The 288358-nt window shown below is 42.1% G+C and overlaps 3 protein-coding genes across 8 annotated transcripts; 2 read left to right on the top strand and 1 right to left on the bottom strand.

Annotated features, from left to right (window-relative positions):
- The first annotated feature begins 86131 nt into the window (after positions 1-86131).
- fn1b (fibronectin 1b) lies at positions 86132-215658 on the top strand. 5 transcript variants are annotated; one of them, XM_060898459.1, is made up of 47 exons: positions 86132-86381; positions 103806-103931; positions 106203-106340; positions 113236-113367; positions 120885-121022; positions 126417-126587; positions 134863-135057; positions 135544-135726; positions 137411-137587; positions 139045-139197; positions 149163-149291; positions 149557-149697; positions 151017-151129; positions 154048-154216; positions 154597-154773; positions 155022-155150; positions 158530-158619; positions 158711-158905; positions 160180-160461; positions 163286-163552; positions 163976-164070; positions 164590-164758; positions 164863-164949; positions 169519-169710; positions 171811-172089; positions 174440-174628; positions 177124-177213; positions 177302-177568; positions 177745-177861; positions 178714-178887; positions 189703-189855; positions 189993-190112; positions 194371-194640; positions 200154-200347; positions 200783-200870; positions 201869-202048; positions 202236-202325; positions 202485-202673; positions 202867-202956; positions 209060-209179; positions 209360-209487; positions 209601-209739; positions 209859-210020; positions 211645-211770; positions 211865-211971; positions 212120-212203; positions 214901-215658. In XM_060898459.1, the coding sequence occupies exons 1-47, from the start codon at positions 86249-86251 to the stop codon at positions 214976-214978; spliced, it is 7215 nt and encodes a 2404-aa protein (XP_060754442.1). In that variant the 5' UTR covers positions 86132-86248; the 3' UTR covers positions 214979-215658. The 5 variants fall into 5 exon arrangements, with proteins under 5 accessions (XP_060754442.1, XP_060754440.1, XP_060754443.1 ...); XM_060898457.1 differs by having other exon boundaries at positions 126417-126572; positions 209060-209487; XM_060898460.1 differs by lacking the exon at positions 209060-209179.
- A 7817-nt stretch (positions 215659-223475) lies between these two features.
- On the bottom strand, positions 223476-286673 carry atic (5-aminoimidazole-4-carboxamide ribonucleotide formyltransferase/IMP cyclohydrolase). The gene is made up of 15 exons (XM_060898455.1): positions 286564-286673; positions 271228-271354; positions 270943-271086; positions 270429-270517; positions 270175-270326; positions 242079-242235; positions 241802-241927; positions 241498-241605; positions 241221-241306; positions 240226-240315; positions 238660-238785; positions 238469-238561; positions 228268-228450; positions 226006-226161; positions 223476-223936 (listed from the first exon to the last, which is right to left on the bottom strand). The coding sequence occupies exons 1-15, from the start codon at positions 286577-286579 to the stop codon at positions 223817-223819; spliced, it is 1773 nt and encodes a 590-aa protein (XP_060754438.1). The 5' UTR covers positions 286580-286673; the 3' UTR covers positions 223476-223816.
- LOC132866611 (uncharacterized) lies at positions 246370-248999 on the top strand. 2 transcript variants are annotated; one of them, XM_060899406.1, is made up of 6 exons: positions 246370-246454; positions 246636-246704; positions 246801-246895; positions 248381-248498; positions 248587-248657; positions 248871-248999. In XM_060899406.1, the coding sequence occupies exons 3-6, from the start codon at positions 246872-246874 to the stop codon at positions 248979-248981; spliced, it is 324 nt and encodes a 107-aa protein (XP_060755389.1). In that variant the 5' UTR covers positions 246370-246454; positions 246636-246704; positions 246801-246871; the 3' UTR covers positions 248982-248999. The 2 variants fall into 2 exon arrangements, with proteins under 2 accessions (XP_060755389.1, XP_060755390.1); XM_060899407.1 differs by lacking the exon at positions 246370-246454 and having other exon boundaries at positions 246511-246704.
- Positions 286674-288358: the final 1685 nt, after the last annotated feature.

Here is a 288358-nt window from a genome sequence, read left to right as displayed (position 1 = left end):
GGAAGAACAGATGGGATTTTGCCAGTCATGCAAAGCCATTGCCCAGGCCAGAGCTCTGCCAGTCAGAAGGGTGATGACATAGGCAACTCAGGAAGACTCCATGGGGAAGGTGTTGGGTTGTAGAGCAAATGGCAAACACTGTGCCAGGAACCCACAGCACTCATCAGAGTCTCCACTGAATCTCTGTGGGTTAGAAAGGCAAGGCTCCGATGCACTGCCAGGTGAGACTTGAGGTTGGGGAGAAGCAAGGTCTTGAGGAGGGATTGTAGTGAGGGCTTAAATTTGCTGGAGAATTTTCTTCAACATCACCCTATGCTAATTCATCTCCATCCACAGAGTGCTCAAAACTTGTTTGTGACACTGCATAGTTTCCCCCTGGCTGTTTACAGCAGATACAAGATGAGTAACTGTGCTCAAGAGCTCAGGAGAGCTTGGGCTCTCTGCTGGGTCCATGTGGGCTGAGGTCTTCTGGCAAAATCCAGAAAAAACAGGCCAAGGGCAAAAACACAGATGATAAAAAAAGACAGAAAAGATTCCAAAAACTGAGAGCAGCAAACAGGAGCACTAAGAAACTAAAGCACAGGGTCAAAAAATAGCAGTCAGAGGTTTCAAAATAAAGGCTTACAAACTCAGGAGAAAAACTCAGGAGACTGCAGAACTCAGCAAGGAGCACTAGTCTAGGCACACAATATATACTTTGTGCTAACAAGACACAGTTGTCACCAATTAGCAAAATGGACACAAATGGGAAAAATGAGTCCATCTAGTGGTGGAAGAGAGGTACAGCAGTGTGAGAAAAGTCCCAAATCCTGACAGAAAGCAGTGATTTCTAAATTTACTTTGACTTATATTTCATTACATACAGTATGAACCCAAGAGATGGGTGATATGGTGGTGTAGTGGTTTGCACTGTTGCCTCACAGCAAGAAGGTCCTGGGTTTGAGCCCAGTGGTCGATGAGGGCCTTTCTGTGTGGAGTTTGCATGTTCTCCCCATGTCTGCATGGGTTTCCTCCAGGTGCTCTGGTTTCCCCCACAGTCCAAAGGCATGCAGGTTAGACTAATTGGTGGCTCTAAATTGATTGTATGTGTGAATGTGAGTGTTAATCGTTGTTTGTGTCTATGTGTTGGCCCTGCGATGACCTGGTGACTTGTCCAGGGTGTACCCTGCCTCTCACCCATAGTCAGCTGGGATAGGCTCCAGCTTGCCTGTGACCCTGTAGAACAGGATAAGCAGCTACAGATAATGTATGGATGAACCCAAGAGATTAACACAATGTTCCTCATAGAAAAATAGGAAGGGATTTGGATATTTCACCCTCTACTGTGCATAATATCATTAAACAATTCAAGGAATCTGGAGGAATTTCAGTGTGTAAAGGGCAAGGGCTCAAGCCTAATCTGAACACTCATGATCTCCGATCCCTCAAACGGCACTGCATCAAGAACCATTATTCATCTACAGCTGATATAATTATCCACATGGGCTCTTGATTACTTTGGAAAACTTTTGTCAAGCACAACAATACAGTGTTATTTCCACAAATGCTAGTTAAACCTTTACTGTGCAAAAAAAGCCACTTTACTGTATCCCGAAGCGCCATCGACTTCTCTGGGTTCAGAGGCATCTGGGATAGACAATCACACAGTGGAAACATGTATTGTGGTCCAAATATGAAAAGGACCATCCAGACTGTTACCAGCAACAAGTCCAAAAGTCAGAGTCTGTCATGGTATGTGGTTTTGTCAGTGCCCTCGGCAAAGTTAATTTACACTTCTTTGATCTAAATGGTTGTGACACTAAATCACTAAATGGTGGTGCGCATAGATGCATTGGTTCAGTGCTCTCCTTTTTGGTGCTTTGTTTGGCTGGTTGTGTCCATGTTGTTACACATCATGATGACATTCTGCTGGATGAACAACATCTACAACTGGCACAATCTCCTAAAAATAGGATTATGCAGCGAGTGGACTGTTACAGCCAAATTTCTCCACTCCCATGTCATCCCAGCAGACATAGTCAGGTGCCCGGACTCTCTGTAGATTACCATCCCCACAGGCAGGAGACGGAGGCAGTGCAGGGACAGTAGGCAGAAGCAAGCCTGCAGGGCTGGCGTGCTGGTGAGGTTACGGAGGTGGCCACATAAGCTCTTTCTTCCTAGTATCTTTCTCACCAATGCAAGATCCCTCCCAAATAAGATGGACAAATTGAAGCTACAGTATAGGGTTTAGCAGCAGTGGTCTGGGGGGGCACATCTGAAATTTGGGAAACTGTTCATCAATTGGCAGTTTTCTCCAGCTTACGGGTTATAGTGTATAATTACCCAGCCTCAACCCATCTGAAATCTAGGGTCTACTTTAGTTAGTGGGGCATTGGTGTTAGTCAGGATCAGGGAATTTTTGTATGGTTAATAGGCACCAACAGGTTATTGTGTCTGTGTACAGACTTGGTTAAAATCGTTTGTGAGTTTGAAGTTTCTATTGTTAAATTACAGTGGCTGAAAAAATGGCAACCCAGCCTGTTCAGGAATTCATTCAGTCTCCATCTGATGAGCTTCTGGGTGTACTGACGAAGGAGCAGTTGTTAGAAGTCAGTGTGCATTATAAAATTGAAGTATCTGTTCTACAAAAACATTTGAAAGAAGGCATTAAAATATTATTAGGTCTTCTTTGAGTGAGCAGGGAGTGCTGCCACCTCAGGCATCTATTCCTGAGTCACCACCTGTTTTGAGTGGCCTCACATTTGAGCAGCAAAAAATAATTACTCTTAATCCAACATGAAACAATTGGGGAAAAGGCATCTTGAATACGAAATGGAAATCAAAAAAAGTGTATCGAACAAAAAACTGAGGCTATTAGGCAGAATTTTGAAAAACACTATCTGGAAACATTGAACAACAATGTCTAGAGTTGATCAAAGAGGACAAATTGCCTGTGCCATTTGGCTCCAATCCATCTTCTCCTCCCAAATTAAACATTGGACATCACTTGCATTTAGTTCCACCCTTTAGTGAGTCTGATGTGGATACAAAATTTTAATTTATTTGAGACAGTCGTAGATGCCCATGCCTGGACAGATATTGAACGGACATTGCTCCTCCAGTGTGTGCTAACTTACAAGGCTCAATAAGTTTATTCTTCATTGTCAGTGGTGGAGAGTCAGGTGTATGAACACGTTAAGTCAGCCGTACTAAAGATTTATGAATGGGTCCCAGAGGCTTATCACCAGTCTTGTCGGAATTTGCGGAGAAAACCTATTCAGACGCAAGTTGAGTTTGTTAGAGACCTGACCCTACAGTTCAATCACTGGTGTGCATCTGAAAAAGTTCAAACATTAGACCGTTTTAATAATTTAGTTCTATTGGAACAATATAAAAACACGCTTCCTGAAAGTGTTGCCACCTTCATTGTAGAGCGCAACATTGAGACTGCTTGTCAAGCTGCTGTGTTGGCTGATGAGTGGGAACTTACCCATAGATTTCATTCAGAGAGGGTCAGGGTGAGAGGCATGGTTTTTTCCCTTATGCTAATGTACACAATATTCTGCAACATCAAGAGAGGCGTATGGGTAAAGGACAGCCAGCTAGTTTTGATCTGCTCTGTAATTACTGTTGAGAAAAGGGCCACTGGAAATCAGATTGCCCCATCCTTAAGGCAAAATGTACTGGTACCAAGCTCTATAGTTCTTCTGTGAAACCCACGGCCATGGCTGCTCCTGTGTCTATGTCCGCTGGTTTGGCTATTCCCCTTGAAACTCCTACATTACCCTCTGCAGGTGTGATCAATTGCAAGGGGATGTTTGAGCCATTTATTTCTGGGGGTTTTGTGTCATTTATTGTGTCATATATTCATTTTAGAGTCAATGCTGCATTTTTCACCCAAATCATACACAGGAAATTCATTATTGATTCGGGGAATTGAATTGAACACGTTGTCCGTGCCACTGCACAGGGTGACGCTTATGTGTGATCTTGTGCAGGGGGAGATGGAGCTTGGAGTGCTGCCTGCTCTGCCGGTTGATGGCATGTCACTAATTTTGGGAAATAACTTGGCTGGAAGACGCAGCTGGCTGGAAGAGTCTCCTCCTCTGGTGGTGACTGATGCGCCTCTCTTTGATTGTGGCACTGATGAGAGTGCCACTATCAGTACCCTGAAGTTTTTACTGCATGTGCAGTAACTCTCTCTGCCAGTAAAAAAGGTGGAACCTGTGCAGGTAGAACTAACAAAGTCTAACAAGTTTTTTTTCACTGGCTGATTACCCGTTGTCTGTCCCTCATGGGGAACTATTAAAAAAACAGAAGAGTGATGAGACACTTAAGTCATTGTTTGAACAAGTTCTTGCTGATGATGAAATTCGTAATAGGGCTAGGGGCTATTACCTTAAAGATGATGTACTGTTGCAAAAATGGTCACCACACACCAGCTGTTTTGTTGGTGATCCAATAGTCCAGGTGGTTGTGCCCATGAAGTTCTGTCCGCTAGTTCTCCAAACTGCTCACAACAAACTTGCCGGTCATGCTGGTGTCAAGAAAACGTGTGATCAAATCCTTAGGTATTTTTACTGGCCACAAATCAAGCAGGATGTTACCAGTTTTGTGAAAACATGCAGGACATGCCAGCTGATGGACAAGCCAAATTGTACTGGTTATTGTACTGTTACTGTGATGTTATATGTGTGTGTTGTCCTCAAGCGAGTCTTGTTCAGGGATGCAAACCAAATTTCAGTGTAAACTGACAATAAAGTATTATCGTATCGTATCGTAAATCAGGCCCTAAAATCTGCCCCACTACATCCCATTCAACTTGTGTGCCAATCATTTGAGCACCTAAATAATTGACTGTCGGTCCTCTTCCTCACTCAAAGTCTGATAGCGAGTACCTGCTCACCATAATGTGCCAGGTTACTCGTTACCTGGCAGCTTATCCTCTGATGTCAATTAACATGAAATTAATAGTAAAAGCCTTAACCCAGTTCATTTCTATTTTTGGTTTGCCAAAAATTATTCAGTTGGATCAGGGGAGTAATTTTATTTCTGCAATGTTTTCCGAAATCCTACACCAGTTAGGAATCAGGCAAAATCTGGCAACTGCATACCACCCTCAGAGCCAAGGAGCCCTACAGCGGTTCCATTCCACACTGAAATCACTGCTTAGAGCCTATTGTATAGTGTTGGATCGCGACTGGGAAGAGGGCCTACCCTGGCTGATGCTGGAAGCCAGGGAGGTTACTCAAGAAAGTACCAGTTTCATTCCAAATGATCTTGTCTTTGCGCACTGGGTGCATGGGCTGTTATCTGTCCTCCATGATCAGTGGACTGACTCTAAACTCCTGGGCAATTTATCTGATTACATTCTGGGGTTCCGCCGTCACCTCTCTTCTGCCTGGAGAATGGCTAGAGAGTGATTGATGGAATCTCAGAAAAAGATGAAGCAACTGTTTGATCATCATGTTGAGTGGCATACATTTAGTGTTGGGGATCAAGTCATTGCACTACTCCCTGTAATTGGTTCTCCATTCCAGGCCAAATATACTGGACCTTATACAGTCCTGCGCTGTGGCCCAAATGACAACTATATGATTTCAACTCTGGATAGGAGAAAGAAATCACAAGTGTGTCACATCAATTGATTAAAACCATTTTACAGTTGTGATAATGAAGTGGAGGTTTTGTCACTTAGTAGACCTGTGGTGCTGGTGGACAGATCTAAAGTGGCAGCAGAGGATGGTGAGCTGAGGGCTCCAGATGATGGGGTGTTATAAGGCTGTTTAAAAAATTTAGAAAGTTTGCAAAATATGTCTTTGATTCTTGGATACTGGAGCCCAGCTCAACACAATGAACTGATTACCCTGTGTGGCAGCGGGGGCGTGGTCAAGCATCGGTCTGTGAATGGAGGGTGGAGTCAGGGAAGGTAAGTGGTAGAATCACTGCACCTGATGGGAATTAACCTGTGTTTCTGTGTCTTCCCCAGTGACCATGCCCTATAAGAGGAGAGGGAGAGCAGAGGAAGTTAGCTCTCCCCAACCCGAACACTGGTGTGCATGCATGTGGCTGGGAGAGTGAATGTAAACACTGAAAAGTGCGTGAATAAAGAGTTTTGTAAGAACTCAGTTCTGGCCTGCCATGCTTCTGTGCTCCACCCACCTGCGGGGATTTTACAGTGGTGCCAAAACCTGGGAGAATCGGAGTGCAGAAGGGAACAGCCCCATGGAGTCCTCCCCCTTCAAGGACCTGGTCCATGCCCTCACCATGGCCCAGCAGAGCCAGCATCAGGCACTGATCGCCCTCTGGAAGGAGCAGGAACAACGGTTCGAAGCCCTGGTGCTGGCGCAGCAGGAAGATCAGCAGGCATTCCGGCACCTGCTCACATAGGCGGGGTCCACCATCACCACTGCCACGGACCCTCCCCACGTCACCCTAATGAAGATGGGTCCGCATGATGACCCGGAAGCCTTCCTCGCGCTCTCTGAGCAGGCAGCAGAGGCGTGGGGTTGGCCGGTGGAACAGCGCACGGCGTGCCTCCTCCCCCTGCTAACAGGCGAGGTGCAGCTGGCTGCGCTGCAGCTCCCCGCCGACAGCTGGCTGGTCTATGCGGACCTCCGCAGGGCCGTCCTCCAATGCGTCGGTCGCACCCCGGAACAGCAACGGCAACGCTTCCGTGTGCTGCGCCTAGAGGAGATTGGCCGTTCGCGTTTGGCCAGCAACTCCGGGATGCCTGCCGGCGGTGGCTGACGGCTGACAACCGCGACGCCGAGGGAATCGTCGACCTGGTGGCACTGGAACAATTCATCGCCCGACTTCCGGAAGGAACAGCGGAGTGGGTCCAGTGCCATCGCCTGGCATCGCTGGATCAGGCAATCGAGCTGGTGGAGGACCATATGGCAGCCAGTCCCACGGCAGGACAGCATGTCTCCACTTCTCCCCTCTCTTCTCCCTCTCTCTCTGCTCCCCGTCCTCGCCCCATTCCCCCATTGTGTAGGCAGGGGCCGGCTCCACCCCAGCTGGCCCGCCACACCCACGGTGCCCTACCGTTTCCTACTTCCTTGTCTGTGTCTTCTCCTGATTGGCCGGGTTTTAGGGAATTAATGGTGCATCTAGTGAAGAGTGGGTCCTGCCATAGTTTAGCAAGGGGAGGTCCCGGAGTGGCATTGGTGGGAGCGGCTTTCACAGAGCTGTCTATGTCATCACTGCGTCAGAGTGAGGAGCAGTCTGCTCCTCCTCCCTCTCTCAGGGATTCCCTTGCGGATTTCCCGTTAGAGCAGTCGCGAGATGAGACTCTATAGCATGCATTTGACCAAGTGAGAGTAATCGATGGTCAAACTCTCCAGCCAAATGCCACACCATCCTTCCTCTATTTTTCCATTATTAAGGATAGATTATACCGAGTGACGCAGGACACTCAGACTAAGGAACCAATAACACAGCTTTTAATACCAAAGAGCCACTGGGAATTCATATTCCAGGCAGCTCACTTTAATCCCATGGCCAGACACTTGGGGCAGGATAAGACACTAGCCTGAATAATGGCCTGAATAATTCAATATCATAGTCGCCACTGAAGTCCACTCGATCATTGTTTACCGTCAGTGGATCGGTCACTCGTCAAACAGTCCGCCAAAATCCGAGTAGGAAATGGCCGCAACAGCCTCCGGGGAATGGCTGAGCATAGCTGTCAGTCAAACACAAGTTACCCAATGGGAATGCATCCCTGGACAGCCCACCCACACGTGAAGTTTGTGCCAAAACTGCAAGCAAAAAGTCAGGGAGCGCAAACGAGAAAGCTGGAATCGCAACCAAAATAAATTACGTCAAACAAAACCGAGAAAGATGCAGAACAAAAATAAAAGGTTTCTGAAGAGTAATAGACTGATATTTTGCATGATTACACGAATAATTTGTTTGCCAGTCTAAAAAAATTGACTTTTTTCTTTTTTGTATTTTGATTTGTCGTTTTTGTTTGATATTTCAAAAGTATTGTATGAACATTTTGGCACAAAATTGATTCCATAAATGGGGGAAAGAATCCAGGAAATCACATTGTAGGATTTTTAATGAATTAATTGGTAAATTCCTCGGTAAAATAAGTATTTGGTCACCTACAAACAAGCAAGATTTCTGGCTCTCACAGACCTGTAACTTCTTCTTTAAGAGGCTCCTCTGTCCTCCACTCGTTACCTGTATTAATGGCACCTGTTTGAACTCGTTATCAGGATAAAAGACACCTGTCCACAACCTCAAACAGTCACACTCCAAACTCCACTATGGCCAAGACCAAAGAGCTGTCAAAGGACACCAGAAACAAAATTGTAGACCTGCACCAGGCTGGGAAGACTGAATCTGCAATAGGTAAGCAGCTTGGTGTGAAGAAATCAACTGTGGGAGCAATTATTAGAAAATGGAAGACATACAAGACCACTGATAATCTCCCTCAATCTGGGGCTCCATGCAAGATCTCACCCTGTGGGGTCAAAATGATCACAAGAACGGTGAGCAAAAATCCCAGAACCACATGGGGGGACCTAGTGAATGACCTGCAGAGAGCTGGGACCAAAGTAACAAAGGCTACCATCAGTAACACACTACGCCACCAGGGACTCAAATCCTGCAGTGCCAGACGTGTCTCCCTGCTTAAGCCAGTACAAGTCCAGGCCTGTCTGAAGTTTGCTAGAGAGCATTTGGATGATCCAGAAGAGGATTGGGAGAATGTCATATAGTCAGATGAAACCAAAATAGAACTTTTTGGTAAAAACTCAACTTGTCGTGTTTGGAGGAGAAAGAATGCTGAGTTGCATCCAAAGAACACCATACCTACTGTGAAGCATGGGGGTGGAAACATCATGCTTTGGGGCTGTTTTTCTGCAAAGGGACCAGGACGACTGATCTGTGTAAAGGAAAGAATGAATGGGGCCATGTATCATGAGATTTTGAGTGAAAACCTCCTTCCATCAGCAAGGGCATTGAAGATGAAATGTGGCTGGGTCTTTCAGCATGACAATGATCCCAAACACACCACCTGGGCAACGAAGGAGTGGCTTCGTAAGAAGCATTTCAAGGTCCTGGAGTGGCCTAGCCAGTCTCCAGATCTCAATCCCATAGAAAATCTTTGGAGGGAGTTGAAAGTCCGTGTTGCCCAGCGACAGCCCCAAAACATCACTGCTCTAGAGGAGATCTGCATGGAGGAATGGGCCAAAATACCAGCAACAGTGTGTGAAAACCTTGTGAAGACTTACAGAAAATGTTTGACCTCTGTCATTGCCAACAAAGGGTAAATAACAAAGTATTGAGATTAACTTTTGTTATTGACCAAATACTTATTTTCCACCATAATTTGCAAATAAATTATTTAAAAATCAGACAATGTGATTTTCTGGATTTTTTTTTCTCATTTTGTCTCTCATAGTTGAGGTATACCTATGATGAAAATTACAGGCCTCTCTCATCTTTTTAAGTTGGAGAACTTGCACAATTGGTGACTGACTAAATACTTTTTTGCCCCACTGTATGTATGTATGTATGTATGTTTTGTAAATATAACTTTAAATATTTCAACTGAAATTTTGAACTTGTTTTGGTTTTGAGATAAAATCAGGAAACTACTTAGTTTCCTGCTCTTAAGGGGGAGAGTGTCATGGCCCTCTGGTCTACGCCCCTTTTCTGCAAGCCGTGTTGTTTGTTTTCTTGTTGATTCCCTGCAGGTGCGTTGCTGACGGGGAGGAAGCAATCAGCCCAATCGGATGCACTGGGTGCACGGGTGTATCCAGACTTTATCAACATGGCTACTCCTCTCATCTTGGGGAATGTGGTGGCCTGTTCAGGAATGTCTGTGTGAGACTGTTGGGGGAAGGCTTGTTGCTTTGTCTTTGCATTGTTCTGATAGCCTTTTTGGGATAGACTTTGAGCTTTAATTTTGGACTGTTGCTCTTTTGTAAAATAAATATTGCTTGGTAAAACTCTGATCTGCCACCTCTCCCCTTTAACTGGGCTGCCAACTCTCATGCAATGAGTGTGAGACACACGCATTTGACTGTCTTCACACGCTCACACGCCATACCTCTGATTTCTCACGCTAGAAAAAATCTAGTTTATCTATCTGATCTAGGCTACCTATTGCGTCGCGCCAACCACTTGCGATCGATCAATTACGCCTTACACACGGCTAAACAGACAGAGAGGTGTTCCCTTCTGTACACACTCCCCTATGGTAGGTGGCGCATCTAATGATGCTGCACTCGCCGGAAGTTGGATAATTGCCTACCATCAATTTAGAAGAAGAGGAGGGAGAAGAAGGTATCCGAGTTGAAGACGGGTGTCTCAGACAGGTTTGTACATATGTACGCCGATGTGTGGCGTTACTGGCGTAATTATGAACTTGTATAAAGTTTCTTAATCGTTTTAGCCTATAAGTGTTGTGAGAATATTTAATGCCATATCGAGAGCTGTGTACTAGGCATGCTAAATCATTATAGGCCTACTGCCGTGTCACAGCCTCTATCTTCCCCAACAAGCAGCACGGGAAAGCACCTCCTTAGCACACGTTTTTTAAGGCACATTTTTAGTTTGTTTACTGTATGTTATCATACTTTATGACTTTATTTGAAGCCATACTGGAAATGTTGTAAAATAAGTAAGAGATAATATTACAAATGCAAGAAGAGCCATTAGCCACCATACCTATTGTTTATTTACAGGGTATTTATTTTTAATTATTTATGATGTATGTAATTGCTCAGTTAAAGTAAATAAAGCATGGTCACCTGTAATATCAAAGAACTTGAACTTGTTGTGAATAATTAAAAAAAAAAAGACAGAGAACAATATACTGAGGAGACAGGGTTTCAAAGAGGGCAAGACAGGTAGAGAATATTTGTCAGATAACAGGCCCTGATGAATTCTCTATTACTAATAAGAAACATAGATAAGAAATAAATTAATAAGAAATATATTAATATAGCTTATTTAAGTATGACCAAAATTTTTAAGCCCAACTTTGTGTGCACATTCCCACCTATGGCCAAGGTTCAGCTTTTTGTGTTTCAATACTGTTCAAACTTAATCATTTTAATGTTTCTTGTAGCACATGCACATTTTGCTTACTGTTTAAGCATTTTATTTGTTCTTTTGCTGTTGATATTTTTCCCCATGCCAATCTTCTGCTGAACCCAGTGGTGGGGAAAGCCCTTAAATGCATAATGAATAATCAGTGAGGGACAATCTTATTTTTGCAACAGTTATTAAAAACTTAATATTTAGTTTCAATTCAGAAGGTGTTTAGGCTTAGCTGATGTAATATTTCAAACATGAACTTGCCTTTAAATCTGAAACACAGGTCTATAGGGCTACAGGAACATTGGCAGTCATCTGTATTTTTCTAGTGTGGGGGCTTTTAAGCCAAAACTTGGTGCTTTTGTTGGCCACAAGCTGAAGGCCTGGCAAGTCAGGGTGTGTAAGAATGTAGGTATGGCACAGCAGGCCACTCCAAAAATCCACCAGAATGCAGGAACATCTACTAAATCCAAAATCTCCCCCCCCCCATTGTCCATCTCCAGCTGGACGACCCACAAACAAAACACCAGAATGCAGGGGGACAAGTGAATATCAAACTGAATACAAAATTCCCACTTACTGCGTGGTGTGCGGAAAAATTTTGCCGTCGACCCCCCCCCCCCAAAAAAAAATCTCACTCCAAGGAATTTTGAAAAGTTGGCAGCCCTGCCTTTAATTGGTTATACTCACTTGTGAGCATAACATTTGTTTTCATTCACAGCACGATTTTGTCACTCTTATCATGTTCAGCTCATTTTCTTTCAGTTTCATTTCTTTAAATCAATTTATACTCCAAGTTTTATTCAATTAAACAAGATTTAACTTTATTTCCATATACTCTTGCATGTTTATTGTTTCCTTTTCCTTTAGGTTTACTCGTTCCTCTCCATTTTCATCTGCCTTCCTCTCATTCTCTTTATTTGTTCTTTATTTCCTTTGTTTTTTCCTTTTATTCCCTACTTTCTGCCTTGTGTTTTCTTTAAATTCCCCATTTTCTACATATTCATTTATAGTCATCCTTTTCCCCTCTCATCTCTCTTCATTTTCTCCTTCCTTCCTGCTTTCATTTTCTTTCTTTCATTTATCTTGATTTTTTTAATTTTCCTTCTTCATTTTCATCTTCCTTTTTATTTTTAAATATTCTTTTTAATTATTTTTTCATATTCTTAAATTTTTCTCCCACTCATCTCGTTCATGCTCTCCTTCCTTGTTCTAATCTATCTATCTATCTATCTATCTATCTATCTATCTATCTATCTATCTATCTATCTATTTCTGTCCTTTTCTGTACTTTTTTCCTTATTCTTTCCAGTTGTCTTACTATATTTAAATCCCAAATATTTACATCTACATTCCTCTCCCCCCCCCCCCCCCATTTTTCTTATTACCCTTTTACTTTATCTCTCTGTAAGAATTCGCAGATTCAGTGGCTATATCCCTCAGTTTTATCAGTTCTCTCATAATGAAGCTTGTGTTTGAAGCTGGATGACTGAATGACCCTAACTCTCTGATGTCATGGCATCATGACATAATAAATCATTGCTGTTGTTTATCAGGACGTACTTTAAGCACACTCTCGTCTCCTACTCAGCAAAGTGTGTGTGGTTGTGGATATGTGTTTTTAGGTATAGAGTCTATATTTGCTATACAAAAAAAGTCTATTAAAAAAAGTAAAGAGGGTGATAAAAGTGAAGGCAGAAAGTTTCAGCTTGACATTTGTTTTATGGGACTGTAACTGTTATTGCTGTGTGGGTTTTTTTTTCTTTTTCATTTTCTTTTTTTACTGTAACTTCACACACGGCATCTCAGGTGGATGATGTCACTGTTTCTGGAAGTGTGGTGACAGGCACACTTGTGAACGCGGGAAATGACCTGTTGACGCATTCCCACTTTAGAGACATGGTGTGGTTTTCTGGGTGATGTTATTCCAGTCTGGAGCTTGACCTCTGTGCGCACACACACACACTGCTGTAAGTGTGAGCATGCAAAAAGAATTTGTTCCATTGGATTTCACTCCCACAGCCCAGGACTGCATCCATTCATTACCAGAAAAATGGACTGGTGATTGATTCGATTCACAGATTTTTTTTTTTTTAATGTAGTGAGCTCAACATGTTTACCAGAAGCCAGAATTATTAATAGAGCACATAGGACTAGTCTTTTGTCACAGATATGTGTAGATGGGAGCAAATTAGCCATGCTCTAAGGGTGAGGAAAATACCATTACTATTTCTTGCCTGATTACTGTTTCATGCTGATGCAACCTGTGAGCTTGTGTATGCAGAAGACGGTAGATAGTTCTTTCCTCTGAGTGTGCTACACTGCTATGTGACACAGCAGGTCAAAACATATGGTTAGCTCTTCACATGTCTGGGAAAAGCACATGTTAGGTTTCACCCTCCCCATTTGGTCGCTGTTGTACAACAGATGAGAGCTGGATGAGTGGGAATTGGCACACGACCAAATTGAGAACAGGATGTGAGAGAAACAAACCAATGTGATTTTATACCACAATAAAAAAGTGGGCGGCACGGTGGTGTAGTGGTTAGTGCTGTCGCCTCACAGCAAGAAGGTCTGGGTTCAAGCCCCATGGCCGGCGAGGGCCTTTCTGTGTGGAGTTTGCATGTTCTCCCCGTGTCCACGTGGGTTTCCTCTGGGTGCTCCGGTTTCCCCCACAGTCCAAAAACATGCAGGTTAGGTTAACTGGTGACTCTAAATTGACCATAGGTGTGAGTGTGAAATGGTTGTCTGTGTCTATGTGTCAGCCCTGTGATGACCTGGCGACTTGTCCAGGGTGTACCCCGCCTTTCGCCCATAGTCAGCTGGGATAGGCTCCAGCTTGCCTGCGACCCTGTAGAACAGGATAAAGCGGCTAGAGATAATGAGATGAGATAAAAAAAAAAAGTGTTGGATGAAAACTGCTATGTGGGTTGGGGAAAAATCTGAACATCTGTTGAAGTCACTGATATTGTCTATTCATGTTTCAAAATGGCAAACTTTTGCTAATATGCACCACTTTTCTTCTCTACAAATGCATGTTTCAATTACTTAAAGGGGAAAAAAACATGCAAACCTAAAGGTGACATGTTTAGCATCACCATGCTTTCTGTCAGGCTTCTGAACAGTGTACTGGGAATACATCCAATTTGTTGCATCAGCAGTTTCCAGGAGAAACAAACATAACAAACACAGAAGCGTAGCGAGTCTTCATTAGCTTTATTTAAACGCATTAACTGGAAGGCAGGAGAAAGACATTTAGTTGATTTTTACCTGGATTTTCACTAGTATTCTCACTTCCTTATTTGACTGCATTACTGATTATGTTTCCGTTGTGTGTTTTGGATAGTTAGATTACGTTCGGAAAATCAGGACCTCTTTGAAGTCAAGATCTTCCTTATCATTATCATGGATAATATTTTGAAATATGCGTAGAAATTTTGGTGACGTTACTTCTGTTTTAGGACTAATTGGTAGTACACTTGCAGCACACTTGTAGAGTGTGTCTACCTGAGCTAACACTGGTGGGGACAGGCATGCAAACAGAGGGTCTCCAGGTGGGTGCCCTAATGGTATTTGGGTGAAGTATGGAGGAATAAAGCTTCATTGGGGTCATCAGGTGGGCACCCTCCTTCTTAAGTGTTTCAATGATAGGCCCACAACACCTCCAGAAGGCTCATCAGTGACATCTGGCATCCCAGGTGTGCCCTCCTCTGCTTTAACTCTCACTATTCGCCTTAATGGAGTGGCTGTTATTTGGAAGCCCAGGTGATGTCTCTCCTCTGAATCCAGAGCGACCGACTGGCCTGTTCGACGGCACTGGAAAAGGCTTTGATGGCTGGCCATTGGGCTTGACCTCTGACTCCCATGTCCTTAAAGCATATACGCAGAGCCATGGCCTCACTTTCGTTTATAAATGCCTTGAGACCTCAAGAATGGCACAGGAATAGTTTTAAGCGCTAACAATAAATCTAATATAGTAATTTTTACAATTAAAGTGATTTATGTAGGTAGCGGTCTGAGTGAATGACCTTGACGTCCATAACGTCATAACAGGAAGTCTATCGGTCTCATCGCCACTTCCGCTATACTAAAACACAGAGCTGACTGCAACTCCAATCCTCCATTTTGAGCTAATTTATCGCCATCGTAGACGTGTTTTTGGCCGGTACAGCAACATGACAGAAGCTGGATTTACATTGCATTCATGGCCCAAGAATGTTTAAACTGCAAAGATTTGGACGCGTTTTACGAGAAGTTCACGGGCACATTGGGCGCCTATGAAGTGGTCTCTCCTATGCTCTGCACATTTTACTGAAGACTCGTACGAGACCTCTGATCTGTTGAGCGTTGGCTATAAGCCCGTATTGAAAGAGGGTGCAGTACCAACAATTAAAGAAAACTACAAGAAAAGAAAAGTATTTATTTATTTATTTATTTATTTATTTTAAAAGGAAAGTGAGTTCAGTTGCACCAGTCCTCCCAGAGTGAGCTTAGGGTTGTTGCTAAAACCTGGGACAGGACATATTGTTCGGGCAGTGACCTCCCTGCAGTTGTTGCTAAAACCGGTGACATCCCATTCTGTCCTGGGTTTTAGTAATTGCCTGAGCCCAGCAGTAATGGCTCGGAGTACTCAGTATGAAGAAAAGTGAATGAGTGGAGCAGCTGTCTTATTTCTGCGCTGGATATTGCTGCCATCTCACCCTTACGTGAAAGAAGTGAATGAACGGAGAACTGAACAAACAACTGAAAGTCAGATTGTTTCAAAAACAATCAGCCATAAGATTGGCCTTCAAGAAGCAAGAACACAGACAGGTAAGCTCCAACTCTCATTTGGATAAAAAAAACGCTGTTTACCTGCATTTAGATTAATACATGCAACTTGTATTGTGTGTTTAAGTTACAGGTATAAGATTATTTAATTTGCTTCAGAATGTGATTGTCTCAGTTCATCTGATTATTTAATTAGCCTTTTACATTTTCCCATCTCCTCTCATTATCTCTAGCCGCTTTATCCTTCTACAGGGTCACAGGCAAGCTGGAGCCTATCCCAGCTGACTACGGGAGAAAGGCGGGGTACACCCTGGACAAGTCGCCAGGTCATCACAGGGCTGACACATAGACACAGACAACCATTCACACTCACATTCACACCTACGGTCAATTTAGAGTCACCAGTTAACCTAACCTGCATGTCTTTGGACTGTGGGGGAAACCGGAGCACCCAGAGGAAACCCACGCAGACACGGGGAGAACATGCAAACTCCACACAGAAAGGCCCTCTCCGGCCACGGGGCTCGAACCCGGACCTTCTTGCTGTGAGGCGACAGCGCTAACCACTACACCACCGTGCTGCCCCCTTTTACGTTTTATCAGTGAAAATGCATGCATGCACATGTATGTTGCATAAGTTATAACACCTATCCTGTTTTAATGAGAGTCAACCCACAATCAATGAAGTCAAATCAGTCTTAGTTGAGCAAGTTGGTAACAGTATTTCTTACTTTCACCATAAATATTTATTTATATGACTTTGGTCTATAGCTGGGCGGCACGGTGGTGTAGTGGTTAGCGCTGTCGCCTCACAGCAAGAAGGTCCTGGGTTCGAGCCCCGGGGCTGGCGAGGGCCTTTCTGTGTGGAGTTTGCATGTTCTCCCCGTGTCCGCGTGGGTTTCCTCTGGGTGCTCCGGTTTCCCCCACAGTCCAAAGACATGCAGGTTAGGTTAACTGGTGACACTAAATTGACCGTAGGTGTGAATGTGAGTGTGAATGGTTGTCTGTGTCTATGTGTCAGCCCTGTGATGACCTGGCGACTTGTCCAGGGTGTACCCCGCCTCTCGCCCGTAGTCAGCTGGGATAGGCTCCAGCTTGCCTGCGACCCTGTAGAAGGATAAAGCGGCTAGAGATAATGAGATGAGATGAGATGGTCTATAGCTGTAAAAGGCCTCAGCCTTAAAAACGGTTACCACTGTGACGTCACGCACTCAGGGCTGGCTGGCTCAGCAGGGCAACACGAATGCCAACTTTGTGGTCGATTTTAACTCTCAAAAATATATTTTTTCATTCCCATTTATGCAGCATACAAAAGTCAAGGATGGAGATACTATCCACTCAGAAATTTATTTAAAAATAAAGGCTCTGCATATCTCCTTTAAGCAGCCTGGTGATTGACTTACCAACAAAACCTCTGCAGCTGACCTCAACTGGGCAGACCCTAGCCTTCCAGCCACATTGCTCAGCATCGGCTGCCAGCTCAGCATACCGTACGTCAAGCTTTTGCGCTCATATGCCTCCTCCACAGCATGCTCTCAGAGCACGATCAGCTTTGTTATGTAAACAGAGCAAAGTGAGGAGGACCAAAGCACGAGGTCTGGTCTGAGATTTGTTGCAGTGATCTCAGCTGGGAAGCAGAGCCACTGGTTCAAGTCCACCGATAGCTTCTAGTCTCGCGCCCCACCTAGCTGGCTGATGTGTGGCTTGAATGTATGGGCTTTGTCCTGCTTCACTCCTGCACTGACAAATTTTATAGCAGATGAGTGATAGGCTGATGAAGGAGGAGGTAGGGCATTGATGGATGTCTGCCTGGTCTCCAGCGTTAATGCAAGGCACTTCAGCACCTGGTTGTGTTGCCAGGTGTAACGGCCTTGTTTCAGGCTTGTTTTGCAGCCCACCAGGATGTGCTTCAGGTTGGCCAGAGACTGACAGAGGGGGCACGTAGGGTCTTCTCTGTACCACTGGTTGAGGTTGATTGGAGATGGCAGGACATCATAGGTGGCTCGTAACTGAAAGCAGACCAAAGGAGATTGTGAGGGACTGAGCCAAAGGCATTGGCGAGATCCAGGAACACAACATGGAGGTCTCTTCCATCTTTTTTGGTGGCTTGGATTTGATGCCAGATCATATTTACATGCTCCAAACACCCAGAGAAGCCTGGGATTCCCGCCTTCTGAACAGACGTGTCGATGTAGCAGTTCTTCTCTAGGTAGGCTGTCAGCCTGTGAGCCAAAATGCTGAAGAAACCTTTCCCTTCAATGTTCAAAAGACTGATGTGGCGAAACTGGTTGATATCAGCAGAGTCCTTTTCCTTTGTAATTAGGATGCCCCCTGCCCTCCAGGCTATTGGTATTGCTTGTTTCTGCCACACCACCCTCATCAGTCTCCACAGGAACTGTAAAACATCTGTAGCATTCTTGTAAAGCCTGTATGGGACTCTGTTGGGCCCAGGGGAGGATGCAGTTCTTGACCGATGTACAGTTGTTACCACCTCACTCCGCTTGGGAGGGCTGACATCTAGCTGATGTTCAGGGGAAGGTATTGGTGGCATATAGGGTGGGAGGATGATCTGTTCACAACATTGGCTGTCCATGTGGATTTCTTTAAGGTGAGCCTCGAGGTCTTTTTTTGATGTTGTAAGTTTGCCACTTTTCTCCTTTGTGAACAGACTTTTCACAAACCTGAAGGGGTCTCTGAAGAAGTTTGATCTGGCCCAGTTCTTCTTTCTATGCCTCTTTCTCAGGTTCTCTGCTCTCCTCAAGGATGACAACCAGTTTTTGATTTCTACCTGCAGCAGGTTTATTCCCTCCTTCTCCTCTTCTGCAGCTTTCCTCCACTGTTTCTTTAGCTGACTTCTCTCTTTGATCAGCCACTCTATTTCCTGCTGTCTCCTGGATTTGACTGGGATGAGTGTTGGTGTATTCCTCTTTTCTACAACTCCAAAATGCTCAGCTCCATAGCTGTAGATGAATTCTCCCATTCTCTCCAGTTTCTTTGTTGATGTACCCCTCAGTTGTTCCAGCAATTTGCTGAGGTCTTTGTTAACTGTCTCCCACTCATTCTTTTCACAGGATTTGGGCCACTTGACTAGCGGCCTTTGCCCCTGGGTCTTAGTTTCGATTGCAAGCTGTGGTGGGCCAGGCTTTCAACTCACTGTTGTGCTTGATTCCACCTCTTCCTCGAAGACGGGGTATCGATGTCCTGCAGACTTTGGCTTTCCTCCTGCTGCTGAACTTCACTTGATTGACTCGACATGCTTTGTAAGAAGTAGTGGTCGATGCAAGGTCCCTGACCCACTGCCTTCAAATGCCTTTTTCTGCCTTGGTGGATTCTCAGGCTCATAGAGGATGTTACTTTGGCCCAACCACAGCTGCAAATCTGGAGCTTGATTCCTGGAGCTGGTATTGTAGTCTCATGTATAGCATTGGTCATCATTCTCATTGTCTGTTTCATTCCTGGGTCAGTTGCCATGCTGTCTGCTGAAGAGTCATCTTTCACCCCCGCTCTTGCTGACTCTGGGGGTATCTTCTTCTTTAAATTTCCATAGCCATGGGTGGGTGGAATCTGTATGCTAATAGCGCCAGGTTCCTCCTACCATAGGTAGCCTATGGCAGGCCCGTTGGGGTCTTTCCCTCCTGCCAGCTGTCTTTCCAGGCTGTCACCAGGTCTTTCTCTAGTTGCCAGTTGCCCTTTTCACAACAGTCACTGGGTGAATCCAGATTATCAGTTCTATTTTAAGATTAGTTGATACAATCCCTTGCAGAGTACCGGTATGTCTACCTGAGCTAACACTGGTGGGGATGGGTGTACAAACTGAGGGTCTTCAGGTGGGTGCCCTAATGGTATTTGGGTGGAGTATGGAGGAATAAAGCTTCATTGGGGTCATCAAGAATGGAAAAGGTAATGTAAATACATGCATGGGTTGGTAGCTTGTAATACTGAGATCCTGTAAGAAAAGTTTCAGGCATGTTTGACCATTTATGAGAAAGTTGTGAGCTTTTTTGTATCACTGCTCTAATGCCACCAGTAGGCTGCCATGTTGCCTGTTGGAAGGGCAATGCATGAAGTCATTTGGGTGCAAGGCTGAGTGTCACTCTTCAGTACTGAAGGGGCAAACTGAAAGGTCTACTATGGTGACAATGTCGATTTTTTCACTATACATCTGAAATAGTGTATTAATGAGATGCAGCTCTGACTTACGGACATACCCGAACTCTTTACCTGTAAAACGAGGCTGAAACTATGCGTTATACCACATTTGTACGGAAAAAGGTGGAAATATTGCCGGAAACACCTGAGCTGCTTTCCGAATGGTTTCCGTAAAGTGTGACGTCACTTACAGTACATGGTCATATTCAACAAAATGGTCCATAGTGCCAGTGACATCTCTTCACTGATTTCCTCAAGTATTTCAGATAATGACAGGAATAGCGATGATGATCATGATAAACAAGCATTACCATATCAATTGATGACACACAAGTGAACAACATTGATAGAGTTGTTTTAGTTAGTCATTACCGAGGCTTTTTTTAACAACACTAAATCAAAGCAAGGCACCCATCATACAACAAAGATCAAGCTGCTTAGCTGCATCAGCAATTATTATGTTCATGCCCAAAGGAACTCAAAATAATGTATCACACTTAATAAAAAGTTAAGAAAGCCATAAAGTGTTTTCTTACCCTTTGAACTTCTCTTTTGTGGACTACTGACCTTGTTGTCTCATTTGTCTTGTCCGCTTTTTGGCCGAAGATTGTGGGAACTGCATCTGGATTCAGTGCTGGCTTGTACGATATTCCTAATGTCCAGTGCTTACGAATTGTTTGAGTGAAACAATTTTCTTCAAAATGTTCCAAGCACACAAGCTACGAATGTGCTTTTTTTTTTTTGCACCCGAAGGACCATTCTAGTCCTGTGAGAGGTCTGTCCCTGTGTGGCAAATGGCAGTTATCCATTACCTTCTTAACGTTTTGTCCTTTGGAAATTGATGTACCAGTAGGCTAGTTTTTTCACTTCTGCCATTGTTGCATCCTCAGGTAATGTTCACATGAATCCTGTATAGTAAAGCAGTGTTTGTTTACCCTCTTTCTGAGTTGTCACGGGGGTTGGACTGTCTACTACGGTAACTATGGTAGGCTAGCCTGGTGACATCTTGATGAGGAAGTTTTTTATGAATGAGTCGAAAGCATGCTAACAAGTGTTTATGCTTCCAGGAATGTGTAAAAACTCACGTACTTGCCTCTTCAACAGATTTAGGTAAGTCAGATTGTATGCAGATCTGTTTGTAGGTAGTCTAGCAAGGTTACAGTCCGCAGAATGAGGCTGTCACAGCAGTACTACTTGTACCAGGGATATAAATACGAAAAGTTGCCTCCCCCCATTCAGTCACATAGAAGTACATCAGCTGTTCACTCTTCCCTCACCATTTATCAGTGACATCAATATTATCTTTCCCCATCCACTTTTTTGTTAGAGAAAGGGAATTTCAATTTTTTTTTTCATATAAACTTTTAATGAAATAATCTCCAGCCAGGGGCGGCTTCAAGTCTTACTTGCTATGCGGTGCTTCCGTGTCTTGCACCCAAATGACGTTGGAGCATTGCCAGAAATGATCGGGGGGATTTTTATGATTGGTTAAAATATTTTCAATGGCGGCATCCATGAACTCATCCATGATGATGATGATGATAGTTTATTTCAAACATGTAAACAAACAATGAATAAATAAGCAGATAACAAGAAAAACAAAACAGTATTTGCAACAAAAACACGTAAAAAGCCACTAAATTAGAAAATAAACCTTAAATAATATAGGTAATAATAATATATAAAAATCAAAACAAAAGAAAAGATAAAAATACAAACAAGGACGCACTAAGCAGTTTTGAGTTTACATGTCCGAAAAGGAGTGGGCTGAAGTAAAAACTTATTTAATCCCACCCCTCTACTTTAGTCAATATAAATTGATTATCGAGCTTCCTTATATATATATATATATATATATATATATATATATATATATATATATATATATATATATATATATATATATATATACTGTATATTACTTATTACTTCAACTATTCAGAGGTCAATTCTCTATGACTATATCATATAATTAATTAATTATATGTGTGTATATCCATCTGTCTACACACAAGTTTACTACAAATACCACACTCACAATGGAGAACAAAATAAAAACAAAACAAATAGATGAAGACTCAAAAAAGAAAAAAGAAAATTTACACAATAAACAGCCAGTTATGATTAATTCCCTTCATCCTTATACGTTGTGAAAATCAAATTTTTGTACATCTTTTTAAACCGCTTCATGTCTGGACATCCCTTGAGGTCCTCATTTAAACTGTTCCACCGCTTTACCTTACAAACAGAAATACAAAAGCTTTTCTTGGTTGTGTGCATCCTATAATTTTTAAATTTAAATAAACCCCTTAAATTATAACTCCCATCTCTTTCAGTGAACAGTTTTTGAATATTATGTGGTAGTTGATTATTGTTTGCTTTGAATAAGATTTGTGCTGTTTGATAGTCCACCAGATCTGCAAATTTCAGTATTTCTGACTGTAAGAATAATGTATTTGTATGATCCCGATAATCAGCCTTGTGTATAATCCTTATTGCTCTTTTTTGGAGAATGAATAATGAATGTATTGTATTTTTGTAATTATTGCCCCATATGGTACCACTGCACAGTAACTTTAATAAGGTGAAACCAGGGAACAGTAAAGAATCTGGAGTGAATTGTGATCTAGAAACTGTTTAACTTTGTTTAATATTGCAATACTTCTTGATACTTTGGATTGTATGTTTTTTATATGTGGTTTCCAGCTGAGTTTTTCATCAATAGTTGTTCCAAGAAATTTGATTTCCTTAACTCTTTCTATAATAACCCCATCTATTTGAATATTTATTTGTGTGTTTGTTTTGTTGTTACCAAATAATATTACTTTGGATTTTTTCAAGTTTAATGATAATTTGTTACTGTTGAACCATGTTATTAATTTACTTATTTCTGTTGTGATCTCCTGCAATAGTTCTATTAAATTATCACCAGAAAAGAGGATATTTGTATCGTCAGCAAACAAGACAAGCTTCATTACTTTAGATACACTACATATGTCATTGATATATAGTATAAAAAACTTTGGTCCTAACACTGACCCCTGGGAAACACCACAAGTTATGTCCAAACATGAGGAAGAGCAATCTTCCAGCTTCACAAACTGTCTCCTGTTACTTAAATAGCTTTTAACCCAGTTTAAAACTATACCCCTGATGCCATATCGTTCCAGTTTTTTTATTAATATGTCATGATTTATTGTATCAAATGCTTTCTTTAAATCAATGAATATTCCAACTGCATGTTTTTTCTGCTCTATGGAATTGGTGATTTCTTCAACTAATTCTTTTAAAGCCAGTGATGTTGATCTATGTGCTCTAAATCCATATTGACTGTCACTAAGTAAATTATGTTTGTCAATAAATGTATCCAATCGGTTATTGAAAAGTTTTTCGAGAATTTTGGAGAATTGCGGAAGTAGTGTGACAGGTCTGTAGTTTGTGAAGTGGTGTTTGCTCCCAGTTTTGTACAGAGGAATGACTTTTATTGTTTTCATTCTGTTTGAAAATGTACCAGTTAGAAATGACAAATTACATATATATGTGAATGGTTTGGATATTCCATCAATAACATTTTTCAATATCATCATGTCAATGTCATCACAGTCGGTAGATTTTTTTGTTCATACATTTCCCAACAATATCAACAATTTATTTTTCTTCCACTGCTGTAAAGAACATTGAAAAAGAATTATTATCTATCAAATTGCCCAGATTTTCAGCAGATGTTCCTGGATCCGGGATTTGTTCTGCTAAGATTGGTCCTATGTTTACAAAGTAATGGTTAAAACTATTAACCACCACATCCATATTATATTCATCTTTGTCATTATTAAGAAAGTACCTTGGATAATTTGTATATCTTGACCCATTTTTTATAATGGTGTTCCAAATTACTTTGATATTATTTCTGTTAGCATTTAATAATTTATTATAATATTCTTTCTTAGCAGCCCTTATAATATTAGTTAATTTATTTTTATATTTTTTTATATCTATCCTCTGCCTCTTTAGTTTTCTGCTTTATGAACTCTTTATACAAAGCATTTTTCTTTTTACAGGCATTTTGCAAACCCCTTGTAATCCATGGACATACTGTATGTTTGACTTTTTACTGTATTGAACAATTGGGCAATTTTTATTATATAATGATATAAATATCCTCAAGAATTCCTCATATGCTTTATTTATGTCTTTTAGTCGGTATATTTCATCCCAATTTTGTGCCAGCAAGTCATTTCTAAAAGTGTTAATTGATTCCTCTGATCTAAGTAGTCTGAAAAGTTTTGTGTTTTCTGGTTTATTATTCCCAAATTTTGTTTCTTAGACTGAGAAAACTGGTAAATGATCACTGATATCATTTATCAATAGTCCACTTACTAAATTGTCATTAAAACTGTTAGTGAATATATTGTCTATGAGGGTGGCTCTGTGTGAGGTGATTCTGGTGGGTCTAGTAATTTTCGGGAAAAAGGCCATACTGTACATTGTGTTGATAAAATTGTCTGTCATTTTGTGTTTATTTGGATTGAGCAGGTCAATATTGAAGTCTCTGCATATGAAGACTGTTTTGTGACTCACTTTTGAAAACATTTCCTCTATTCAGTTATTGAAGACCTCAATACTAGAATCTGGAGCTCTATATATACAACTGACAATTACATTTTTATGTTTCTCTCTGCAAATTTCAACTGTTATGCATTTCAGTGTGTTGTCAATTACTGTTGATATACTTTCCATTACATTGAATTTCAAGCCCCTATCCACAAATATGGCCACGCCCCCTCCACTCTTATTTTGTCTATTTACGTAGTTGAATTCATAGCCCTCCAGCTCAAAGTCCATGCCTTTGACGTTATGTATCCAAGTTTCAGATATTGCTATGATGCTGAACGGATGAGAAAACTGTTGTAGATATTCCTTGATGAGATTGAAATTTGCATACATGCTTTTGCTATTGAAGTGGATAATTGAGAGTTTGCCATCTGCTTTAATGCTCCGATTGAACTGTTCATCAGTGTAATAACAGCAGTTGTTGTTAATGGCAGAGAAGAAATTATTGTCCGGGTCTATGTCATATTCCAAATCCTGTGATTTGCAGTGTACTCAAACGATTTTAGCTCCAGTAAATCCTGTTCTGTAATCCTCTGAGATGTGTGGCTTATGGTCCCGCTCATGTTGGTCACTCATACTTTTCCAAGTCCACGATGTTTTTCACAACCAATATTTTGGCCTCCTCAGGTGTACCGTTTAGTTTAATAAACACTTTACAGTTTGTAGTCCAAGTGTTCTGAATTTTCCTCTGTTTCTTTAAAATGTGTGCACTCCTGGCTATATCCGCATTTTGTTTGGTCAGATGCTCATTTATGTAGACGCTGGATCCCTTCAGCTTGTAGCCCTGCTTTAATACTGCGGTCTTATGTTTCCTGTTGACAAACCTCATGATGATGGTCAGAGGCGATTCTAGGGTCTGGTGGGGCCCCAAGCAGAAATCCCCCCCCCCCATCCCACCCCACACAACAGAAATTCACTAGGACAAACTCTTTATTTTAATAAAACATCAACAAATTCTAAGCAATATATTTTTTTTATTTCACAAGTTACAAATTGTGAAGTTACGAACACATGCAGTTCAATAAATCAACAACAAATTGTGAACAGTAATGTTTTTTTTATTTCACACGCTACAAAAAGTGAAGTTACAAAAAGTTACAAATAGATGTCAGCATTTTCATAAATGTTTCATAAAAACAATTTGTGAGCAGCGTTTTCTATATTTCTTAAGTTACTGTAAGTTTCTGTTCATTTTAACAGACAGTGCAAGGTAATTGTCAATTATATTAAAACAAACAAACAAAACAAAAAACTTTAAAGGCTTTTAGCCTTTGTGTAAGGGATAGCTAGCACTACATCATTCATTATTATTTCGACTGACTTACCACTGTCTTGCTTTCTTCTCTCCTCTTCCTCTTTTTTCTTTTTACATTCCCGGGTGGATAGCTCCTCTTCATTTTCTTCTTGACGTCGTAATTAGAAGAATAGCTGGTTTATGTACGACAGGCACAATTTTCTATTTGCAGGTTAATACGCGCAATGACTTTTCAAAACGCAAGTGTCAAATCTCAACTCTCTTTTGCCACCTAGTGGATCAGGGGCCCCAAGCAGCTGCCTGCCTTGACTGGTGACAAGATGCGCCTCTGCTGATGGTCTGCTTGTTGCTGGTGTTCCTCCTTGGTAGCGGGTGGCAAGCCTCGATGTTATCGCAGTCCAGGTGAATTCCCTTGGACTGCAGGAAAGCAGCTACCTGTTGCTCCGTGGAGCTCGCATCCAGCTCCCCAGGCCCCCCCCCACTGATAGTGGTCACCGCCCGAGTGTATGACCGAAGTTTTACCTGGAGCCCGGTGACGACAACGTCGTTCATTCTGGAGTGTTGCTCCAGGTCGGCCACTCGGCTTTCCAGGTTGGCAATCCACTTGTCCTTCTCTGCATTCTGGATCTGTAACGTTTTCACTTCCTCCACCAAGTCCAATATGCTCTTCTGCTGCAGCCTGACAGCAGAAACTTCTTCGGTTATGAAGTCGAGTGACTTTTTTATGTCATCAACTTCCTCAGCAGTGGGGATCTTCTTTGGGCCCATGTAGCCCAGTAGCAAGTTGCTGAGACCACCAGCTTTCGCCGTCAGCTGTTAGCACAGCCAGCTGTTCGCCTCACTGCCTTTCTGAATTTTCCCACCAGAGGAAGATGGAAGTGACGGATGCTCACACGCTCAGAATCATGAATGTACATATGCTATGGGGGAATGATGGGGGAATTCTGCACAGAAACTGACTTTCAGAGATGGATATCTTAGTTGTGTGAGCTCCTTATTTTCAGTTATTTGCATGAATTGTTAGTTTATATCATAATCTATCTTCATAACTGTATTTTAACCATTGGTTTTCTTTTCCTTTAAAAATAAAGATTTGCTAGGTCTCTAACCCCAATGACAAATTACCAGCACTAGCTGAACAAATTACTTTTAGCTACTATATAACCAATATTGGGCGGCACGGTGGTGTAGTGGTTAGCGCTGTCGCCTTACAGCAAGAAGGTCTGGGTTCAAGCCCTGTGGCCGACGAGGGCCTTTCTGTGCAGAGTTTGCATGTTGTCCACGTGGGTTTCCTCCGGGTGCTCTGGTTTCCCGCACAGTCCAAAGACATGCAGGTTAGGTGAACTGGTGACTCTAAATTGAGTGTGAATGATTGTCTGTGTCTATGTATCAGCCCTGTGATGACCTGGTGACTTGTCCAGGGTGTACCCCGCCTTTCGCCTGTAGTCAGCTGGGATAGGCTCCAGCTTGCCTGCGACCCTGTAGAACAGGATAAAGCGGCTAGAGATAATGAGATGAGATAACCAATATTTCTTTAAATAAACAAAGTATACTAAGAAAAATAGTGCACAAAAAAGAACTAGTTAATTTTATCTGCCATTATACACTGCAGGCTGTCATGAATTGAACAATGATTTCAGATAAGCTGACTTAGCAAACCTAATCTCTAACACAAATTTAACATACATTTCCTGACTGGACCACAGCATACAACAACCTTAACATGACATGATGTAATCTGTAAATTCATCTGTAATGAAGAGCAAACCCAAACATGTCTGGGCAGATGCTCTGACTATATCAAGAGTACAGCTGTTGAGAAAGCAGCTAATTAGCCATGACTCCATGAACAGACAGTGAGTCATCATGCAGAAGATGGTTCAGATGATTCCATTCTGATCTAGAAATCTATCCAAGTTGGTGACCTCAGTGTTTGTACCACTTCGGTCTTGGGAAGCCTCTGTACCAATGCTGACTAGACTGTTTTGACACACCTACATTGACTTCATGTTGCTGTTTACCCTGAGGTAGAACCCTTGTCACTAATTTCCAGTCTATTAGTACCAGTGATGTTTGCTAGCTCATCCCTTGGATAGCCTGAGGGATGGAGTCAGTGTGACAATGGACTTCAAAACTTAACCCCGTGTAAGACTTTGAGCAGGTGGGTGGAGCACAGAAGTACAGCAGGACAGAACTGAATTGCAAAAACTCTTTATTGTGACACTTTTCAGCCAACACAATCTCCCAGCCACACAGACACGCACACACATATCACTCGTCTGGTTGGGGAGAGAGCTCTCTTCCTCTGCTGTCTCTCTACTTTTATCGGGCGTGGTCACTGGGGAAGACACACAAACACAGGTTAATTGACATCAGGTGCAGTGATTCTGCCACTTACCTTCCCTGACTCCGCCCTCCGGTCACAGACCGACACTTGACCACGCTCCCGCTGCCACATACCTCCACCGCCCGACTCAGGTCGGGCAGCCGTCCGGCCTGCAGCTGACTCCCCCCCCCCCGACAGGAGAGGAAGTCCGCCACGACCATCTGCACCCTCGGCTTGTGGATCACCTTGAAGTTAAAGGGCTGGCATGCCAGATACCAACGGGTGATCCACGCGTTGGCATCCTTCATGCGGTGGAGCCACTGGAGGGGCGCATGGTCCGAACAGAGGGTGAAAGGGCGTCCCAGCAGGTAGTAGTGGAGGGCGAGGACCACCCAGTTGATGGCTAGGCACTCCTTCTCTATTGTGCTGTAGCACTCCTCACGCACTGACAGCTTCCGGCTGATATACAGCACGGGGCGATCCTTCCCCTCCACCTCCTGGGACAAAAGAGCCCCTAGCCCTCTGTCTGATGCGTCTGTCTGAAACATAAAGGGGAGAGAAAAGCCAGGGGAGTGTAACAGTGGCCCCCCACACAGTGCAGCCTTCACCTCAGAGAAAGCCCACTGGCATTGCTCTATCCACTGGACCGGATCTGGTGCCCCCTTTTTAGTGAGATCAGTCAGTGGGCTGGTGATGTCCGAATAATTAGGTATAAACCTATGATACTAGCCAGCCAGCCCCAGGAACTGTCTCACCCCCTTTTTGATCTTGGGCCTCGGGCAGGCCACAATCGCTGCTGTCTTATTAATTTGGGGACGCACCTGCCCACTGCCCAAGTGGAAGCCCAGATACCGTACTTCCACCTGCCCAATCGCACACTTCTTCGGGTTGGCCGTGAAACCTGCTTGCCTCAGTGACCCAAGGATGGCCCTTAGGTGTTGCAGATGCCGCAGCCAGTCATTACTATAGATTATTATGTCGTCTAAGTATGCGGCTGCGTAGGTGGCATGGGGGCGTAGGACCCTGTCCATAAGCCGCTGGAACATAGCAGGCGCCCCAAACAGCCCAAAAGAAAGTGTGACAAATTGGTGTAAGCCAAACGGTGTGGAAAAGGCTGTTTTTTCTCGGGATAGTGGAGTCAAGGGGATCTGCCAATAACCCTTTGTCAAATCCAGTGTCGAATAAAAGCGAGCCGTGCCTAGTCAATCCAGCAACTCGTCAATACAAGGCATTGGGTACGCATCGAATTTAGACACTGTGTTGACTTTTCTATAGTCCAAACAGAACCAGACCGACCCATCGGCCTTGGGAACCAAGACCACCGGGCTGCTCCAGTCACTGTGGGACTCCTCGATGATGCCCATTTCGAGCATGGCCTCGAGTTCTTCCCAAACCACCTTTTTTTTGTGTTCGGGTAGCCTGTAAGGGTGGCTGCACACTACCACCCCCAGGGGCATCTCAATGTGGTGTTCTATGAGGCGAGTGCGGCCGGGCAGGGGTGGGAACACGTCTGAAAATTTGGTCTGCAACTGGGCAACCTCCATGAGTTGGGTCGGGGAGAGGTGGTCTCCACAGAGGACCGGAGAGGTATGCGATGTCAATGTTCCCTTTTGAACCTCCGGCCCCAGCTCCGCCTTCTCCGGAACCAACGACACCAATGCCAAGGGGACCTCCTCATTCCAGAGTTTGAGTAGATTGAGGTGGTAAATCTGTAGCGCCCCACCCCTGTCCGTTCGCCTCACCTCATAGTCAACGTCCCCGACTCACCATGTGACCTCAAAGGGTCCTTGCCACTTGGCAATCAATTTGGAGCTCGATGTGGGCAACAGTACGAGTACTTTATCTCCCGGTGCAAACTCCCTAAGGCGCGTACCCCTGTCGTACAGGTGGATTGGGCCTGCCGCAAATTCTCCTGGGTTAGGTGTGTGAGTGTGTGGAGTTTTGCGCGCAGGTCAATAACGTATTGGATTTCATTTTTGCTTGGTGAAGGTCCCTCCTCCCAATTTTCCCGCAGTACATCTTGGATGCCGTGCAGCTTACGCCCATATAATCATTCGAACGGGGAGAACCCCGTGGAGGCTTGTGGGACCTCTCGCACTGCGAATAACAGGGGTTCGAGCCATTTATCCCAATTGCGTGCATCCTCACGTACAAACTTTTTAATTTTATTCTTAAGGGTGCGATTGAACCGTTCAACTAAACCGTCCGTTTGTAGGTGATAAACGCTGGTGCGGATCGGCTTAATTCCCAGTAACCCATACAGTTCGCGCAGTGTGCGTGACATAAACGAAGTGCCTTGATCAGTCAGAATCTCTTTGGGGATTCTGACTCAGGAGATGATGTGGAGGGCGGCACGGTGGTGTAGTGGTTAGCGCTGTCGCCTCACAGCAAGAAGGTCCTGGGTTCAAGCCCCGGGGCCGGCGAGGGCCTTTCTGTGTGGAGTTTGCATGTTCTCCCCGTGTCCGCGTGGGTTTCCTCTGGGTGCTCCGGTTTCCCCCACAGTCCAAAGACATGCAGGTTAGGTTAACTGGTGACTCTAAATTGACCGTAGGTGTGAATGTGAGTGTGAATGGTTGTCTGTGTCTATGTGTCAGCCCTGTGATGACCTGGCGACTTGTCCAGGGTGTACCCTGCCTTTCGCCCGTAGTCAGCTGGGATAGGCTCCAGCTTGCCTGCGACCCTGTAGAAGGATAAAGCGGCTAGAGATGATGAGATGAGATGATGAGATGACGTGGAAGAGTACTTCCACAATACTGCATACTGAGAGATTGCAAAGAGGCACTTCTTCCGGGTATCACGTTGCATAGTCCACCAGAACTAAAATAAAGCGAAACCCTCGTGTTGACCGATCTAATGGCCCAACGAGATCCATCCCAATTCTTTCGAACGGGGTCTCGATTAATGGTAGAGGGCGCAAAGGCGCTTTTGGAATGGCCGCTGGATTTACTAACTGGCATTCGCGGGATGCCGTACACCACCTACGGACATCGCTGTGAATCCCTGGCCAATAGAACCGGGCCATTATTCGGGCTAGTGTCTTATCCTGCCCCAAGTGTCTGGCCATGGGATTAAAGTGAGCCACCTGGAATACCAATTCCCGGCAGCTCTTTGGGATCAAAAATTGTGAGACCGTCTCCTTAGTCTGAGTGTCCTGTGTCACTCAATATAATCTATCCTTCATAATGGAGAAATAGGGAAAGGACGGGGTGGTGTTTGGCTGGAGCATTTGACCATCGATTACTCTCACTTGATATGCTGCAGAGTCTCGTCTCATGATTGCTCTAACAGGAGATCCGCGAGGGATTCCCCAAGAGAGGGAGAAGGAGCCTGCTGCTCCTCATTCTGACACAGTGATGATATAGACGGCTCTGTGACATCTGCTCCTGCCAATGCCACACCAGGACCTCCCCCTGCTGAACTACGGCAGGACCCACTCTTCACTAAATGAGTCATTAACTCCCGAAATCCCGGCCAACCAGTCTCCAAAATTATCGAGTGGGTAAGGCGAGGATTAACTGCCGCCTTTACACTAAATTTTTCCCCTCAAAATAGAATGTGGACTGACACTAAAGGGTAGTTGTGAACATCCCCGTGCACAGACAATACCTTCACCACTTGTGCTCCCCCAATGCCTTGTCTTGCACCAGGCTTTGGTGGATTGAGGTCTGATTACAGCCGGAGTAGCCAGGCTCTCTCTCTGCACCGGTGCTCTGGGGCTTACTCACCTGAGGGAGGGGGAGAGACAGACATGGAAGCGAGAAACGGGAGGGCACCGCGGGTGCGGCGGGCCAGCTGTGGGGGAGACACAGAAGGGGAGGGGGAGAGAGGGGAGAGAGGAGAAGAGGAGATCTGCGATCCTGCCGTGGGAACAGCCGCCAAATGATCCTCCGCCAACTCGATGGCCTGATCCAGCAACGCTGGGCAATGGCACTGGACCCACTCTGTGGTCCCTTTGGGAAATCGTGCAATGAACTGCTCCAGCACCACTAGATCGACGATTCCCTCGGTGTCGTGGTTGTCAGCCTTCAGCCACTGCTGGCAGGCATCCCGGAGTTGCTGGCCAAACGCAAATGGGCGGCCGACCTCCTCTAGGCGTAGAGCACGGAAGTGCTGGGGTTGTTGTTCTGGGGGTGCGCCCCACACGCTGGAGGACAGCCCGGTGCAGGTCCGCGTAGACCAGCCGGCTGTCGGCGGGGAGCTGTAGCATGGCCAGCTGCGCCTCACCCGTTAGCAGGGGAAGGAGGCACGTCACGCGCTGTTCCACTGGCCAGCCCCAGGCCTCTGCTACTTGCTTGAAGAGTGCGAGGAAGGCCTCAGGGTCCTTGTGCGGGCCCATCTTCATTAGGGTGAGGTGGGGAGGGCCCACAGCGGTGTAGGTGCTGGACCCCGCCGATGCGAGGAAGTGCCAGAACGCCTGACGATCTTCCTGTTGCGCCAGCACCAGGGCCTCGAACCTTTGCGCTTGTTCCTTTCGGAGGGCGACCAGCGCCTGGTGCTGGCTCTGTTGGGCCGTGGTGAGGGCGTGGATCAGGTCCGCGAAGGGGGAGGACTCCATGGGGCTGTTCTCTTCTGTGCTCCTCCCCGGGTTTCGGCACCACTGTAAGACTTTGAGTGGGTGGGTGGACCACAGAAGTATGGCAGAACAGAACTGAATTGCAAAAACTCCTTATTGTGACACTTTTCGGCCGACACAATCTCCCAGCCACACAGACATGCACACACATATCACTCGTCTGGTTGGGGAGAGAGCTCTCTTCCTCTGCTCTCTCTCTACTTTTATCAGGTGTGGTCACTGGGGAAGACACACAAACACAGGTTAATTGACATCAGGTGCAGTGATTCTGCCACCTACCTTCCCTGACTCCACCCTCCGGTCACAGACCGACGCTTGACCATGCCCCCGCTGCCACACCCAGATAAGCAGAATTCACACAGGAAAGCAATAACTGTGATGCTATTTCCTTAAAAGCTGCAGTAAAAAGGGCTGTTTCTATGTGAATAGAAGCAATGTTTATTCTTTATGAATTTTTTTGAGCTTCTACTTCAATCTAGCAAGCTAATTATCATGCAAGGTCAAGTTGCAAAGGTACTGCAATAGCCTGCAACTTTCTTATTAAAATTACAACCAAAAAAAACAGAAAGAAAAAAATTATTGCTACTTGATAAGCATGCTACCTTGACTCCACAAACTGTCATACATTCAGAGGATAATTTGTGAAAACTGGATTGTAATCTTGTTAACTAGATATAGTACTTACACTTGCCCACTGTACTGGAGTTATAGCAGCAAAATAGGTAGCTAGCTAGTCAGCCAAATCACAGTCTATAAGCAGGCCGTCCTCTGATTTGGCTCTAAAAAGACATAGACACAAAATATAGCTCCTTTGCTACTGGTTTACGAAGCAAGTACCAAGTTCATCAACATGTTTGTAAACATGTCTCCATTATTGCTATATAATTCTGCTAGGTATTTATTTTTATAGAAGCAAAATCAGATGAAATACCTAGAAATATGCAAAAAAAGTGCTACAGTGTCTTGCAAAAATATTCATCCCCCTTTGTGTTTGTCTTGTTTTGTTGCACTACAAACTGGAATTAAAATGAATTTTGGGGGGGTTAGCACAATTTGATTTACACAATATGCCTGCAACTTCAAAAGTGAAAATTGATGTTTTATTGTGACACAAACAATAATAAAGATGAAAAAACAAATCTGGAGTGTGCATAGGTATTCATCCCCCAGAGTCAATACTTTGTAGAGCCACTTTTTGCTGTAATTACAGCTGCAAGTCTCTTGGGGTATGTTGCTTTTAGCTTAGCATATCTAGCCACTGGGATTTTTGCCCATTCCTCAAGGCCAAACTGCTCCAACTCCTTCAAGTTAGATGGGTTGCATGGGTGGACAGCAATCTTCAAGTTATACCACAGATTCTCAGTTAGATTGAGGTCCAGGCTTTGATTAGGTCATTCCAAGACATTTAAATGTTTCCCTTTAACCCTTTGGTGACTGACCCCTTGAAAATGGTTCCTCCAGGAACTATGACGTTTCAGTTGTCAAGACAACGGAAAAACTAAAATACAAGAGCATTTTGTTTTGTGCACAAGAGCATTGTGACGTATCTTTCTGTTTTTGTATTTTAGTTTTTCCGTTGTCTTGATAACTGAAACGTCATCGTTCCTGGAGGAACCATTTTCAAGGGGTCAGTCACCAAAGGGTTAAACTACTCCAGTGTAGCTTTAGCAGTATGTTTAGGGTCATTGTCCTGCTGGAATGTAAACCTTTGTCCCAGTCTCAAACCTCTGGCTGACTCAAACAGGTTTTCCTCCAGAATTGCCCTTTATTTAGTGCCATCCATCTTTCCTTCAGTCCTGACCAAGTTTCCTGTCCCTGCAGATGAAAAATATCTGCACAGCATGATGCTGCAACCACCATGCTTCACTGTAGGAATAGTGTTCTCAGGGTGTTGGGTTTATGTCACACATGGCATTTCCCTTGATGGCCCAAAAGATCAATTTTAGTCTCACTTGACCAGAGAATCTTCTTCCATGTGTTTGAGGTATCTGCCACATGCTGTTGGGCAAACTCCAAACATGTTTTCTTAAGCAGTGGCTTTTTTCTAGCTGCTCTTCAATAAACCCCCACTCTGTGGATTGTACAGCTTAAAGTGGTCTTATGGATAGATACTCCCATCTCCATTGTGGATCTTTGTGGCTCCTTCAGTGTTATTTTTGATGTCTTTGTTGCATCTCTGACTAATGCCCTCCTTGCCCTGTCTGTGAATTTGGTGGGCAGCCTTCTCTTGTCAGGTTTGTAGTGGTGCCATATTCTTTCCATTTTGCTATAATGGATTTAATGGTGCTCCATGGGATATTCAAAGTTTGGGATATTTTTTTTTATAACCCAACCCTGATCTATACTTCACAACTTTGTCTCTGACCTGTTTAGAGTGCTCCTTGGTTTTCATCTTGCTTGCTTAGTAGTGTTGCAGAGTCAGGGTCGTTCCAAAACAGGTTGATTTATACAGACATCATGTGACAGATCATGTGACACTTTGATTGCACACAGGTGGATCTTAATCAACTAATTATGTGACTTATGAAGTTAATTGTTTGGACCAGCTCTTATTTAGGGGTTTCATACGAAAGGGGGCGAATACCTATGCACACTCCAGATTTCTGTTTTTTCATCTTAATTATTGTTTGTGTCACAATAAAGCAACAATTTGCACCTTTAAAATGGTAGACATGTTGTGTAAATCAAATAGTATTAACACCCCCCCCCCCCCTTTTAATTCCAGCTTCTAATGTGACAAAACAGGACAAACACCAAGGGGGATGAATACTTTTGCAAGTCACTGTACAAGCGTACTCTACTTTGGATAGTTAATAGTTCTTAGCTTCCTAATGGAGTTCTTTCTCTATAAATCCCCCTACAAACATCTGTTTACTGTGTAGGAACAATAACTATATGAACAATAAAAAGATAATCAGGTTTCTAGTTGCAATTACTACTTTGTTTATTTTTTCTTGAAATTTTGTTTTAAGATAAGATTAAACTTTAAGTTCGACCATTCATTTCATTTAATATCTAGAAACAGTATGAAAAAGTTGAACCTAAGGTTGTCAGCCTGGCAACTTGTCCGGGGTGTACCCCGCCTTTCGCCCATATTCAGCTGGGATAGGCTCCAGCTTGCCTGCGACCCTGTAGAACAGGATAAGCGGCTACAGATAATGGATGGATGGATGAACCTAAGATAAATTTTGCACGCACCATTTAATCAGTGGACATTTGACATGCAATTCGCCTGATTGAATAATTCACCATTGAAACAAATGCAGGTTCTCAGGCAATTGGTACCATTTTGATTGGCATGTTTGGACTGCTAGTGTGAGAATTTCATTCAGCCATATCCAAAATGTAGCTTTTGATGAAAAAATACAGAGGCTGCTAACGGTGAGCTTTCAGGAGTACCATTTTTGCTCCTTTTCATGGCAATTGTGAATGAAAGAAGTAAAAAATGCAAGCTAATCACTAGTGTTTTACAAGTCAAGACCAAGACCAAGGCAGGGCGAGACTGAGTCAAGACCAGAACCAGACCAGTGGATGCACTATCAGAAATAGGGCTACAGTAGGAGTCAATTTCTGTCCCCCAAGGTACAACCTACACTAATATACCCCCTAGGGCTCATTATTGGACCTCAAGGGAACTATGTGTACCTTTACAGGGTCAACATATATGTTCCCAAGCAGTATATAACAGGTACAAATCAGTACCTTAGAGGGTAATGCACCAGTGACAAGCTGCTGTACCCCTAAAGGTACAATAATGGACTTTATATTCTGAGTGTGTGGGGGTGGGGGGGGAGATGAGGACCATTAACAGGAACAAAAATTTCAAATTCGCAATGAGTCATGTTATTGGTTGCATTTGAAGCAGGAAGTTTTATATCCAATCACAGTAACGATGTCAACAAATAAATTAGACAATGCACAGGCAATTTAGTGAAATCCCCACAGTTGTGGTCTTGACCATCTTGAAATAAAATCCTGAGTCCTCAATGTCCGAGACTGAGACAAGACTGAGTAAAAATGCAGCCGATTCCGAGACCTTCAAAAAGTGGTCTTGAGACTGATTTCGAGTACTACAACACTACTAATCACGTTATATGAGTTCTACTGCTCTGCCATTTTCATGCTCCCGTTTCCACAAATGGCCTACCGCCACTGCTGTGGGAAAATCTGCAATCTAAATTAGCCAAGTGCTGACTGGAGAATTAAGCCTGGCCGTGTTCTGTCCAGCCTCACGCACTGTGTCGTTAACAGAGTGTGGTATTTCTCGTGGAAAAGTGTGGCAGCCATTTAAGGAGGCCTGAGAAATACTGTGAGGTAGGCTCATTTCCTTTTTCTCTTTCTACGCCAGCAGACTGTTTTATTATGACTACGAGAAAGAGATCATATGAGGGAACAGCAGTTTTCGGAAGGACCCAGGTTGAGTGATGGTATGAAGGAGAGTAAATATATAGCACTCGTGAAAGAACAAGATGAACACATGGAGGAGGAGGAGGAGAAAATGAAAACATGGACTTGTCTTTGTTCTTGAATCATGTTGTTGTGGGCTTCTGGTCTTCATCCAGTTATATTGTGTGTGTGTGTGTGTGGGGGGGGGTGTTAGGAAAATGTTTTCAAAATGAAAAAAAGACATTCCAGAGAGGTTCTTTTTTTTCATGAGCCTGCATTGCATTCACATTGCTGTCAATGGTTGATCATTCTAGGTAGACATTTCCTCAGTTTCTTTTTTAGCTCCTTGATGTCTGATTGTCTGTCTGGGTGAAAGAAATGCTGGGGTTTTAGTCATGCAGGAATTTGAGATCAGCATCACCTTTTACGGTACTCAAACACACAAATATGTAAGAGACGTCCAAATGTGGTTGAGTCTGATTATAAACCAGGATTTGGTATGCAAATGGGAAGTGCTGCCGTTGCTCAGCTGGGTTGGGGGGGGGTTAGCTTTCTTAACTACCGTAAGCATGCACAAGCTTCCTGCTGCTGGCAAGATCTATTCGGGCTGATATGACCATCTTAAAGGAACACTAAAATATATATATTTTTTTAAAATACCTAATGTTAATGTGGCTAAAAACAGTGTAGCATGGTTGCATTTTTTTCCCTTTTACCATATTAAAATATTTGCCTCAAACTAGTCAAGTCAAGTTTATTTTTATAGCGCTTTTAACAACAGACATTGTCGCAAAGCAGCTTTACAGAATTTTAATGACTTTAAACATGAGCTAATTTTATCCCTAATCTATCTCTAGTCTATCCCCAATGAGCAAGCCTGTGGTGACAGTGGCAAGGAAAAACTCCCTCAGACGACATGAGGAAGAAACCTTGAGAGGAATCAGACTCAAAAGGGAACCCATCCTCATTTGGGTGATAAAAGATAATGTGATTATAACATTTTAACAGTTTTAACATGAAGTCTGTTTTGTTGAAGTTATAAACTGTTCATTGATGGAAACTTGAGTGCAAAACTGTTCATGACAAGTGCAATCCTAAAGTTAGAAAGTCAACTGTCGTCCTCAGCCATAAAAGCATTACTGTAAGTGTCCAGAGCCATCTTCCAAGTGAGACTTTTGACTGTCCGTATGGGGCCCATCCTCCACAGGAGCAATGTGATGAGACTCCAACCAAAGGGCATCAGGATGTGTCAGGCAGGTCCAAGGAGCAGAAAAGGTCAGCATCTTGATCTCAGGACTGACATGTAACTCAGAGGGACAGACAGATGGGGGGGGGGTATGAGAGAGAGAGAGAGAGAGAGAACTAGATTGGTACTAGATTGGTACATGACAAGGAAAATCAGTTCATTCATGCTGCATTAAATAGAATTTATTTCCCTTATAGTCATAGCATATTTCTTTTACTTACACTGGTTATTCTCCTCAAGCAAGCTGGTCTCCGTTCATCTGAACTGCTATTTGCTAGTCATGTTGTTTTAGTGAAATGGCTTGGAGAAAATAAGAAGAAAATGCATGTTACACTCAGCTAGCGCATAGTAAACATTAAAAAAAAACTAATTATTATTATTTTTTCACTAATAGTGCCAAAAATAGATGAACAATCAGAAAATTAGCTTGGATACTGAATAGACAGGGACTATCCCTGTTAGAAGTTGCTAGCTAGCAACCTAGTGGCTATTAGCAACATAAGCTAGTATCATATTGTATAAAGCAGTTCTCTACACAACCTAAGGCAACTCATTTTAGATTTTTCAGATCACGGATCCGCCGACGGCAGTTAAATACTACCGTTGAAAAAATAAAAAGTCTGTGTGTATTTTTATTTGAACTGCCGAAACGTACAAAAAGAAATGACAAAATTTTTGGGTCATGTATTTTTCTTGTAACAGCATTGTATCCCCAGTACTAGATCCTATTTGTCACAAGTAAAAAGGAAAAATCGTAAATACAAATGACAACGTGTGTTGTATATATCCACTTCAGCCAAGTCAGAAAATGAAACTATTTATGACATTGCATATTCACTTGAATGTTAGATTCGAATGTTGTAAATTCTATGGGGTGATTTATAGAGTTGAGCCGGATACTCGGCTGAAACGAGTATCCGGTACGGATAAAGCACTTTTGCCGAGTACGAGTATTATATGAGTAATACGAGTCAATATCTGTGCTCGGCCTGAATGAAAATCCTCACACAGCGTCACAGCGCCCCTCCCCTACACACACCGCTCTACTCACTCACACAGAGAACAGCTCTCTGTCTCTCCCTCAGTCACTCAGGTTTGCGGCCCTTTTCCGTTAACGTTTCGGGTTTCTTCAGCTTCAAGTTTGTTTTTATTTCAGTTTGTACTTATTTATAACCAGTAGAGTTCTGGTAAACATGGGTTCGTTCAGACGTGGTGCTTGGTAGAAAGCGACTCGTGTTGTGTCTCTGCCTGTCGGAGATTTTTTTTTCTTTTTTTAACCGTCGGTTAAAAACAGTTTTTTTGACTTCACGCATTGAGTGTCTGACACTTTCTTGCTGTAATTCATGTAAAAATAAAGGTAGTAGTGGTATAAGTATTACAAATTAAGCTACACTCTCTCTCTCTCTCTCTCTCTCTCTCTCTCTGCCGGTCATCAGAGTTTTTTTTTTTTTTTAAACCGTCAGTTGGCTCTAACCAGTTTTATTTTACTTCACACACTGAGTGTCTGACACTTTCTAGGTAGTAGTGGTATAAATAATATTACAAATTAAGCTACACACACACACTCACACACACACACACACACACACCTGGTGTGGAAATAAAATAAAAAAAAAGAACCAAAAAAAATTTTTTTTAAATCACACTGATCATAAAAAAATTAAAAGTTAAAAAAGAAAGTTATGCTGAGTATGAAAACTCTTGTTCATTACATTTCATTTCATAATTGCAACCGCATGTGTTGTATTCATTGTTGCAAAACTTGTTCTGTAAATAGTTCGTTTGCTATCGTGATCAAAACCATTGATCTGAAGCTCAATGCTGATGCTGTCCTGTAAATAGTTTTCTAATCAGCAATAAATATAGCAATTTCTGATCAACCCATATCAATTGCATGCTTAAAATAACATACTGGTTAAAGCCCCGCCTGTTTCAAGACAACCAGACCCACTTCCAGGTTAAATCCCGCCCACTTCAGGGTTAGGTCCCACCCACTCCGAGTATGGATACAGATACAGATAATTCATATAGTATACAGATACAGATAATGCTGTACTCGCTCATCCCTAGTGATTTACAACCTCTTTATGACAGTATAAACCTCGTGCTGCTCATGGCTGATGCTGACAGCATGGCTTCCAAGCCATCGACTCAACTCTATGTAAGCATAACATGTGGTAAACAAAAATCTTTTCATTGTCTCACCGACCAAAACGTGGGCGATTTCGTCTCTCAAGCGTTGAAGATAAACAATGAAAAGATCAAAATGATCTTTGGTTCACAGAGAGAAGGTAGCGATTTAACCAGGGCCATGCTGAACATGCCTGCAGTAACGTTAGTTCGAGATTTTGGCTGCAGGTATCTGACTGTAGAATTAGAAGAGGAAGGTGCCAGAGAGAATCCTATCGAACCGAGTATCACGAAGGTATGAGCCCTCGATGTACTAATGAGAGCTCAATGGTCATATGACCACATGCCTTCAGAGAAGTAAGTACTGGAATACTAGTCCAGTTTTATATTAGAACACACACACACACACACACATATATACATACACACAAATGTGTTGCGTGCCTACTTAGGATTTGCGCATTCTTAAGAATTGTCAATGGGAATGCCAGGCTAGCACTAGGATTTCAAATTGATTAACCACATTACAGTAAATCAAAAGAAGAAATATATTTTTGGCTAATTTGTATTATATTTTACAAGATTTTCTTTAAGTGGCTGATGGCTAGCGATAGCCTCATGAGCATATGTATGGTACTTGTACAGGTATAAATTGATGGTGTATAGAAAAATAGCTCTGATATATGTGGATCAATGTTTTTGAGATCAGACAAGTACATGTATCTGTGGTACAAAATATCTCTTGCTGTATGATTTTAAGAAATGTTGAAACTGATTTTTTGAAGGTGTTCATTTAAAAAATATAAATATACTATTCATGATAAATATTGATATGTAGGAAAAAAGAAATTGGACAATATGGTCAAGTAGGTTTATTTTTTCATGTATTGGTGATGGTTTGTGCTGGTAGCATGCAAGCTTGCCTGTACATAGAATGAACTGATGATTTTGATTTTTTTTATTTCCATATAGAATTATGTGAACACATTTTATTTAAACAAATACATCTGATATAATGATAGGGCCATAAATGATAATAGGATATATATATATATATATAGTGTGTGTGTGTGTGTGTATATATACATATATGTGTGTGTGTGTGTGTGTGTGTATATATATATGTGTGTGTGTGTGTGTGTGTGTGTTAGTAGCTCATGTACTAGTACTATAAATAATTTTAGTTAATCATGTTTGTTACAGCCTGTTTCAATATTTGTAAAATATCAGTTGTTAAACTTTTATAATCATGATACATTAGCTTAATGGTGGAATTTACTGCTCTTTTAATAGCTTATAAAGGGAGTCTCTTGAATTTAAATTATTTTATCATCTTAATCCGATATTGAAATTTTGCCATGTGGGAAAAAAAAGAAAAAATAGACAAGGACACTTTTATTTTTATTTCGACCGACATTATCAGAAATATGTTGAAAAAAATCTGTGAACCTAAAAATAAAAAATGGGTGGCCTAACTTACTTGAGTCAACAAATTCATTTTTGACTCAAATGAACTGCAAATGCATTCATAAAGCAGTAAATACAATTTTTTATTAAAATTACAGGACTACACTAGATCCCTAAATCAAATCTACCTTACCAAAAATAGTTAGCATTCATACATAGCATTCCACAATTACAAGTAATGTGTCTATTAGCATTTCCTAACTTGTGTAGAATTTTTGTGTGAAGTGTTTCTTTTTTCATTGTTAAAACATTTCTAAACTTTTCCTTGAACTTTTAAAAATTTATTTTTTAAAAGTCCCCCCTGTCCATATTATGTGCTAATATCCACCTCTCCCCAATCATAAAACAGCTACCACCTGGCTTGGTCACAGGGAAGCTTAACACACTCAAGGAAAGTGCTGTTTGTTCCCTTCTGCATACATGAGCTCATGTCAACCACAACTGCATGTCATGTCAACACATACATGACAACCACAACTGCAGGACAAGCTAGCTAACATTAGCAAGTGCAATTTTTTCATGTATATTCTGTTAAATCCAATTAAAATAAAAATTCTTCGTGTGCAACCATGTGACAAAAACAATGCGATGTATGCACCAGCTGCCATGTTGGATGATAAACAAATCCAGAATGCCATCTTTTGATATTCTAATTATTTTTGATTTTATATTATTAACCCAACAAACCTTTACATTTCAAACAATGAAAATCTGTGACAAAATAGAGTGCACACACACACACAGTCGAAAAGCATTCAATAAAAACATCACTAAGCAAGTAGTACTATTTTATGCTAATTCTATTTTCTTTTCACAGACAAAGTAAAATCTCTCCAATCAAAAGGAACAATCAATGGAGATAAATTACACAAGGCACAGCATGCTTTGGCAATCTTATCAAGTTAAATCAGCTTCCAATATTTTTTTCTTAAGTTCCACCAATTCACAAGTCATATTTCTATTGCACTGCTCCATTTGAGATATTTGTAGCCCAATGAGTTCTGTCTGGCAACCATTTTCAGTGTGCGTCTCTGCTGGGAGGGTTTCAGGCACAATTTCATTTGACTCTGGTACGTCTGTAAAACAAAACGTGCGTAAGTAAAATGAAGTTACTGGGTTACTGGAACAGCATCACTAATATCTCTCCTGGCAAAGTTGGCCCACATTGTTCTCCTTATGTATCCAAACTCACTAAGGTTTGCACTGCTTCTAATCTGGCTTTCTTGGCAGATCTTTAATTTATCCTGTTGCTTCTTGATACTGCGAGATGAGTTTTCATCTTGATCTTATCATGTCCTAATTTGAGTGTTGGTGCCCAATCTGGATTTATCACGTAGCTTTGCCAGTGCTCCTGCAAGGTGAGAAGCAGTGTGTTCATGTTAAAGCTCAAAAGTTCAATTTAAACAGCAGAAAACGTAGATTTAATTAGCAATGAACTCTTACCAGATATAAAGTGGTCACCACACATGTGGGTGTAATTAGCTTTTTCCTCAGTTACTGTAAGTCGTTATGATGTAGGTTTTTGAACCACAGTGCACGGCATTCTCTGGACAGTTCTTCATCTGTTTTGTCGCCGTTTTTAATTATTTTGGGAATTCTAAAGAACTATTTCTCTTTGTCACAAGTAGCATTATTACCACAATTATATCCTGCACACAAAGTAGGCACTGTCTTTCTTCAAAGGCAATGAAATCAAAAGAAAATCACTAAGCGTTGCAACAGCTCACACGTGAAGCGCTGGTTCCTGGTTGTTGTTATCATCCAACATGATGGACTTCTGGGTTGGAAAATAAGTGTGATGTCACTTGCACATAAAAAATGGATTAGTTCTTCTTGCTAGCAAGTGCTAAAAAAATACATCTACACTAAGGCTGAAAGTTGTAATGTTACATGACAGAAAAGAAAAGTTCAAAGTAAAAGAAAAGATTTCTAATGCGAGGTTAAGACATCTTTTACCATCTTTTGACATGTTTTTAAAAAGAATACTTTGTTTACATTAGCATCGGGCCATTATTAGCTGCATTACCGAAGTTTTTTTTTTTTTAATGAGTAAGTGTTCTTTTAAAATCATAGACACTGACCAGCTGCTGGTCTGAACAGCTGGAGACACCTTCCAAAAAAATACAGCAGGTTTATTATCCGTCCTGCAGTTAGCAAGGATGACTCATGTGTGTGTGTTCTTGTTGGCTTGAGTATTGATTGTAAACTTGGCCTGATATGAACAGTTCTCAGTTGAGCTCCAGTTTATCCATGGGAGCTTCCTCACCCACTAAGTCAACTCTGAGTGGGCGCACACACTCGGCATCATGGTCTGGATGTCTGGACATAGCCAAACACAGGAAGACCACAGCCGTCTGAGGCAGAGTGTGTTATGTTTAAAAAAATAAAAAATCTTTAAGAAGGCTGTAGTCAGCTAGCCAGATAGCAATTTTTTGCTGACTCATCAGCACATCGTTCAAGGCTATAATAATGCTAGGAGTTGATACATTTCATGCTAAGAAGGAAAGGCTATTGAGGAAACCTGGGGGGGGAATCATAACTTTGCATTTTTTCAGTTGTTAGCTAATAGTCTGGTAATAAACTAGCTAAACTAAAACCTAACAGGACATGCAGGGATGCTAAACAAATATAATCCGTAGCTAGCATATCATTATTTCACTAGCAAAGTTGACAAAAGCTACTGTAGGTTTGTGGTCGATACTTGCTATAGTCCAGTGTAATTCCAGTCAAACAGAATTTATTTAGGAAAACCAGGTTGTGATGGACATATGATTACACACTAGGGCAATTTCAGTCAAGAAAGAGTTCTTAAAAAAGAAAAGAAAGAAAAGAAAACACCAGGTTATGATTAATAGCAAACCAGCTAGTCAGTTCTAGCTAATTCATTACTCTAGGATGAACTAAATGCGAGTGTTTGATAACTAGCAACTTAGTCCCTGAGTTAAAGAAAGAGAAGTTTGTGGCAATGTAAAGAGATACAGCTTTATAAGAAAAGTGAAAGTAAATTTGAGGTATTGTTCTATTCAATAGTTAGCTAACAGCCTGCTAGTTAGGAATGAGTTAATTGGCTAACAAATGGTTACTATATAAGAATTATGAGAATAGCTAGACTAAACACACATCCACAATGCAAGCCTCATTGCCGGAAACTGGTGAATTCACAAGTTCACAACAGTTTTATACAGACTGTCATTCATTTTAATAGCTGAAGATCGTAAATGTTCTGTCTAGCTATATATATAAGGGTTGTTTTACAATCAGGGTACGCAAGCTAAAAATCACATTTAACACTTATTATCTTCAATATCAAAAGGCTTGACTAAATAAACTTGGTTGTTTATTGTAGCCCTGTGATAGCTCTATTTACCATGCAAAAAAATTTGGTGATAACGTTATTTTTGGTGAATGTATGGCAATATATGTCATATTTAGCAAAATTACTTGTGTCATTTAGAAAAAGTGGTAGGGCGGCACGGTGGTGTAGTGGTTAGCGCTGTCGCCTCACAGCACAAGGTCCGGATTCGAGCCCCGTGGCCGACGAGGGCCTTTCTGTGCGGAGTTTGCATGTTCTCCCCGTGGCCGCGTGGGTTTCCTCCGGGTGCTCTGGTTTCCTCCACAGTCCAAAGACATGCAGGTTAGGTTAACTGGTGACTCTAAATTGAGCGTAGGTGTGAATGTGAGTGTGAATGGTTGTCTGTGTCTATGTGTCAGCCCTGTGATGACCTGGCGACTTGTCCAGGGTGTACCCAGCCTTTCGCCCGTAGTCAGCTGGGATAGGCTCCAGCTTGCCCGCGACCCTGTAGAACAGGATAAAGCGGCTAGAGATAATGAGATGAGATGAGATTTAGAAAAAATGCTTTTTTGACCACAGGTAGCTCCAAAAGGGATGCACTTAAATCATTCTTTATACCATAAAACAAATATTTGGTTCCATATCATTGGAAACATAGTTAAGTTTTAATGTTGAATGCCAGTAAGTTTTCAGACTATTTTGATCAAATTAGTATGTAATTGTGTCAAAAAAAATGTCCTCTCCGAGACAGCTAATTTTTCAATATAAAATAACATATCTAAAATTATTATTTTCATCCTAAAATGTGGTCAAGATATTGGGACATAAATATTAGAGACAACTAACACAAAGCTTACAGCCTCATATTTAAAAGCACTATGGAAGTAGTGGATTCTGAATTGTCAAAAAAAATGTCCTCTCCGAGAATCACTTCATTTGTTTCTCCCAGTCCTGCTTAAGGCTACACTTAATCTTGTTATAATACAAACTATTACACATGCCTATGTTCATATATGTATTAAATCTGTTCTTTAACTTGTCCTTCACTTAAAAACTGGTACAAGAACCAGTTTGAATCAATTTGAATTTTGGACCCCTGTGACACAAACTTTGTACCCTGATTGTAAAACAACCCATATATATATATATATATATATATATATATATATATATATATATATATATATATATAAAATGTATGTGTGTGTGTGTATATATATATATAAAATTAGAATATCATGGAAAAGTTGTTTAATTTCCATAATTCCATTCAAAAAGTTAAACTATTATAGATTCAGGGCCCACAATTTAAACGATTTCAAGTCTTTATTTGTTTATTTTTACATAATTTGGGCTTCCAGCCCATAAAACCCACGAAAACAGGAATTCAAAAAATTTGAATACTGTGAACAAATCATCATTTACTTCTCAGTTTTTGCAGAAAAAAAAAGAAAGAAATTAGGATCACATCAAATCAATCAAAATCTGGTACTTTCAAAACGATATGTCAATCTTCAATACTTGGTTGGGAATCCCTTTGCCTTAATCACTGCCTCGATGCGACGTGGCATTGAGGCAATCAGCCTGTGGCATTGCCTGGGAGTTATGGAAGCCCAGATTTCCTTGATGCTTGCTGTCAGTTTTTCTTTATTGTTGGGTCTAGTGCCCCTCATTTTCCTCTTGAGAATACCCCATAGATTCTCAATGGGGTTTAGGTCCGGCGAGTTGGCTGGCCAGTCAAGCACTGTGATGGCATGGGCATCAAACCAGGTTTTGGTGCTTCTGGCGGTATGGGCAGGGGCCAGTTCCTGCTGGAAGATGATCCATACAGATCCTCAGCAGAAGGAATCATGAAGTCCTCTAAAACATTCTGGTAGACTGTTGCGGTGACCTTGGATTTAAGAAAGCAGAGTTTACCAACACCTGCACCGGACATTGCACCCCAAATCATGACTGACTGTGGATATTTCACACTGGACCTCAAGCAGCTTGGGTTCTGTTCCTCACCCATCTTCCTCCAAACCCTTGGACTTTGATTCCCAAATGAAAGGCACACTTTACTTTCATCGGAAAAGAGGACCTTGGACCACTGGCCAACAGTCCAGTCCTTCTTCTCCTTGGCCCAGTTGAGACGCTTCCTACGTTGGCTCAGGTTCAGAAGTGGCTTGACCCAAGGAACCCGACAGTTGTAGCCCATCTCCCAGATGCGTCTGAATGTGGCGGTTTTTGTTTTCAAATATGTTTATTGTGAAACATTTCTTTCCACAAGGCACTTCGACTGACATTCACATGTTTCTTTTAAGAAGAATGTGGTGGTTTTTGAAGCTGTGACTCCCGCCTCATTCCACTCTTTCTGGATCTCTGCCAGATTCTTGAATCTTCTTTGTTTGATAATCTGCTGAAGCCCACGGTCATCTCTTTTGCTGGTGCATCTTCTCCTGCCACATTTTGCCCTTCCACTAGACTTTCCATTGATATGCTTGGACACAGCAGTCTGTGAACAGCCAGCCTCCTTAGCTATGAACTTTTGTGGCTTACCCATCCTATGGAGGGTATCAATGATGGTCTTCTGGCCAGTTGTCAAGTCTGCAGTCTTCCCCATATTGAACCGAACTGAGACAATTGAACCAAACTGAAGCAATTTAATGACACCTGGGGAAACCTGTGCAGGTGCTTGGAGTTTAGTAGATGATTAGTGTGTGACACTCAGTTTAAAACATTCATGCCCTGCAAAATTTGGGCTGATTTGTTCACAGTATTCTAATTTTTTGAATTCCTGTTTTTGTGGGTTTTATGAGCTGGAAGCCCAAATTATGTAAAAATAAACAAATAAATACTTGAAATCGTTTAAATTGTGGGCCCTGAATCTATAATCTATGAAAGTTTAACTTTTTGAATGGAATGATGGAAATTAAACAACTTTTCCATGATATTCTAATTTTTTGGAAAGGGTCTGTGTGTGTGTGTGTGTGTGTGTGTGTGTGTGTGTGTGTGTGTGTGTATATATATATATACACACACACACACACAGACCCTTTCCAAAAAATTAGAATATCATGGAAAAGTTGTTTAATTTCCATAATTCCATTCATACTAAAAAGTTGTTTAATATATATATATATACACAACCCCGATTCCAAAAAAGTTGGGACAACGTACAAATTGTAAATAAAAACGGAATGCAATGATGTGGAAGTTTCAAAATTCCATATTTTATTCAGAATAGAACATAGATGACATATCAAATGTTTAAAGTGAGAAAATGTATCATTTAAAGAGAAAAATTAGGTGATTTTAAATTTCATGACAACAACACATCTCAAAAAAGTTGGGACAAGGCCATGTTTACCACTGTGAGACATCCCCTTTTCTCTTTACAACAGTCTGTAAACATCTGGGGACTGAGGAGACAAGTTGCTCAAGTTTAGGGATAGGAATGTTAACCCATTCTTGTCTAATGTAGGATTCTAGTTGCTCAACTGTCTTAGGTCTTTTTTGTCGTATCTTCCGTTTTATGATGCACCAAATGTTTTCTATGGGTGAAAGATCTGGACTGCAGGCTGGCCAGTTCAGTACCCGGACCCTTCTTCTACGCAGCCATGATGCTGTAATTGATGCAGTATGTGGTTTGGCATTGTCATGTTGGAAAATGCAAGGTCTTCCCTGAAAGAGACGTCGTCTGGATGGGAGCATATGTTGCTCTAGAACCTGGATATACCTTTCAGCATTGATGGTGTCTTTCCAGATGTGTAAGCTGCCCATGCCACACGCACTAATGCAACCCCATACCATCAGAGATGCAGGCTTCTGAACTGAGCACTGATAACAACTTGGGTCGTCCTTCTCCTCTTTAGTCCGAATGACACGGCGTCCCTGATTTCCATAAAGAACTTCAAATTTTGATTTGTCTGACCACAGAACAGTTTTCCACTTTGCCACAGTCCATTTTAAATGAGCCTTGGCCCAGAGAAGACGTCTGCGCTTCTGGATCATGTTTAGATACGGCTTCTTCTTTGAACTATAGAGTTTCAGCTGGCAACGGTGGATGGCACGGTGAATTGTGTTCACAGATAATGTTCTCTGGAAATATTCCTGAGCCCATTTTGTGATTTCCAATACAGAAGCATGCCTGTATGTGATGCAGTGCCGTCTAAGGGCCCGAAGATCACGGGCACCCAGTATGGTTTTCCGGCCTTGACCCTTACGCACAGAGATTCTTCCAGATTCTCTGAATCTTTTGATGATATTATGCACTGTAGATGATGATATGTTCAAACTCTTTGCAATTTTACACCGTCAAACTCCTTTCTGATATTGCTCCACTATTTGTCGGCGCAGAATTAGGGGGATTGGTGATCCTCTTCCCATCTTTACTTCTGAGAGCCGCTGCCACTCCAAGATGCTCTTTTTATACCCAGTCATGTTAATGACCTATTGCCAATTGACCTAATGAGTTGCAATTTGGTCCTCCAGCTGTTCCTTTTTTGTACCTTTAACTTTTCCAGCCTCTTATTGCCCCTGTCCCAACTTTTTTGAGATGTGTTGCTGTCATGAAATTTCAAATGAGCCAATATTTGGCATGAAATTTCAAAATGTCTCACTTTCGGCATTTGATATGTTGTCTATGTTCTATTGTGAATACAATATCAGTTTTTGAGATTTGTAAATTATTGCATTCCGTTTTTATTTACAATTTGTACTTTGTCCCAACTTCTTTGGAATCGGGGTTGTATATATTAGAAAAGACTGTGTATATCCAGTGGTTTCCATGGCTTTGGTCCAAAACATTTGGAAGACATAGTTTTTACAGTGGTATATACCATAACTAGAGGTTTACTAGGCTGTATTTTTAGAGATTTTGGGTGTGATGGTTTGTGACCAGTGGTTTACAAAAGTAATAGAATATAGAAACTTGTTGATGGTTCTTAAGAACAGGGCAAAATGTGCAGACACCTCAACAAACAGAGTCCTCAGGACAAACCTGCTCCATTACGGGTGTGTGTGTGTGTGTGTGGTGTTTGGATGGGGGTTGGGCAGGCAGTGAAAGTTTCCAGACGCTGTTTAGACTTTCCTCAGGTGTTGCTACAAACCCTACAAACACGCTACACAGCAAAACACAGTACAACTACACAGTGCTTTTTCTTTACTTCTAAGCAGTTCCTCAAATCTTGCATAATAGATTTACATTTTAACAAGTCTCCACTGTTTCTCCACTCCATGTAGTCTTTGTTGACATGTAATTGAACTCTGGGTAAAATGGTACTCCACCAAGTCCAACAAGCAGATTTCTGACTGTTAAATTGTTTATTATATCCTTTTAATATGTTCTACCTTTTTTTTTTGGGCATGGGATGACCATAGACATTAGCCTTGTAGTTTGTAGCAAAGCCAAAGAGGTAAATCAGCTAATCATCAACATTTTTGTGAGCAAGGCAAAGCTAGATTGCTGCTTGAAGTTGGGACAGTAAAGAACATGCAAATAAAAAAAAGAAAGAAAGAAAGCAGTGATTTCTAAATTTACTTTGACTTGTATTTCATTGCGGACAGAATGAACCCAAGATATTTCATGTTTTGTCTCATCAGCGTCATTTCATTTGTTAATATACATCCATTCCTGTGTTTCAGGCCTAAAACATAGGGGAGAGCGGGGTAAGATGAGCCAGGGGGTAAGATGAGCCACCCCCTGTTTCTAAGAAACAGTACACAAATGTGACCATGTGACCACATTCAAAGGGGGGCGGGACCATTTACTTACACTTGTGGAGAGGAGCACCACATGTCAAACTAGGTGAGGGACATATTTATAAAAATGTGTTTTTGTGCTTTCTAAGTCAATTCCATGTTTGTCCACAGTGAAGATGATTGAGAGAAGACAAAAGTAGAATAATATTTAGACACATTAGGGTTAAGTTAGTGGCTTTCTAAGCTATGATATGAATGCTAATAAAAATAATTTTGATTAGCCTAATCCCCTTTATTAGCATTTTTCTACAAAATGGTGGCCATGGGGTAAGATGAGCCATTAGATGTGGGGCAAGTTGAGCCACTGGCTCAACTTACCCCATTGGTGGCTGAGCTTACCCAATATAGATGACACTTAAGTTTTCACATTTACTGGTCATATATGACAACAACATACATATATACATATACACACACACACACACACACACACACACACACACATATATATATATGACATCAGATGAGGAAGACCAGTTGTTAGATGTGGGGGATTATGTTGTGGCAAAATTCACAGGGAAGAAGAAAGTGCATTTCTTCATTGGCCAGATAATCAAATTGGATGTCTTCGAAATAGAGGCAAGATTTCTCAAAAGAAGCCGGTCATGCCATGGCTCTGCAAGAAAGCCAACCTTTGTCTTCAAAGAGAAAGATGAGGCTGTCCTGTCAAGACAGGATATTGTGAAAAAATTGCCCCGCCCCTTTACTGTTGGGGGGACAGCATGGAGGGAGAGGCAAATTGTGTTCCCTTGCAATTTGAACGCTTGGAACATTGAATAATGATGAAATTATTATGGATGGAATGATTGCTGCATGTTTTAACCTACTGAAAGAAATACGATTTTTTGGCACTGTTCTACTGTTTTAGTAATTTCTATAATATAGTACATCTCTCATTCCCTCTCTAACCATCCCTCTTTCTATCTATCTACGCATATCTCTCTCTATCCATCTATCTATCCCTCCCTATCCCATCTCGTTCTATCACCTCTCTCTTCATCTCCCCTTCTCTATGCAACGGCCCTATCCCCCACTTGATTGACTTGACTTGATTCATTGACTGCATTTCTAATAATAAAAGTTGTTTACTTTGTTAACCTAACATGTTTTGTGTTGGCTCAATTTACCCCACACAGTGGCTCATCTTACCCTGTGCATGGGGTAAGTTGAGCCACTTGACATTTTTTTTTCAAGAGCTAATATCACTCTAACCATAAGAGCTTATCAATTATTTTTTGCTCAGATAGTAACAGTACACTTTGAAATTTGGTATGGTGTGTAGACTGGAAGCAAAAATGGCTTTAACATGTAGTTATGATGAAAAATGTAAAAAGTGGCTCATCTTACCCCGCTCTCCCCTATTCCAAAAAAAAAGGTTGGAACGGAGGCAGTTTAGGGCTAGTAATGAGGTAATACAATTAAATAATGATGTGATTTGAAACAGGTGATGTCGTCAGGTGATTGTAATGATGATTTGGTACAAAATCAGCATCCAGGAAAGGCCTAGTCTTTGAGGAGCAAAGATGGGCCAAGGATCTACAGTTTGTCAACAAATGTGTGAGAACATTATTGCAATGTTTAAAGACAGTGTAACTCAAAGAAAGATATGAAAGGATTGGGATATTTCACCCTGTGTGCACGGGCGCAGATAGGATAGAGGGGGGAACGGGGGGGATTCGTCCCACCCAGATTTAAATTCACCTCGTTCGGTCCCCCCCCCACTTATAGGGAGGAAAAAACGTCTATGCTGTCTTTCTTTGCATAAGGCAAACCTCACGGAAAAATCAAAAGACTAATTACCATTCGGTTTATTGAGGTGCACAGCAGTACATACATAGTTGCAGCTGCGCAGACTGCACAGGTTGCGAACTCGAGCTTGGTTGCTATGGTTACCCACAACAAGTTTGACAGGCATATCGGGGACAGCGCCTCCTAGTTCAGGACCCCAACACGGCATGATGAAGGGTGCCAAAAGGCAGAAAACGATTGCATCGTTTTTTCAAAAAAAAAAAAAAACGACTGAAAGTAAACTGTGCCTTACTTTATCATATCACCTTGCAATTTTTTGATAGTCTGTTCAAAGTAATGTCGTAGTGAAAGTAAAATCGTACGGAGTAGAGAAGCCTTTCTGGTAGCCTCCTTCTTTCGGTGGTAGCCTGTAGATACAGTGCTCAGAAGGCAGTTTTAATGTTTAATCTGGCGTTCCCTGCCATAATTTCAGCGAGCATATTGTTTCATAAGGAAACTTTGCGAAGAGTTGTTGACTGACTGCCGCTCACGCAACACACAGGCATAGTTAGAAAGTCAGGATGCACTGGTTTACACTTTACACACACACACACACACACATAGCCCAGCCTCTCGCTATGTTTAACAGTTGGAACTTAGCGGTTTTAAAACTAGTTTTGCAGTTTTGCAATTTCTGTGCGTGATGATAATGTGTAAACTTTGGATTTCCATAGGCTATGTTAAAATGTTATCATTGTCCTGGCCTGCAGGTAGTTCCTGGTGATGGCAGTGAGGGAGGTGAAATAACATGTATACACACTACCGTTCAAAAGTTTGGGGTCACCCAGACAATTTTGTGTTTTCCATGAAAAGTCACACTTTTATTTACCACCATAAGTTGTAAAATGAATAGAAAATATAGTCGAGACATTTTTCTGGCCATTTTGAGCATTTAATCGACCCCACAAATGTGATGCTCCAGAAACTCAATCTGCTCAAAGGAAGGTCAGTTTTATAGCTTCTCTAAAGAGCTCAACTGTTTTCAGCTGTGCTAACATGATTGTACAAGGGTTTTCTAATCATCCATTAGCCTTCTGAGGCAATGAGCAAACACATTGTACCATTAGAACACTGGAGTGAGAGTTGCTGGAAATGGGCCTCTATACACCTATGGAGATATTGCACCAAAAACCAGACATTTGCAGCTAGAATAGTCATTTACCACATTAGCAATGTATAGAGTGGATTTCTGATTAGTTTAAAGTGATCTTCATTGAAAAGAACAGTGCTTTTCTTTCAAAAATAAGGACATTTCAAAGTGACCCCAAACTTTTGAATGGTAGTGTGTGTGTATATATATATATATATATATATATATATATATATATATATATATATATATACACACAAAATGGAATCATTTGCTGACAGCTCAGTCTCCCCCAGTTCAAAAATCCTATCTGCGCCCCTGCCTATGTGGTGCATAACATCATTGAACTATTCAAGGAATCTGGAGGAATTTTGTTACATAAAGGGCAAGGGCACAAGCCTAAGCTGAACTCCCATGATCTCCGATCCCTCAGACAGCACTACATCAAGAACTGTCATTCATTAACAGCTGATATAATTATCCACATGGGCTTGGGATTACTTTGGAAAACATTTGTTAAGCTCCACAATGCGGAGCTACATCCACAAATACCAGTTAAAACTTTACTGTGCAAAAAGGAAGCCTTATGTTAACTGTGTCCAGAAGCACCGTCGACTTCTCTGGGCTCGGAGGCATCTGGGACGGACCATCACACAGTGGAAATGTGTATTGTGGTTCAAAGATGAAAAGGACCATCCAGACTGTTACCAGAAACAAGTCCAAAAGCCAGGGTCTGTCATGGTATAGGGTTGTGTCAGTGCCCTTGGCAAAGGTAACTTACACTTCTACAATGGCTGTGATGGATTATAGAGAAATGCTTGAGCAATCCTTTTATCCAAATGGACAAGTGACATGATTTGGAAAGTAAACCACTTTATTCATTTGAACCAGCTCTTCTTTTCATTCATTTAATTCCATAAAATTGATTTCATAACACAATTTATGTTGGGCACTTGAGTTCATATGATCAAAGTGCACAATTTAACTGTCAACTCTCTCTCTCTCACACACACACACACACACACACACACACACACACACACACACACACGAGGAGTTGTAGTTAAAAGGATATTGGCATATTAATCAGTCTGGGGTGGGTTTCCCAAAAGCCTCTTAATGCTAAGAGCATCTTAACTAGGAGAGAGAGTGTTCATTGCGCTGCTTGCTCGACCATTTAACCATGATCTTTGTGCTACGATGCTTTTGAGAAACTCTGGCACTGATAAGTAGATACACTCAAAGGTCAATGAGAAGGCAGAAGGTAAACAATGTAAACACAATGTGTACGTAGGCTTTGTTTTCCTTTTGTTACACTAAGGAGCAAAACTTTTTTTGAAGAAATTAGAAAAAAAAATTGCAGCGGGGGACCCTAATTAAATATTTATAATTTATTATATTATATGATATTATGCAAGTACAAATAATTTTGTTATTTTGTAATTAACTAGAGCTATGAGGCTTACGTAGCTAACAAGTAGTCACCAGTTTTAGCATCGTGGAAAAAGCATGTCTAAGCTATTACACACAGAAACACCTTCTGTCGACAAGAAAATCTCATCTCTCATCTCATTATCTGTAGCCGCTTTATCCTTCTACAGGGTCGCAGGCAAGCTGGAGCCTATCCCAGCTGACTACGGGCGAAAGGCGGGGTACACCCTGGACAAGTCGCCAGATCATCACAGGGCTGACACAGAGACACAGACAACCATTCACACTCACATTCACACCTACGGTCAATTTAGAGTCACCAGTTAACCTAACCTGCATGTCTTTGGACTGTGGGGGAAACCGGAGCACCCGGAGGAAACCCACGCGGACACGGGGAGAACATGCAAACTCCACACAGAAAGGCCCTCGCCGGCCCCGGGGCTCGAACCCGGACCTTCTTGCTGTGAGGCGACAGCGCTAACCACTACACCACCGTGCCGCCGACAAGAAAATGAATTTAAAAAAAAAAAATCATAAAAAGTAAAAGAACATAAAGCAAATGAGAATTAAATTAAAATATAAAGTGAATAAAAATAAAAGCAACTGCATACAACATTGAAATAAAAAGAAAATTGAAAAATATTAAATAATAAATAGCAAGTGGTAATATAAAATAACTGAATTTTAAAAAATCTAAAAGATAAATGAAATGAGGCGGCACGGTGGTGTAGTGGTTAGCGCTGTCGCCTCACAGCAAGAAGGTCCGGGTTCGAGCCCCGTGGCCGGCGAGGGCCTTTCTGTGTGGAGTTTGCATGTTCTCCCCGTGTCCGCGTGGGTTTCCTCCGGGTGCTCCGGTTTCCCCCACAGTCCAAAGACATGCAGGTTAGGTTAACTGGTGACTCTAAATTGAGCGTAGGTGTGAATGTGAGTGTGAATGGTTGTCTGTGTCTATGTGTCAGCCCTGTGATGACCTGGCAACTTGTCCAGGGTGTACCCCGCCTTTCACCCGTAGTCAGCTGGGATAGGCTCCAGCTTGCCTGCGACCCTGTAGAACAGGATAAAGCAGCTACAGATAATGAGATGAAATGAATGATGGTAAACAAAAATAAAAGTACGTTAAAAAATAAAAACCGTATAACATTTTTTAAAATGTATGCTAAAGTATTACATTTGTGTCTGTGTACTATGTACTTTAAATATTTAATTGTTAAAAAACCTTATAATATCCTAAAGTTCTGTCAAATTTGTATTATTAATAGCCACTTACTGGATTTCAGTGTGTCATGGTGTGTCATGTGCCAGTAAAAAAAGAAAGTCCTTGTTCCTAAAACCCCAGGACAAATATAGCTAAGAAATGCCTCGGTGCTGGCAAACGCAGACGCAGCATGGTCCAAACGCACGTCCCTGACACTGTCCAGTGATTAAAATGGACGTCACTGTCTTGTCTTGACCTCCCTGACTCACACTGACAAATTGTTAACACACATACACACCCACACAAACCCACACACACACTGTCCATTGATCCAGGGCTAGCAAGGGCAGCTAGCATCGCTGTCTGACACTTAGTTTAGCATGTGTGCTAACAGGAAGTAGGGCTTTGTGGGAAATGTAACACCTTCTTGAAAATCTGACTATGAAGCGTCAAAGTGCTGGTCTTTCGAAATGATTAGCAAGTAGATGGATGAGAAGAGTAAGGAGGAAAAAACAGACTAAAATAAAATAAAACACTTCTGTCAGGATTTAACTTTACAGAAACTGAGCAAAAAATATTCGCAATAACTGAAAGGAAAGATGAAAATGGAGGCATAAAGCGACAGGTGACTTGGTTGCTAATTTAATTCACTCTCTAATAATAAAAAAAAAGATTCAGATTTAGTCAGTTGCCTAAATATTAAATGTCTCATCTCATCTCATTATCTGTAGCCGCTTTATCCTGTTCTACAGGGTCGCAGGCAAGCTGGAGCCTATCCCAGCTGACTACGGGTGAAAGGCGGGGTACACCCTGGACAAGTCACCAGGTCATCACAGGGCTGACACATAGACACAGACAACCATTCACACTCACATTCACACCTACGGTCAATTTAGAGTCACCAGTTAACCTAACCTGCATGTCTTTGGACTGTGGGGGAAACCGGAGCACCCGGAGGAAACCCACGCGTACACGGGGAGAACATGCAAACTCCGCACAGAAAGGCCCTCGCCGGCCACGGGGCTCGAACCCGGACCTTCTTGCTGTGATATCTGAGCTCCGTATCAATGCGCTGCCGAAGCGCGCAGAAGGTGTTAGTACGCCTGTCATTATAGTGCTGACTTTCCATAGCATAGAAAATTGCTACGTTTCAATTTGTGTAACTGAACTTGTTTCATATCACTGGTCATATAAACCTATGTAAACAGGAAAAACATGGAAGAGTTTGGTCGCATCTAACTACAGCCCCAAAACATACCGTTGGCCATGCTGAGCCTAGCTACATTGCTAACAGGAGTGACAGCGCGTCTGACTGCGTCTGACTGACTGGGAGGTCGCGCAAAGCTCGGAGAGGTACGGAGCAGCTCGTCTCAATTCAGATAAGAGCATATTTCATTATGGAAATACGGTGGACTGTTCCTTTAAGCTTAAAACAAGTTCTGATTTTAACTCTATTGAAAATATATGGACCGTGCTTATAAGTTGAGTCCATGCCAAGAAAAAAAAATTAATTGAACTCTACCAATTCCACCATGAAGAGTCGTGAAATATCCAACCAGAATTCTGCCAGAAGCTTGTTCATGGTAAACAAAAATGTTTGGTCAAGGTGAATCTTGCGAAGAGACATTTTACTCAAATATTAGGTGTGTTGTATGTATATCTTTGACCCTGTGCATATAATTTTGACCCTGTGTTGATTTCAGAAAACCCCAACAAATTAAAACTTGTACACCAAATTCTATTTATTAATTTATTTATTTATTTATTTATTTATTATTTTTTAAATTAAAGATGTATACTGTACATTCTGCCACAGAAAAGGAACAGGTCAAAGAAATTACTGAAAGCCCAAATATTGCCATGACATTCATGTCACTGTATGTAAACTTCTGACCACAACTGTATATAGTACATATAGGGGAGAGCGGGGTAAGATGAGCCAGGGGGTAAGATGAGCCACCCCCTGTTTCTAAGAAACAGTACACAAATGTGACCATGTGACCACATTCAAAGGGGGCCGGGACCATTTACTTACACTTGTGGAGAGGAGCACCACATGTCAAACTAGGTGAGGGACATATTTATAAAAATGTGTTTTTGTGCTTTCTAAGTCAATTCCATGTTTGTCCACAGTGAAGATGATTGAGAGAAGACAAAAGTAGAATAATATTTAGACACATTAGGGTTAAGTTAGTGGCTTTCTAAGCTATGATATGAATGCTAATAAAAATAATTTTGATTAGCCTAATCCCCTTTATTAGCATTTTTCTACAAAATGGTGGCCATGGGGTAAGATGAGCCATTAGATGTGGGGCAAGTTGAGCCACTGGCTCAACTTACCCCATTGGTGGCTGAGCTTACCCAATATAGATGACACTTAAGTTTTCACATTTACTGGTCATATATGACAACAACATACATATATACATATACACACACACATACATATATATATATATATATATATATATATATATATATATATATATATATATATATATATATATATATATATATATATGACATCAGATGAGGAAGACCAGTTGTTAGATGTGGGGGATTATGTTGTGGCAAAATTCACAGGGAAGAAAAAAGTGCATTTCTTCATTGGCCAGATAATCAAATTGGATGTCTTCGAAATAGAGGCAAGATTTCTCAAAAGAAGCCAGTCATGCCATGGCTCTGCAAGAAAGCCAACCTTTGTCTTCAAAGAGAAAGATGAGGCTGTCCTGTCAAGACAGGATATTGTGAAAAAATTGCCCCGCCCCTTTACTGTTGGGGGACAGCATGGAGGGAGAGGCAAATGGTGTTCCCTTGCCATTTGAACGCTTGGAACATTGAATAATGATGAAATTATTATGGATGGAATGATTGCTGCATGTTTTAACCTACTGAAAGAAATACGATTTTTTGGCACTGTTCTACTGTTTTAGTAATTTCTATAATATAGTACATCTCTCATTCCCTCTCTAACCATCCCTCTTTCTATCTATCTACGCATATCTCTCTCTCTATCCATCTATCTATCCCTCCCTATCCCATCTTGTTCTATCACCTCTCTCTTCATCTCCCCTCCTCTATGCAACGGCCCTATCCCCCACTTGATTGACTTGACTTGATTCACTGATTGCATTTCTAATAATAAAAGTTGTTTACTTTGTTAACCTAACATGTTTTGTGTTGGCTCAATTTACCCCACACAGTGGCTCATCTTACCCCGTGCATGGGGTAAGTTGAGCCACTTGACATTTTTTTTTCAAGAGCTAATATCACTCTAACCATAAGAGCTTATCAATTATTTTTTGCTCAGATAGTAACAGTACACTTTGAAATTTGGTATGGTGTGTAGACTGGAAGCAAAAATGGCTTTAACATGTAGTTATGATGAAAAATGTAAAAAGTGGCTCATCTTACCCCGCTCTCCCCTACTATAAATTTAATTGCACTAAAATAGCTTGCAAAAAAACAGGGTAAGTAGTAACAAATGTGAGGTGAGTTGAGTGAATGAACAGCACTTTCTCCTCCCTCTGTATCATGGCTGAAGTGCCCTTGAGCCACCTAACCCGCAACTGCCCCCTGGGCGCTGTAGCATAGCTGCCCACTGCTCTGGGTATGTGTGTGCGCTCATTGCTCATTTGTGCAGTGCAAAAAAATATATATCTTAGCAAGTGAAAATATCTTGAAAATAGTTGAAACAATTTAGCATTTCCTATTAGAATACAAAACAGCAACTCTGAGATTATTAAACCTAGCTCTAGATTGTAACCAACTTATTCCAAGATGTCTTGTCAAGTAAAATTATCTGTCCATGCAGCAAGATAATTTCACTAGTATAGGGTGACCAGATTTCTCTAGTCTGAAACCGGGACACTTTTGCGCGCGACCATGCTCGTGCACGCACACCTTTTTTTTACGTTAACGTGACACTCAGAGAGGTGCTCTTATCATTTTGTTGAAGCTCACATTTATCAACATCTCACATGAAATAAAACAAACAGGCATTTTGTTATCTAGTAGCATAGTGGTATACAGATCAGTTAAATTATGGTCAGACAACAGATTTTGTAATGGCTGAGAATAGGCCAGGCTATGTCCATAGGCCACATTTAAACTGATTTATTTCACCTGTTTGTGAGAACACCAAGAAGAATGCATATGCACATGTAGGCTATATCTCTAAAATTGTATGCACTATAGCATGAACTTAAAAAGTAGATATGTGACCTCAACATAGCCTAGGTCAGAATCAACCTTACTAACCATTCCCCACAACTGAATGAATAAAGCAAGAAGATGTGTACAAAAGTGAACACTTTAATGGAAGGTGCAACAAGCTGTTCAACACAGCAATATGGCCAAACTGTCAGAATGGTATGTTAAACAGAAACAAAAAAAGAGACAAGTGATTTGAGAACATATACTACGGAAGCAGAGAGAGGCCCTTTATATAATCCTTTTTTTTAATTCACCTTGTTATCCCGAGATAACGACATAATTACAGCCCCGATTCCAAAAAAGTTGGGACAAAGTACAAATTGTAAATAAAAACGGAATGCAATGATGTGGAAGTTTCAAAATTCCATATTTTATTCAAAATAGAACATAGTTGACATATAAAATGTTTAAACTGAGAAAATGTCTAATTTAAAGAGAAAAATTAGGTGATTTTAAATTTCATGACAACACATCTCAAAAAAGTTGGGACAAGGCCATGTTTACCACTGTGAGACATCCCCTTTTCTCTTTACAACAGTCTGTAAACGTCTGGGGACTGAGGAGACAAGTTGCTCAAGTTTAGGGATAGGAATGTTAACCCATTCTTGTCTAATGTAGGATTCTAGTTGCTCAACTGTCTTAGGTCTTTTTTGTCGTATCTTCCGTTTTATGATGCGCCAAATGTTTTCTATGGGTGAAAGATCTGGACTGCAGGCTGGCCAGTTCAGTACCCGGACCCTTCTTCTACGCAGCCATGATGCTGTAATTGATGCAGTATGTGGTTTGGCATTGTCATGTTGGAAAATGCAAGGTCTTCCCTGAAAGAGACGTCATCTGGATGGGAGCATATGTTGCTCTAGAAGCTGGATATACCTTTCAGCATTGATGGTGTCTTTCCAGATGTGTAAGCTGCCCATGCCACACACACTAATGCGACCCCATACCATCAGAGATGCAGGCTTCTGAACTGAGCACTGATAACAACTTGGGTCGTCCTTCCCCTCTTTAGTCCGAATGACACGGCGTCCCTGATTTCCATAAAGAACTTCAAATTTTGATTCGTCTGACCACAGAACAGTTTTCCACTTTGCCACAGTCCATTTTAAATGAGCCTTGGCCCAGAGAAGACGTCTGCGCTTCTGGATCATGTTTAGATACGGCTTCTTCTTTGAACTATAGAGTTTTAGCTGGCAACGGCGGATGGCACGGTGAATTGTGTTCACAGATAATGTTCTCTGGAAATATTCCTGAGCCCATTTTGTGATTTCCAGTACAGAAGCATGCCTGTATGTGATGCAGTGCCGTCTAAGGGCCCGAAGATCACGGGCACCCAGTATGGTTTTCCGGCCTTGACCCTTACGCACAGAGATTCTTCCAAATTCTCTGAATCTTTTGATGATATTATGCACTGTAGATGATGATATGTTCAAACTCTTTGCAATTTTACACTGTCAAACTCCTTTCTGATATTGCTCCACTATTTGTCGGCGCAGAATTAGGGGGATTGGTGATCCTCTTCCCATCTTTACTTCTGAGAGCCGCTGCCACTCCAAGATGCTCTTTTTATACCCAGTCATGTTAATGACCTATTGCCAGTTGACCTAATGAGTTGCAATTTGGTCCTCCAGCTGTTCCTTTTTTGCACCTTTAACTTTTCCAGCCTCTTATTGCCCCTGTCCCAACTTTTTTGAGATGTGTTGCTGTCATGAAATTTCAAATGAGCCAATATTTGGCATGAAATTTCAAAATGTCTCACTTTCAACATTTGATATGTTGTCTATGTTCTATTGTGAATACAATATCAGTTTTTGAGATTTGTAAATTATTGCATTCCATTTTTATTAGGGCCCGAGCCCTATAGGGCGAAGGCCCTATTGTTCTTGTAAGAGTTCACTATTATTATTCTTCCGTCTTCTTCTTTATTTGGGGCTCGGGCCCTATTGTTCTTGTAAGAGTTCACTATTATTATTCTTCCGTCTTCTTCTTTATTTTTCTCCGCTGTTGGGCCATTTTCGGGGCACTTGCCATGGGCGAAAACGCACGAAATTTGGCACCAGTTCCGAGAATTGCCACCGCTACTCAGACCCAAAAGCCCAAAATGGGCCGGGGCTCAGGGCCTCTATAGCGCCCCCTAAGTCGTTGTGATTTTGGTCTCCCGCATTAAGGTGCCTGGTTGCCATGTAGTTTGTAGTAGTGGCATGCAATTTGGTACGCGTATGTATCTCACTAAGCCGGACAAAAATGTAATGCCAATGCATTAGCCACGCCCAACAGGAAGTGAGGTAATTTCACTTTTGTGCGAAATGCATGGCCACGAAGACGGCGCAACTCCTCCTAGACCGTTCATAGGAATGTCACCAAAATTGATACACATCATCTACAGACATGGCTGACAAAAGTTACTAAATAAGTTTCACGTAGGATTAACCGTTCAGAAGTTATACGTCAATCAATTTTTGATACAAAATTTTACATGCTTAAAAATTCATAACAAATCTTCTGATTGCTCAAAACTGCTCATACTTCACACGCAAATCACTCATTGGGCTTCTGACATGTTACCCAATTTCTGTGATATTTCGCCACTGGGGGCGCTATTTTTGGGCAAAAAATCCAATCTTTCCTCAAATTTGGTCAAACTTCACGGCCACCCTCTTTCTACCTCCCATGTCATGTGTACCACATTTTGGGAATTTTCGTCCATGGGGGGCGCTGTTTTTGGCCGACGCAATTGCTCCAAAACGGGTTTTTGGTAAATAATTCCATAATGCTTTCCCTTCACACCACTACCTTGTGATAGTACATTGCTGTTGTACACGCTTATTTTTCCAACTCATAATCGCTCATGTACAGCATAGCGCCACCTACTGACATGGGAAAAACCAAAAAATTTATTCTTCAAAAATCTATATCTCATCTTCTATTTACTCAATTGTCATCAAACTTCATACGCAAACTCTTCATAGCTCCCCTGACATGTACGCCAAATTTTGTGCACTTTCGCCCCTGGGGGTGATGGTTATGGCAAAAATGATATTGCAGCTTCTGATTTGTCAACCTTGGCAAGCAAATTCTTTACAGGACCCTTATTGGGGCGCTTGCCATGGTCGACAACGCACGAAATTTGGCTCCTTTTTCTTAGACTGCCACCGCTACTGAGAACCAGAAGCCCAGATCCAGGCGGGCCTCAAGGCCTCTATAGCGCCCCCTAAGTCGTTGTGATTTTGTCCTCCCGCATAAAGGTGCCTGGTTGCCATGTAGTTTGTAGTAGTGGCATGCCATTTGGTACGGATATGTATCTCTCTAAGCCGGACAAAAATGTATTGCCAATGCATTAGCCACGCCCAACAGGAAGTGAGGTAATTTCACTTTTGTGCGAAATGCATGGCCACGAAGACGGCGCAACTCCTCCTAGGCCGTTCATTGGAATGTCACCAAAATTGATACACATCATCTACAGACATGGCTGACAAAAGTTCCTAAATACGTTTCACGTAGGATAAGCCGTTCAGAAGTTATACGTCAATCAATTTTCAATGCAAAATTTTACATGCTTAAAAATTCATAACAAATCTTCTAATTGCTCAAAACTGCTCATACTTCACACGCAAATCACTCATTGGGCTTCTGACATGCTACCCAATTTCTGTGATATTTCGCCACTGGGGGCGCTATTTTGGGGCAAAAAATCCAATCTTTCCTCAAATTTGGTCAAACTTCACGGCCACCCTCTTACTACCTCCCATGTCATGTATACCACATTTTGGGAATTTTCGTCCATGGGGGGCGCTGTTTTTGGCCGACGCAATTGCTCCAAAACGGGTTTTTGGTAAATAATTCCATAATGCTTTTCCTTCACACCACTACCTTGTGATAGTACGTTGCTGTTGTAGACACTTATTTTTCCAACTCATAATCGCTCATGTACAGCATAGCACCACCTACTGACATGGGAAAAACCAAAAAATTTATTCTTCAAAAATCAATATCTCATCTTCTATTTACTCAATCTTGATCAAACTTGATAGGCACACTCTTAAGAGGTCGCCTGACATATCTCCCAAATTTTGTGACCTTTTGCCACTGGGGGCGCTGTTTTCAGGCAACAATTTATATCTCGGCTTCTGATTGGTCAAACTTGATCAAACTTGACACAACAACTCTTCATAGGTCCCTTGACATGTGTACCAAATTTGGTGAACTTTCACCAATGGGGGCGCTCATTGCGCTGTAGCAGTTGCAGGAGAGGTGTTTACAATCATGAGGCACCAGGAGTATGTTGTTTTGGTTGCCTTTAACACACATGACTTGTGGGGAATGGGTGGGCAGTCGGGAGCAAGTGTTGTAGCGTTACATACAGACTAATAGATGTCTAACAGAAGACAATCCTATGTAGCTATAGCTTGGTGACTGATGAGGTAAATACATTAATTTGGTTGGAAAGCCATGGCATAAAATGTTCTGTCCATGACAACATCTCAGCGCACCATGTACTCTGTGTCCAATTCTGTGCTTTGTTGCCATTGTGGGAGTAATGTCTCTTGCCGAAGGAGCTGTGGAAGGTTTTTCGCAGGGACGCATGCCCCCTCCCCCCTTGGCCCCTGGCGCGAGGGCCCGTCGAGGCCGCTTGCGGCTTTAATTTACAATTTGTACTTTGTCCCAACTTTTTTGGAATCAGGGTTGTAATTCAGGATCTCGAGAAAACAACACAACTAATTTGAGATCTCGAGAAAACAAAACCGTTATTCCGAGATCTCGAGTAAACAGCTGAGAAATGGTTCATTCAGGTGCGCCAAGAGACTTGTGATATGCTGACTTTGGGGCCCAGTATGGGCCCCAAAGTATGGGCCCATACTTTTTTTCATTCTGTATAGATGCAACTTTGGTCATTAGAATGTCTGGAATAATCGATCACCTAATAAGGCAATATTTTGATCAGGGGTTGACACAGGGAGAGATTGCATTAAGTCTTTTAATAAGGGATAATTTCAAAATTAGTCCGCGGCACCGCCGCAGAAGACTGGCCCGGCTTCGTCTCTACCGACGGAGATACAGTGATCCAGCTGAGATCATGAAATAACGGTTTTGTTTTCTCGAGATCTCGAATTAGTTGTGTTGTTTTCTCGAGATCCTGAATTAATTATGTCGTTATCTCGGGATAACAAGGTGAATAAAAAAAGATTATATGAAGGGCCTCTCGCGGCTTCCGTAAATATACACTCAAACAAAACAGCAATAAAGGAGGAGAGGGGCGAGAGCCTGAGGAAAGCCCCCACAGGAGCGCACAGCATTTGCAACATAGGCTACCCAACTCAGTACAGGAACAAAGCACTTACAGTGTGTGCAGTCGGCTTCGTGCGCATTGTTCTGCACCTCTTGGAGGAAGGGGTAGGTGCCCTGTAAGTCTTTGGAAAAGGTACATTTTCTTTTCGGCATAATTGCTGCGGCATTACTGCTGCTAGCTGCTAGACAAAGAACATTCACGCCAGTTAATGTTTATTTTATTGTTGCATGGCAACACGTTCTGTTGTGTGGAATAATGTGGCTAAATAAACACCCATGCCACAGGGCCAGGGGGCAGTAACCAGGAAAGTTTGCAATTCCTGTCAATTCATCAAAATAGTAAATGCAGACATTTCTCCGCTAATGATTCCCACGCTGCTCAGTTGCAAACGTCGCGAGTGGTGAAAACCAGGACATATCCGTGTCCCGACAGACTTTTATCGGGACTCGGGACACACAACCCTAAATCGGGACGTCTGGTCACCCTACACTAGTATTAAGTAAGTTTCTCCTCAAATTCTGTTTTCAGTTTTTTGCAGGGGCGGCATGGTGGTGTAGTGGTTAGCGCTGTCACCTCACAGCAAGAAGGTCCAGGTTCGAGCCCCGTGGCCGGCAAGGGCCTTTCTGTGTGGAGTTTGCATGTTCTCCCCGTGTCCGCGTGGGTTTCCTCCGGGTGCTCCGGTTTCCCCCACAGTCCAAAGACATGCAGGTTAGGTTAACTGGTGACTCTAAATTGACCGTAGGTGTGAATGTGAGTGTGAATGGTTGTCTGTGTCTATGTGTCAGCCCTGTGATGACCTGGCGACTTGTCCAGGGTGTACCCCGCCTTTCTCCCGTAGTCAGCTGGGATAGGCTCCAGCTTGCCTGCGACCCTGTAGAACAGGATAAAGCGGCTACAGATAATGAGATGAGATGAGTTTTTTGCAGTGTGTGTGTATATGCGTGTGTTCACTGCTTCAGATGGGTTAAATGCAGAGGAGGAATTTCATTGTGCTTGAGTCTGTACTTGAGTGTACGAGTGGTAAATAAAGGCTTCTTCTTCTTCTTCTTCAAAGTAGTAACAGTGAAGAAATTCATCAATTTCCCAAATGTTCTACAAATGACACGAGACCAAAAAGTGAACCTGAAAATGATGAGAAACAATAAATAGTACGGCTATCACAAGTCTGAGAAGTGCAGTGTGGTTTGACCAAGGATTTCAAATTTTTTCATCCGGTCATGGCCTTGTCACATCTAGCAAGAGTCACTCTGGGTCAGCAGACAGAGAGAGAGAGAGAGAGAGAGAGAGAGAGAGATGTTAAGTGATTCACTGCTCCACTTCATGGTGGTTTTCACACTTGCATGTGAATTCAGCTGGGAAATGAGAATGAGAGTACACTTCTCCAATGATTTTCTCTGTTAGCAGTTTAAATCATTTTTCTTTTAAAGTACAAAAGCATATTTGTTTACAGTAGTGTTTTTATGCTGGATTTCCCGCAATAAATCATCCAGGTGTGTACCATGTGTTACTTCAGCAGTATAGTGTGAAAACTGTAGATACACAATTAAATATTTAATCAGATGGATGGAAGGACCAATAGATAGACATATAGATGGATGAAGGGGATAAACAAATAAGTGGATAAGTAGATGGATGGATGGATGGATGGATGGATGGAAATATAGATAGCAAAGAAACAAACACTTGGTTGAAAGTACAAACAAGTGCAGATGAGTAGATGGATGGATGGATGACTGGATAGACCAGCAGATAGATGGATAGATATGTATATGGACCTGACTGGAAGGAAAAATTGATCAATGAATGGATGGACAGTTGGATGGAGAGATGGGTAGACAGAGAGATGAATGGAAGGAAGGGCAGACAGACATACAGAGCGATAGATGGATAGATCAGCAGATGAATGGACTGTATGGATGGACAAAAAGATGCTATGCATGGTATGGTTGGAGAGATTGGTAGACAGACAGATAGGTGGATGGATGGCTAGATGGATAGACCAGCAGATAGATGGAGAAATTTGTAAACAGACATGGAAGGAAGGAAAATGGATAGATAGAAAAAAGGGATGAATGTATGGATGGGTGGAAAGATGGGATTAATGAAGTCATGTACATATGAATTGATAGATATGAATGGATGAATGGATGGATGAATAAAAGAGCAGACAGGCATTCAGACAAACATGTAGATAAAGACATGGATGAATAGAGATGGATGGATCCAGTCTTAGAAATTTATAACCCTTAATGGTTATTCAGACTCTCCAGGGAAACCATTAAAAGTTCCAAATAGAACCCTAAAACAGTGTTTATAAGAAAGGAAAGCCATTTTAGAAGACTTTATTACAAAGTATCTATGATGCTACCATCAGCATGCTTCATAGTGGATTATAGTATGATTTTGTTGGTTTCATTTTCCCAGTTGATTTCAGATTCTCCCAGGCTCAGGCTCTTTCCTCTACCCTGGAGAATCACTTAAATCTCACTATGGAAGCTTGTAACTCCATCAGAGCCGTCACTAGTACCCCTTTTTGACACAGCCAGACAGCTTTACACCTGAGCCCGTATGTATTCCGAGGAATATTCAGCCACTTGGAAATTTTTGTCTATTCATCCTCTGAATGCTAGTTTTGTTTGGAGTGTTCTTCATATTCATGATGTTGTTTCTGCCAGGAAACTGATTCATCAGCAGTTGGACCTTTCAGATACAGGTGTATTGTGTAGCATGACTACACACAGGCGAGCTCTATTTGACAAATCAAGTGCCGTCTTATAAGCATTCACATAAATATGAATCGTTTTGAAGAGATTTGTTTTCACTTCATGACCTTAGTCATTTTCTGCTAAACGAACTCCGCTATGGTGTTGTAAAATGATTCAATATGGAAAAATCTACACTTTTTACAGGTATTGTAACTAAAAGAACAAATACAATTCTGGATGTAAATATAATTAAACTTCTTTATATTTATGAGGACTTTTTTTGTTTTGTTTTGTTTTACATCTCTGTGTACATCGTCCAGCCAGGATCAGATTTCTCGAATGCGTTGGTTTCTCATGCTTGATTAGTTGGAAATAAATCAGACATGCAGCTCATAGTTTCTGTAGCACCACGTCTGTGTGTTTAAGGAAACCAGACTCAATAATTACAGACAAAACCGCTGTTTACTCATGTCACTGTGGCAACAGACAGGTAGATAGAGAGCCAGATGGATGCTTTATTAATGCAGTAAGGGAATCACAGTCCCACAGCCAAACAGCAGTAAAAAGTAAAAACCCACTTCGACATGAAGATGTACCACATCATCTAGTCAAATAAAGCTTTGCAACTCTAGAGCAAAATTCTGTATGGTCCGTATTTTCTATTTTACTCTATTTTCAGACTGTACATTGAAATGAAACTATTGTATTTTGTACATATTGAAGCATTCTCAAAAGAACAGCATTACATCATTGCGTCTTTCAAGCACCGGGAGTTGGGGTGGGGCATTGAAGGGCGGGGCTTCCAGGGGGTGTTAGTAAATATTGGAGATGTTGCAAATGTCAATCAGCTCATCTGTCTTAGTTATTATGAAAAAATTTGACAACTCTTTTGCGGTATATCTTTTAATTACATGTTAGAGAACTACATACTATGGAGCGCCTACACAAAATGCATAAATGTTGTCACAAGTTTGTGTATACAATAAAACTTGGAATTCGCTAAAGGTCTGTAGGCAGGTTATATGCACACAAGTAAGAAAATTACAAAGTTTATAAATACCACTTGTTCATATCCATCATGTACATGTATGTCATTCAATCATTTTCTATACCTCTTATCCATTAGGGTTGCAGGGGAGGTGGAGCCAATCCCAGCTGACTTCAGGTGGGAGGCGGGGTTCACTCTGGACAGGTTGCCAATCTATAGATAGTTTTCACATGACGTCACAGAGTCGGGGATTCCCTAGTGGCGGCCATCTTGCGGGTCAAGCTTACCATACGGGTGACTGAGCACACATTGTAACGCGCGAGTACAAAGTCTTCAAAAGAACCCAAGCAGGCTATTTAAAGCTAGCAATGGTGCACACCTGTTGTATTCACGGCTGTCGTAATAGGTCAAATGATGACGTCAAGTGGAGCTTTTATGGAATTCCCACTGTACGGGAGCACGAAGGCGAGCAAACAAAGAAACTCAGCATACAAAGGAGAAATCTATGGCTTGCAAGAATCAACCGCAAGGATTATCAGCCTTCCAAACACAGCAAAGTCTGCTCCGATCATTTTATAAGTGGTAAGTTGTTTAAATAAACAATCAATTGTGTTTAAGTTTGTTTTTGGAAACCAAAACATCATGTGAACAATCTCTGGAGAATGCCTAACTGGAACCGCTGAGTGTACATTTACATTGTAATGTACACTTAATATCGCTCGTTTGTCACGTTTCTATTTGAAACTTGTCACTTCACTCACGCAAGGGTCATTTTTGAAAAACATTTTAGGTCTATTCTGTATGATTTGATTTGTGTTTGGGATGCAAACAGCGAGCCTTTTGGCGGATGCCACCTGAATCGTGCAGATCCGATTTTTTTTTTAGGGGGGGGCGTTGGAGTGTCTGATTATAATTTCAAAGTAAATTCTGTATTAAAATTACTAAATAAGCAAATCTGTTACAGTCCATGAAACAGGAAGTATAAGGATGAGAAACAGTTTAAATCGGAAAGCTGCGCACATTTGCGCAGTCCTGCACACCGCTCGGGCTGCGCAAATGTGCGCAGTTTTCCGATTTAAACTGTTTTTTCTCATCCTTATACTTCCTGTTTCATGGACTGTAATGGATTTGCTTATTTAGTAATTTTAATACAGAATTTACTTTGAAATTATAATCAGACACTCCAACGCCCCCCCCCCTAAAAAAAAAATCGGATCTGCACGATTCAGGCGGCATCCGCCAAAAGGCGCGCTGTGAATATATAAAGTTGTATATATCAGACAGCCTTTAAAGTTTGATGGAGTCAGTTTCAGGCTTTGGAGCAGGCTTTGGCAGTTTCAGGCTTTGGCAGCCCTGCATAGTCACTTGAAAATGCATCTTTGTCCACTTCGTAGGGGTCAATTCCCCCAATCAAGGCCAGTTTGGCTGCATACCGTTGTCGTGAGATGTCTTCTAATGTATCTATATACTTCTGTTTGCTTGATTTTGCTGACATTGATCTTTATTTTAGAAAACTGACTATATAACTTCATAAATTCGTCCGAGATAACGTAGCCAGTAATGGCGATGGTCCATTTTGTTTGCCCCGCAAGATGGCGGCTGGGGGGCGTTCCCCGGAATGCCGTGACGTCAGTGAAAACTGTCTATTGCAGGGCCAAAACAGAGAGGCAGACAACCATCCACACACACATTCACACCTATGAACAATTTAGAGTAGCCAGTTGACTTAATCTGCATATGTCTGGATTGTGGGAGGAAACCAGAGCACCCAGAGGAAACCCATGCAGGCACAGTGAGAACATGCTCCACAGCGCAACACAGAAAGGTCCCAATCAACCAACAGGGTTGAAACCAGAATGTTCTTGCTGTGAGGCGACAGTGCAAACCACCATCTCTTTGTCCCCTTTCCTCCAGTTCACAAGACAAAAAAAAAGGAGCTTGGCATGTAAAACCAGTCACACTGGAGACTCCATGAATGCTAATAAACTTCACCATTAGATTAGATTAGATTAGATTAGATTAGATTAGATTAGATTAGATTAGATTAGATTAGATTAGATTAGATTAGATTAGATTAGATTAGATTAGATTAGATTAGATAGAACTTTATTGATCCCTTTGGGAGGGTTCCATCAGGGAAATTAAAATTCCAGCAGCATCATTACAGGATAAACAGAGAATAGAAAATAGAGAAAACTTCTAGATGAATTAAGTATTTACATATACAAAAAAAAGATATGAAAAAAGTCCAGCAGGAGAGGTATTGCACATTATATTGCACATTGTCCAGTATTGTTTTTTGTCAAGCTAGGCTACTGCTCCTTCCTGTCCTCTGTCCTCCTGTTACCCCTCCTCCCCACCAGAGAGGACTTGTACAGTCTGATGGCATGAGGGACAAAGGAGTTTTTAAGTCTGTTCGTCCTGCACTTGGGAAGGAGCATTCTGTCACTGAACAGGCTCCTCTGGTTGCTGATGACGGTGTGCAGATGGTGACTAGCATCGTCCATGATGTTCAGTAGTTTGTCTATAGTCCTCTTCTCTGCCACCATCACCAGAGAGTCCAGCTTCATGCCAACCACAGAGCCGGCCCGCCTGATCAGTTTGTCCAGCCTGGATGTGTCCTTCTTGGATGTGCTGCCCCCCCAGCACACCACGGTGTAAAACAGAACACTGGCAACCACGGACTGATAGAACATCCACAGGAGTTTTCTGCAGATATTAAAGGACCGCAGCCTCCTCAGGAAGTACAGCCTGCTCTGTCCCTTCCTGTACAGGTGGTTGGTGTTGCAAGTCCAGTCCAGCTTGCTGTCCAGCCACAGCCCGAGGTACTTGTAGGAATCCACAGCCTCCACCTCGACCAGAACTGGTCGTGACCTTGGTCTGGACCTCCCAAAGTCAATGACCAGCTCCTTGGTCTTCGAGGTGTTGAGCTGCAGATGGTTCCTGTTGCACCAAACAGCAAAGTCCCTCACCAGGCTCCTATACTTCTCCTCTCTGTCGTCCCTGATACACCCCACGATGGCTGTGTCATCGGCGAACTTCTGAATGTGACACAGCTCCGAGTTGTAGCAGAAGTCCACAGTGTACAGGGTACAGAGAAGAGGGGCCAGCACTGTGCCCTGGGGTGCTGCTAATCACAGTGTCAGATGTGATGTCCTTCAGCCTGACATACTGCGGCCTGTCGGTGAAGTAGCTGGAGATCCAGGTGACCAGGCAAGGGTCCACTCGCATCCTGTTGTTTGTCCTGAAACATGATGCCTGCATGGGTTTCCTCTGGGTGCTCTGGTTTCCTTCCACAGTCCAGACAAACCATATGACCGATTTATATTATTATTATTATTATTATACAATTATTTTAAATATGTTTATGTGGAGTATGGGTTATACAAGTTCATGTGTATGTATACTCAAATGTAATTTCCTCAAGCATGCCGGAAAGAGATTCTACAGTATTCTGTGTGCATTAGGAAAGTGATTGTATATGCTTCCCACTTCTAGATCCACTTCAGTGTAGTTAATGCCTCTGCTGCTTGATTTGCTTTATTGCTGGAAAATGTGGCACACTGTTGGCAGACCCTGCTTTTTTTCCCCTTCTTGGCCGGCAGACGACTTGGTGAAGCATAAAAAAAGAAAATGTCTTTACGATTCCAAAAGGAATGGAACTGATGTCCACCTACATGAGTCAGAGAGACAGTGAGAAAGACAGAAAGAGAGACACACAAGACCTTTTAATGGTTGTAGTGATAATAGTAGTAGAAGTAAATCTTGTTCTATTGCATTAAAATAGAATAATGAGCAGCAATTATCTATTTTTTAACAGATGTTTTAGATATTTCCTTAACACTAGTGTTTTCCCATTTAACTTTTTTTTTTTTACATTAGAACGGCTAACATTTATTCTGCTTTCATCTGTGCCTTTGATAGACTGGTTGTGTCTCACTTGACCTACTGCCTGTTTCTCTATTCACGATTTATGCCTGTCATTTTGGATTGTTTGTCTGATTGTCTTATTCTTAATAAATATCTTCTGCACGTACATCCATCTCCACCACCCCTCTCTGACAGAATACTTCACCCTCTGACAGAATACGTCACCAAACATGGATGTAGCAGAAGTCAACCAGCATGCCCCTCAACGCCATGCCCGGGTTTCCGTGCCTCAGCCCCTAGCCGTGTTTTTCCAACAGTGACTTGGGATAGACACCCCGGCACCCTATGATGGGGTGGAATATCACTCAAAAGGATTCACAATGCAGTGTGCCTTTTTTTATGCTGACCTGGAGGAGCCCAAGCCTCCAGAGCCAGTCTGGGTTAGCTGTATGATATACTGGCTCACGGGACGAGCACACCAATAGGCCAATTACCTGGTGAGAATAGAATATCTGTGCCCTCGAAACCTGCAGTCATTTCATGTTATGCTTTGGTACCTGTATGAGGCTTTGGAGAGGGAGGACCCCCGTGATTTTTTTTTTTTTTTTTGGCGGGGGGGCTACTACGTTGGAAGTTGACACAGTAGCAGCGGAGGAGGCCATCACTCCTGAGCTCCTCCCAAAGGCTGACGCAGCAACAGCGGAGGAGGCCATCACTCCTGAGCTCCTCCCAAAGGCTCCTCCCAAAGATTATGTTTCAAAGTGTCTCATTTTGGTTGTAAAACAGTCTTGATGACCACTGCATGGTCAGGAAGGAGAATCTAGAAGAATCATGAGATGTCAGCTAATTGAGACCATTGTTAGCTCATTATCCAGTGTAGTACAGGGTGTTTCAAAAAATTTGATATCATTTCATAATCTAATAACTTTGCCAATTCTCGTTCAATTGACCTCAAATTTTAACAGCATGTGTGGAAACAGGTCAAAATTTTATGTTTAATGTTTTTTGTTTTTATCATTTTAGGTATAGAAATGTCATTCACTGGAAACAAAAAGGCGTTTTGTGTGTTAGAGTATGCTCAAACACAGTCGAACAAGACTGTGCAGCATGCATTTATAAGTGAATTCTCTAAAAATTCACCAGCTGCAATGCAGATTTGGACATGGCACAAAAAGTTCAAAGAGGAAGGTTGTCTGTGTGTGTCTGTGTCTCAGGCGGCGTGCATATTGAAAATTTGTGAAATTGTTCATGGAATCCACATACCTTTGAATTTCTCATTCATATTTTAAGGAATAAATCTTATATTGCTCAACATTAAGCCTGTTCAATTTCATTTGCCTAGACTATGTAGTCTCTGGGATATTTACATCTCAAATAATATCAAATTTTTTGAAACACCCTTTATATTAGTTTTTTAGACATACCTAATGAAGAAACTGATTGCATTTGGAAGTTTTACGCATTGCATTAATTAGTAGGGGAGAGTGGGGTAAGATGAGCCACTTTTTACATTTTTCATCATAACTACATGTTAAAGCCATTTTTGCTTCCAGTCTACACACCATACCAAATTTCAAAGTGTACTGTTACTATCTGAGCAAAACATAATTGATAAGCTCTTATGGTTAGAGTGATATTACCTCTTGAAAAAAAAATGTCAAGTGGCTCAACTTACCCCATGCACGGGGTAAGATGAGCCACTGTGTGGGGTAAATTGAGCCAACACAAAACATGTTAGGTTAACAAAGTAAACAACTTTTATTATTAGAAATGCAATCAATGAATCAAGTCAAGTCAATCAAGTGGGGGATAGGGCCGTTGCATAGAGGAGGGGAGATGAAGAGAGAGGTGATAGAACGAGATGGGATAGGGAGGGATAGATAGATGGCTAGAGAGAGAGATATGCGTAGATAGATAGAAAGAGGGATGGTTAGAGAGGGAATGAGAGATATACTATATTATAGAAATTACTAAAACAGTAGAACAGTGCCAAAAGAATCTTATTTCTTTCAGTAGGTTAAAACATTGCTAAAACATGCAGCAATCATTCCATCAATCATTCAATCATTTCATCATTATTCAATGTTCCAAGCGTTCAAATGGCAAGGGAACACCATTTGCCTCTCCCTCCGTGCTGTCCCCCCAACAGTAAAGGGGCGGGGCAATTTTTTCACAATATCCTGTCTTGACAGGACAGCCTCATCTTTCTCTTTGAAGACAAAGGTTGGCTTTCTTGCAGAGCCATGGCATGACCGGCTTCTTTTGAGAAATCTTGCCTCTATTTCGAAGACATCCAATTTGATTATCTGGCCAATGAAGAAATGCACTTCCTTCTTCCCCGTGTATTTTGCCACAACATAATCCCCCACATCTAACAACTGGTCTTCCTCATCTGATGTCATATATATATATATGTTGTTGTCATATATGACCAGTAAATGTGAAAACTTAAGTGTCATCCATATTGGGTAAGCTCAGCCACCAATGGGGTAAGTTGAGCCAGTGGCTCAACTTGCCCCACATCTAATGGCTCATCTTACCCCATGGCCACCATTTTGTAGAAAAATGCTAATAAAGGGGATTAGGCTAATCAAAATTATTTTTATTAGCATTCATATCATAGCTTAGAAAGCCACTAACTTAACCCTAATGTGTCTAAATATTATTTTACTTTTGTCTTCTCTAAATCATCTTCACTGTGGACAAACATGGAATTGACTTAGAAAGCACAAAAACACATTTTTATAAATATGTCCCTCACCTAGTTTGACATGTGGTGCTCCTCTCTACAAGTGTAAGTAAATGGTCCCGGCCCCCTTTGAATGTGGTCACATGGTCACATTTGTTTACTGTTTCTTAGAAACAGGGGGTGGCTCATCTTACCCCCTGGCTCATCTTACCCCGCTCTCCCCTATGCGTGGCATTAGTCCCACCCCTTTCCCGCCAACAACCAGCACAAATATTGAAAACACACACATCGTCTGGACAGTAATAAATGTGTAACTTGAGTGGCCTTTGAACCAGTAAATATACAAGTGAACAGGTCCTTCATTCTCAGAGACATGAATCAGAGGCAAACACACATGCCCACCCACACACACACCCACCCACCCACACGCGTGACAAGCAGTGACTAACACAGTCCTAGACAGGTGAACTCATCAAGGTGGAAATCATATAATAAGACAAATTGCTTCTAGGAAAGACATGCGTGTTTTAGTGGTACACACACACACACCAGCATGAATACATCTGCTCATACTCATGTTTCAGGGTGCTTTCTCACTCTCTAGCCTCCTCTCTCTTTTACAGTCCATCTCTTTTAAACATTCCGTAACCGGCTGTTGGAAGCAAGGAGGTTAATAACCAAACAAAATGTCGCACTAAGAGCTCTGCTCTTGTATAAAAGTGAATTTGTTTAGAGTTTGATATAAAGACAGAGTGACAAGATGAGTCCTCCTCTTGGGACGGTGAACTTTTACCCTCGACGTGTGATGGAGAGCAGGAGTTCCCTGACAGCCGAGAACTAATCCTTTCCAAAAACGTAATATCCTCAGGGAAACAGTGTATATTCGAGCTATGCTAATGGGCTCAGGCACACTATTTATCATTTCAGTTAAGATAGTTTTGAGTTTTGCTTGATTGTGCCATATTGACATCACTACATGTCGCTTGTAGACGTCATGTAGACATGTTCCGAATATCAGAAATACAATATGCAGTTGTAAGTAAAATAGTTTAGAAACACGTGAAACATTACTTTACATATGAATCAATGTACATACGACTAATCCTACAAGAAAAGCTACTACCTTTGCAATGCTGGACAAGTGAAATTAGCTAGCTACACTATACCCTTGAGTCATTGTTCTTGCTGTTGTTGAATGGTATATTTAAAAAAAAAAAAGAGCTAACACTAATTATTACATTAAAATTATTATTATATCAAACAGGCGGCACGGTGGTGTAGTGGTTAGCGCTGTCGCCTCACAGCAAGAAGGTCCTGGGTTCGAGCCCCGGGGCCGGCGAGGGCCTTTCTGTGTGGAGTTTGCATGTTGTCCGCGTGGGTTTCCTCCGGGTGCTCCGGTTTCCCCCACAGTCCAAAGACATGCAGGTTAGGTTAACTGGTGACTCTAAATTGAGCGTAGGTGTGAATGTGAGTGTGAATGGTTGTCTGTGTCTATGTGTCAGCCCTGTGATGACCTGGCGACTTGTCCAGGGTGTACCCCGCCTTTCGCCCGTAGTCAGCTGGGATAGGCTCCAGCTTGCCTGCGACCCTGTAGAAGGATAAAGCGGCTAGAGATAATGAGATGAGATGAGATTATATCAAACAGAATATATCCCCTGCTGAAAAAGGAACACAACAATGCATTAGAAAAAAAAAAAAATCTTGTCATGTAATGTATCATCTATGTGCTGTTCAGATTATGGGTATACACGGCTAAATATAGCATGAACATTGTATTTCATTGTGTGTTTTTATTTGAAAACCATGTATTTGCTTATTTTTATTTTCAAATTAAATATGTTTATAATACATAGGGCCAAATTACTCAATTCTGATTGGTCAATGAAGGAGGGCATTTTTCCTTAACACGGGGCCGTGTTTCACGAGTGAAATTGATCCTTAATTTTACGAGGAACCATACGATTACTTGTTTATAATATATAGGGCCAAATTCATACTTCGGAAGCCATTCAAGTTCACAATATTTGTCATTCACATTTTCTGAACCAATCAGGGCGCAAGACTATCTTGCACGTTTGAATCAGTTTCTAAAGCGTCTTTCATCATGACACGGCGACACGACACGAGGATTTTGAAAGTGGTTTACAAAATTTTATTGGAACTTCTTTACAAAAGCCATTTTGTTGACAAAATTTGCTAATTTTTGTAACCGTAACCAAGCAACGAACTAGCCAATAGCATTTCAGAAATACGGCCCCGTGTTAAAGTGCATATTCTGGACCAATTTCGTGTTTTTTTTATATGAAAGTCTGTCCCTTTACACACTCATCCAGAAGGGTAATTTTGCACAAGGCCATCTGTCTACAGCAGAAAAAAATAAAATAACAAAACGCATCTGGAAAAATCCCAAGGGAGTCTGGAGTCAGATTCGTGACGTCACCTGCGGAAGCGCCAGCAGGCTGTGCGAGCTTTGCATGGTGTCAGTGCACAGCCTGTGTAGACCAAGCGCTCCCATTTCTCTCTCATTGTCCGGTCTTTTGGAAAATGATGAGCACTAATCCCATCATGATTGGTGTTGCTACACTCTCCTACGATACATCTGTTAACCATTTTAATAATTATGCGATAACGTTGAAGAAATTTGCAGAAAACCACCAGGTCGTTTTCTCATAAACAAACCAGCGCTGGCGTAGAATTCAGAGGGAGGCATCCCGCACGTGACATCATGAAAATCAGTGTTTACCGGGAAATCCAAATGCCAAGTTTTTTCATAGACGGACCAATTCGCCTCAAATGGCTTGATTTCAGCTGAATTTTTCTGGTATTGCGCAAGGTAAAAAAACTTGCAGAGAATGCAGAATGTTACAGATATTTGACCAAAGTTTAATATAAAATAGGAGAATTACATTGATCTTGCTCCTGAATTTACCCATGATATGCACTTTAAGGAAAAAAGCCCTCCTTGATTGACCAATCAGAATTGAGTAATTTGGCCCTATGTATTATAGGTAATCGTATGGGGCCGAGTAAAATTAAGGATTAATTTCACTCGTGATTTCAAAGTTTTGAAATTGCCCGAGTCGCTTTGCGATTTGTGAAATTAATCCTTAATTTTACTCGGCCCCATACGATTACCTATACAAAGCTGTCGAATAACACCAGAAAGCATGAGACGCTCCAGTTCTGTGGCCTGGTGAAAATGACCACCTTTGAACATAATGAAGGACATTGAAATGTTAATAATGTTGATCTGAGGGGATTTAATGATGAATAAATCAAGTTTATATGCATAGAACTACATTATATATAAATACGTTGAGAATGTATATATGTATAATGTTGCAGCAACAGTTCAAAACAATGTTTGTATTCAGTACTGTGTGTAAATTAATTTCACATTTAGCTACAGTGGTGCTTGAAAGTTTGTGAACCCTTTAGAATTTTCTATATTTCTGCATAAATATGACCTAAAACATCAGATTTTCACACAAGTCCTAAAAGTAGATAAAGAGAACCCAGTTAAAGAAATGAGACAAAAATATTATACTTGGTCATTTATTTATTGAGGAAAATGATCCAATATTGCATATCTGTGAGTGGCAAAAGTATGTGAACCTTTGCTTTCAGTATCTGGTGTGACCCCCTTGTGCGGCAATAACTGCAACTAAACATTTCCGGTAACTGTTGATCAGTCCTGCACACCGGCTTGGGGGAATTTTAGCCCATTCCTCTGTACAGAACAGCTTCAACTCTGGGATGTTGGTGGGTTTCCTCACATGAACTGCTTGCTTCAGGTCCTTCCGCAACATTTCAATTGGATTAAGGTCAGGACTTTGACTTGGCCATTCCAAAACATTCACTTTATTCTTCTTTAACCATTCTTTGGTAGAACGACTTGTGTGCTTAGGGTCGTTGTCTTGCTGCATGACCCACCTTCTCTTGAGATTCAGTTCATGGACAGATGTCCTGACATTTTCCTTTAGAATTCGCTGGTATAATTCAGAATTCATTGTTCCATCAATGATGGCAAGCCGTCCGGGCTCAGATGCAACAAAACAGGCCCAAACCATGATACTACCACCACCATGTTTCACAGATGGGATAAGGTTCTTATGCTGGAATGCAGTGTTTTCCTTTCTCCAAACATAACACTTCTCATTTAAACCAAAAAGTTCTGATCATTAGTTTTCTTTTTTCAGACATGTAAAAGTTTTTTTTCCTTTACCTGACATGTTTCGACGGTGTAACTTCCGTCTTCATCAGAGGGTCACCCGGATGTTGGTGTGTGACGTGCTTTTATAATCAGCTGATGTTATGGAGGTGTGACCTCCCTGTCAATATTGATAGGTCGGTCACACCTCCCACTGTCAGTGTTGCCCCCTCAGGACGGCGCTCCAGGTGTGGGAGAGCATGTATGCCCCCTCATCCCTGTTTATTGTTCTTGGGCTACGCTTTCTGATTTCTATTGACTCCTTAATCCAACGGTGGTATCTGTTGTTCTCTTGTTGTATGATTTGAGCATTGTCCCAGTCCATTATATGATTTTCCCTTCTGCAGTGGTCTGTTATTGCTGATTTGAGGTTCTCTTGCATGGCTTTATCTTTTTTTGCTCTTGTTTGTCTCTGTTCTGTTTATTTTTCTGTTGTCTCCCTATGCACAAAAACCCTGATGGAAGCTACATTGCAAATTGTACAACAGCGCCTCAAAACAGATAAGACTCTCAAGAAACGCACACAGTTATCAGTAGAAGACATCAGTCAACTGCTCAATTTCATTGCCACCTCCACATACTTCCAGTTCCGCGGGACAATATACAGGCAGAAGGAGGGGTTTGCGATGGGGGATCCACTCTCCGCCATAATGTGCGGCTTCTTCATGGAACACCTTGAAAGAGAGGCTATTACATCTGCCCCAGAAGAATGCAGGCCCACATTATGGAGGAGGTTATGTAGATGACATCCTGGAGAAAGTGAAAGTCGGACGTACTCAACAATTGACTGATTACCTCAATTCCATAGACCACACCGGCAACATAAAATTCACGCACGAAGAGGAAACAGAAAAATCAATAGCGTTTTTGAACATAAAAATTCACCATACAGACGACGGAGACATCAAAATAACAATCTACAGAAAACCGACACACACTGATCAATATCTGCTCTGGATGTCCGAACACCCCATCGCACACAAACTGTCAGTTGTCAGAACACTCTACGAACGTGCAGCAATCATAACCGATCCCACAGAACGCGCAACAGAAGAACAACACATACGGCAAGCTTTGATCACGTGTCAATATCCACCATGGGCCATACACAAAGGTGCACAACAAGTGAAAACAAAAGAAAAGACACAGACGAAGAAAACAGACAACCCAAAAACAAGAAAGCAAAGCAGTAGTGACTCTACCATATGTCAGAGGAGTTACAGAACGAATCCAAAGAGCCATGAAAAAACACAACATACAAACACCCGTGAAACCACACATCAAATTATGACAGCTACTAGTTCACCCTAAGGACAAAATTGACCAACACAATAAATGCAATGTCATATATGAAATACCATGCCTGTCATGCAATAAAACCTATGTTGGGGAGACAGGAAGGAGTTTTAGTACACGAAAAAAGGAACATAAAAAGGAATGTGAAAAATAAACAGAACAGAGACAAACAAGAGCAAAAAAAGATAAAGCCATGCAAGAGAACCTCAAATCAGCAATAACAGACCACTGCAGAAGGGAAAATCATATAATGGACTGGGACAATGCTCAAATCATACAACAAGAGAACAACAGATACCACCGTTGGATTAAGGAGTCAATAGAAATCAGAAAGCGTAGCCCAAGAACAATAAACAGGGATGAGGGGGCATACATGCTCTCCCACACCTGGAGCGCTGTCCTGAGGGGGCAACACTGACAGCAGGAGGTGTGTCCGACCTGTCAATATTGACAGGGAGGTCACACCTCCGTAACATCAGCTGATTATAAAAGCATGTCACACACCAACATCCGGGTGACCCTCTGATGAAGACGGAAGTTACACCGTCGAAACATGTCAGGTAAAGGAAAAAAAAACTTTTACATGTCTGAAAAAAGAAAACTAATGATTTGATTTAATAAGAAGACATAATGAACGTAACACATCCAAAAAGTTCTGTTTTGGTCTCATCTGTCTACAAAACATTTTTCCAATAGCCTTCTGGCTTGTCCACGTGATTTTTAGCAAACTACAGACGAGCAGCAATGTTCTTTTTGGAGAGCAGTGGCTTTCTCCTTGCAACCCTGCCATGCACACCATTGTTGTTCAGTGTTCTCCTGATGGTGGACTCATTAACATTAACATCAGCCAATGTGAGAGAGGCCTTCAGTTGCTTAGAAGTTACCCTGGGGTCCTTTGTGACCTCACTGACTATTACACGCCTTGCTCTTGGAGTGATCTTTGTTGGTCGGCCACTCCTGGGGAGGGTAACAATGGTCTTGAATTTCCTCCATTTGTACACAATCTGTCTGTCTGTGGATTGGTGGAGTCCAAACTCTTTAGAGATGCTTTTGTAACCTTTTCCAGCCTGATGAGCATCAACAACACTTTTTTCTGAGGTCCTCAGAAATCGCCTTTGTTCGTGCCATGATACACTTCCACAGACATGTGTTGTGAAGATCAGACTTTGCTAGATCCCTGTTCTTTAAATAAAACAGGGTGCCCACTCACTCCTCATTGTCATCCCATTGATTGAAAACACCTTACTTTAATTTCACCTTCAAATTAACTGCTAGACTCGAGGTTCACATACAGTACCAGTCAAAATTTTGGAAACACCTTCAAATTCGATGTTTTTTCTTTATTTTAATTAACTAAAAGACACTTCGTGTCTTAAAGTAATGACTGATTGTTATTTCTCTTTACTTAGTTGAGTGGTTCTTGACATAATATGGATTACTACAGTTGTTGAACAGGGCTATTTACTGTATTTTTATTATTTACTCTTTACTGGTTGATGGTGTCAAATGCATTAAGAAGGCAAGAAATTCCATTTTTGACAAGACACACCTGTTAATTGAGAAGCATTCCAGGTGACTACCTCATGAAGCTGGTTCAGATAATGCCAATAGTGTGCAAAGCTGTTATCAAGGTAAATAGTGATGACTTTGAAGAATCTAAAGGATGAAACATGTTGTTTTTCTAACACTCTTTTGTTTACTATATAATTCCATATGTTCCATATGTTATTTCATAGTTTTGATGGGTTCAGTATTGTTCTACAATGTAGGAAAATAAATAAATCGAATTTGAAGGTGTTTCCAAACTTTTGACTGGTACTATACTTTTGCCACTCACAGATATGTCACATTGGATGATTTTCCTCAATAAATAAATGACCAAGTATCATATTTTTGTCTCATTTGTTTAACTGGGTTCTCTTTTTTTGAATTTCTTTTTATTTCAGTTTAGTAGGCATTTAGTTTTTACAATTGCAGTCAAATGTCAATGAAAATACAAATGTGTCTTTCTGGGCATTTTGTAATACACATATTTACATATATACATACAGTCCATATAGGCCAAATCACTCCAAGATCAAGTTGAATGCTACTACGTCCAGTGTGAAACTCTCACATGAATCACATTGTCCTTCAATTAAACTTGCTAGCATACAGGAAATATACAAAATGATGCCAGTATAGAGTCTATAAGCCATCAGGATATACAAATAAATGTCTGCATATTCATACATAACCATCTAACTCTGTCAAAAGAAAAAATCATAAATTGGGAGCCATTTGTTCAAAAAACGCTCTGTTCTTAATGTTAATTTTGCAGTTATAAATTCCATATTATACACCTCTTTTACTCTTTGTTTCCATTGTGTTATGGTGGGGGGCTGTGGTTTTAGCCATTATCATCTTCCTGGCAATTGAAAGAAGGACTCTTAATAATAAAACCTTATTTTCATCCTTTATGTTATGTGGTGTGATTCCCAATATAAAATAAACTGGTTTAAGTGGCAGATCTATGTTTAAACATTTTTTATACCTTTTTTGTTTTACATTTTGCCAGTACTCTGATAGTTTTGGACATTCCCAGAAGATGTGGGTATGGTCTCCTATCATAACTGGGTTCTCTTTATCTAGACACAGACAACCATTCACACCTATGGTCAATTTAGAGTCACCGGTTAACCTGACCTGCATGTCTTTAGACTGTGGGTGAAACCGGAGCAAACCCACGCGGACAACATGTAAACCCCGCACAGAAAGGCCCTCGCCGGCCACGGGGCTCGAACCCAGGACCTTCTTGCTGTGAGGCGACAGTGCTAACCACTACACCACCGTGAGGCTAACGTTTAGGCCTAAAAAACAACATTAGATTGTGTCCGTATACTTGTAGAATTGATACAGATGTTGCCGACTTATGCACACGTTGAAAAATACCAGTCATAAAAACAAATCAGTATGAGTTCAACATCCAGTAAAGCTTATTATATCTAGAGGCAACTTGCAAAAGAGCTTGCTTACTGCTCCCTTTCCAGATTCACGGCAGTGGGTGAGTGGGTTACATCAGCATCCGTTCGCTCGCTTCATGCTTAGCGCCAAAAAATTCCCAGAAACCTTCGCTCGTTATGGTAGCAGTACACTGTACTGTATAAACATAGCCACCTACAGTTATTTACTGTATAAGCGTCACACAGTATCTTACTGTAAATAAGTTTTACAGCAATTGTTTACAGTGCACTGTTAGAAATTTACAGTAACATACTGTTCCACAGGTGGTGTAGTGGTTAGCACTGTCGCCTCACAGCAAGAAGGCCCGGGTTCGAGCCCCGTGGCCGACGAGGGCCTTAAAGTGCCATTCTACCATTGGATGTATTCTTTGGCATAAAATACAATATATTTTATGACAACATGACTAGACAGAGAAATCTTTTAGCTTCAAAATGATATATCAAACATAATTTTTTGACAACGACAAGTATATTAATTTTGCGACCAAAGTCACCTACCCTTTTAATTTCCGCGCGGTAGTGAAACATGATGTCATCGGTAGGTTCCCCTTCTTGTGTACCACGTGTCGGTCTATTTTTAGACCAGGAAACCCCCAAAGTGAGAGAGTCATTTCTCCTCGTATATGGGGGCCAAAAAAATTGCGAAAAATTTTGAGTTAATCTTTCAGTTAGCTAGATTTATTGGTATTAGCTAGATTTATTGGTATTATTTTTATCGCGGGGCGGCACGGTGGTGCAGTGGTTAGCGCTGTCGCCTCACAGCAAGAAGGTCCTGGGTTCGAGCCCCGGGGCCGGCGAGGGCCTTTCTGTGCGGAGTTTGCATGTTCTCCCCGTGTCCGCGTGGGTTTCCTCCGGGTGCTCCGGTTTCCCCCCCAGTCCAAAGACATGCAGGTTAGGTTAACTGGTGACTCTAAATTGAGCGTAGGTGTGAATGTGAGTGTGAATGGTTGTCTGTGTCTATGTGTCAGCCCTGTGATGACCTGGAGACTTGTCCAGGGTGTACCCCGCCTTTCGCCCGTAGTCAGCTGGGATAGGCTCCAGCTTGCCTGCGACCCTGTAGAACAGGATAAAGCGGCTACAGATGGGATGAGATGAGATAAGATTTTTAACAGTGTACTTTCAGGACTTGTGTGAAAATCTGATGATGTTTTAGGTCATATCTAAAGGGTTCACAAACTTTCAAGCACCACTGTATGAGAACCAGCTGAGTCATTTCTGGGCGTGGCGGTTAGAGAGGATGCTCTGGCGCTTGCGGAAGAGAAAAAAAAAAAGACCACCAATCAGAGAACGTGGTCTGATAAACTCCGCCCCACCACAGAAGCGCGTGCAGGTCTGTGAGGTATATAAGGCGGAATTGAGTGGGTTCGAGCGCACGGCGCTGCTGAGACGCCCGGGGTGCGCACCGGCTCCTGCGAGAAGAGAGAGAGTTTTTTTTAAAAGTATACATTTTTACGTTAAACAGTTATTCCTGTCATAAATTAGGTGTTTAAAAGCATTAATGTGTGCGAGTATGAGGCAGGTGTTGGTGTTGGTGCTGTGCGCGGTGCTGTGTGAGTCCAAGTCGGTGAGGAATAAACGGGGGCAGCACGAGCTGGAGATCCCGACGGACCAGCTGGCATACAAGCGCCAAGGTGAGAGCGGTCCGGATGGACACCCTTAGCAATAAGAAGTTATTCAAGTGTACTATGAGTATATATATATATATATAATATATATATATATTTTTATTTTTTTTTATTATTATTATTTTTTTTTTTTTACTAAAACTGAGCAAGTATACTTGAAGTTGACTTGTTATAAACTATATTTTCTCAGCCAAGATCAGATGGACCTTATAGGTTCCAAAATAACAAAAAACCCAAGGTTACCCAAAACTGTGATATTATGGGCTTGGACATATTGGGGTCCCATACCTAAACATTTCATGTAGCATTCTCTTTCCGTTTTGAAAATCTCATCTCATCTCATCTCATTATCTCTAGCCGCTTTATCCTTCTACACTGTAAAAAAAGAATAGTTGAGAATACTTGAAATTTCAAGGCAACAGTCTGCATTAAGAATTTTATGTTTTGCCAACGATGTGCCCATGATAATCCAAACTATGATAAAACTGTTATCTTTATTAAGAATTCTTAATTAAGTCAATTTTCAATTCCTCATTCTGCCAACATAGATTTCTCTTTTTGCTGAACAGTGGCATTCACAGTAGTGCAAAAAGGCAATTGAGGTTATCAGACTTTTTTCACCTCTATTTGGATAGGACAGTGTAGAGACAGGAAATGAGCGGGAGAGACGGGGAAATGACCTCGGGTCAGAACCGAACCCGGGTCCCCGGATTTATGGTATGGCGCCTTATCCACCTGAGCCATGACAAGTTATCATTAAACTATACATGCCTTTTTTCATTGTTCTACACAATTACAAAACTTCAATATTGAAATAAAGTTTTTAAAACCCACATCGTGGGTATGGCGTCGTGGCTCAGGTGGATAAGGCACCATACCAGGGACCCGGGTTCGATTCCGACCCGAGGTCATTTCCCGATCCCTCCCCGTCCCTCTCTCCTGCTCATTTCCTGTCTCTACACTGTCCTATCCAAATAAAGGTGAAAAAAGTCTGATAACCTCAATTGCCTTTTTGTACTACTGTGAATGCCACTGTTCAGCAAAAAGAGAAATCTATGTTGGCAGAATGAGGAATTGAAAATTGACTTAATTAAGAATTCTTAATAAAGATAACAGTTTTATCATAGTTTGGATTATCATGGGGACATCGTTGGCAAAACATAAAATTCTTAATGCAGACTGTTGCCTTGAAATTTCAAGTATTCTCAACTATTCTTTTTTTTACAGTGTACAGGGTCGCAGGCAAGCTGGAGCCTATCCCAGCTGACTACGGGCGAAAGGCGGGGTACACCCTGGACAAGTCGCCAGGTCATCACAGGGCTGACACATAGACACAGACAACCATTCACACTCACATTCACACCTACGCTCAATTTAGAGTCACCAGTTAACCTAACCTGCATGTCTTTGGACTGTGGGGGAAACCGGAGCACCCGGAGGAAACCCACGCGGACACGGGGAGAACATGCAAACTCCGCACAGAAAGGCCCTCGCCGGCCACGGGGCTCGAACCCAGGACCTTCTTGCTGTGAGGCGACAGCGCTAACCACTACACCACCGTGCCGCCCCGTTTTGAAAATATACCTCATTTTATACATGCCCCATTCTGCTAGCTGGAAGTCCCACCATTTTCCTGTCTACCTAGAAGACCCACATAGGGGCCATTTGGCCCGACCGCTTTTCCCTAATACACTAATCACTCATTTTGTTATGGTAATGAGGCTGTTAGTGCAATGGCAGCAATGGCAGTGCCAGGATTGTGAGTGACTGCTCAAATGTATTTCACTCATAATGCATGGTTTTTCATTCTTTGTAAATATGCTTGGTTTTTTTTTTTTTTACTATTTTTAGCACACAAAAATAACAATTACTTCTGCAACAACCCTCCACACCAAAACTGGGAAAAAAGTTGCTTTTTCATTCTTTGTAAATATGTTTTGTTTTGTTTTTTTTAACAATAAATGTCAGTGTGTTGATCCCTCCCTTCCTTCCTGTTGATCCTTTCCACCGCATACAGCTCAGTCCAGTTTAAGTCTTTATGGCTATGTTCACTGAGGTATTTATCCATCTCAGAACTAAAGCTTGCTCTCAAAAGAACCTCCTAAGCTGTAAGGTGTGTCCCCTCCCCCACACAAGTTCAAGTGGCTCCGGCCGTGTGCCACTAACGCTACGTTCACACTGCAAGGCTTAATGCTCAATTCCGATTTTTTTGTGAGGTCGTTCACATTAACAAATATATGCGACTTGTATGTGATCCTCAGTATGAACGAAAAGCGACCTAAAAGTGTTCCGCATGCGCATTGCAGGATACGACGACATCACACGCAGTGAGCATGGCCAGTGTTTACGGAAGTAAAACCGCCCGGTTGCGGTATGACCCATCCAATCTAGCTTGAATAGCTGCATCCCCCCAAATGGAAATCAGCTCCCTAACCTCTGCGTCCTTCCATTGAGAAGATTCAGAACCTTCACAGCCCGAAGCGTCCCTCGCATTGATGTCATGCGCAGGGGCGCAGATACGTTTTTTGAACTGGGGGGCAGAAAACTGGGGGGGACAAAGCTGCCAGCAAACCAACCCCAACCCCGATATGCCTGTCAAACTTGTTGTGGGTTACCATAGCAACCAAGCTCGAGCTCGCAACCTGTGCAGTCTGCGCAGCTCAACCAACCGAATATCAGTCTTTGTTTTGTTTTATGTGAGTTGTTGCAACTATGTATACACTGCCGTCCACCTCAATAAACCGAATGGTAATTAGTCTTTTGATTTTTCCGTGAGGTTTGCCTTATGCAAAGAAAGACAGCATAGACGGTTTTTCCTCCCTATAAGTGGGGGGGACCGAACGAGGTGAATTTAAATCTGGGTGGGACGAGTCCCACCCTCTATCTGCGCCCGTGATTATGCGCCATGTTGTTGTAACTTTTTTTGAGAGACCCGCCGCCTACTTCAGCGCAGAATAGTGACGTTTGTGGCTTGTTGATGACGTGTAAGTCGGATGAATGCGACCTGGCGGTTCAGACTGAAGTCGCATATGAAAAGAGCGGATAGGGATCGGAATTAGGACCACATATCCAAACGGCCTGGGTCGGATTTGAAAAAATCGGATCTGTGTCGTTCATATTGTCAATAAAAGATCGGATACAGGTCACATATGGGCGAAAAGATCGGATTTGAGTCACTTCAGCCTGCAGTGTGAACGTAGCCTAACAGCCACATTTCCATAACAAAATGAGTGTCCACAGGGGGGACTTGGGGCCAGTTGGCCCTCTTGTGGGTTTTCTAGGTAAAAAGGCCAAATGGCCCCTCTCTGGGACTTCTAGTGCTAGGTTGTTGACGTTACGGACACTACATTAAAAGATATAATGGGATAGATCCACTTAAAACACCTCAAAAGCAAATGTTGATGGGGCAACGAACTGTTATGCCATAAAGTGCCCTGTCGAGTGTTACAATTGAGCAGGGTGCGATTTGTCAAAAAACCAGAAGGGGGGATGTTTTTTTTTTTAAATCATGAAAGGTCACAAAATTAAGGTAACAATAGGCTAACAGCTCAATAACATCCTATGATATCAAATGAATAACACTAAATGAAAACGAACACTAAACCAGAGATAGTACAGTAAATTCATCTTCCTATATCTCTCTGACTCAGGGGCGCCGCCAGAAATTTTGGGCCCCATGAAAGATTAGAATTTTGGGCCCCCCCAACTTTGCCCACCCTCGTCACAATTGCACTATTGTCATTATTTGACTTTTGATAGCCCATGGACCTTGAGTTTGTGACTGTTATTACATTTTATGTATTAACCTACCAGGGAATAGATGAAAACTGGTCAGTGACTAATTCTGGTGCATTTACAATCACAAATGAAAATTCAAGATTTTGCATTTAAATGAACTCCATACTCAGTAGCCTTACAAATGTTACCCATAAAAGACAGGAAACATCTTATTATAAATTTATTTCAAAGTAACACGGAGTGGGGTGGCACGGTGGTGTAGTGGTTAGCGCTGTCGCCTCACAGCAAGAAGGTCCGGGTTCGAGCCCCGGGGCCGGCGAGGGCCTTTCTGTGTGGAGTTTGCATGTTCTCCCCGTGTCCGCGTGGGTTTCCTCCGGGTGCTCCGGTTTCCCCCACAGTCCAAAGACATGCAGGTTAGGTTAACTGGCAACTCTAAATTGACCGTAGGTGTGAATGTGAATGGTTGTCTGTGTCTATGTGTCAGCCCTGTGATGACCTGGCGACTTGTCCAGGGTGTACCCCGCCTTTCGCCCGTAGTCAGCTGGGATAGGCTCCAGCTTGCCTGCATCCCTGTAGAAGGATAAAGCGGCTAGAGATAATGAATGAGTAACATGGAGTGACATTTCAATTTGATCAATTGTGTACGTATTTCTTCATATGTTATAACCTCTATCCCTCTTTTATGTGTGCTGCGCTTTCTCCAGCTCCTCAATTTGAAACCAATGGTTTAGAACATGTGAACATTCCATACACGTAACCATGTCAAACACTTGACTGGTGTCCGTTATTAGCAACACTTTAATCCAGCAAACTGTATATGGCACTCGCTCATTAAAAACTTCAATCCTAAAGCATTTATGGGTTGTATTGCTGCTTACCTCCTTCTCCAAAGGGGGGTTCAGTGGTTTGGTAGGGCGGAGGTCCCCCTGAGGCTGAATCTGTGCATATTTAGGGCACCCCATTAGTTATGAAACTGGTTATTAGCACTAGTTATTAGCACCAGCATAACGTAATATTTCATCCTGTTTATCACACAAGTCAGTTCAGTTATTAAAATGGAAAAAATGTCACTGTACAAACTGTAAAAGTGTTCTCTTGATAGGCTAATCCAACCACGTTCATACTGTTCATTTACCATTCGCTAATATTTTGAACACACGTGAGCGATAGCTACCTTTCTTTGGGAAAAACTGAGTGACCAGTTGCCTCCCTCTCAGCTTTCAGCTGCCTTTCTTTACGTTTTTGACAGCCACGCTTCATATTTAGCGATCATAGACTGTACGCACTCCACTGCTGGCTGGCTGGCTGCTGCACCGCAACACAGCAGCAAGTAGCGTTGCACTGATCAGCACACAGATTTAACGCATCGCGCTTCTACCAGAACTGGACCGTACCATTTCGCAAAAGGGGGAGGGTTAAATGACAATATGTTGAAGAACTCAAGAAATAGACAACCTTGTTCAATTAGCTCATTTTACCAGATGGAATATTACATTGTTGTTATTTCAAAAGTCTTATTAAAATAATTAAAAGCATATTATCAGCCCCTTAAAGGGCCCCATGGCAGTGCTGGGCCCCTAGAATTGTTCTAACCTTTCCCCCCTGGCGGCACCCATGCTCTGACTAAATACACGAACACTAACACAACAAAGTTCGCATTGCTTGTCGCGTTGCTGTGATGTTTCTCTCCCTCCGGATTAAATGGACAGTGACTCGAAAATCACTAAAATACATGAATACTAAATGAACAGTTTGCTCTGATGGCGCAGTTCACATTGTGCGCAGCTTTCTGATTTAAACTGTTTTTTTCTCATCCTTATACTTCCTGTTTCATGGACTGTAACGGATTTGCTTATTTAGTAATTTTAATACAGAATTTACTTTGAAATTATAATCAGGCACTCCAACGCCCAAAAAAAAAAAAAAATCGGCCGTGAAAAAGGCGGCATCCGCCAAAAGGCGCGCTGTTTGCATCCCTGCGATAGAACGCAAAGATATTGTTATTATCTACAATGTATCTATTTGCTGGGGACGTTCGTGAACATCAAAGCTGCCACTTCGGGTCATTTTGAAAGTGAGTGCAATGTAGACCATAGAAAACTGTCTCACAACATGCCTGTCATGTCAACTTTTTTTTGGGTTTGTTTGTTTTATTGACGGGGTTGTCCCTGAGGATTTTTTTTCAGCAGAGATAAAAACCAGAGGGGGGGATGATCCCCCCCACAGCAAATCGCACCCAGGTTACATATATTTGCTGGGTCTTCTAGTTATGTGACACGTTATCAGGGACCCCGATATTAGACAGAGAAACACAAAATTTCACAACACTTTATTAAAGCTCCAATTATTGGGCTCACAAAACATCATTTTATGCATAGTATCGGCTTATTATACCAGTTCCTTAATTAATTGACAGTTGGTTGTCCTTTCCATCAAAGATTACATAGCTTATATACTTGTTGAGCAATGTTACACATAACGTTACGGACACTACACAATGTGTCTTGGGTTATTCCCAAAGTCACAACATGGGATGTGTTTCAGAGAAATGTTTTTAGTACAATTAGTCATGACACACTGCATCTACTACACATTACACCTTAACGAATTATTAAAAAACAAGGGTGACTACTCGAACATTGCATCATGCAGCAGGGCGAAACCTACCGGGTAATACTAGTATATCAATATCAACACAGGATCAACACCACATGTTATACATACTTAAACACGCATTTGGAAAATACTAGTAATTGTAATACCTCTCTAGAGAGGTCACTTATGTGAGCAGCCACCTCTTATGAAAGGCCACATTTGGCTGTCTCACGGATGCATTTGGACCTCTCGTGAACAACCACCTCATTTATAAGGCCACTTTTGGCCGGCAATAGGGGAGGCCACTCAAACGAGGTTCAACTGTACATGAATAGCCGTCTCAAAAACAAAAGTGTTAAAAAGCACCTTGTGTAAAAAAATATGTTATTAACAAGCCAGGGCTGTATCTTGAATGGTCAAAATATGTCTTGGTAACATCTTGATTATAATAATTTAGTGTTCAAATAGTTGGCCTGTGGGGTCTTAATTCAATCAATTACAACTTTGAGAGAAGAATATGATTAATTTGCGTCATTCTCACATGAAGGTTTCATTTAAATTTGTCAAGAAGTCTCAATTAACTAGCTTTACCAAAATATCAATTTGGCGTTACGGACACTACACCCGTTACGGACACTACATATTGCAAATATATCTATTAATATAACAACTAAAGACGTATGAATATGTAACTAGAGCCCTACATGGGGCCAACAGGACCAATGCATGTCATAGGCTACGTTCACACTGCAGGCTGAAGTGACTCAAATCCGATCTTTTCGCCCATATGTGACCTGTATCCGATCTTTTATTGACAATATGAACGACACAGATCCGATTTTTTTCAAATCCGACCCAGGCCGTTTGGATATGTGGTGCTAATTCCGATTACTATCCGCTCTTTTCATATGCGACTTCAGTCTGAACCGCCAGGTCGCATTCATCCGACTTACACGTCATCAACAAGCCACAAACGTCACTATTCTGCGCTGAAGTAGGCGGCGGGTCTCTCAAAAAAGTTACAACAACATGGCGCATAATCACGGGCGCAGGTAGAGGGTGGGACAAGTCATATTTAAATTCACCTCGTTCGGTCCCCCCCACTTATAGGGAGGAAAAAACGTCTATGCTGTCTTTCTTTGCATAAGGCAAACCTCACGGAAAAATCAAAAGACTAATTACCATTCGGTTTATTGAGGTGCACAGCAGTGTATACATAGTTGCAACAACTCACTCAGAACTGTCAAAACAACAAAACAAAGACTGATATTCGGTTGGTTGAGCTGCGCAGACTGCACAGGTTGCGAGCTCGAGCTTGGTTGCTATGGTTACTAACAACAAGTTTGACAGGCATATCGGGGTTGGGGTTGGTTTGCTGGCAGCTTTTTCCCCCCCCAGTTTTTTGTCCCCCCCAGTTCAAAAAACGTATCTGCGCCCCTGCGCATGACATCAATGCGAGGGACGCTTCGGGCTGTGAAGGTTCTGAATCTTCTCAATGGAAGGACGCAGAGGTTAGGGAGCTGATTTCCATTTGGGGGGATGCAGCTATTCAAGCTAGATTGGATGGGTCATACCGCAACCGGGCGGTTTTACTTCCGTAAACACTGGCCATGCTCACTGCGTGTGACGTCGTCGTGTCCTGCAATGCGCATGCGGAACACTTTTAGGTCGCTTTTCGTTCATACTGAGGATCACATACAAGTCGCATATATTTGTTAATGTGAACGACCTCACAAAAAAATCGGATTTCACAAAAAAATCGGAATTGAGCATTAAGCCTTGCAGTGTGAACGTAGCGATAATCACCAAAAATGGTAAAAAATTCTGCAGCATTCTGTTACAGCAAGACCGTTACGGACACTACAGAAAACAACGGAAATGACACGCAAAATCTTTGGCATGTGAATTTTGCAAACATATGCCCCCAGCAACAAGGTTTTTGTATCAAATCATATCACATACTACATAAAATGTCTGTATTTAATTTAAAGTGTTTATTAAAATGCATTAAATAAGATTTCTCAGGCCATTTTCAACTTTGCAGTGACAAAGAAAACAAATTAGGTTCAGCACCCCCCCATTGACAAAACTATTGTGAAAGATTTCATTTTTATCGGAATTTCGTGATTCAGCTGTCAATTTGTTCCTCAAAAATCTGCTGATTTACTAAAACAGTTAGTGTTTGACAAATTATTGCCAAGTTTAAGCAGCAATCATGCATTCTGGGGTATTAAATCAAATGAACATGCGTTACATGGTGAAAATGTGCAATATGAAGAGTTTGTCTGATAAAAAAAAATGAAACATGGATTCAGTGGTGGTAAATTATGATCTGGCTTTGAAACGTCATACATTGGCAATGATAGTCTACCATTACAACATATGAAATAGTTTAATAAACATAAATAGAAGGCTGTTACATAGTGTTATATGATCTCAAACAAGTAGGTACATCTGATTGTGGCTGCCCCGTTAAGAATAGTATAGTGAAGTAGAGTAGAGTGGGGGAAAAAGCCCCCCTTAAGGAAAATTCAGTTTTTCTCCAAGTTGAAATGAACCATGTGTTTAGTTTTAATCATAGTTTTTGACAACAGTGACATGAACAATAATGCCACCTAAAGTTTGCCTAAAGTTAATACTTAATTTTTTTTTTTAACAAAAACAAACATTGTGCCAAAGGGGCCTTTTACTCCCCCAGTGGGGTAAAAGGCCCCCTGAGGTGGGGCAATAGGCCCCCTCACTCAAAAAAAGCTGTTTGGATAGCAAAAGTGTTTACTTAAGCCTATAATGTGAAAGAAACAAGAAAATATCCCTGAATTAATGAATAGATGCATTATTTTATTATATTTCGCATTTTAATTTCAATTTTATTTTATTTTTTATTTCAATTTTTTTTAATATTAAGTTCAAATTACTTGCTTTACTCAACCAGGTAAGCAAGATGTTATTAAAAACTATGTATCTGCTATTCAGAAATGTATGAAATGCAGTAATTATGATAAAAGGAAACGATGCCCCCCGGGGGCCATTTACCCCGCCATTAAGGGGGCGTTTTACCCCACAGACTACACTTTTACAAAAAAGGGTCTTACTTTCAAAATGTGATTCAACTTTTTATACCTAATGTATTTTTTTTAACGTACTGACTTGTCTACTCATACCACATACACAGCTGTGATATCTGACGAAATAGCAGCTATCTAAATACAGTTTTACTGATATTTGAAAATTATATCACTTACCATGAAATTTGATTTCTCTCCGCTGCGTTGCTGATATGCGATCCACAGTGGATATTTGTATATCCCCGTTGTCAAGCCAGTCCATAGCAACAATAGAAATGTAACTTTGCGCCATCTGGTGGTTATTTTGGGTAAAACAGGCCGGGGGAGTATTACCCCACGGGGGCGTATTACCCCACTCTACTATATACTTGGCTTATACTGAAAAGTATAAACAAAAGCCTAAGACTAAGTACATTAATACTAAGACTTACACTTATACTTTAATACTAAAACTTATACTTTAGTATACTTTTTACGTTTTTCTGCCACAAAGTACTAATACTTCGTATATCTTGCTCCAAGTGCATAATAAGGTCAAGTCATTGACTCATGCTTAACATTTAATTTGTATATTAATATAATATAATGCTGGAGTTTAAAACTTTACAGTATATAGTATGGTATGTGTGCTCAATTGCATTTATCTTTATGTAAAATCTTTATGTACTTTTTGCTAAAGGCAGACTGGAGAAGGTTTCCCAGTTAGAGCTTTCCAGTGGCACTGCACCTCCCTTAGCAAAAAGTAGTATACTTAAAGTTCATTCTATTAAGTATGCTTCGGTATAAGTATAGCAAGTATACTACAGACCATGTACTTTTAGTGTACTAGAAAGTATACAAATTTAATACTTTTTCGGACTAAATTGGAACATTTCAAGTTTATAAAAGTATACTTTAAAGTTCATTTTAAGTTTGCAAAAGTACACTCATCTATATACTATCAATATACTTGGTATATCCCTCTCGTATGCTTAAAGTATACCACAAGTACACTTATCGATATACCGTACTGCCATTGTACTAGTTATATACTTTGAGTCCCTATTTTTAGTTTATTATTGTATACTTTAAGTATACTGTTATAAATGTTGGTTATTTCACTAGTTTACTTGTTATACTTTAAGTTTGCTTGGCATATTACTTGTAGCTTACTATTTATATACTGGAAATATGCTCCTTAAAGTGTTCTTAAAGTTTACTCATACTGTATGTACACAAGAGTGTGATGCATTTACAAAATCACAAGACAGAATGTTGAAAACAAGTTTGATATATTTTCAAACATTTCAAAAACAAAGACCTATGAAATCAAGTCCTTCCTTACTGGAGAAAATGAAAGGAAAAAGTGCACATTTGCGTGTAAAAATGTAAACATAATGGTCTCTTGATCAATAAAGTCAAGTCAAAAGTTTTTCTGTTTTTGTGTATGATTTTACATAAAGATAATGCAATTGAGCACACATACTATATACTGTAAAGTTTTAAACTCCAGCATTATATTATATTAATATATAAATTAAATGTTAAGCATGAGTCAATGACTTGACCTTATTATGCACTTGTAGCCCAAGAGCATTAGCTCAAAATTGAGTCCAACCCGGAACAAATTAGTAACAAGCTGAATTTTTCAGAATATGTTCAGAATACCCTTAGGAATAACGTACTAAAAGTCCCCGGGAATCTACCTTGTGCTGTCTGAGAAATTCAAGATGGCGTCCAAAATGGCCGCCGATTGGAGATTTTTCAATATCTCAGGGATAAAACATAATATAAATGCAATTAAAATGTTAAATTATATGTTCTCTCATACAAGCAATCCAAATTCACCATTGTCATACTGTTAAAATTAAAATTAACCAAGATTACAAGGTCATTAATGTGGAAATTACATGGAATTTGATGGTTGACATGATTGACAGATTAGCTTAGTAGGCTACCTACATACATGAACATAATGTAAGACAACAATTAGACATCAATTTCCTTAATATTTAGTGCATCTTTAAGCTTTGATAAAATATTAAAGGGAAATTAAATTTGAGAACTCTATCTTCTAAAACTACAATGGCAAGCTGTTTCAGTACGCTTCTTCAACATTCCGGCAACTTTCATGACAAAAAGGTCTGCCTCAATAAAAGCTCTTGCTTATAAACAATGAGTCGACTTAAACACTTCTCAGTGCCTCAGTTGTAATGCTCGGACCTTTGTTGTACCATCAATGAAGTAGGGAATTTATTCAAGCTTGTTTAAGGGTGGAAAAAAATTAATCTTTGAGTTTCTAGCGCCAGTCTTTACTACTAGCAATGCCAGTGTGTTCGGACAAAAAATGACTAAACTCAGCACGACCTTTTAAAAATGACTGAACTCAGCATGACCTTTTAACATGACATTTTTCATTTTACACCACCAATTTACTTTAATTAATATTAATGAAAATAAGTGCTCCAACCCCTAGTAATTGTGTTTGTTGTTTTGTGAACAGAATAGGATGATACGGAGTGAACGAGTAACCAATGGATCCACACTATACACAAATATACTGTTATAATAATGTGTACATTGTTATTATATAATGTTAATACACAATGTAATTAATACACACATGTTGGAATTTACTCTCCTACCCTACAAAACATATATTCTGACCTTTTAATTGCATTAATATTTTGTTTTGGGCCTGAGATATGGGCAGATCTCCATTTGGCGGCCATTTTGGACGCCATCTTGAATTTCTCAGAGAGCACAAGGGGGATTTCCGGGGACTTTTAGTATGTTATTCCTAAAGGTATTCTGAACATATTCTGAAATTTTCAGCTTGTTACTAATTTGTTCCGGGTATAACCCTATTATGGTGCGTTCATGTGCTATGGGAATTATGGTAAATACCAAACATGGAAAGCACACATGAACGCCCCCTCTTGTGGTATTTTCCACTGGGCAACTCGTAGAAAATTTTGATACACGAGTTGCCGAGATGAGATGAACTTTAACCTTTTCAACATGGCGGCGAGCGGTACAAGACTAGCTTATGAACCAAGAAAGAAGTGGTTTTCACCTACGGGAAGCTGACTCTCACCTTTTAAACGAGTCATGTTATGTATATTATATTATTATAATACGTATATTATAGCCTAATACAAAATATTCTGTGGCTGTCCAAAGAACGCCAACAATGATCTAGATACTGGCTACTCTCATTGTGGCTACAGCCAAATTTCCAAAAACTGCGTGGCATTCAATGTGTTAAGAAAATCTCTACTTGTCATGATCAGGAAATATTCAGCATTTTTTGACTTTTGATAACTCTTATTCCTGCTGCAGCTGATGAACAAGGCAATCTATAATTGTTTTAGCCAAATAACAGGCCTGATTCTGAATCTGGTCCACCATCTTTAATTTGTCAACAACAACAGAAACATGTGAACACAACACACTGGTAAATACCACTTCCCAACTGGAAAATATCATCTTCCCATATGTTACATTCTGACTCAAACAAATAACCCCAAACCCAAAATAAGGCACTCAAAAACAGAAAATCATGCTCTTTACTGGAATTCATACAATTTTAACAAATACAAATTACCAAACCCATGGCCAACGTGAAGCCTAACGCTCACGGCCCCTCACACACAAACAAAGTCCTATTAATAGGCCCAGGTGAAGGCTTCGCAGCTGGCGACATTCAGCACAATCAACTTCCAGCTCCGCGCTGTCAACAGAGGCACCGCCCCCGAAACGCTCGCAGGCGTCACACCATAGCACATGAACGCAGCAACTCCTGGGCTATTGGAGCAAGATATACGAAGGTATATGTAAGGGTGCTCACCTTCTGAAATCAACTCCTCTCACAAATTGTGGAGGAATTTCACGAAACCTGGCAGGATTCTTTGTTATATGTCGGTAATATGCATATTGTAATTTCATTATATTCAGTCACATTTTACCAGAGTTACAGCCCTTGATTACCAAACTTGTACTGTGACAATTTCATGAAGGTGTATGAACTCCTCTCACAATTTTTCGATTACGTTCATTATGTCTTATATTAAATATAGTTAGTTTTTTTTTTTTTTTTCTTTTTTATCAGACATCTAATTTTTGGGTTTGTTTACCTGACATGTTTCGACGTACAACTTCCGTCTTCCTCAGAGTGTCACCGGATGTTAATTGGTGACGCATCTTTTATCAGCTGCTGTTTCTGAAGGCGTGGCCTTCCTGTCTGGTTTGACAGGTCGGTCACGCCTTATACTGTCTGTTCGTCCCCTGCAAGATGTGACTCCAGGTATGGGAGAGCATGTATGCTCCCTCATCCCGGTTGATGGTCCTCGGGCTTCGCTTACGGATCTCTATGGCCTCCCTGATCCAGCGCTGATGTTGCAGGGGACGAACAGACAGTATAAGGCGTGACCGACCTGTCAAACCAGACAGGAAGGCCACGCCTTCAGAAACAGCAGCTGATAAAAGATGCGTCACCAATTAACATCCGGTGACACTCTGAGGAAGACGGAAGTTGTACGTCGAAACATGTCAGGTAAACAAACCCAAAAATTAGATGTCTGATAAAAAAGAAAAAAAAAAATCCTCTCACAATTCTTGGAGGAATTTCACGTAACTTGGCAAAAGGCTTTGTTATACACTGGTAATATGCATATTGCAATTTAGTTCAGTTCGGTCGAATTTTTTTCAGAGTTAGGGCCCTTGATTACCAAACATGCACTTTGACAATTTCATGAGGGTGTATTAAGCACTTATAGCATAGATATAGTTGCCAGCGGGGGGATATTGTGCTCTCAGAGCTCGGGCTGGGTATTGATCAAAATTTTTCGATTCCGGTTCCGATACCGATACCTTCATTTCGATACCGGTTCCTGAACGGTACCTTTTTCGATTCCTAATTTATAATATTAATCCTGGAAAAAATGAAAATTTCATTACACATTCTGTTGCACATATTGGAGTATATTTATTCAAGTTATTTCCAGTGCAAAAAGAACACCAACACACACTATCATATTCACACCATACACACACACACACACACACACACACGCGCCAATGTAATCAACAGTTTTTCTTCAAGAAAATTAACATATCAGCCTTCTCAGAACCATTCATCCGCGGTTACAGCCACATCCCTGACGTCTTTCAAATCTGTCTTGACCCTTTCCTTCTCGGCTGCGTACCAGGCAGGTATGCATGTGTTTGCCAGCATGTCTCTGCTGGGGGGCTGATCCCTGGGGTTAAGGGTTCTTATCATCTCCCTAATTGACAAACATTAGACAAAACATCAAAAATAACATTATGTTCTCATTGCTTAAAAACACATCATTAAAATACATCTAGGCTTAATTTAGATAAAGATAAAAGATTAGAGATAAATATAAATGAAGGATTTATTCAACAATATCCTGTACAGCCAACTTACCTAAACCACGGAGTCTCCATTGCAGAAAAAGGCAGCAAACCTTTCACCACAAACTGTGTCACTGCCCTGTGGCACTCGGCTTGTTTTTCTTTGGTCATTTTGGCCTTTTCTGCTCGTGTGAATGGATTTACGGTAGCTGCCTGCCTTTTCCTCCTCACATCAGGGACCTGGGCAGAGGCTGTGAAGGTTTTATACGTTAAGTTTTTGAGACTAGGGGGAGGTGAATATTTTTTTTAAATAACACTCATGCACGCGCGCACACACGTAGGCAGCCTACCCAACCCAATGATGGAGCACATTTTAAAAGCTAGCATTTAGATAACTTTTCACTTGGCTGGTTACAGAGCCATTAAACAAAGTTAGGCGCTAATATCTTACTGTACCGTTAGCTATACATAAACTTACAACAACCTAGCTCTTACCGTGACAAACAAAGCAGTTCAACGGAATTCACGGAACAACTTACCAGATGAAATATCAGACACGACTCTGTGCTCGGTACTTTCAGATGAATCCGAGTCTGGTGGTAAAACGTCCTGCAGAGAAGTCGGGGGTGGCGAAGGTGCACAAGTTGGTGTGTGAGAGAAGACGGTGCAACTCTCCGCTCTCAGATTTATTCCATGCACCGTCAAAGGCTTTAGGAAATTTGAAGTGTTGCCTGACTTGCAGGCGATGCTCTTGTCGCATATATTGCACCGTGCAGTATTGTTATCGCTCTTGCTAAAATATAACCAAGCTTTCGACTTCGGCATTTTGTAGGCATTGACGACGCAACAAAGTAGTGCCCCCTACAACATGGGAAACATGCTTTTTCATGCACGCGAACGTTTCAGCCAATCACAGGTGGCATTATCGGGTCATAAGCACGCCAGCACGGATCAGAGCCCACTCCACTTTACACGTGATTAACCTCTGGGAACCGAAACGTGGAACCGAAAGGCGAGGCATGTTTCAATACCCAGAAGAACCGTAACATTTCGGTCGGTGCCATGAAGGAACCAAATTTCGGTGCCCAGCCCTACTCAGAGCACTCTTGTTAAATATAAATCAGCAATGAGACTTCACACTGAGGTTGATGGAAGCTGAAATTTGATGAACGGACACGTTCCTGTTCGATTGCTAACTCCTGTGATGGTAAATTGGTGACTAGCGTAAGAAGCGTTTATGAAATTAGTAACATGACATGAGTATAAAGGTATGCATTCATTTTTAAATTAAAATCGATGTTTCAAGGTAAAATATCTGCACAGTAATATAAATTGAGCCCTCGTTTTATTGTGTACTTCCCTGACGTGAAGTTCTGGAATTTTCCATTTTTGCCCTAGAACTTGGCACGTATGTACTTAGGAAAAACAAGGACTCAATTTGATGCGCACCACTTTTATCACCACATCTAAGGCTTTAACGTAAATGTTTGTTGAAGCAAGCGATTTATTAGTCAATATTTTAGAAATGTTGTTTCTAAGGCTACATCCACACGACAACGGCAACGAGATTTTTTTTTTTTTAATATCGCGTCCACATGGGCAACGGATCAGTAAAATATCAGGTACATGTGGCAACGCAACGCTTGCTGAAAACGATGCAGTACACATGCCACACCTCTACGTGCGCTGTAAGACGGTCCCATCGGAGACACCAGAACAATAGAAGAAGTAGACGCATGCACATAAACCCCTTCTTCTGTAGCATTTAGCATTAGCCACATAAAGTTTTGATTATTAATCAGTAGCTTAAAGGCGCGGAAAGAGGAATGAACGGGGGTAGATGGAAGCTGGTACGCCAACATTCTGATATCCTCCAGAATTCTTTAATGGTCCGGAATAAATTGAATGCTACACGTTGATGGATTACTTTGTTCTTCTACGCCCTTTTTGAGGAATGTATTGTTGGACTTAAACCAACATCTGAAGAGGTGAGATCGCTCCTTTTTTTTTTCCTATGTTTGCTGGCGGGATTGTTTTTGTTTTCGGAAAGCGCACGGGCGGTGCGCGGTTTGGTACTGCTTCCGCAGTGTTTGGACTAAAGACTCTGCCCTAAGGGCTATTCTCTCTCTCTCTCTCTCTCTCTCTCTCTCTCTCTCTCTCACTTTGCACCATTACACAATAAATATTCACAGTGAAAATATTTTGTAAGCGCGTTTCATGAACCAAGTTACAGGATTTGTTGACAACTCGCACCGAGTTCGTTACACTTCTACCCGGCGTGAAGCACTCACAGTCATGTGGTTGTGACGTCATCGTAAACAAATCCGTTCTACTCATCCAGACGACTTCGCAACGGCGCCGTTGCCAGATTTTTTCACTCTGGAACCCGTTCTCAAAAGATTTCGTTTTGGGGCACCCAAAACGCCGGTGCCGTGTGGACGCCAGGCCGAAACGATAAACAATTTTATCAGATTCACCTGAATCCGTTGCCGTGTGGACAGGGCCTTAGACTTTGGGTAAAATCACATAGCAACAAACAAATGAAAAAAAAACAAAAAACAAAACTTGATTCAGCTCCTCAGTATTGAGAGATTATATCTGCATTCAATTGTGTAGGAACTTCAGGTTGTTTGGGTTTAAACCTGCCATGATTTACGGGTAATCTTCTCTCACACAGCTGGCTGTACGGCGAATGGGCGTTTATACCAAGTCAACGACCAATGGGAACGACCCTACATAGGCAGCACGCTACTGTGCACATGCAGAGAATCGGGCAACATCCAGTGTGAATCCAAACCTGCAGGTGAGAATGAGGCGTAACTGGCTTTTATATTGCTATGAGAATAAAACTACAGGTAGTCGTTGACTTACGACCTGTGCGACTTACGACCGATCGACTTTACGACCGTCTGGTTATGACTGGCAAGTGTTTCCCAGCTGAGCTAGCTGAGCGTACAACAGTTTCCGCCCCAGCTCCAGGCACACGCGCAATCTCTCGCGCACTCCGTCATACCGTTTCCGCCCCAGCTCCTGGTTTATGAAACGAGCAAATGCTCCCACCAGCCCGAACGCTGCAACAGCTGATAATGACGTAGACGACCCACAGCCAAGCACCAGTGATGCCAGCGGTCACTAAGTTTTGTATTTTGCTATGTTTTACATTTGTATTTTGCTATGTTTCAAACTAAAATGTTTCTATTTTTCACACCTGTATTTCGTATTTTTTGTTTTGCACATATTAAACGAATTGTACTGTACGCAGTGTTTGACTTAAACCAAATAATGAGCCAAGGTAATGAAATAAGAAAATGTTGATAAAATAAGACTTTAAGATGATTACAATATCATTACACATCACAATATACTTACGTTCATGTAACACAGGCCGACTCACGACCAGATCGGTTTACGACCGGTCAGTCGTAACCAAACGCAGTCGTAAGTCGACGACTACCTGTATATTTTAAAGGAATACGCCACACCCAGGTGAAATTGAGTCAGTCCCTGCAGTCCCTAGAGTTGGATGAGTGAGCCAAAGCGTTTTGTAGCCGACCCAGCCATTGTCCTGATCTAGAAACGCCCCGGTTAGCTTTAGCTTAGCGTAGTCGCTGTAATCCGGCGTGTCCAGCTAGCATTGTCGTTGCAAAAGTGAATCAAATAACTCAAGATTTTTTTATAATTATTTCTCATGACCGGTACATTCACATCGAGTACACATATCAATGCAAATTAACACGAAGGGATTTACTAGACCAATTTATATCTGGAACTATTTTCGGCCACAGCACAGGCAAAGCACCGCTGCAGGCGCAAAGACACCACGCAGCACCTGAAAACCCTCAACTTCCGTCAATACACCAGCGTGACTACTAAGTTCTCTGGTGTATTGACGGAAGTTGTGGTGCTGCGCAGTGTCTTTGCGCCTGCAGCGGTAATCGTGCAAAATATCAGTCTATTACTCTTCAGAAACCTTTTATTTTTGTTCCGCGTCTTTCTCAGTTTTGCTTGACGTAATTTATTTTGGTTGCGATTCCAGCTTTCTCGTTTGCGCTCCCTGACTTTTTGCTTGCAGTTTTGGCACAAACTTGACGTGTGGGTGGGCTGTCCAGGAATGCATTCCCATTGGCTAACTTGTGTTTGACTGACAGCTACGCTCAGCCATTCCCTACTCGGATTCTGGCGGACTGTTTGACGAGTGACCGATCCATTGACGGTAAACAAGGATCGAGTGGACTTCAGTGGCGACTATGATATTGAATTAATTCAACAAAGTGTAAATTCAATATCCTAGTCGCCACTGAAGTCCACTCGATCCTTGTTTACCGTCAATGGATCGGTCACTCGTCAAACAGTCCGCCAGAATCCGAGTAGGGAATGGCTGAGCGTAGCTGTCAGTCAAACACAAGTTAGCCAATGGGAATGCATCCCTGGACAGCCCACCCACACGTCAAGTTTGTGCCAAAACTGCAAGCAAAAAGTCAGGGAGCGCAAACGAGAAAGCTGGAATCGCAACCAAAATAAATTACGTCAAGCAAAACTGAGAAAGACGCGGAACAAAAATAAAAGGTTTCTGAAGAGTAATAGACTGATATTTTGCACGATTACACGAATAATTTGTTTGCCAGTCTAAAAAAAATTGACTTTTTTTTTTTCTTTTTTGTATTTTGATTTGTCGTTTTTGTTTGATATTTCAAAAGTATTGTATGAACATTTTGGCACAAAATTGATTCCATACAAGCGTTTACAACACAGAATTCCAGGTTCTCCGCTCCAAAATCGGCAGCTTCAAAACGATTGATTTTTTTTTTTTTTAACCAACAACCAAAAAAAAATTAACCGGTTGACGTTGATTCGGTCAACCACCGGTCAAACAGTCATCGGTTAACATCCCTAGTTCTGACACTTTTTTACAGTGATAATTAAAGAAACATATCGTGTAGCTTTAGTGGTGGCCGTTTTGAATATTTTCATTTTTCTTTATTCTGCTATTTTAGTCACTTTTTCACAGCAAATAAAGGATGTAAGTGCTAAAGTGTGTTCTGTTCCTTTAACCTTGATGGCTTTGTCTGTTTAGGTGAAGAGACGTGCTTCGATAAAGTCAATGCCCGGTCGTACCGCATAGGCGAGACGTACGAACGGCCAAAGAACGGGATGATCTGGGACTGCACCTGCATCGGCTCGGGTCGAGGCAGAATCAGCTGCACCATCGCAAGTGAGTCAAGTTTGTGGTGAACAACTGAAACTCTTGCATGCTAGAAAATGTAAAACGAAAGAATTGAAACAGCCCTAGATAAAAGTGCCACAGCGCCCCTAGTGGCATAAAGGTTTAGGATTATAAATAACAATTAAAACGAATTGGGCTGTTTCACAATCATGATTGTGTTTCTGAATTACACCAACTAGGTCCAGTATATACATGCTGGAGTTTCTTTCACACGAGCCCCACCTACAGCAGTAATTTCTCTTATAAGTTCTTATAAACGTTTGTAAGAGTCAAATGCAGGCTCAGTTTTAACCTTGTGGTCATTTCATTTAATTCTACTTTAATTACGACACCGAGACACTTTTACCGGCTAAATTCAGAATCGCCTTTTTTTTTTTTTAAGCACTAACTAGGTTTTACTTTGAGACATACAGTGGTGCTTGAAAGTTTGTGAACCCTTTAGAATTTTCTATATTTCTGCATAAATATGACCTAAAACATCATCAGATTTTCACACACGTCCTAAAAGTAGATAAAGAGAACCCAGTTAAACAAATGAGACAAAAATATTATACTTGGTCAATTATTTATTGAGGAAAATGATCCAATATTACATATCTGTGAGTGGCAAAAGTATGTGAACCTTTGCTTTCAGTATCTGGTGTGACCCCCTTGTGCAGCAATAACTGCAACTAAATGTTTGCGGTAACTGTTGATCAGTCCTGCACACCGGCTTGGAGGAATTTTAGCCCGTTCCTCCATACAGAACAGCTTCAACTCTGGGATGTGGGTGGGTTTCCTCACATGAACTGCTCGCTTCAGGTCCTTCCACAACATTTCCATTGGATTAAGGTCAGGACTTTGACTTGGCCATTCCAAAAGATTAACTCTATTCTTCTTTAACCATTCTTTGGTAGAATGACTTGTGTGCTTAGGGTCGTTGTCTTGCTGCATGACCCACCTTCTCTTGAGATTCAGTTCATGGACAGATGTCCTGACATTTTCCTTTAGAATTCGCTGGTATAATTCAGAATTCATTGTTCCATCAGTGATGGCAAGCTGTCCTGGCCCAGATGCAGTAAAACAGGCTCAAACCATGATACTACCACCACCATGTTTCACAGATGGGATAAGGTTCTTATGCTGGAATGGAATGTTTTTCTTTCTCCAAACGTAACGCTTCTCATTTAAACCATAAAGTTCTATTTTGGTCTCATCCATCCACAAAACATTTTTCCAATAGCCTTCTGGCTTGTCCACGTGATCTTTAGCAAACTGCAGACGAGCAGTAATGTTCTTTTTGGATAGCAGTGGCTTTCTCCTTGCAACCCTGCCATGCACATCATTGTTGTTCAGTGTTCTCCTGATGGTGGACTCATGAACATTAGCATTAGCCAATGTGAGAGAGGCCTTCAGTTGCTTAGAAGTTACCCTGGGGTCCTTTGTGACCTTGCCGACTATTACGCGCCTTGCTCTTGGAGTGATCTTTGTTGGTCGACCACTCCTGGGGAGGGTAACAATGGTCTTGAATTGCCTCCATTTGTACACAATCTGTCTGACTGTGGATTGGTGGAGTCCAAACCCTTTAGAGATGGTTTTATAACCTTTTCCAGCCTGATGAGCATCAACAACACTTTTTCTGAGATCCTCAGAAATCTCCTTTATTCGTGCCATGATACACTTCCACAAACATGTGTTGTGAAGATCAGACTTTGATAGATCCCTGTTCTTTAAATAAAACAGGGTGCCCACTCACACCTGATTGTCATCCCATTGATTCAAAAAACACTTGACTCTAATTTCACCTTCAAATTAACTGCTAATCCTAGAGGTTCACATACTTTTGCCACTCACAGATGTGTAATATTGGATCATTTTCCTCAATAAATAAATGACCAAATATAATATTTTTGTCTCATTTGTTTAACGGGGTTCTCTTTATCTACTTTTAGGACTTGTGTGAAAATCTGATGATGTTTTAGGTCATATTAATGCAAAAATATAGAAAATTCTAAAGGGTTCACAAACTTTCAAGCACCACTGTATACAGTACTTTCATTCACAATAGAAAGATATTTAAGTGGAAGTTAAATTTTTTTGCAAACTAAATGCCTCTGACAGGATCCTTTATCTGTCAAAAATGTCCTCTCTGGAAAACACTCCCCATATGATGAGGTTGTAAATGATTTTTTTTTTAAAGAAAATATTTGTCTCTTTTGAAGCAGAATACTCTGTTGTTGCACAGTAAAAAAAAAAACAGGACTTGAAACAGATGTGAGACACATCTGCAGCAGAGCTTCACATGCAGTTGAAATGTGAGCCCGTCAAAACGTGTCCTCTCCGGAAGGCAACACGGATCGTCCCCGCTTCAGTTGTTATTACAGTCACTACCGTGTAGAAACATCACGACACGGTACTTGAAATCACATCCATTTCAACAGTTTTTCACTTTGTATCCCTTACTTTTGTGGACTATAAGAAAGGTGGTCAGCTTTAGACATGCCGTATGCCTCTTCTCACCACAGTAACGCACCCAGTATATGATGTGTAGCTCTGAAATTCTGTGCAGTTCATTCCAAAAGGTCATTTTTGGCAGCAGAAAAACACACAAAAAATCTGAGGTTTTATTTTTTTGGACTATTGAAGGCCTGAGAAGTTTCCTCTGATTGTCAAAGAGCCCAATAACAGATTAACCTTTAAACTAGCCTTAGAGTAAAGAGGCTAATTTATGAACTAGCATTGTAGAAAACTGGCTAAGCTACGAATTAACATTATGGTAAACAAACTAACATACACTACCGTTCAAAAGTTTGGGGTCACCCAGACAATTTTGTGTTTTCCATGAAAAGTCACACTTTTATTTCCCACCATAAGTTGTAAAATGAATAGAAAATATAGTCAAGACATTTTTCTGGCCATTTTGAGCATTTAATCGACCCCACAAATGTGATGCTCCAGAAACTCAATCTGCTCAAAGGAAGGTCAGTTTTATAGCTTCTCTAAAGAGCTCAACTGTTTTCAGCTGTGCTAACATGATTGTACAAGGGTTTTCTAATCCTCCATTAGCCTTCTGAGGCAATGAGCAAACACATTGTACCATTAGAACACTGGAGTGAGAGTTGCTGGAAATGGGCCTCTATACACCTATGGAGATATTGCACCAAAAACCAGACATTTGCAGCTAGAATAGTCATTTACCACATTAGCAATGTATACAACCCCTGGCAAAAAGTATGGAATCACCAGTCTTGGATGAGCACTCATTCAGACGTTTTATTCTGTAGAACAAACTGAGATCACAAACATGATACAATAATAAAGTCATTCCAAAGTGCAACTTCTTGGCCTTCAGAAAGACTAAAAGAAATGAAGAAAAAGCATTGTGGAAGTCAGTAAATGTTACTTTTATAGACCAAGCACAGGGAAAAAAATATGGAATCACTCAATTTTCAGGTAGAAAATAAGGACTCACCCAGTCAATTTCCTTTCCCTAAATTGACTCCTGCCTCAGATTAGATCTGCTCGTTAGTCTGCAGTTAGAAACAGCGCAGTTCTCACACCTTGGAGGGCTGCTGGACCAAGTGGATTGGCAAGAATCATGGCTCCAACAAGAGAGATGTCTCTTGAAACAAAAGAGAGGATTGTCAAACTTCTTAAAGAAGGTAACTCTTCACGCATGGTTGCCAAAGATGTGGGCTGTTCACAGTCAGCTGTATCTAAGGCTACGTTTACATTAGACCGTATCTGTCTCGTTTTCTTCGCGGATGCACTGTCCGTTTACATTAAACCACCTGGAAAAGCCGGGAAACGGGAATCCGCCAGCGTCCACGTATTCAATCCAGATCGTGTCTGGTCCGGTGCTGTGTAAACATTGAGATACGCGAATACGCTGTGCTGAGCTCTAGCTGGCGTCTCATTGGACAACGTCACTGTGACATCCACCTTCCTGATTCGCTGGCGTTGGTCATGTGACGCGACTGCTGAAAAACGGCGCGGACTTCCGCCTTGTATCACCTTTCATTAAAGAGTATAAAAGTATGAAAATACTGCAAATACTGATGCAAATACTGCCCATTGTGTAGTTATGATGGTCTTTAGGCTTGCCATCCTTCCACTTGCAAGTGGTAAGTGATATGCGCTGGGATCACACACACAGCGGCTCAGTCCCGAATCGTGGCTCGTGCACTTCACTCGCGCGCTCTGTGAGCTGCGCAGGGCCGGAGTGCGCACCCTCCAGAGGGCACTCGCTGTTCAGGGCGGAGTGATTTGGAGCGCAGGATGCCTGCGGAGCCGAGCGTATCCGTGTATTGGTGTTGCTGTGTGCACGGCTAACGGTTTTAGTGTAAACGCGAATTGTTTTAAGAACGTTAATCTGATGATCCGCTGATTCGACGTAATGTAAACATAGCCTAAGATATGGACCAAGTACAAACAGCATGGGAAGGTTTTTAAAGCCAAGCGTCCTGGTAGACCAAGGAAGACATCAAAGCGTCAAGACAAAAAACTTAAGGCCATATGTCTTGAAAACCGAAAAAGTACAACAAAACAAATGAAGCATAAATGGGAGGAAGCTGGAGTCAATGTACAAGTATGTGACCGAACTGTGAGAAATCGCCTAAAGGAAATGGGATTTTCAGATAGGAAAGCTAAAAGAAAACCATCATTGACACCTAAACAGAAAAGAACAAGCCTACAATGGGCTAAGGAGAAGCAATGGATGACTGGATGAAAGTTATCTTCAGTGATGAATCACGAATCTGCATAGGACAAGGTGATGATGCTGGAACTTTTGTTTGGTGCCGTTCCAGTGAGATTTATGAAGAGGACTGCCTGAAGAAAACATCCAAATTTCCACAATCCTTGATGATATGGGGCTGCATGTCAGGCAAAGGCACTGGGGAGATGGCTGTGGTTACTTCTTCAATAAATGCACAGGTTTACATTGACATTTTGGACAGTTTTCTTATCCCTTCAATTGAAAAGATGTTTGGGGATGATGAAATCATTTTCCAAGATGACAATGCATCGTGCCATAGAGCAAAAACTGTGAAAGCATTCCTTGGTGAAAGACACATCCAGTCAATGTCATGGCCTGCAAATAGTCCAGATCTCAACCCAATTGAGGTTTTTCACCCACGTGACCAAGTCATGTGACGCTGCCATTTTGGACGTCACAGGTCGAATCAGTTTGAATGCGAGGAAGGCGACAAACGAAAAACATAAAAGAAAAAGGAGCGAGATGCAGAAAACACCTTCACTATCCAGCGACGTAGGGCATTTACAGGGCGAGCAGAGGGAGAGGTATTTGCAAAAATTGAGGTTAGCAAGCTTAGAGAACGACGTTTACCTGCTTCCACCAGGATTGTTCACTGACGTACGGAAGTACACGAAGCCCTCGTCTTTACCTGACTTCGGCCCACATGATCTGTATACCTATGTCGTTAAAAACCCATCGCCATACACAGGTATTGATTTGAAAGCGTATAAGAGTTTGGATGCCTCCAAATATTTTGTGTCAGGCTGGGTAACATGCCTACATCAGCGGGTCGTCCCTGGAGCCGGTGGTCGCCATCTTATTACAGCTAAGGTTTGTTCACATTTTCATTTACTTTCGGTCCTCAGGATAAACAAAATGTTATTAAATGTCATTGAAATAACTTCTTAGTCTGTTGAGACATGGCCCGTTATAAATTTGCTGTTACCAGGCAATGACCAAGAACTGTATTATTAGGGTCGGTGTCTGTGTTGTAGCAGTGTACTAGCAGCTAGCTGTTAGCACTAGCTAATGGCAACAACATAGTAGCTAGTATGTTACTGTAGCAATGTTTACGTTCAGTCATTTGGATGACTGTTAAAACTTTTCAGTCTCAAGTTTTTCCTTTACTGTATTTACTAGTTTACTGAGCTAGCACGCTCGGGCAAGCTGGGAGCGCCGGAGCGCGCTAGCTCCCAGCCTGCCCGAGCGCGCTAGCTCAGTAAACTAGTAAATACAGTAAAGGAAAAACTTGAGACTGAAAGGTTTTAACAGTCATCCAAATGACTGAACATAAACATTGCTACAGTAACATACTAGCTACTATGATGTTGACATTAGCTAGCTTGACCTTCAAAATGGCGGGCACCGGGGCGTCACGTGACCCTGTGACGTCAGGTAAAAAACCTCAATAGAAAACTTGTGGTGGAAATTGAAAAAAATGGTCCATGACAAGGCTCCGGCCGGCAAAGCTGATCTGGCAACTGCAATCAAAGAGAGTTGGCACCAGATTGATGAAGAATACTGTTTGTCACTCATCAAGTCCATGCCTAAGAGACTGCAAGCCATTATAAAAGCCAGAGGTGGTGCAACTAAGTACTAGATGTGTTTTGAATGTTCTTTTGTTTTTCTGTTTTTTATGATTCCATATTTTTTTCCTCAGAATTGAGTGATTCCATATTTTTTCCCTGTGCTTGGTCTATAAAAGTAACATTTACTGACTTCCACAATGCTTTTTCTTCATTTCTTTTAGTGTTTCTGAAGGCCAAGAAGGTGCACTTTGGAATGACTTTTATTATTGTATCATGTTTGTGATCTGAGTTTGTTCTACAGAATAAAACGTGTGAATGAGTGCTCATCCAAGACTGGTGATTCCATACTTTTTGCCAGGGGTTGTAGAGTGTATTTCTGATTAGTTTAAAGTGATCTTCATTGAAAAGAACAGTGCTTTTCTTTCAAAAATAAGGACATTGCAAAGTGACCCCAAACTTTTGAACGGTAGTGTAAGCAGTACTGTAATAAACAGACTAATCCAGAAATCATTATTCCATTTTGGTTAGATTAATCTTGTTTACATGAAAAGTTCGTAGTTACGTATGAAAGCGGTTTGTGACCTGTGTGACACGGCATCTTGTTTTGTCTTTGTGAAAGATCGCTGCCATGAAGGAGGCCGCTCTTACCGAATCGGTGAAACCTGGACTCGACCCCACGACACAGGCGACTACATACTCGAGTGTGTGTGTCTCGGAAACGGAAAGGGCGAGTGGACCTGCAAACCCACCGGTGAGTGCTCAAGAAATGGCTCGGGTCAAAGGTCAATCCAGTCTGACAGTTTTTTTTCAAGCAGACTTAAAGTGCCATTCCACCATTGGATGTATTCTTTGGCATAAAATACAATATATTTTATGACAACATGACTAGACAGAGAAATCTTTTAGCTTCAAAATGATATATCAAACATAATTTTTTGACAACGACAAGTATATTAATTTTGCGACCAAAGTCACCTACCCTTTTAATTTCCACGCGGTAGTGAAACGTGATGTCATCGGCAGGTTCCCCTTGTGTACCACGTGTCGGTCTATTTTTAGACCAGGAAACCCCCAAAGTGAGAGAGTCATTTCTCCTCGTATATGGGGGCCAAAAAAATAGCGAAAAATTTTGTTAATCTTTCAGTTAGCTAGATTTATTGGTATTAGCTAGATTTATTGGTATTATTTTTATCGCGTTCTATCCGCCATTGCTGATAATATGTGCCACGTCACGTGGTACACAAGAAGGGGAACCTGCCGATGACATCACGCGCGGAAATTAAAAGGGTAGGTGACTTTGGTCGCAAAATTAATATACTTGTCGTTGTCAAAAAATTGTTTGATATATCATTTTGAAGCTAAAAGATTTCTCTATCTAGTGATATCATTTATATATGTTGTCAAAATATATTGTATTTTATGCCAAAGAATACATCCAATGGTGGAATGGCACTTTAATGTTTTAGTTCTTTAATCATCAAACTTTAATTATCACTGTACTAATGTTATAAAATGTTGCAACTCTCCTGCAACCCGGATGACCTTTTTTTTTTCCCTTCTTTTTTTTTAAAGTAAAGACGAAGTTGAGGAGTGAGGATTCGGTGAAATCAGGGATAATGTTTAAACTCTGTGCAAATACAGACAGGGCAGCGGTCAATATCAACAGTACAACAAATACAAACAAACCCAGTAACCCTGTGGTTGTAAAATTTATGCATTATACAGTTGTGCTCATAAGTTTACATACCCTGGCAGAATCTATGATTCTTTGACCATTTTTCAGAGAATATGAATGATAACACAAACATCTTTTCCACTCATGCTTAATGGTTGGGTGAAACCATTTATTGTCAAACTACTGTGTTTTCTCTTTTTAAATCATAATGACAACAGAAACTACCCAAATGACCCTGATCAAAAGTTCACATACCCTGGTGATTTTGGCCTGATAACATGCACAGAAGTTGACACTAATGGGTTTGAATGGCTACTAAACACCCACGTGCAATGAACCGGTGCTGCAGGTGCTCTAGCCCCTGCCCCTTTTCTGTTTGCTGTCCAAAGTGCCCTTTTCATAGGGACTGTTTTTTTTTTTTTGTTTTTTTTTTTAATATTTGTAAAAGATAAGTTAGCTCCAACATCAATATTCTCTACAATTTGACAATAATATATGAAATTATAGATTTATAAAATAACGTTTTTCTATGTAAATGCGGGCATCAATCCGTGACGTCATGCATTCAGTGAGCCTCCGTGCAGAAAGCGCATGCAGGCGGTTGACAGTGCGAGGAACGTACCAAGCCTACTGCGCATGCGCAGAACACATGACGTCATATCTTGGAATTTGGACCGAGTTTTGTCCCTTCGATCAGCTGGGCTGATAGAAAATCGGTGAGTATTTCACGCATTTGCCGATTTTTAGGTCAAATAACTTGTAATGACTTGTTTTGAATAATAAAACGGTGTAACCTGCTAATTCTGTCACGCAGTGGGCACTGTGCAGTCAAAGTTATGACGGGGCATCGTTTCGTTTGTTTATAAATAGTGTATTTTATACGTTTCTGAATTGCAAATATGCCTACATTACGCATTACAAATACTCACCGATTTTCTATCAGCCCAGCTGATCGGTAGGACAAAACTCATGTGTTCTGCGCATGCGCAGTAGGCTTGGTAGGACAAATCCAAGAGGTAGGATAACTTTACAGAACACCTGGCATGGTAAGGTCACACTGAAAGTCTCCTTTCATTTCTTATCTGAACATGCAATATTGTGCAGCTTAGAACACAACAGTAAATGCGTAGGGTTGTTTATCATTTAATGAAGCCGCCGAGGCTACAGTGGTGCTTGAAAGTTTGTGAACCCTTTCAAATGTTCTATATTTCTGCATAAATATGACCTAAAACATCATCAGATTTTCACACAAGTCCTAAAAGTAGATAAAGAGAACCCAGTTCAACAAATGAGACAAAAATATTATACTTGGTCATTTATTTATTGAGGAAAATGATCCAATATTACATATCTGTGAGTGGCAAAAGTATGTGAACCTCTCGGATTAGCAGTTAATTTGAAGGTGAAATTAGAGTCGGGTGTTTTCAATCAATGGGATGACAATCAGGTGTGAGTGGGCACCCTGTTTTATTTAAAGAACAGGGATCTATCAAAGTCTGATCTTCACAACACATGTTTGTGGAAGTGTATCATGGCACGAAAAAAGGAGATTTCTGAGGACCTCAGAAAAAGCGTTGTTGATGCTCATCAGGCTGGAAAAGGTTACAAAACCATCTCTAAAGAGTTTGGACTCCACCAATCCACAGTCAGACAGATTGTGTACAAATGGAGGAAATTCAAGACCATTGTTACCCTTCCCAGGAGTGGTCGACCAACAAAGATCACTCCAAGAGCAAGGCATGTAATAGTCGGCGAGGTCACAAAGGACCCCAGGGTAACTTCTAAGCAACTGAAGGCCTCTCTCACATTGGCTGATGTTAATGTTCATGAGTCCACCATCAGGAGAACACTAAACAACAATGGTGTGCATGGCAGGGTTGCAAGGAGAAAGACACTGTTCTCCAAAAAGAACATTGCTGCTCGTCTGCAGTTTGCTAAAGATCACATGGACAAGCCAGAAGGCTATTGGAAAAATGTTTTGTGGACGGATGAGACCAAAATAGACCTTTTTGGTTTAAATGAGAAACATTATGTTTGGAGAAAGGAAAACACTGCATTCCAGCATAAGAACCTTATGTCATCTGTGAAACATGGTGGTGGTAGTATCATGGTTTGGGCCTGTTTTGCTGCATCTGGGCCAGGACGGCTTGCCATCATTGATGGAACAATGAATTCTGAATTATACCAGCGAATTCTAAAGGAAAATGTCAGGACATCTGTCCATGAACTGAATCTCAAGAGAAGGTGGGTCATGCAGCAAGACAACGACCCTAAACACACAAGTAGTTCTACCAAAGAATGGTTAAAGAAGAATAAAGTTAATGTTTTGGAATGGCCAAGTCAAAGTCCTGACCTTAATCCAATCGAAATGTTGTGGAAGGACCTGAAGCGAGCAGTTCATGTGAGGAAACCCACCAACATCCCAGAGTTGAAGCTGTTCTGTATGGAGGAACGGGCTAAAATTCCTCCAAGCCGGTGTGCAGGACTGATCAACAGTTACCGCAAATGTTTAGTTGCAGTTATTGCTGCACAAGGGGGTCACACCAGATACTGAAAGCAAAGGTTCACATACTTTTGCCACTCACAGATATGTAATATTGAATCATTTTCCGCAAGAAATAAATGACCAACTATAATATTTTTTGTCTCATTTGTTGAGCTGGGTTTTCTTTATCTACTTTTAGGACTTGTGTGAAAATCTGATGATGTTTTAGGTCATATTTATGCAGAACTATAGACAATTCTAAAGGGTTCACAAACTTCCAAGCACCACTGTATATTTAAACCGTTTGCTCCATCCATTTCATTAACGTGGCAGATTCGGAAACTTTAGTTTGAACGACGGCGTTAATAACATATTCTAGCAGCTTCGAAAATGACTACGTCCACAACATATTCTATCAAGACACACAGAATGTTCAGTTGCAATTGAAATTTAGTTTTGAATAAAGTTAACTTGTGTGAAAAATTTGTTCCAAGTGCCCTTTTTTGAATGTTGAGCCCCTGCCCCTCCAAAGGTCTTTGCACGGCCCTGCTACTAAAGGTAACGTCCTCACCTGTGATCTGTTTGCTTGTAATCAGTGTGTGTGCATAAAAGCTGAGTGAGTTTCTGGGATCCAGACAGACTCTTGCATCTTTCATCCAGCCACTGACGTTTCTGGATTCTGAGTCATGGGGAAAGCAAAAGAATTGTCAACAGATCTACAGGAAAAGGTAGTTGAACTGTATAAAACAGGAAAGGGATACAAAAAGATATCCAAGGAATTGATAATGCCAGTCAGCAGTGTTCAAACTGTGATTAACAAATGGAAAATCAGGGGCGCTGTTAAAACCAAACCACGGTCAGGTAGGCCAACAAAAATTTACGCCAAACAGCACAGAGACAAGCCTCAAAACTTCTGGAACAAGGTAATTTGGAGCGATGAGACCAAAATTGAACTTTTTGGCCACAACCATAAATGTTACATTTGGAGAGGTGTCAACAAGGCCAATGATGAAAGGAACACCATTCCTACTGTAAAGCACGGAGGTGGATCGCTGATGTTTTGGGGATGTGTGAGCTACAAAGGCACAGGAAACTTGGTCAAAGTTGAAGGAAAGATGAATGCAGCACATTATCAGCAAATACTGCAGGCAAATTTGCACTCATCAGCCTGGAAGCTGCGCATGGGACGTACTTGGACGTTCCAACATGACAACGATCCAAAACACAAGGCCAAGTCGACCTGTCATTGGCTACAGCAGAACAAAGTGAAGGTTCTGGAGTGGCCATCTCAGTCTCCTGACCTCAATATCATTGAGCCACTCTGGGGAGATCTCAAGCGCGCAGTTCATGCAAGACAGCCACGGGCGATTGCCCTAAGACAACGAGGGAGGCTCAGCCTCCTCTAAAAATGACGAACATCGTGTAGGATGAATTGCGCTAGGCTTATGTTATAGCCGACCTTATAACATTGCTATTTCAGATCCAGAATCATAGAAATAAATGTGCTCAACCCAACTACAGTGCAAAATCATTCCCTTATAACTTTCCCCAGTTCCCCTAATGTGTGCGTGAGTTTTTCCCCCTCGTGACAGCGCGATGCAGCCCAGCCTCAGTGGATTGGGAGCTTGTGCTTGTCAATCTCAAAATGCAAGACGATTATTGGACAAATACTGCGAAAACACCCGCCCACGGAGTCTCACGGACTCCCAGCCTCAATGGACTTCAACGGCATTTGGGAGCTCTGCGCTTTTCAATCTCAAAATGCAAGATGGTTATTGGACAAATACTGCGAAAATGCCCACCCACGGACTCCGAGCCTCACATGGGAGGGACATGGCAGTTTCCGCGAGGAGACTGGTGATTGGTGAAAGTGGCCGGATATTTTCTTTGATTGACAGCTCGTTTCAACTATAGACAGGCAGCACAGTGTTGCCAGATTGGGTGGTTTCCCGCCCAATTGGGCGGTTTTAAGTGCATTTTGGCGGGTTTTGAACATATTTTGGGCTGGATAACGTCAGCAGTATCTGGCAACATCAGTTCAGTCCCATGCGGATTCGTAAGTAGTGTGGTGTATTGTAAGAGATCGGCTTACATTTCGATTTCATTCATTACATACGGTTTCTACCAGCTTTTTTAGTTTGTATATATTTTCATTGTAAATAAGGTGTAAATATAGTGTTGTCAAGTTTGCTATCTTAGTTCCAGAAATTTCGTTTATTTGAGTGAATGAACTTGAGGGGGCTAGTCAGCTAGCAAGAAAGCTGCGCACGGATGCCAAGCATTGCTGATTTAATTTTGGCGAAGCCATTTGCCAGTCTTCCTTTCGAGGAAAAAATTAAAATTAAAGAGCAGGGTAGACCAACGCCTCAAATTGACTTGGTGAAAAAGGTAGGGAATAATACTCGTTCCTTTCAGCTCTCCTGGTACGAGAAAGTGAATTGGCTAACAGCAAGTGACCCACATCAACAACAGTAAATAGGTTACTTTAGTAATATGTCATGGATGGACCAAAAATATAGAATCTATTTAAAATGTTTATGCTGAGTATATTATATTGGAATATATGTTTTTCTGGATATGAATTAAACACAGCTATAATTTGTAAAACATTTTTAAACAAAAACACAGCCGAGGTAAATTTTTAAACAACATGCCACAATTTTAAAATATAAAATGTTAAAATATACCCCCCCCAACACCACCATCATGTATATTGGACAGTAGGCTAATGGGCCAAAAGAACCTGTTATTTCACAGTTTGGACCCTGCCAACAATCAGCCAGATCAGAGGCAAGAGTATGGGCAAAATTGATGTGTTTTTTCTTTTAAAATCTGGAAATATCGTAACCGACCAGCCTCCCCTGTTTGAAAGACTACCAGCCGCCACTGAAGACAGCCCAGGAATTTACAGGAACTGGAGGCTTTTTGCCAAGAAGAATGGGCAGCTTTACCATCTGAGAAAATAAAGAGCCTCATCCACAACTACCACAAAAGACTTCAGGCTGTCATTGATGTTAGAGGGGGCAATACACGGTATTAAGAACTGGGGTATGTAAACTTTTGATCAGGGTCATTATGATTTAAAAATAGAAAACACAGTTGTTTATCAATAAATGGCTTCACCCAACCACTAACCATGAGTGGGGAAAAAAGTTTGTGTTATCATTCATATTCTCTGAAAAAAGGCCAAGAAAGCAAAAATTCTGCCAGGGTATGTAAACTTATGAGCACAACTGTATATTTGTCAATGAGAATTTAAATGCACAAAAAAAAGCCAATAAAAATATGATGTATAGTGTGTTCAATATAATCGTGGTAATAACAATGGTAAAACAAAAATGTTAAGTTGAACATATAAATATTACCTAAATACAATAAACACGCGCACACACACACACACATATATATATATATATATATATATATATATATATATATATATATATATATATATACAGTATATCATGGTAATTTTATATGAAATATAAAAAGATATATATTTTTAAAATTTTGAAAACTAAATAATTTATATTTGTAAGTTTTTTACTTTGATCTTTTTAATTGTCTTTGGGTTTTTTTTTAAATTCAGTCGCATTCAGTTATATTTTAAGGATTTATCCTGTTTTATAATTTATGGTTTTATTTATATCTTTGTCCATTTATTTTTTTTTATTTTTCACGTTTATTTATTTAATACTTGTGTTTTTATCATTATTTTTTTTAAATGTATTGAATGGAAATATTTTTGTTTAATTATTTTATTTATTTGTACTATACAAAGCTCAGATACCACAAATGTTTTGTTGCTGAGAAGTTTTATGACAAATTATCGCATGAAATTATATACAACTCTAAAAACATATTGTATAGTATGTTTTTAGAGTTGTATATAATTTCATGCGATAATTTGTCATAAAACTTATCTCAGCAACAAAACATTTGTGGTATCTGAGCTTTGAACTAGTGATCTCAACAATATGGTTAAACTATAGATTGCGATATTATTTCCACCCGGCGTATCACAGCGTACACTCGGTGACTGTGTCTCAGTGGTGTATCGTTGTTGTAGCAAGTTTGTTCAGGAGAGTTACGTGCGTTTATTTTACAGCTGAGCGCTGCTACGACACATCACTGGGCACATCGTATGTGGTGGGGCAGACGTGGGAGAAACCCTATCAGGGCTGGATGATCGTCGACTGCACGTGTCTGGGTGAAGGCAGCGGACGCATCACCTGCACCTCCAGGAGTGAGTGATGCATCACACCTCGGCTCTGCTGCCGTCATTGTGTCTGTTACATCATTCCCTTGAGGGCTGTTTTGAGGTTACACAGTTGTTAGCTCGCATTTGCTAGAACTAGGAACAGTTATAAACTGCTAGCGATATTGTGAACTACTATTTAGATGTATATGCGTAGCTACACGTGACTAGCTCTCTATATTTTATACTCCAACATCAAATTCTTAGCTGTCACAGTATAGGCAAGGTACAGCTAGCCAGGATCGGACTACCGTATTTTCTGGACTATAAGCCGCTACTTTTTTCCTAGGTTTTGAACCATGCGGCTTATACAAAGGTGCGGCTATTCTGTGGATTTTTCTTCCACCGCTAGGGGCGCTCTAACCGGAAGTAGAATCAAAAATAAGATAGACGAAAAATCAATGCAAAGAAGAATTAGCAGATCTTTAGCAGATAGAACACGCACGACAAATTACTAACTGGTAATTATTTTCAAATCCAGCGAAGATGATTAAAGTGACTTGTGGTTTCAAACACAGGAGAAATGAAGGTAAATAAATACCGGTTATTTTCTCTTGGTTCTGTTCCGTTTTAATCAGCAAAGTTGCTGCCGTGTTAAAAGGCACTGTTCGGAAAGAATCTGTTCAGGTACATACATGTACATTTACAGTACAAAATCGTTCTGTACATGCAGTAAATATCTAATTTTTCAACATAGATATCTGCAGCTTATAGCCCGGTGCGGCTTGTATATCTTTTTTAAAAATTTTTTAAAAAAAATAGAGCGGATGCGGCTTATATACAGGTGCGCTCTATAGTCCAGAAAATACGGTACTTCAGTACAGTTTAGCAAGCTAAAGTCTTTTTTTTTTTTTTTTTTACACACAGAGTAAGTCACAGTTCCCATTTTTGGAAGTGTTGACGTTTTCCTCAGACATGTTGCTCAATTACAAATACAGCTAAAATGACACTCAGGCCCACTTTACACGGGGACGGTCTGAAACAAAAACGCAAAAGTCCGTTTTCGTTCTCACTTTTTTCCGCGTCGACACGACCGTTTTCAAGGAGGAAATCTGCGTCTATAGAGGGCTACCACATGACGTCACCGCGCCGCGAGATTTTGTTAGGCGCCATATTGGAAGACCAAGTACATGCACTCACAATATAAAACAAAGTACGAGCGAGAGTAAAGTGACACGATGGCTGATAAGTCTGGTTATGTGAGAACATTACCAGCTGCAGAAAGGGCACGGTATGTGGAGAAACTGGCTGTGATTGATGGGTTTGACCCATATGATAAGACTCGCGGCAAGGGAGAATGGAAACATAAGGAGGACCGGACACCAATTCTGCCATCTGTTTGCTACCCAGACATTGTAAACTATTTGTTGTTTACACTCAGTGCCTACACTGCTGATGACTTGAAGGCCTACAGGCTTGCAATTATGTTGTTAGTGGCTTGGTTCGTGATATTACAGCTGTTATTAAGAATAACCTACACATAGTTATGGCCAAGGTAATCTTGTTGATATTTATCTTTTAATAATATATCTTTTCAGTTGAAAAATTAATACTTTTTGTTCCTATTAAGGTATCCATAATTTAGGTTAATTTATCCAAATTATACATATGTATTTATGATATATGCCTACACATCAACTATGCTTTATTTATATAATAGGAGGGAGAGCAAGCCCCAAACCATCCTTTATTATTATTATTATTATTATTATTATTATTATTATTATTATTATTATTATTAAATTATAGAAGTCTGGGAGGCTTGCTCCTCATACAGTTATCAACTTGGGGCCAATTTAGCATGTTTTAAATCTGAATTTCTTGCGTTTGCTTACCTCAAAGTGTCCGCAGATCATGCACAGACATCCATTATATCCACAGTTTTTTGCCAAGTCTCACACAGGTTTCTTTCAAGTCTACTGTTGGGCCAATAAATCATAAATAAAACAGCTCAGATTTGTTTAAGTCGTTTGCCACTCCACTTTATTCTCGTGGGTTCACATACCGCTGCCGTTATTTCCCCCTAATCACGAGTTTGTTGGTCTTCCAAAATGGCGCAGGGTCTGTTTACTTCCGGTTTCGGGTGACGTCAGTGAAATCCCTCTATACGGTGACGCATAAATGTGTGGAATTCAATTGGATGTGCATGCCAGGCGGCTAGGTGGTGCTGTGAAAGACCTCCGCTATGTCTGCACGCATGTGCAACGTCTTCCGTCTTGTCTGATCTGCACATCTGCGCCGCGAAAACTTTGACTACTCTGGCTATGGTAAGTAAAAAAGTAAGAGCATATACTATACCCGCCTCTGTTCATTAACGGCATATGTGCAGATTCGGTATAGATGTTCGAAGGACTCCTGGACGTTTATTAAAGCTGCCAGAGCAGCTTGAAGGTCCGTTGGATCGATGTAATCAGACATGCTCTTACTTTTTTACTTACTTTCTTACTTCCCAGGCTGGCATGTACAGTATATGACACATGTATGACGTAAACGCGTACCCGACGTGAGCAGATCCGAGCAGAGTTTGGCGTATTGGGTAGTTTAGACGGATATGCAACGGGGGCTGTTTTTAACTTATCCACTCTGGAAGGCGTTTTCAATTTTTTCCGTTTTTCAGCCTCGGAAACGCCGTCCCCGTGTAGACGAAAGGCACTTCTGATAACATGTTTAGTCGTTTTTACCCGACAGCGTCCTCGTGTAAACGGGCCCTTAGTGCATTCGGTACTGACTGAACCGAACACCCTTCTATTTCAGAGTGAGAAATGTTAACATCAGTGCTTAATTTGTGAAGTGGGAGGCCCCGGGCCGGAACGCAGGAGGTGGGCCGGAACGCAGGAGGCGACTCACAAAAAAAGGCGGGGGGCGGTTTACTATAACTTTACGCACACACGCCTATTGCATGACATGTATTGCCACAGCACCAGTTATCAAATCCTGGACAACGCTCAGAATGTTCCCCAAACAGGCACTCAAGTTCACTCTCGCTCTCCACACATACGTTAAGGCAGGGGTCGGGAAACTTTTTGGCTGAGAGAGCCATGAAAGCCACATTATTTTCAAATACATTTTCGTGAGAGCCATATATAAAAAGTGACGCTGAATACAACTAAAATGCATTTTTACGTATGACCAACGATTTGAGTGTAATATGTTCTTTTTCATAATGAAGAGGCTCTTGACATGACGTCTTCCTCCTGTCCCCCGCTGAATATTTTGACGCAAACGTAGCTTGGCGTGCTGCGAAGTGCTGCTTTATTTCATTGTTCCCTCTGACGGTTGCAGTCGGTGCGCTAACACTTCTAGCTTCACCGCCATCATCATTCTTCTCGTCTTCTTTTTGATCGTTCCCGCGGACTGGTACACTCGCAGCAGGTGCTGGTGCAGTGTCACTGTGTCCAACGTAGGGATGGCGAAAACTAAAAAAAAATCTTGACCGACCACCGAGCCTCATTAGCCGGTTAAAGTCGGTTAACCTATGAGTTTAAACAGGGATGCAAACGGCGCGCCTTTTTCACGGCTCGTGCAGATCTGATTTTTTTTTTGGGGGGGGGGGGCGTTGGAGTGTCTGAATAATTTCATCAGAGTAAATTCTGTATTAAAATTACTACATAAGCAAACGCCGTTACAGTCCGTGAAAAAGCCGTGAAAAAGTCGGCATCTGCGCCTTTAGTTTGTGTGGAGAGATCTGATCTGCAATAACATGCATTGTTGGCTACAGATCGAAACACACTTTCAGAATGCACTGGCCAAGGCAGGACTAAACTCCATGTGCCTTCTAATAATAATTAAAAAAAAAACAGAATAGTAATTTGTAAGCTAAAAAGCCTGTGGCTACACTTATTTTCCTTCACCGAGTGGCAGCTGTGTTCAACTGGGGCGGGACATGACTGAATGGGTGTTTCTGATTTGTCAGCTGTCTTTAACTGGGGCGGGACATGACTGAATGGGTGTTTCTGATTTGTCAGCTGTCTTTAACTGGGGCGGGAGGGCGGGACATGACTGAATGGGTGTTTCTGATTTGTCAGCTGTCGTCCTTACACCACATGGCATGGCCCAAGCGTTTACAACACAGAATTCGAGGTTCTCTGCTCCAAAATCGGCAGCTTCAAAACGATTGATTTTTTTTTTTTTTTTCACCGACAACCAAAAAAAAATTAACCGGTTGATGTTGATTCGGTCAACCACCGGTCAAACGGTCATCGGTTAACATCCCTAGTCCAACATCGTCCATTTTAGGTCGTTTAGGATCCGGCTGTCCTGGGACTTTGACAAATTTTGAAGTGGGAGGTCCCGGAACGCAGGAGGTGGGTGGGTCCGGCGACTCAAAAAAAAAAAAGGCGGGGGGTGGTTTACTATAACTTTACGCACACGCGCTTATTGTATGTGTAAAAATAATAATAATAATAATATCAGACATTATGATCTGAGAAAGCGCTTTAGTGATGAACAGTTACAGACAGTAATATGTCATGATATTATGTTATAAAATATTGTTTTTTATTAGGCTATATATTAAATTATATATTAAATTTATCTTCTAAAATAACAGACTGTACTCTTATCACAACCGGTTTATTTCACCACTGGAGATCAGGTGGACTTTGTGGCTCAGGTGGATAAGGCACCATACCATAAATCCGGGGACCCGGGTTCGATTCCGACCTGCGGTCGTTTTCCGAGCCCTCCCTGTTTTTCTCCTGCGCGTTAAAAGCAGTGCCAGCAAACATAAGTGCAATCAATTCAAGTAATTGTTAAGAAATAAAGGGTTTACAAAACAAGTTGGAGAATTCATTTTAAACATTTTAGTAAGCTTTCTTGTTTTTTTGCCATTTTTTCCACAGCGCAAGCTAACAGCTACAAAAAACCCGGTGTTCTATTGAGCGGAAGTATAGTACACCCCATGTCCCTCCCCTTCCCCTTTCGCATAGATTTTGTGGATGTCATACGAGAGAAATCAACAACAGATATCAAAATCAAAACCGAACACTAAATAAATTATTTACTTATTTATTTAATTTATTGTTTGATTTTTTTTTCCCTTTGTGATGGTCACGGAGGTGATCTGATCCATTTAAATAGCTGCCGGAACACCAAATGAAATGAAAATAGCTGCCGGATCCGACGACGGAGGTTACGGATCTTGTTCCGTCATGTTCCGGCTCAAATTAAGCCCTGGTTAACATGTATTTGAATGCAGCAGGAAACAGCATTTGGAATTGAGCGAGCTATGATAAATGAGTAAATAGCATTAGTAATCACTTTTTATCGAGTGCATATATAGCAGTGTATGTAGATGTTTTATACATGCTGCGATATTCTTTAATTAAAAATATACCACGACTACTACTACTAATAATAATAATAATATTGTGGCTGTTTCAGACCGCTGTAACGACCAGGACAAGAAGAAGTCGTACCGTATCGGCGAGACGTGGACCAAAGCGGACTCAAAAGGCCGCACGCAGCAGTGCGTGTGTACAGGAAACGGGCGCGGTGAATGGAAGTGCGAGAGTCAGTTGTCTGTGCAGACCGCCCTTGGTGAGTGCGATACAGGTAACGGAGTGATTTATCAAAATCCTTCTCTCTCAATCATTTCCTCTTTAATCCCTCAGCTCTCAGAACAGTGTGCTCATTGACTTAACATGCACTGTATTAATGATCATGACTAACCGTCTTTTTTTATTCTAGCAGTCGGAGCTTTAGGAATTGTGATTTGTAATTGTACTTTGGAATTAAAAAAAAAAAAGAATTGGGGCTTATATGCAAAGTAAGTGTACATATTTGTATTTGAACTCAATTACAGGGGCAAATATGGGTTACAAATGACTTTAGGCTTTTTAAATGAATAAATTGTCTATTTTTATTTAGAAAAAAATCACTATCGCTTACATTAGTTGTACATTTATTAACCCTTTGGTGCCTGCTCAAAATTCCCCTATTTTCACCAATGCCCATTCAAGCAAAAAACAGGATACTCGCCATGTTATATACCATTTTTAAAGCTTGATAAATGTGTCAGAAAACAGAATCCAGGGACACATGTCGGCCCGGGGGCATTTTGAGTTATTGACAGATTCAGAATGTACAGTTTCTAAGCTTTCCAATGGTGCCTTCCATGTGGAGATCTGACAATATTTGAAGAATGTGTGGCCTTTTGAAAGTGTATACTTCTTAAAACAGAAAAGGGAGAAAATCGCCCTCAAAGTTTTCCATCTCAGCTACTCTGGGTGCAGGGCGGGCACATAATGGTGCTCATTTGCATGATATTAAGGAAAGCTCTACCCCGTACGAGCTAGCATGATACTACTTTCATGTAAACAAAGATCACCACGTCAATTTTCCTTCCATGCAAAGTATGCCCAACACGATTATGAAGTACAAAAATAAGTCCTAAAGTATACTTTAACGTTTTGTGGTTGAAAAATTACTCACACCGTAAGAAAGAAAGATAGCACGATGATGACACAACTAACACAACACTAGTTTCATGTAAAGCCTCGGTCACAACCGGCTGTACGGTACGCGCTCCTACGGCCGGTCTACACGCAAAAAACGCAAGAAACACACGAGAGCGCGCGTGTGATGTGCTGATTTTCGAGCCGCAGACTGGCTGCAGAGGTTCTTTGTCATGTCAAACAAACTCTACGGGCGCTTACAGTAAATCCTCTAATACTGGCCTGTATTCCATTACTGGCCGGGACTCTAATATTGGCCGGGGCTATAACCAACGATGTTTCTGAGATCATAGTGGCCTTACACAGTCGTTCCGATCTGAAAGACAATTGTGATCAGTGGCGCCGCCAGGCGTATGGCCGTACGCACTAGGCGTACCTTGGGGAGAGAGATTTTTTTTTTTTATTATAATTGTTACCTGAATACTTTGGCAATGCAACATAATTTGAGAGAGAGAGAGAGAGAGACGTGTGTGTGCCGGCGCATTTGTGTGCTTCAGGAGTGGGCGGGGTGTGCGTGACCAAGAAAGCTCATTGGTCAATGCAGATATACTTTTCTTGCACCACTGAGATTCTCTCCAGTTTTGAGAAACGGAGACAGACAATCGTCAGCAGTCAGAGCTTGTGCGAGAATTTATTGAGAAGCGAGTCAAAAATGAGTAAACGAACCCTGAAACAAACGAGCTTGTTTCAGACTTTTACGAAAAAGTCCAAAAGCAGTGATCCAGGGGTGTCATCTGCTTGCCAGTCCTCTCCAGTATCAGCTAGTAACACGGCACCGGCAGCTTCCACTCCTCCGCAACCGAGCAGCAGTACGCTGCAGCTGGATGCTAGCTCAGTTCCTCTGAGGGAATTGCCTTCATCTACCTCTGAGTTTGAAACTAGCCATACATCCAGTGAATTTCATATAAGAACACCTACATCTCCCCATGTCCCTTACGATCAGAAGTAGATGGTTGCTCCACCTTGCTGACAAATGAGCCATCAGATAGCTTTACTAATGAGCCACGAGTCAGCCCGCTATCACTGACATCAGATTTATCAGACATAGGTAAACTTCAACCAGATGCCTTAAAATGTGCACCAGACTCTGTAAAGCTCAATGTCCTACAGAACCGCTTCAAACCAGACAGAGGGTGGGTGGCTCCTTCTACTCTGATTTTCGGTAAACTCAGAAAAATACCCGAGGAGTTTTTCAGCGAGTCTCTGTACCCCACGTTGCGCTACAGTGTGTGTCAGAGTCGTGCGTGCGGTAGTGCTGAGCAAGTTCACTAGATTCTAATCGAGGCTATAAAGAGTTTGTTTATTGTCGTGTGTAGTTCACATATGTTGTTCAAATATCAGCCTGTGTTCATGGAAGGCTATTGTTCAATTTCAAGTTAAAGTTCTATCGCAGCCTGTGTTGTCTTTTTTTTTTCGTATTGCCGTGCAGAAAAATTGCAGCTGCTGGAAAGGATGTCTGAATTGCCGGTATTTGTTGATAATGTTCTGTATACCGTTATGGTAACTGTACTTTTTCAATAAATGAACCTATTTTATAGGTTCAAATAGACACAAAATCTTGTTTTTATTCATTCCACTGGTAGTCTGTTTTGCTCAAATAGAAATAGAGGCCTGCCTCTAATTCTGGCCTCCTTCCAATAATGGCCTGGACCAAGATGCACTTGAGTGAAATAAAGGCCCCGGCCTATATTAGAGAATTTACGGTACGTTTTTTTCAGGTTGCAAGACAAACTTACAGCCAATGCGCGTCTTTCTCCGTGAACAAAAAAAAAAACACGCAGCGATTTGGGAAACGCCAAAAATCACACGGCCAAAAAATCGTACGTCCGGTTGTGACCTAGGCTTAACCAAACCACAACACTCTCCGTTACATGCAAAAATAACCACACAGCCTTAGATTAATAAACTCACCCCATCAGAAAGAGAAACGGCGCCTTGCACACACCAATGCCTCCGATGGAATGTAGTCCTAGAACGGTCCGTGTATCATCCGATCATTCAAGTATTCCATTCAATCTGGAAAACGAGGTTGCGGTTTTTTTTGCTAGAAATGGTTATCTCCGATGTAAATACCGTGTGTCTGTTTGCTTCGCGGTGTTTCAGCTCCTCTGCGCTCTGTTTAGTAACTCATTCCATAGTGAAATTACATGCCTGTATGCAGTTAAGTAGCCACAAGCTCAGCTCGTATCATACAGCTGATTCGCGAAAAAAAAAAAAGACTTAAATCATCATGTGAATGGCCCATATGGTAATTTACCCACACCCCCTAGCAGGCTATAGTCCTGACAAAAACGAGACAATTTGCAACAAAAAATGTATGCTTTTCCAACAAAACAATCTATTATCTGAAATAGTGATTGCATTCTTCAAGATCTCAACTTGCACATTCATTCATTCATTCATTATCTGTAGCCGCTTTATCCTTCTACAGGGTCGCAGGCAAGCTGGAGCCTATCCCAGCTGACTACGGGCGAAAGGCGGGGTACACCCTGGACAAGTCGCCAGGTCATCACAGGGCTGACACATAGACACAGACAACCATTCACACTCACATTCACACCTACGGTCAATTTAGAGTCACCAGTTAACCTAACCTGCATGTCTTTGGACTGTGGGGGAAACCGGAGCACCCGGAGGAAACCCACACGGACACGGAGAGAACATGCAAACTCCACACAGAAAGGCCCTCGCCGGCCACGGGGCTCAAACCCAGGACCTTCTTGCTGTGAGGCGACAGCGCTAACCACTACACCACCGTGCCGCCCTCAACTTGCACATGATGGAAAAAAACAAAAATCACAAATTTCGAAAAAAAAAAAAGCTTCTTTTGCGATTATCTCGGATTTGTTTCGGCCGACATGTGTCCCTGGATTCGGTGAGGCGTCACAAATAAGCTCAACAGCCGCACTATGTTTGGTAGTATTTATAGATATTTATTTATTTATTAATAGTACCTTGGTGAACAGCAGTACGGGTTTATGCCAAGAAAGAGCACGTCGGATGCAATTTTTGCTTTAAGAATGTTAATGGAGAAGTACAGAGAAGGCCAGAGAAAGATACACTGTGTGTTTGTAGGCCTGGAGAAGGCATACGATAGAGTGCCGAGAGATGAGTTATGGTATTGTATGAGAGAGTGGAGTGAATGAGAAGTATATTAGAGTGGTACAAGACATGTATGAGAACAGTGAAACAGCAGTGAGGTGTGCAGTTGGAACAACTGAATGGTTCAAGGTGAAGGTGGGGCTTCATCAAGGATCTGCTTTGAGTCCTTTCGTGTTTGCCATAGTGATGGATAGCTTGACGGACGAAGCGAGGCAAGAGTCACCATGGAACATGATGTTTGCGGATGATATTGTGATATGTGGTGAAAGTAGAAAGGAGGTTGAGTTGGGTTTGGAGAGATGGAGGTATGCATTGGAATGAAGGTGAGCAGGAGCAAACCAGAATACATGTGCATCAATGAGAGTGTGGTGAAGATGCGAGGAGTAGACGTAAAGAAAGTTGGTGAATTCAAGTACCTGGGGTCAACGATAGTGAGGTGAGAAAGAGAGTGCAGGCAGGGTGGAGCAGTTGGAGAAGGATTTCGGGAGTCATTTGTGTCCCAGCAAAAGTGTATATTACCCTGTCCACACTAGGGATTTTGTACCGATACGAAACTACTTTCGTACCGCAACACCTGTCCACACTAGCAACTATACCGGTACTGTAGCGGTATAACTGTATCGGTACTGTAGCGCTTCGCTGTAGTGTGGACAGATGAAGCGGTTCTGTATCGATACAAATATAATGCGCATGCGCAAAGTCACACACCTCAATCGATGTCTTCGCTGAATAAAATAGTGAAGAACGGAGATTCGTTTGTTTCTTTCTCAACTGCCTCGCGCGTTTTATACGATTCAACTGAATAAATGACCACCAGAAATACAGACTGTACATTAACAACAAAAAGCACACAGACGTTGTTTCATCCGTACGGAAGCCGAGAGAGGCCCTTCATATAATCCTTTTTTTTTTTTTTATTCACCTTGTTATCCCGAGATAACGACATAATTAATTCAGGATCTCGAGAAAACAAAACCGTTATTTCATGATCTCGAGTAAACAGCTGAGAAATGGTTCATTCAGGTGCGCCAAGAGACTTGTGATATGCTGACTTTGGGGCTATTTCTCATTCTGTATAGACGCAACTTTGGTCATTAGAATGTCTGGAATAATCGATCACCTAATAAGGCAATATTTTGATCAGGGGTTGACACAGGGAGAGATTGCATTAAGTATTTTAATAAGGGGTAATTTCAAAATTAGTCCGCGGCACCTCCGCAGAAGACTGGCCCGGCTTCATCTCTACCGACGGAGATACAGTGATCCAACTGAGATCATGAAATAATTGTTTTGTTCTCTCAAGATCTCGAAATAACGGATGCCATATATTCTCGGAAGGAAGTTACTCGGTAACCACGGAAACATTTCGCGCACGCGCATTTCAACTACCATGAAAGAAAACCACAAACATTTCTCGCTAGTGTGGACAGATGCACTAAACTGTACCGGTATACTTTGTATCGATACAGTTATACCACTATCGTACCTGTGTGTGTGAACACAGCATAAGACAGTAGTGAGACCAGCTGTGATGTATGGATTGGAGACCCTTAACGAAGAGACAGGAGGCAGAGTTGGATGTTAAGGTTTGCGATGGGAGGTTGGACAGGATAAGGAACGAGCACATCAGAGGGACAGCACATGTGGAGAGCTTGGGAATGAAGCTAAGAGAGATGAGACTGAGATGGTTTGGGCACATCCTGAGAAGAGATGCAGAGCATGTTGGAAGGAGAATGTTGAGGATGGAGCTGCCAGGCAAACGAAAACGAGGAGATGCATGGATGTGGTGAGAGAGGACATGAAAGTGGCAGGTGTGGTAGAGAAGGATGCAGAAGACAGGGAGCAATGGAGATGAAAGATCCGCTGTGGCGACCCCTAATCGAGAGCAGCCAGAAGAAGAAGAGTTAAATCGAACTCTTCTTCGCTTGAAAGACCACCAGTTTCACCATCTCTGCTACTTTCATCACCACTACAATCATTCATAACAATTCCCGCCACTTCTTCTGCTGTAAATCGTGTATGTGGTCGCTTACTCGAAGACTCCATTTTCAATCTGACTGAGGTCGTTGCGTTACAAGGCAGTAAAAAGCAACCAATCAAAAGAAAGGATTCATTCTTACCAGCATCTGATTGGCTAGAGTGCAATAATTATTGTAAGACAATTTCTTTGTTTTCAAGGTATTTGTGACCGCTCACCTAATCCAGGGACGTATGTCGGCCGAAACGAATCCGAGATAATCGCAAAAGAAGCTTTTTTTTTTTTTTTTCGAAATTTGTGATTTTTGTTTTTTTCCATCATGTGCAAGTTGAGATCTTGAAGAATGCAATCAGTATTTCAGATAATAGATTGTTTTGTTGGAAAAGCATACATTTTTTGTTGCAAATTGTCTCGTTTTTGTCAGGACTGTAGCCTGCTGGGGGGTGTGGGTAAATTACCATATGAGCCATTCACATGATGATTTAAGTCTTTTTTTTTTTTTTTCGCGAATCAGCTGTATGATACGAGCTGAGCTCGTGGCTACTTAGCTGCATACAGGTGTGTGATTTCACTATGGAATGAGCAAGCTAAACAGAGCGCAGAGGAGCTGAAACACCGCGAAGCAAACAGACACACGGTATTTACATCGGAGATAACCATTTCTAACAAAAAAAAAACGCAACCTCGTTTTCCAGATTGAATGGAATACTTGAATGATCGGATGATACACGGACCGTTCTAGGATTACATTCCATCGGAGGCATTGGTGTGTGCAAGGCGCCGTTTCTCTTTCTGATGGGGTGAGTTTATTAATCTAAGGCTATGTGGTTATTTTTGCATGTAACGGAGAGTGTTGTGGACATACGATTTTTTTGGCCGTGCGATTTTTGGCGTTTCCCAAATCGCTGCGGTTTTTTTTTTTTTTGTTCGTGGAGAAAGACGCGTGTTGGCCGTAAGTTTGTCTTGCAACCTGAAAAAAACGTAAGCGCCCGTAGAGTTTGTTTGACATGACAAAGAACCTCTGCGGCCGGTCTGCGGCTCGAAAATCATCACGTCACACGCGCGCTCTCGTGCGTTTCATGCGTGCCCTCCGTGCGTTTCTTGCGTGTAGACCGGCCGTAGGAGCACGTACTGTACAGCCGGTTGTGACCGAGGCTTTACCGGTACATGAAACTAGCGTTGTGTTAGTTGTGTCATCATCGTGCTATCTTTCTTTCTTACGGTGTGAGTAATTTTTCAACCACAAAACGTTAAAGTATACTTTAGGACTTATTTTTGTACTTCATAATTGTGTTGGGCATACTTTGCATGGAAGGAAAATTGACGTGGTGATCTTTGTTACATGAAAGTAGTATCGTGCTAGCTCGTAGGGGGTGGGGCTTTCCTTAATGTCATGCAAATGAGCACCATTCTGTGCCCGCCCTACACCCAGAGTAGCTGAGATGGAAAACTTTGCGGGCGATTTTCTCCCTTTTCTGTTTTAAGAAGTATACACTTTCAAAAGGCCACACATTCTTCAAATATTGTCAGATCTCCACATGGAAGGCACCATTGGAAAGCTTAGAAACTGTACTTTCTGAATCTGTCAATAACTCAAAATGCCCCCGGGCAGACATGTGTCCCTGGATTCTGTTTTCTGTCACATTTATTTTGTCATAGCAGCCATTACATCATTGTTCATGGAGGAGCAATATTTAAAAGGTCCGGCGCCAAGGGCTTAAAGTTTGTTTTTTTTTTTATTTAAAAAAAGTTTAATTCTTCAGTTTTTCCTGGGTATTTTTTTTCCACCTGGGCATTACTTGATTTTTTTTTTTTTTTAATTTATGTAATTAGTTTTTCATAATTGTAATTATTATTTAATAATGATGTATTTAAATTGTTGTAATTATGTCATTTTTTTTATGCGTAGAATTTATTGTAAAATAATTTAGTAATTTTCAAAATTTGATTTAAAATGCGCTCCACACATGGATCTGAAAGTTTGGCGACTTTCTAAGGTGACTTAAATTGAATAAAAATTACAGTCTACTTTATAATTATACAATAACTTTTTCTCTATTATAATTCTGTATTGTTTTAATTCTTTAACTGCATTGCTTTCTATTTAGTCAAATGTATTATATCATTTACAAGACATGTTTAATCAAGCAACATTTTTCCCCGAAGGTTTTTTTTTTTTTAATCCTTCTTTTTGGTTAATTTGACTGTTTGCATGTACGGTGGAGCTTTCCAGTGCTATGCTAACATTTTCCCCCCTGCTGTTTGTTCTTACCCCGGCTGTGTTCACTGATAGGTTCAGGCTCAGGATCTTCTCAGGTCAGACCCACCACTGAGCAGGTGTCCATTCAGATCGAGGCTCCTGAGGCTGGCGCGTGTCAAACCCAATCTGGCATCATCTACTACAACGGCATGCACTGGGTCCAAACACAGGGCAGCCAGCAGATGGTTTGTACCTGCATTAACGGAGGCATCAGCTGCGAAGAATGGGGTAGGTCTAAATTTTAGCTTCACTTCATCATCATAACAGTTCTGTTACAATTTTCAAACTAGGGGTCGACTGATTTATTTTTTTTTTTCTATGCATATGCACAACAAAATATGTTTTTATCTGCAAGGAAACAAGTTCAAGTGCAGATTCTGATCATCTGAAAAATGCTGAATATCCGCTCCGATTATCAGGCGACACCTGTGTATATATATATATTTTTCTGTTTTTGGCTTAGTTTCACTAACTAACAAGGGACATAACTATTACACAGGTGATGTTGAAGTCATTTTGGAGTGAATAATAACAGTGAAATACACACATTTCAGATATGATGCAGTAAACACTAAAAACCTATTAAACCTCATCCAGAAGCTTGCATTTTGTTTTGATGGAGTGAAATCTGCTGAAGTTTTATGACTTGCTGTCATGGAAGCTTCAGTATTGGCTCACATTTTGAATTCCCCTAATTTTTGTGTGCGCACGCAGCCGGGCAGGCTCATGTGTACGGCGGAAACTCCAACGGGCAGCCGTGTGTGTTCCCTTTCGTGTTTGATAGAAAAACATACTACTCTTGCATCTCTGAAGGCCGAACTGATGGGCAGCTGTGGTGCAGCACCACCTCCAACTACGACGCAGATCAGCAGTACTCTTTTTGTACTCAGAGGAACTGTAAGTAGAACAATGATTAAACATTTAAACTTCTGTAAAACTGGATTTAACCTGAATTTATAGCTGTGGGTTTGAACCCAGACCTGATCTAAGACTGAAATAATGAGATTTCAGACGGTAGGTTTGGGATTTAATCTAAACTTGTAGTTTTTGTTATTGCCCATAAACTTGTTTCTCTGGTTTTTAACCCAGGACTCATTGTGAGTGATTTAAATGCTATAGATACATACTTTTAGCTTTGGAATTTGAATCTTGAGTGCCACATTGATTAGGATTGGCCATAAAATTACAGCTTTGGTCTTTTACCAAAATTCTTAGCGTAATTAAATAAGTAATTGATCCAGCAAGATCAAGTTTTGGATTTTTATTTTTATTTTATTCCATTTATTTGATTAGGACATTGCACATTAATCAATACATCAGTAAAAAACATCAATATAAATATGCCGGAGTTAGCATAATTGCTAAATTTCATCCGTTGTCCTAAGGCAGGTATCATAAACCAAGCAACAAAAAACAAACAATACAACATTGTAAAACATGCAGACATTATACTCATACATCACAAACACAAAATACATACAAAAGTACAGAAAGTAAAACCAAGTTCACAATATACACCTGGAAATTAAGATCATTAATGGGAGCAAGTCTGGCTTATTTTCAGCCACTGTTTAAGGGTCATTTTGAAGGTGTTGATGTTGGGCCCTGAATCACTGGGCCCTGAATGTTGATGTTGGGCCCTGAATCACAGCTTGGGGACTAGAACTGACATTTCAGATTTGGTACTGGCTCTAATTTCACAGCTTTGCTACTGAACATAAAAGTCTCAGCTTTTGGGATTGGACCTAAAGTCCCAGCTTTGGAATACTACCAAAACTCTTTACCCACTCTTTAACCATTGAAACCCTGGCCTTGGTTGGGTATAAAGAGTCGAGGTTTATAATTGGAGCTAAAGCTTTTGGGATTGAGATAGGACTTTGTGTTCAATCCCAATCTGAAAGCTGGGAATCCCAAGACGGGATATTGGGTTTGGCGCTTATGTCACAGCTTTAGGATTGGACATTAGGTCCTACGGTAGCTCTGTGAAGGGACCTGAAGTCCCAGATTTGGGATTGGACCTAAACTTGTAGCTTTAATACAGAGTTTGAACTTTGGAACTTAATGCAAAATCAAACCTTTGAGATTAAATGGAAGTTGTTTTTTTTTTAAACCACAAGGTCCTGAATATCAAATTCCTTATCTTTGAGATTCAACCCAAAGTCCTATTTTTTAGCCCAAAGTCCCATCTTTAGGATTGAACCCAACAGCCCAGTTTTAGGATTGAACTAAAAATTCCAGCACTGGGATAAAACTTTGGGATACCACTGAAACTGGACCCACTTACAATTATCGTTTGATTTAAAATGGACCCTTAATTTTGGGAACTGACTTAAACTCTGAGGTTTGGGATTCCAGCTGAACTTTTTTTTTTTAACCCAGGTTGCTCTCTTTTGGATGAAATCCCACATTATCTTGTATATATTTTCATATAGTCGGTCAGTTAATGCTATCTTTAGTAAAAGTTGAACTGTCTTTGGAGATGTTGTGAATATTTAGCTAATAATCACTGATAATATTTGATGATAAGATGCAGTATATTGAAGTTTTTTTTTTACAGTGATGCTTTATACTTTCCTTGCAGTGATAGTGATAACTCGGGGTGGAAACTCTAATGGCGCGCTATGCCAGTTTCCCTTCCTGTACAACGGCCGTAATTACACAGACTGCACAGGCGACGGCCGACGCGATGGGATGAAGTGGTGTGGCACTACAGCAAGCTACGATGATGACCGACGCTACGGATTCTGTCCCATGGCAGGTACGTCGAGTCCACTACCACGTCCTGTTTTTAACCAGTATAGGGTAACCGTGGATGCTCAGAGATGGCCATACACAGTTTACCTGCATAAAGGCAGTATGTTTGGTTTAGACTGGATTTACGGTAAGTACACACTCTAACAGGCATGCTGGGACACAGCTGGGGCACCATTGCACTGATTCATCTTTTCTGTCTGAATCTCTGCCATGAGGTTTAGTTTTATAGATGCGAATAGTTTTTTCATGAAGCCAGCCGCACTGGAGTCCTGTCAAAACCCGAGTGCAAGATTTAAGGGTGATGTCATTATGAGAGGGAGTCTTTATGAGTGCTTAATAACTAGTCGCTGATTTGTAAGTGCCTTGGACAGAGCTACATGATCTAACCTTTTTTTAAAGAGAATATGCTGAGATTTGGATAGAATGAGGTCAGAATCTAATACACACACACACACAGTTGATAGTTGACTGAACAATCCTCATATCCCACAGGAATCTTCTCAAATTACTGTACTGACATACAGTTTATTAATTACAATTATGACTAAGTAATCCCAGACGAAAGAGTAACTAAATGCATAACTAATAAGTAACTAATACCCGTTTTATATCCCAGACTAAATTCTGACAATGTTCCTAACTCCAGATGAAACTCAGTAAACCTGATTGGATCCAGATTACACCCAGAATGAACACTGACGAAATCTTGGTTGAACCTAAACTAAATCCTGACTGTATTCTTACTAAATCCTTATTAAACCCTGTCAAACTCAAAGCCTAAGCCTGACTATACATCAGACTTATCCCTGATTCAACCCCACATAAACCCAGAGACACTTGTTTGAGCTCACTGTAACTATTAGTATATAGTAATTGGAATTATTATGGTTTTTTACCTCTATCTGTCCGTCCGAAACACCCTTTTTCTCAGCAACCACAAATCATAGCCACTTGTTACTCGGTAGCAAACTTCAGCTTGGTGTTCTATACCATGTATACCGTTTTCAGGTCTGTCGCACATCGACTTCCTGTTTACTGACTGAATGTATTTATGAAACATGTAGCGTGGATTTACAAACTATTCGTAACACATTTCTCACCAACTACAAATCACAACCGCTTGATATTTGGTACCGAGCTTCAGCTTGGGGTTCTATACCGTGTGTACCATTTTCAGGTCTGTCGCACATCGACTTCCTGTTTACCGACTGAATGTATCTACAAAACATACAGGGTGGATTTTGACGCTATTTCAGAATGAGTTTACCAGGATGCTGTTTGAAATCCCTGGGGAGAACGATGCTCTTCACTTACTTGTTTCAGGTTTAATTATTTATTGAAGTCAGCATTCATAATAAGTGTCCTGTTCTTTTGATTGCGTGCATTCTGATATAAGCGGGCGCGTGGGTATACATAAGTGAGCAGTAGCTCACAGTTGATCTTGTTTCTTGTATTTTCCAGCTCATGAGGAAATCTGCACAGTAAATGATGTGATGTACCGTGTGGGGGATGAGTGGGACAAGCGGCATGACACCTTGGGTCACTTGATGCGCTGCAGGTGTCTTGGTAACGGCCGGGGCGAGTGGAGTTGCATCGCCCACTCACAGCTTCTAGGTGCAAAACCCAAATCGTATTCTGTATTTAAATTGATTGTCACTAACATAACCCATACCTCATTCAATCAGCATTCGTAGCTACCTTAACACAAATGTTATACATGACTTAATTCTGTAGCTACTGAATTTAGTTTGTTTTGTGGTTAGTTCACCCAAAAAATTGCACTTACTGTATTTATTTCTATAGCTACCATATTTTAAACTTTTGTATCTAATTATATCGATTAAAAAAACAAGCTTGGTATTTATCAGGGATAAAAGTCTTCCGGATTTACCCGGAAATCCGGATATTTGACAAAACTCTTGAAAATCTCCGGTTTTCCGAATGGAGAAATTTATTTTTCGGATTTTTCGCATTCCTAGATGAGGCGTAATACTTCGCATCGTCCTTGCATGGGCGCGGTCCTTAAATAGCCCAAACACAGTTCATCGATTAAAGACAGGTGTTCTTTGTTAACGGTGCGCGTGCCGGAGCTCGTTAGGCGCGCCTTCAGGTGCACGTGCTAAGGCGCGCAGGACTGACACCGTTCTGCGCAAGCGCAACACAATCGTACTAGAAAGCATGTTCAAGCTGCCAGTGTAGCTGCAGTCTTTTTAGTCGCGAATTACGAGTATTTCCTCGTGTTAATAATTCGCCACATCAAAACAAGCTGTTAGGGTTTTGCTGGGATTCGAACCTGGTTCGTTGGTGTGATAATCCAGCAAACCCCCACTAGGCCACCAGGGGGATGACTCAAATGCAGAGGCGTGAGGCGGAAGTAGAAAAAGAATCAAAAGGTTTATTTAAACTATATACACTATATACAGGGCAAAACAAAAGACAAAAAAAAACCAAAGAGTAAAATCCAAAAGAAAAGCAAAGTGCAAAAATACAAAAGCTAAGAAGATCAAAAAACACAGTACAAAGGAAACTGGAGATAAACATAACAGCACAAAGACTCCGTGACAAGAGGACTGAACTCAGGGGTATAAATAGACAAACTAATTAAGGACACAGGTGAAGATAATTAGGCAATTAACACAAACACAAAACACAGGAACAGTGGCGGCCTCTAGAGGCCAAAATAAACACGACATGAAAAGGAAATAACAGCGGCCTCTAGAGGCCAAAACAGTCCTAGTCCTAACAGGACCCCCCCCCTCTAGGAGCGTCTCCTGACGTTCCCAGGGCGATCCGGATGGGCCGAATGGAAGTCCCGACATAGTTCTTTATCAAGGACATCCCGAGCAGGAACCCAGCAGCGCTCCTCAGGACCATAGCCCTCCCAGTCCACCAGATATTGCAACCCGCCGCGGACCCGGCGGGAGTCAAGCAGGCGATTCACAGTGAACACAGTCTGCCCCTGGAAGATGCGGGGGGGTGGGGGGTTCCTAGGGGCAGGGGCATACGTAGACGTCAGTACGGGCCGTAACAGGGAAACATGGAAAGTGGGGTTGATCCTCAGAGTCCGGGGCAACTGGAGCCGGTAGGAGACAGGGTTCACCCTGCGCACCACCTTGAAGGGGCCAATGTAGCGAGGAGCAAGCTTGCGGTTCTCCACCCGCAGTGGAAGGTCCTTAGTGGACAGCCAAACACGCTGCCCAGGGCGGAAAGCGTGTGCAGGTCTTCTATGGCGGTTGGCCTGAGTCTGGTTGGTTCTGGAGGTCTGTATGAGGGTCTTCCTGACCTTGCTCCAGGTCTTGCGACACCGTCTCACATATTGGTTGACCGAGGGCACCCCCGCGTCCTCCTCCTGGTCCGGGAACAGAGGTGGCTGGAACCCGAATTGGCACTGGAATGGCGACAGCTTGGTGGCCGATGACTGCAGGGTGTTGTGGGCGTACTCCGCCCATGGCAGCCAGGTGCTCCACGATGTCGGGTTATCCATAGCCAGGCCTCGCAGGGTGGTTTCCAGGTCCTGGTTGAGCCTCTCCGTCTGACCATTGGACTGTGGGTGAAACCCAGAGGAGAGGCTGGCAGTGGCTCCGATGACCTTGCAGAACCCGTGCCACACTCGGGAGGAGAACTGGGGCCCTCGGTCTGAGACGATGTCCTGTGGAAGACCAAAGACTCGGAAGACATGATTAAACAAAAGTTTCGCAGTTTCAAGAGCAGAGGGGAGTTTGCACAGTGGTATGAAGCGGCAGGCCTTGGAGAATCTGTCAACTAAGACCAAAATGACCGTGTTACCTTGTGACTCAGGGAGACCCGTGATAAAGTCGACTGCCACGTGGGACCAGGGACGCCGGGGAATGGTCAGAGGATGCAGGAGACCCTGGGGACGCTGTCGTGGGTTCTTGGTTCTGGTGCAAACCTCACAGGACAGGACAAATGACCTTACTTCCTTCTCCATGTTAGGCCACCAGAAGCGTCTTTTCAGGAAGTCCAGGGTCCTCCGAGCTCCCGGGTGGGCGGTGAGAGGGGAAGAGTGACCCCACTGGAGAACCTTGGCCCGGGCTTGATGTGGGACGTACAAGAGGCCTGGTGGCCCCGTCCCAGGACCGGGGTCCTGGCGTTGGGCTCGTCGGACAGCCTCCTCAATACCCCAGCGGACAGGGGCCACAATCCGGGACACAGGGATAATAGGCCCGACTTCATTCTCCCTGTTAGTGGCAGAGAACAGTCTGGACAGTGCGTCAGGTTTGGTGTTCTTGGAGCCGGGGCGGTATGAGAGGGTGAAGTCAAACCGACTGAAAAACAGGGCCCACCTAGCCTGTCGAGGGTTCAGTCTCTTGGCTTGCTGGAGGTACTCCAGGTTCTTGTGGTCAGTCCAAACCAGGAATGGATGTTGTGCTCCCTCCAGCCAGTGCCTCCACTCCTCAAGGGCCAGTTTGACCGCTAGCAGTTCTCGATCCCCCACATCGTACCGGGACTCAGCAGGACTCAGGCGGTGGGAGAAGTAAGCGCAGGGGTGCAGCTTTCCTTCCGAACGTTGAGAGAGCACCGCGCCGACACCACTGTCCGAGGCGTCCACCTCCACGATGAATGGTTGGGAGGTGTCCGGGAGAACCAGAATGGGTGCCGTGCAGAAGCGGTCCTTGAGGTCTTTGAACGCCTTTTCTGCCTGAGGAGACCAGCCATAAGATCCACCTGTCCCTTTGGTGAGGTCTGACATGGGTGCTGCCACAGAACTGAAGTTCCTGATGAACTTGCGGTAGAAGTTAGCGAATCCTAAGAACCGCTGAACCTCCTTAACGGACTTGGGAGTAGGCCAATCCCGGACGGCCAGGGTCTTGGCAGGGTCCATTTGGAGTTGGCCTGTCCGTACAATAAATCCCAGAAAGGAGACCTCGGGAACATGAAATTCGCATTTCTGGGCCTTGGCGAACAGATTGTTCTGTAGCAGCCTCTGGAGAACCTGGCGGACATGGTGGCGGTGCTCCTGCACGGTCTTGGAAAAGATAAGGATGTCGTCGAGGTAGACAAAAACGTATAGGTTAATCATGTCCCTTAAGACGTCGTTGATTAGGGCCTGAAAAACAGCTGGTGCGTTGGTGAGTCCGAAGGGCATCACCTGGTATTCGTAGTGCCCAGACGGGGTGTTAAAGGCAGTCTTCCACTCGTCTCCCTGTCGGATACGGATGAGGTGGTATGCGTTCCGTAGGTCCAACTTGGTGAAGACGGTGGCGCCTTGGAGCAGGTCGAAAGCTGTGGACATCAGCGGAAGGGGATATCGGTTGCGCACAGTGATCTTATTCAGGCCCCTGTAATCAATACATGGTCGGAGCCCCCCATCCTTCTTGCCGACAAAGAAGAAGCCGGCTCCAGCAGGTGAAGTGGAGGGTCGAATAAACCCAGAGACCAGGGCATCTTTGAGGTATTCCTCCATGGCCTTGCGTTCTGGCTGAGAGAGTGAAAACAGTCTGCCACGAGGAGGGGTAGTCCCAGGGAGCAAGTCGATGGCACAGTCGTAGGCCCGGTGCGGAGGAAGAACGGCGGCCCTGCTCTTGCTGAATACCTCCTTGAGATCCCAGTACTCTGTGGGAACTTGAGATAACTCGGTGAGATCAGGGGGCTCGGCAGGAGACACAGGAGAGCTAGAGAGCAGACAAGAGGCATGGCATGCAGGGCCCCATTCCACAACCTGGCTTGTTACCCAGTCTATGCGAGGGTTGTGGCGAGTAAGCCAAGGAAGGCCTAGAATAACTGGGAACTCAGGTGAAGGAATCAGGTGCAGGGATATTTCTTCCTTGTGACCTTGAGACTGGAGGAAAACTGGAGAAGTAACTTGGGTGACTCTTCCATCACCTAACGCTTGGCCATCGAGGGCAGACACAGACAGTGGGACTTCAAGAGGTGCAGTCGGAATATTGATGCTTTGGGCGAAGTGAATATCCATAAAGTTCCCAGCCGCCCCTGAGTCTATCAAAGCTTGACAAGAGTGGACAGACTCACCCCAGGAGATGGAGACCGGGATGTAGATTCCTTGGCCAGGGAGTCCGGGAGAGAGGGTAGGCCCCGTCACAACCCTCCCTCGGCTGGACGGGGCGGTCCTTTTCCCAAGAGTTCGGGACATGATGCTCGGAAGTGACCAGGCTTGCCACAGTAGATGCAGCACTTGTCCCTCCTTCTGCGCTCCCTCTCAGATGCGGAGAGGCGAGTACGACCCACTTGCATGGGTTCTGGACAGTCACTGAAGGAGGTAGACGGTCTCCAGGTAGAGGTAGGGAGGCTGGGGGGGCTCAAGGCTTGGTGGCGTTCTCTCATCCTGTTATCCAGACGAATAGCATGTGAGATGAGGGTTTCGAGGTCACTTGGGCATCCAATAGAGGCCAGACCGTCCTTGATGGGGTCAGACAGACCATGGTGGAAGGCTGACACCAGGGCAGTCTCGTTCCATCCACTTACTGCTGCGAGTGTTCGGAACGAGATGGCGTAATCTGCGACGCTTCCTCCTTGCCGGATGGACATGAGCTTTCGGGCTGCGTCGGTACTGATGTCTGCCTGATCGAAGACCCGAAGCATCTCTTCAGAAAACAGCTGGAAATCAAAGCACTCAGGTCCCTGTCTTTGCCAGATAGCAGTAGCCCAGGCTCGCGCCTTACCAGCTAATAAGGTGATCACAAAGGCAATCTTGCGGCGATCCGTAGTGTAGGTGGTAGGCTGAAGCTCAAAGGTGAGTTGACACTGAGTAAGGAACTCTCGGCACTCACTGTGCTTGCCGTCATACCTCTGTGGTGCAGGAAGGCTGGGTTCGCGAGGTGAAGAAGGCAGCATTGCAGGAGGCACTGGAGCAGGAGTGGGAGCTGGATCAGGAGCAGGAACTGGATCAGGAGCAGGAGATGCAGGCAGAGATGTCAGCTGTGCCAGGGTTTTCCCAATTTGCTGAAGCAGTTCCTCGTGGCGAGCGAGGGCCTCACGTTGGCTGGTGAGCGTACGTCCATGAGCGTCCATGGTCGCTCCGAAGCGTGTCAAAGCTGCCATAATTCCCTGAAGGTTGGCCGGGTAGACAGTTGAAGCAGCCTCTGCTGAGTCGGTCATGACGGAGTCTTTCTGTTAGGGTTTTGCTGGGATTCGAACCTGGTTCGTTGGTGTGATAATCCAGCAAACCCCCACTAGGCCACCAGGGGGATGACTCAAATGCAGAGGCGTGAGGCGGAAGTAGAAAAAGAATCAAAAGGTTTATTTAAACTATATACACTATATACAGGGCAAAACAAAAGACAAAAAAAAACCAAAGAGTAAAATCCAAAAGAAAAGCAAAGTGCAAAAATACAAAAGCTAAGAAGATCAAAAAACACAGTACAAAGGAAACTGGAGATAAACATAACAGCACAAAGACTCCGTGACAAGAGGACTGAACTCAGGGGTATAAATAGACAAACTAATTAAGGACACAGGTGAAGATAATTAGGCAATTAACACAAACACAAAACACAGGAACAGTGGCGGCCTCTAGAGGCCAAAATAAACACGACATGAAAAGGAAATAACAGCGGCCTCTAGAGGCCAAAACAGTCCTAGTCCTAACACAAGCGAAACTTTCCTCCTTCTTTTGACGTGAAGAGAGGTAGCAATTTATTATATATTTTTTCCATCAAAGTTGCATTTTGTGGCTTCGAAGCTGAGTTTTCGTGCCGTTTCTAGAACACAGCATCAAGAAAACGTGGAAGAAACAGCAATAATGGAAGAGCCAGTTTCTAAGCTGCCTAAAACTAGCAATGGTCATTATTTTTTGTTACATAAGGCAGCTGGGCCATAGAAGGTTCATGCTGCACGCTGCATGCTGCACGCTACACGCTACACACGTGTAAAGAAAAGTGGACAAACGTAGCATGACTTGCTCTGGGCCATAGAACGGCGTTCACGTTGCACGCTGCACACTTCACGCGTGAAGCGTGAAATGAACATGCACACTTTTTTCTAGGCGTGAAGATGGAAATTCCAGTCAATGCATGCGGTCACCGCCGCGCCAGCCAATCAGAACGGGTCTAGGGAGATAACGCTATGCTTTCAGGGGAAAACTTCAGAAAAAATATAATTGAATGGTATAATTGAAAAATAGTTCTTCATCGGGATTGTCAAGCAGATTATAGAATGTTCGGTGAAATTCACCACGGGTTTCTCTCAGAAGGAAGTGTTCTCAGCTCCAAATTCTGTTCCTTTTTCTCTTCCTCTGTCTCAGTAAAAGCAGAATGAGGCAATCGTCGTCATCCGAAGAGTCCATATTGTTGGTTACTCGGTCAAAGTAGAACAGACGCAACACGTGAACATCCAAGCATGAAGTTTAATGGCCCAGGGTCCGGTTCTTCACGTGAACGTGTAGCGTGCAGCGTGAACCTTCTATGGCCCAGCTGCCTAATGCACTCAGGCTGCCAGTCAGTGTGTGACACACACACACACACACTACGCCCCGGATTTATATGAGATGTGGTATTCATTGGTGTGTTTAAATTTACAGACAATATGAACTAATGTGAACAATTGGCTTCAACTCGCATAAATCGGAAATGTTTAGTTCACTTTAGCTTCTGCAAACACACAACTCTACTAAAAGATTGATAAACGAGGCTCAACGTCCCCAACATTGAAACCTGAAAGCTTTAGAAACTCTAACAGACCTTTACTTTTTAACAGTACTGTTTTGGGATTTTGCTGAGTTTACCTTCAACTGTCTGATTTTTTTTTCAAAGTAATGAACTGTGTAGCAGGAAAATCACCGCGTTTTCTAAACGCACTCCTGAAAATTACTCATTAACTAGGGGAATTAAATATGATATTTTAGACATGTTAATCATTAATCTACATGAAAGAAAAAGGCTTAAAAGTTAGAACTTGTTTTGGTGAAAATAAGTACTAAAATGCACTAGAAGGCAGGGGTTTGCGTGTTATGTTATTAAAATATTTTCGGGGTACATTGCCCCCCCATATCTTAGTTTGATTTTCAAAAGTTCAGGGTTTTTTTCTTTGCTCCACTTTCATCTCTAATTTATTAACATAGCTGAAACAGCTTGAACTGCATATATCATTTTATAACTGCTGTAACCCAAATTTCATACAACCCCGATTCCAAAAAAGTTGGGACAAAGTGCAAATTGTCAATAAAAACGGAATGCAATGATGTGGAAGTTTCAAAATTCCATATTTTATTCAGAATAGAACATAGATGACATATCAAATGTTTAAACTGAGAAAATGTATCATTTAAAGAGAAAAATTAGGTGATTTTAAATTTCATGACAACAACACATCTCAAAAAAGTTGGGACAAGGCCATGTTTACCACTGTGAGACATCCCCTTTTCTCTTTACAACAGTCTGTAAACGTCTGGGGACTGAGGAGACAAGTTGCTCAAGTTTAGGGATAGGAATGTTAACCCATTCTTGTCTAATGTAGGATTCGAGTTGCTCAACTGTCTTAGGTCTTTTTTGTCGTATCTTCCGTTTAATGATGCGCCAAATGTTTTCTATGGGTGAAAGATCTGGACTGCAGGCTGGCCAGTTCAGTACCCGGACCCTTCTTCTACGCAGCCATGATGCTGTAATTGATGCAGTATGTGGTTTGGCATTGTCATGTTGGAAAATGCAAGGTCTTCCCTGAAAGAGACGTCGTCTGGATGGGAGCATATGTTGCTCTAGAACCTGGATATACCTTTCAGCATTGATGGTGTCTTTCCAGATGTGTAAGCTGCCCATGCCACACGCACTAATGCAACCCCACACCATCAGAGATGCAGGCTTCTGAACTGAGCGCTGATAACAACTTGGGTTGTCCTTCTCCTCTTTAGTCCGAATGACACGGCATCCCTGATTTCCATAAAGAACTTCAAATTTTGATTCGTCTGACCACAGAACAGTTTTCCACTTTGCCACAGTCCATTTTAAATGAGTCTTGGCCCAGAGAAGACGTCTGCGCTTCTGGATCATGTTTAGATACGGCTTCTTCTTTGAACTATAGAGTTTTAGCTGGCAACGACGGATGGCACGGTGAATTGCGTTCACAGATAATGTTCTCTGGAAATATTCCTGAGCCCATTTTGTGATTTCCAATACAGAAGCATGCCTGTATGTGATGCAGTGCCGTCTAAGGGCCCGAAGATCACGGGCACCCAGTATGGTTTTCCAGCCTTGACCCTTACGCACAGAGATTCTTCCAGATTCTCTGAATCTTTTGATGATATTATGCACTGTAGATGATAATATGTTCAAACTCTTTGCAATTTTACACTGTCGAACTCCTTTCTGATATTGCTCCACTATTTGTCGGCGCAGAATTAGGGGGATTGGTGATCCTCTTCCCATCTTTACTTCTGAGAGCCGCTGCCACTCCAAGATGCTCTTTTTATACCCAGTCATGTTAATGACCTATTGCCAATTGACCTAATGAGCTGCAGTTTGGTCCTCCAGCTGTTCCTTTTTTGTACCTTTAACTTTTCCAGCCTCTTATTGCCCCTGTCCCAACTTTTTTGAGATGTGTTGCTGTCATGAAATTTCAAATGAGCCAATATTTGGCATGAAATTTCAAAATGTCTCACTTTCGGCATTTGATATGTTGTCTATGTTCTATTGTGAATACAATCAGTTTTTGAGATTTGTAAATTATTGCATTCCATTTTTATTTACAATTTATACTTTGTCCCAACTTTTTTGGAATCGGGGTTGTATTTCTTTCTTTCTTAATAATCATGTTTATCACAATGGTTTCTGTAACCCAAACTTTCTGTAACCCAAATGGCATACTCTTTTTGTAGCTATGCAGTAGCTACTAACGCAAGCTTCGTATTTATTTATATAACTGTAACTACCACAACCGGAACTTTGATTATTTACTTCGATAACTCAGTAACTACAATTAATATAAATACGGAGGTGACGAAAGGAAATTGCGCGTGCTGATTGGTTGAGAAATTCTGACTATATTTCTCGATAATCACCTCGAGCGACTGGGCAAAATGGCAGCCGATCGCTTTGTCGCCGTAAGTGAGGAAGAATTCAAAATGGAAGAAAATGCTGTTCCTAAAAGCACTAAAGATGCTACCAAGTTTGGTCTAAAACTATTCGAAGGTAAGGTGGAATTGTGATTTATTTTTTCGGTTTCAGAATAAAGTATCTAATGTGACTCGGTGTAGATAAGTGACGCAAGTCTGCGCCGTGCCGTTATTACATTTACATGCCGCTTTTAAAGTTTGAAATAGATTTTTTTCATATGATTTTTTTTTTTTTACAATCACCTGTGTATTTATATTAAAACAATTATCCGCCTCAGTGAATATCGACCTCGACTTCGCCTCTGTTATTATTCACTGATATTCACTTCACCTGTGGTGAATAATTGCTGAATATGAATGTTGTATTTAATTCTACAGGTACCTTGACCAAGACTTCAAATGAATTAATTGGCTCCCCAAACACAAATCTAAATATATTTTTCTGTAGTTAATTCAAATCAAGTGCCAGTTATAATTCTGAAGTACACGCCATACCACTGTTTTGAACGTACACAAAATGTAACGTTGTGTTTTTTTTTTTTTTTTTATCCATCAGATCAGTGTATTGTAGACGGACTCACGTATGAAGTGGGCCAGAAATTTGACAAACGCCACAACGAGGGCTACCTGATGAACTGTACATGCTTCGGACAGGGCCGCGGGCGCTGGAAATGCGACGCTATCGGTAAGATGCGTTCTCTTCCTTTCTGCCGCCTGGAGACATTTTCACACCGATCAAAGGCTCTTGGGTTGAAAAGTGCCTCTTTTTGACTTTTTTTTTACTAACATTTCAGAGAATAAAAGCTCACAGCTGTCTGGACTCCCGACGGGGAGAAGTTGAGCGCTTCTTTGGAAAATGTGCCAGTGCAGATGTTTCCCAGCCAGTTTGACAGCTTGAGAAAACAAGAACATCTGCACTTTCGTAATATAAATATTTTCTTCACCTCCAGATCAGTGCCAAGAAGCCGAGACGAAAGTGTTTTATCAGATCGGTGAAACTTGGGATAAAGTGAGCCATGGCGTCCAATATCGGTGTACCTGTTATGGAAACGCTATCGGAGAACACGCCTGCGAGCCTCTTCAGTCCAGGGGTGAGTTACAGCGTGTACAATAATGGCTCAAAAAATAATGTTTAGGGGAAAAAGAAACATTAGCTAAACAAACAAGACTGTGGTTCATTAAATTTTTTTTTTTTTTACTGGAGGAAAAAAAAATAGAAAGTGTTATAGGAACCAGGAAGTTAAATCCAGAACTGTTTTTCACTGAGGCTTAATAGAACATAACCAGCATTAGTGTCTTCTGTCTCGATGTAAAATGGGTGGGGCTAATCTTACGTAGCACTTACGACAGTGGCACTCGAACAGAGGGCTGTCAATCAAGCATGTACAATAGACTATTAAGCCACACCCATTCTAACAGTCTCAGGAGTGTCTGATTTGCAAGGTCGGCTACGACTGCATTTTTTTTTTTTTTTCCTACTCAAGCTGATTATAATCGGATACACACACTTATGCTACAGAGAAGGGCGTTTTATTTTGGTGTAATGGAGTATATGACATCAAGTAGCAGCTTGCCAGTTTTACTGCTGTCAGATGATGGATGTAGCTTGGTGTATTAAATCGTTAAAGGCAAAGACCGAGGTCTGACACTTCAAAACAAAACATTCAGAGTTTCCTTTAGTGTTTTTGAGGAAAAGCTGGATTCAGAGAGAAGGGGAAAATCTTTTCTTGGGGTTAGAGAGTGGAAAATGTGACAAACACTTTTGATCTACAGTTCGGACCTTAGTCATGTCAGTCTGTATCCAGACATTCATCAAAGCTTGTCTTACACATCGTATAAAGGGTCAGGTGACCAATCATTTTTTTTTAAAACTCCTTCCTGAAATGGGGGCTGAACACTCTGAAGTCAGCCAGAAGGATTTAGACATGTGGTTCCTTCTTTCTTCACACCCTTCCCCTTTGATCACTTCTTCAGAGTTGTGTTAAGGAGACTGTTTCACCACGTCTCGTTGATTGAGCTGATATTTAAAAAAAGAAGAAAAACTTTTGGGATTGATTTATCCAAACAAAGTACATTTTTGTCCGGAAGTAGACTTGAAGGACAAGTTGCTTTGAAGTGTGTGAAGGTTTTTTTTTTTTGGGACAGGAAAAAAGATGCAGGTAAACTTTGCTCAAATTCAAACTTGCCAGAAAGAGGGGAGACTGGGAAAGGAAAGGGTTAATGTGAAACGAAAGATGGAAAGAATTGGGGTATGGTAGTAAAGAAAGAAAATACGAATGATATAGAAAGAGAGCTTTTGTCAGGATCTAATAATTATCTGAGAAGGCAGCTAAATATAAATCTAGCTCCAGTTTCGAACTAGGTTAGTTGTAACCTGATACTAATCTTGTCGATATCTTTATCCCACTAGTTCCAGTACGCGTGACCATCACAGAGGCAGGAAACCAGCCCAACTCACACCCCATCCAGTGGAACCCACCAGCGTCAGTCCGCATTACTCAGTACATCCTCAAGTGGAGAGTGGTAGGTTCACACAAACATGGTTTCAGTACGGCGTCCCTCAGGGCTCGATAACGGGACCATTTTTGTTTCACACTTTGCTCATATGAATGGTACGTAATAAACAGAAATGAGTAAAATACTTAGTTGTAATTGATCAGATATGCCATAGAAGTTTACTGAGTTTAAATGGTGACCATGATGACCTCACACAGATGTGTTCACGCACTTAGGCTACCAGGTTCATCCTTCATAACGCCAGCAAGTTGGTTTTAAGTGACATGCATTAGCTAGCTACGTTGGTTAACTTGAACTGAGTATGGTTTGGGAAAACTTTATTTTTTTAATCTATGCAGCTAAAAGTGAAATGATGTTTCAGTTTAGTATAACGTCTGGAATAATAAGCTGTGATTTGAACCTCATATTCATCTTCACATGCCCATATGACCGGATAGAGTCTCGAAGTCCACAGAAAGCGGTGCATTTGTACCGTAGTTTTGCAGATATATTGTTGGATCCCCTGGGGCTCTGCATTCAAGCCTGATTGTTAAATCTGTACTATTGCTCAAATTGGACAGGGAACATTTTGCTTCTGTACACAAACATGTGGATGAGATATTTACACAAAAGGTACAGGAGTACAGAACATGATGCTGAATCATGTGCAAACAAGCACACAAGTCCATGAACTTCACACTCATGCGTAAGAAAAGGCAGTTTGGCTTTAAAGTGGATTTTGAGTGCTTAGTAAAAGTTGAGGAGAAGTGGATTATTTCAGCCAGTGGTGTCTGTTCTCATATTCGGTGTAAAATGTCATTCATGACGTAGTGTAGGAAAGTCGGCACAGTGCTTTGAAGGGGTTTTTTTTTTTGGGGGGGGGGACAAGAAAACAGTGCTGAGAAACTGTGCTCGAACATAAAGGTCAATTTTTTCCCTCTCTCTTTTTTTTTTTTGGCCATTTAAATTCGAGTTAGCTGCATTATACAGTGGTGCTTGAAAGTTTGTGAACCCTTTAGAATTTTCTATATTTCTGCATAAATATGACCTAAAACATCAGATTTTCACACAAGTCCTAAAAGTAGATAAAGAGAACCCAGTTAAACAAATGAGACAAAAATATTATACTTGGTCATTTATTTATTGAGGAAAATGACCCAATATTACATATCTGTGAGTGGCAAAAGTATGTGAACCTCTAGGATTAGCAGTTAATTTGAAGGTGAAATTAGAGTCAGGTGTTTTCAATCAATGGGATGACAATCAGGTGTGAGTGGGCACCCTGTTTTATTTAAAGAACAGGGATCTATCAAAGTCTGAGCTTCACAACACATGTTTGTGGAAGTGTATCATGGCACAAACAAAGGAGATTTCTAAGGACCTCAGAAAACGCATTTTTGATGCTCATCAGGCTGGAAAAGGTTACAAACCATCTCTAAAGAATTTGGACTCCACCAATCCACAGTCAGACAGATTGTGTACAAATGGAGGAAATTCAAGGCCATTGTTACCCTCTCCAGGAGTGGTCGACCAACAAAGATCACTCCAGGAGCAAGGTGTGTAATAGTTGGCGAGGTCACAAAGGAACCCAGGGTAACTTCTAAGCAACTGAAGGCCTCTCTCACATTGGCTAATGTTAATGTTCATGAGTCCACCATCAGGAGAACACTGAACAACAATGGTGTGCATGGCAGGGTTGCAAGGAGAAAGCCACTGCTCTCCAAAAAGCACATTGCTGCTCGTCTGCAGTTTGCTAAAGATCATGGGGACAAGCCAGAAGGGTATTGGAAAAATGTTTTGTGGACGGATGAGACCAAAATAGAAATTTTTGGTTTAAATGAGAAGCGTTATGCTTGGAGAAAGGAAAACCCTGCATTCCAGCATAAGAACCTTAGCCCATCTGTGAAACATGGTGGTGGTAGTATCATGGTTTGGGCCTGTTTTGCTGCATCTGGGCCAGGACGGCTTGCCATCATTGATGGAACAATGAATTCTGAATTATATCAGCGAATTCTAAAGGAAAATGTCAGGACATCTGTCCATGAACTGAATCTCAAGAGAAGGTGGGCCATGCAGCAAGACAACGACCCTAAGCACACAAGTCGTTCTACCAAAGAGTGGTTAAAGAAGAATAAAGTTAATGTTTTGGAATGGCCAAGTCAAAGTCCTGACCTTAATCCAATGGAAATGTTGAAGGACCTGAAGCGAGCAGCTCATGTGAGGAAACCCACCAACATCCCAGAGTTGAAGCTGTTCTGTATGGAGGAACGGGCTAAAATTCCTCCAAGCCGGTGTGCAGGACTGATCAACAGTTACCGCAAACGTTTAGTTGCAGTTATTGCTGCACAAGGGGGTCACACCAGATACTGAAAGCAAGGGTTCACATACTTTTGCCACTCACAGATATGTAATATTGGATCATTTTCCTCAATAAATAAATGACCAAGTATAATATTTTTGTCTCATTTGTTTAACTGGGTTCTCTTTATCTACTTTTAGGACTTGTGTGAAAATCTGATGATGTTTTAGGTCATATTTATGCAGAAATATAGAAAATTCTAACACAAACTTTCAAGCACCACTGTATTTGCCAAAGTACCGAGAAATAACTGTTTATTTGTAAGAGAGCAAAAAAGAAGTGAGAAATGAAAAACGAAGAAAGAAGGGAATTGGGTTAAATAAAAGATAGAAAGAGGAACGTGGGATGGGGTTAAGAAGGAAGGCAAGAAGAAAAGAAATGACTTGGGGATAAATAAGAAAAAGAGAGAATACAAGAGAGATGCTAAAAGGACGAAAAAGACAGATTTGACAGTAAGCAGTAGGAATAAGTGAGGAAAACGAAACATGATGGAAAGAATGGCTTAAACAAAGGGATGAGTGAAAAAGGAAAGAAATGGAAGTGCAGAGCATTTCTTCTTTGACTGTTATGTCGTTATTTTTAACAGAAAAACACACGGACTCCGTGGCAGGAGGTCATTATTCCTGGTCACATCAACTCCTACACCCTCTCAGGCCTTAAACCGGGGCTTACCTACGAGGGTCAGCTGATTAGCATCCTGAACTACGGTCAGAAAGAGGTGACCAGATTCGACTTTACCACGTCCTCCGGCTCGCGTACGTCACTTCATATATTTCCTCTCAGGTTTTGTTCCCTTCCCTTGGAGCTAATTAGTATTGAATATGCTAGCATTATAGTAAAGTTAATCTCAGGAGTAATATTATAGTCAACGAACATCCCACACTGCGGCAAACTGAATTTGAGGAGAAAATTACTGATTACTAGTGAAATTATCTTGCTGCATGGACTTGGTAAGATATCTTAGAATAAGTTGGTCGCAATCTAGAACCAGGTTTAATAATCTCAGAGTCGGTGTCTTGTGTTCTTCTAACAGGAAATACGCTCGATCGTTTCAACTATTTCCAAGATATTTTCACTTGCTAAGACATCGTTTTTTTGCAGCGCAGTAAACATGTTCACATTTCTTTGGTTCTAGTGGTTCCTACGGAAGGCGTGACCACTCAGCCCGTTCGAGTGGTGGACACGTCTGAATCCATCACCGAGATCACATCCAACAGTTTCGTCGTTTCCTGGACGTCGGCGTCTGACACCATCTCCGGATTCAGAGTGCAGTACGAACTCTCTGAGGCAGGAGCCAAGCCCGAAGTGATCGGTAACGAGAACACTTTCAAACTCGATATAGTCACAAACTTCGAGCAGTATAGCGTTCGAACAAACAGGCTAACACACAAACTAGCGTGCCGATTAAAAAATCTGAAGCGGACAAACTTGTATTTAGAAATGAATAAATTGGTAAATATTAATAGTTTAAACATTGTTGATCAAAAAACAAAAAATGCTACTCCTTCAGCAGTGTATCGGATTGTAATTTTCACCTGTTATTTATTTATTTATTTTTAGACCTCCCGCGCACGGCCACATCAGTGAACATTGATGACCTCCTGCCAGGCCGAACGTACCAGGTTCAGGTTTATGAAGTCGAGCCAGAAGGAGAACAAAACCTCATCCTGACCACCACTCAGACCACCGGTACGGATAAATTATTTTGCTCTCTGCTAGAGAGAGGTTTTGATTTTTGATTGGGAAAAAAAAAATATCAAGAATGCTCTTAAAGTGCCATTCCACCATTGGATGTATTCTTTGGCATAAAATACAATATATTTTATGACAACATGACTAGACAGAGAAATCTTTTAGCTTCAAAATGATATATCAAACATAATTTTTTGACAACGACAAGAATATTAATTTTGCGACCAAAGTCACCTACCCTTTTAATTTCCGCGCGGTAGTGAAACGTGATGTCATCGGCAGGTTCCCCTTCTTGTGTACCACGTGTCGGTCTATTTTTAGACCAGGAAACCCCCAAAGTGAGAGAGTCATTTCTCCTCGTATATGGGGGCCAAAAAAATTGCGAAACATTTTGAGTTAATCTTTCAGTTAGCTAGATTTATTGGTATTAGCTAGATTTATTGGTATTATTTTTATCGCGTTCTATCCGCCATTGCTGATAATATGTGCCACGTCACACGTCACGTGGTACCCAAGAAGGGGAACCTGCCGATGACATCACGCGCGGAAATTAAAAGGGTAGGTGACTTTGGTCGCAAAATTAATATACTTGTCGTTGTCAAAAAATTGTTTGATATATCATTTTGAAGCTAAAAGATTTCTCTATCTAGTGATACCATTTATATATGTTGTCAAAATATATTGTATTTTATGCCAAAGAATGCATCCAATGGTGGAATGGCACTTTAAGAAAGACGTGTATTTCTTGCCAAAGCTAGCGACTAAATGCAAAGTTAATACACTAAGAGATAGCTAACATACTAGCTAACATACTAGCTACTTAGCTAGATAATTACCAAACGGAGTTTACCTGAAGAATACCTTTAAATTGTTAAAGAGAATTTTCAGCGACTTTTGTCCCCCACTAATTTGTAACATAGCGAGCTAACGCGCCACAAAAAAAACAGCAAGCAACATTCACTAGCTTTGAAGCTGACTAATATAACCCTGGCTAGTGGCCTATGCTAGCTGTTCATAAGGCATCTAGGTAGCTGAATAAGTCAGGCTCCTTGTTTTTGCTCCCTAACCAACCAGCTGGCTGCTACATTACATGGTTAGCTAGTGAGTTACAGGGATGAAAGTCTTCCGGATTTACCCGGAAATCCGGATATTTGACAAAACTCTTGAAAATCTCCGGTTTTCCGAATGGAGAAATTTATTTTTCGGATTTTTCGCGTTCCTAGACGAGGCGTAATACTTCGCATCGTCCTTGCATGGGCGCAGTCCTTAAATAGCCCAAACACAGTTCATCGATTAAAGACAGGTGTTCTTTGTTAACGGCGCGCGTGCCGGAGCTCGTTAGGCGCGCCTTCAGGTGCACGTGCTAAGGCGCGCAGGACTGACACCGTTCTGCGCAAGCGCAACACAATCGCACTAGAAAGCATGTTCAAGCTGCCAGTGTAGCTGCAGTCTTTTTAGTCGCGAATTACAAGTATTTCCTCGTGTTAATAATTCGCCATGTCAGAACAAGCCAAACTTTCCTCCTTCTTTTGACGTGAAGAGGGGTAGCAATTTATTATATTTTTTTTCCATCAAAGTTGCATTTTGGGGCGGCACGGTGGTGTAGTGGTTAGCGCTGTCGCCTCACAGCAAGAAGGTCCGGGTTCGAGCCCCGTGGCCGGCGAGGGCCTTTCTGTGTGGAGTTTGCATGTTCTCCCCGTGTCCGTGTGGGTTTCCTCCGGGTGCTCTGGTTTCCCCCACAGTCCAAAGACATGCAGGTTAGGTTAACTGGTGACTCTAAATTGAGCGTAGGTGTGAATGTGAGTGTGAATGGTTGTCTGTGTCTATGTGTCGGCCCTGTGATGACCTGGCGACTTGTCCAGGGTGTACCCCGCCTTTCACCCATAGTCAGCTGGGATAGGCTCCAGCTCGCCTGCGACCCTGTAGAACAGGATAATGCGGCTACAGATAATGAGATGAGATGAGAAGTTGCATTTTGTGGTTTCGAAGCTGAGTTTTAGTGCCGTTTCTAGAACACAGCATCAAGAAAACGTGGAAGAAACAGCAATAATGGAAGAGCCGGTTTCTAAGCTGCCTAAAACTAGCAATGGTCATTATTTTTTGTTACATAATGCACTCAGGCTGCCAGTCAGTGTGTGACACAAACACACTATGCCCCGATTTATATGAGAAATTTGGTATTCATTGGTGTGTTTAAATTTACAGACAATACGAACTAATGTAAACAATTGGCTTCAACTCGCATAAATCTGAATTGGAAATGTTTAGTTCACTTTAGCTTCTGCAAACGCACAACTCTACTAAAAGATTGATAAACGAGGCTCAATGTCCTAGCCTGGGCCCGCCCATCCTAAGTGTGACGCAACACGAGGTCCTGTTGCGAGCTTAGTCTGGCCAGGCAAGCTATCTCCAGCTCTTCCAAGCTCCCGAAAAATCGGGAACCAATCAACTTTGAGCATCTCCAACGGCCCTGGGTAGAGGCGTGTTCAAGGCACTGACGTAGTAGAACTGCGACCGGAAGCCATAGATTGTTTACAGAATCTATGCCGGAAGCGCTTCATTCACTAGAAACATTACGAACATGGAGCAAGTTCTCATTGAAAACGGAGCAAAGAGCAGCCCTGGAGGTATTTATTGAAAGGAAGGACGCTTTCGCCTTGCTCCCGACCGGCTTCGGTAAGAGTTTAATCTACCAGTTAGCCCCGTCGCGTCACATACGTCAGAGGAAAGAGTGATGTGATTGGTTTAAGCTTCGTCACAGCCTTTTCTGGCTTCGACCAGTAGCAAACTGAGGCATTTCAGGGAGGCGGGTCAACCACGGGCTCTGGGAAACGGTTGGGCTTAATATCTTTGCCAGACCAAATGCTCGTAGAGCTTTGAAGTCACGTTAGCCAGACTATCAATGTCCCCAACATTGAAACCTAAAGCTTTAGAAACTCTAACAGATCTTTACTTTTTAACAGTACTGTTTTGGGATTTTGCTGAGTTTACCTTCAACTGTCTGATTTTTTTTTCCAAAGTAATGAACTGTGTAGCAGGAAAATCACCGCGTTTTCTAAACGCACTCCTGAAAATTACTCATTAACTAGGGGAATTAAATATGATATTTTAGACATGTTAATCATTAATCTACATGAAAGAAAAAGGCTTAAAAGTTATAACTTGTTTTGGTGAAAATAAGTACTAAAATGCACTAGAATGAAGGGTTTTTTTTTTCTTTGCTCCACTTTCGTCTCTAGAGTTAGAATCTGATATAACATTTTTGAAAGAGTTGGCTCTTTGTTAGCTTGTTAATTACAGGAGCGACACGTGCCAGCTCTGAGCAAAGCAGCTACCGAGAGGCTAATGTGTATCGAATCGTGTTTGTGATACTCAGCTCCTGATACTCCGACCGATCACAGAGTTACGGATGTTGGCGAAAGGTCCATCGTGATCTCCTGGACCAAACCAGAGGCACCGATCACTGGTACATTCCAAACTCTTATTACGGAAGTGTTCCATTCATCCGGAATTCCAGACTATAATTGTATTTATTGTGTGTGTGTGTGTGTGTGTAGGTTACCGTGTGGTGTACACCCCATCCATTGAAGGCAGCAGCACTGAGCTCACCCTGCCTGAGACGGTGACCTCTTGGACCCTGGTTGACCTCCGGCCCGGACAGTCATATAATGTGAGCATTTTCGCCGTGAAGGGAAACCTGGAGAGTAAACCGGTGGTGCTGCAAGTCTACACCGCCGGAGAGTCGCATCCCGGTAAGAGACAAACCAAATAACGCCTGGCATTAAAGGTGCCATAGGCAACATCCAGCAGGAGGTCTGTAATGGTGGATGGGTGAAGCTCAGTAAGATTTGAATGGTTTTTATATAACTCTTTGCGCTCCGCCCACATTCACTCCCCCCTTTTTCTGTCTTTCTTTCTTATTCCCCAAATTTTTATTTTCTCATTCATATTCTTTATTCATTTTGTCACTCATTAACTTCTTTCTTTTTTAGTTTTTCTTTTTTGTCCTTTCTTCTGTTTCTTTCTCTCATTTCTTTCCTTTTATTTTTTCTTTCATTTTTACTATTTTTCTTCCTAATTTGTTTCTTTATTTTCAGCTCTCCCTCTTTTTTTTTATTTTTTATTCTTAATTTTTTGCATTTCTTTCTTTCTTTCTTTCTTTCTTTCTTTCTTTCTTTCCTTCCATTTATTTATTTATTCATTTATATTTTTAATTTATTTTCAACCCTCCCCCTTTTTTATTTTGTATTCTTTCTTAATTTCTTGTTTCCTTTTTACTGTCCATCTATTTTATTTCTTACTTTCTTTTCATTTTGTTTTTAATCTTTCTTTCTTTCTTTCTTTCTTTCTTTCTTTCTGTCCATTTATTTATTTATTCATTTATATTTTAAATTTATTTTCAACCCTCCCCCTTTTTTATTTTGTATTCTTTCTTAATTTCTTGTTTCCTTTTTACTGTCCATCTATTTTATTTCTTACTTTCTTTTCATTTTGTTTTTAATCTTTCTTTCTTTCTTTTTTTCTTTCTTTCTTTCTGTCCATTTATTTATTTATTCATTTATATTTTTAATTTATTTTCAACCCTCCCCCTTTTTTATTTTGTATTCTTTCTTAATTTCTTGTTTCCTTTTTACTGTCCATCTATTTTATTTCTTACTTTCTTTTTCATTTTGTTTTTAATCTCTTTCTTTCTTTCTTTCTTTCTTTCTTTCTTTCTTTCTTTCTTTCTTTCTTTCTTCCTTCCTTCCTTCCTTCCTTCCTTCCGCCCTCCTTCCCTGGCTTGTTTGGATAATGTTTTTGTGCAGTCCATGCTGCGTCCTCTGATAGAATATTTACAGACATAAACGCAACACCTCGACAGAGTCACGGATTGTGCCGCACTGTGCGATACACCGCTGGGCTCCATAATAACGATATTACACACTGAACAACAGTGTCATGTCAGGATTCCACCTTAATTCGTCTTTATGTTCATCTGAATCCTTTCTTTGTGTTTTAACGCGACTTTATGTGACTCCGCCTACAGAGCATGTCCAGGCACCGACCGAGCTGCAGTTCTATGAGGTCACTGATGTGAAGATCACGATCACATGGACCGGACCACCCAGCGAGGTGTCAGGCTACCGCGTGACCTATGAACCCGTGAGTTCGGACGACCGCACGACACAGAAGCCACTCCAGCTCCCCACCACGCCCAACGCCTATGCTGAGATCACACACCTGCAGCCCGGCACCTTGTACCGCTTCTACATCCACACTGTCTTCGGTACAACTGAGAGCGAGCCGCTGGTGGGCGAGAAGTCAACTCGTGAGTCTACGCATATTCATATATGTGTCAGATAACGGAATCCAGGGACACATGTCGGCCCGGGGGCATTTTGAGTTATTGACAGATTCAGAAAGTACAGTTTCTAAGCTTTCCAATAATGCCTTCCATGTGGAGATCTGACAATATTTGAAGAATGTGTGGCCTTTTGAAAGTGTATACTTCTTAAAACAGAAAAGGGAGAAAATCGCCCTCAAAGTTTTCCATCTCAGCTACTCTGGGTGCAGGGCGGGCACAGAATGGTGCTCATTTGCATGACATTAAGGAAAGCCCCACCCCCTACGAGCTAGCACGATACTACTTTCATGTAAACAAAGATCACCACGTCAATTTTCCTTCCATGCAAAGTATGCCCAACACAATTATGAAGTACAAAAATAAGTCCTAAAGTATACTTTAACGTTTTGTGGTTGAAAAATTACTCACACCATTAGAAAGAAAGATAGCACGATGATGACACAACTAACACAACGCTAGTTTCATGTAACCAAACCACAACACTCTCCGTTACATGCAAAAATAACCACACAACCTTAGATTAATAAACTTACCCCATCAGAAAGAGAAACGTCACCTTGCACACACCAATGCCTCCGATGGAATGTAATCCTAGAACACTTCCTTTTGGTTGGTTTTTTTTTTTGCTAGAAATGGTCATCTCCGATGTAACTACCGTGTGTCTGTTTGCTTCGCGGTGTTTCAGCTCCTCTGCGCTCTGTTTAGCTTGCTCATTCCATAGTGAAATTACATGCCTGTATGCAGGTTACAGTTAGGTCCATAAATATTTGGACAGATGCAACATTTTTCTAATTTTGGTTCTGTACATTACCACAATGAATTTTGAACAAAACAATTCAGATGCAGTTGAAGTTCAGACTTTCAGCTTTAATTCAGTGGGTTGAACAAAATGATTGCATAAAAATGTGAGGAACTGAAGCATTTTTTCAACACAATCCCTTCATTTCAGGGGCTCAAAAGTAATTGGATAAATTAAATAATTGTAAATAAAATGTTCATTTCTAATACTTGGTTGAAAACCCTTTGTTGGCAATGACTGCTTGAAGTCTTGAACTCATGGACATCACCAGACACTGTGGTTCCTCCTTTTTAATGCTCTGCCAGGCCTTTACTGCAGCGGTTTTCAGTTGCTGTTTGTTTGTGGGCCTTTCTGTCTGAAGTTTAGTCTTTAACAAGTGAAATGCATGCTCAATTGGGTTGAGATCAGGTGACTGACTTGGCCATTCAAGAATATTCCACTTCTTTGCTTTAATAAACTCCTGGGTTGCTTTGGCTTTATGTTTTGGGTCATTGTCCATCTGTATTATGAAACGCCAACCAATCAGTTTGGCTGGATTTGAGCACACAGTATGTCTCTGAATACCTCAGAATTCATCCGGCTGCTTCTGTCCTGTGTCACATCATCAATAAACACTAGTGACCCAGTGCCACCGGCAGCCATGCATGCCCAAGCCATCACACTGCCTCCGCCGTGTTTTACAGATGATGTGGTATGCTTTGGATCATGAGCTGTACCACGCCTTCACCATACTTTTTTCTTTCCATCATTCTGGTAGAGGTTGATCTTGGTTTTATCTGTCCAAAGAATGTTCTTGCAGAACTGTGCTGGCTTTTTTAGATGTTTTTTAGCAAAGTCCAATCTAGCCTTTTTATTCTTGAGGCTTATGAGTGGTTTGCACCATGCAGTGAACCCTCTGTATTTACTTTCATGCAGTCTTCTCTTTATGGTAGATTTGGATATTGATACGCCTACCTCCTGGAGAGTGTTGTTCACTTGGTTGGCTGTTGTGAAGGGGTTTCTCTTCACCATGGAAATTATTCTGCGATCATCCACCACTGTTGTCTTCTGTGGGCGTCCAGGTCTTTTTACACTGATGAGTTCATCAGTGCTTTCTTTCTTTCTCAGGATGTACCAAACTGTAGATTTTGCCACTCCTAATATTGTAGCAATTTCTCGGATGGGTTTTTTCTGTTTTTGCAGCTTAAGGATGGCTTGTTTCACCTGCATGGAGAGCTCCTTTGACCACATGTTTTCTTCACAGCAAAATCTTCCAAATGCAAGCACGACACCTCAAATCAACTCCAGGCCTTTTATCTGCTTAATTGAGTGACATAACGAAGGAATTTCCCACACCAGCCCATGAAATAGCCTTTGAGTCAATTGTCCAATTACTTTTGGTCCCTTTAAAAACAGGGTGGCACATGTTAAGGAGCTGAAACTCCTAAACCCTTCATCCAATTTTAATGTGGATACCCTCAAATGAAAGCTGAAAGTCTGGACTTTATGTCCATGTCCATTATATAACTATAACTTGAATATGTTTCAGTAAACAGGTAAAAAAAAGCAAATTTGTGTCAGTGTCCAAATATATATGGACCTAACTGTAAGTAGCCACGAGCTCAGCTCATATCATACAGTTGATTCGCGAAAAAAAAAAAAAAGACTTAAATCATCATGTGAATGGCCCATATGGTAATTTACCCACACCCCCCAGCAGGCTACAGTCCTGACAAAAACGAGACAATTTGCAACAAAAAATGTATGCTTTTCCAACAAAACAATCTATTATCTGAAATACTGATTGCATTCTTCAAGATCTCAACTTGCACATGATGGAAAAAAACGAAAATTACAAATTTCGAAAAAAAATGCTTCTTTTGCAATTATCTCGGATTCGTTTCGGTCGACATGTGTCCCTGGATTCGGTGAGGCGTCACATATAGTAATTATTCAAGCGATATGATCCAGATTTCCCCATTGTTAACCTTTGATCTCTTGTTCCTTAAGTTCCTGACGCTCCTACAGACCTGCGCTTCCCAGAAGTTACAGAAGACACTGTTCTAGTGGTGTGGTCCGCTCCACAGGCCCAAATCACCGGTTATCGCATCTTCGTAACCGCAGAGGACTCCACTCCTGAGAAGCAGCTACGGGTCCGGCCCGAGGAGACCCAGTTCACCATCGAGAATCTGCGGCCGGACACGGTGTACACCATCACGGTGCACTCGGAGCAGGGCAACACGCTGAGCGAGGGCAACTCTGCAACAGTCACCACCTGTGAGTTTACAATGAAAATTCAGCAAAGGCAAGGCTATGTAGCTAACTACCACAGAGTCGGAAGTTCAAGCCACATAGTTAGCTTGAAAAATAACTTTGCTAAGAATAAACAAAAACCGGTAGGAATTTGTAGATGTCAGGTGTTTGGCTACCAAAAAGCTGTTGAAAAGAAACAGACATTGACATTGCTCGCAATTTTTTTTTTTTTTTGAAGGATTGGATAATTGGAGCTGCTTTTCAATATTCAAACACAGCAGGAGCAATTGGCCATGTCGTAAAAGCAGCACTAAAACCTATGCATATGCCATACGACTAACATTTTTAAAAAGAGTAATTAAAGAGTTTTGACATTAGCAGTGAGGAGTGTCAGTGGAATCGACACTAACACCAAGTCATTTTGCGTCTCGTGTTTTTGTTGCTCAGCTGTGCCATTCGGTAACGCCCCCCGTGTCACCACGGACATCACAGACACATCCATCATCATCTCCTGGACCCCTGTTCCTCGCTTCAGCTACAGGGTAAACACATGACATCACATTCAGTCTCAAGCAGCTGATGCTAAATGGAATTACAGCGTCATTTTAGTTGAAGCAAGCCTTTTTTTTTAAAGAAATGACCAAAACATCTGAGGAAAAATGTTATTCTCAACACTTTGCTCTCATTCCTGTTATCGCTTTGCCTTTTCTTTGCCTGTATACAAAGACTTGCCGAGCGAAGCGATTACTTTTAGTCACGAGAGAGCATATAATTTGTCATTGCTTCCTAGTTGCCTAGCAACAGTATTCTCACTATTTTAACCACTTTTGGACTTCCTGTATTTCTCATGAAGTATTGGAAAGCCATGGGCGTTTGGTTAGCGCTTGATTAGCATAATTTTAATAGCTAATTATAGTTAAACAGAGTCCTTTTAATAATTAATCAAATGTTGACATTCTCTACAGTTTTGTGTCATTTCCACGGTCACTGTTCCTTGTTTGTACCACAACAGTGTTCTCTCAACAATAATGACTTTTTGGTTGTGCGTGTGTTTAAATCAGTTGTCAGTGAAGCCCAGTCAGGGCGGTGAGGCTCCCAGGGTCGTGACCTCTGGCTCAGGAAGTATCTACATCTCAGGCCTGACCCCCGGAGTGGAGTACACATACAGCCTGCAGCCCATCTTCAACGGCAAGAAGCAGGGCAGCCCCATCACGCGCAACGTCGTTACACGTAAGAAACTCAAAAGAGAAGGACATGTAGGAAGAGCGTGCAGAAAAGTCGATGTGTGTTTGGTGCGAATATTAAAGCGTTTCGTTTTCTTGTTTGTTCTGTAGCGTTGTCTCCACCGAGTCAGCTGAACCTGGTGTCCAACCCCGACACGGGCAACCTCAACGTGCGCTGGCGTGACAGCACCACTCCCGGTAAATACACACCTCAGCTGTGTGTCTCTGTGTGTTAGTGTTACCGTGAAGGGTAGTAATGCCGAACGGGTTTTGATCGCAATAGGAACAATCAGAACTTTTAAAAAGAGAGGTTTTTTAGGGCGTATTCACACCTACGTTGTTTGGTCCGGACCAAACGAACCAAATTTCCCTTGGTCCGGACCTTTTGGGTTGGTCTGAATACAAACCACCGAACTCTGGTCCGGACCAAACAAGCGGACCGAGACCGAGCTGCAAGGTCGGACTCGGTCCGGACCAAAGGAACCCTGGTGCGGATCTTTTGGAGGTGTGAAAGCAGACCGGACCTAATCCGACAGTTTTGCTTTTTTGTACCTCAGGAGCTTCCATCGTTTGTCGAGCATTATGGGAAACAGAGTCTTGACACTCCACCGCAAAGTGCAAACACTGTTTCGGTTGTCAAGGGTCGTTCAGTCACCAGTGGTAGGCGAGTACAAAAAATGAGTAGGGGGCAAACGTGGGCCGAGGAAGAAACGCGTACCCTTGTGGATATATGGGCAGATGTCCACATATCTGAGCTTTTGGAGAGAACACACAAAAATGCCGATGTGTTTGCTGTATTCAGTGAGAAACTGAAGGAGAAGGGGTTCACGCGCTCCCCAGAACAATGTCGGCTAAAAGTGAAGAAACTCCGTCAGACCTACATTAAAATCAGGGACATTCTTTCAAAAAGTGGCGGTACTAGCGACGCAAAAAAGAAATTCATCTATTGCGTGAAGAGCCAGAACTGTCACAACATGATGTGCGCTCATCAGCGCTATCCTCCGTAGCCGCCTTGCCCTTTGTCGTCGTCGTTGATAAATTACTTGTACAACAGCATAGTAATCGCACAATTGTGAAAACAGTAAAAACTGGAAAAAACATATAGCTTTGATGACATTAAAAAGAATAACAGCACGGAAAGCCTCCATGACTACTTTTGAACTTAACGCTTTGTGCGCGTGTCGTCTCTGACCAATAGCTGAACGACCTCAGGGCGCGTGGCTTTGTTGACAGATTTTGGTCCGCTTACTAAAATGTACAGTGTGAAAGCGAACCGCACCAAAATGAAAAAATAAAAAAAAACATTTGGTTCGGACCAAAGCAAGTGAACTATCGAACTATCCTGGTCTGAATACACCCTAAGGCCCACTTTACACGGGAACGGTCTGAAACAAAAACGCAAAAGTCCGTTTTTGTTCTCACTTTTTTCCGCGTCTACACGACCGTTTTCAAGGAGGAAATCTGCGTCTATACGGTGACGCATAAATGTGTGGAATTCAATTGGATGTTGTAATATGGAGTAGTCAGTCAGAATGATGAGCAAAACAAGGAAAATTCTTGTACAAAAATAGTTTTCTTTTTATTCTTAAGCCGGCAGTTAACACAAACAGGACAAACAAACAAAAAAACACTGATGACAAAACCAAACAAAAAAAAAATTCTGGGACAAAATGCCCACGCAAGCTAGGCTACTCTGGCATTACTCACACAGAGCTCAAGTCATGCATCCTCTCCCTGCAGAGGCCATCCCCCCAGTGAACAGTGCAGCGCATATTTAAAAGACTACGGCACAGTCTTAACACAATTAAAATCAATCAACACATCTAGACAGATTTTAACAGTTCTAAACATTTTCACTGCATGCATTACACTCCTACAACAATGTGCAGACCTTAAATATTACAACAAACACTTACTTAAGATTTTTAGACCATTTCTCTCCGCTCTAATGAGCTGCTTTCCCGCACATCGCGGAAGAAACCTTGAAAAGCGCTTTCAGACCTGCATTCTGCTTTGGTCCCGCACCCGGAAGACTACAGCAGGTAAATGGCCACAAACATTTCTGGCTGATGTTAGATAAACTCTAGCAGAAAAGGATTCAGATGTTAAACGTGCACACTTAATGAATCTTTACACGCTATTGTTTATAGTGAAAACTAATAAATGCTTGTGCTGTTTAAACCTGTGTCGCGTCTTTTACTATGAACACGTGTACCAAACATTTCAGGTTTACATATCTAAAAGTTGTAACAAATGTACCCGTAACAAAACATACTTGTAAAGCCCCCATTACCAAACCCACAACACAGATTGTATTTGGAATGTCTTTGCAACTGTGGTTTAGTCCATTGCACTTGAACATTGAAACATGACCAGCGGGAGGAACCGCTGTTTAGTGACAGATGCATTGCGCTCTGTCACAGATGTGCATGCCAGGCGGTGCTGTGAAAGACCTCCGCTATGTCTGCACGCATGCGCAACATCTTCCGTCTTGTCTGATCTGCACATCTGCGCCGCGAAAACTTTGACTACTCTGGCTATGGTAAGTAAGAAAGTAAGTAAAAAAGTAAGAGCATACTACAGTATACCCGCCTCTGTTCATTAACGGTATATGTGCAGATTCGGTGTAGATGTTCGAAGGACTCCTGGACGTTTATTAAAGCTGCCAGAGCAGCTTGAAGGTCCGTTGGATCGATGTAATCAGACATGCTCTTACTTTTTTACTTACTTTCTTACTTCCCGGGCTGGCATGTGCAGTATATGACATATGTATGACGTAAACGCGTACCCGACGTGAGCAGATCCGAGCAGAGTTTGGCGTATTGGGTAGTTTAGACGGATATGCAACGGGGGCCGTTTTTAACTTATCCACTCTGGAAGGCGTTTTCAATTTTATCCGTTTTTCAGCCTCGGAAACGCCGTCCCTGTGTAGACGAAAGGCACTTCCGATAAAATATTTAGTCGTTTTTACCCGACAGCGTCCTCGTGTAAACGGGCCCTAAGTCTCTTGTGCAGAACTTTTTTTTTTTACAGCTTCAGAACAAGGTCAGAACTTTAGCTTTGTTTATATATTTATTACCATACAAACAGAACATTTTTTTTTTTTTACAATTACACTTTTGTTTTTGTCATAGAACCACGGTAAAAATATTTTCACATTTTCACATTTTTATAGTGATGTTGTAATGTAATGACTTAAAGGGATAGTTGGGGATTTTTGACATGAATCTGTATGGCATCCCCATCAATAGTGTCGTGCAAACACACTGACTTACCCCTGACAGCATCCTGTGAGTCCAGTTCTTGTCCAGTTTTGGTCCAGACGAAAGTAGTCCGGCAAGTTTGTTGGGGTCACGAAAGTAAAACGTTTTTCGTCTCAAAACAGTATGTGTTCAAAAGAGTGATATATTTGCATCACAAAACCGTTGGCAAATAAAAAGTCAGACCTCGAAATCGCTTGGCACTATTTTCCTGCGCGCTACCGGCTTCATCCAGCTGCGGCTCCAGCTTCAAGGATAAGCTGGAGCCGCATAAGTAGGAGTCCCGGCGGGTGGTTTGTATTCGATTCGTTTATATCCCGACCTTGTTAGCTGTCAGATTTATGTTCATGGACCCGGTAAGCTGGTAAATAATATTTATTATTATTTTTTTTCTTTACCAAATTCTAACAGAAAACGAGAGCGCCCGAAAGGGAAAGCTGAGCCGAGCCGCCTCACGGTTGTAATGCAAATTGCTTTCCTCCTCAGTATACAAGTGCGCTTCCATGGCAGGGAAAAAGAAACTACCACTGCTGCCTATGTAGTGCCCTATTTATACAAATATGAGTCATTCATGTAGTGCCCTATTTATACAATATGAGCCATGTTTTTGCTCCGTGTCATGGCTGAATCCTGAATGACTCCTATTTGTATAAATAGGGCACTACATAGGCAGCAGTGGTAGTTTCTTTTTCCCTGACATGGAAGCGCACTTGTATACTGAGGAGGAAAGCAATTTGCATTACAGCCGTGAGGCGGCTCGGCTCAGCTTTCCCTTTCGGGCGCTCTCGTTTTCTGTTAGAATTTGGTAAAGAAAAAAAATAATAATAAATATTATTTACCAGCTTACCGGGTCCATGAACATAAATGTGACAGCTAACAAGGTCGGGATATAAACGAATCGAATACAAACCACCCGCCGGGACTCCTACTTATGCGGCTCCAGCTTATCCTTGAAGCTGGAGCCGCAGCTGGATGAAGCCGGCAGCGCGCAGGAAAATAGTGCCAAGCGATTTCGAGGTCTGACTTTTTATTTGGCAACGGTTTTGTGATGCAAATATATCACTCTTTTGAACACATACTGTTTTGAGACGAAAAACGTTTTACTTTCGTGACCCCAACAAACTTGCCGGACTACTTTTGTCTGGACCAAAACTGGACAAGAACTGGACTCACAGGATGCTGTCAGGGGGTAAGTCAGTGTGTTTGCACGACACTATTGATGGGGATGCCATACAGATTCATGTCAAAAATCCCGAACTATCCCTTTAAAAACGCAAATTGTTATCCCCCCCAAGATATAATTTTTTTTATTCCATAATAAAAAAATTTTATTCCTACTTTCATTTCCTTTTTTGTTCTAATTTGTTTTTTCTATTTAGTTTGCATTTTATTTTTTTATTCTATATTTTAATTTGTTTTTGATTAATTCTTATGTGATTCATGCGTCCATTACATTTTTAAACTTTCTTCTCCCTTCTCGCTCTCTCCACACGCTGCTCATCCTCAGACATCACGGGTTACCGGGTGACGTGCACGCCTACCTCTGGGCAGCGTGGGGATTCTCTGGAGGAGCTTGTGCGAGGCGGGGAGACTTCATGCACGCTGGAGAACCTGATCCCTGGTGTTGAGTACAACGTCAGTGTTTACACTGTTAAAAACGACCTGGAGAGCGAACCCGTCTCCTCCGTGATCACACAAGGTACCTACGGTTCATCAGGCAGAGGCTCTGGTTACACTCGCGTTATTTTTTGCTAATGCAGACGATGAACATGATGTGTTCCTCTAAATCGTAACACAAGTAGAAGTACTGTTTTACTTTGTGTTGTTTGTATTGCTAGTAATTGAGGTGAATAGATTTTAGCTAGAATAGAATTAACATTGCAAGGTCCCTGCGAGATTTTGTTTGGACCATAAATCATTTGCTTCCACTGTGGGGGGGGGGGGGGGGGGGTTCATTTCATTTTTCCGAACTTTATCCTCACAATTCCCAAAGTGTGAGTCAGTAGGGAAAAAAACAAGATGGCGAGCTGTGGTCTTCTCGCTGAGACTGAACGATGGCGCTAAAAGATCTGATCTAAGATCTAACGTTGCGAGAACTTGACAGACGTTTTTCTCTAATCCTTAATGTTTCAAGGTTGACTGATTATTGGAGCTAATTTATAACTGAAAGATAAGCTGTCAGTCAATTCTGTATTAATTCTGTAATTCTGGCAGCCTTGATATAATAGTAATAATTAATATTCTGTACTAAATATAATCTTGAATTTTGTTTTAAAGGTCCCATGGCATGGTGGTTTGTTGATGCTTTAAACGGGCTCGTGGAGGTTTCCGGATGTTATATCTGCAGCCTTTCTCGAAATGAACCCTCAGCACGTAGATATAGCCTCCTGGGAGAAAGCCCCATTTCAGCGCTTTTCCCAGTGCGTCGTTTTGCTAATGAGAAGCAGGAGGCGGGGAAGGGTAGAGGGTGGGGGCGGGCCATGGGCGGAGTGGGAGGGGCTTGACCAAGCTGCGCACACACATACTCGCTGCTATCAGCGCCTGTAGCCACGCTGCTAAGACAAAACCCCGTTCTCCCTCGGACTCCTTTCGTAAACTCAACGTGACACAGAGAACAGAGAGTGAGAGTGTTCGGAGTGGTAGTTTACGAACGTATAATACCCTAGGCTTGAACACGCACTCCATAACCAAAGAGGATAGAAGCAGCAACTACAGCAACATATCGCTTATCCAACAGAAGACATGCATTGCGGAGCAATAGTCAAACATAAGCTCATAAGTTACAGTCAATTTCCAGACTAAACTCAGTTTAACAGAGCATGCTGCATGCTCTTTAGTTTTGTAGCGCAGAGTACCTGGCTAACTGCAGGAAGCGGTTAGCTGCACAGCTAATGTAGCCATTGCTAGGCTAACGCACCGATTTTAAAACACGGCAAAACGATTTAACAGTTATACACTTACTTGTTCGGTGTTTGTTGCTGATGCGGCAGGGATGCTTGGTACGGACCCAGGCTTCAGTGACAGTTGATGTGCAAAACCTGCCCTGTACTGTCCCAAGTTGTGGAAACATTCCTCAGGAAAATGCTTCCGACAAACATACACCGTCTTAGGTAGACTCGACGGCGTATTATTGGAGTAAATAAAATTAAGCCACTGCGTCTTCAGGGGCTCTCCCGTCGGCAGTAAAAACAGACTCTTTTCTGTGTTGTCACATCCATGTACAGCGCAATTTCCATGTTTCGCTCGCTTAGGTGATGCCATGTTGTTGTGTCCTCTGTGGTCTCCTCACTACAACTGGGCGGGGCAATCCATACAGTGGGTGGGAATCCAGAGGGGGGGCGTGGGGATCATCTCCCTTGCTGAGGTAGTAAAGGGAAGAGTTTATCAACGCGCCATTTTGACGCATCATTCTCAAATTTTGGGCATAGTTTGGTTTACACATTTATGAAATTTCTAGCCACTGGGGTGACTTAAGAAGGTCAGAGGAACTCATTTTAACGTTAAAAAACCTCAGAAAGTGAAAATTTCATGCCATGGGACCTTTAAGAAATTTTTATGAACATTTAATTTAATCGCATGAGATTTGATTGCTGGTCATCATTCTTGTGATTGTGAATGCCGTATCTGTAGTTACATTATAACACATGCACTGTTAGTTTGTTAAATTTTGTCGCATGCTTCATGTCAATTTGAATCTCATGCATCCAGTTTTAATTTCCTCTTTTGATCAAATCTCTAACTGCTCATGATCATGATCTGTTTTCTCTTCTGCTCGCGTTTCTAAACGAACTCGCTCCAGACGTGCCGAAGGTGAAAGACCTCGGCTATGTCAACGTCACCGACAGCACCATCGGGATTCAGTGGACACTTGTAAACCACTCCGCTGTTACGGGGTACCACATTACGGTGCTGGCCGCCGGGGAGAGTTTGCCCATCCTGGAGGATTCGCTGAGTCCGTCCACCAATTTTTATACAGTTCGGGGGCTGGAGCCCGGTGTCGACTACCACATCAGCGTTGTTGCGAGAACGGAGGAGAGCGAGAGCGAGCCAACAACGATCACACAGCAGACACAAGCTGGTGAAGTTATTTAGCGTGATAAGCAACTGTGCAACATGAAACTGGGTTCATTTGAGTTAAAAATGCAAACTCGATGTTGGAATTTGATTTCATATATACACGGGTTTTAAATCCAAATCGGTAGTTTAGCTACTTACAACAAAATTTTAAAAACTCTATTTTAAATACAATGCAAAATGTTTTACAAATTAAATTTAGGTTAAAATGCAGACTAAGCTTTTTAAAAAAATTGCCTTAACACATCACATTTTCAAAAAAAAAAGATGATTTAAATTTGAATTTAATTACAAATTTAAAAAAAATTGGATTTCAAACTTAATCTCATCTCATTATCTCTAGCCGCTTTATCCTGTCCTACAGGGTCGCAGGCAAGCTGGAGCCTATCCCAGCTGACTACGGGCGAAAGGCGGGGTACACCCTGGACAAGTCGCCAGGTCATCACAGGGCTGACACATAGACACAGACAACCATTCACACTCACATTCACACCTACGGTCAATTTAGAGTCACCAGTTAACCTAACCTGCATGTCTTTGGACTGTGGGGGAAAACGGAGCACCCGGAGGAAACCCACGCGGACACGGGGAGAACATGCAAACTCCGCACAGAAAGGCCCTCGCCGGCCACGGGGCTCAAACCCGGACCTTCTTGCTGTGAGGCGACAGCGCTAACCACTACACCACCGTGCCACCCCTAAATTATATGTATATAAACATAATTAATTCTATACATTTTAAACGTTTAAAGATTCAAACTTGGATGCTGACAAAGAGTTAAAACTGTGTTAAACAAACCAGGATGTTAAACAGGGTGGCACTTTGGTGTAGTGGTTAGCGCTGTCGCCTCACAGCCCAGCGGCCGGCGAGGGCCTTTCTGTGCGGAGTTTGCATGTTCTCCCCGTGTCCGCATGGGTTTCCTCCGGGTGCTCCGGTTTCCCCCACAGTCCAAAGACATGCAGGTTAGGTTAACTGGTGACTCTAAATTGACCGTAGGTGTGAATGTGAGTGGTTGTCTGTGTCTATGTGTCAGCCCTGTGATGATGTTAGGGTTTTGCTGGGATGCAAACCTGGTTCGCTGGTGTGATAATCCAGCAAACCCCCACTAGGCCACCAGGGGAATGACTCAAGTGCAGAGGCGTGAGACGGAAGTAGAAAAGTATCAAAAAGTTTATTTACAATATTTACAGTCCCAAAAAATATAATCCAAAAAACGCTCAGAAGATGAAGGGAAAAATAAAATATCCAAAAGTTCAAAGTCAAATAAAAAAAACAAAAAAACAGAAAAGAAAAGGCAAAAATACCAACGCTCAGAAGATCCAAAAAACAGTAAATACCAAGTCCAAAAAGAAAAGCAATGTGCAAAACCAAAAAGACAAAGGCAAGGAACACGGAACAGAGGTAACTGGAGCTAAACATAACAGCACAAAGACTCCGTGACAAGAGGACTGAACTCAGGGGTATAAATACACAAACTAATTAAGGACAGGGCGGGGCAGGAAACAGGCAATAAGACAAAAACAAAACACAGAACACAGTGGTGACCTCTAGAGGCCAAAACAAACATGACCAGAAAAGGAAATAACAGCGGCCTCTAGAAGCCAAAACAGTTCCAGTCCTAACAGATGACCTGGCGACTTGTCCAGGGTGTACCCCGCCTTTCACCCGTAGTCAGCTGGGATAGGCTCCAGCTTGCCTGCAATCCTGTAGAACAGGATAAAGCGGCTAGAGATAATGGAAGGATGGATAAAAATGCAGTCCAAAAAATTGGCTTGGTTTAAAATGAAAATCAAAGACAGATTATGTCTCAACACACAACCCACAAGCAAAAAATGTTTAAAATACATAATACACAAGAGTATATATTATTAGATGCAAAATGCAGATTGAATTGTCTGATTGAACTGAACTTGGACTAAAGGAAACAAGGTTTTAGTTTTAACTGAAGCCAAAATAGATTTTTTTTGGGGGGGAGGGAGAAAAGCTAGAACTTTTATGAATGTAATTTTTTTTTTAAACAGTTGAGTTTCTGCCTAACAACAAAGCCAACATTCATGTATACTTTTTATGTACGCATTATATTTTTACACTTTACTAAGAAACAAATGAATTATAAATTATTGAGTTTTTAATGATTACTTAAATATAATTAGTACACAGTTAACTCATACACTTTAGCACATGGTTATTATGTGGCTCCTTTTATCAATTCTGTATTTCTGGAGCTGATAAATGTGAAGTTATTTCAATTTCCTGTCTTATTCCACTGTTTAATCCACAGTGAAGATTAAATTAAACTCCGCTTACATTTCTGAGGTGTGACGTTTTCTCTCTACGTGTCTGCTCTTTTTCAGCCATTCCGGCTCCAAGCAATCTGAATTTCGGCGAGGTCGGTCCAGACTCGATGCGCCTCTCATGGTCCAGCCCCTCAGTCCGTCCGTCAGAAATCAGCCGGTTTGTGATTCGCTATCACCCAAGCAACAATGATGACAACATACAGGAAGTAAATGTGGGTGGAGCCACCAGCACCTACCTCCTCCAAAGTATGATCATTTTTTTATTCTATAATAATAATAATAGTAAACGTATACGCAAATGTATATAATGTATATAATAACAGAGCTCAAGGTTTATTTTTAAGGATTTTTAAAAATCGAGTATAACCAAATAATATTAAATATAATAACATGGGGCGGCACGGTGGTGTAGTGGTTAGCGCTGTCGCCTCACAGCAAGAAGGTCCGGGTTTGAGCCCCGTGGCCGGCGAGGGCCTTTCTGTGTGGAGTTTGCATGTTCTCCCCGTGTCCGCGTGGGTTTCCTCCGGGTGCTCCGGTTTCCCCCACAGTCCAAAGACATGCAGGGTAGGTTAACTGGTGACTCTAAATTGAGCGTAGGTGTGAATGTGAGTGTGAATGGTTGTCTGTGTCTATGTGTCAGCCCTGTGATGACCTGGCGACTTGTCCAGGGTGTACCCCGCCTTTCACCCGTAGTCAGCTGGGATAGGCTCCAGCTTGCCTGCGACCCTGTAGAACAGGATAAAGCGGCTAGAGATAATGAGATGAGATGAAGTAACATAAAATACATAGTCTAAGGTTTTAATTAATGAATATTCTTAAAATAAATAAAATATCCCCCCCCTCCATTAATTGAACATGCATATGACAGGTGTGTGATCCCAGGTGTAACTTGTACAGTATAATGTACAAATTCTCAATATAATAATAATTTAAAAAAGGTAATAACACTTTTAAAAACTAAAAAGTGTATATGCACACTGTATTTGTATACTATAAATATAGTAGTGAATACAGTGGTGCTTGAAAGTTTGTGAATCCTTTAGAATTTTCTATATTTCTGCATAAATATGACTTAAAACATCATCAGATTTTCACACAAGTCCTAAAAATAGATAAAGAGAACCCAGTCAAACAAATGAGACAAAAATATTATATTTGGTCATTTATTTATTGAGGAAAATGATCCAATATTACATATCTGTGAGTGGCAAAAGTATGTGAACCTCTAGGATTAGCAGTTAATTTGAAGGTGAAATTAGAGTCAGGTGTTTTCAATCAATGGGATGACAATCAGGTGTGAGTGGGCACCCTGTTTTATTTAAAGAACAGGGATCTATCAAAGTCTGATCTTCACAACACATGTTTGTGGAAGTGTATCATGGCACGAACAAAGGAGATTTCTGAGGAGCTCAGAAAAAGTGTTGTTGATGCTCATCAGGCTGGAAAAGGTTACAAAACCATCTCTAAAGAGTTTGGACTCCACCAATCCACACTCAGACAGATTGTGTACAAATGGAGGAAATTCAAGACCATTGTTGCCCTCCCCAGGAGTGGTCGACCAACAAAGATCACTCCAAGAGCAAGGCGTGTAATAGTCAGCGAGGTCACAAAGGACCCCAGGGTAACTTCTAAGCAACTGAAGGCCTCTCTCACATTGGCTAATGTTCATGTTAATGAGTCCACCATCAGGAGAACACTGAACAATAATGGTGTGCATAGCAGGGTTGCAAGGAGAAAGCCACTGCTCCCCAAAAAGAACACTGCTGCTCGTCTGCAGTTTGCTAAAGATCACGTGGACAAGCCAGAAGGCTATTGGAAAAATGTTTTGTGGACGGATGGGACCAAAATAGAACTTTTTGGTTTAAATGAGAAGCGTTATGTTTGGAGAAAGGAAAACACTGCATTCCAGCATAAGAACCGTATCCCATCTGTGAAACACGGTGGTGGTAGTATCATGGTTTGGGCCTGTTTTGCTGCATCTGGGCCAGGACGGCTTGCCATCATTGACGGAACAACGAATTCTGAATTATACCAGCGAATTCTAAAGGAAAATGTCAGGACATCTGTCCATGAACTGAATCTCAAGTGAAGGTGGGTCATGCAGCAAGACAACGACCCTAAGCACACAAGTCGTTCTACCAAAATATGAGTAAAGAAGAATAAAGTTAATGTTTTGGAATGGCCAAGTTAAAGTCCTGACCTTAATTCAATCGAAATGCTGTGGAAGGACCTGAAGCGAGCAGTTCATGTGAGGAAACCCACCCACATCCCAGAGTTGAAGCTGTTCTGTACGGAGGAATGGGCTATTGCTGCACAAGGGGGTCACACCAGATACTGAAAGCAAAGGTTCACATTCTTTTGCCACTCACAGATATGTAATATTGGATCATTTTCCTCAATAAATAAATGACCAAGTATAATATTTTTTGTCTCATTTGTTTAACTGGGTTCTCTTTATCTACTTTTAGGACTTGTGTGAAAATCTGATGTTTTAGGTCATATTTATGCAGAAATATAGAAAATTCTAAAGGGTTCACAAACTTTCAAGCACCACTGTATATTTATTAACCACATAAATATAGTGAATATAGTAGAAACTATATAAGAATAAATACATTTGTTAATTTATATGAGGGACTTTATTTCATGTGTATCAAAATACACAATATTGTGTCGGCTGTTCATCACAGTCTGGATTTATCCTAACGTTTCTTCCATTTTTCCCCTCACTCTCTGTGTAGACCTGCTTCCCGTCACTGAGTATGTGGTGAGCGTGTCATGTGTGTATGGTGAGCGAGAGAGCAGCCCGGTCACAGGCAGACAGACCACCAGTGAGTCCTGTTTCTCTATCTCAAACAAATTCCATCACGTTTTAGTCCTAATGGAGTTAACATGCGCTGGTCTTTATCCCTCACTCAGCTCTTGACTCTCCCACTGGTCTCGTCTTCTCTGATGTGTTCACCCACTCGTTCACGGCACGCTGGCAGGCCCCACGTGCTCAGATCACAGGATACCGGCTGGTGTACCAGGAGCCCACGGCTGGGCTCCATCAGGAGGAGCGTCTGCCACCGAGCCGCACGCGTTACTCCCTGAACAACCTGCAGCCCAACACACTGTACACAGTGTACATCTACGCCGTCAATGGCCGCCAGCAGAGCAAACCTCTCACCGGCACACAGACTACCAGTGAGCACCACACACACACATTTTTATCCTTTATTAAATACATTTGCTTACTTCAAAGCCAAGGCTGGGGTAGAGTAATATTGCCATATTATAATTAGCCAATTTGAGTTGAAGTTTTTTTTTTTTTTTTTAGAACTTTCTATTTTTAATTTTTTTTTATTTTATCATGTTTCTAGTCTCAGATGCTCCCACTGACTTGGAGGTGACGACAGCTACCCCAAACAGCATTACCATCTCCTGGGATGCTCCTGCTATTCCAGTTCGCTACTACAGGATCAACCACAGACAGACTGGTGGGTGAGAGAGAGAGAGAGAAAGAAATAAGCATTAAATTTAAACTTGCATTAGGAGACGTGTGTTTTATTAAACACACGTCCTTTCTGTTTCCGATTGAGAGTACGTCGTGTGCATTCTGGCTGCCGCTTCTCACCGGAACTTTTTTTTATTTTATTTTCTCTCCTTTTATTTTATTTTCTCTCCTTTTTTTTATTTTTTATTTTATTTTTTCTGTGTTTGATGTTTGAGTGTTTTTGTCTGCCAGTTGTGGTGTAGCTCCAGGCCCAGTTTTGGGCGTCGGTTCCCTCCAGGCCTTGGTTTGCTGTGGGTGATGCTTGTGCTCCCAGCTATGGACTTCAGTGAGCTCGTTGCTCATTTTAACATCGTGGTTGTCCAGCGCTCTGTGCTTTAATGCTTGGTGTGATGTTCCGAGCGATGTTGCTCGGTGGCGTCGCGGCAGCTATGCAGGCGGTTTGGGACACACCAGCGCTCTGCATGGCGATGCTTCTGTGCTCGTTTTGTGGATGCATGGCATGGTGTTCGAGCGATGTCACGGCGGCTGTGCTGGAGATGTGGGACTTGTTTTTGTGCGCCTTTTGGTGGGACTGTGGCTGCTACACCACTGGAATGATATCCTGACCTCTATTTGGTGGACGTTTTTCTTTTCTTTTTTTTCTGCCTATTATTGTAAAGCGACCTTGGGTTTTGAGAAAGGCGCTATATAAATTGAACTTATTATTATTAGTAGTAGTACATTATTTAAATCAACATGGATCTGCAGTTAAAGCTGCTGATGTCCAGAATTTAAAAAACAAAACAAAAAACAATACAGAAATCATTTTGACGTGGTATCCAATTTTAATCCACAGGACAGCGCGGCTCTGACCAGGAGTTCACTGTGCCAGGTACAGAGTCATCAGCCACTATCAGCGGCCTGCAGCCAGACACTGATTACACCATCACCATTTACACAGTGACCAGCAGAGGAGACAGTCCAGCGTCTGGAACACCAACCACCATCACCCACCGCACCAGCAGCAAAGGTGAGTGACTACCGAATAAAACTAACCCAGGGAGACTGTTAACACTAAATAATACAGATTCAGGAACAGAGTAAACACAGAATAATACAGATCCAGGAACAGAGTAAGCGCAGAATAGTACGGATCCAGGAACAGAGAATAATATGGATCCAGGGCCAAAGTAAGCGCAGAATAATACTGATCCAGGAACAGAATAATACGGATCCAGGAACAGAGTAAGCGCAGAATAATACTGATCCAGGAACAGAGAATAATACAGATCCAGGAACAGAGTAAGCACAGAATGTTACGGATCCAGGAACAGAGTAAGCACAGAATAATACTGATCCAGAAACAGAGAATAATACTGACTCAGGAACAGAGAATAATACTGATCCAGGAACAGAGAATAATACTGATCCAGGAACAGAGAATAATACTGATCCAGGAACAGAGAATATAACGGATCCAGGAACAGAGTAAGCACAGAATAATACTGATCCAGGAACAGGGTAAGCGCAGAATAATATGGATCCAGGAACAGAGAATAATACTGATCCAGGAACACAGAATATTACAGATCTAGGAACAACAGTGTAAGCACAGAATAATACTGATCCAGGAACAGAGAATAATACGGATCCAGGAACAGAGTAAGCGCAGAATAATACGAATCCAGGAACAGAGTAAACACAGAATAATACTGATCCAGGAACAGAGAATAATACGGATCCAGGAACAGAGTAAGCGCAGAATGATACGGATCCAGGAACAGAGTAAGCGCAGAATGATACGGATCCAGGAACAGAGTAAGCCCAGAATGATACGGATCCAGGAACAGAGTAAGCCCCGAATGATACGGATCCAGGAACAGAGTAAGCGCAGAATAATACTGATCCAGGAACAGAGTAAGCGCAGAATAGTACGGATCCAGGAACAGAGAATAATACAGATCCAGGAACAGAGTAAGCGCAGAATAATACGGATCCAGGAACAGAGTAAGCACAGAATATTACGGATCCAGGAAAAGAGTAAGCGCAGAATAGTACGGATCCAGGAACAGAGAATAATACGGATCCAGGAACAGAGTAAGCACAGAATAATACTGATCCAGAAACAGAGAATATTACGGATCCAGGAACAGAGTAAGCACAGAATAATACTGATCCAGGAACAGAGAATATTACGGATCCAGGAACAGAGTAAGCACAGAATAATACTGATCCAGGAACAGTAAGTGCAGAATAATACGGATGATCCAGAAACAGAGAATAATACTGACTCAGGAACAGAGAATAATACTGATCCAGGAACAGAGAATAATACTGATCCAGGAACAGAGAATATTACGGATCCAGGAACAACAGAGTAAGCACAGAATAATACTGATCCAGGAACAGAGAATAATACGGATCCAGGAACAGAGTAAGCCCAGAATGATACGGATCCAGGAACAGAGTAAGCACAGAATAATACTGATCCAGGAACAGAGTAAGCACAGAATGATATGGATCCAGGAACAGAGTAAGCCCAGAATGATACTGATCCAGGAACAGAGTAAGCCCAGAATGATACTGATCCAGGAACAGAGAATAATACGGATCCAGGAACAGAGTAAGCACAGAATAATACTGATCCAGGAACAGAGTAAGCACAGAATGATACGGATCCAGGTACAGAGTAAGCCCAGAATGATACGGATCCAGGAACAGAGTAAGCCCAGAATGATGCGGATCCAGGAACAGAGTAAGCACAGAATGATACAGATCCAGGAACACAGTAAGCCCAGAATAATACTGATCCAGGAACAGAGTAAGCGCAGAATAATACTGATCCAGGAACAGAGTAAGCGCAGAATAGTACGGATCCAGGAACAGAGAATAATACGGATCCAGGAACAGAGTAAGCGCAGAATAATACTGATCCAGGAACAGAGAATAATACGGATCCAGGAACAGAGTAAGCACAGAATATTACGGATCCAGGAACAGAGTAAGCCCAGAATGATACGGATCCAGGAACAGAGTAAGCCCAGAATGATACGGATCCAGGAACAGAGTAAGCCCAGAATGATACGGATCCAGGAACAGAGTAAACCCAGAATGATACGGATCCAGGAACAGAGTAAGCCCAGAATGATACGGATCCAGGAACAGAGTAAGCACAGAATGATACAGATCCAGGAACAGAGTAAGCCCAGAATAATATTGATCCAGGAACAGAGAATAATACGGATCCAGGAACAGAGTAAGCGCAGAATGATACGGATCCAGGAACAGAGTAAGCCCAGAATGATACGGATCCAGGAACAGAGAATAATACGGATCCAGGAACAGAGTAAGCACAGAATAATACTGATCCAGAAACAGAGAATATTACGGATCCAGGAACAGAGTAAGCACAGAATAATACTGATCCAGGAACAGAGAATAATACTGACTCAGGAACAGAGAATAATACTGATCCAGGAACAGAGAATATTACGGATCCAGGAACAGAGTAAGCACAGAATAATACTGATCCAGGAACAGTAAGTGCAGAATAATACGGATGATCCAGAAACAGAGAATAATACTGACTCAGGAACAGAGAATAATACTGATCCAGGAACAGAGAATAATACTGATCCAGGAACAGAGAATATTATGGATCCAGGAACAACAGAGTAAGCACAGAATAATACTGATCCAGGAACAGAGAATAATACGGATCCAGGAACAGAGTAAGCCCAGAATGATACGGATCCAGGAACAGAGTAAGCACAGAATAATACTGATCCAGGAACAGAGTAAGCACAGAATGATATGGATCCAGGAACAGAGTAAGCCCAGAATAATACTGATCCAGGAACAGAGTAAGCCCAGAATGATACTGATCCAGGAACAGAGAATAATACGGATCCAGGAACAGAGTAAGCACAGAATAATACTGATCCAGGAACAGAGTAAGCCCAGAATGATACGGATCCAGGAACAGAGAATAATACTGACTCAGGAACAGAGAATAATACTGATCCAGGAACAGAGAATAATACTGAACCAGGAACAGAGAATATTACGGATCCAAGAACAACAGAGTAAACACAGAATAATACTGATCCAGGAACAGAGAATAATACGGATCCAGGAACAGAGAATAATACGGATCCAGGAACAGAGTAAGCGCAGAATAATACGGATCCAGGAACAGAGTAAACACAGAATAATACTGATCCAGGAACAGAGAATAATATGGATCCAGGAACAGAGTAAGCCCAGAATGATACGGATCCAGGAACAGAGTAAGCCCAGAATGATACGGATCCAGGAACAGAGTAAGCCCAGAATGATACGGATCCAGGAACAGAGTAAACCCAGAATGATACGGATCCAGGAACAGAGTAAGCCCAGAATGATACGGATCCAGGAACAGAGTAAGCACAGAATGATACAGATCCAGGAACAGAGTAAGCCCAGAATAATATTGATCCAGGAACAGAGAATAATACGGATCCAGGAACAGAGTAAGCACAGAATGATACGGATCCAGGTACAGAGTAAGCCCAGAATGATACGGATCCAGGAACAGAGTAAGCCCAGAATGATGCGGATCCAGGAACAGAGTAAGCACAGAATGATACAGATCCAGGAACACAGTAAGCCCAGAATAATACTGATCCAGGAACAGAGTAAGCGCAGAATAGTACTGATCCAGGAACAGAGTAAGCGCAGAATAGTACGGATCCAGGAACAGAGAATAATACGGATCCAGGAACAGAGTAAGCGCAGAATAATACTGATCCAGGAACAGAGAATAATACGGATCCAGGAACAGAGTAAGCACAGAATATTACGGATCCAGGAACAGAGTAAGCGCAGAATAGTACGGATCCAGGAACAGAGAATAATACAGATCCAGGAACAGAGTAAGCGCAGAATAATACTGATCCAAGAACAGAGAATATTACGGATCCAGGAACAGAGTAAGCACAGAATAATACTGATCCAGGAACAGAGAATAATACTGACTCAGGAACAGAGAATACTACTGATCCAGGAACAGAGAATAATACTGAACCAGGAACAGAGAATAATACGGATCCAGGAACAGAGTAAGCGCAGAATAATACTGATCCAGAAACAGAGAATAATACTGACTCAGGAACAGAGAATAATACTGATCCAGGAACAGAGAATAGTACTGATCCAGGAACAGAGAATAATACTGCTCCAGGAACAGAGAATAATACTGATCCAGGAACAGAGAATATTACGGATCCAGGAACAACAGAGTGAGCACAGAATAATACTGATCCAGGAACAGAGAATAATACGGATCCAGGAACAGAGTAAGCGCAGAATAATACGGATCCAGGAACAGAGTAAACACAGAATAATACTTATCCAGGAACAGAGAATAATACGGATCCAGGAACAGAGTAAGCGCAGAATGATACGGATCCAGGAACAGAGTAAGCCCAGAATGATACGGATCCAGGAACAGAGTAAGCCCAGAATTATATGGATCCAGGAACAGAGTAAGCCCAGAATGATACGGATCCAGGAACAGAGTAAGCACGGAATGATACGGCTCCAGGAACAGAGTAAGCCCAGAATGATACGGATCCAGGAACAGAGTAAACACGGAATGATACGGTTCCAGGAACAGAGTAAGCCCAGAATGATACGGATCCAGGAACAGAGTAAGCCCAGAATGATACGGTTCCAGGAACAGAGTAAGCCCAGAATAATACTGATCCAGGAACAGAGTAAGCCCAGAATGATACGGATCCAGGAACAGAGTAAGCCCAGAATGATACTGATCCAGGAACAGAGTAAGCCCAGAATGATACGGATCCAGGAACAGAGTAAGCCCAGAATGATACGGATCCAGGAACAGAGTAAGCCCAGAATGATACGGATCCAGGAACAGAGTAAGCCCAGAATGATACGGATCCAGGAACAGAGTAAGCCCAGAATGATGCTGATCCAGGTGAAGCATTATGTAACAATTATTGGCTGAAGGTGAAGTGAATATCGGTGAATAATATCCGAAACGAAGTTGAGGTTATTATTCACCGATATTCACTGAGCCTGAGGTTGATAATTGTTTTAATATAAATACACAGGTGTTTATTTAAAAATTATATTAATGAGATTTCACACTTCAAATGCGGCATGTAAATGTAATAACGGCGTGCCACGGACTTGTGTCATGTATCTATGCCAAGTCACATAAAATACTTTGTTTTGAAATCGATAAAATAAATCACAATTCCACCTTACCTTTGAATAGTTGTAGACCAAACTTTGTAGTATCCTTAGTACTTTTCGGAACAGCATTTTCTTTCATAATTTGTAATTCTTCCTCACTTACGGTGACAAAGTGATTGGCCGCCATTTTGCCAAATCGCTCTAGGTGATTATTGAGAAGTAGTCCAAATAGCCCAGTCAGTGCACGTGATTTTCTATAATCACCTCAGTATGTATACTAACACCGAATAATGCAAATATAGAAACAGAGTTACAACCGAACAAAGATTCAGGAGCGCTGTAACGCCAAAGGCAGCACGGTGGTGTAGTGGTTAGCGCTGTCGCCTCACACCAAGAAGGTCCGGGTTCGAGCCCCGTGGCCGGCGAGGGCCTTTCTGTGTGGAGTCTGCATGTTCTCCCTGTGTCTGTGATTTTTTTCCTCCAGGTGCTCCGGTTTCCCCCACAGTCCAAAGACATGCAGGTTAGGTTAATTGGTGACTCTAAATTGACCATGTGAACGGTTGTTTGTCTCTGTGTCACCCCTGCGATTACCTGGCGACTTGTCCAGGGTGTACCCTGCCTCTCGCCCATAGTCAGCTGGCATAGGCTCCAGCTCACCTGCGACCCTGTACAGGATAAGCAGTTTAGGCCACCCATTTTTTATTTTTAGGTTCACGGATTTTTTCAACATATTTCTGATAATGTCGGTTGAAATAAAAATAAAAGTGGCCTTGTCTATTTTTTCTTTTCCAAAATGCTATAAATCCATTTTGATTGTTTTCAGAAAAATGACATTTATTTACCCAGACCCATAAATTTTGCAAATATCTAATTTATCCTGTTATAATAGATAGTTGGTTCAGTCTGAACATTTTCAACAATAACTGAGAAATCTAACAACAATGTTATTGATTATAAATCCAAAGTTTATTAGATAGGTGGCACGGTGGTGTAGTGGTTAGCGCTGTCGCCTCACAGCAAGAAGGTCCTGGGTTTGAGCCCCGTGGCCGGCGAGGGCCTTTCTGTGTGGAGTTTGCATGTTCTCCCCGTGTCTGCGTGGGTTTCCTCCGGGTGCTCCGGTTTCCCCCACAGTCCAAAGACATGCAGGTTAGGTTAACTGGTGACTCTAAATTGAGCGTAGGTGTGAATGTGAGTGTGAATGGTTGTCTGTGTCTATGTGTCAGCCCTGTGATGACCTGGCGACTTGTCCAGGGTGTACCCCGCCTTTCGCCCGTAGTCAGCTGGGATAGGCTCCAGCTTGCCTGCGACCCTGTAGAACAGGATAAAGCGGCTAGAGATAATGAGATGAGATGAGTTTATTATATATTTTTTTCAAAATGCTATAAAGCCACTCATTCTTTTTTCAAAATGCTATAAATCCATTCATTTTTTCTGTCTTTCTGTTTTTAAAACAAGAGAACATGCTGCAGATATATAATATCAGGAACTTTCATCATACAATTTATAATAAAATCAAATAAATTATATAAAACACTTAAATAACATTCATTCATTTATGTTTAAGCTTACGTTTTAAGACTGTCCACCACAGAAAACAACTAACTAAATAACAAATGGCCAGTTAGTTCAATTTTTTTAAATGCAATCCATTCAAAGCGCCACCTTAGCATGACAAAACCACTAATTAAATAACAATAATCAACATTGATAAAAATACATTCAGTAGTCAAGTTATTCAGTAAAGTGTTGAACCTGTAAAAGTAGCACCATGACCCGCTACATAAAACAAATAACTTCAAAATAACACACATACAAATGACCTTAGTGCTCAATCTTAAATTCATTCTTAAATCTTAAACCTGCCTAACAACACCAAATAAGTATAGATACAGCTGACGTGAGTAATAAGCCTGTCCTATTGGAGTTTTTGGAAGAATCAAGTTTTGCATTATATCAAAGCAGACTGTTACATAATCTTTAGCAACTCTGCCTAAAAGGTCATAGAACACGCGAGCTCTGCGACGATGCAGAATGAATGATGCAGATTCTATCTGCTTCTCTCTCTCGGTCACGCTGACTGAACTCTGATTGGTCTAGAGGAAATGTCGCACTCAGCCAAAAAACAAGTGTAGTGCCTATCGCGTTTTGGAGAGAAACTACAATTTGCAGCACATATAAACAAGGAAATATAGCGATTTGGCATGAAACATTAATGGAGCAGTGAATAGGCTCAGTACACAGCAGAATAGCGCGACAAACTCATTTTTTTTAAATTTGGCGTTCATCACGTTTTGGAAAAGAGCTCTTCATATACAACGCCGATTCCAAAAAAGTTGGGACAAAGTACAAATTGTGAATAAAAACGGAATGCAATGATGTGGAAGTTTCAAAATTCCATATTTTATTCAGAATAGAACATAGATGACATATCAAATGTTTAAAGTGAGAAAATGTATCATTTAAAGAGAAAAATTAGGTGATTTTAAATTTCATGACAACAACACATCTCAAAAAAGTTGGGACAAGGCCATGTTTCCCACTGTGAGACATCCCCTTTTCTCTTTACAACAGTCTGTAAACGTCTGGGGACTGAGGAGACACGCTGCTCAAGTTTAGGGATAGGAATGTTAACCCATTCTTGTCTAATGTAGGATTCTAGTTGCTCGACTGTCTTAGGTCTTTTTTATCGTATCTTCCGTTTTATGATGCGCCAAATGTTTTCTATGGGTGAAAGATCTGGACTGCAGGCTGGCCAGTTCAGTACCCGGACCCTTCTTCTACGCAGCCATGATGCTGTAATTGATGCAGTATGTGGTTTGGCATTGTCATGTTGGAAAATGCAAGGTCTTCCCTGAAAGAGACGTCGTCTGGATGGGAGCATATGTTGCTCTAGAACCTGGATATACCTTTCAGCATTGATGGTGTCTTTCCAGATGTGTAAGCTGCCCATGCCACACGCACTAATGCAACCCCATACCATCAGAGATGCAGGCTTCTGAACTGAGCGCTGATAACAACTCGGGTCGTCCTTCTCCTCTTTAGTCCGAATGACACGACGTCCCTGATTTCCATAAAGAAGTTAAAATTTTTGATTCGTCTGACCACAGAACAGTTTTCCACTTTGCCACAGTCCATTTTAAATGAGCCTTGTCCCAGAGAAGACATCTGCGCTTCTGGATCATGTTTAGATACGGCTTCTTCTTTGAACTATAGAGTTTTAGCTGGCAACGGCGGATGGCACGGTGAATTGTGTTCACAGATAATGTTCTCTGGAAATATTCCTGAGCCCATTTTGTGATTTCCAATACAGAAGCATGCCTGTATGTGGTGCAGTGCCATCTAAGGGCCCGAAGATCACGGGCACCCAGTATGGTTTTCCGGCCTTGACCCTTACGCACAGAGATTCTTCCAGATTCTCTGAATCTTTTGATAATATTATGCACTGTAGATGATATGTTCAAACTCTTTGCAATTTTACACTGTCGAACTCCTTTCTGATATTGCTCCACTATTTGTCGGTGCAGAATTAGGGGGATTGGTGATCCTCTTCCCATCTTTACTTCTGAAAGCCGCTGCCACTCCAAGATGCTCTTTTTATACCCAGTCATGTTAATGACCTATTGCCAATTGACCTAATGAGTTGCAATTTGGTCCTCCAGCTGTTCCTTTTTTGTACCTTTAACTTTTCCAGCCTCTTATTGCCCCTGTCCCAACTTTTTTGAGATGTGTTGCTGTCATGAAATTTCAAATGAGCCAATATTTGGCATGAAATTTCAAAATGTCTCACTTTCGACATTTGTTATGTTGTCTATGTTCTATTGTGAATACAATATCAGTTTTTGAGATTTGTAAATTATTGCATTCCGTTTTTATTTACAATTTGTACTTTGTCCCAACTTTTTTGGAATCGGGGTTGTATAAAGCTATTAAAAGAGCAGTAAATTCCACCATTAAGCTAATGTATCATGATTATAAAAGTTTAACAACTGATATTTTACAAATATTGAAACAGACTGTAACAAATGTGATTAACTAACATTATTTATAGTACTAGTACATGAGCTACGAACATTACATATATATCCTATTATTTATGGCCCTATCATTATATCAGCTGTATTTGTTTGAATAAAATATGTGTTCACATAATTCTATATGGAAATAAAAAAAAAATAAAAATCATCAGTTCATTCTATCTACAGGCAAGCTTGCATGCTACCAGCACAAAATAGAAATGCTACCATCACCAATACATGAAAAAATAAATCTACTTGACCATATTGTCCAATTTCTGTTTTCCTACATATCAATATTTATCATGAATAGTATATTTACATTTTTTAAACGAACGCCTTCAAAAAATCAGTTTCAACATTTCTTAAAATCACACAGCACACAGCAAGAGATATTTTGTACCACAGATACATGTACTTGTCTGATCTCAAAAACATTGATCCACATATATCAGAGCTATTTTTCTATACACCATCAATTTATACCTGTACAAGTACCATACATATGCTCATGAGGCTATCGCTAGCCATCAGCCACTTAAAGAAACTCTTGAAAAATATAATACAAATTAGCCAAAAATATATTTCTTCTTTTGATTTACTGTAATGTGGTTAATCAATTTGAAATCCTAGTGCTAGCCTGGCATTCCCAATGACAATTCTTAAGAATGCGCAAATCCTAAGTAGGCACGCAACACATTTGTGTGTATATATATGTGTGTGTGTGTGTGTTCTAATATAAAACTGGACTAGTATTCCAGCACTTACTTCTCTGAAGGCATGTGGTCATATGACCGTTGAGCTCTCATTAGTACAGCAAGGGCTGATACCTTCGTGATTCTCGGTTCGATAGGATTCTCTCTGGCACCTTCCTCTTCTAATTCTACAGTCAGATACCTGCAGCCAAAATCTCGAACTAACGTTACTGCAGGCATGTTCAGCATGGCCCTGGTTAAATCGCTACCTTCTCTCTGTGAACCAAAGATCATTTTGATCTTTTCATTGTTTATCTTCAACGCTTGAGAGACGAAATCGCCCACGTTTTGGTCGGTGAGACAATGAAAAGATTTTTGTTTACCACATGTTATGCTTACATAGAGTTGAGTCGATGGCTTGGAAGCCATGCTGTCAGCATCAGCCATGAGCAGCACGAGGTTTATACTGTCGTAAAGCGGTCGTAAATCACCCCATAGAATTTACAACATTCGAATCTAACATTCAAGTGAATACGCAATGTCGTAAATAGTTTCGTTTTCTGACTTGGCTGAAGTGGATATATACAACACACGTTGTCGTTTGTATTTACAATTTTTCCTTTTTACTTGTGACAAATAGGATCTAGTACTGGGGATACAATGCTGTTAAAAGAAAAATACGTGACCCCAAAATTTTGTCATTTCTTTTTGTGCGTTTCGGCAGTTCAAATAAAAATACACACAGACTTTTTTTTTTCAGCGGTAGTATTTAACTGCCGTCGGCGGATCCGTGATCCGAAAAATCTAAAATGAGTCGCCTTACGGATAATGGATGGATGGAAATGGTATTAAGACAGAATAATACTGTGGACTCGGTACATTCTTAATTACAAGAGCCAGTTGTGATTTGTCTTTTTGTCTCTCGTCTTCTCCCAGACCTCCCAGATCCCTTCAATAAAGGGACTGAGATCCAGGACCAGGCCATCTTGGTACGCTGGAGTCCTGCCAGAGGCCCAATCAAAGGCTACAAAGTCACTGGGAACCCCAAAAACGGAGTGGGACCCACTTTCTCCAAGCAGGTGGGACCTGGTAAGTTTTGATGGGTACACTACAAAGGCTAACTTCCCTTTGTGGCATTAATAAAGTTAATCTAGCTATCTATCTAGCTAACAGTTACCCAGGATAGTTGCAGTTTTTTAGAAAGTCTTTCCCCTCCTTGTTCTCAGATCAGACAGAATTGAGAATAACAGGCCTGGTGCCAACAGTGGAGTACGAAATCAGCGTCTATGCCATCGGCCGTGATGGAGAGAACGTACCAGTGTTAGAGAGAGCAACTGCACACAAGAGTGAGTAGACACAACATTCATGCTGTTCCTGGATTTACTACATTAATGCATTGCTAATTGCTCAGGAACCTAATTGTGGATATAGTCGTGGTAATTCCTCCAGTTAATGCAGTTAAAGTTACATAACTTTCTCACAACACAAAGACCTGAATTTTGTTAGAACTGAAAGCTACTTGAACCATAACATTCAAAAAATGTTTGTTTGGCTGAGCTATAATTGTTAACTGGGATATCACTATCTTGGACTACCGTGTACTGAGAATCACATATCCAGGAGCAGTTATTACAATACTGATCCTGGAACACTGAATAATACTTGTCCAAGACTTCAGATTAAATAGCATCAATCAAGGAACATGATTAACAGTGAGCTATACTATTTTAGAAGCTGAGTTATTACTGAATACTAAGCTTGGCACGGTTATGGGAAAAAAAACCGAACCGTACGATACGCCTGTTGCGGTGCAATACGCGTATAAACCGCGGTACCCCTATTTAAGACGTTCGCCAAAAAAAAAAAAAAGCCGAATGCCCGTATGAAACCACGTGGTTCTCTTTCGCGCGATTCACAGGGGTGATAGCGTTCCGGCACCGCGCCGCCGGAAAAAAAAAATCTAGTTCGCCCATTATCCTGTGTCATTCTGAGATGCGCAGATAGACAGTAAAGGGAATTCGGAATTCCCTTTACTGTCTATCTGCGCATCTCAGAATGACACAGGATAATGGGCGAACTAGATTTTTTTTTTTTTTCCGGCGAGGGGAGGGGAGGTTTGTTTTAAACAGTGCAGTGATTGGTTTTATTGCAATATTTTATATTGGCTGTGTGTGTATTTTGTTATAAATCGTTCTAAGAATACAGTGGCACTTTAAGATTAGATAAGAAATCCAGCCATACGTTTCAAAACACTGCACTTTAATTTCAAGTGAAAAAATCCATCCTCACTCTCAGGGATTAGAAGAGTTTTTGATTCGGTTTTTGTATATAGGTGGTTGGTTGGTCGCCACATAAAAGTTTAAGTTTTAACACACACATCTGTTCAAAAGTAAGCTTTAAGAACTCATTTTTATTTCTTCCAATTATGAAAACTCTGTATGTGACAAAAGACACCTGGTTCCTCTAGATGCCACAACATGGCAGCAAACACTCCTGACACTTTGTATAAACACTGTAGTAAATAAAAAAGCTGTTGAAATCATCCATGTCTTCCCTCTTGCTGTTTCAAAATACTACCTGGCTTTTCATCAGAGATTGTTCATAAAATGTGCTTATGTCAATTCAAACTCAGTTTGTGCATGATTATTTCATTGTAACTATAATTTTAACCTCTCTTAAATGCTGTATCCTAAACTATGTTTACTTAAGGTAAATAGTAGGCTATATGCCCAAATACAGAGTGCTTAAGATTTAAAAAAAAAAAAAACGCAATACGTACCGAACCGCAGACCTCAAACCGCAATACGTACCGAACCGCGACTTTTGTGAACCGTGCCACCCCTACTGAATACTGATCCAAATAATACTGATTATTTCGTCCAGAATAATTCTGATCCAGGAACAGAATTCACACTGAACAATACTAATCCAGAAACATATTCAGCACAGAAGAATACTGATCATGGACTTAATATATCCTAATGAAGGAACAAAATTAAAAACAGATAATGGTGATCCAGGAATAGTGTTCACATTGAACAGCCCTGATCCAGGAACATGGCCATTTACTAAATAACACTGCTCTCGGAACAGCTTTATTGCTAAATTAATATTGATCAAGGAAGGGTGAATAATAATAGTACTGGCTGAGCAATAATAATAATACTTTTCCTTGTGGAGTTGGAGGAAGCAAGCCCATAATTCTGTTCACCGATTAACAGATTAAAAATTTAAGAAACATGGTGGACAGGGCTATATACAGTGGGGCAAAAAAGTATTTAGTCAGTCACCAATTGTGCAAGTTCTCCTACTTAAAAAGATGAGAGAGGCCTGTAATTTTCATCATAGGTACACTTCAACTATGAGAGACAAAATGAGAAAAAAAAATCCAGAAAATCACATTGTCTGATTTTTAAAGAATTTATTTGCAAATTATGGTGGAAAATAAGTATTTGGTCAATAACAAAAGTTCATCTCAATACTTTGTTATATACCCTTTGTTGGCAATGACAGAGGTCAAATGTTTTCTGTAAGTCTTCACAAGGTTTTCACACACTGTTGCTGGTATTTTGGCCCATTCCTCCATGCAGATCTCCTCTAGAGCAGTGATGTTTTGGGGCTGTCGCTGGGCAACACAGACTTTCAACTCCCTCCAAAGATTTTCTATGGGGTTGAGATCTGGAGACTGGCTAGGCCACTCCAGGACCTTGAAATGCTTCTTACGAAGCCACTCCTTCGTTGCCCGGGCGGTGTGTTTGGGATCATTGTCATGCTGAAAGACCCAGCCACGTTTCATCTTCAATGCCCTTGCTGATGGAAGGAGGTTTTCACTCAAAATCTCACAATACATGGCCCCATTCTTTCTTTCCTTTACACGGATCAGTCGTCCTGGTCCCTTTGCAGAAAAACAGCCCCAAAGCATGATGTTTCCACCCCCATGCTTCACAGTAGGTATGGTGTTCTTTGGATGCAACTCAGCATTCTTTCTCCTCCAAACACAAGTTGAGTTTTTACCAAAAAGTTCTATTTTGGTTTCATCCGACCATATGACATTCTCCCAATCCTCTTCTGGATCATCCAAATGCTCTCTAGCAAACTTCAGACGGGCCTGGACATGCACTGGCTTAAGCAGGGGGACACGTCTGGCACTGCAGGATTTGAGTCCCTGGCGGCGTAGTGTGTTACTGATGGTAGCCTTTGTTACTTTGGTCCCAGCTCTCTGCAGGTCATTCACTAGGTCCCCCCGTGTGGTTCTGGGATTTTTGCTCACCGTTCTTGTGATCATTTTGACCCTACGGGGTGAGATCTTGCGTGGAGCCCCAGATCGAGGGAGATTATCAGTGGTCTTGTATGTCTTCCATTTTCTAATAATTGCTCCCACAGTTGATTTCTTCACACCAAGCTGCTTACCTATTGCAGATTCAGTCTTCCCAGCCTGGTGCAGGTCTACAATTTTGTTTCTGGTGTGCTTTGACAGCTCTTTGGTCTTGGCCATAGTGGAGTTTGGAGTGTGACTGTTTGAGGTTGTAGACAGGTGTCTTTTATACTGATAACGAGTTCAAACAGGTGCCATTAATACAGGTAATGAGTGGAGGACAGAGGTAGCCTGGGCCCGCCCATCCTAAGCGTGACGCAACACGAGGGCCTGTTGCGAGCTTAGTCTGGCAAGGCAAGCTATCTACAGCTCTTCCAAGCTCCCGAAAAATCAGGAGCTAATCAACTTTGAGCATCTCTAATGGCCCTGGGTAGAGGCGTGTTCAAGGCAGTGACGTAGTAGAACTGCGACCGGAAGCCATAGATTGTTTACAGAATCTATGCCAGAAGCGCTTCATTCACTAGAAACATTACGAACATGGAGCAGCGGCAAGCCTTTGACACAGCGGTAGATGCTGTATTGAAAGCATTCAACGAGAAGTTCTCATTGAAAACGGAGCAAAGAGCAGCCCTGGAGGTATTTATCTTCTTCCTGTTACTCAAGCAGTTTCCGTTGCGTCACATACGTCAGAGGAAAGAGTGATGTGATTGGTTTAAGCTTCGTCACAGCCTTTTCTGGCTTCGACCAGTAGCAAACTGAGGCATTTCAGGGAGGCGGGTCAACCACGCCTTTGGGAAACGGTTGGGTTTAATATCTTTGCCAGACCAAATGCTCGCAGAGCTTTGAAGTCGCGTTAGCCAGACTAGGACAGAGGAGCCTCTTAAAGAAGTTGTTACAGGTCTGTGAGAGCCAGAAATCTTGCTTGTTTGTAGGTGACCAAATACTTATTTTACCGAGGAATTTACCAATTAATTCATTAAAAATCCTACAACGTGATTTCCTGGATTCTTTCCCCCCATTCTGTCTCTCATAGTTGAGGTATACCTATGATGAAAATTACAGGCCTCTCTCATCTTTTTAAGTGGGAGAACTTGCACAATTGGTGGCTGACTAAATACTGTTTGCCCCACTGTAACTATAAATGGACGTTTAAATGATGAGATAAAAATGTAGTATTTAAATTTTTACACAATATTGTAAAACCAATATTTAATATCAGCACATGCCTAAGTAAAAAAACCATCCAGGTTAATCAGAGTTCAACACTTTTCCTCCTCTCTGTTCTTTAGCACCGGACAGCCCCAAAGATCTGACGTTCTCTGATGTGGACAGCTCCTCAGTGCGCGTGACCTGGCAACCCCCACCTGGTCGTGTCACCTCGTACCGTGTCTTCTACTCAAGTCCAGAGACCGGAGAACGCGAGTGGACACCAGCTCCAAGCAGTAACGATAATGACGTGCTTCTCCAAAACCTGAAACCTGGAACCGAATACAGCGTCAAAGTGATCGCCAGGACCAACCTAGGCTCCGTCACAGAGTTGCAGGGAACACACACCACCAGTAAGACAGTGTCAAAAAGCGATGTGGGGATTTGGGTTTTTTTTTTTATATTATGCCAAAACTGCTACATTGAGTATAATTCATTAGATCATAAGACGTCACAGAATGAGAATGTAGCCAGAAATCATTGCTGAAAAACTGAAACAGCTCAGAAGCAGTCACATTTATTAAGAAAGCAGGAGGCTATGAATAGTGTTGTATGGCATGTATTTGCATACTGGAAACTGATTGGCTTTTATTATTCCCCCGCTGGCTTAAAGGTGTCAGGGTTTTGCTGGGATTCGAACCTGGTTCGTTGGTGTGATGATCTAGCAAACCCCCACTAGGCCACCAGGGGAATGACTCAAATGCAGAGGCGTGAGGCAGAAGTAGAAAAAGTAACAAAAGGTTTATTTATACTATGTACACTATATACAATCCAGGGCAAAACAAAAAAAACAAAAACAAAGAGTATAATTCAAAAAGAATAAGGCAAAAATGCAAAAGCTCAGAAGATCCACAAAACACAGTACAAAGGAAACTGGAGATAAACATAACAGCACAAAGACTCCGTGACAAGAGGACTGAACTCAGGGGTATAAATACACAAACTAATTAAGGACACAGGTGAAGATAATTAGGACTAACAGGCAATTAACAAAAACACAAAACACAGGAACAGTGGCGACCTCTAGAGGCCAAAATAAACAAGACACGAAAAGGAAATAACAGCGGCCTCTAGAGGCCAAAACAGTCCAAGTCCTAACAAAAGGCCCGAAGGGGGATTATGTCATGGCGATGGCTGTCTGTCTGTCCATTCGTCCGTCCTGGGAAGGGTGCTCACCTTCTGAAATCAACTCCTCTCACAATTTTTTTGGAGGAATTTCACGAAACTTGGTAAAAGGCCTTGTTATACGTCAGTAATACGCATATTGTTATTTTGTTCAATTTGGTTGCATTTTACCAGAGTTGTGGCCCTTGATTAACAACCTTGTACTTTCACAGTTTCATGAAGGGGTGTTTTCCTTCTGACATCAACTCCTCTCACAATTTTTGGACGAATTTCTCGAAGCTTGGCAAAAGGCCTTGTTATAGGACGGTAATACACATATTGCAATTTAGCTTCATTTGTGAAAATTTTCCCAGAGTTTTGACCCTTGATTAAATAACTTGTACTTTGACAATTTCATGAGGATGTACGTTCTTCTGAAATCAACTCCTCTCACAATTTGTGGAGGAATTTCACCAAACTTGGCAAAATGCTTTGTTATAAGACAGTTATACGCATATTGAAATTTCGTTATGCCCTTGATTATTAACAAACTTGTACTTTGGTGATTTCATCAAGGTGTGTTTGCTTTCTGAAATCAACTTCCCTCACAATTTTTGGAGGAATTTCATGTCATTTCAGTGTTTCCCCTAGAAAATGTTTGAAGGTGCGGTGGCAAGACCTGCGCTCAGACGTCCCACCCCAGTACGAGGATACGGGAGCATTCTGAGAAATTTTTTGACAAAACATTCGGAAAAAGGGCTGTGTTTAAAAACTCGCGTCGGTGTTGTACTTTCTGCAACAGTGTATGCTCGAATTAGGGATGGACATCACATAACCAATAGCCTAGATTAATCGATAATTGACCATTAAGAATTCCGTTAAGAAGAATGACGTTCATATTCATCGACAAAAATGAATAGCCTATAGGTTGTTGCGTTGTGCGTAGTGCAAGTCTTCAAGCAATGAATTTCGCTGTCTGTCACGGACAAACATTTGGCCGTACCCTGGCTTCAGTTACCTACGAGCTTCCGTAGCGTAGGTCAATCGCTTAAAAATCAACATGAAGCAGCACGGCAAAGTGTGGCGTGGGACCATTTTTAAATGTCCAAGTTTACTGTCATCACTATAATGGAGCGTATAAATACAATTCATCCACAACAAAAATGATGTAGCCTACCATTTGAACAGCGCGCACCGGAGCCTTGTAAAATGACGGTGGCGGTTCATCTCAATTCCAACTATCGACTCGGTGTTAGACTACGGACAAGAAGGAGCTGGAACGTCTCATTGTAAAACTAAGATAGTTAAATACAAACGTTATGGCTTTGGTTCTAAAAACACACCGAAGAGGGTCTGAAGTTTCAATATTTAGTGTATAGGCTATCAGATAGAACCTGTGGTTTGTATCCAAGGACGGCTTGCAAACCGCAAGATCTATAGTAAAACTAAAATATCTAAAAATAATTGATTACAAAGACGTGTTTTTATTATGAAAATAAATCGAAGAGGGTCTGAAATATTGATCTTAAGAGTATTTAGGCTTATCTGTAAATGGGATGATGGCGTCGTCCATTCACCTATATAGCCTATTAAAACACCGACGCCAGCCGCTATGGGATAGAATACGGCCGACGCCGGCCGCCATGGAATCTAATGGGATAAATTATAGCAATAATTATGATTACTTTAATATAAAGATGTTAATTATTATTCGATTATTCATCGTTAATTCTCCCGACAATCGGCGAAGAAAACGTAATCGAATGCCCATCCCTAGCTCGAATGACTTTTATTTTGCACGAATGAATCTTACCTGCCCAGTTTCTTCATCTGTCGCCTTTCTTTTTTTGGCGAAATACTTCAACAAGCTCATCTGCAATTGAAAGATATCACGTTGACGTTATCAGTCGACTTAATTAAGCTCAAATAAAAGCTAGCGCTCTGGCGATAGGCTGTAATGAAATCGAAAAAACTGCCATTACATTTCTCACGAACTATATCTGGAAAATGCCAAACGATAATCTATCTAGAAGATCTATGTAGTTGTTTACATGTGGATATTCATCCCCTCAGTTTGTGAACGGACTAATCTACCACAGAAGACCGGGAGGCCAAACGAGACGTCTCCGCAGTAGTCAGTACTCAGTATGTAACATAACGTGGCCTAACATAGTTTTACATAACGTAATCATGTGACATAACGAAACATAATTTCAAGTAACACTGGAAATATAAGGTAACATAACATCTGCTGTCTACTTTTCAAGAATTGTTCCCAACACTTACCTTTCCCAATTTGACAGCTGAAGTGACAGCCGCGTAGCAGTTAGTTTACCTCAGGTTGGCTTGGCTACGCTGCTCCAGGCGGAACGTTGTCCAATCAGAGTCCACGGCGACCTGTGGAAACCAATCAAGTAACTGCTAGCTCGGCCAGTGGAACTGCGCTTCGCCCCAAACGCAAAGACTGGGCAAGCAACGGATAATGTAGTTGAATACATATAGCTCCTAGGGGTATTCCTGAAGGTGCGGCGGCAAAAATCAAGGTGCGGCGGCCCGCCGCAGCCAATTGTACATAGCGGAAACGCAGCATTTGGCAAAAAGCTTTTTTATCCTCCACTGGCCGAAAGGCCCGAAGGGAGATTATGTCGTGGCGATGTCTGTCTGTCCGTCCGTCCCGGGAAAGGTTACGTTTGTGAAAATTTTCCCAGAGTTTTGACCCTTGATTAAATAACTTGTACTTTGACAATTTCATGAGGGTGTACATTCTTCTGAAATCAACTCCTCTCACAATTTTTGGAGGAATTTCATGAAACTTGACAGGATTCTTTATTTGATGCAGCAACACTTACCTCAGGCACCTGTCCAATAGGGACTCTGGTTTCCAGTAAGATATTCAGTTGCCCTGTTTCTTAAAAGGATTGCACCAGTGATTTTTAAAAAAAGATATTTTAGAGAAATTTGTGTCAATGGATGAAGGTCTATAATCCTTTAGAGTAACTTTTTTGTCTAAGGTACAGTTGTGTTCAAAATAATAGCAGTGTGTTTAAAAACGTGAGTAAAGCTCAAAATCCTTATAATAGTTTTTATTTCTATGCATTGGGAACACTGCACATTATATTCTACATCAAAACATGAAGAAAAATGTATCAATATTTTAATTACTTTACAGAAAATGAAGAAAAATGAACATTGGGCTGTTCAAAAAAATAGCAGTGTCTGCATTTTTCATTACAAACTCCAAATATTTACTGTATAAACTGAAAAAATCTTAAGGATTTAGTATTCCTGTGAATCACTAAACTAATATTTAGTTGTATAACCACGGTTTCTGAGAACTTCTGGCACCTGTGAACAGGTATTCCAGCCCAGGATGATTTGCCAACATTCCACAATTCCTCTGCATTTCTTGGTTTTGCCTCAGAAACAGCATTTTTGATGTCACCCCACAAGTTTTCTATCGGATTAAGGTCCGGGGATTGGGCTGGCCACTCCGTAACTTTCATTTTGTTGGTCTTGAACCCTGATGCTGCTCGCTTACTGGTGTGTTTGGGGTCGTTGTCTTGTTGAAACACCCATTTCAAGGGCATTTCCTCTTCAGCATAAGGCAACATGACCTCCTCAAGTATTTTGATATATGCAAACTGATCCATGATCCCTGGTATGCGATAAATGGGCCCAACATCATAGTAAGAGAAACATTCCCATATCATGATGCTTGCACCACCATGCTTCACTGTCTTCAGAGTGTACTGTGGCTTGAATTCAGTGTTTGGGGGTCGTCTGAAAAACTGTCTGCGGCTCTTGGACCCAAAAAGAACAATTTTACTTTCATCAGTCCACAAAATGTTTCTCCATTTCTCTTTAGGCCAGTCGATGTGTTGTTTGGCAAATTGTATCCTCTTCAGCACATCTTTTTTTTTTTAACAGTGGAACTTTGCGGGGGCTTCTTGCCGATAGATTAGCTTCACACAGGCGTCTTCTAATTGTCACAGTACTCACAGGTAACTTCAGACCGTCTTTGATCACCCTGGAGCTGATCATTGGCTGAGTCTTTGCCATTCTGGCTGTTCTTCGATCCATTCGAATGGTAGTCTTCTGTTTTCTTCCACGTCTCTCTGGCTTTGCTGTCCATTTTAAAGCACTGGAGCTCATTTTAGCTGAGCAGCCCATCATTTTCTGCACTTCTTTACAGTATACGTTTTACCTCTCCAATCAACGTTTTAATCAAAGCACGCTGTTCTTCTGAACAATGTCTGGAACGACCCATGTTTCTCAGGTTTTCAGAGAGAAATGGATGTACAACATGTGCTGGCTTCATCCTTAAATTAGGGCCACCTGACTGACATCTGTTTTTTCACAGAATGAATGATCTCACTAATTAAACTCCACACTGCTATTATTTTGAACACGTCCCTTTCACTTAATTATTCGATTACACAGACTCGGGAGCATGCATATCATGAATGTTGGGTCTGTTGGTTTTCTATGACTCTGCTACACCTACTGGTAAATTATTTGCCATGTAGTAATATAATTTCCACCAAAAACAGTGACTGATCTGGTTAGTCGTGTTGGACTGCTATTATTTTGAACACAAGTGTATATCAAAATTGTATTATGACTCAAAACAAAAATGCACTGTGCAAACGTGAAACAAACATCATACACATCTCTTGATTTTTAAGGAAATTTAAAAGTTATGCTTAGAATAAAATATGCACTGTAAGACATTTACCATCTATATACACTCCACCCCCTGCAGCTGCAGCTGTCCCTGCCCCCACCAACATCCAGTTCGGAGACGTGGGCCCCTCGTCCTTCGTGGTGCTCTGGAGGGCACCGGGCATCAAGCTGAACGGATACAATGTCCGTGTGACACCAAAAAACATCATCGCACCGGCAAAAGAGCTGACCGTAGCTCCTGATGCCATGCAGGTCACCGTCACTGGACTTCTGGTAAACAAAAAAAATCCCTTATTTGTTTGATTGCACAGACTATTTCCAGTCATGAAAAGGTTAGCCTTTAAATAAACAAACAAATAAATAAATAATTGAATGTAGCTCTTTTAAAGAAATATATTTCCAAAGAGGTCAAAAATGAAATGTGGGTGTCTATTGTAACAATAACGCAATCCAAAATAAAAACAAAAACACCTTGTTATAAATTACTTTATAGCAATTACTGTGTTTTGTCTTAAGGGTGTACAAACATTTGCTAATCAGAATTTAACCTAGTATATATTCATTATTTTGGGTTGGCCCTTTAACAAGAAGACTTTTCCATGTTTATGTCACATATTTGCATCAGCAAAGGAAGTGGCCCCATTCTCCACCCCTGTTGTACTCTTATATACTGTATGATTTATATAAAGTTTTGTACAAATGTTCCAGGTGTCCACAGTGTACAGGGTGCAGGTGTATGCGCTGCAGGGCTCAGCCAGGAGCCTACCGCTCATCGGAGAGGTCACTACAACTGAAGGTAAAGACGTTCATATAACACGATTCATTATAATTACCATTTCATTAAGATTTTATTAATGTTATGGTTATCACTGTGGTGCAAGCACTGATTTGCAATTGGACTTCTGAGTTTGGCAGCTTACTTTAAAATCTTTTTAAATCTGTTGAGTCTATAGATAATCATTTCAAGATCAGCATTTCATGTAAGAACAAAACATCATGATGGCAGACTCCAGGAATGTCAATATGAAGACTGACAACAAAAGTAGCAAGTAGCAATCAACGGGGTCCAAGCACTGTTTTTGAAAATTGCAGTTTACAGTTATTTTGTAAATTGCAATTTAAAAAAAATTAAAAATAAAAAAAATTGTAAATTTGCAATTTACAATTATTAGCTGTTTGGCAGAAGAAGCAATTAACAAATGTTTTCATGATTCACTCAGAGTGGAAATAATTTGCCACAAGATATATATATATATATATATATATATATATATATATATATATATATATATATATATATATATATATATTTTTTTTTTAAATTTGTTTTTTACACAGTAGTGGATTTCTGGTGTCGAGAAAGCATACCAGAGTGTAGAGTTGTGACCCTTTTTTGTGTTGTAGCACCCCCTAGTGGACAAAATATATTTATGAAAAATCAGCTATTTTAACTGTGAAGATGACACAAATTTATTGACCTTTGGGAACTGAAGAGTTTGATCAAAACTCTCTGAACAAGTAATGATCAGAATTGTATTAAAGATACTACGCATGTGACTTCTGCTTGTGTAACCTACATCACGTGTGCACTTGCAGCGTTTTACAGCAGTTTGAAGTGTTTATATGGTTCAGCAAGCAATGTACCCGGTAATATTATCTTAGTAACTCCATCAAGTAAGACAACAGGCATTAAGAGGGAAGTGTCTAGGGGAAGTGGACAAAGTTAGACAGCATGAGTGTGTGTGGGTAAACCAAAATATTTAACCTTAAGCCTGTCTCTCACTGGCTTGGCAGACATCAGCCCTCCCCGGCGCCCTCGCATCAACGAAGTGAAAGACACGAGCATTACACTTAGCTGGCGTGCCAAGGTCGAGCCAATAACAGGCTTCCTGATTGAGGCCAAGCCCGTCTCAGGAAACTATCCAACCATCAGGAAGGAGGTTCCAGCTGAACACCGCAGTGCTGTCATTACAGGTCACGTTTTGCTCATTAAAGGGCAATATTTAATATTTAGGGATAGTTAACATTAATGTTACTGAGGTGGCTAGAACTAAATAACAACACGGACCCTACTAGCTGCTGACTCTTTACAACTATTTATTTATTTAGGTATTTTTCACCAAACATGAATCATGTCCAAGCTCTGTGTGGTGTGTTTCAGGTCTTCAGCCTGGCACTACTTACGTCATCCACATCTACACAGTGAATGGAGACAAACGCAGTGCACCTTTCACCATCTCCGCCAGCACAAGTACCATATCTCTCACACACAGCTTTCAAATTTGATTCCGAATAAATACTCAACTGAAGAAAAAAAAAATTCACCAAAACATTATAAGCTTCAGTGTTTGAAATATTATTTGGTCATCCATGCTCTTGACTCACTGCATGTTCATGCGTGTTTCCCTAGTTGGTTCGGCCCTCCAACCCCCTACTGACCTCCAGTTCCTGGCTCTAAATCCAAACTCCATCAGCTTCAGCTGGCAGCCGCCCACCAACCACATCACAGGATATTACATCACCTACGAGGAAGAAGGAGGCAACCCACGTGAGCTCACGCCACGCCCACACGCTGGCATCAACTACGCTACCATCACAGGTACGTTAACTGATACCACGTGGTTTTATAAACTCCTGAGTATCACAAGAAAAGCATTTCCATTTGAATAACACAATACTTGATGCACTATATATTCATATATAGGGTGATGGAAGATGATGTTTGGAGTAGCGTGTGTGTTGATGTCCAGATGTTGTCTCGTCAGGATATTCAGTGTTGATGTGATTTGTAGGTCTGAAACCAGCCACTGTGTACATCATTAAGATCGTTGCTCTGCAGAACACACTGAGAAGTCCACCACTGGTGGGCAAGGCCACAACACGTAAGTACACACACACAGCCTTCCATTTATAATAAAGGTGTACAGGTGCTGGTCATATACCGTATTTTCCGGACTATACGTCGCTCCGGAGTTTAAGTCGCATCAGCCAAAAAATGCATTATGAAGACGAAAAAAACATATATACGTCGCACCGGACTACAAGTCGCACTTTTTTGAAGGGTTATTCTATCCATAGAATCTGTGATTCTATCTGATAAGCGGCGCGTGGTTACTGCGCGACTGCATTGTTTATTTAATAAACGAACAGCTGAGCAGTGATAACGCGCCCTTTGCCCTGTAAGTAGCCTAGTCTGATTATTTTAAATATCTACTACTATCTTTAATACTATCACTATCGTTATTACTAATAGCCTATATTATTATTATAACTAATATTAGTAGCCTATTACTGATGCATTAATCAGTTTGCTTTTAGAATATTTTTACCGGTAGGGCTTATTATCGCCCCATGGCTCTTTCATCTGTGTTATTAAAGCTGTAGTCATCATCGAGGAGTGTCATTCTTCATTTTTGTCGAATTTTATTTCATCAAATCAGAGGCCAAGTAGGCTATAGGTATATCATCTCCAAAGACAGGTACGGTAGTAAAAAAAAAAAAAAAAACCGCTCAGAGAAATAAACAAGCAGAAAGTGCGCCTGCCAGTTAACGTCATATCAGATAAAAACATTAAACGTTATTCAGACCATTAACCCCATAACATCGGAGACGAAGAATAAAGTTCATCTTGGAAGGAGAGTTATTTTTAAAAATGCAAAACAAAATCATTTATAATAGCCCAGAGAAAAACTGGCTGAATATGTACCGTAACATCAAGTTATTCAATAGCCTATAGGCCGAAAAACAGGGCTTAATTTGAGCCGGAACATGACGGAACAAGATCCGTAACCTCCGTTGTCGGATCCGGCAGCTATTTTCATTTCATTCGGTGTTCCGGCAGCTATTTAAATGGATCAGATCACCTCCGTGACCATCACAAAGGGAAAAAAATCAAACAATAAATTAAATAAGTAAATAAAAATGTGTTTAGTGTTCGGTTTTGATTTTGATATCTGTTGTTGATTTCTCTCCTATGACATCCACAAAATCTATGCGAAACGGGAGGAGGGAGGGACATGAGGTGTATACTTCCGCTCAGTAAAACACCAGGTTTTTTGTAGCTGTTAGCTTGCGCTGTGGAAAAAATGCCAAAAAAAACCAAGAAAGCTTACTAAAATTTTTAAAATGAATTCTCCAACTTGTTTTGTAAACCCTTTATTTCTTAACTATTACTTGAATTGATTGCACTTATGTTTGCTGGCACTGCTTTTAATGAGCAGGAGAAAAACAGGGAGGGCTCGGAAAACAACCGCAGGTTGGAATCAAACCCGGGTCCCCGGATTTATGGTATGGCGCCTTATCCACCTGAGCCACAAAGTCTGGCTGGCACTGCTTTTAAATCCCCTACTTAAATCCTTAAAATGAGTCATTTAACTCATGTCTTGCGTGATCTGATCTCCAATGGTGAAATAAACCAGTTGTGATATGAGTACAGTCTGTTATTTTAGAAGATAAATTTAATATATAGCCTGTTAAAAAATATTTTATAACATAATATCACGACATATTACTGTCTGTAACTGTTCGTCACTAAAGCGTTTTCTAAGATCATAATGTCTGATATTATTATTATTATTTTTTTACACACACAATAAGCGAGTGTGCGTAAAGTTATAGTAAACCACCCCCCGCCTTTTTTTTTTTTTTGAGTCGCCAGACCCACCCACCTCCTGCGTTCCGGGACCTCCCACTTCACAAATTAAGCACTGCCTAAAATCATTACATAACTTATTTAAATAACTATAGGCCTATCATTAATAATAAAACACAGGTCAGTCAAGTTTATCAAGCTGACGATTTCACTCCAAATCAGCAAATCCATTGAATTCCTCATCCTCGGTGTCGCTTCTGAACAACTCTGCCAACTCCAGCGGCAGACGAAGCGCCGTTTCCTCTTCTTCTGCGTGGCTGTCGTCAGACTCGGCATCAGCTCCAGTTATTCCGCGGTGAAAAAAAAAACATATATACGTCGCACCAGAGTATAAGTCGCATGGCCAGCCGAACCATGAAAAAAAGTGCGACTTATAGTCCGAAAAATACGGTAATTAGAATATCATGAAAAAGTTGATTTATTTCAGTAATTCCATTCAAAAAGTGAAACTTGTATATTATATTCATTCATTACACACAGACTGATATATTTCAAATGTTTATTTCTTTTAATGTTGATGATTATAACTGACAACTAATGAAAACTCCAAATTCACTATCTGAGAAAATTAGAATATTGTGAAAAGGTTCAATATTGAAGACACCTGGTGCCACACTCTAATCAGCTAATTAACTCAAAACACCTGCAAAGGCCTTTAAATGGTCTCTCAGTCTAGTTCTGTAGGCGATACAATCATGGGGAAGACTGCGGACTCGACAGTTGTCCAAAAGACGACCGTTGACACCTTGCACAAGGAGGGCAAGACACAAAAGGTCATTGCTAAAGAGGCTGGCTGTTCACAGAGCTCTGTTTCCAAGCGCATTAATAGAGAGGCGAAGGGAAGGAAAAGATCTCATCTCATCTCATTATCTGTAGCCGCTTTATCCTGTTCTACAGGGTCACAGGCAAGCTGGAGCCTATCCCAGCTGACTACGGGCGAAAGGCGGGGTACACCCTGGACAAGTCGCCAGGTCATCACAGGGCTGACACATAGACACAGACAACCATTCACACTCACATTCACACCTACGGTCAATTTAGAGCCACCAGTTAACCTAACCTGCATGTCTTTGGACTGTGGGGGAAACCGGAGCACCCGGAGGAAACCCACGCGGACACGGGGAGAACATGCAAACTCCACACAGAAAGGCCCTCGCCGGCCCCGGGGCTCGAACCCAGGACCTTCTTGCTGTGAGGTGACAGCGCTAACCACTACACCACCGTGCCGCCCCGAAGGAAAAGATGTGGTAGAAAAAAAAGTGTAGAAGCAATAGGGATAACCGCACCCTGGAGAGGATTGTGAAACAAAACCCATTCAAAAACGTGGGGGAGATTCACAAAGAGTGGACTGCAGCTGGAGTCAGTGCTTCAAGAACCACCACGCACAGATGTATGCAAAACGTGGGTTTCAGCTGTCGCATTCCTTGTGTCAAGCCATTCTTGAACAAGAGACAGCGTCAGAAGCGTCTCGCCTGGGCTAAAGACAAAAAGGACTGGACTGCTGCTGAGTGGTCCAAAGTTATGTTCTCTGATGAAAGTAAACTTTGCATTTCCTTTGGAAATCAAGGTCCCAGAGTCTGGAGGAAGAGAGGAGAGGCACAGAATCCATGTTGCTTGAGGTCCAGTGTAAAGTTTCCACAGTCAGTGATGGTTTGGGGTGCCATGTCATCTGCTGGTGTTGGTCCACTGTGTTTTCTGAGGTCCAAGGTCAACGCAGCCGTCTACCAGGAAGTTTTAGAGCACTTCATGCTTCCTGCTGCTGACCAACTTTATGGAGATGCAGATTTCATTTTCCAACAGGACTTGGCACCTGCACACAGTGCCAAAGCTACCAGTACCTGGTTTAAGGACCATGGTATCCCTGTTCTTAATTGGCCAGCAAACTCGCCTGACCTTAAAGTGCCATTCCACCATTGGATGTATTCTTTGGCATAAAATACAATATATTTTATGACAACATGACTAGACAGAGAAATCTTTTAGCTTCAAAATGATATATCAAACATAATTTTTTGACAACGACAAGAATATTAATTTTGCGACCAAAGTCACCTACCCTTTTTAATTTCCGCGCGGTAGTGAAACGTGATGTCATCGGCAGGTTCCCCTTCTTGTGTACCACGTGTCGGTCTATTTTTAGACCAGGAAACCCCCAAAGTGAGAGAGTCATTTCTCCTCGTATATGGGGGCCAAAAAAATTGCGAACCATTTTGAGTTAATCTTTCAGTTAGCTAGATTTATTGGTATTAGCTAGATTTATTGGTATTATTTTTATCGTGTTCTGTCCGCCATTGCTGATAATATGTGCCACGTCACACGTCACGTGGTACACAAGAAGGGGAACCTGCCGATGACATCACGCGCGGAAATTAAAAGGGTAGGTGACTTTGGTCGCAAAATTAATATACTTATCGTTGTCAAAAAATTATGTTTGATATATCATTTTGAAGCTAAAAGATTTCTCTATCTAGTGATATCAGTTATATATGTTGTCAAAATATATTGTATTTTATGCCAAAGAATACATCCAATGGTGGAATGGCACTTTAACCCCATAGAAAACCTATGGGGTATTGTGAAGAGGAAGACGCGATACACCAGACCCAACAATGCAGAAGAGCTGAAGACCACTATTGCCCCTTTTCCACCAAAGCAGTTCCAGGGCTGGTTCGGGGCCAGTGCTTAGTTTGGAACCGGGTTTTCTGTTTCCACTGACAAAGAACTGGCTCTGGGGCCAGAAAAACCGGTTCCAGGCTAGCACCAACTCTCTGCTGGGCCAGAGGAAAGAACCGCTTACGTCAGCGGGGGGGGCGGAGGTGTTAAGACCAACAACAATAACAAGACCGCGAAAGATCGCCATTTTTAAGCGACGAGAAGCAGCAGCTGTACAAACGCGAAGTCATCCATTATTATTGTTGTTGTTGCCGCTGCTGCTTCTTCCGCATTGTTTTTGCTTTGATATTCGTGCCAAGGTTTATGTAAACGTGGCACCGTAACTGACGCATACACCGACGTAACTGACGTATACAGCGACATAATGACGTATACAGCGACGTAATGACGTGGCTCCACTTAGCACCGCGAGCTATGGAAAAGCAAACTGGTTCTCAGCTGGCTCGCAAGTTGAACGAGTTGTGAACCAGCACTGGCCTCGAACCAGCCCTGGAACTGATTTGGTGGAAAGGGGGTATATCAGAGCAACCTGGGCTCTCATAACACCTGAGCAGTGCCACAGACTGATCGACTCCATGCCACGCCGCATTGCTGCAGTAATTCAGGCAAAAGGAGCCCCAACTAAGTATTGAGTGCTGTACATGCTCATACTTTTCATGTTCATACTTTTCAGTTGGCCAGCATTTCTAAAAATCCTTTTTTTTGTATTGGTCTGAAGTAATATTCTAATTTTCTGAGATACTGAATTTGGGGTTTTCATTAGTTGTCAGTTATAATCATCAACATTAAAATAAATAAACACTTGGAATATATCAGTCTGTGTGTAATGAATGAATAGAATTTACAAGTTTCACTTTTTGAATGGAATTACTGAAATAAATCAACTTTTTCACGACATTCTAATTATATGACCAGCACCTGTACTCCTTCAAAATCCTCTTTTTGTTGCTGAGTGGTAAGAGCTAACAAAAAGAAGTTTTGAGTTGCTAGCATGATGACGGTTAGCCTCTGCGTTATGGGCGGCTCTGTTATATTAAAGCTAGCAATGACGTCTACTGTCATGCTAATACTTCTGCGTGCGCTACTACATGTGCAATATTTGTTCTTCTGCTTAAAAAAAATGTAACTGTGCCTTTAAATGAAGGCAGTCTGCAGTTGCTGATGCTTAAGATCCAAAAAGGAGAAACTTCTATTAGTTACCTATTAGGAGAAACTTCTATTAGTTCTATTAGTTAACTTCTATCAATGTTTCACAATTTCATTAAGAGAATGAGAGAATAATTATAAAAAAAAAATAAAAATAAAACATAAAATTTTAATAAGCAAACATTCCAATTTTCATTTTGTTCCCTTTGAAGTGAACAGTAGAATGGTCTGGAAGGCCTTGCCACCTATTTCATGTGTCACTTAAAATATATTGAAGATAATTAGCACTGAACTGCCCCATTCAACTACACCCTAGCCTGGTAACCATCTAGAACACTACAGTAATCACCTAGAATAATTACATTCATATTACAGTATTTTTAAGAATATATTTCCCATTTTGTGTCATTTCTTGAACCATTCATTTCTCCTTGGATGGGTCTCCCTCCGCTAGCCGTTAGCCACTGTTTTCATTTATCTTCCCGCTTTGCTACTAATGACTTTTTTGCTCTCAGAGGAAACGCTGGTGTTTCCGCTGCCTGTACCTTTGCACCCTAACCACCTTGGTCCCCTGGATGTGCCCGAGACGGACATCGTGGTGAACGTGGTGGGTCCGACAGTGCAGCCGGGACCAGGTGAGAACGGCCAGGGCATACAGTACACCGAAGACGGCAACAAGCCCACTCTGCCTCACCGACTGAACCCCGGGACGGGCCATACTTTCATTTACGTGTCCGGCCCGGGGCCGGACGGCTTGCGAGTGCCCAAGGTGGTGCAGCTGAGCGACAGAAACGCTCACGGTTTCTTTTTTCCAGAAAATAAGACGGGGACGCCTCAGGAGGCTCAGACTCAGACGTCCATCAGCTGGCAACCCTTCAAGCAGAGCACAGGCTACATTGTGACTTGCCAGCCAGTCACACAACGCAATGAGAAGCTGTTCCAAGTGAGCAAACCAATAAGAAGACACTGTTTTTGGACTTTTGGTTGTATACGAGACATACAATTAGATGAACTTGTTCACATTACAAATTGTTGGTTGAACTTGTTCTGTTCCAGTTGCAAATTCCTGCCACCTCCACCAAGGCCACACTGTTCGGCCTCACGTCCGGTGCCTCATACCGCGTCCTTGTTGAGGCACTGAAGGACGCACTCAAGTACAAAATCCTTGATGAGATCATCACCATCGGTAACACAGGTACAAGATGAAACATGCCCGTTACGTAGTTCAGTATTTAAAATCCTTATTGCTTTATAGTAATTAAAATTCTTGTTTTCAGTGTAAAATCTCATCATTTTATCTGAATTTTCTCTCAGATCCAGCAGCAGTTCCAGCCAGCGATGATTCATGCTACGACAGTTCAACCGCTACTTATTACAACATAGGGGATGAGTGGGAGCGCACGTCTGAGACCGGCTTCAAGCTGTGGTGCAGGTGCCTGGGCCTGGGCAGCGGTCATTTCCGATGTGACTCCTCCAGTACGTATGTTAATTAACATCAAACCAGGATAAAAAATGATTTACTAAATCATTGTGGGATTTTGTCCTAGTAAATCACTTGATGCGGTGGTTTTACGAAAAAATATTATTAGACAAAAAGGCAAAAAAAAAAAAAAATCCCAGATCATGCTTTTATCCTCATCAAACACTTTTTAAATGAATTTGCAAATTTGGAAGCAGCCCAATTTCCTGGTTAACCAGAGTTGTATTCTCTTCATCAGCATGTTGAAACATGATTGGCTCTCGTATTTTATGATGCAGTAACATGCACATTTAATTCTGGCTCATTATTTTCCAGTCAGATTTTGCAGATTTAAAAATAGATGTTTAGAGTAACTAAGAGTTTAGATGAGTTTAATCTCCCTTAATAACGCTACGTTCACACTGCAAGCCTTAATGCTCAATTCCGATTTTTTTGTGAAATCCGATTTTTTTGTGAGGTCGTTCACATTAACAAATATATGCGACTTGTATGTGATCCTCAGTATGAACGAAAAGCGACCTAAAAGTGTTCCACATGCGCATTGCAGGATACGACGATGTCACACGCAGTGAGCCTGGCCAGTGTTTACGGAAGTAAAACCGCCCGGTTGCGGTATGACCCATCCAATCTAGCTTGAATAGCTGCAACCCCCCAAATGGAAATCAGCTCCCTAACCTCTGCGTCCTTCCATTGAGAAGATTCAGAACCTTCACAGCCCGAAGCGTCCCTCGCACTGATGTCATGCGCAGGGGCGCAGATACGTTTTTTGAACTGGGGGGGGACAGAAAACTGGGGGGGACAAAGCTGCCAGCAAACCAACCCCAACCCCGATATGCCTGTCAAACTTGTTTTGGGTTACCATAGCAACCAAGCTCAAGCTCGCAACCTGTGCAGTCTGCGCAGCTCAACCAACCGAATATCAGTCTTTGTTTTATGTGAGTTGTTGCAACTATGTATACACTGCTGTGCACCTCAATAAACCGAATGGTAATTAGTCTTTTGATTTTTCCGTGAGGTTTGCCTTATGCAAAGAAAGACAGCATAGACGTTTTTTCCTCCCTATAAGTGGGGGGGACCGAACGAGGTGAATTTAAATCTGGGTGGGACGAGTCCCCCCCTCTATCTGCGCCCGTGATTATGCGCCATGTTGTTGTAACTTTTTTTGAGAGACCCGCCGCCTACTTCAGCGCAGAATAGTGACGTTTGTGGCTTGTTGATGACGTGTAAGTCGGATGAATGCGACCTGGCGGTTCAGACTGAAGTCGCATATGAAAAGAGCGGATAGGAATCGGAATTAGGACCACATATCCAGACGGCCTGGGTCGGATTTGAAAAAATCGGATCTGTGTCGTTCATATTGTCAATAAAAGATCGGATACAGGTCACATATGGGCGAAAAGATCGGATTTGAGTCACTTCAGCCTGCAGTGTGAACGTAGCCTAAGTATCCACTATTTAATTTTGGTCCATAATGATAAAAGTAGGTTTTTATAATAAAATGACCATAATAATTCCACCAAAAAACCCCAGAAGCATTCCTGATGTACCCAGAACCCAAATCAAAAAGTGAAGTGGACCCTGATGAAGTGGTGTGTGTTTTTGTGTAACGTTGCTGCACAGAGTGGTGCCATGACAACGGCAACAACTACCGCATTGGCGAGCAGTGGGAGAGACAAGCGGAAAACGGTCACAAGTTGAGTTGTACCTGCCTCGGCAACGGCAAGGGAGAGTTCAGGTGTGAGCCACGTGAGTGCCAACTTCCTCAGACGCAATTACATTACGTGCCTTTAAAGGTGTGTTAGGTAAGAAGTTCAGGAACGCTTCTCCTTTATGTTTACAGACGAGTCGACGTGTTATGATGAAGGAAAGACGTACCAGGTGGGAAGCCAGTGGCAGAAGGAGTATCTCGGTGCAATCTGTACCTGCACCTGTTACGGAGGACAGCAGGTGCGAATGTTTACTGCTGTTTATATATGACGATGATCATGGTTTTTTTTTTAGCTCCCCTTAAGAATATCAGGGTTTTTTTGTTTGTTTTTTGACAGTGTACATTTAGTATTCACATTAGTGTCCGTGTTTGTGTACTTGGCATCAGGGTTGGCGTTGTGAAAACTGCAAAAAGCCCGGAACTGAGATCAGCACTCAGCAGGTACGCTACGGAGACGGCATCGCCAAAGTGGTGAGTAATATTGTTTTATATATACACTGTACTGTGCAAAAGTCTTAGGCACATGTAAAGAAATGCTGTAGACCATTAAAAATACTATAAACAGCAGTAAGCCATAATAAATGAAACAAAGTCAGTATTTGGTGTGAGACGACCCTTTGCTTTAAAAAAAAAATAGCAGTCTCAGGTCCAATGAGTGCAGTTTTATGTGGAAATGAGCTGTAGGTTTTACTGAGCATCTTACAGAACCAGCCTCAGTTCTTCTGGACACTTTGACTGTCACACTCGCTTCTTAATTTTGCACCAAAACCCAGTAGCCTTCATTATGTTTTCTTTTTTAATCTGAAAAGTGCTCTCTTATGTAATATACTGCTCGGATACAAACAATTTTTTCTTCCTGTAAAATTTAATTTTGTGCTGGAAAACGGACATTTGGATCTCTAAAATTTTTTGTACCGACTCGATAATGTAGAAGTCATAAAATAGAAACCTTGAACAAAGTTTTATATATATTTAACAGTTATTCCACGAAATCAAGTCGTACATGAGCTGATAGCGTAGCACCGAGTTGGCTATTGAGGTATTTCACCTGACGTCACAGGGTCACGTGACGCCCCGGTGTCCACCATTTTGGACGGCAAGCTAGCTAATGTCAACAACAGTAGCTGGTATGTTACTGTAGCAATGTTTACGTTCAGTCATTTGGATGACTGTTAAAACCTTTCAGTCTCAAGTTTTTCCTTTACTGGATTTACTAGTTTACTGAGCTAGCGCGCGCTGGCTCCCGGCTCGGCCGGCGAGCGCGCGCTGGCTCCCGGCTTGGCCGGCGAGCGCGCGATGGCTCCCGGCTTGGCCGGCGAGCGCGCGATGGCTCCCGGCTTGGCCGAGCGCGCTAGCTCAGTAAACTAGTAAATCCAGTAAAGGAAAAACTTGAGACTGAAAGTTTTAACAGTCATCCAAATGACTGAACGTAAACATTGCTACAGTAACATACCAGCTACGATGTTGTTGACATTAGCTAGTGCTAACAGCTAGTTGCTAATACACTGCTACAACTACACCGACCCTAATAATACAGTTCTTGGTCATTGCCTGGTAACAGCAAATTTATAACGGGCCATGTCTCAACAGACTAAGAAGTTATTTCAATGACATTTAATAACATTTTGTTTATCCTGAGGACCGAAAGTAAATGAAAATGTGAACAAACCTTAGCTGTAATAAGATGGCGACCACCGGCTCCAGGGACGACCCGCTGATGTAGGCATGTTACCCAGCCTGACACAAAATATTTGTAGGCATCCAAACTCTTACACGCTTTCAGATCAATACCTGTGTATGGCGATGGGTTTTTAACGACATAGGTATACAGATCATGTGGGCCGAAGTCAGGTAAAGACGAGGGCTTCGTGTACTTCCGTACGTCAGTGAACAATCCTGGTGGAAGCAGGTAAACGTCGTTCTCTAAGCCTGCTAACCTCAATTTTTGCAAATACCTCTCCCTCTGCTCGCCCTGTAAATGCCCTACGTCGCTGGATAGTGAAGGTGTTTTCTGCATCTCGCTCCTTTTTCTTTTATGTTTTTCGTTTGTCGCCTTCCTCGCATTCAAACTGATTCGAGCCGCGCTGTCCAAAATGGCAGCATCACATGACTTGGTCACGTGAGTGAAATACCTCAATAAGCCATGTATGATGAGATTGAGTGGAAGAACTGTTTTATTCGATCCACATTCACTGGATTTTGAGAAACCGAACATTTTTATTTTTTGCAAACTCGATAAATAAAAACTTTATACAAAATGTCCGACAAAATCATTTCCACTTAGAGCATAAACAAACTGGCGAAATGACAGGAGCAATTTGTGAAAAATGCTATAATAATTTTTGAAAAATAAAAAAAGGAACGTTCTTACCATCAAATACTATCATTCCATATTTTGTTGCTTTTTTGTATTTTGGGGAGTTTTGTTTTCAAGTAGAGATTTTATTTTGTCCCCGGTTAGTTCAGCAACATGCTGAACATTTTGTTTTTCTCTACTCACGGTATATGAGCTGATAGCCTTGTAGTCGAGTAGCTAGTCAGAGCACGCGATTACTCATCTAGTGAATGTGGAGAGAATATATATACACTACCGTTCAAAAGTTTGGGGTCACTTTGAAATGTCCTTATGTTTGAAAGAAAAGCACTGTTCTTTTCAATGAAGATCACTTTAAACTAATCAGAAATCCACTCTATACATTGCTAATGTGGTAAATGACTATTCTAGCTGCAAATGTCTGGTTTTTGGTGCAATATCTCCATAGGTGTATAGAGGCCCATTTCCAGCAACTCTCACTCCAGTGTTCTAATGGTACAATGTGTTTGCTCATTGCCTCAGAAGGCTAATGGATGATTAGAAAACCCTTGTACAATCATGTTAGCACAGCTGAAAACAGTTGAGCTCTTTAGAGAAGCTATAAAACTGACCTTCCTTTGAGCAGATTGAGTTTCTGGAGCATCACATTTGTGGGGTCGATTAAATGCTCAAAATGGCCAGAAAAATGTCTCGACTATATTTTCTATTCATTTTACAACTTATGGTGGGAAATAAAAGTGTGACTTTTCATGGAAAACACAAAATTGTCTGGGTGACCCCAAACTTTTGAACGGTAGTGTGTGTGTATATATATATATGTATGTATGAAAAGTGAGTCATCTTTTCTTTTCCAGAATATCCACTGTCCAGTCGAGTGTCTCCGGCCGGATATTCTGGCCGACGCTGTGTCCAATCCCAACCGGAGAGAGTGAAGGGATTCGTGACTTTCACCTTCTCCCCAAAACCCCCTCCTGTTAACATGGCTCTGATCTGAGACCTCACATCTGTGAGACTGTACTAAACCGCACAGTGCCTTACAGATTTCCTACTGGTTACTACAATCACCGCTGCTGCTTCCCAGCCAATCAGCAAAGCCGACATGATGCCATAGTGATGCTATAGCGATTTTCACTGCTTTTAGTTGGTTGTGCTGTTCTTCAGGCGTTTTATTGGCTTTTATCCGTTCGTTTTTGTTTTTTAAATAAAGAGGATAAAACATTTAGCTTGAAAACACAGAACATTGCCAAACAAGTAAATAAATCTACCAACATTATTAAAAAAAACTTAACCATGAATCTATTTTTATAATGCAGAAAATAACAAAAATCAAGCACTGATTTGTGAGAATGTTACATGAGCTTTTAGCACACTGAGCTTTTTTAATTCATCCGTATTTTTCCCGATGGCGCGAGTTCGCTCAGAGCCAGCACTGTTTTTTAGATTGACACATGATTTTGCTGATCTGTCCTGATTTGTCGAATTCTTTGTGATTTATTTATCTATTTGGCCCCACAAGTGTTTTCATTAAATGCAGTTAAGAACGAAATTGTACTGTTGGTGCCAAAATCGTCACTACTGTCAATTCCTGTTTTTAATAAAGTTTTACAAAGAACCTGGATGGATTTGTATTTTATGTAATAATTATACTGAAAGAAATGTAATTGAATATATACAGTACAAAGCTTAAACGTATTTTCAGAGCATTTCAACATGATGCTGATGAGCAGATTTGGCTACAAGTTTCAAAAGTGTTTAAAGCTCTCAAACCTGCACTGTTATGGAGAGACGAATGTCTCATCTCATCTCATTATCTCTAGCCACTTTATCCTGTTCTACAGGGTCGCAGGCAAGCTGGAGCCTATCCCAGCTGACTACGGGCGAAAGGCGGGGTACACCCTGGACAAGTCGCCAGGTCATCACAGGGCTGACACATAGACACAGACAACCATTCACACTCACATTCACACCTACGCTCAATTTAGAGTCACCAGTTAACCTAACCTGCATGTCTTTGGACTGTGGGGGAAACCGGAGCACCCGGAGGAAACTGGGAGAACATGCAAACTCCACACAGAAAGGCCCTCGCCAGCCCCGGGGCTCGAACCCGGACCTTCTTGCTGTGAGGCGACAGCGCTAACCACTACACCACCGTGCCACCCAGAGACGAATGTAAAAGGTTGAATACTCTTCTCTCTGACTTCTTTTTTAAACACTTGAGGCCATTCTGGTGCATTTCTTTACTGACTTGTCAAAAAAAAAATAGTTCTAAGTTTCAGTGATTAATATTAAACGTAAATGTTAAATATAAATGGTAAAAAGTATCATTAATTCTTAAATGTAAATACACCTATAGAACTGAAATGTTTCATTCATATGCTAATCATGGGAAACCAGTGCTTCAGGGTTGCCAGATTTTGCCAGCAAATCATGTGCTATTTATTTAACTGTTGAGACTGGATAAAAATCTAGTCCACTGATGGCTGATTTAAAGAGTCAGTGGCTATTTTATTCCCAGATAATGGGAATTAAATCAAACCAGTCACCACAAACACGTTATGGCAAAGGGACGAATTTAAAAGCAGACAGTGTAGACCCATATACGATATACAGAATCAGTTGTGGTTTCTACAGAAGTCTAGAATGGCCATGACTATTCTTGTGATCTCTATATACTTATCTGTCTAGTGGTGTGTTTTCCCATGACACACTTCAAAAGATCAGGATCAGTTAGCATATAAATGAAACATTTAAATCCTACATTTACATTTAAGATTTATATTTCTTTTTACGGCGGCACGGTGGTGTAGTGGTTAGCGCTGTCGCCTCACAGCAAGAAGGTCCTGGGTTCGAGCCCCGGGGCCGGCGAGGGCCTTTCTGTGTGGAGTTTGCATGTTCTCCCCGTGTCCGCGTGGGTTTCCTCCGGGTGCTCCGGTTTCCCCCACAGTCCAAAGACATGCAGGTTAGGTTAACTGGTGACTCTATATTGACCGTAGGTGTGAATGTGAGTGTGAATGGTTGTCTGTGTCTATGTGTCAGCCCTGTGATGACCTAGCGACTTGTCCAGGGTGTACCCCGCCTTTCGCCCGTAGTCAGCTGGGATAGGCTCCAGCTTGCCTGCGACCCTGTAGAACAGGATAAAGCGGCTAGAGATGATGAGATGAATATGCCCATAAAGGGATGTATGCAGTCTACAATTATACACACTCCAAATCTGGCTAGCAATATTCTCCTGGAGCTCGCTTCATGTACAGGGGCATTGTCATGCTGGATCAGGTTTGGGCTTCTTCGCTCCAGTGAAGGGAAACTGTAACAGTACAGCATACAAAGACATTCTAGACAATTGTGTAATTCCAACTCTGTGGTCCACATATGGGCGTGATGGTCAGAGGTCCACAAAGTTCTGGCATTATTGTGTAATACTGGGGGATAGGACCCCCTTTGACTCTTAGAACAGCCTGAATTCTTCCTGGCATGGATTCCACAAGGTGCTGGAAACTTTCCGTTGGAATTCTGGTTTATGTTGACATGATTGCATCAATTCATGCTACATGTCCTTTTCTACCACATACAGTTGTGGTCAGAAGTTTACATACAGTGACATGAATGTCATCTTGGATATGAATGTCATGGCAATATTTGGGCTTTCAGTAATTTCTTTGAACTGCTCTTTTTCTGTGGCAGAATGTACAGCATCCATCTTTAGTAATAATAAAAAAAAACACTAGAATTTGGTGCACAAGTTTTAATTTTCTTTGGGTTTTCTGAAATCAACACAGGGTCAAAATTATAAATACAAGGTCAAAAATATACATACAGCGCACCTAATATTTGGGTAAAATGTCTCTTCGCAAGATTCACCTTGACCAAACATTTTTTGTTTACCATGAACAAGCTTCTGGCAGAATTCTGGTCAGATATTTCAAGACTCTTTATGGTAAAATTGGTAGAGTTCAAGTAAATTTTTTTTTTTCTTGGCATGGACTCAACTTATAAGCACGGTACATATATTTTCAGTAGGGTTGAAGTCAGGACTTGTTTTAAGCTTAATGTTAGCCTGCTTTATCCTCCACAACCAGCTCTGATGCGTGTTTGGGTTCATTGTCCTGTTGTAACTCCCAAGTCCCAAGTCATGTTCAAGTTTCTGATGGTTTATGCTGAAGAATTCTGAGGTAGTCCTTCATTATTCCATCAACTTTGTGAAATGAACCAGTTCCACTGGCAGCAAAACAGCCCCAGAGCATGATGACCCTACCACCACCACCAGCTGGTACAGTGTTCCTCTGTACATCGTGGTCATTGTGGCCAAACAACTCAATCTTTGTGTCATCTGACCATACAGCTATCCTCCAGAAGGCTTTTTCTTTGTCCATGTGGTCAGCTTCAAACTTTAAGCTTGAAGGTGTCAATTTTGGAGCAGGGCTTATTTCTTGGATAGCAGACTCTTAGTCCATGGTGATCTGAACTGTAGACAGTGAGCCATCAGCTTCCAGTTCATGGCAGGGCTGTGCCATGGTGGTCCCCAGGTTGGTCCTGACCATCCAAACCAATTTCCTTTCAGCTGAGGGTGACAGTTTGGGTTTTCTTGAAGCAAAGTGGCTTGGCAAAGTGACTACACCTCACAATAACTTGGATACGATTGTTTGAACTAATCTTGGAATTTGCAGTTGTTTAGAAATGGCTCCAAGAGACGTTCTGGAGTTGTGTATATCTGTGATCCTCTTTCTCAGATCTGCACTGAGCTCCTTGGACTTTCCCATTTTACTGTGTATTGGTCAATTGAATGAGTGCTGTAAACAAACCCTTTTTATGAAGGCACAGAGAAGCTACCAGCTGTAGTCAATCATGATCACTAACAGGAAGTTAAGAGACCTCGGCCTTGGCAAGATAAGATATTTTGGAAGTTTCAGCACCTCTGAATTAATCTCAGTGAGCGTATGCAAATTTTTGACCCTGTATGTATAATTTTGACCCTGTGTTGATTTCAGAAAACCCAAAGAAAATTAAAACTTGTGCACCAAATTCTGTTTTTTTTTAATTAAAGATGTATACTATACAACCATTCTGCCACAGAAAAAGAACAGTTCAAAGAAATTACTGAAAGCCCAAATATTGCCATGACATCCATACTCAAGATGACATTCATGTCACTGTATGTAAACTTATGACCACAACTGTACCAAAGGTGCCACATCAAAAGGCTTCAGATCTGATGACTGGAGAGGCCATTAATGTACACTGAACTCATGTTCATGGAGCCAGTTTAAGATGATTTGCTCTTTATGACAAGTTATGAGGATAAATAACTAATTTAAGTACCAACAATAAAGCTAATGTAAACAATAAATCAACAACTCATGAGAATGACCAGCTAATAAACAAGCTGGCACTGACAACAAACCAGCTAATCACTGAGTTAATATCGACAACAATTCAGCTTTATGAGAATGGTCAGCTAATTACCAATATAATATAGACCATGGGTTCTCAACCTTTTCTGCTTTGACGACCACTTATTCATATTTGTAACGAGTCAGGGCTCATTAAAAAAGATCCCCAATTATTTTGGCTCATCTATTCTATTAGAATCTAATAATCTATTGTAAAGTGTATTAATGGGATACAACATCACTCCCTGTTACAGATGGGAGCCCAGGAATTAAATAAGTGCAATAAAAACAAATTGCTTTTAATTTTAGATCTCATCTCATCTCATTATCTCTAGCCGCTTTATCCTTCTACAGGGTCGCAGGCAAGCTGGAGCCTATCCCAGCTGACTACGGGCGAAAGGTGGGGTACACCCTGGACAAGTCGCCAGGTCATCACAAGGCTGACACATAGACACAGACAACCATTCACACTCACATTCACACCTATGGTCAATTTAGAGTCACCAGTTAACCTAACCTGCATGTCTTTGGACTGTGGGGGAAACCGGAGCACCCGGAGGAAACCCACGTGGACACGGGGAGAACATGCAAACTCCACACAGAAAGGCCCTCGCCGGCCACGGGGCTCGAACCCAGGACCTTCTTGCTGTGAGGCGACAGCGCTAACCACTACACCACCGTGCCGCCCTTTAATTTTAGATATTGTATTTAAAACTGTATGGATGTGCCAGAAGCCAACATAAAACCATGCATGCAGGGCATTCTCAGTCAAAAGAGATTAAATGATCCAAAAGTGGAGTCTGGTCCATTAACACAATAACTTATTGCCATGTTTTTGTTCAGCAAACAAGCAACTTATTAAAACCAAGAAGTACATTCAAAAGAAGTGGATACAGAAACCACTCAAATGGGATAGATCCTTACATGCTAACAAAGAAGGATTTTTCCTACGAGTTGGAAAATTATCTATCTGTTGAGTTCCCCGACATCTCAAACTACCTGGTGCTGCAGACATCGTTCTACACGGACACACAGATGAAAACCTAGAAGAGCATGGAGGAGTACAACTTTTTACATGTGGATGTGTTAAAGAGCTGGGGATCAGGACACTACAAGATAAATCCTGGATCGTTTTTGCCTGGGGAAGGAGGAATTTCTGGGCTTTTTGTATGCGTCTTTGCAGTGGTTGCTAGGATGCTACAAGTTTTAGTATTGGGTGGAAACAAACCACAGCTGCTCGATTCTCAATCCTCCCTGCTCTTCTCTTCTGGGTAAATCATTCACAAAGATCCACAGAAAACCCTTTAAAGACCTGGGCATTATGCATACATGTTAGGTGACAAGATGGTGACCACAATAACACAGTAAACAAAAACACATCTGAGGACATAAGCATCTCTTGAACTTCAAAACATCACAAAATAACAGAAAATGGTGAAAAAAGTGATTTGCGAATCCAAACAAAATAAATCAGAGGAATTTACAAATCTTTCAAGAAGTGATCACTGCAAACTGGAGTGTTCTTCGACTCCGCTCCCTTCCATCACAGCAAAAGGTTCAAGAGCCCCCTTTCTTGTCATCTTTTGGTAAAATCCTTTGCTCTTTCACCCTTTTTTAAAATTACTTCACTGGGAACCCGGAAGAAACTTTGATCAGTTTCATGGTTTGTTTGATTTGAGCTGCCCAAAACAACACATGCATAGGGCATTTTAACAAATAGCAAGGCGTCCATGATAATGTTGTGTGAACAGTGAGCTCAGCTAACCACCACTTCATGTCTTACAGATCTAATGAGGCAGATATGACATCACACTAGGGTGACCAGACGTCCCGGTTTTACCGGGACAGTCCCGATTTGGGGTTGTGTGTCCCGAGTCCCGACAAAAGTCTGTCGGGACACGGATATGTCCCGTTTTTCGCCACTCGCGACGTTTGCGACTGAGCAGTGTGGGAATCATTAGCGGAGAAATGTCTGCATTTACTATTTTGATGAATGGACAGGAATCGCAAACTTTCCTGGTTACTGCCCCCTGGCCCTGTGGCATGGGTGTTTATTTAGCCGCATTATTCCAGACAACAGAACGTGTTGCCATGCAACAATAAAATAAACATTAACTGGCGCGAATGTTCTTTGTCTAGCAGCTAGCAGCAGTAATGCCGCAGCAATTATGCCGAAAAGAAAATGTACCTTTTCCAAAGATTTACAGGGCACCTACCCCTTCCTCCGAGAGGTGCAGAACAATGCGCACGAAGCCTACTGCACACACTGTAAGTGCTTTGTTCTTGTACTGAGTTGGGTAGCCTATGCTGCAAATGCTGTGCGCTCCTGTGGGGGCTTTCCTCGGGCTGTCGCCCCTCTCCTCCTTTACTGCTGTTTTGTTTGAGTTTATATTTACGGAAGCCGAAGCCACGAGAGGCCCTTCATATAATCTTTTTTTATTCATCTTATCCCGAGATAACGACATAATTAATTCAGGATCTCAAGAAAACACCACAGCTAATTCGAGATCTCGAGAAAACAAAACCATTATTTCGAGATCTCGAGAAAACAAAACCGTTATTCCGAGATCTCGAGAAAACAAAACAATTATTTCATGATCTCAGCTGGATCGCTGTATCTCCGTTGGTAGAGACGAAGCCAGGACAGTCTTCTGCGGAGGTGCCACAGACTAATTTTGAAATTACCCCTTATTAAAATACTTAATGCAATCTCTCCCTGTGTCAACCCCTGATCAAAATATTGCCTTATTAGGTGATCGATTATTCCAGACATTCTAATGACCAAAGTTGCGTCTATACAGAATGAGAAATAGCCCCAAAGTCAGCATATCACAAGTCTCTTGGCGCACCTGAATGAACCATTTCTCAGCTGTTTACTCGAGATCATGAAATAATTGTTTTGTTTTCTTGAGATCTCAAAATAACGGTTTTGTTTTCTTGAGATCTCGAATTAGTTGTGTTTTCTTCTTGAGATCCTGAATTAATTGTGTTATCTCGGGATAAGGTGAATAAAAAAAAGGATTATATGAAGGGCCTCTTTCGGCTTCCATAGTATATATTCTCAAATCACTGTGTATTGCGACTGAGCCATATTGCTGTGTTGAACAGCTTGTTGCACCTTCCATTAAAGTGTTCACTTTTGTACACATCATCTTGCTTTATTCATTCAGTTGTGGGGAATGGTTAGTAAGGTTGATTCTGACCTAGGCTATGTTGAGGTCACATATCTACTTTTTAAGTTCATGCTATAGTGCATACAATTTTAGAGATATAGCCTACATGTGCATATGCATTCTTCTTGGTGTTCTCACAAACAGGTGAAATAAATCAGTTTAAATTTGGCCTATGGACATAGCCTGGCCTATTCTCAGCCATTACAAAATCTGTTGTCTGACCATAATTTAACTGATCTGTATACCACTATGCTACTAGATAACAAAATGCCTGTTTGTTTTATTTCATGTGAGATGTTGATAAATGTGAGCTTCAACAAAATAAGAGCACCACGTTTACATTAAAAAAAAGGTGTGCATGCACGAGCATGGTCGCGCGCAAAAGTGTCCCGGTTTCAGACTAGGGAAATCTGGTCACCCTACATCACACGCAACCCAGCAATTGTACCTGACTAAAATCAGCTTCAAGATGAAGAAAAGAAAATAGTAATTATAATAATAATTCAAAGCCCACTAGATAGCACTTTGTGGCCCAGTGGTTGAGAAACACTGATGTAGATAACAAACCAGCTGATTAAACAAGGTAATATAAACAACAGCTTCCCGTGAAACCGGCCATCTTAATTACCAAGCTAGCAGAAAACAAATCAAGCTAATCCTGAGAACCCAGCTAATAATGGTGCTGGCTAGTCATCTGATTCTTTCATATTTCAGTTATCCTGCACCTTTTCACCGAGTTTATGACTGACTTTCTGTCGCTAACAAAGATGGCTAATTAGCTAGACAGGATGGTGCTAGCTAACTAATTAGCAAGCCAACATCATCCAAGTAAGGGATTTTACAGACTTGTTCAAGAAAAACACCCCAAATCTTTTGAGAAAGTATTTTAATCTCTTCTCTTTCAGGCACATCAGCAGCCACAGGCAGTAGAATGGAAATGTGAAGGAGTTGTAGGGTTGAACGTTCTGTATCGCTTACTAGAATGTTAACTACAACATTAATACTCGAGATGAATTAACACAACTGGACAGCTGTTATTAGTTACAGTACAAAAAGGGAATGTTTTTGAGCACAAAAGTAGGAAAAACATGTAACATGATGCTAATCAGCTTATCAAAGGAAAGGTGCTAATGTCGAGTGGCTAACAGGTCTTAGTTTTTATCTGAGGCTCAAAGTCAGGAACTGGAATATTGGCAGTGTAGTGAGGAGTTCAGTGGTGGAAGAGGCGCAGGTTGGTGTGCACCAGAGTGATTACCAGCTCGTTGCAGGCGTTGATGACCACCTCGTCGGCAGTGGAGCCTGATGGAGCAGCGATGAACTCAACACCACTCTGAAACGTGTACAGACAGCCATGAATACTTTCAGTAAATACCAGAAAATATACATATCTACTTCAAGAAAAGCATGGCACCTAGATCTACTTAATACATTTTATTTTATATACAACCCCGATTCCAAAAAAGTTGGGACAAAGTACAAATTGTAAAAAACAATGCAATAATTTACAAATCTCAAAAACTGATATTGTATTCACAATAGAACATAGACAACATATCAAATGTCGAAAGTGAGACATTTTGAAATTTCATGCCAAATATTGGCTCATTTGAAATTTCATGACAGCAACACATCTCAAAAAAGTTGGGACAGGGGCAATAAGAGGCTGGAAAAGTTAAAGGTACAAAAAAGGAACAGCTGGAGGACCAAATTGCAGCTCATTAGGTCAATTGGCAATAGGTCATTAACATGACTGGGTATAAAAAGAGCATCTTGGAGTGGCAGCGGCTCTCAGAAGTAAAGATGGGAAGAGGATCACCAATCCCCCTAATTCTGCGCCGACAAATAGTGGAGCAATATCAGAAAGGAGTTCGACAGTGTAAAATTGCAAAGAGTTTGAACATATCATCATCTACAGTGCATAATATCATCAAAAGATTCAGAGAATCTGGAAGAATCTCTGTGCGTAAGGGTCAAGGCCGGAAAACCATACTGGGTGCCCGTGATCTTCGGGCCCTTAGACGGCACTGCATCACATACAGGCATGCTTCTGTATTGGAAATCACAAAATGGGCTCAGGAATATTTCCAGAGAACATTATCTGTGAACACAATTCACCGTGCCATCCGCCGTTGCCAGCTAAAACTCTATAGTTCAAAGAAGAAGCCGTATCTAAACATGATCCAGAAGCGCAGACGTCTTCTCTGGGACAAGGCTCATTTAAAATGGACTGTGGCAAAGTGGAAAACTGTTCTGTGGTCAGACGAATCAAAATTTGAAGTTCTTTATGGAAATCAGGGACGCCGTGTCATTCGGACTAAACAGGAGAAGGACGACCCAAGTTGTTATCAGCGCGCAGTTCAGAAGCCTGCATCTCTGATGGTATGGGGTTGCATTAGTGCGTGTGGCATGGGCAGCTTACACATCTGGAAAGACACCATCAATGCTGAAAGGTATATCCAGGTTCTAGAGCAACATATGCTCCCATCCAGACGACGTCTCTTTCAGGGAAGACCTTGCATTTTCCAACATGACAATGCCAAACCACATACTGCATCAATTACAGCATCATGGCTGCGTAGAAGAAGGGTCCGGGTACTGAACTGGCCAGCCTGCAGTCCAGATCTTTCACCCATAGAAAACATTTGGCGCATCATAAAACGGAAGATACGACAAAAAAGACCTAAGACAGTTGAGCAAGTAGAATCCTACATTAGACAAGAATGGGTTAACATTCCTATCCCTAAACTTGAGCAACTTGTCTCCTCAGTCCCCAGACGTTTACAGACTGTTGTAAAGAGAAAAGGGGATGTCTCACAGTGGGAAACATGGCCTTGTCCCAACTTTGAGATATGTTGTTGTCATGAAATTTAAAATCACCTAATTTTTCTCTTTAAATGATACATTTTCTCAGTTTAAACATTTGATACGTCATCTATTTTCTATTCTGAATAAAATATGGAATTTTGAAACTTCCACATCATTGCATTCCGTTTTTATTTACAATTTGTACTTTGTCCCAACTTTTTTGGAATCGGGGTTGTAGCTTGCTTACTACTCAGCTTCCCGTTTTTTTGTAGTCACTTTAATGACAGGCTTTCCATGTAACTCTAGCAAGCTAGCTAAAGTTAATACTTTATTTTACAGAAACAGAAGGTATTTATGTTTAGCAACTCCAGCCTAATGTAACTGTCATTTTGTAAACCTTATGTAATAACATCATTAGCGAGCTAACATTTTAGCTTCATGACAACGTAAGTATAATGTTAACCTGCTAGATACTTCACCATGTGGATGTGTTTAACCCAACAATCTTTTCTCTTCAGCAGTTTCTCGTTTTGTTTTGACGCATGTCTGCTAGAATTGGCGTAGTAACAGTAAAGTGAAGTTGAGAATCTGTACCCGTTTTGCTCGGTCGATGTTGTCTCTGAAAGGGAAGAATGCGTCAGAGCTGAGAGCGACACCCTGCAGAGTGCCAAGCCATTGCTTCCGGTCCGACTCACTCAGAGGCTCTGGAACCTCCTCAAACAGAGCCTTCCACACGGCCAGGTCAGGACCCTGACACACACACACACACACACGAGTGAGAAACACTAGCCAATTAGCCTAAAATCGATAATAGTGTAAATGACATAAAAGCTAGAAAAATCAGATTTCTGGACTTTGTTTTGTACTTAACTAGAAAGCTAGCTGTAAGGTGACCTGAGATAAGTAGCTAATTAGAAAAGCGATGCTAAATCACCCTAGTTAACAAGACCATCTCATACTGGTTACGATAATTAGGACAGTTATGCTAAAATTACCTCAGGTCACCTTAAAGGACATGGGACATGAAACATAAATGCACGCTATATCAGTTTCTTTCCATTAAAAATATGAATTAATTGCATCAACAAATACAAAATTATCTATTAAATTCAGCAAAATCGTTATATTCGTGATGATTATATGGCATTTCTGCTCGAGCTCCGATATGCATATTTTACAACCGGAAGAGCCGCTGTCACGTGATCATACGTCACAAAAACTTTCGGGCACAGCACAAGCGGGTAGATGAATGGAGAAGTGGATGACAAGAAAATTGTTTTTATAGTCTTTAACGTACATTGAACATCATGGTGTATTGTGCTGCTTATGGTTGCAATAATTCCAATGGGAAATGCCCTGGAGTAAGTTTTTTTGCATTCCCCAAGGACCCGAAGCTGAGGAAAGTGTGGGCTCACTACTGCCGTAGAAAAAACTTTGCACCTACTGTTTCCCACAAACTGTGTTCGGACCATTTCACTGAGGATTCTTTCAACTTTAATACTCAGGTACTGAACGAAATTAATTGCCAAGCCAAATTTAAGAGGTTACTTAAAGATGGAGCCGTTCCCAACGTCCCAATTCAGGAACAAGACGGCGGAGTGAAACCCGAAGTGCTACGGCCACCGAGGTGCATTCGCTAAGCGACTGAAAGCCGAGGTAAGGATTAGTATTATAATTTTGGGTGTATCAATTATTGATTATCATAATTCTGACTCATTTACTCTTATATCTGTCCTTCTTTGTTTACGTACCGAATCAAAGAGTTGTAGTGAAGTTGTAGAAGAGGTTTTTTTTTAACTTTTATTTCATTTTATTATTTTATATTTTATTTCTACTATTGTTTAATTCTTATTACAAATGGCGTAGTGTTGTTGGCTGTGTGATGGCGTTTCGCCATTTTGAATGTTTTCATCTCGGACTCTGGAAGCATTGTATCTCAATCAATCTCGAAAAATATCAGCAAAAAAAAAACCAACTAGCTTGCAACGGACTTTAGCTAGATCTATGATGAACTTTCAATGTATGATACAAAAATAATACTTCTTTCAACAGATCATTAGCCTTTGAGCAGAATTGTTTTTAACTTACCAGGAAGTGTTATCGAGCCGACCGCTTTCAGTTTCATGGGGATTGAATGAACTCTCACTCTCAGAATCATCTGACCCGTCAGAGTAAAGACAAGATCCATGTTCATGTGACTTTCCAGCTATCGGTTCGAATTGATAGGGTCTAACTTCACATCTCTGTGAAACATCGGGAATATCACTGTCGATGGTGTCCATTTTGGTAACCTGTTTACATTAGATTCCCAAGCGCTGGCACCTTGGAAAGTTTTTGTGACGTCACGGGTCACGTGACCACCTAGCTAATTAACAAATCATTGTTTTACACTGATGTATAAAAAAGTTGAATAATGTGATGATTTTCACATTTTTGACGCCCTGCAGTGATTTAGATGGCATTTCTTATGTCCTTTATACATAATTATACCCAGAAAAAAAATCCCTGTCCCATGTCCTTTAAAAAAACCACCACACAAATGCATTTTAGCTTTTTCTAAGTTAGTAGTTATACTGTCTTGCCTCAAAGTGCAAATAAGGAAGAAAAAAAAATGCATTTCAATGAAGCAACTTCACAAAAAGGCAGATTTTTTTCTAACTTTTTTTTCTAATCTTAACAAGGGGGCGCAATGATCACAGACGGCACTGTAATCAGACCTTGCTAACCAATGCCAAGATGGTAACTTACTTTCTGTGTAAATAAATAAAGCCTGCACATTTAAAACACTCAAAGCAAAAGTTGCTAGCAGTTGGTTCTCACTCTGATTAACGTGTTTGACTAGCATTACCCACTCACCTCTCCAATGGTGTTGCTGACGTATTGGTCGATAGCATTAGCGATCTCGGCACGTTTAACACTGGTGCGGAATTTCATGCCCAAAACCTTTGGATGGCGACGCAGCCACCAGTTATCAGCCTTGTCGCCTGCCAGACGAGTGCAGTGGATCCGAGACTGCTGGCCTGCACCGATGCCAATCACCTGATCACATGGGTGCACACACACAATATTACCAGAAAGACAAGTCCATATCAGAGACACAAAGCCTTGGAGCTGAGCGCTGTGGTGGTAAATGTTACGATAAAATGCTGCAACATGAATGTTAACTAGAGCTATTCTTCATTTGCACATGACAACATAGCTAATTATGCATGCAGCTTTGAACCGGAAGTGGGCCATGTTGGGGGATATACACAAACTCACGCGGCGCACATTTACTATAACCTATGCTCGAGAGGTTGTTACACTCAAGAATTCATTTTGTTTCTTTGCTATGCCTACTCTTTGTGCTGTAATTGGATGTAGGCACAACTCTATTCAAGACAAGGGGACTTAAGTTCTTTAGAATTTCAGCAATTATAAATAATCAAGTAGAAAAAACAACGAGAGTTGTCCACGGAGCGTAGAGGTCAATGGCTGTCTATCATAAACCGGGCTGATTTAAAGGCCCGGTCCCACTGCACTTACGGATGTAAAGAGGATGTAAAACGTAAAAAAATCTTTGCCATCTGTTGGAAAACGCTATGCATCCGTTGTGTACTCATTACATACGTGCTTCATACGCTCTATCCATCGAGCATCCGTCCACTGTGATTTCATCCGCGCAAAAGTTTTGTGCAGCTCAAAACTTTTTAGAACGGATGAACTTTCCGCCGTGTACGATGTAAATCCGCGACATATACGAGCAACAAACGTTCTACGTCCGTTATCATCCATTAAACGTCTGCTGTATCCTCTCTGCATCCTCTGGGCATCCTCGCAACTCACATCCGCTGCAGCTGAAAACGGAAAGAGGGAGGAAAGATAAGGTACATGAAACGTCTATTCATCATTAGTAGCACGGAAATAGAAAGGATGTAAGCGTATGCATCTCGTATATAAAGTATTCAAAACGGACAAAGCGTTTATATCTGGGATGTATCTCGTATATTTAGGATGTCTGGAGTATGTCTAGAGTATGTAGAAGGACACCTAGCGGACAATCGATATTTTGTATAAAAAGGGGGAGAAAATCATCTGGATCTCTCGATGTAGCTGCCAGCACGTCTTTCCGCTTTATGCTGACGGCGTGCGTGCTGCATCCCTTTATATCCGCGGAGCGGACGCAATTCATACCCCCCGCATGCGCAGTGAACGGTCTGCATCCGATATACATCCGCGCAACATTCCCTTTGTTTCCGTTAGGCGTACGTGATGCATCCCCTTCATCCGCTATGCATCCGCTCTTTCTGCTATGCGTCTGCTTCTCAGTTATCACCGGTAACCCCTTCGGAGCTGTCATCCACTTCCATCCGCTAGGCTTCCTATGAACATGCGTTTAACATCCCCGCTATATACTACCCACGTCCGTTCTTTTCCGTTCTGTTTTCGCAAATTTTCGCCAACTTTGTCCATTTCTGGAGCGGATGAAAACGGATAGAGCCACCTCCGAAATTTTGCTCGTCCGCTGTGTCCTTTTTGCATACGTTTTGTGTCCATCGGCCAGTGGGACCGGGCCTTTAGCGATGAGAAAGCAAAAACCACTACACGAGTCTGCAGTCAACATTATCAAACGGTAAGTGCTATGAACTAATTATTAATGAAAGATGGCAACATAAGAAATACTGGATCGTTTAATGGCCTGGTCGTGCAGAAACTCGCCGCTATCAAACGTGACAAAGCCATGATCATTGAGCGTGTGATCCGACAATCAAAGGCTTCTATGAGTCGTTCATTTTAAAAAGAGAGCTGTATTGCTGGGTTTCACGTGACGTCACATCCGCCTCATTAGTTATTCAAAACTTTAGCTGGTGGTCTACCAAAGCTCAGTTGACAAAGCGTTTGTACGGAGAAGATGCACTGCTCGCATGAAAAATGCCTTACGCTTGCCTTGTTACGCTTAAGTTGTTCGACTCGATCAAACTGTGAAACTGACAAGTTTCTTCAGGTTTCCCCATGAACTAATAAAACAGGGTGAACGAGAACAGGATTTCACAAGAAGACGTCGAGAAAGGTGGATTTTGAACCTCTCAGTGAGATCAAAGGGAGCCGAGTCGAAGCATACTCGAGTTTGCAGTTATCACTTGGTGAAAGGTTTGTATCCCTCTCAGCTCTGTCATTAGTGTTTTCCAAGTACTTTTCTTGCTACGTGTTATTTTATGGTACTTTTTTTAAGTCACAAAGCGCTAAAGTCCCCAGCTGTTTCTTTGTTTACTCATCACAAAGTCCATATGCATGAAGGTCGCGACAAAATTCTTACCCAGCTATACAGTTACAATCCGCCGTGATCACTTCTCCGTCTTGTTTACCATAACTAAGATCCAGGTCTTTAAAGGGGTTTCTGATGATCTTTGTGAATGATTTACCTGAGATAAGAGCCAACACAAGTGAGAATCAAGCAAACTGTTGTTTGTTTACGCTTCAACTTGCAGGGCTTCATTGTAAAGACATGAACGAAAAGCTTCATAAACAATACGTTATTCATTTGGCAGCAACTTGATAGCGAGGTCCTTTACCCAGCCACATACAAAAAAAATTGTAAGCCTCCATACTCTTCCACGCTTTCATCTGTTTTGCGGTGTAGAAGGACGTCTGCAACACCAGATAGTTCGAGATGTCAGGGAACTCGACTGAAGGGTAGTTTGAGATCGTATGACAAATCCTTCTTTCCCAGACTGTAGGGGTCGATTCGATTGCACATAATCTTCTGAATATATCTAAAGTGAGCAGTGGCTTCTAGATTACGAGCGTACTCTGATAAGTTATCGCTAGTTGTTTGTACTACGGCAGCCGTTTAGACCACCAGCTATTTCACTTCCGGTAAAACTGCTCAGAAAAGTGACGCGACTGAAACCCAGCAATATAATTTTTGATGACACTGTCTTTATTTTGCTTTTTCTTTCCATTAGGGAAACCAGCTGATCTCTACAATTTTACAGATCCCGAATGGGCTCCAACACAAAATATGGGCCACAACAAAATCAAAGATGTTAGCTCCTAAAGCGGTAGCTCGAAATGCGAGGCTTACAGAGCGCAGGAAAATGCAAAACTATTGAAGAATCTTCCCAAACTATCACAGAGTCAATCGAACAAGATTCATGTCAATCCACTACCTCAAATACTGCAGCCTCCTCGCCTGGGGAGTGCTCTTTTATCACTAAATATGTTCTATAGTGTGTTAGACACCCATCTTTTGAAGCAGTCAAAATGATTATTTTTAAAATAGATTTGAGAAATTACAAGATTCTGAATGTAACTCCTCTACCTTCCAGTCTGTACTCTTACCACTGTGTGTGTGTATTTTATAAATTATACAGTGGGGAAAATAATTATTTGATTCCCTGCTGATTTTGTAAGTTTGCCCAGTTACAAAGAAATGAGCAGTCTATAATTTTTATGGTACTTTTATTTTAACAAATAGAGACAGAATATCAACAAAAAAGTCCAGGGAGAGAGAGAAAAAAAAAAAACACACAAAGGTTATACAGTAAATTCATTTGTATTTGATTGAGTGAAATAAGTATTTGGTACCTAAGCAAAACAGGACTTAGTACTTGGTGGAGAAACCCTTGTTGGCAAGCACAGAAGTCAGACGTTTCTTGTAGTTGGTCACCAGGTTTGCACACATCTCAGGAGGGATTTTGGTCCACTCCTCTTTACAGATCCTCTCCAAATTCTGAAGGTTTCGAGGCTGTCGCTTGGCAACTCAAAGTTTCAACTCCCTCCACAAATTTTCTATAGGATTAAGGTCTGGAGACTGGCTAGGCCACTCCATGACCTTAATGTGCTTCTTCTTGAGCCACTCATTTGTTGCCTTGGCTGTATGTTTTGGGTCATTGTCATGCTGGAAGCCCCATCCACGACCCATCTTCAGTGCTCTGACTGAGGGAAGGAGGTTCTCTTCCAAGATTTTATGGTCCATGGCCCTGTCCATCGGCCCCTCAATGTGGTGAAGCTGTCCTGTACCCTTAGCAGAGAAACAGCCCCAAAGTATAATGTTTCCACCTCCATGCTTGACAGTGGGGATGGTGTTCTTGGAATTGTATTCAGCATTTCTCTTCCTCCAAACACGACGAGTTGAGTTGAAGCCAAAGAGTTCAATTTTGGTCTCATCTGACCACATCACCTTCTCCCAAGCCTTCTCTGAATCATTTAGGTGCTCACTGGCAAACTTCAGAAGGGCCTGTACATGTGCCTTCTTTAGTAGGGGGACCTTGTGGGCACTGCAGAATTTCCATCCATTACAGTGTAGTACGTTACCAATGGTTTTCTTGGTAACTATGGTCCCAGCTGCCTTGAGATCATTAACAAGCTCTTCCCCTATAGTTCTGGACTGATCCCTCATCCTTCTCATGATCATCCTTACCCCATGAGGCGATATTTTGCATGGAGCTCCAGGCTGAGGGCGACTGATGGTCATTTTGTATTTCTTCCATTTTCTAATAACTGCACCAGTAGTTGTCTCCTTCTCACCAATGTTCTTGCTGATGATCTTGTAGCCCATTCCAGCCTTGTGCAGGTCTACAATCTTGTCCCTGATGTCCTTTGAAAGTTCTTTGATCTTGCCCATGGTGGTGGAGAGGTTGATTCTGTTGACAGGTGTCTTATGACCATAATGAGTAGAAATTAGGAGTATGTAACAAGCGTTCTACGTGGGTGGAGCACAGAAGCATGGCAGGCCAGTACTGAGTTCTCAATCACTCTTTTATTGACAGCTTTTCAGCTTCTACACGTTTATTCATATACAACTAATATATATTACACATACATACATACACACACACGTTCTGGTCGGGAGAGAGCCCACTCTGCTCTCGCTCTCCTCCTTAAATAGGGCGCGGTCACTGGGGAGGACACACAAACACATTAATCAAAATCAGGTGCAGTGATTCTGCTACTTACCTTCCCTGACTCCGCTCTCCGGTCACAGACCGACGCTTGACCATGCCCCCACTGCCACATACCCCCACCGCCCGACTCAGGCCGGGCAGCTGTCCGGCCTGCAGCCGACTCCCCCCCCCCGACGGGAGAGGAAGTCTGCCACAACCATCTGCGCCCCTGGCCTGTGGACCACCTTGAAGTTAAAGGGTTGGAGTGCCAGATACCAATGGGTGATCCGCGCGTTGGCATCCTTCATGCGGTGGAGCCACTGGAGGGGCGTGTGGTCCGAACAGAGGGTGAAAGGGAATCCCAGCAGGTAGTAACGGAGGGCGAGGACTGCCCACCTGATGGCCAGGCACTCCTCACACTGACAGCTTACGACTTATGTACAGCACTGGGCGATCCTCCCCCTCCACCTCCTGGGACAAAACAGCCCCCAGCCCTCTGTCTGACGCGTCCATCTGCAATATAAAAGGGAGAGAAAAGTCAGGGGAGTGTAACAGTGGTCCCCCACACAGTACAGCCTTTACCTCAGAAAAAGCCCGCTGGCATTGCTCCGTCCACTGGACCGGATCTGGTGCCCCCTTTTTAGTGAGATCAGTCAGCGGGCTGGTGACGTCCGAATAATTAGGTATAAACCTACGATAATAGCCAGCCCCAGGAACTGTCTCACCCCCTTTTTGGTCTTGGGCCTGATACCGTACTTCCACCCGCCCAATCGCACACTTCTTCGGGTTGGCTGTGAGACCCGCCCGCCTCAGCAACCTAAGGACAGCCCTCAGGTGTTGTAGGTGCCGCGGCCAGTCATTACTATAAATAATGACGTCGTCAAGGTACGCGGCAGCATAGGTGGCGTGGGGGTGGAGGACCCTATCCATCAGCCGCTAAAACGTAGCAGGCGCCCCAAACAGCCCAAAAGGAAGCGTGACAAACTGGTGTAAGCCAAACGGTGTGGAAAAGGCCGTTTTTTCTCGGGATAATGGAGTCAAGGGGATCTGCCAATAACCCTTTGTCAAATCCAGTGTCGAGTAAAAGTGAGCTGTGTCTAGTCGATCGAACAACTCAATACGAGGCATTGGGTACGCGTCGAATTTAGACACCGCGTTGACTTTTCTATAGTCTACACAGAACCGGACTGACCCGTCGGCCTTGGGTACCAAGACCACCGGACTGCTCCAGTCACTGTGGGACTCCTTGACAATGCCCATTTCGAGCATGGTCTCGAGTTCTTCCCGAACCACCTTTTTCTTGGTGTTCGGGGAGTCTGTAAGGGCGGCTACGCACTACCACCCCCGGGGGCGTCTCAATGTGGTGTTCTATGAGGTGGGTGCGGCCGGGCAGGGGCGAGAACACGTTAGAAAATTCTGTTTGCAACCGGGCGACCTCCGCGAGCTGGGTCGGTGAGAGGTGGGCTCCACAGGGGACTGGAGCGGTGGGTAATGCCAATTTTCCCTTTTGAACCTCCAGCCCCAGCTCCGCCTTCTCAGGAACCACCGACACCAGCGCCATGGGGACCTCCTCGCTCCAACGTTTTAACAGATTGAGGTGGTATACCTGTAATGCCCCACCCCTGTCCGTTCGCCTCACCTCATAGTCGATGTCCCCGACTCGCCGTGTGACCTCAAAGGGTCCTTGCCACCTGGCGATTAATTTCGAGCTCGATGTGGGCAACAGTACGAGTACTTTATCTCCCGGTGCGAACTCCCTGAGGCGCGTACCCTTGTTGTACAGGTGGGTTTGTCATTCTTGGGCCTGCCGCAAATTCTCCTGGGTTAGGTGGGCGAGTGTGTGGAGTTTTGCGCGCAGGTCAATAACCTATTGGATTTCATTTTTACGTTGTGAAGGTCCCTCCTCCCAATTTTCCCGCAGCACATCTAGAATGCCGCGCGGCTTATGCCCATATAACCATTCAAATGGGGAGAACCCCGTGGAGGCTTGTGGGACCTCTCATACTGAAAACAACAAGGGTTCGAGCCACTTATCCCAATTACGTGCGTCCTCACTTATGAATTTTTTTATTATATTCTTGAGGGTGCGATTGAACTGTGCAACTAAACCATCTGTTTGTGGGTGATACACGCTGGTGCGGATCGGCTTAAATCCCCAACAACCTATACAGTTCCTTTAGTGTACGTGACATAAACGCGGTGCCTTGGTCAGTCAGAATCTCTTTCGGGATTCCAACTCGGGAGATAACATGGAACAGCGCCTCCACAATACTGCGTGCTGAGATATTGCGAAGAGGCACTGCTTCCGGGTATTGCGTTGCATAGTCCACTAGAACTAATATAAAGCGGTACCCTCGTGTTGACCGATCTAATGGCCAGACGAGATCCATCCCAATTCTTTCGAATGGGGTCTCGATTAATGGTAGAGGGCACAAAGGTGCTTTTGGAATGGCTGCTGGATTTACTAACTGGCATTTGCAGCACGCCGTACACCACCTACGGACATCGCCGCGAATCCCTGGCCAATAGAACTGGGCCATTATTCGGGCTAGTGTTTTATCCTGCCCCAAGTGTCCAGCCATGGGATTAAAGTGAGCCGCCTGGAATACCAATTCCCGGCGGCTCTTCGGAATCAAAAGCTGCGTGAATTGCTCTTTAGTTTGAGTGTCCTGCGTCACTCTGTATAATCTATCCTTCATAATCGCGAAGTAGGGGAAGGACGGGGTGGCGTTTGGCTGGAGCATTTGACCATCGATTACTCTCACTTGGTCAAACGCATGCCGCAGAGTCTCGTCTCGTGACTGCTCTAATGGAAAATCCACGAGGGATTCCCCAGGAGAGAGAGGAGGGGCCGGCGGCTCCTCACTCTGACGCGGAGCTGATGTAGACGGCTCTGTGACAGCTGCTCCCGGCAACGCGACACCGGGACCTCCCCTTATTAAACTATGGCAGGACCCACTCTTCACTAGATGACTCATTAAATCCCGAAATCCCGACCAATCAGTCCCCAAAATTATAGAGTGGGTGAGGCAAGGATTAACCGCCGCCTTTACTATAAATTTCTCCCCTCGAAACAGAATGTGAACTGACACTAAAGGGTAGTTGTGAACATCCCCGTGCACACACACAACACCTTCACCAATTGTGCTCCCCCCAATGCCTCGTCTTGCACCAGGCTTTGGTGCATTGAGGTCTGATTACAGCCGGAATCCACCAAAGCCTGATACGTATCCCCTTGGATACTCACCGGTATGCGATATGCTCCGGCCCGATCGAGGGCGGCTCCTGGCGCGTCGGGGATCCGGACCACCACGCCCGCCTCCATCGCCGAGCACTGATGCTGGAGGTGCCCCGGCTCCCCGCAGCGCCAGGACACCGGCCCGGGCTCTCTCTCTGCACCGGTGTTCCGGATATCACTCACCTGAGGGGGGGGAAGACACAGACACGGAACTAGGAGAAGATAGGACACCGCGGGTGCGGCAGGCCGGCTGGGGTGGAGCCGGCCCCCGCCTCCGCAGTGGGGGAATGGGGCAAGGCAAGGCAAGTTTATTTATATAGCACATTTCATACACAGTGGCAGTTCAATGTGCTTTACAGAAGTAAAAGCAAAACAGGGGCAAGGGAGAGGAACAGAAGGGGAGTGAGAGAGAGAGAGACGCTGTCCTGCCGTTGGAACGACCGCCATATGGTCCATATGATCAATGGCCTGATCCAGCGACGCCGGGCGATGGCACTGGACCCACTCCGCGGTTCCCTCTGGAAGTCAAGCAACGAACTGCTCCAGTGCCACCAGATCGATGATCTCCTCAGCGTCGCGGTTGTCAGTCCTCAGCCACCGGCGGCAGGCGTCCCGGAGTTGCTGGCTAAACACGAACGGCCGGCCGGCCGACCTCCTCCAGGCGCTGCGCGCGGAAGCGCTGCCGCTCCGGAGTGCGCCCCACGCGCTGGAGGACGGCCCTTCTGAGGTCCGCGTAGACCAGCCGGCTGTCGGCGGGGAGCTGTAGCGCGGCCAGCTGCGCCTCGCCCGTGGGGAGGGGGAGGAGGCGCGCCGCGCGCTGTTCCACCGGCCAACCCCACGCCTCTGCTGCCTGCTCAAAGAGAACGAGGAAGGCCTCGGGGTCGTCGTGCGGGCCCATCTTCGTCAGGGTGAGGTGGGAAGGGCCTGCCGCGGTGGAGGTGGTGGACCCCGCCGACGCGAGTAGGTGCCGGAACGCCCGGCGATCTTCCTGCTGCGCCAGCACCAGGGCCTCAAACCTTCGCTCCTGTTCTTCCTGGAGGGCGACCAGCGCCTGGTGCTGGCTCTGTTGGGCTGTGGCGAGGGCATGGACCAGGTCCTTGAAGGGGGAGGACTCCATGTGGCTGTTCTCTCCTGCGCTCCGTCCCGGGTTTCGGCACCACTGTAACAAGCGTTCTAGGTGGGTGGAGCACAGAAGCATGGCAGGCCAGTACTGAGTTCTCAATCACTCTATTATTGACAGCTTTTCAGCTTCTACACGTTTATTCATTCATATATATATATATATATATATATATATATATATATATATACATACACACACATACATACATACACATACATACATACACACACGTTCTGGTCGGGAGAGAGCCCATTCTGCTCTCGCTCTCCTCCTTAAATAGGGCACGGTCACTGGGGAAGACACACAAACACATTAATCAACTTCAGGTGCAGTGATTCTGCCACTTACCTTCCCTGACTCCGCCCTCCGGTCACAGACCGACACTTAACCACGCCCCCACTGCCACAGAGTACTTTCTTAAAGTGACAGACTAATCTGTGTGCCTCATGGGCACATACAGTAACAGGTCTGTGGGAGCCAGAATTCTTGCTGGTTTGTAGGGGATCAAATACTTATTTCATTCGATCAAATGCGAATTAATTTATACCCTTTATATGATGTTTTTTCGGGACATTTTGTTGATATTCTGTCTCTATTTGTTAAAAAAAAGTACCATAAAAAATTATAAACTGCTCATTTCTTTATAACCAAGCAAACTTACAAAATCAGCAAGGGATCAAATAATTATTTTCCCCACTGTATATGTATATATATTGTATATCCTCCAACATGGTGGCAGTCAATGCAATTTTGGTCATGTGGTTGCAAACGAAGAATTGCAGACAGACACGTGCTTTCGCCTTGGTGTTTACTTCACATCTTTCTCCTCACCTGGCCGTCCTTGGCGTAACACACAGAGTTGGACTGCGTGTACTTCACAGCGACGCTGGCTACGATCAGGTCACGCACGGCCGTCTCAGACAGCTAGCAAATAACAGAAGCTTTTTTTTTAATAAACCATTATTACAGTCAGGACTAATCATCGTGAGGAGTACGGTATGAACATGGCGCTTTCAGCTCACTGTGCCGTTGGAGACGACGTTGCTGAAGAGCTGCTTATCGATGATGCCGTTGTTCCTCTTCTGCTTCATGTGCAGCCCGAACAGAATTCTCACCTCCTGTTCATCAGGCTCGTAGCTGGGATCCATCTGGGGAGGAACACGTTCAAAACTAGAATTACTGCCCTGTGGTCGTACGCCTCCGCAAACCCATTCAGTTTCAAACTCTAAATCAGTTCATCTTTGAGGCCAATTGAACATTTCTACCAAATTTGAAGAAATTCCTTCAAGGTGTTTGTTGCGGCTGTGGTGTGTGTATTTCTCTACTTGCGTTTCTGCCAAGGTACCACCCTCCTCCTTTGTTACCGCAGAAGCAGGTGATTGAATGCACCGGTTTTTAATTTGCCTGTCAGGACTGCGGGGTTAAAAAGCCGGCCCAAACCTACCAACGAGGTCAGTGGACCAGACAAGAGCTTACAGTTTATCTGTGTGGTGTATTGTGTTGGAGCTCTTGTGTGTTGGCAGTATTTTTGCTGTGCGTTATTCTGACTGTAGTGCGTGCATGTGGAGCGTTTACAGTAGTGTGTCGGGGCTGGCATTACTCCCGGTTCTGGGAGAGTTTATTTGGCAGGTTTTCTTCAGTTTCGGATCTCTTTAGTTCTGGGCCGGTGTTTCAGCAGCTTTTCTTTGAACTTTTATTTTGACATAGAAAACCTTTCAGTTTATATATCTACTCCCTTGTTTGTGATTCATTTAATTCTTTAGTTTAAACTGCGTTATGTTCTCTACAACCCCCAGACCTTTTATTCTGGGAGACGCAACAGTGTTCTCGAGATACATACAGTACCAGTCAAAAGTTTGTACACCCCTAGTCTTCTACTCCATACGTTTTTCTGCATTTTGACTATTTTCTACATTGCAGAACAAGACAGAAGAGATCAAAACTATGAAAGAACACGTGCAGGGTGTATGGAATTATATGGTAAACAAAAAGTGTTATTTTATATTTTAGATTCTTCAAAGTAGCCAGTATTTGCCTTGATGACGCTTTGCACACTATCGGCATTATTTTAAGCAGCTTCATGAGGTAGTCACCTGGAATGCTTTTCAGTTCACAGGTGTGCCTCGTCAAAAGGTAATTAGTGGACCAGTTTCTTATCACGTTTGGGATCAAATAGTAAATACTAATAATACAGTAAATAGCCCTATTAAAATACAACTGTAGTAATTCATATTGTGTCAAGAACCAAACAACCAAGTAAAGAGAAACGACATCCATCATTACTGTAAGACATGAAGTGACCTATTAATTAATAAAAATAAATAATACATTGAATTAGAAGGTGTGTCCAAACTTCTGAATGGTACTGTACATGCCACGAGTGCCTTTGACCATGAAAATCTAAGCAGTTCTTCTTTGAGACCAATTGAACATTTCTACCAAATTCAAAGAAATTCGCTTGAGGCGCACCTTAGATATCAATCATTCACAAGAACAGGATGGACGGACAACCTGAAAACATGCTCCCATGACGGGAGACATAACATTAGATGGAGTGTGTAATGCATTATTGTTAAGGTGTGTGTTACCTGCAGAACGCAGTAATTTCTGTTCTTCTTTTTGCTGAGGATACGAAGAGCCTCAGGGTCATAACCTGGAGCAATAATCCCATCTGAAACCTAGCAGTACAATCCGGGGGGGGGGGAACAAAACAAACATCAACTGTGAGCGACTGCTCACTTGTGTATCCCCCCACTCCCGCTTATATCAGAATGCAAGCAATCGAAGGAATAGGACACTTATTATGAACGTTGACTTCAAGAAATAATGAACTAATGAACCCTGAAACAAGTAAAGAGCCGTGTCTCTCCCCAGGGATTTCAAATAGCATCCTGGTAAACTGTCATTTTGAAATAGCATTTTGCTTCTTGAAATAGCGTCAAAATCCACCCTGTATGTTTCATAAATACATTCGGTCAGTAAACAGGAAGTTGATGTGCAACAGACCTGAAAACAGTATACACGGTATAGAAGCCCAAGCCGAAGTTTGCTACCAAGTGGCTATGATTTGTGGCGGCTGAGAAAAAAAGGTGTTTTGGACGGACGGCGATACGGATGGACAGACAGACAGACAGACAAACAGAGGTAAGAAACCAGTATACCCCCCTCCTTTGGAGTGGGTTACAATTTAAAAAAAAAAAAAGTAACTTTAATTACTGTATGTTACAAGCTGGCAAAAGGAGAAAGAAAAAACAAAACAAAAAAGAAACCCCATCCAGCCAGGCAATAAAATAAAAATTGCTGATTTTTTTGGCAACCAAGTGAAACATGCTAGCAAGCTGCACATCTGAGCTGATTACGCTGACCAAGTTAAAAATGTTAATGATTTATTACTATCCTGAGTATTTCTTTCAAAAGAACTTTCTCGTGGGTTGGACCATGTTAACAATTAACATCCAGGCAACAGATCCTAGCCATCAGCCACTAGCTAAATGATTAGCATTGCTGACAAACAAAATAAACTAGTATAATTAATAAGTACTCCAATTCTAAACATGAAAATGTACAAAACACGCACACACACCTCTCTGGAGATGATCTTAGCAGTGGGAACATCACAGGGATCTGAAAGAGCGACGAAATCTCCGAACGAGGACATCCTGTCTGCTCCTGAGAGACATCGCTGAGCCATTACATGCTTTACTTCAGTATTTATCACTTTTTTTTTAATATACAGTTGGTAGAGAAAGCTTTAAAAATGTTTGAGACAGAGCAGAAAGATGTCTGAAATGAGCAGAAAGCAAACCCTAAAAATGGAAACTGATGCCATGTAAAGTGCTTTGTGAGTGTGTGTGTTGTACCTCTGGCACGAGCATAGGCTGTCGCGAGTGGCGTAAGATCTTTCAGCATGTCGTGCACCATACACACTTTAGCCTCCTCCTCGCTAAGCGCCACACCGACGGCCGCACCTGAAAAACATGCGTACACACACACAAAAGGAAGGAGCCCTGTCAATCACAACACTAGCCAATCAGGGGCATCTACGAGCTTATGTATGTGGAAGAGGGCAGATAGAGCTTGTCAGAATGTGTTCGGAAAAGTTGCAGTTGCCTTCATGTATCTAAAAGATATGGATAGATAAGCAAATAAGTGCATGCGGCTTACCAGCAGGACTGACATGTTTAAACGATGCAGCAGCAGGCATTAGCAACGCGCTCTTCAGCTCTTTAACCAGCTGCCATGCGTTCAGAGCATCGCACAGATTAATGAAGCCTGGAGCTCCATTCAGCACTGAAACAAACAAAAACACACACACACAGAAGCAATCATGGAGCGTCACAGGAACAAGGTCTCATGAACACAGAATCAGATGTGAATTTATTTTATATAGCTTGTGTAGATGTGTGTGTGTGTGTGTGTGTGTGTGTGTGTGTGTATTAACCCTTTATCGGCAGCGCAGGCTCCAGTGTGTAAATCTGCGCAGGACTCTGGTGTGGGTTCATGCCGTAACGCAGCGACAGCTGCGAAACTCCACTGCTAAACTCGTGCCGGAAATAATCAGCAATCGCATCATCGTACTGAGCAGTGTGTGTGAACGCCTGGAGGAGAAAATATACACAACTGCACAATCACTAAAGCATATTAGTGTATTATCTGACAAGTTGTTGAATTTGTTGATTAGTTTTCTATGACGGTAGTGCAGCTCCAAGTCACAGGTTTATATTAACGCACTTGTTCTAACACCTTACCGTTTCTAGAGGCACTGTAGACGCTCCACGTAAACAGATTATTTGTTGTGAGGAAGTCACAATCTTGTACTTAACTGAGTTTCTTTGCTTATCTCTGATGACACACAAAAGGTCAGAAAGGCAAGGGTTTTTTTTTTTTGGTGGAGGGGGGTTTTGGGACAGGACAGGACACAACAAATGGTGATAAACACTCCGACTTTCTCCATGTGGACTCTAACACTGTACCGATCAGAGAAGTACACCAGGGTCCAAAGGTCTGAGTGCACGACCAACAAAGTGTTTTATCAGTTAACTAAAACGCCACGTCTCAAACCACAGCTACACATTTACATGACACCCTACACATCTGACTAGCAAGTACTTGAGTTCTGTGGGGTTTAATTTCACCCTTTACGTTACACTGAAATAGGATCACTTGCACAATTGTCGAACCCGTTACGGCCACCCGAAATCTGGAAACAATTTTATAGCAACCTGTTACAGTTAATTAGTGAACATTACAGCATTACCTAGCAGAAGTGCAACCATTTGTAATTTAAGAAAGAAAAAAAAAAATCCACAAAACACAAAGAACGAAAAATACTTGGTAAGGAAAAATAAAAAATAAAATAATAATTAAAAAAAAGCTAACCACACTTAGCAAACAAGAGTGCTCCAAGAGTACAATATCCCCTGCTGGTGACTGTGCCATAACTCTGGTAAAATTCGACTGAATTAAACGAAATTGAAATATGCGTATTACCAACATAAAGAATCCTGTCAAGTTTCATGAAATTCCTCCAAAAATTGAGAGAGGAGTTGATTTCAGAAGGTGAGCACCCTTCTTGGGACGGATGGACAGACATCGCCATGACATAACCTCCCTTCAGGCCTTTTGGCCATCTCATCTCATTATCTCTAGCCACTTTATCCTGTTCTACAGGGTCGCAGGCAAGCTGGAGCCTATCCCAGCTGACTACGGGCGAAAGGCGGGGTACACCCTGGACAAGTCGCCAGGTCATCACAGGGCTGACACATAGACACAGACAACCATTCACACTCACATTCACACCTACGCTCAATTTAGAGCCACCAGTTAACCTAACCTGCATGTCTTTGGACTGTGGGGGAAACCGGAGCACCCGGAGGAAACCCACGCGGACACGGGGAGAACATGCAAACTCCGCACAGAAAGGGCCTCGTCGGCCACGGGGCTCGAACCTGGACCTTCTTGCTGTGAGGCGACAGCGCTAACCACTACACCACCGTGCCACCCGCCTTTCAGCCAATGGGGGATAAAATAAAAAAATAAAAAAAACTTTGCCAAATTACATGAAATTCCTCCAAAAATTGTGAGGGAAGTTGATTTTAGAAAGCAAGCACACCTTGATGAAATTGCCAAAGTACAAGTTTGTTAATAATCAAGGGCATAACTCTGGTAAAATTAAATGAAATTTCAATATGCGTATTACTGTCTTATAACAAAGCTTTTTGCCAAGTTTGGTGAAATTTCTCCACAAATTGAGAGAAGAGTGGATTTCAGAACATAATACACCCTCATGAAATTATCAAAATACAAAGTTATTTAATCAAGGGTCAAAACTCTTAAAATTTTCACAAACAAAATTAAATCGCAAGATGCGTATTACCGTCATATAACAAGGCCCTTTTGCCAAGCTTCGCCAAATTTGTCCAAAAATTGTGAGAGGAGTTGATGTCAGAAGTAGGGCTGTAACGATATGCGTATCGAAATCGCGATACGCAGAGCCACGATCCGTATCGCGATACAAGAAGGCAGAATCGCGAGCATGGTGAAGTTAGTTTCAGATTGGATATTCGTTGGATATTCAGATATCAGTGAATTCGTTGGATATTCAAATATCAGTGAAATACCATTGTTTTTCAATGGGGAAACACTTTTTTTCAATAGCTTTGACATAAAGTGACCTTGGGACCCCAAACTTTGCAGCATGCATCACCTATACAGGCGCAATAGGGCACACCCCAAATTATTGGATTTTAGTTCCTCTTCAATATATATCTCCATCAATTTAAAATACCATTGTTTTTCAATGGGGAAACACTTTTTTTCAATAGCTTTGACATAAAGTGACCTTGGGACCCCAAACCTTGCAGCATGCATCACCTATACAGGTGCAATAGGGCACACCCCAAATTATTGGATTTTAGTCCCTCTTCAATGTATATCTCCATCAATTTAAAATACCATTGTTTTTCAATGGGGAAACACTTTTTTTTTTTCAATAACTTTGACATAAAGTGACCTTGGGACCCCAAACCTTGCAGCATGCATCACCTATACAGGTGCAATTCGTTGGATATTCAGATATCAGTGAATTCGTTGGATATTCAGATATCAGTGAAATACCATTGTTTTTCAATGGGGAAACACTTTTTTTTCAATAGCTTTGACATAAAGTGACCTTGGGACCTCAAACTTTGCAGCATGCATCACCTATACAGGCGCAATAGGGCACACCCCAAATGATTGGATTTTAGTTCCTCTTCAATATATATCTCCATCAATTTAAAATACCATTGTTTTTCAATGGGGAAACACTTTTTTTTTTTCAATAGCTTTGACATAAAGTGACCTTGGGACCCCAAACTTTGCAGCATGCATCACCTATACAGGTGCAATAGGGCACACCCCAAATTATTGGATTTTAGTCCCTCTTCAATGTATATCTCCATCAATTTAAAATACCATTGTTTTTCAATGGGGAAACACTTTTTTTTTTTCAATAGCTTTGACATAAAGTGACCTTGGGACCCCAAACCTTGCAGCATGCATCACCTATACAGGTGCAATAGGGCACACCCCAAATTATTGGATTTTAGTTCCTCTTCAATGTATATCTCCATCAATTTAAAATACCATTGTTTTTCTATGGGGAAACCTATTTTGGGTCCCCAAACCTTGCAGAACGCTTCGGCTACATGGGTGTTACGTGTTACGCCTCCTGTGTCTGTGTGCGCATGTCTCTCTCTCTCTCCCCCCAGGTGTAGCGGTTGGTATTGGCTCCTTCTCCTTCACCTGTTTCCACTTGAGGAAGGCCTATATAAACCTGTGCTTCCACCTGCCAGAGAGAGGAGAGGGCTTTGGGGTTTTTGCACGCTCGCCTTGCCATTGCGCGTCTGTCGGCTCGGTTGGAGGGTTGGCTCCTGGGGCTGCCACCCTCTCTGTTGGACTTTTGAATTCCGTTTTTCTATCACCTTTTGTTATGCACTTTTGTAAATAAATTTCACTTTTTCACTGTACGTCGTCTTGCGTTTTGGGTTTGTGTCGCCACCCTGGTTTTTAATTGTTCATGCCTCCCTAGAGCATGTAACAATGGGACCACTAAGGCACACCAGTCAACAATAAAGAGCCTGATCTGAACTCGTCAGTCATGGTTGAAAATGGGGACAGAGAATTTCAACGACGGCATTCCCCACCTTAATGCTGCTCTATGGCTGCCCCCCCCCCCCCATAGTCCATAGACTCCCCACGCAAAGTCCATGTTACCCTTCACACACAGCCCATGCTCAGGCCACCCACATCAATCCCCTGCCCCACAATCACACATACTTACACAGTACAGGTGAACAACTCAAATTTCGCTTATGCTATAGGCCTAGTAGTACTACAATGCATGTCAAAAAAGGAAAGCCTTTTAATGCTTTTATTCTTGCATTTTAGCATGTCTTGCACCAAAAGTGGTTTTTACAATATGTTCTTTAAAGCAGTGGTTCTTAAACTTTTTTAAACTGCATGCCTCTGGCACCTTTGAATAATGGAAACATAATGAAAGCTTTTAGCTATTACTCAGTGAGCCAAATACTATGAATAAGCCATAATTATGTTATTTCCATTGACGAAATGTGGTTTGTTTTCATATGACCAAGGTGTGTGAGAATACTTTATTAGTGAAACATTTTCTTATGTTGCCAGATTATTCAGGCACTGATGCACATCAATGCTTTCGCATTGAATGTAGCTGACAGAATTTATCTAATGGACCACTACACTGCTGGAGTAATTCTGACTGGGGACAGGGCGTCTGTACGCCGCCAAAGTTTACCGAAGGTAATGCTCAGTGTCTGCCTCTGATGGCATGTTGTGTTATGGGAATAGTTCAATAATTACCAGGTATTTCTACATGAATATCTCTATCAAATATGGTAAACAGGACACACCACACAGTCTTGACGAATAACCCCAGTTACACTTTCATCTGTCATTAAACATTGATGTTTCAATGTTATAGGTAAACTTTGACAACTATGAAGCCATTATATCATTCATCCACGTCAGAAATAACCACTGGAACGCACTGGTTTGTGGCACTAGTCATCAGCAATCATTTACATGTTTACCATATTGAGAAATAGCTGTAAATATTAGTTGCATAATACCCTCTGTTATTTCACAGTACATACATGCAAATTCTGCCAGAGTTTTTGTGTGCGACCCATCACCAGCATCCAATGAACACAAGGACTCATGTGTTGCTGCCCAGAGAATACGGTAAGGTTTATTTTTGTTATTTTTGTAATTATTTAGATGCTTTGTAATCAATCACATTTAGATCAAATAACAGCAATTCCCCCACAAGCAATATTTAAGAAAATAGAAAAAGATAAAATGATAATGACAAAGTGACAAGGATTTTGTTTGTTACATGCATACACAAGTACCATAAAGTGCTTTAATAATGCATAAAGTGCAAAATGGTGTGGTTGGGCAGTGCATAGGCTGTGTGTGGAGAATATGGGAGTATATGGAAGAACATACACTACTCTGTTGGGCAACATGGACTGTGTGTGTGGCAGGAAGGGAATATGGGCAGCAAATATGCATATGTATGCAGAGGTTTCAGACAAGTAAAAGTAAAAAAGACCAAATTAAAACCCTGCCACAACTCTGATCCAACCAGCAGGTGGATAGGTGGACAGGTAGATCAGCCACTCAGGGAAGTCACCTGTGTTGGAAGTAAAACGTGGCAGGGGTTTTACTTTCCAAACTACTTTTACTTCCTTTTTGACACTTCTTTGTTTTGCATGTGATGTGAAGGGGAATGAGGTAATTGGGGTCTACTTTATGTGTCTGAGGTGTGAGAGGGTACTCAGTGTTGGGGTGGGAGCTCATGTACTATGTAAAGATGGGAGTGCATGGACAGTGTTTAGGAGCACATGAGCTGAGAGGATAGGGGGAGCACAGCATGTTCATTCCTAAACATAGTTGCTATTGTTTAATTCGTATTGTATCGTCTAAAGAACTTACTAAATCACATATGTCTTTAGCGAATACTTAAAAATGAGGAGAGCCTGCCACGGCAATACCAACTGGGTGGACATCCCTTGGAAAGGTGCTGTCATGGCTCACCCAGTTCAGCAGGATGGGTGCAGTTGTGGTGTCATTGTTATAAAAGTAAGTGGAAATACAACCCCAAAACAGAAAAAGTTGGAACAAATCTTGGTCACTCATTATTTCAAACAGGAAACTCTCAGAATTGAATTCAAAATGGCATCATGACATCAGCCTAATTACGGCAACACAGAGTTTCCTGTATGAACTTTGGCCACTTCTTATGTAATACATAAGTAATTAATCCCCCCACATCTTTACTTCTGAGTGAAGCAGCCCCTCTGTGTTGTCCTTTTATCTGTACAGTACGTTCATGTTGGCAGTCAATATAATTCATTTAGAAATATTTTTCCTTGTGTTTAAAATTATTCAACTTTTACAGCCTGTTTTTTTTAACCGCTGACAACCGCTGACCGTTTTAACCACTGACATGCTTTCTATACACAATTCTCCATCTTGTTATTGGATTGAACATTTTTGAAATGGTAGTAGACTACTTTCCTTTAATTCACAATCTTCCATTTGTCTCAAACGTTTCTTTGTCCCAAAGATAAATATCTACTGTTCATTTTATATACTATTGCACCCTGCATGCACAATGTTTTAGTGATCAATTGCGAAGACATTTTTAATGTGTTCATTTAGATGGCCATAGCAGTGATGGAAGCTTTCCCAGACGTTCCGACAATACAATTCGACACAACAAAGAGAGCCATGGCAGAAGAGAGAAGATTTATGGCTCTCCAAGTCCTCAAAGCGTCAGGTACACTAGAGTACCAAGAGTATCTCAGTAAATTAAATGCTCAACACATATCCTCTGATTTAATGTACTGCACAAATGCACTTTGCAGTCTTTGAAAATGAATGCGGCATGTGTGGAACGGACAAGGCCCCTGGGAACGCGGCTTCTTACACAGACTGGGTGAGTAGAGCCAAATTAAATGTGGAATGACATGATTATATGATGTCTGTAGAAACAATCAATTATGCATTTAGCTGCCTTTTATCAATACAATCTACATACTTACAGTACCATATGCAATATGCAATGTAGAGTAAGGTAAAGTGCCTTTCTCAAAGGGCAAAATTATGTCCACAACTGAATGTGCAGTGATGGATTTGTTTCATTCAACAGATCCAGTGCGACGCATGTGACCGTTGGTTTCATGCTCTTTGTCTCAACATGGTGAAGGCAACATTGGACAGCTTAAAAAAACAAAAATGGCTTTGTGTTTTGTGTGAATAAATGTGTGTTGTGCTTTAGTGGTACCATGTGGTTTAAACATGTTGCAACGTTTGTCACTTTGTGTGAAACATATTGACAAATTGGGTCATGTGAAAGATCATGTGAATGTATATTTAAAATTTTGGGTTCCCCTGTGAAAAGCAGTGGTATTTTAAATTAATGTGTATATACATTGAAGGAAAATAAAGTTCTAATAATTTGGGGTGTGCTTTATTGGTCCTATGTAGCTGAAGCATGCTGCTAGTTTTGGGGTCCCAGGATTACTTTATGTCAAACCTATTGAAAAAAAGGGTTTTCCCATAGAAAAACAATGGCATTTTAATTCGATGAAGATATATGTTGAAGAGGAACTAAATTCCAATAATTTGCAGTGTGCCTTATTAGGACCATGTAGCTGAAGCATGCTGCAAGGTTCGGGTTTCCAAGGTCACTATATGTCAAAGCTATTGAAAAAATGGGTTTCCCCATTGAAACACAGTGGTATTTTAAATTGGTGAAGATATACATTGAAGAGGAACTACAATCCAAAATGTGGGGTGTGCCTCATTGAGCCTATGTAGCTGAAGCATGCTGCAAGGTTTGGGTTTCCAAGGTCACTTTATGTCAAAGCTATTGAAAAAAAAAAGTGTTTCCCCATTGAAAAACAATGGTATTTTAAATTGATGGAGATATACATTGAAGAGGAACTAAAATCCAATAATTTGGGGTGTGTCCTATTGCGCCTGTATAGGTGATGCATGCTGTAAAGTTTGGGGTCCCAAGGTCACTTTATGTCAAAGCTATTGAAAAAAAAAAAAAGTGTTTCCCTATTGAAAAACAATGGTATTTCACTGATATCTGAATATCCAACGAATTCACTGATATCTGAATATCCAACGAATATCCAACCTGAAACTAACTTCACCATGCTAGAATCGCGGTACACCCTTTCAAACTTCTCCTCAGCCCAAAAACAGAGGCGCTTCCAAACTTCAATTTATGAATACTTTTTATTTAAATTACATTTTAAACTTACTTAAATTACTTTTATTTTTTTATATCTATTAGTAAGTCGTTTTTTCGCCGACCTGCGACAATCTTCTGCGAGTCACGCAACGTCCACACTCGCCACTGGCAGAGCATTCGTTTCTTTTAAGCGGTCGCCATTCTGGTTGCGACGCGGGGAGCGAATCTGTTAACAAGCAGCTCATTGGCTGGCTAGGTGTGCCACAAGCCAATCACAATCACTTGACCGGAAAGGCATGCAGTGTTGCCAGATTGGGCAGGTTTAGGTGCTTTTTGGCTGGTTTTGAACATATTTTGGGGTGGAAAACGTTAGCAATATCTGGCAACACTGAAGGCATGTCTGCTTGGGCGGAAGCCTTCTGCGGCAGTTACATTTTGACACGCGAGCAATGTTTCACCATAAAAACTCCGTAATTTCCATCTGTTTTCCGCGATCACAGAAAATCCTTGGCCCTATGAGAGTGAGACAGTGAGAGAGCCACCCCTATACCCCCCCCCCCCAAAAAAATCTTAACGGATTTACACGATTTGGAAAAATGACTTTTTCAGAACCGAAAAAAACCAGAGCTTCCGGCTCAACAGTATTATTTTGAGAAATAAAGCAGTCTTTGGATATACATTTGTTCATTTTTGCATACATATTACTCATTCTCTGCAGTGGTCTGAATTATTTGTTATTAAATAGTTAATGTAAGTAAGTAAATGTTAAGTCAAATTTACTACTTTAAAAAAACATTTTAAAAAAAATCGTGGGCGTATCAAATCGTGGGTCAAAAATCGCGATACGAATCGAATCGTGAGTTGGGTGTATCGTTACAGCCAGGGTCGTAACTACCATTGAGGACACCGAGGTCATGTCCTCGGCATTTTTTTCCCACGGTATTTTTTTTTTTCACTCAGAAATGTGAAATTAATATATGATGAAAATCGTTCTGACTTTGATCGGTGGAAAATTCTAAATTCAGCTTGCATCCCCCTGTTCTCATTTGTTTGTCTAAAAATAAAGTCCACATAATCATTTTTAAACGAAGCTGAAATATCCGACATTGGAAACATTTCATACTCGGCAGCCTCGCGATAGTCAGCTCAGCACCGCGGGATACACAAGAGCTGAGAAGTGTTCTCATCAAGGTCCGACTCCGCAGCCAGGCAGTTTGTCAATTAGTCGTGGAATCTGAAAATTGACATAAGATGAAGTCTACTACACTAAAACAAACCAAACTCAGCTCTGGAAAGTCAACAAGTGAGAGAAAAAGAAAGAGGGAAGAAGGGGAGTTAATTTTGCCAGTCCGGAATGCTTATGATCATTAACAGTGCAATTTTAATTAGCATTTCAAGCAACAACAGTCGAAGCCACTTATAGATAGGATTTTCATTTTCCAGGCGGCACAAACTCTTTTATTCTCTCTCTCGATTTGATGCGTTTCAGATCAGAAAAGGCTGGACAGTCGTGACCTGTTGTTTATGAAGTTATGGGGTGCTGACGAGACTTGAGCTATTTTGCTAACTTACCAGACTATAGGCTAACGTGAACACAAGACACTATTGTTTTGATCATTGGTTGTATTTTCGAACGGAAATGAAAACGGGTAGCAAACTTATGTTCACATTTTATTTACAACATGATGCACCACCTCTGACTGCTTTCTGTCAATCATGAAGAGCCCAGCCGCGTTCACAGCTCCTCCTCCGATCACCAATAATAATAGTAGTAATAATGATGATAATAATAATAATAATAATAATAATAATAATAATAATAAATGTTTTAAAATCAAATAGAGGACACTGAGGGTGAGGATCAGCGAGTTGAAGAGAGAGAGCCAGGAGAAGAAGAGAAGGGAAGAGCAGAGCCAGTAGAGGAAGAAAAGGGAAGAACTGAGTCATGAGAGGAAGATATAACAGAATCAGGAGATAAAGATAGGGAAATAACACGTGAAGATCAAGAAACTCCAAGTACAAGTTTGTCCATCCATGATCCGGCAAGCTATAAAAACAAAAGTTCCTACACAGATGAGGAGAAAAAGAACATTCTTCAGGGTAGATGGAGTAGGGACCAGTATAAATACCCCCAGCGTCAATTTGGGAAAAGGCTTCTGAGATATAGTGCTGAGTGGGGGGGGGGGGGGGGAGACACCCCTGGCTACGGTACTCTCCATCTGAGGATGCTGCATATTGTTGTGATCGTGCAGTTTTGAAATTGTTAAAATAAACATGTTCACCTACATGTTCATCTTGTTGGGCTTGTGATTTTGACTCGTTTCCAAAATGTATGAAAAGTCACCATATTAGGACTTTTTTTTGGCAAATAAGATGTATCGCAATGTTTGACCTCGGTATTTGAAAAATCCTGGTTACGGCCCTGGTTACAGCCCTAGTCAGAAGGCAAGCACACCTTCATGAAATTGTGAAAGTACAAGGTTGTTAATCAAGGGCCACAACTCTGGTAAAATGCAACTGAACTGAACAAAATAACAATATGCGTATTACCGACATATAACAATACTTTTTACCAGGTTTGGTGAAATTCCTCCAAAAATTGTGAGAGGAGTCAGTGTTCGAAATACCCGTCTGCAGTCTGCATTTTGTAGAATGATTTTCAAGATTGGAGAAGAAAAATTAAACAACCTGCAATTTTGCAGAATGAAAAAAAAAAAGTCAGGCTCGGGATTCAATGGTTCTCAATTTAGCAAACTAGCAGCGCTGTAAATAAACTGAAACCTGTGCCGTGCAAACCTGACGGTGTTTTCCAGGTCAAAGTTGAGCAATATTTACGTAATACAGACGAAAGGCAACGACAACCAAATAAGGGCAGTTGCCATTTTCCGATGCAAGATTTCATCACTTTTAATACCCGCCGGGAGGACCCGACAACTACCTCGGCAGTTTCCGCCATGCATTTCCCAGAATTCAATGCGGCACAACAAACATGGCTCCCAAGAAGAGGACCGTTTCTTTGGGGCAAGAGTCCGACAAAAACGCCAAGAAAACAAGGACGAGTTTGTCGTATCTCGGCAAAACCGGCAGCCAGCGTGACTCCAACAACAACAGCGACAGATCACGCGTCCGCGAGGGGGACAAAAACGAAGACGGTCGCTGCTGACTAGTTCCTATCTTGCATACATATATATTGGTAAATTGTATAGGTTTGTATATATTGTATTGTTGAATCATGCAAAATTATACTGATATTATATCCCTTTTGAAGACAGCAACAGTATTTTACCTTTATTCATAGATACTTTTGAATATTTTGTTTTCTCATACCAAGCTACACTAATACGTTTGTGTACATGGTTCTTTTTTTTTTTTTTAACTAGTGCTGTCTTGCCTGCGGTGCAGACTAGCACAAAGTAAAACAGTTGCCCCGTAAGACAAAGCTCATAGGTTCAGTTCTGCAGCTCTCAGTTCTGCCATGATTAGTTTGTACCCAGTTCTCTGTTGTTAGTTTAGAGCAGTGAAGCCCCTGCAGTAGTTCTCAGTTCAGTTCATGACCTTGCACTTTAGAAGCCAGGCAAACACCATGAACCCAAACGTCTTTCCATTTGCCAGTTGGGTTTTATTCCTTAATGGCATCAATTCTTTGCATCATCGTAAGATGTAACAGTGTAGAATTGAAACCTTGCTTTCAGTTTAAAACTACAGGTTGCAGATGCAAACACTGTGAATGAAGAACATTTTGGGTAACAATCTATTGTTCAAGCTAGAAACTTAATCTTGACAAAATGTAACATGACGTGTAACATGAAAATGAATGTTTTGTTTCCTGAAGAACAGTTGTGTTCTATTTTTTATTGTGGCGATACCTTTATTAGTATGTTGTGTGGAAGGATAATGTGTGGGTGTGATAACTAGTACATTTATGAATTAGTTGGTATACTTCAGGTTGTAGTAGCCCATAGTGTCAGGGCGAGGGGGATGAAAGACCTGTGGAGGTATCATGGAATAACTTTGCTGCAGAGAAGGATCTGTGAAGACTGAAATTAAAAATAGAGTGAGAGAATAAAGAATTACAGTAATGCTATGAGTTGTAAAGCTAAATATGATGTAAATACAGGCATTATTAGGTTGAGAAGGGTGTAGTATGGAGGCTTGTGTATTTGCAGAAAATATTTCCAAATTGCAGAACAAAATTTTGACATTCTGCAATATTGCAGAACACTGGAAAAAAGTATTTTGACCACTGGGAGTTGATTTCAGAAGGAAAACACACTCTCAAACTTGTCAAAGTGTAATTTTGGTAATCAAGGGCTGTAACTCTGGTAAAATGTGACCCAGTTGAACGAAATTACAATATGCGTATTAACAAAATATAACAAAGAATCCTGCCAAGTTTCATGAAACTCCTCCAAAAATTGCCAGAGGAACTGATTTCAGAAGGTGAACACCCTTCCCAGGACAGCTGGACAGAAATCGCCAGGACATAATCCCCTTTCAGGTCTTTCGGCCAGTGGGGTATAAAAAGAAAAATCTCGTCTCGTCTTCTTCCGCTTATCCGGGACCGGGTCGTGGAGGCAGCAGTCCAAGCATGGAAGCCCAAACTTCCCTTTCCCCAGACACCTCGGCCAGCTCCTCGGGAAGAACACTGAGGCGTTCCCAGGCCAGCCGAGAGACATAGTCCCTCCAGCGTGTCCTGGGTCTTCCCCGGGGCCTCTTTCCGGGGGGACATGCCTGGAACACCTCCCCAGGGAGGCGTCCAGGAGGCATCCGCAAAAGATGCCCGAGCCACCTCAGCTGATTCCTCACGATGTGGAGGAGCAGCGGCTCTACTCCGAGCTCCTCCTGAGTGACAGGGTGAGAAGCACAATCTCTAATGCCGCTTTTCCACTACAAACGCGGCTGAGTCGGGCTGAGCCGTGCCATGCTGAGTCGGGCTGAGCGGGGCTGTTGGAGTTGCATTTCGACTACAACCGCGCTGAACCGTGCTGGCTGGAAGTGGGTGGACACATTGGGTGGAGTTAGCGAAAGTGGGTGGACGTCAGGTGATGTCGTTAAGCAGCGCAAACAGTGACATCAGTGAGCTTCTAAGCGGTAGTCTCACGACCCGGATAGTAAACAATAAACATGGAGGACATGAAGTCATTAGTGTTGCTGGTCTTGGTGCTGTGGCTTGTTGTCACCGACAACGCGGACAGATACTGGCAAGAGCGTATAGATGAGGGGAGGCGCATAAGGCTTCAGAAATTCTCGTAATTCTTTTCCTTCCGGGTTTGCGGTGTTTACAGATCCCAGCGCGCTCGCGGGGCGTGTGTGGGCATGTGAGGACACGCCTCCTCACCAATCAGTGCACAGGGGAGTGTCTGCTCACGCCCCCAGCCTCACTCGGCACGGCTTGGCTCGCTTCAGCCCCACTCCAAAACGGTGTGAGTTTTAGGGGCTAAGCAGGGCTGAAACGAGCCGAGTCGTGCTGGTTTTTGGTAGTCGAAACGCGAGCCGTGTCGGGCTGAAGTGAGCTGAAGCGAGCTGAAGTGAGCTGAAAAAGGGTAGTGGAAAAGGGCCATAAGGGAGCGCCCAGCCACCCTGTGAAGGAAACTCATTTCGGCTGCTTGTATCCGCGATCTTGTTCTTTCGGTCATTACCCAAAGCTCATGACCATAGGCGAGAGTCAGAAAAAGAAAAATACAAAAAAAAAAAAAAAAACATTTTGGGGGGAAAAATACTTTAGATATATTTATTTAATTAAAGACAAACACACTACACCAATTAGCAATAAAACCCCAATCCCCACTTAGCAAGAAATCAGTTGATTAAAACCAAGGAAAAAACTCACTCAGTTCCTTATAGTGGACTTTGGGACTTGAAAATCTGTTTTGTTATGAAGTGCTATTTACTGTAAACTAAATGAAGTGGAGAAGAATTCGCCAACTCGAACAAATCAATGCTTCTTAAGATAAGAAGTGACTGATTTTCTCAATAGGCAGATTTTAGCATGTGCTGCTTACGAAGTGCGCGTGACAGAACTGCATGTTGCACAATAACCATACAGAGTCGACTGCGGGTGTTGGATGCACCTGCAGAACAAGAGGTTTGTACACATCAAATATCCAGTGTTGCAAACGGCACTAAAATGCTGCCATGTGCTCTACATTACACCAGAAGAGTCCTCAGCAGGCACCGTCTGTCGGCTCCTTAAAAGAGTTTGTAATCCTTCTTGGAGAAAACAATTTTGTTGAAAGTTTTGATGGTCGACTTTAATGAAGGGTTGGAAAACATGGCAGTTGCAAATCACTGGCGTCTTTTCTTTTAATTAGCGCTTGCTTACTTGATTTAAAGCAGATATGCAGAACCTTTATTTTTAAATAAATTTCTGAGTGGATAGTATCTCCATCCTTGACTCTTGTATGCTGCATAAATGGGAATACACACACACACACACACACACACACTCTAATATCTCATCTCATTATCTGTAGCCGCTTTATCCTGTTCTACAGGATCGCAGGCAAGCTGGAGCCTATCCCAGCTGACTACGGGCAAAAGGCGGGGTACACCCTGGACAAGTCGCCAGGTCATCACAGGGCTGACACATAGACACAGACAACCATTCATACTCACATTCACACCTACGCTCAATTTAGAGTCACCAGTTAACCTAACCTGCATGTCTTTGGACTGTGGGGGAAACCGGAGCACCCGGAGGAAACCCACGCGGACACGGGGAGAACATGCAAACTCCACACAGAAAGGCCCTTGCCGGCCCCGGGGCTCGAACCCGGACCTTCTTGCTGTGAGGCAACAGCGCTAACCACTACACCACCGTGCCACCCCACACTAATATTATGTGTGTGTATATATATTTTTTGAGAGTTAAAATCGACCGCAAAGTTGGCGTATTCGAGCTGCCCCGCCGAGCCAGCCATCCCTGAGTGCGTGACGTCACTGCGGTAACCGGTTTTAAGGCCGAGGCCTTTTACAGCTATAGACCAAAGTCATATAAATACAAATTTATGGTGAAAGTAAGAAATACCGTTACTGACTCGCTCAACTAAGACTGATTTGACTTCACTGACTGTGGGTTGACTCTCATTAAAATAGGATAGGTGTTATAACTTATGCAACATACATATACCGGTACATGCATGCATTTTCACTGATAAAATGTAAAAGGCTAATTAAATAATCAGATGAACTGAGACAATCACATTCTGAAGCAAATTAAATAATCTTATACCGGTAACTTATACACGCAATACAAGTTACATGTATTAATCTAAATGCAGGTAAACCACAAGTTTTTTTTATCCAAATGAGAGTCGGAGCTTACCCGTCTGTGTTCTCGCTTCTTGAAGGCCGATCTTGTGGCTGATTGTTTTGAAACAATCTGACTTTCAGTTGTTCGTTCAGTTCTTTGTTCATTCGCTTCTTCCACGTAAGGGAGAGATGGCAGCAGCATCCAGTTTAGAAATAAGACGGCTGATCCGCTTTCTCTCCATACTGTGTATTCCGCCATTACTGCTAGGCTCAGGCAATTACTAAAACCCGGGACGGAACGGGATGTCACCGGTTTTAGCAACAACCGCGGAGAGGTCATTTCCCGAGCGATATGTCCCGTCCTGTTCCATCCCGGGTTTTAGCAACAACCCTCGGCTCACACTCCAGGAGGACTGGTGCAACTGAACTCACTTTAAAAAAATTAAATAAATAAATTTCCTTTTGTTGTTTTATTTTTCTTTAATTGTTGGTGCTGCACCCTCTTTCAATATGGGCTTATAGCCAACACTCCTCAACAGATCAGAGGTCTCATACGAGTCTTCAGTAAAATGTGCAGAGCAGAGGAGAGACCACTTCGTAGGCGCCCAATGTGCCTGTGAACTTCTCGCACAACGCATCCAAATCTTTGCAGTTTGAACATTCTTGGGCCATGAATGCAACATGAATCCACCTTCTGTCGTGTTGCTGCACCGGCCAAAAACACATCTACATGGCATGGCGATAAATTAGCTCAAACTGGAGGATCGCAGTTGCAGTCAGCTCTGTGTTTTAGTATAGCGGAAATGGCGATGAGACCGATAGACTTCCTGTTGTGACGTTACGGACGTTAAAGGTCATTCACTCAGACCGCTACCTATATAAATCACTTTAATCGTAAAAATTACTATATTAGATTTATTGTTAGTGCTTAAAACTATTCCTGTGCCATTCTTGAGGTCTCAAGGCATTTATAAACGAAAGTGAGGCCGTGGCTCTGCGTATACGCTTTAAGCTCAATTATGGCCCTTTTCCACTACCCTTTTTCAGCTCACTTCAGCCTGACACGGCTCGCGTTTCGACTACCAAAAACCAGCACGACTCAGCTCGCTTCAGCCCTGCTTAGCCCCTAAAACTCGCACCGTTTTGGAGTGGGGCTGAAGCAAGCCAAACCGTGCCGAGTGAGGCTGGGGGCGTGAGCAGACACTCCCCTGTGCACTGATTGGTGAGGAGGAGTGTCCTCACATGCCCACACACGCCCCGCGAGCGCGCTGGGATCTGTAAACACCGCAAACCCGGAAGAAGAAGAATTACGAATTACGAGAATTTCTGAAGCCTTATGCGCCTCGCCTCATCTATACGCTCTTGCCAGTATCTGTCCGCGTTGTCGGTGACAACAAGCCACAGCACCAAGACCAGCAACACTAACGACTCCATGTCCTCCATGTTTATTGTTTACTATCCGGGTCGTGAGACTACCGCTTAAAAGCTCACTGAATCAGTGACATACAGAGCATCGTGGACGAGTTCGCGGAGCGCAAGGCTCGTCGTATGCCCTTCAAATAATGCGCGCAGTAGGCTATTGATGTTTTATTATGAGCCATGTACAGTATGTCGCCGAATGTTTTTTTGTTTGAGTTACATGTTCGTTTGAAGGACTTAATGTACAAAATAACATAGTTGCACCCCGTAGTGTTGAAATTGGTAAACACAGTGCATTCAGTGAGGTTTGCACCGCCCTCCTTTTATTTCTGACTCTTCCTGTCACCGTTGCAACCTCTGAGCGCTCATTCGTATGCCCTTCAAATAATGTGCGCAGTATAGGCTATTGATGTTTTATTATGAGCCATGTACAGTATGTCGCCTAATGTTTTTTGTTTCTGAGTTGCATGTTCGTTTGAAGGACTTGATGTACTAAATAATATAGTTGCACCCGGTAGTGTTGAAATTGGTAAACACCGCAGTTGCGGACATTTTGTAGCCTAAAATGATGTTATGATAAGCTTTAATAAAGGGCCCGGTCATTTGCCCCGCCCCCGGCCCGGCTCTGACTTGTTCCGCCACTGTCACTGATGTCACTGTTTGCGCTGCTTAACGACATCATATGACGTCCACCCACTTTCGCTAACTCCACCCAATGTGTCCACCCACTTCCAGCCAGCACGGTTCAGTGCGGTTGTAGTCGAAATGCAACTCCAACAGCCCCGCTCAGCTCGACTCAGCTCGACTCGGCACGGCACGGCTCAGCCGCGTTTGTAGTGGAAAAGCGGCATTAGTTAATGATGAGAATGCCAGGCATGCCACTGGGGATCAGGGCTTTGAACCAGAATTTTTTTCCCTATTGGTTCGTTCCGAACAGAAACGGAATTTTAACGTTTCCGGTTTTGGGTTCCACCATTAAATAGACGTTCCCGAACCGGTTAGAACAAAATAATTTCGTTCCCAGAATGGTTAATTACGTTCCCTGTCAGCTGTTTAACAAATGGCTATAAAATTGTGTCTCTGTCTCATCCAGCTTAAGGCAAATGTAGGCTAATTCTATTACAACCTTCATTAAATAAGACAAGAAATAATTCAAAACAATTATTATTTCAAATGTTGGCGATTTGGATTCTCAGTATGTCTTCCCATCTACACAAACACAAAAAGTGCCAAAAATTAAAGATAATTCATTTAGTGTGTTACCAAAGGCTAGTCAGGCCCTATAGAGGGCTACCGCATGACGTCACCGCGCCGCGAGATTTTGTTAGGCGCCATATTGGAAGACCAAGTACACATCTATGCAAGTACATACATACATAAAACAAACTACACCTGAAATGTAGCCAGGGCCGGTTCTGCCCTAATCTGGACCCGGGTGCAACATCACGCAACACCCCCCCCCAAAAAAAAACAGTCTAAATCAGGACAACCATCACATAACTATAAACATTTTATATCAACTATTTTAACTAAATGGGCTATAATAAATAAGCCTGCAGGCAGCCACGGCGGGCTGCCTTAAAAAGTAACCATTTGTCCTACCTTAAAACTCATTTTGCATTTTCTGCCTCCTTTTTTGTATTTTCAACCCTCTGTTTATTTTCTTTCCTTTTCTGAAAACCCGATTTGTGTCCAGACATTTTGTTCTGCTACCAACGAACTAACTCGTCAGGTCTCGTCTCTCGAGCCCGCGATGATTCCCGTGGGAAGGGCAACAATTGATACATTTTTACAAACAGCCAATAGGGAGGTTGCATCGTTCAGGCTCTTCTTTGCTCAGACACTCAGTAATGCACTTACTCACTTATCATGTGGAGACGTGATAGTAGTCCACCTTCCCGCTCTCTCCATTCAATCAGCGAACCTCACACAGGAAGTGAACCCCAGCAGGTCATAGAAACTTGCGCAGGAGAAGAATGGCTTTTTTATTTGTAGGCTACGGAAACTTTGAGGAACGAAATAAAAACCGGTATTAACCGGTTACCATTATTTTTAATAAGCGTTTCTGTTCCGGAACATAAAAAATAAAGTTTCTGGTTTCGTTTCTGTTCCATGTGAAATAGAAAAAGTTCCCAGTTTTCGTTCCTTGAACCGGTTCAAAGTCCTGCTGGGGATATCTAAAAAAAAGTGAATGTCAAAGCCAGGGGGTGTGGGGGCAGGCTATGCCCCCACTGGGGTGCAGGGACAACGCCCTGCGTCTGCCAGGACCTTTTCACAGAATTCATAGCACATATTTTAAAATTTGAGAAACTTTTAGAATAAAATGCATGCAAACTTTCAAATTACATGAACATAATTTTTCACACTTTCAAGAAATCTCATGACCACTCAGGGGTATTTCACCTGACTGGCTCCACTCCTCTGTCTAGTGCAGGGCTACTAAAACTTATCAAACATTATTACCATTTTTAATAAGTTTATTTTCAGTAAATATTACTGAAACAGGATAGTCTCATCTCATCTCATTATCTCTAGCCGCTTTATCCTTCTACAGGGTCGCAGGCAAGCTGGAGCCTATCCCAGCTGACTACGGGCGAAAGGCGGGGGAAACAGGATAGTACCGTATTTTTCGGACTATAAGTCGCACTTTTTTTCATGGTTCGGCTAGCCATGCGACTTATACTCCGGTGCGACGTATATATGTTTTTTTTTTTTTTTCTTCACCGCGGAATAACTGGAGCTGATGCCGAGTCTGACGACAGCCACGCAGAAGAAGAGGAAACGGCGCTTCGTCTGCCGCTGGAGTTGGCAGAGTTGTTCAGAAGCGACACCGAGGATGAGGAATTCAATGGATTTGCTGATTTGGAGTGAAATCACCAGCTTGATTGACCTGTGTTTTATTATTAATGATAGGGCTATAGTTATTTAAATAAGTTATGTAGTGATTTTAGGCAGTGCTTAATTTGTGAAGTGGGAGGTCCCGGAACGCAGGAGGTGGGTGGGTCCGGCGACTCAAAAAAAAAAAAAAAAGGCGGGGGGTGGTTTACTATAACTTTACGCACACGCGCTTATTGTGTGTGTAAAAAAAAAAAAAATAATATCAGACATTATGATCTTAGAAAACGCTTTAGTGACGAACAGTTACAGACAGTAATATGTCGTGATATGTTATAAAATATTATTTTTATTAGGCTATATATTAAATTATATATTAAATTTATCTTCTAAAATAACAGACTACTCATATCACAACCGGTTTATTTCACCATTGGAGATCAGATCACACAAGACATGAGTTAAATGACTCATTTTAAGGATTTAAGTAGGGGATTTAAAAGCGGTTGTTGTTTTTTTTTCACTAGACGGTTGTCTTTGGAGATGATATACCTATAGCCTACTTGACCTCTGATTTAATGAAATAAAATTCGACAAAAATGAAGAATGACACTCCTCGATGATGACTACAGCTTTAATAACACAGATGAAAGAGCCATGGGACGATAATAAGCCCTACCGGTAAAAATATTCTAAAAGCAAACTGATTAATGCATCAGTAATAGGCTACTAATATTAGTTATAATAATAATAATATAGGCTATTAGTAATAACGATAGTGATAGTATTAAAGATAGTAGTAGATATTTAAAATAATCAGACTAGGCTACTTACAGGGCAAAGGGCGCGTTATCACTGCTCAGCTGTTCGGTTATTAAATAAACAATGCAGTCGCGCAGTAACCACACGCCGCTTATCAGATACAATCACAGATTCTATGGATAGAATAACCCTTCAAAAAAGTGCGACTTATAGTCCGGTGCGACGTATATATGTTTTTTTCGTCTTCATAATGTATTTTTTGGCTGATGCGACTTAAACTCCGGAGCGACGTATAGTCCGGAAAATACGGTATTTTTGAAAATTAGTGAATACAAAAAGCACAATGTACATTATTTCATAGCTCATAACTTTATTATATTATATTGCTGAAAAATTACACATCATAAGTTGGCAGCATGCTTTTTCTTTTTCTTGGGTGGAACAGTCTTTCAAAGTTTTCCCCAGTCCATGAATCAGCTTGTAAGTTGCACTACTTCTTGCCATGTGAAGTCTCATCTCATCTCATTATCTCTAGCCGCTTTATCCTGTTCTACAGGGTCGCAGGCAAGCTGGATCCTATCCCAGCTGACTACGGGTGAAAGGCGGGGTACACCCTGGACAAGTCGCCAGGTCATCACAGGGCTGACACATAGACACAGACAACCATTCACACTCACACCTACGCTCAATTTAGAGTCACCAGTTAACCTAACCTGCATGTCTTTAGACTGTGGGGGAAACCGGAGCACCCGGAGGAAACCCACGCGGACACGGGGAGAACATGCAAACTCCGCACAGAAAGGCCCTCGCCGGCCACGGGGCTCGAACCCGGACCTTCTTGCTGTGAGGCGACAGCGCTAACCACTACACCACCGTGCCGCCTGCCATGTGAAGTGCAATATTTAAATTCAAGAAGCATTAAACTACAACATTAACAGTTTCATGCAAAAGCATACAGGCCTATAGTCTGTTAGATTCACTAACTGTTCTATTGTGCATTACGAAGACTCACATGTACACTAAACTACATTTTATTAGTTAAACTTAGCCTGCAGCAGATCTAAATATTTAATACGTTTTATCTGCATAAAATTACTTTAGTGAGGTATTTTCATTTTCATAATTTTGCAATTGTAAGTAACTCAAAACTAGATCTAAAATGTCAAAATCAGTAGCATTTCATTCTAAATTTGAAACATTTCTCTATAATTAGGATATATTATATTCTTTGCATTGTTTGACAGTTAAGAGGAAAGTGCCAAAAACTTCAGCAAAAAGTGGTTTCCTACCTCAATACGTGCTTTCCTGTCCACAAATGGTGTCAGACGCTTACAGTTCACACTGCAAGGCTTAATGCTCAATTCCGATTTTTTTGTGAAATCCGATTTTTTTGTGAGGTCGTTCACATTAACAAATATATGCGACTTGTATGTGATCCTCAGTATGAACGAAAAACGACCTAAAAAAGTGTTCCACATGCGCATTGCAGGATACGACGACGTCACACGCAGTGAGCATGGCCAGTGTTTACGGAAGTAAAACCGCCCGGTTGCGGTATGACCCATCCAATCTAGCTTGAATAGCTGCATCCCTCCAAATGGAAATCAGCTCCCTAACCTCTGCGTCCTTCCATTGAGAAGATTCAGAACCTTCACAGCCCGAAGCGTCCCTCGCATTGATGTCATGCGCAGGGGCGCAGATACGTTTTTTGAACTGGGGGGGACAAAACTGCCAGCAAACCAACCCCAACCCCGATATGCCTGTCAAACTTGTTGTGGGTTACCATAGCAACCAAGCTCGAGCTCACAACCTGTGCAGTCTGCGCAGCTCAACCAACCGAATATCAGTCTTTGTTTTATGTGAGTTGTTGCAACTATGTATACACTGCTGTGCACCTCAATAAACCGAATGATAATTAGTCTTTTGATTTTTCCGTGAGGTTTGCCTTATGCAAAGAAAGACAGCATAGACGTTTTTTCCTCCCTATAAGTGAGGGGGACCGAACGAGGTGAATTTAAATCTGGGTGGGACGAGTCCCACCCTCTATCTGCGCCCGTGATTATGCGCCATGTTGTTGTAACTTTTTTTGAGAGACCCGCCGCCTACTTCAGCGCAGAATAGTGACGTTTGTGGCTTGTTGATGACGTGTAAGTCGGATGAATGCGACCTGGCGGTTCAGACTGAAGTCGCATATGAAAAGAGCGGATAGGAATCGGAATTAGGACCACATATCCAAACGGCCTGGGTCGGATTTGAAAAAATCGGATCTGTGTCGTTCATATTGTCAATAAAAGATCGGATACAGGTCACATATGGGCGAAAAGATCGGATTTGAGTCACTTCAGCCTGCAGTGTGAACGTAGCCTTAGACTGTGTAGCTGCAGGCTTTTCCGAGGCCTGTAAGTAAAAACAGGGCTAATGCCACATGTCAAATCTTGTTTTTGTGCATATTCCTGGCAATGAGTGAAAAAATTACTTGGCAGTTGATGATTTGACCGCTGTGGCAGCGGGGGCGTGGTCAAGCGTCGGTCTGTGACCGGAGGGTGGAGTCGGGGAAGGTAAGTGGCAGAATCACTGCACCTGATGTCAATTAACCTGTGTGTGTGTGTGTGTGTGTGTCTTCCCCAGTGACCACGCCCGATATAAGGAGGGAGAGAGGAGGAAGGGAGCTCTCTCTCCCCAACCAGACAACTGATGTGTGTGCGCGTGTGTGTCTGGGAGTGTTGTAGACAACTGAAAAGTGTCACAAATAAAGGAGTATTGGAAACTCAGTTCTGGCCTGCCGTACTTTTGTGCTCCACCCACCCGCTCCAAGTTTTACAGTCATAATCCGACAGATGGTAGCTTCGCACCAGTGGCTCCTCAGCCAAGTACACGCACCAAATGTCTGAACCTGCAGTTCCTCTCGTACTGAGCAGGAATACTATAGCAACAACACATCATCAGTAGGGTAAAACTAACCTGTCTCACGACGGTCTAAACCCAGCTCACGTTCCCTGGTATCATCACGTCTAGGCAGGATTCTGACTTGGAGGCGTTCAGTCATTTATCCCAATTGTGTGTGTCCTCGCTTACGAATTTTTTAATTATATTCTTGAGTGTGCGGTTGAACCGTTCGACTAAACCGTCCGTTTGTGGGTGATAAACGCTGGTGCGGATCGGCTTAATTCCCAATAACCCATACAGTTTGCGCAGTGTGCGTGACATAAACGAAGTGCCTTGATCAGTCAGAATCTCTTTGGGGATTCCGACTCAGATGACGTGGAAGAGCGCTTCCGCAATACAGCGTGCGGAGATATTGCGCAGAGGCACTGCTTCTGGGTATCGCGTTGCATAGTCCACCAGAACTAAAATAAAGCGATACCCTCGTGTTGACCGATCTAATGGCCCGCCGAGATCCATCCCAATTCTTTCGAATGGGGTCCCTATTAATGGTAGAGGGCGCAAAGGCGCTTTTGGAATGGCCGCTGGATTTACTAACTGGCATTCGCGGCATGCCGTACACCACCTACGGACATCGCCGCGAATCCCTGGCCAATAGAATCGGGCTAGTGTCTTACCCTGCCCCAAGTGTCCAGCCATGGGATTAAAGTGAGCCGCTGGGAATACCAATTCCCAGCGGCTCTTTGGAATGAAAAGTTGTGAGACCGTCTCCTTAGTTTGAGTGTCCTGCATCACTCGGTATAATCTACCTCTCATAATGGAGAAATAAGGGAAGGATGGGGTGGGCGTTTGGCTGGAGTGTTTGACCATGGATTACTCTCACTTGGTCAAACGTATGCCGCAGAGTCTCGTCCCACGACTGTTCTAACAGGAAATCCGTGAGGGATTCCCCAAGAGAGGGAGGAGGAGCCTGTTCCTCACTCTGAAGCGGTGATGACGTAGATGGCTCTCTGACAGCTGCTCTCGCCAATGCCACTCCGGGACCTCCCCCTCCGCTACTACCTGCTGGGACGCCCTTTCACCCTCTGTTCGGACCACGCGCCCCTCCAGTGGCTCCACTGCATGAAGGATGTCAACGCGCGGATCAACCGTTTGTATCTGGCACTCCAGCCCTTTAACTTCAAGGTGATCCACAGGCCGGGGGCGCAGATGGTCGTGGCAGACTTCCTCTCCCGTCAATTACTTGGCAGTTGATGATTTGACCGCTGTGGCAGCGGGGGCGTGGTCAAGCGTCGGTCTGTGACCGGAGGGTGGAGTCGGGGAAGGTAAGTGGCAGAATCACTGCACCTGATGTCAATTAACCTGTGTGTGTGTGTCTTCCCCAGTGACCACGCCCAATATAAGGAGGGAGAGAGGAGGAAGGGAGCTCTCTCTCCCCAACCAGACAACTGATGTGTGCGCGTGTGTGTCTGGGAGTGTTGTAGAGAACTGAAAAGTGTCACAAATAAAGAGCATTTGGAAACTCAGTTCTGGCCTGCCGTACTTCTGTGCTCCACCCACCCGCTCCAAGTTTTACAACCGCTTTTCATACAGCTTCTGTGCGTGGCCTTTTGTTTTGATATGGTCGACCAGGGCAACGCAACCATGATCAGCACGGTTAGTCTCTGCATCACACAAGCCGCACCTGCATTTACCAGCAACGTCAACTTTCCAGTAATATTCGCCCGCAGTGGTGTCCGTTTCTTTAGGCCGAATCCCATTTCACCCCTTGGACCAACCCCTTAGCCCTTCCCCTCCATTTTGCCCGTTCACGTGAAGGGGTAGGGGTATCCCAATCCCAGTTAACGCGGAGGGGTAGGGGAAGGCGGAGGGCTTCTGTACCCCTCCAAACGGAGATTTTCCTGGAGCTGACTCCGAACGAAGGGGTTTGAGTGACTTCCCACAATGCCATGCGGATTTCAGCGAGATTTCATGCGGATTTCAGAAAGATGGCGGTTCCCGCGGCGAAAGATTGTCATAAATGTATTTTCTCCATTATTTACGTGTTTTAAGTTGTTATCCAGAGGAAACACGCCGCTTGATTCGCTTTCGAGCTGAGAATGAGCAGCGATTTCTGAAATCCAAGCTGCTGCTAAAAAGCTTTGGGAGTGAGTATTGTTTTCGGTTGCTTTACTGCGTACGTTTTGTTCTGTTATTCTCGCTTTTATTGTTTACATGAGTGTTCTGACACCTCATTCTGTCGGATGTGGTGCACGAAGCGCCAAAGATATCCCATTCAGTGGTGTTAGTTAACAAATCACACCCTGCCAGCAGAGATTTCTGTTCTGGCTCTGACTGTAGCGGCTGGTCGCAGCCAATGACGCATTTGGTCGCGTTTTGCTAACGTAAACGCTGACGGAGGTACGCGATGATGTATGCGATCGTTGAAGGGCTATCCCAATACGTAAGGGTTGAATTTCAAGCCCTATCCCTTGTAGCTCAGTTTCAAGGGGAAGGGCCAAGGGGAAGGCGGAGGGGTAGGGGTAGAAATTAGAATTGGGATTGGGCCTAAGTGTTATAAACAACTCTTAATGGTTTTGAACATCATTCCCAATTCCATTTCACTCTGCACCCACTATCAGCTTCCCTTGCTCAGTTTTCTTCTTTTCGATCAAAAATTTTTGCCATTGTTCAAAATATTCACTTTCTAACTTCGGAATGCGGTTACCACGCTGTAAACAAGCAAGAACGAGCTACAATATATTCACGTCGCCGATTGGCTACATTACTAACGCTTGACACATTTTCTTCCAATCACGAACCTCTTCACACACGAGTAATCGGAGTCAAGGTGAGTCCGTAAAACACGGAATCGGATGCAAAATAGCAAATATTATGTTTGCACATTTACCGCAAGTCAACACCTCTCCCGATTTTTGAGTATTTTGGCATTTCACAAAATGTTCAAAATTTATTCAAATCCGCGAATTTTCGTGGATCCGCGACCAAATAGCATGCCAGGATTGCTGAGGGGGCAGGGCCAAGTAAAAATTAAGAAATAAAAGCACAATAAAGGGACAGGGTCTCATGAAATATACTTAATACACAGAACACTGAAGGGGCAGAGCTTAGAACAAAGTGCTGAGGGGGTTTAGTAAAGTGAAGTAGGAATCTTCGGGGTGGAGACTAATGAACAGCATCGTAAACACAGCTGAGGGGACAGTGCTGAGTAGACAGAGCACCAAGGGGATGGAGCTTCATGAACAGGGCACCAGTGAAGCCAGCATGCTGAGTGAGCGGTGCCTAATGAATTGAAGGACTGAAGGTTGTATGTAGTGAAAATTCATTATGTCTGATAATTATAACTATTCTTTTAAGTTCGTTTCTTAAGACACGTATTTTTAAGTATGTTACCTCGCTTGTTGACAGTTTCGGCGAACACTTCCGCCTTCTTCAAAACAGTCACCAGATGTCGAGTGGTGACGTGCCTTATCAGCTGATGTTACTCTATGGAGGCGTGAACGTCCCGCCCAATTTGACAGGTAGTCCACGCCTCCTGCTGTCAGGTCGCTGCCCCAGGACTGCGCTCCAGGTGTGTGACAGCGCGTACGCTCCCTCATCCCGGTTCATGGTCCTCTGCGCCCGCTTACGTATCTCCACTGCCTCCAAAATCCAACGCTGGTATCTATTCTCTTCAGCGCGAATGACTCTGGCCTCTTCCCAATTCATAATATGATTTTGTCGTTTGCAGTGGTCTGAAATGGCTGATTTTAGGTTTTCTTGGTGTGCTTTTTCTTTTTCGGATCTTGTGAGTCTTTTTGTTGTTTCTTTTTCACATTCTAATTGGCGTTCTTTCCTGCGAGTGTGGAAGCATCTGCCCGTTTCACCAATATAGACTTTATTGCATGACCGGCAAGGAATTTCATATATGATATTGCATTTATTGTCCAGTTGTATTTTATCTTTGGGGTGAACTAGCAGCTGTCGGAGGTTCTTGTATGGTTTGACCGGGGTGTTGATGTGGTATTTCCTCATGGATCGTTGGATGCGTTCTGTAACTCCTTTTATGTATGGTAATGTGACAAAGCCCCGGTTTGTTTTTTCTGTGTTTTTTCTTGTCTGTTTCTTTCCTTTTTTTTGTGTCTGTGATTTTCCTTTTCGAATTGCCCACGGTGGATATTGGCAGTTTTTTAATGCCTGTTGGATGTGTTGTTCTTCCTCCTGTCTGTCTTTCTCCTCCATGATGTTCTGTGTTCGGTCGTATAGTGTTCTGATTACTGACATTTTCTGTGCGATGGGATGTTTTATGTATGTTACCATACATAAAAGGAGTTACAGAACGCATCCAACGATCCATGAGGAAATACCACATCAACACCCCGGTCAAACCATACAAGAACCTCCGACAGCTGCTAGTTCACCCCAAAGACAAAATACAACTGGACAATAAATGCAATGTCATATATGAAATTCCTTGCCGGTCATGCAATAAAGTCTATATTGGTGAAACGGGCAGATGCTTCCACACTCGCAGGAAAGAACACCAATTAGAATGTGAAAAAGAAACAACAAAAAGACTCACAAGATCCGAAAAAGAAAAAGCAAGCCAAGAAAACTTAAAATCAGCCATTTCAGACCACTGCAAACGACAAAATCATATTATGAATTGGGAAGAGGCCAGAGTCATTCGCGCTGAAGAGAATAGATACCAGCGTTGGATTTTGGAGGCAGTGGAGATACGTAAGCGGGCGCAGAGGACCATGAACCGGGATGAGGGAGCGTACGCGCTGTCACACACCTGGAGCGCAGTCCTGGGGCAGCGACCTGACAGCAGGAGGCGTGGACTACCTGTCAAATTGGGCGGGACGTTCACGCCTCCATAGAGTAACATCAGCTGATAAGGCACGTCACCACTCGACATCTGGTGACTGTTTTGAAGAAGGCGGAAGTGTTCGCCGAAACTGTCAACAAGCGAGGTAACATACTTAAAAATACGTGTCTTAAGAAACGAACTTAAAAGAATAGGACTGAAGGTTGTTGCCCCATAAACTGAGCACTAAGTGGGCGGGGCTTATCCAAATTGAATTGTCCAGTGATGTTTACGGAGGTTTCGGCTCACCTTAAGCGCGAGAGCCTTGCGTGTTTCAATTGATGTGTCACGCTCGCTTGAAGCCTCCATCTCCTTTGCCACCAACTCGTAGTCAGCTGGATCGCAGACTACCGTCACTCGGGCATGGTTCTTAGCTGCAGCACGGAGGAGAGTAACACCACCTGCACAGGAAGTGGTTTATCATCTCATAAGTTGTGTGTTCATTCTACCTATCGAAAGCATCAACAAAATAAAAAAAGGGCAGCTCTGGCTGTCCAGCTCACCAATGTCAATCTGCTCCACTGCGTCGGCCACAGTCACATTCGGGGACGCGACAGTCTTCACAAAAGGATAAAGGTTACACACGACCACTCTGGAAAAAAAACAAAAACACAGGACATGGGGTAATAGTCTGTAAAGATAAAAGAGGAAAAATTTTTTAGATCGTCAGAGAGGAGCGTTTATAACGTTTCACAAATTAATTCCTTGTTTAAAAAAGTATGCATTCTTAAAAATGCTAAACCATCTCTCCTCAACCCACAATGAGCTAATACTGAGGAAGCAGAAAATCTAATTGTCTGTCATGTGGCATCACATGATGTGAAGTCATAAAGCAAGCAGGGATAAATTCATTATTTTTACCCACCAAATCTTGGTGCACTGCTCAAATTTTAGTGTCCAAACCACTGATATATTTAAAAAAAAAAAAAACACACACAAGAAAAAGCTTTGTACTGAACTTGTATGCAGCTAGCAAATAATGACTGATCAGCACAGTTATGCTAACCCTCATCTCACCTCACGAAACTCAAGCCAAGTTTTTCCATGTCAGCCTGGTCAGATGGAGTGTTTCTGGCCAGGATTCCTCCATGAACAGTGGGGTGAAGCGTTTTAACCCGCCCACCAAGCATCTCGGGGAAACCGGTGAGCTCAGACACATCTCTGAAATCGTACAGGAGCAAAGGTCATGTCATTTACATTCATCGTTTTCAGTCATATAATATACACATTACCATTTAAAAAAAAAAATTAATTAAAACAAAAAAATAAGTGCTCTAAATCCTATCCTGTACAGTTACTCACCTCACCAACAGTCCTGCGTCTCGCAGAGCTTTAGCCGTGCCACCCGACGCCACCAGCGACAACCCGACCGACACGAGCCGCTTTGCAAAGTCCAGCAGCGCTGTCTTATCGGACACACTCAGGAGAGCTGAGACACACAGATTAAAGAAATGCAACCACCCTAAAGTTGATTATTTTCCTACATCATCACATCGTGAAATGTTCTTTTCCCCTTCTACCATGGCAGTGTGTCATCCATTACAATTTATTAAAGGTCCCATGGCATGAAATTTTCACTTTCTGAGGTTTTTTAACGTTAAAATGAGTTCCTCTGACCTTCTTAAGTCACCCCAGTGGCTAGAAATTTCATAACGTGTAAACCAAACTATGCCCAACATTTGAGAATGACGCGTCAAAACGGCGCGTTGATAAACTCTTCCCTTGCCTACGTCAGCAAGGGAGATGATCCCCACGCCCCCCCCTCTGGATTCCCACCCACTGTATGGATTGCCCGCCCAACTCAAAAGTTGCTGTTTGTCCTACCAAGCCTACTGCGCATGCACGAAGCCTACTGCGCATGCGCAGAACACATGACTACATTTTGTAGTGAGGAACCCATAGAAGACACAACATGGAAAGTGCGCTGTACATGGATGTGACAACACAGAAAGGAGTCTGTTTTTACTGCCGACGGGAGAGCCCCTGAAGACGCAGTGGCTTAATTTTATTTACTTCAATAATATGCCGTCGAGTCTACCTAAGACGGTGTATGTTTGTCAGAAGCATTTTCCTGAGGAATGTTTCCACAACTTGGGACAGTACAAGGCAGGTTTTGCACATCAACTGTCACTGAAGCCTGGGTCTGTGCCAAGCATCCCTGCTGCATCAGCAACAAACACCGAACAAGTAAGTGTATAACTGGTCGTTTTGCCGTGTTTTAAAATCGGTGCGTTAGCCTAGCAATGGCTACATTAGCTGTGCAGCTAACCGCTTCCTGCAGTTAGCCAGGTACATGGGCTCGAGTTGTACCATTTTTTTTTTAGACAGGGCGGACGGACCAGGGCATTCGCCCGCCTGGCCGTGCCCGACGAGGAGCGCTCTCAACCGGCTTGGGAGGCAGACGGCAGCCCCTCCTGGAAGTGCAGTTTTACCATGGGCCTCATGCGGAAAAAAATGACAATGTCCCACTGCTCAGTTTTACCATGGGCCTCAGGCGGGAAAAAATGACAAAGTCCCAGTTTTACCATGGGCTCGAGTTGTACCTTTTTTTTTTTTTTAGACAGGGCGGACGGACCAGGGCATTCGCCCCCCTGGCCGTGCCCGACAAGGAGCGCTCTCGGCCAGCTTGGGAGGCAGACGGCAGCCCCTCCCCCCCCATGGCACGCCCCCACCGTCTACCCTTCCCCGCCTCCTGCTTCTCATTAGCAAAACGACGCACTGGGAAAAGCACTGAAATGGGGCTTTCTCCCAGGAGGCTATATCTACGTACCGAGGGTTCATTTCGAGAAAGGTTGCGGATATAACATCCGGAAGCCTCCACGAGCCCGTTTAAAGCATCAACAAACCACCATGCCATGGGCCCTTTAAAACACAACAAATGGTTATGTTTAACCCTCTGGGGTTGAGAACTTCGCCGGCAAAGCTCAGCAGGTTTAGAATGAGTAGGTCATGTATTTAGATAAATATCTTTGCGAGTTTATCATACAAGCATGATAAACATATTGACAAAAATTTTATTCTTTACACTTTCCTGTGTGCCTACTGCCAAATAACGCTATAGTTTTTAAATTACCTACATTAGATGAAACATAAAACTCGTCACCTTAATCAGTCACACTGGAGTCGGAGTGCTGACTTGTGCATTCATAAAAGACTATTCACATGGTAATGGCATGATAATTATTTTCACTCTTTCAGTTTTGATTTGTTTTTCTTTCGTGGTGAGAATGCCCACCATAAACAGGATAAAATCTGTCAGAAAAAGTTTAGGTTTTTGGAGGTAAAACTTGTCGCGAGATGGCATGCGGATTTTATGCGCTTCGGATGATTCAGGACAGCGATTCAATTCAATCTTGAGAACTGTGATACTGATGATGAGCAGTGCCTTTTTTTTTTTACACTTCGACTCAATCCAGCCAAAGATCAACTCCAGTAAGTGTAAATATTTATTCTATTTATTATGAGCAGATCAGTTGATATGCGTGCGCTGTAGTACATACACAGGGAAAAAAATGACTCGATTTTGAGTTTAGAGTGTAAAATTTGGAGTTGGAGCAAAATTACAGAGTAATTGTATAACAGAGTTGGTTGTGGCTCTGAACTGAGTAAAATAGTACAAGAGTTAATTTCAAGACACACTGAATAGAGTCAAATACCAGATAAATGAAGATATTGTAAAAAGCAGTTTTAGAACTGTGTTGGACTGTGTGAAAAAAGATGACCTTACCCATTGTGACTTGACCTGATGGGATCAAGAGTTGGCAGTGGGAGGGGTTGTCACTCTTCTCATTGGATGGAATTTTTTACCCTTCTCATTGAATACCCTTCCCACTGTCAACCCTTTATCCCAAAACAACAGGATATACATTTTTTTTTGATGGTCGGTTAATTGTCCAAATCATTGGAGCAGATTTAAGTTTTTGTGCTTGATACATTCCTCAGACTGAACAGAATCACCTCAAGTGATCAAAACGGTTCGACACAATGGGGAAGATCACGTTTTTTTTCCCACACATTCCAACACAGTTCTAAAACTGCTTTGTACAACATCTTCATTTATCTGTTTTTTTTTTTAAAGTACTCTTACAATCATGACATACATATTACAGAGATATTGTAGCTGAATACAAAAAGAGTCATATGACTTTGAAAATACTGCTTAGATTTTTGAAATTGACAAAATCTGAGCATGTCAAAATCATTAGTGTGCCAGAAAATACCCTCAGACCCCAGAGGGTAGAGGTCTGCGCGGGTCGGATTTTTTAGTCCCGCTCCCGCCCGCGCCCGCATTGTGCAGTCCCACTCCCGCCCGCAAAGAATTATGATTTTCAGTCCTGCTCCCGCCCGTGCCCACAAAAAAATTATGATTTTCAGTCCAGGGGTAGGGCGGCACGGTGGTGTAGTGGTTAGCACTGTCGCCTCACAGCAAGAAGGTCCTGGGTTCGAGCCCCGGGGCCGGCGAGGGCCTTTCTGTGCGGAGTTTGCATGTTCTCCCCGTGTCCGCGTGGGTTTCCTCCGGGTGCTCCGGTTTCCCCCACAGTCCAAAGACATGCAGGTTAGGTTAACTGGTGACTCTAAATTGAGCGTAGGTGTGAATGTGAGTGTGAATGGTTGTCTGTGTCTATGTGTCAGCCCTGTGATGACCTGGCGACTTGTCCAGGGTGTACCCCGCCTTTCGCCCATAGTCAGCTGGGATAGGCTCCAGCTTGCCTGCGACCCTGTAGAAGGATAAAGCGGCTAGAGATAATGAGATGAGATGAGTCCAGGGGTGATAGCGTTCCGGCGCGCCGTGGCTGGGGGAAAAAAAAATAAAAAATCTAGTTCGCCCATTGTCCTGTGTCATTCTGAGATGCGCAGATAGACAGTAAGGGAATTCCGAATTCCCTTTACTGTCTATCTGCGCATCTCAGAATGACACAGGACAATGGGCGAACTAGATTTTTTTTTCCCCCAGCCACGGCGTGCCGGAAATCCGGCGCGGTGTGCTGGAACGCTATCACCCCTGTCAGTCCCGCTCCCGCCTGCCATATTTTGTCCCGCTCCCGCCCGCAAATCCCGCATGATGCAGACGTTCGCGTTATTTCTCAGGAAAGTTCTTGTCTTGACACAGCGTGATGGTGCCCCGCCCCCTACTTTGAGTGGATTTGAGCATAAATATCTACAGCTCACGTTTGTTATTATTTACCTTGTTTCTGAATTCAGCATGTAGTGTCTCTAATAATAATAATAAGAAGAGTGCTGTCAAGCGATTAAAATATTTAATCGCACACATTTTTATCACATGAGAAACCATTGTAATTCTCTGATCAGCATAAAAAAGTGAATGGGCTTGCTTTGTACCAATGGTGTTTTGTTTTTTTATTGCAAAGCAGAGCTAGTAAGAGAAGTGAATTGATTTACTGCTTGAGTTAGTCTACAACTCTAATCAGAGAAACAGGTTACACAGTGACGGTAGGCTTGACTCAATACTATCCCAGAAATCCTTCCTGTAATATGCAAATTTGGCTGTCCAATCAGAGGCGGCCAAATTTGCATATTACAGGAAGGATTTCTGGGATAGCATTGAGTCAAGCCTACCGTCACTGTGTGACCTGTCTCTCTGATTAGAGTTGTAGACTAATGCAAGCAGTAAATCACTTCACTCATGGTTCTCTTGCTAGCTGGGTGTGAACTGCGAGTCATTAGAGTGATCAAAGGATTTCCCGTTAGGGTGATCAATGGCAAATTTAAGATGCCATTCCTCACTCAATCTGGCAATCTGACACTCTCTGCAAATTTAGGCATCTTAAAATGTTTTTATTAATGCCAAATAAAATATCCAGCACAAATTATATATGATAGACATAAATTAATAATTTATAAATTTTACTTCAAACACGTTTTTAGTTAGTGGGACTGCAGCTTGTCACCACTCGCCGCATATGTGCACTCCCATATGTGACCCCAGACCTCAACAAGACTCGCGCCCAAACGATTTATCCTGGTAGTTATGATAAATTCCTACTTTCGTCGTAATACTAAATAAGAGCCCTTTTGAAGAAGAATTAAACCGCTCTCCCTAGTGGATATAGGTAACGATTACTTGACAGTGTGCCGGTAGGCCACATTAGCCTGCCATCCGCGGCATTATACTATTTATAGCCGACTCTAAGCGAGGAAATATCCCTTTGTCTCATTTCCACAATGATTGTACAGGATCCCTCAGGATTCTTGACTTGTCAATTGAGGTATTTCACCTGACGTCACAGGGTCACGTGACGCCCCGGTGTCCGCCATTTTGAAGGTCAAGCTAGCTAATGTCAACAACATAGTAGCTAGTATGTTACTGTAGCAATGTTTAGGTTCAGTCATTTGGATGACTGTTAAAACCTTTCAGTCTCAAGTTTTTCCTTTACTGTATTTACTAGTTTACTGTAATTACAATCCGGCAGCTATTTACACCGGATCCAGTGTAAATAGCTGCCGGAGCGCACTCCGGCTTGCTCCCCCTCAAATTAAGCAGCGCGCGCTGCTTAATTTGAGGGAGAGCAAGCTGGAGCGCGCTCCGGAACCTCGGCCGGAGCACTCCGGGAGCAAGCCGGAGCGCGCTGCTTAATTTGAGGGGGAGCAAGCCGGAGCACGCTCCGGCAGCTATTTACACTGGATCCGGTGTAAATAGCTGCCGGATCATAATTACAGTAAACTAGTAAACACAGTAAAGGAAAAACTTGAGACTGAAAGGTTTTAACAGTCATCCAAATGACTGAACGTAAACATTGCTACAGTAACATACTAGCTACAGTGGGGCAAAAAAGTATTTAGTCAGTCACCAATTGTGCAAGTTCTCCCATTTAAAAAGATGAGAGAGGCCCGTAATTTTCATCATAGGTATACCTCAACTATGAGAGACAAAATGAGGAAAAAAAAAAAATCCATAAAAATCACATTGTCTGATTTTTAAATAATTTATTTGCAAATTACGGTGGAAAATAAGTATTTGGTCAATAACAAAAGTTCATCTCAATACTTTGTTATATACCCTTTGTTGGCAATGACAGAGGTCAAACGTTTTCTGTAAGTCTTCACAAGGTTTTCACACACTGTTGCTGGTATTTTGGCCCATTCCTCCATGCAGATCTCCTCTAGAGCAGTGATGTTTTGGGGCTGTCGCTGGGCAACACGGACTTTCAACTCCCTCCAAAGATTTTCTATGGGGTTGAGATCTGGAGACTGGCTAGGCCACTCCAGGACCTTGAAATGCTTCTTACGAAGCCACTCCTTCGTTGCCCGGGCGGTGTGTTTGGGATCATTGTCATGCTGAAAGACCCAGCCACGTTTCATCTTCAATGCTCTTGCTGATGGAAGGAGGTTTTCACTCAAAATCTCACAATACATGGCCCCATTCATTCTTTCCTTTACACGGATCAGTCGTCCTGGTCCCTTTGCAGAAAAACAGCCCCAAAGCATGATGTTTCCACCCCCATGCTTCACAGTAGGTATGGTGTTCTTTGGATGCAACTCGGCATTCTTTCTCCTCCAAACACGACAAGTTGAGTTTTTACCAAAAAGTTCTATTTTGGTTTCATCTGACCATATGACATCCTCTTCTGGATCATCCAAATGCTCTCGAGCAAACTTCAGACGGGCCTGGACATGTACTGGCTTAAGCAGGGGGACACATCTGGCACTGCAGGATTTGAGTCCCTGGTGGCGTGGTGTGTTACTGATTGTAGCCTTTGTTACTTTGGTCCCAGCTCTCTGCAGGTCATTCACTAGGTCCCCCTGTGTGGTTCTGGGATTATTGCTCACCATTCTTGTGATCATTTTGACCCCACTGGGTGAGATCTTGCGTGGAGCCCCAGATTGAGGGAGATTATCAGTGGTCTTGTATGTCTTCCATTTTCTAATAATTGCTCCCACAGTTGATTTCTTCACACCAAGCTGCTTACCTATTGCAGATTCAGTCTTCCCAGCCTGGTGCAGGTCTACAATTTTGTTTCTGGTGTCCTTTGACAGCTCTTTGGTCTTGGCCATAGTGGAGTTTGGAGTGTGACTGTTTGAGGTTGTGGACAGGTGTCTTTTATACTGATAACGAGTTCAAACAGGTGCCATTAATACAGGTAACGAGTGGAGGACAGAGGAGCCTCTTAAAGAAGTTGTTACAGGTCTGTGAGAGCCAGAAATCTTGCTTGTTTGTAGGTGACCAAATACTTATTTTACTGAGGAATTTACCAATTAATTCATTAAAAATCCTACAATGTGATTTCCTGGATTCTTTCCCCCCATTCTGTCTCTCATAGTTGAGGTATACCTATGATAAAATTTACAGGCCTCTCTCATCTTTTTAAGTGGGAGAACTTGCACAATTGGTGGCTGACTAAATACTTTTTTGCCCCACTGTACTATTTTGTTGACATTAGCTAGTGCTAACAGCTAGCTGCTAGTACACTGCTACAACACAGACACCGACCCTAATAATACAGTTCTTGGTCATTGCCTGGTAACAGCAAATTTATAAGGGGCCATGTCTCAACAGACTAAGAAGTTATTTCAATGACATTTAATAACATTTTGTTTATCCTGAGGACCGAAAGTAAATGAAAATGTGAACAAACCTTAGCTGTAATAAGATGGCGACCACCGGCTCCAGGGACGACCCACTGATGTAGGCATGTTACCCAGCCTGACACAAAATATTTGTAGGCATCCAAACTCTTATACACTTTCAGATCAATACCTGTGTATGGCGATGGGTTTTTAATGACATAGGTATACAGATCCTGTGGGCCGAAGTCAGGTAAAGACGAGGGTTTCGTGTACTTCCGTACGTCAGTGAACAATCCTGGTGGAAGCAGGTAAACATCGTTCTCTAAGCCTGCTAACCTCAATTTTTGCAAATACCTCTCCCTCTGCTCGCCCTGTAAATGCCCTACGTCGCTGGATAGTGAAGGTGTTTTCTGCATCTCGCTCCTTTTTCTTTTGTTTTTCGTTTGTCGCCTTCCTCGCATTCAAACTGATTCGAGCCGTGACGTCCAAAATGGCAGCCTAACGATGCATCACATGACTTGGTCACGTGGGTGAAAAACCTCAATTGCAAGCAAAAGTAAAAATGTTTACCTCCAATCTTCTCCTTTTTGCTTGAGCGTTGCTGGTCTGTTTCTTCTTTGACTGTTTGATTTTGTTTCACGCACACACTCCACTTTCTCCTCCTCTTCCGGAAAAAAACCCCAACCCTCTGGCTTTACGCATACAATCCACTCTCTCCGCCTCTTCTCCTTTTTCGGAAAAAGCCAACCCTCTCGCTCCGCCTCTTCTCCTTTTTCGGAAAAAGCCAATCCACTCGCTCCGCCTCGTCTCCTTTTTTTGGAAAAAGGTAAAAACTTCTTCCTGAACCGGTCCCATTGTTACAGTTCACTGCACAACAATAAGGCATGGTTTTTCTTTGGAAATTCCTCAACGCACGTCTGCACTCAAGCCGAACGGCAATGTAAATAAACGGAAGTGGACTCAACTCAAGCAATTTGTTTGGCTTAAGTGACGTCACGCGCCGAGTGGTCACGAAAATAGCCGAATGGAAATTCGCCGCGATCCGCACCAACTTATTTTAACCCTTTGATGCAAAGCATGGGTCAAAAGTGACCCGGCTGAGTTTTTATCTTCTATATCTTTGCAATAAATTAATTCCATCATTCAGTATTCAAGGTATTCCTCAATTAACTTGTTTTTGATCATCATACATCCTTATTTTATTTTTTCCTTTCTTACTTTTTGAATAAAAACCCTTTTTGTATCACTACCCTTCTAATGCACAACATGGGTCAAAAACGACCTGCATTCATTTTCCAGGTTATTTCATGTAGGGCTGAGTGTTTATATGATATACTTTTGAAATAAATTCATTTTGTCATTTACTTTTCCAAATATGCAGTAAATATCTTGTTTTTGTTTAGCACAAATCATCATTTTTATTTTTCCTTTACTTTTCATTTACTCCAGTGTTTGGTGGGAACTGTGAATTGTGCTTGTGTCAGACATTTCACAGCTCAGCACAGCGCCCTTTGCCCATCTAATACATGGAAGTAATGCTCAGGGATGTGATTGGCCAAGGACAAAAAAGCAGGAAAATATATAGACCCATAATGCGACACGGCAGCAGTGTGGTGTGGTATGGCGCGACAACGAAGCGGTGCGGCAACAGTGCAGCCACTGTGAAGCCACTATACACAGTAACCTCATTTTGACACTTTTAATGAAAAGTGCAATACGCAAACATTTAGTGCCAATTTTCATCACTGGAAAACAATTATTTTAGATATAGATATATATATATATATATTTTTTTTTTTATTTTTTTTTTTGGGGGGGGGGCTTTTTTCACCTTTATTGGATAGGACAGTGTAGAGACAGGAAATGAGCGGGAGAGAGAGAGACAGGGAGGGATCGGGAAATGACCTCGGGTCGGAATCGAACCTGGGTCCCCAGATTTATGGTATGGCGCCTTATCCACCTGAGCCTCGACGCCCCCGGAAAACAATTATTTTGAGGGCAAACAACCTCAAACATCAAACAATAGGTGCAGATATTAGAACAGGTGATGAGCACACACAGTGTCCATTTTTTTCAAAATATGCACAATAATGTCAGTAAGTGTAGTATAAAGTCAAGAAGTGTAGCAAAGTACAAAGTCAGGAAGTGTAACATGGACATACAAGTGAAAAAACACTAAACAATCTATCAGACACCCAGGTGCAGATAATAGAAGTGTTAATCAGCGACCTTTTGTAATGTGTACACAGATTTTTAACATATATGCTATAGATAGTTTTCACATGACGTCACAGAGTCGGGGATTCCCTAGTGGCAGCCATCTTGCGGGTCAAGCTTACCGTACGGGTGACTGAGCACACATTGTAACGCGCGAGTACAAAGTCTTCAAAAGAACCCAAGCAGGCTATTTAAAGCTAGCAATGGTGCACACCTGTTGTATTCACGGCTGTCGTAATAGGTCAGATGATGAAGTCAGGCGGAGCCTTTATGGAACTCCCACTGTACGGGAGCACGAAGGCGAGCAAACAAACTCAGCATACAAAAGGAGAAATCTATGGCTTGTGAGAATCAACCGCAAGGATTATCAGCCTTCCAAACACAGCAAAGTCTGCTCCGATCATTTTATAAGTGGTAAGTTGCTTAAATAAACAATCAATTGTGTTTAAGTTTGTCTTTGGAAACCAAAACATCATGTGAACAATCTCTGGAGAATGCCTAACTGGAACCGCTGAGTGTACGTTTACATTGTAATGTACACTTAATATCGCTCGTTTCTCACGTTTCTATTTGAAACTTGTCACTTCACTCACGCAAGGGTCATTTTTGAAAAACATTTTAGGTCTATTCTGTATGATTTGATTTGTGTTTAGGATGCAAACAGCGCGCCTTTTGGTGGATGCTGCCTGAATAGCGCAGATCCGATTTTTGGGGGGGGGGGGGGGGGGGGGGGGGGGCGTTGGAGTGTCTGATTATAATTTCAAAGTAAATTCTGTATTAAAATTACTAAATAAGCAAATCCGTTACAGTCCATGAAACAGGAAGTATAAGGATGAAAAAAAACCAGTTTAAATCGGAAAGCTGCGCACATATGCGCAGTCCTGCACAACGCTCGGGACTTTCCGATTTAAACTGTTTTTTTCCCATCCTTATACTTCCTGTTTCATGGACTGTGACAATTTGCTTATTTAGTAATTTTAATACAGAATTTACTTTGAAATTATAATCAGACACTCCAACGCCCCCCCTAAAAAAAAAAAATCGGATCTGCGCGATTCAGGCGGCATCCACCAAAAGGCGCGCTGTGAATATATAAAGTTATATATATATCAGACAGCCTTTAAAGTTTGATGAAGTCAGTTTCAGGCTTTGGAGCAGGCTTTGGCAGTTTCAGGCTTTGGCAGCCCTGCATAGTCACTTGAAAATGCATCTTTGTCCACTTCGTAGGGGTCAATTCCCCCAATCAAGGCCAGTTTGGCTGCATACCGTTGTCGTGAGATGTCGTCTAATGTATCTATATACTTCTGTTTGCTTGATTTTGCAGACATTGATCTTTATTTTAGAAAACTGACTATATAACTTCATAAATTCGTCTGAGATAACGTAGCCGGTAATGGCGATGGTCCGTTTTGTTTGCCCCCCCAAGATGGCGGCTGGGGGGCGTTCCCCGGAATGCCGGGACGTCGGTGAAAACTATCTATACATACTAGTGTTTCAAATGACAAACAACCAGTGAATTGCTATGACGTCGGCATCAAACTGTTGAGACCTCAGGTTTGAGACGATAACCTTGATAGGCTAAAGCCCACCATTTAAACGAACTGATGCGAATTGTAGCAGACAGAATTTCAATCAAATTAGGACACCTCATAGTCAAAAAAATAATACCTCTACAACCAAATTTAACACTTAATTGCCTTGTTCACTTAACGTTCACTTAACGCTAACATTCTAAAACCTTAGTAACATTAGGAAGCCATTTCATGCGAACAGCTAGGCAATTGCTAGGCAAACAATTTTGTTAGCTGTGGCAAATAATGTTGAATGCTGACACGCGAAACTTTCCTTTCCCAAAAACAAAAAAAAATGCCTTTTCCAACTATACAAGTAAATCATCTAAACACTTTCAAGAGGAGAAATGTTTACTCACTGATACCTGCCGTTTTCATTTTTTTCAACCTAGCCTGGTAGCTACACATTGACTAACCTGACTAGTACCATAACTGTCTAACTAAGAAACATTTGACTAACATTAGCATTAATATAGGGTGACCAGATTTCCCTAGTCTGAAACCGGGACACTTTTGCGCGACCATTCTCGTGCACGCACCCCTTTTTTTTACGTAAACATGACACTCAGAGAGGTGCTCTTATTTTGTTGAAGCTCACATTTACCAACATCTCACATGAAATAAAACAAACAGGCATTTTGTTATCTACAACACCGATTCCAAAAAAGTTGGGACAAAGTGCAAATTGTAAAAAAAAACGGAATGCAATAATTTACAAATCTCAAAAACTGATATTGTATTCACAATAGAACATAGACAACATATCAAATGTCGAAAGTGAGACATTTTGAAATTTCATGCCAAATATTGGCTCATTTGAAATTTCATGACAGCAACACATCTCAAAAAAATTGGGACAGGGGCAATAAGAGGCTGGAAAAGTTAAAGGTACAAAAAAGGAACAGCTGGAGGACCAAATTACAACTCATTAGGTCAATTGGCAATAGGTCATTAACATGACTGGGTATAAAAAGAGCATCTTGGAGTGGCAGCGGCTCTCAGAAGTAAAGATGGGAAGAGGATCACCAATCCCCCTAATTCTGCGCCGACAAATAATGGAGCAATATCAGAAAGGAGTTCGACAGTGTAAAATTGCAGAGTTTGAACATATCATCATCTGCAGTGCATAATATCATCAAAAGATTCAGAGAATCTGGAAGAATCTCTGTGCGTAAGGGTCAAGGCCGGAAAACCATACTGGGTGCTAAAGCAAGATGATGTGTACAAAAGTGAACACTTTAATGGAAGGTGCAACAAGTTGTTCAACACAGCAATATGGCTCAGTCGCAATACACAGTGATTTGAGAATATATACTACGGAAGCCGAGAGAGGCCCTTCATATAATCCTTTTTTTTTTTTTATTCACCTTGTTATCCCGAGATAACGACATAATTAATTCAGGATCTCGAGAAAACAACACAACTAATTCGAGATCTCGAGAAAACAAAACCGTTATTTTGAGATCTCGAGAAAACAAAACAATCATTCCGTGATCTCGAGTAAACAGCTGAGAAATGGTTCATTCAGGTGCGCCAAGAGACTTGTGATATGCTGACTTTGGGGCTATTTCTCATTCTGTATAGACGCAACTTTGGTCATTAGAATGTCTGGAATAATCAATCACCTAATAAGGCAATATTTTGATCAGGGGTTGACACAGGGAGAGATTGCATTAAGTCTTTTAATAAGGGATAATTTCAAAATTAATCCGCAGCACCTCCGCAGAAGACTGTCCCAGCTTCGTCTCTACCGACGGAGATACAGTGATCCAGCTGAGATCATGAAATAATTGCTTTGTTTTCTCGAGATCACGGAATAATTGTTTTGTTTTCTCGAGATCTCGAATTAGTTGTGTTGTTTTCTCGAGATCCTGAATTAATTATGTCGTTATCTCAGGATAACAAGGTGAATAAAAAAAGATTATATGAAGGGCCTCTCGTGGCTTCGGCTTCCGTAAATATACACTCAAACAAAACAGCAGTAAAGGAGGAGAGGGGCGACAGCCTGAGGAAAGCCCCCACAGGAGCGCACAGCATTTGCAACATAGGCTACCCAACTCAGTACAAGAACAAAGCACTTACAGTGTGTGCAGTCGGCTTCGTGCGCATTGTTCTGCACCTCTTGGAGGAAGGGGTAGGTGCCCTGTAAATCTTTGGAAAAGGTACATTTTCTTTTCGGCATAATTGCTGCGGCATTACTGCTGCTAGCTGCTAGACAAAGAACATTCGCGCCAGTTAATGTTTATTTTATTGTTGCATGGCAACCCGTTCTGTTGTCTGGAATAATACGGCTAAATAAACACCTATGCCACAGGGCCAGGGGGCAGTAACCAGGAAAGTTTGCGATTCCTGTCAATTAATCAAAATAGTAAATGCAGACATTTCTCCGCTAATGATTCCCACGCTGCTCAATTGCAAACGTCGCGAGTGGTGAAAACCGGGACATATCCGTGTCCTGACAGACTTTTGTTGGGACTCGGGGGACACAACCCCAAATTGGGACTGTCCCGGTAAAACCGGGACGTCTGGTCACCCAATACCACCGTGGCAAATCTTGGACATTGAGATCAGTGAAAAACTATTAGATAATAAACATGCAAACAAATACATGAAAACAATATTAGCATAGGCCTACCTGAATCATCCAAATGTCAATCCTATTGACAACTGAAGACATCGAAGACACTGGTATGCTACGTCACACACAAGAGTAGGGTGACAGCTGCATCCATTCCAACAACAAACTGACCACTAACGCGCGTGTGTCTTACATTACTTGACTCGGGTCACATAAAGGTTACTCTCGCGTTATGCATAATGGGCTTTTTTTTATTATTATTGGTACCGCTTAACCTAGGGTAAGTTATTATGTGCACACGTGGCTCACTGGAGTTGCCTATGGATAATGTGGTCCTACCCCCCCCCAAAAAAAACAAATTTGCATGATTCACGAGGGTCGCATTTTTATGCCTGAAAATCCGGAATTCCGGAAAAATCCGGAAGAATCACATCCTCGAATGTTTTTCAATTGTTCGAACATTACCTTAGAAAAAAACTGATTATGTTTAGGTTACCTTGAGAGTGAGTAGATTACTTGTCAGAAAGTTACAAGTAATTACTATTAGCTACCGAGCTGTTGACATATTCTACTTTAGTTAGCTAATTTTATTGTAGTTGGCTTAGCTAACTACATAGTTAATAAATAAATAACTGGCCCCATTCACTGCTAAAGTAATTACTTGAAACAAATTATTATTATTATAGTATTAAGACATTTAATTTTAAATCACACTTGGATGACCCATGTGTAGTAATATAAAAAGTATTTTTGTTCATAAAGTAGGAAAGAAAAAATTAAATTAATGATTTGTGGTAATTAAAAACAAGATATTTAAAGAATACTTGGAATATTCAATCATAAAATAAATTGATTTCAAAAGATAGAGCAAAGAAAAACTCAGTCAGCATGAAATAACCTGGAAAATGAATGCGGGTCATTTTGGACCCATGTTGTGCATTAGAAGGGGTGTGCATATGTTTTGCATCAAAGGGTTAATTATTACTTATTAACAATACTTCTTGGGACCAGAAGAAAATTAAAGAGGGTTCTTTAACATATAAATTTTCAAATGTGCATAAAATTAAAACTGTTGCCTATGAGCTTTAAAATGGCTCTTGTGCAATACTACCTGGGTAATACTGGTAATACTACTTGTGCAATACTGCCTTTGTAATACACTTATCTGCAAACCTGTTAATTTATGCAACTTTGTTAATTTTTTAAATCTCTACTTTTGCACTACTCCTTCACTGCCTTATCTTTTTCTCTTTATATATTTTGCTGCTGTAACAATGTAAATTTCCTCTTCTGGGATGATAAAAGGCTGTCTTGTCTTATCTTAAAAATAAATTGTATCAGAACATTTAAAAGTAGTTACATTCTATTACTTTTTTCTTGCTGGATACTTCTAATTTTAATTAAAACTGTTACATTCTTTCCTCTTAAGTATAGTTTCTCAGTACATCTAATTACAACTGTAAAGTCATTATACTGTTTTTTTAATTAAGTGCCAAAACAACAACAAACTTAAGCAACTGCTGTCTCTGCAAGCGCGCAGTCACTCTCAGCTCATTAAACATGCATTAAAAAAATCAACAATTAATAAAGACACACTTTACGAAGCCTCTAAATGGTGGCCTGGTGAACAATAACCAGGTTAAAATGGTGCACAAAAAGTATAACTCACAGATCCCTAAAACCTGCCATACCTGAACACCAGAATAGCACATGCCATATCAATAAGGTAAATAAAGTGATGATTACCCAGTTCAGTGGACATGGTGCTGTCAAACCTGCTGAAAGGGTGAAATGAAGTGAATTGGTCAGAGCTAGATAGCACAAACCGCGCAAACTAAAAACACGTGGATGTAAAAGCTAAGATTTCTGGGAAATGTAGTTTTTCAACTGTGTCTCGAAATGTTCTTGTATTAATGGTGTTAATGGTCACAAGATGGCGCAAGTGAGCTGGATAAGTGACGTCAATCCTGCAAAACAGCGCCAATTCTCCAAGTGTCCGACAGATGGCAGCATTGCTTTGATAAATCATCTATCCATCCATCCATCCATCCTCTGTAGCCGCTTTATCCTTCTACAGGGTCGCAGGCAAGCTGGAGCCTATCCCAGCTGACTACGGGTAAAAGGCAGGGTACACCCTGGACAAGTCGCAAGGTTATTGCAGGACTGACACATACAGTAGACACAGACAACCATTCACACTCACGGTCAATTTAGAGCCACCAATTAGCCTAACCTGCATGTCTCTGGACTGTGGGAGAAACCGGAGCACCCAGAGGAAACCCACGCGGACACGGGGAGAACATGCAAACTCTGCACAGAAAGGCCCCTGTCAGCCACAATGCTCGAACCCAGAACCTTCTTGCTGTGAGGTGACGGTGCTAACCACTACACTACTGTGCCACCCCAATTTAATAAATAGAGATTTAAAATCATTTGACACCTAGAGCAGTCCACAAACTGGGATTTTTTTTCTTACTGAGTTCAATCTCGGGGCGGCACGGTGGTGTAGTGGTTAGCGCTGTCGCCTCACAGCAAGAAGGTCCGGGTTCGAGCCCCGTGGCCGGCGAGGGCCTTTCTGTGCGGAGTTTGCATGTTCTCCCCGTGTCCGTGTGGGTTTCCTCCGGGTGCTCCGGTTTCCCCCACAGTCCAAAGACATGCAGGTTAGGTTAACTGGTGACTCTAAATTGACCGTAGGTGTGAATGTGAGTGTGAATGGTTGTCTGTGTCTATGTGTCAGCCCTGTGATGACCTGGCGACTTGTCCAGGGTGTACCCCGCCTTTCGCCCGTAGTCAGCTGGGATAGGCTCCAGCTTGCCTGTGACCCTGTAGAACAGGATAAAGCGGCTAGAGATGAGATGAGTTCAATCTCAAGCTGCCCCTAACCTTCTATGCTCCAGGGGGAACCAAATCATGGCTGACTTTGCAACCTTTCTAATCAGCTGGGAGGATATGAAGGATACAAAGGATACGAAGAAGAGAATTTCACCGTTCTTGAATATGTGACAATGCACATCTACAGTCTAGTGCTTCTGTGTAACTGATAATTCATTCAGGTTTAAAGCTTGTCGTATAGTGGTGCACAGCCTCACAACTTCACAGCTTGATTTTATGTTTCCTCCTGTGTTTCTTCCTCCTGTTTTCTCAGGTTTCCTCACATCTTATTCAGGGTGTATTTCCACCTGTGCGCAGTGTTTAGAGAGAACAATCTACATCAGAGCAAAATAACTTTTTTGACTTTATATTTTGAGCGCCTACCATAACAACGGGAAGGGAACAAAAGTAGTTGGTGGACTATCAAGATAATGAACATATCAACAAAAGACAGACAAATGTTAGTGTAAACAGCTTTTAGGATGAGGTACAAAGAACAAAAATGAATCAGTCCACCTAAATTAGACAGCCATGAGAAGTCTAAAGGAGGATGTCAATCAAATCTTTGATAGAAGTAGACTTGAAGTTTAAAAAACTAGAAGGGCACTCGGTAGAGTGCATACCTCCACCAATTTTGATATTATCACCATCAAAATCAGATCACTTGAAC

This window comes from Neoarius graeffei, chromosome 18 (assembly GCF_027579695.1).
Source record: "Neoarius graeffei isolate fNeoGra1 chromosome 18, fNeoGra1.pri, whole genome shotgun sequence".
NCBI lineage: Eukaryota > Metazoa > Chordata > Actinopteri > Siluriformes > Ariidae > Neoarius > Neoarius graeffei.
This window is presented reverse-complemented; position numbering and strand designations above follow the sequence as displayed.

Bases quoted from the DNA above. Each gene is read 5' to 3' on its own strand.
- fn1b (XM_060898456.1), top strand. From the start codon at position 86,249: ATGTGTGCGAGTATGAGGCAGGTGTTGGTGTTGGTGCTGTGCGCGGTG. The intron at 106,341-113,235 runs GTGAGTCAAGTT...TCTTTGTGAAAG, and splicing joins AATCAGCTGCACCATCGCAA to ATCGCTGCCATGAAGGAGGC. The intron at 164,071-164,589 runs GTAAACACATGA...TGTTTAAATCAG, and splicing joins TTCCTCGCTTCAGCTACAGG to TTGTCAGTGAAGCCCAGTCA.
- LOC132866611 (XM_060899406.1), top strand. From the start codon at position 246,872: ATGTGTTGCTGCCCAGAGAATACG. The intron at 246,896-248,380 runs GTAAGGTTTATT...GTGTTCATTTAG, and splicing joins GTTGCTGCCCAGAGAATACG to ATGGCCATAGCAGTGATGGA. The intron at 248,658-248,870 runs GTGAGTAGAGCC...TTCATTCAACAG, and splicing joins CGGCTTCTTACACAGACTGG to ATCCAGTGCGACGCATGTGA.
- atic (XM_060898455.1), bottom strand. The intron at 242,236-270,174 runs GTGAGCCGAAAC...TTTCTCCTCCAG, and splicing joins GCAAGGCTCTCGCGCTTAAG to GCGTTCACACACACTGCTCA. The intron at 240,316-241,220 runs GTGTGTGTGCGT...TTGTACTGCTAG, and splicing joins CTAAGATCATCTCCAGAGAG to GTTTCAGATGGGATTATTGC.